The sequence below is a fragment of the Eupeodes corollae genome, chromosome 2 (genome assembly GCF_945859685.1).
Source record: "Eupeodes corollae chromosome 2, idEupCoro1.1, whole genome shotgun sequence".
Taxonomy (NCBI): domain Eukaryota; kingdom Metazoa; phylum Arthropoda; class Insecta; order Diptera; family Syrphidae; genus Eupeodes; species Eupeodes corollae.
In genome coordinates, this window is record NC_079148.1 from 71,563,945 (window position 1) to 71,852,302 (window position 288,358).

The 288,358-nt window shown below is 34.9% G+C and overlaps 6 protein-coding genes across 11 annotated transcripts; 2 read left to right on the plus strand and 4 right to left on the minus strand.

Moving 5' to 3' along the window:
• Positions 1-378: 378 nt before the first annotated feature.
• Positions 379-32,270, minus strand: LOC129945028 (protein tweety). The gene is made up of 8 exons (XM_056054688.1): positions 31,856-32,270; positions 20,709-20,886; positions 9,411-9,718; positions 8,579-9,339; positions 8,356-8,528; positions 8,282-8,293; positions 7,546-8,221; positions 379-2,365 (listed from the first exon to the last, which is right to left on the minus strand). The coding sequence occupies exons 1-8, from the start codon at positions 31,991-31,993 to the stop codon at positions 1,984-1,986; spliced, it is 2,628 nt and encodes an 875-aa protein (XP_055910663.1). The 5' UTR covers positions 31,994-32,270; the 3' UTR covers positions 379-1,983.
• Positions 32,271-43,118: 10,848 nt separating this feature from the next.
• LOC129944319 (transmembrane protein 94) lies at positions 43,119-74,601 on the plus strand. 2 transcript variants are annotated; one of them, XM_056053668.1, is made up of 9 exons: positions 43,119-43,887; positions 59,132-59,765; positions 59,830-60,526; positions 60,598-60,757; positions 71,469-71,565; positions 71,635-73,533; positions 73,715-73,838; positions 73,897-74,146; positions 74,217-74,601. In XM_056053668.1, the coding sequence occupies exons 1-9, from the start codon at positions 43,682-43,684 to the stop codon at positions 74,287-74,289; spliced, it is 4,140 nt and encodes a 1,379-aa protein (XP_055909643.1). In that variant the 5' UTR covers positions 43,119-43,681; the 3' UTR covers positions 74,290-74,601. The 2 variants fall into 2 exon arrangements, with proteins under 2 accessions (XP_055909643.1, XP_055909644.1); XM_056053669.1 differs by having other exon boundaries at positions 60,598-60,715.
• Positions 74,602-79,759: 5,158 nt separating this feature from the next.
• On the minus strand, positions 79,760-188,232 carry LOC129948440 (AMP deaminase 2). 5 transcript variants are annotated; one of them, XM_056059443.1, is made up of 13 exons: positions 187,622-188,232; positions 132,213-132,372; positions 95,212-95,510; positions 94,804-94,887; positions 88,248-88,363; positions 88,079-88,173; positions 87,886-88,011; positions 81,586-81,916; positions 81,364-81,527; positions 81,004-81,294; positions 80,643-80,937; positions 80,473-80,583; positions 79,760-80,404 (listed from the first exon to the last, which is right to left on the minus strand). In XM_056059443.1, the coding sequence occupies exons 1-13, from the start codon at positions 187,725-187,727 to the stop codon at positions 80,234-80,236; spliced, it is 2,349 nt and encodes a 782-aa protein (XP_055915418.1). In that variant the 5' UTR covers positions 187,728-188,232; the 3' UTR covers positions 79,760-80,233. The 5 variants fall into 5 exon arrangements, with proteins under 5 accessions (XP_055915418.1, XP_055915417.1, XP_055915419.1 ...); XM_056059442.1 differs by lacking the exon at positions 187,622-188,232 and adding an exon at positions 153,153-153,534; XM_056059444.1 differs by lacking the exon at positions 187,622-188,232 and adding an exon at positions 153,153-153,530 and having other exon boundaries at positions 94,849-94,887.
• A 17,709-nt stretch (positions 188,233-205,941) lies between these two features.
• On the minus strand, positions 205,942-209,692 carry LOC129946723 (transmembrane channel-like protein 5). The gene is made up of 9 exons (XM_056057005.1): positions 209,178-209,692; positions 208,909-209,123; positions 208,430-208,841; positions 208,222-208,370; positions 207,682-207,976; positions 207,512-207,618; positions 207,325-207,445; positions 207,142-207,251; positions 205,942-207,063 (listed from the first exon to the last, which is right to left on the minus strand). The coding sequence occupies exons 1-9, from the start codon at positions 209,382-209,384 to the stop codon at positions 206,325-206,327; spliced, it is 2,355 nt and encodes a 784-aa protein (XP_055912980.1). The 5' UTR covers positions 209,385-209,692; the 3' UTR covers positions 205,942-206,324.
• Positions 209,693-236,775: 27,083 nt separating this feature from the next.
• On the plus strand, positions 236,776-249,092 carry LOC129948128 (NPC intracellular cholesterol transporter 1 homolog 1b). Its single transcript, XM_056058983.1, has 11 exons — positions 236,776-236,900; positions 236,969-237,181; positions 237,654-238,597; positions 238,658-238,956; positions 239,016-239,698; positions 239,762-240,008; positions 240,073-240,208; positions 240,275-240,438; positions 247,880-247,989; positions 248,048-248,202; positions 248,280-249,092. The coding sequence occupies exons 1-11, from the start codon at positions 236,894-236,896 to the stop codon at positions 249,009-249,011; spliced, it is 3,690 nt and encodes a 1,229-aa protein (XP_055914958.1). The 5' UTR covers positions 236,776-236,893; the 3' UTR covers positions 249,012-249,092.
• Positions 249,093-272,841: 23,749 nt separating this feature from the next.
• LOC129947063 (uncharacterized) lies at positions 272,842-273,761 on the minus strand. The gene is made up of 2 exons (XM_056057498.1): positions 273,475-273,761; positions 272,842-273,304 (listed from the first exon to the last, which is right to left on the minus strand). The coding sequence occupies exons 1-2, from the start codon at positions 273,632-273,634 to the stop codon at positions 272,991-272,993; spliced, it is 474 nt and encodes a 157-aa protein (XP_055913473.1). The 5' UTR covers positions 273,635-273,761; the 3' UTR covers positions 272,842-272,990.
• Positions 273,762-288,358: the final 14,597 nt, after the last annotated feature.

Below are 288,358 nucleotides of genomic sequence, written 5' to 3' on the forward strand. Positions count from 1 at the left end.
AAATATAGGCATTATAAATTATACCCAGATCAGAAGGGTTAAAAACTTCTTGCATCTTCGGAGAAAACCTAAACACTTAACAGCATTTTTGGCTTTGTCGAATATGTGATCACAAGTGGTTTGTGCTTCACATACCTAGAATTTAAAGCTGTCAGTCTTCTCGATGCAAGTATCACCCTTTTATATAGGCATTGGGGCATGGTTACGCCTTTGCGACAGTAGACATCTTTGCGTTTTCGAGTTTTCGGTTTCTGATTACCCATTTGACAATGCTGCTGTTGGTAGTCCACATCAGAAGAACAAGGATGCGAATTTGAATAATTGATACTTTCATAGTTTTGAAAAATACGTTTACGACTTAATCTATTTGCTCAAGTTTTAAAAATAACCGTTTTTAACCTTATTTTTATGTTGAAATTGTTTAGACAAATTGTTGAAAACTGTTTTAGCATAAATGGTTTAGTGTTTTTTCGATTTTTTGAATATTATATGATGTAATATAAATATTTCAACTTAATGTTGATGTTTTTCGAATGTCTCAAAAAACCTGACTGATATATTATTTTTGAAGTCGGATTTGAATTAAACCATCCAAAACTTATTCCAAAAATTTTATTGGCAGTGAGAAAACCTTGTCGACCAGTGTTTTTAGCGATGTCGTAGTATACACTAAAACCCCTTCGGAAAGGAAAAATAACGTCCGGAGAGTAAGATAGATTCACCAGATCTATTTTAATCCTGATAAGCATTCACACATGAGGGGCTATCGACGCTTTGCAGAAAGAGTCAAAAAGCCTTTATTGTCAAACGTAACCATCATTGCGTTGCTGTGTCTCATCAAGCGTTTTTGAAAATAAATGTGAAAACGGAGGGTTTGGTCTTAAAAAATACCCTTTTCAATGGAGATACATGGATGGATTCTTCTACACACAAAATTGCCTCAGGGACAATATCGTTGATCTAAGAGAAGCTTAAGATAGGCTATCGAGAAGTCGATATTCTAACTCTCAACACTGATTTTTGTGGTCGGAATTGGAGAGCAAGTCTAAAAGACATCTCACAGGAATTTTCAAATTCTTAAGATAGTGTTACCGGAAAAAGTGTCAAACATATCAGTTGAAACAGTGAGTCCTACTATAGGTCGATTACTACACCGTTTAACAGCTTGCATTAAAGCCAACCATTTGGCCAATTAAATGAAATAACAATGAATACAAAATACTGTAAGTGCTTGTGTTATGGTGTTTATAATTTAAGCAGAACTTACAAATATCACGACTAGGTATACCTCACCATGTCATCCAGGTGTAGTTGAAATTAAATTTAAGATAATTTTAGCCTACAAAGAACTCCTTGACTTTTATTGTTACATCCACTAAAGTTATAGATCGAAGACCCTAATCACATCTTACCTAAAATAATATACATTTATAATAATTTTTCAAAATAAATTAGCAAACATTTTCATGCCATTTTCATGAAATTTAACATAAAAAGCTAGCTCTCATCTATACAAGTTTTTAATCTATTTATCCCACCCCCCTTTCAAAAACACACACGAGTAATGTGTTTTCTTTTGATTCTTATTTTTGTATTCCAATATCTTACTCATCGATTAAATCACAATTTTCATATAATAATTAAAGAATCCATTAAATTGCAAATTAGTTTTAATTTTTTTAATAATTATTTGATCAGCCTGTAGCGTAATTTGCAATTTTCATAGAAACAAAAATTATCCTTCATCCTTTATTTTTCATTTTTCATCATCAAAAAATTAAGCCCTTTTTGTGTTTTCCAAAGCAGCAATTTAGGATAAACGCGGGCGTGTTTTAAAATCTATGCACTCAATATTTGTTTGTTTTGTTTTTTGAAATCTTACCAGCAGTAAAATATTATTATGTATGGTTTTTGTGTGTTTACATATTTATATAATAATATTTTCGATCGGGTCTTATTTTAAGCTTAAAATTTATTTAATTTTTAAAGTTCAGTCACAGCATAATTTGATTCATCATTTAACGCTGGTGGCGGTGGTGGTGGCAAATCTTGGTCATCTCCGTTCGATAAATTATTATTGGCACTCATTAGAGGAGTACCGACTTTGGGGGGAGAAGAACCCATACTGACCGCTGATGGAGGAGGAGGTGATTTTGTTTGAGTATTTGTTGCACCAGGTGGAGTTGGTGTCACTGTCGTTGACGGTGGTGATGGATTTGATGTCGTTGTCATCGCCTGTCCATTCATATGATTATTGCCTCCATTTTGAGATTGTGATGATGGTGTGAGTGAAGGATTTTCAATTCTAGGCGGTGATATCACCTTCATATGAGGCGGCAGTTTCATCGGTGGCCGTTGGAGGGTTCTAAAAATGTAAATTAAATTTATAACATTCAAACCAAAAGTATTAGGGAAAATTGGAGAATCTTAAATTACATAGAAGCATTAAGTTCAATTTAAGGGTATTGACATATTTTTGAAAATTTCGAAAACAAATATCAGATTAAAAATTATATTTTTATAAACTTAATAATTACATATTGATACAAATATAAATATAGATATGAATATAAAATATAAATATAAATATGAAAATAAATATAAATATAAATCTGAATATAAATATAAATACTTCATATATTTTTATTTTAAAAATTCTGTTTGAAAAGTTATTGAATTGAAGTTCCCTAGAATCTAAATTAAACGCAGTAAGAGAGATCGCTGTGTGTGTGTGTAAGTATGAGGTTGTACGTCCATACGTAAGTTCGTCAGAGATATCATTTATGTATATCTCAAGAACCATAACAGGTTTTAACTAATAAATTTTGTTTTAATAATAACAACATCAAAAATGCAAACATGATTTTCAAGAGAACTTAGTGGCTGTTTCCTTTCTTGTTAAAAAAGTTGTCAGTTGAATTATTCTTAAAAAAATCAAAATTGCCAACAATATTTTGCATATAATATTTTGATTTCAAAGTCTATTTTTGTTAAGGAGATTTTAAGTCGAAAACCAATTCTACTAATTTTAGATGCATTTCTAAAAAGTTTTTATATAAAAATCGATGCCACTTTTCCTTGTAATGTTAGCTTTACCGAATTGGCTAATTTTTGAAGTCCAGAGAAGGTTTGTACGTAGAGAAAATTAAAAAAAAAATCTTGAAAAGGTGTAAAATCAACATCTTTCTATTTCTATACTCCCATATACAAACAATTAGTACTATACTTAAAGAAATCCCGATTTGTTGATTACTTTGGAAATGTACAACGAAGCTGTAATAATAAATTGATATGATATGTGCCTAACGATTGTAAATAAAACATTAGCACAGTTGGGTATGACCGAACCAAATCGTGAGATACATGATTTTTTTGATTTTGAATTGCAAAGTGAGCAGGAAAAATCAATAGAAGCATTTAATCGAAAAAATGCATGATTTTCGCGGTAATCAACAGCTGTTTTGGTGGTGCTTTGATATTGCTGCCAGGGGACTTTCGTCAAACATTGTCTGTCATTCCTCGATCAACTCCTACTCATGAAATAAACGCCTGTTTGAAGTCATCAGTTCTTTGGAGTTATTTACGAAAACTGACAATGAACATTAATATGCGTATTCACCTACATAATGATGAAACTGCCCATGAGTTATCAAAACAATTGTTACAGAAATCATGATTGGTTGAGAGAACGTACCATGTTAGCGTCGAAAAACATTCATAACAATGCCATTGATTTTCAAATTAAAGCGGAACTTACAGGTGTAGTCACGACATATAAATCAATTGACAGTGTTATGAATCAAGATGAGGTAATGAATTATCCAATTGAATTTTTAAATTCATTGGAACCGGCTGGTGTACCACCGCATTGCTTGATCCTGAGAATTGGTTCTTTGATTATATCGGGTGATTTTTTTGAGGTTAGGATTTTCATGCATGGTGTCAAAGAGAAAGATGCTCAGTATGCTTTGACATTTCATCATGAATAGCCGAACGATCTGCCACAAAGTCGAATTTTCAGTGAATGGGCCCTAGAAGAGTTGGCAGAAAATCCGCTTTTTTATCGACAAATTTTGTTCAGCGATGAGGCTCATTTCTGGTTGAATGGCTACGTAAATAAGCAAAATTGCCGCATTTGGAGTGAAGAGCAACCAGAAGCCGTTCAAGAACTGCCCATGCATCCCGAAAAATGCACTGTTTGGTGTGGTTTGTACGCTGGTGGAATCATTGGACCGTATTTTTTCAAAGATGCTGTTGGACGCAACGTTACGGTGAATGGCGATCGCTATCGTTCAATGCTAACAAACTTTTTGTTGCCAAAAATGGAAGAACTGAACTTGGTTGATATGTGGTTTCAACAAGATGGCGCTACATGCCACACAGCTCGCGATTTTATGTCCATTTTGAGGTAAAACTTCGGAGAACAATTCATCTCAAGGAATGGACCGGTAAGTTGGCCACCAAGATCATGCGATTTGACGCCTTTAGACTATTTTTTGTGGGGCTACGTCAAATCTAAAGTCTACACAAATAAGCCAGCAACTATTCCAGCTTTGGAAGACAACATTTCCGAGGAAATTCGGGCTATTCCGGCCGAAATGCTCGAAAAAGTTACCCAAAATTGGACTTTCCGAATGGACCACCTTAGACGCAGCCGCGGTCAACATTTAAATGAAATTATCTTTAAAAAGTAAATGTCATGAACCAATCTAACGTTTCAAATAAAGAATCGATGAGATTTTGCAAATTTTATGTGTTATTTTTTTTTAAAAAAGTTCTCAAGCTCTTAAAAAATCACCGTTTATTATTGCGAAACATTAATACACCAAAACTGTGTAATGGCACCAGATTGGCAGTGAAAAAGCTATTGCCAAATTTGATTGAAGCTACAATCTTGGTTAATCACTGATAAATCAAAAGGAGAAGTGTGTTGGATACCGAGTAGCCCTATGATTCCAACTGGTATGCCATTTGAATTCTAAAGGTTACAACATCCATTGCGTTTATCATTTGCGATGTTCATAAATAACGCCCAAGGGCAAACACTTCACGTTTGTGGTGTCAATTTGGAGGAATCATGTTTTTCACATGGCCAACTTTATGTTACCTGTTCCAGAGTTGGTACACCCAACTGTTTATTTATTCATGCTCAAAATGGACAAACTAAAAATATTGTTTATCCAACTATTTTAGACTTACCCATATAGACCCACCAAAGTAAGAGTTTTTTTTTGTTTTTAATCAATAAAATATAAACAATATATCAATTGGGTAATTTGGATATAGCTAGCTATTTAAAATATTTGTTTGTTTGAATAAATGAACTTAATACTCATTTTTTTATTACTATGCCTATGCGTAGCAAAGCACGTAGCGAAAAAATCAATATCTTCTATGGTTCACTAGCTCTTGAGAACCAAACATCAATTTTTGCCAAATGTGCGTACTATTTTTTTGTAGATTTTATTTTTCTATGAAAAAACTTACTGTTGGATTTTTATAAAAAAAAAATACTGAATGACGAAAACAATATTTTCTGTAAGATAAAATTTATTTTAAGCAAATTGTTTACTAAGTTTTAGCTAGGCTTTTTTTTTGTAAAAAAAAAACTGTCAATTCGCTTTTTCTCAATGTTTACCAGATGTCCAAAACCTTGCTCTTTGCTGCTCAAAATTATTTAAAGATAAAATGATTTTTTGTTTATAAAATATTCGAGCTGACGTTAACGTTATTTGGATTAAAGTTAAAATAAAATTAAAATCTTCAAAAACTTAGTAAAAATTAGTGTTTGACTATCGATATCTTGTGAATTAAATTTAATTTTGTTGTTAACGTTTTTATATTAGAAAAATAACTTTAACAAAACTCAAAAAAACTACAAAAGCAACAAACAAATTATTTTCGAATCAAGCACTATAGTCAAATCGATAGACGGGTACGGATGTTAAGCTATCATTGAAAAATATAAGTGACTATACGCAAAAAGCTATTTCTAAGTTTTCGATTTCTTTTTGTGGACGTATCTTGTTTTTCAATTTGTATTTTACGATTTCATGCATAGAGACCTTAACACCTTTTGAAAGTCATAAATATGCACACTTGAATAACTTTAGGAATAAGTAAAATTTTGGTGCACATTTGCAACACAAATGGTTTTCAGATATTTGGAACATTTTTTCACTGACGGATTTAATAATCGGCTGTACTTAGTTAAATACCTAAACTACAACAACGCCTTCAGTAGGGCTGATTTTTGACTTATTGAATGGACTTTTATGAGGTAATTTGAAATGTTACCCTAAAGCTTTGCTTAAGATCGTAAATATATTAGATTAAGCTCAACACCCGAAGAGACCTATTTTCTATTTTGTCGCGCTTTGACAGCTGATAACTATATGTCATTAAGAGAGTAAGTGATAATGGGCAGGTTTGGATAGCGTAAGGGACTTCATACGCAGTCAACTGCATTCTGTAATAATACATTTTTACCAATGCAACTATATAGTCAAACAATTTAAACTCGGAACTTTATTTCACTAACCTTTACTTTCTACTTTTGATGGTGCAAAAACCACCAAAAATATTATTGTCTATAAAACACTCCTTAAGCAAGGTAAAAGCCATTTGGGACTTGTATTTTGTATTGTAAAGAAATATTACTTATTCCTTTTAAAGTTTGACAACGAACCCTTTTATACTAAGCATTAAATGGAAGTAATAAAGTTCAGCTTTTAATTGAACAAAAAACATGGTCAGCTGTCATTTTGACATAAGTGTCATTGAACTTGACTTGATAGCTTCATATGTATATTTTCCTTGATAAACTTTCCAGCCAACTTTTCAATAGAGTAGCATTAATTGAAGGACATTTTTTGGTAGTAAGTTTCTTATGTCTTCTGAAAATGCCCAATTCGCCGCGTCGCGGTCGGCCGTAGTCCGTAGCCGTAAGGTGCCGCTTTCGTATCTATGTATCACGATAACAGTACTATAGATTTTTTATCATTTCATTTTTGTTTATTTTATTTCAAAATCTGTTTGTAGCATCAGTGTATTCTTTTCTGTTCTTGAATTTATAAATAAAAATAATAAATTAAATTAAAAAAGTGTACCTAAACTTAGGTCAACTTTCGTCTCCTTGCCCGAAGTTTGAAGCTACATTACGTTTTGCAAATGGTAGGACACATAATACCGTAAAACCGGTTATAAGGCTTTTAAAAGCTCGACGTATCTAACGTTTCGGTGTACACTGGTGTTAGTGCACGAAGTTTACCACAAAGTTGGACTGTGAAAATCAAGAAAGTTCGTTTGATGTGATGTGTTCCAACTTGTAACCCTTTTTTTATTTGTAGTAAATCATCTTAAGTCGTTTGTCTGTCGTTTTTATTATGAACTTGGCTTTCAAGAGAATTTTTATGAGATTAATTTAGACATTAGAAGTGATTTTAAATTAAGCGTAACACTTATTAATATTTAAAAACAAATAATTATAAAATTACTAAAAAGACGTCAATATGAATTGGAAAGTAAAACACAGAAACAACTTACTTTGAATAGTTATTGCTTGGTTCTTCTCGTTTAGGCGATTCTCCAGCATCCTTTGGAATCTCTGGCAGCGGGCAATTCAAAATAGATGGCTTATACTTAGGATCGAATTTGCCACCCTGTCGCAGAGTCGAACACTTATAGATTTGTTTGTCCCGTTCGTACATAGCACTGTCTATGCTATTCGAACTTGGAACTTCTATAGTTTCTTTCGGTGGGGACTTTGTTGTTAGTTGATTAGACATTGGTCCTGGATGCTGTTGCATGTGTGGCGGCAGTGGTTGATGTGACTGCTGATGCTGTGGATGTTGGCCGTACAATGAATGGGGGCCGTTGCTGCCTTGGGAACTTTGTCTTCGCATTGTCGCCGAATTGGAAACGTAAATAGGTGCTGCACCACTTGTTGACTGATAGATCGAATGTGGATTACCACTGGTGACTGGCATTGGGCCTAGTTGTGCTGGAATTTGCTGGTAGATTTGATTTTGTTGCTGTTGAAGTTGTTGAGCGCTAGCTGGAACATATGGATACTGCTGCTGGTGCTGGTGCTGATGATGATAATGAGCATGCGCTGCCGCTGCTGCTGCTGCTGCGGCATGGGAATGCGGATGAGGATGATGACAGTAGATGGGTTGCTGCGATGGTTGACGGTTGTTCATGTCGCTACAGGCTGACGATTTTCAGTAAAAATCATTTGCTTCCAAAGTTTTGCATTGTTTGCTTAATGTTGCATATTTACCGTTATTTGGGCCTGAGTTTAAAAATTTAGTTAGTAAAGTCGTTCCGATATAAAAGTTTAAAGTGTTAACTTACCAGTTAGATGTGTGGGGCTATGATTGTGCGATGGCAACCTTCCCAAAGTATGGGTGCCCATAGCCCTCATGTTCTGCTGCATGTGCGCGTGCCCCATCATGTCATGCTGCTGTTGCCTCTTTGATGGATGCTGCAAGGTGTGTGATCCACTGATCGCCGGTGGGCTGAAGTGTCTGAAACAAACAAAATAAACGCATGCAATGGAGGGTACGTCATTGCTTACCCATTTGGATTCCGAGGCAGGGTCCGAGCATTCATCATCTGTTGATGGTTTTGTGGTGCTGGATGAGAGATGTATGATGGTTCATCTACTTGGGCGTAGTCGTTGCGTTTTCTAATATAAATCCATGTATGTGAGTCCACCCAAACCATGATGGTGAGTAAAATTGCCGCAATGAAGCTAGCAATCAACATCAGAACCAATCCGAGCAAACCACCTTCACAGAGACCTCTGGCGGCAGTTAAGAAGTTATGATGAACCACCTTACAATCGACCAATGCTGTCAGCTGGGTTAGAAGGCGCTCACTACTATTGAGATCCGCATTGACCGCACCTAGCTTAGGTTGCAAGCCAGACGATTTAAAGAGAACCAAGGATATCTTCATAACGGTAGCCATAGCACTGCGAGCGTTATTAAGGGAGTTCTGAGACTCTCTCAACCGCTGGGTAAATGGATTGGTGTGGCCTGGTTCACATTGGGTGTAATGCAGGAGCACATTTGTTGGCAGATCCCTCGGTGCAGTCAAAACTAGAAAATCTGCTGGATTAATGCAGAGGTCTCCAACAGCCACTGATGACGACAAATAAAGCCCGGACATCAACCATGATCCGGTTACTGCCAGGAGGCCACAAACGCTGAAAAGTATAAGTGCGCAGCGTGAATGACGTGCAACGCCAACTAAAAGAACTGCACACAATACTAAAAGCAACGCCAGAGTTGCCACTGTGCCTGGCCATCGAATCAATTCCCACTGGTCACCACGCTATAAATATGAAACAACAGAACGGCAAAATATTAATGATGGGATTACCTGTGTAAGTTGAATGTACTTACTGAAAGATAATGTGTCATTGAAATTCCCATTAATGGTCGACGAATGTCACCGGCTGCATTTGTCGCCAAAGTAACATTACCCTGCACTATATTAAGCGAAACAAATAGAATCGACAGCGCTGTTTGATTATTTACTGGCTGATCAAAGATGTCAGCTAATTCAACTAATTGTGGTCGGATACGATTTTTCAATGTGTTCTCAAGGATGTGAGTTTGATTTCGAATCGTAGTGACCAAATTGTCAACTTTACGTCCAGCAGTCAGCACTTCCAACAGTCCATTGTGGAGATCGTCATTACCATAAAGACCTGTAAAATAATGTAAATAATTAAAGCATAAAATACCAAATTGGTCATCAAAAGTTTTAAGTAAATGTATAGTTTTCATTTTCATAATGTATGTCCCAGCAAAATGAGGTGCAAAGATATTTTTTGTTTCATAAACAGTCAACAAATTCTTTACCTTCTAAATTGAATACGCTGTTCAAAGAAACCGAATTCAACTGCCTTTTTGACAGATTCATATCAATGAATTGTTATTCCAGATTTACACTATTCTGTCAATTGTATACTGTATGTACGTGACAATGGGTAGGTTAAGACTACCCAAAGGGTTTAAAGGTAAGAAAGGTTTAGGAATTTGATTAGCAGCTATAATCATTTTGTCTTTAAATTGAACAACAAGATTTAAGTTACATATGTGTTATAGCAGATCCTATAGATATTTGAAGTAAGTCAATCATTCTATGTTTACCTTTACATATTAAAACATTACACCACCAACATTGGTGGAGAGGGAAAAATCGAGGGACTTAAAATGCAACCCTGTGAAACTCTCTTTTTAGATTTAAATTGATTTGACAATCTCATAATATAATAAAATACTAATTAAGCAGTAATCAACTAAAATTGTACAATTTTAAGTTAGTCAACTTTGGCTAAGCAGTTGTCAATTAAAAAGCAACCCTGAGTAGAAATGAATTTAAGACTGCCAAAAGGATCACTTTTTGTATCCCATTTAGAATATATAAAACCGAAAACCAATTCAGTCAAAAAGTTCACACTTGACTTTTTGCTTTTGTATATACAAATTCTCCTTTGAATATGAACTGTTCAAAATTTAAAAATTAAGAATTTCCGTAAAACCCTATTCGACCAATTATAAAAATGTCTTCAATAGTTTGGTTCAACAAAAAGTTTAAGATTATAGCCTTTGAAGTAATGTTTAGGTGTAAACTTTTTACCTTCCTCAACAAAAGTTTCAAGTAATATAAATACATGTATCATATTTTGACACTAATTTAAAAAAAAATAGCATTAATAATTTACTCTTTGATCCTGCTATATTATAGCAAAACATGTTTAAGTTCAAAAATTAAATAAAACTAGGAACATTTCAGTATTTTATCATGAGAGATATCTAGTAGATGTTAGATCCGAACTATACTATTTGTTTGTATGCTACTTCTAGAGCAGGCATGTCAAAATTGCGGCCCACATCGTATATTTTGAGGCCAAAGCTTAATATAGGAACAACTTTCATTTTCAATAACAGCTTAACTAAAGCTTTTTATGAAAGTGAAGCGGTGATGTATCCCAATTATGTTTTGTCGGAGTTGATAGCCAAACACTCGAAACCTTTTACAGAAGGTGATTTCACCGAGATGTGTTTGATTAAAGCTGCAGAAATTGCTTATCCTGAAAGTGTGAATGCTTTTCAAAGGTATGTCTTTCTTTCAAAATACAATTGCGGTAAGAGTTACCGATTTGGCTGGCAATACAAGTGATCAGATCAAAGCAAAGTCAAGGAGATTTGAAGATTATTCCATTGCCTGTGACGAAAATACGGACATTAGGAGCATTGCTCAGTTGGCTGTGTTTTTTCGTGTTTCTAACACGAATTTTAATATTTTTAAGGAATTATTAGAACTAGGTGTAGTACCCGTGGCATGATGATTAGTGCGAAGGACTGTCATGCCAGAGGTCTTGGGTTCGATCCCTGCCTGTGCCATCTAAAGTCTTTTCACGGGTACTGCCTCTTGCGAGGAATTGACAAATCCTTTAAGAGTAAATCTTGTCATGAAAAAGTGCTTTCTCAAATTAGCCGTTCGGATTCGGCATATAAACTGTAGGTCCCCTCCATTCCTGACAACAGTACTCGCACACAGGAATGGTTGAGAGTTGTTAGTCACTAGGCCCTAGTTATCAAACGGACTGGTGCGCCGACCAATTTAATTCTAATTTAATATCTTCAGTATAATCGCTGCAAATAAACGGTAAAGTGAGTTCCTAAAGTGGATAGGGATTTGACTTTCATTTGAAACATAATTTTCGAGTTTTTCATTTGTACATTTGATACCACTTTGAGGTTCGATTGATGTGTTCGTATAGAAGTTTCCAACAGATAAAAATAGTATGACGTCATTTTAAACTCAAGATTAGCTCTTGTATTTGGACAGAATTTCTTTTCAATTTATTAACTTATTTATTTATTTATTTTGACATTTCTCGGAGTTTCAAGGTCCTAGAGTCAAAATAAAAGATGTCTGTGCGTGCGTGCTGTGTACGTATGTCCGTACGTCAGTTCGGCGTACGTTCGCGACGTTTTTGTTTGTTGTCCATAGCTTAAGAACCAGAAGAGATATCAACTTCAAATAAATTTTGTTATACAGATAATAGTACAGAAAGATGTAGAAAGGGCTCTCAAGAAAATTGCGTATGTGTTTTTTTTTCACCATCGCAGTTTGAAAAAAAAGGTGAACATTTTAGCTAACCCTAAAAATCTTACGCACCAATAAGGCTATAATCTGTCCGATAAAAATTGGCAGTACAGGCCTTATGGGAGAGCTTTTTAAAAATCAGTGGCGCGCTATTTTCTACACCATACCCAATTGAAGGAAACTCCTTTAAAAAGTTTAATAAAACACCCATGAATTTTCGATGGCATCCAACGTAGATCCCACAACGACCTACCTGGCACACACTTGAGCATGGCATGCACTGATCGTTCTCTGCTGCTTTTCAATCCTCATTAAATCACACACATTCAGAGTTGCCTTTTTCAATTTCTTAACTCACTTCGTATTTTTTTCTTACTTTTTCAATGGGATTCTGTTGAGGAGCTTTTGCTTTGAGAGCTTTTTTAAAAGTTCTTAACGATGAGTGTTATCGTGTTGTGTTTTGACTTTTGCATTTCTTTTAAAGTTCTGGAAATCAGTTAAAATGCAGTTATAAAAATCATAGCCATTTTATTTGAGGAAGTATAGATGCTGTGGAAAGCCTCATCATAAATTTAGATGAAGAGAGCAGCAGCAGTAACTACTCTTCGGATTAAAATGTATATATGTATGTATATGTAAATATTATGAAACATGAATTGTTATTTATTTTTGTTATGCTTGTTTATTTTATTTTTTTGTTATCTTAATATTTATGAATACATTTTTTTTGTTTGTTTTTTATCAAAAAGGGATTAGTCCTACTGGGGATACCCTTCAAAAACGCGCCATTTATCTTACCTCTTGGTGGTGTGGAAAAAGATAATTTTTATTTCATTTTCATATATAATTATGAACAAAATGAAATTTCAATGTAAAAAAGAAGAATGGTAACCCTGCAGTTATTTTTTTTAGCTTTTTCAAATTCAAAATGCGCATTACGGCAACCCTGTAAGAGATTTTTTGAGAAAGGTACTTATGCGTAGGAAAAGAGTGCGAACGAGATGCAGATATCCCTATCTTCCCTGTACTGCCAATTTTTATCGGACAGACTATAGAGACATTGTAATGTATTACCAAACAAGTATATTTTTGGAAAAAAATCCAATCAACGTTTTTTTTTATTCAAATCAAAAAACCTAAAAAAAACACTTGTCAGCTCGAACATTTTACGAATAAATGATTTTATATCTAAAACAATTTTGTGCAACGAAAAATAACATTTTTAACATCTGGTACAATTTGAAGAAAAATCGAGTTGACAGGTTTTTTTTTATGAAAAATAAAAACCTAAAAACCATAACTAAAAGTTGGTAAACATTGAATTAAGATTAAAATATCTTTTCTAAAATTTGAGATTATGGGTTCAAACTTATTTTATCTTGTGAGAAATATTGCTTTCAATATTCAGTAAAATTTTGAGAAAAATCGAATTGAAAGCTAAAAAGTGATTTTTGACTCAAATATCTTTCCAAAAATTTGAGATATTGGCTTCAACAAAATTTTATTTCATAAGAAATATTGTTTTTAACATTCGGTAAAATTTTGAGAAAAATAGAATAGACTAAACTGAACTAAACTTAACCAAATAAAAGTTGGTACAATCTACAAAAACTAGTACGCAAATTTGGTAAGAAACTGATGTTCGGTTCTCGATATCTCAAAACCATTCATTCATCTTATTTGTGTTTGTTTTTATAAGAAACAAAAACTTTTGCGAAATACTACTAAAATTGGTAAAAATTGGTTAGCAACTAAAAATCTCGTTAACAAAAATAGATTTTAAAACAAAACTATTTCATCAAATGCAAAATATTGTTGGTTGGTTTAATTTAACTGATAACTCTTTTAACAAAACACGAAAACCTACGATAATTTTAAGCAAGACAAATCGACAGACGGGATGGGAAGTTATCAGTGTGGGTTGCATCCCAGCTTTTCTTTTGATAATTATTTTTAAATTATTTTCTTAACATCTTAAGAGAGTATATGGGACCATGCCCACCAATATTTGGAAAAAAGGTAAAAAGTATTTTCAAACATTTTTGTGTGTATTCACTTGAAGCGGAGATCGATCTGTCCAAAACCTTACCCATACTTAGTATGTACTATTGAATTTTCAAAGTTGATATTTTATACTTCTAGTAGGTAGTAATCAAGAATTAGTGCTTGGTTTTAGTTTTTGAGAATTTAAAAGAATTGACAAAGGTCAATGTGGTTTCGAATCTGGGTCGACTTATATGTAATCGTGTCAGTTGTGCCTTTATTTTTTATAAATTACTTCATTTCTAATCCTTTTACGTTCCAACCATAAATAAGTTAATCTTTCTCGTTATACTCATACAACTAGCTATTTTTAATGAGACCTCATTTTAGTCATTTCAAAATAATTCACAAGCTGACCTAAAATTAGAAATGGATATTAATCATAATACAGGAAATAAAACAATCACTCGTAGGCTTTAAAAAATATCGTTATTGCCTTGCCTTAACGAACTTCTAATTTATTTATATGTTTATCTCATATTAATACCACACTGACACTCCATACTTTATTAACGCGTCACACTAAAGCTTACTATAAACTATTTTCGTAACAAAATATTTCCTGTCTATTTTATTTTTAGCATATTTCACTCGCTTATCTCTCCTTAAAATAGAATGAAACACTCCTTTGTCTAAGTCTACCCTCTTAAGCCGATTAAGGAGTTTCGTTTTTGTGTCCTATTTGTTTTTAATGAATTTAATAAAAGCTTATAAGTCACACTCTGATTGTTTCTAATGGTTTCGAACTCAATAGAAAAAAAGCCGTGAAAAACAATAAGATCTATAAAAGTTCGTTTGACCCAATTAAATTAGCATACTGGGTAATAAATCGCCACCGCTTCAGTCCGAATACAACTCTCGCTATAAACTTATTTATCATTCAAATTTACCGGAAAAAAATTGACAAATTGTAGGTAGGTAGTATACATATCTATGTATGTGTGTTTATATAAAATCAAAGTTTCTAATCACATTAAAGACAAATGACATAACCGCTCCTCCGTTATGCTTTTGCTTTGCCTGCTATCTTCGTATGGCTATAAATTACTCCACACAAATATTCGTATTATCCTAATATCGACCATAGACTTTTGTCCTCATTTCAGGACATAACCCATTTTCCATCCACATTGTCGAATGAAATGCGCGTATATGCTTGTATGGTATATGTATATGTTGCATAGCCAACGCCATAGCATATACGGGTTTGGGCGTATCCTGTTTCTCATGTGTTCAGTTCCAGCTTCGGCGATACCTTCCTTCCTTTGTTGGACTGTAAAAGGAGAGTTTTTTATTTTTCTTTTTTTTTCTTTTTTAACTGCTTTTTGGCAATGTTCCTAATTTTTAGCATAAAATTGGGTTCGATTGAATATGAAAACACACGCAATCTAAATAAAGGATAAGGATATACAAAATATTTTGTGTCATTGGGTTGAACTACTACTATACCGACAGCACCACTCCCACTGGACACTAAAGAGAATTTCCATTGAGTCATGAACAAATCTCTGGATATTCACCTGTGGTGTGGGTTGAAGCAAATGTAGAATGAGTCATACTAACCTGGAACATTTTTCATTTTTCATCTGACAAAGGTTCAAAGTTTTACAAGTAATGTACTACATATGTGTATGTTCTTAGAGGAAGGTGCTTAAAAAGTTAATAGTGGAAGTATTTTACGTAAAAACATCAACGAACCAATAAAAGGTTAAATAAAACATGTTATCTTTTTATGGTGTTAGGAAGAAAAGATATTTAAGCTTCCAAAACTGCTCTTGTCCCTTTAAAAAAAATGGAGGTAAAATACTGGCCTCAGAAAGGGTTTTTCAATTGGCGCGGGTAGATTTTGGTACACCCATTTTGTTTTGGTGACATCTGTCAAATCCGTTGCTTATGCTAAATCATCATGATAAAGCATTGTTATCAAAATGAGTGTTCGTTAACGCAAACATTGCGAACATTGCACCCATTTGCGGTAGACGTGGTGGCCCTTCATAGTGGACTCTTTAAATTTTAGTGGTCAAATTTGAGACGACCGGATCAGTACACAATCAGACAACACCCGTATGTACGTGCAAGGAACGCAAGATCAACCAAGAACATCGCTGCGGTCCGTGGAAGTGTACAGCAGAACCCGAGGCAGTCTATTCCTCGCTGTGCACTAGAACTCGGACTTTCGCAGACTTCAACTTGGCGAATATTGCGTAGGAATGAAGTTCACTTTTATTTAAAATAAGGCTTTAAAAGCAACTTTAAAATCGAGAAGACAAAATGAAAGAAACAGTACTGAAATGCTATATAAGAGAAAAACATTTATGAAAATACGAAGTTCTCAAACAAGATCAAAAAGATCGATTTGATTGTCCAATGGAAAATTATAATTATAACTACTTTATGAACATATCCATCGAGGTACAATTCAGTTATCAATCAAACCAGCATCTAAGAATACAAGTAACGAAATTGATTTTGAGACTCGAATAAACGTCAAATAATCATCCGCAGTAGGATTCTGCGTACCTTTATTAGGCCTTGATTCCTCCGGCCGATATTGTATTTATAATGCATTTAAAATCGTACGATATATAACTATGTTCCTCAATTTAATTAAATTTAATAAAATTCTATTTATTTTAATCGAACAAAAATTGGGGTGATACCTTAATTTTTTTTATAAAGTATTTTATATATGTGAATTAATGGAAAAGCCTAAAAACATTTTACAAACAGCTTGGGTGAAACGCGTAAGGACAATTAACTAAATTTCTTTTTCAAGTTAACTAAATTTCTTTTATCCAAAACTGTTTTAAGTGTTATGAATGTATTCGGGCATTATAATGAATATTAAATTAACTAAATTAATGTGGTTATATGTTTTAGTTTACCCAAGGTTTCGATTTTAACTTAAAAGGATTTTCATGAAGCCATCACAAGTCAATATGGAAAAAGACAGAATTGATTAGTCCTTATTTAGATAACCCAGGCTGTTCTTTCGTTGGTGTGCTCGTTTGTACAGTTATGGCCAAAATAAAAGGAACTAAACCTCATTTATGTCCTTAGCATATCTGTAAGACAACATATGTATATAAATATTAACCATTTAATTAGATTGTTTAATCTTTTTGGTCAAGATTGTTGAGTTCGTTTTGTATAGGCTTGATAAAAATGAAAATATAAATTAATTACAAATTTTGTAAGGAACTTTTAAACGAACTTAAGAGATGTAAACTGAGTTTAAATTTTGTAAGTAAATACAATTCCTACCTTGATATTTTTTTAGTAAATACTTTTGTCTGTGTTGAAAAGCAACTTATTCTCATACGTGAGTCTAATTTCAAAGCAATCGGTCAGAAAAACGTTACAAGGAGCGAAGACTAACTGGAAGTAACAATTGCAAAATACTTTGCTGTTTAAAAAATATAACTTTGAGTGTTTGAGCGAGTATTTTATCGGTAAGAAATTTAATTTAAAAATGATTGCAACAATTATTTATCAATACTGACTATTGAAAAACATTTAAAAGGTACTCAAACCGAAAAAAGCGAAGGATCAACTTCCCCTGAAGAAAAGATGCGAATATTTTTGATATGTTTGCGATCCGGGATTTCAAGTTGACGTTGGCCAAGACACAGCATTTCATCAGAGTACTGTATGTAGCAAAACTCAGTCCAAAAATCTTCCCACTGGATAAAGTTTCCTTAGAATTAAGATGAACTTTAGCAGCTACACATGATTGGCTTTTGAAATACAGTTTTATATCAAGCCTTGCACCCATTTAAAGGGTGATTTTTTGAGGTTAGGATTTTCATGCATTAGTATTTGACAGATCACGCGGGATTTCAGACATGGTGTCAAAGAGAAAGATGCTCAGTAAGCTTTGATCATTTTATCATGAATAGACTTACCAACGAGCAACGCTTGCAAATCATTGAATTTTATTACCAAAATCAGTGTTCGGTTCGAAATGTGTTTCGCGCTTTACGTCCGATTTATGGTCTACATAATCGACCAAGTGAGCAAACAATTAATGCGATTGTGAACAAGTTTCGCACTCAGTTTACTTTATTGGACATTAAACCAACCACACGAATGCGTACAGTGCGTACAGAAGAGAATATTGCGTCTGTTTCTGAGAGTGTTGCTGAAGACCGTGAAATATCGATTCGTCGCCGTTCGCAGCAATTGGGTTTGTGTTATTCGACCACATGGAAGATTTTACGCAAAGATCTTGGTGTAAAACCGTATAAAATACAGCTCGTGCAAGAACTGAAGCCGAACGATCTGCCACAACGTCGAATTTTCAGTGAATGGGCCCTAGAAAAGTTGGCAGAAAATCCGCTTTTTTATCGACAAATTTTGTTCAGCGATGAGGCTCATTTCTGGTTGAATGGCTACGTAAATAAGCAAAATTGCCGCATTTGGAGTGAAGAGCAACCAGAAGCCGTTCAAGAACTGCCCATGCATCCCGAAAAATGCACTGTTTGGTGTGGTTTGTACGCTGGTGGAATCATTGGACCGTATTTTTTCAAAGATGCTGCGGTGAATGGCGATCGCTATCGTTCAATGCTAACAAACTTTTTGTTGCCAAAAATGGAAGAACTGAACTTGGTTGACATGTGGTTTCAACAAGATGGCGCTACATGCCACACAGCTCGCGATTCTATGGCCATTTTGAGGGAAAACTTCGGAGAACAATTCATCTCAAGGAATGGACCGGTAAGTTGGCCACCAAGATCATGCGATTTGACGCCTTTTTTGTGGGGCTACGTCAAGTCTAAAGTCTACACAAATAAGCCAGCAACTATTTCAGCTTTGGAAGACAGCATTTCCGAAGAAATTCGGGCTATTCCGGCCGAAATGCTCGAAAAAGTTACCCAAAATTGGACTTTCCGAATGGACCACCTAAGACGCAGCCGCGGTCAACATTTAAATGAAATTATCTTCAAAAAGTAAATGTCATGGACCAATCTAACGTTTCAAATAAAGAATCGATGAGATTTTGCAAATTTTATGCGTTTTTTTTTTTTCAAAGTTTTCAAGCTCTTAAAAAATCACCGTTTAGAAATAAAAAAACCCGCTACATTAAAGCTACCTATAATGGTAGGGAGTGTGTTACAAGTGTTGTTTGTGAATGGCCCAGTTTAGTCCATGATTCAATGATTTGGAAAAAACAGTTTTTTGAATCAAGTGAGAAATTCAACTGATACCATTTTACTTGCAGACAAGGGATACGGGATTCCCCAGTGGGAATCTATTCAAGAACCCGACTAGAAACAACGAAAAATCACACAACAGATTGCATACAAAAGAAAAGGATATTATAGAGCGTTGTTTTGGTCAACTGAAAAACAATTCCCGATCCTTCAAAACTGTGAACGTGTTGAATTGCAGAATGCAAGTGAACACATTTTTAGAGTGTATATTGGCGAATTTTTGATATGTCTCCAAAAAAGCAATCGATTTGTTTTAGTAGATCTTCCCAATAGAAACCCGTGCTGCTTCACACGAATATGTTCTTTGTTAATAAAAAAAAATAAAAGAAATAAAATGGATCCAGGAGATATGCTAGATTTTATTTTAGTTATACTACGTATAGTTATATAGTATATCTGATTGAAAAAGATTTACCAGATGGAATGGCGGCCGGTTTGATTAATAAAAAAGGCATAATTGGCAACATAAACAGATTTAAACAAAAATTGAACACCTTTTGAACATTGTTAATCGATGTTTGGCCATTGCAATTCATATTTTCTTTAAGAGAGAGAAATCATTTGTACACTGTTTAAAAAGGCCAAAAAGCCTTTGAATCACATTTTGGAACACGCGGGATTGCATGTTCAGAACGTATCGTTAGTGCAAATATTTTTATAGGAAATCATCAAAACTGACATAAAAGCTGTCTACCTATTCTTAATTTTTGTAAAGCTTTATTTTTCATATTTTTTAAATCAAGTTAACGTTTATTAGACCTTTTTTTCATTTAAGTTCTCATAAAAATCTTTTACTGATTAATTATATTTTCAATATATTTGCTTACCAACTAACTAACTGTAATACACTTTTTTCATAACCTATTTTATTATTGTATGATTTATTTAAATAAAAAACACTGTAAAACTGAAGAGCAATAAATGTTAATATTATTTTGGCCATAGCTGTATTTAGTCTAAAACTGTTTGATGTACTTTAATTCATATATCACAAAAATCAATTTGTTGTTTCCTGAAATTTAATGAATTTTTAGAAAGGTTATACAACTTTTAAAACAGATTAACATATATATAGGTACATATTATGTATGTTTAATACAGATACCAATTAACTTTCAGCTTAATGAATTTATCATATAAGTTTCGAACCATATATGTAGACTTAATCCTTATACCACTGTTTCAAGAAAAAAACATGATTGAGTATATTTTCGTCGTCATAACGCAGGGCATTAGATAATCCATTTATGTTAATATCGTAAATAATATAGCATATGATAAAAATCTACGCTCTGCTAAAAGTCCAATATTCTTTTAACTTACCTAATCCAATAGCTGCACAACACATCACCGTCACAATTGAAAGTGCTACTTTTAAGCTTGTTATCGAATGCGCCGGTCTTGGTTTTCTATCACAACATCTTGTCATCAAATATAAAAGTAGTCCCAATAGTGATATAATTAAAAGCGCAGCCGGTGCAGATCCCAAAATTCCCAGACTCTATGAAACGAGAAAAAATGGAATATATAACAATTAAGCAAAATGAACCACAATTAAAAAAAAAAAACTTTTCTTGGTTTAGAAAATATTCAATTTTGTAGTAAATTAAATTATTCTTGTCTATACTTAATGTATTTCTGGTACGATTTACTAATTTTTTTGCTGTTTTGGAGAAGTAACAAAAGTATGAACATGTGTAATATTTGCTGGGTATAAAATTATTATTCTATAAAACATAAGATATTAATATCTTCCTAATATTTTGTTTTAATTTTTAATTCTAGCTTTTTTAAACATTTGAAAAAGAAGAGGAATGTTTTTCTTAAAAGATTTAAGAACAAAAATACAGATAAGGGGTTGTCATAATGTTTAAAATGAGATATTGGTTCAAATTCCAGCCGAGAGGCACCAATATGGTCTGAAAATTCACTTTCGAGGCGACAACCATCTCTTGACAAGCGAATTTTCATAACCCCACGAAATCTTGGAGACCACGTCAGAGGTCACCAAAAGTTTCCCTTAATAAATTAATTGTATTGTCACATCAAGTGACAGCTGTCAAAAATTCCGAAAAAGTATTGCCAGACTGAAAACCATACTTTAAAGAAAATACCCGTTATCTTAAAATTAAGTGAACCAGATGGCTCTCAAGAGTTCCTTAAAATAAAGTAGGCAACAGCAATATATTTAGAATTTCCCATAGAAAGTTATTGTAGTTGGTCAAGGTGCCTAGAATCTAAATACAATTTTTTTAGAGAGATGCCTATGTGTGCTTTTTACTTCGTCCATATCTCAAGCACCAGGAGATATATCAACTTCAAATAAATTTTGTTATACAGATCATGATGCAGAAAGATGGAGAAAGGACTCTCAAAAAAAAGAGTGGGTTGCTTAAAAAAAAGAAAATTCTGGGTAACCTCAAATATTTCACGACGCTATCACGCTATCGACTTGAATTAAATTTTGTATTATACTCCTATATTGTGACGTGATATAAGATATAATAAGAAATGGTTTTGAAATTAAGTGTTATGAAAACGAAGAAAGATATTTAATGTTCTTACTTCACCCAAAATATTATTATTATTTATGTTTTGTTAAGGTTGTAGAAAAATTGAGACAGGCAGGGTTGGAAAGTTATCAGTGTGGTTGGCATCCCATTCTCTATTTCAATTGTATTCTACGAACTTTTGTTAAAATCGATGCAGTAGTTTACTATAACCTGCTTAATTAACTTTTTACGATGTGGAATGTTCGAACAACTTCTTAATGTATCTTTTTTAAGATTTTAAAACACCAAAACCAACGCCAGTTGTTTATGTATCATTCAATGATGGACCATTCAGAGGGAAATCAATAAATAAAAATACATATGGATTTGTCCCTTAGAAATATCATCACAAAGATACATAAGCTTTGAAATACCTACAGTCCTAGCATTTATAAGTGCTCCTTAAGAGAGGCTTGATAGTTCGAAAGCTGTGACGACAGTCATTTTGTAAAGATTTGATGAATGCTGTATAACTTGACAATAATAAAATTAAGTTCACCGTGTATTTTTGTTGCAATGATAGGGAAAGATAGAGTGTAGCATTCGCGTAGTACGGCTAAAAATGAATCTCTGCACTTCGGCTTAAAATAACGGTAAAAAAGGGTGAGGCAAGAAACCTTGCGTCGATGTTCGAGTGATGTAAACGAGTTGATGATGCTAATGTCACCAATCATTTAAAAGCTCTTCTTTGAATACTGTCCGAGAGGCTTAAATAAGTTACTGGAGCACCAACCCAGAGATGAGAGTTATATTCAAGTTTCGAACGTATATAGATCGTATGGTAGATAGAAGCCAGATCAGACGTAGAGAAATCTTTTGCATCTTCTAAAAAAACCTAGACATATTGCGGAATTTTTGGCGACATCGCATATGTGATCGCTCCACTAAAGGTAGTTGGTGATGCACATTTGGGGGATGTCGAGGTTTTCCATTTCGTTGATGCAAGTGCCACTCATAGATAGTGGCAAAGAGGGTTTATCTTGCTTTAACGATACAAGACAGCATTGGGTTTTCGAAACATTAAATTCCACACTGTTGTTTATTTCCCATTGTACAATGCTGTGTAGGTCAGAATTTAATTAGCTAATCATATTTTTCTGTTGCAGTTCCACAGAAGAGGAGGGTTGGAGTCTGGAAACGAATATGAAAAGCTATAAGAGTGCTATCCTCAGTAAAATGTATTTGACTAGAAGTAGCAGACAGGAGATCATTTATAAAAATGGGGAAAAGGGTTTACCTGTTTTAATCTTGCGAGATAAAAGAGGTAAGAAAATAATATTGGTGTGGAATGAAAAAAAAAGTGTTTATAATATCGCATCGATTGTTATAATGGACTGTCACTGTCAATGTATGCTAAAAATAGTGGTCTTGATTCAAAGCTCAACCAAAATATCATGTTATTAGACATAATGGAACTGATGAGCACAAGTTTCAGTAAGGATGAGTATGCAACTTATACGTATTTTTGTTATTTAACTATTTTGCTTATTTTAAGTACTTATTCAAATCTTAATGTTTCTTTAATATTTTTATTAGACCGAGAACTGTCTTACTTTGGGCGTGAATGGGAACCAGTTGATATAAAAGTCGTAGGCAGTCTTAGTAAAGTATAACAGAAACGTTCGTCGGCCGTCTGAGAAAAAGTGCACCAAAAATATACCTTTTTCAAAAATTGAAATAAGAGAAGACTCGCTGATCTCAAATATGTTTTCGACAGACGTCTAGGTGGCCGTATTCGCCTGCAGAGGTCGACGAAAACGAAAACGTGATTTTTTGGAATTTTTAGACTTTTGGGGAACCACTTTAAATTGGTTTCATCACTATGTTTTCGACTCACTGATTGCTATTCTACGTGGCTGCATTTTCCCGGCAGACGCAACCGGAGGTGCGTTTATTTTGGCGTCTTTGGGCTTTTAGTAAATCACTTGAGATTGGTCGCATTCAAAAGACCTGGACTCCTTCCTAAGTTCAAACATTTACATTGTACATGACAGACTTGTATGTGACCGTATTCTTCAGACACTGGCCATCAATAAAATATATTGCAATCGAAAGCTCTTCGATACCAGAGTATACTAACAAAAAATAACTTTCCAACCCATTGAACAGGCGGGGAATTTTAAATTTAATTTAAGGAAACCACTTCTGTTATCTGTGAACAGAAAGATATTAACCCCAATAAAGCACCACAAGTTGAAGTGATGCCAAACTATTGACTACCCGTGGTATTTGTGTTTTTTTTTCAAATAGTTTTTGATTACAACCTATTGTAAATTCCAACAAATACAAATTTAACTAACAGACCTTTAACCAATCCAAACCATAGAATATCGCTATAAAAGTGGTTAACGCTTTATAGTAATTTATCAATTGTAGTTTTAAAGTAAAACCTTTAAATTATTGGAAGTTTAATAGGGTCTAACTCCTAAATATGATATTGTAACTGACAGACTTTTAAATTCAACAAACTACTCACTATCAACATTTCAGTCCTGAATGTTAATTGCTAGTTTGTATGTTATCAATTAATATTTGTCAATACAAAGAATTTGGCTACCGATAATAACATTCCAAATTTCAGGCTTCAAAGTTTAGCCAAAAAAAATGTCACGGAAATATCATGTTTGAAAATAAATTACTTATGTATAAAAAAAAAAAAAAACAATATTGAATAATCATTTAAAAATTAAATCAATGAAATCGGAGTGTTTTGGTTACCTTTTCTATTTAATTAATTTATTGTTTACTTATATCAATTGGTTTTACTTACAACAACGACAGACCACAATAAACAATCCAAAATCTTAATTTTGCAACCATAAAATAATTAACCATATATTATGTTGAAAAAACCTTTCTGTCCATGGTACTCTCAGTGTTTTGACGTTTAATTTTCGATCTACTTTTCAACAGGGCTGGATCCAGACATTTTATCAAGGGGGATGGGGGTTTACACACTTAACATAAAGACGAGTTTTTGGACACCGCTTTAATGTTCTGTAAATATTCTGTTACGAAGGTTGACAAAACAAAAAATTAATAATGTCTATCTCAACCTTATATTTACATATTTCAATTGCTAAATTGACAATTTTACTTATTAGATTCTTTTAGAACACTGTTGTCCAGAAAGATTCCAAGATCGAATAGAAAAATGCATTACTTAAGGGCTCACATACAATAGTTTAGTGGGGGTTTGGGTGCATTACATGCAGAAATTTAAGAAATTGTGTTGAATCCTAGATTTTTTCTATAAATTTGAAGAACGGTATACAAATATAGTTGCAAAAAGACAAAAGACAAGAAAATGAGAAAGCTTGCTGGAAAAATTTGATCTTTTTATAGGAATATAAAACTGGGTTTAACATGAAAATGAAGAATCTATTATTGCTAACTTTTTTCAGTTTGCTTACTAGTAGATTGGAGTTGATGCTAGAAGACAGATTCCAAAAAGATACTGGGGTGGAATCGTCTAAGGCGATAATAATTGACTATCATATTTTTGATAGTCAAATTGACTATCATTTCCATTCCGTATGTGTAAGATGATTCAACTCAATTCAATTCGATTGAACAGTTTCAGATTCAAGTTTTCAAAATTCATTGTAGCCATGGTGAAATTTAAAATTGATTATTATAAAATATCTAAATAAAAGTATCGAATTGGCTGTGTTTGAATAACATTCTTACTTTTCATGTGGTTTTTCGAATGTTGTATGCTTTTTCGGTCACAGGGATGTGTTTTTGCAACTAAAAAAGGTAACTGAAAAAATGTTCCATTCGGTTTTTGCAAACGTCTGGTAGCTCTATTCAGAAACGACATATTTGTAGCTGTTAAGGTATCAATTTAACTATCAGCTTACATAGACCAAATTCGATTATTTTTATTGTCATTTAATATTTCATTTATAGCAAATATGTTGATCAAAAAATAAGTCAGTAAAATTTAAAAACTGGAGAGAGAGAAAAATTTTTGTTTCTGAAATTTAAAGAAAGAGGGCTACATAATTAATCTAAAAATTTTATGGTCAAGATTGTTTTATTTGAAGGAAAATGCTCTCATCATTATGACAGAGTCAGTTGACCCCCGAAAACAGAATATAATCCACGTTTCACTGCAAGACCCTTTAAAAATTGAGGTTCCTGTACATTACTTTTGTTTTTTTTTTATCCCAATATAACGAATTTAAAGTATTATGGACTAGAATCTATATGTGAAAACTGATAATCTTTCAAAAAATTATGTTACCGTTTTCTGAAGATAAAATTCTGCAGAAATAGGTTTTTGAGCAAGACAAGACATCAACCACAAGCAAGGTTTATATGCAGTGGTTCTAGGTAGAAGCTGCAATGCATCCAACATTGATAACTTCCGACCCGTGTCCATCTGTTGGTTTTTATTTCAAAATGTTAACAAATAATTAATAACAATGTTTTGTGTAAATCAGAAACCATTTCATAGCAGTTTTTTTTGTATTTTTTTGTTGTGTATGTTTTCGAATTTCTCCAAAAAATATACTTAAAGTTAGCAACATTATTTTTCACATATACTTTCAATATCTGTTTTTGTTTTCGATATTTTAAGTCAAAAATCTATTTTTACAAATTTCGATTGCATTTTTTTAATGTTTTTATTTCTTTTATACAAAAGTACTGATTGGATTTCTCTAAAACCATTATCTTACGCCAGAATCAAAATTTAGCACAGAATGAAATCAATTTTAATTCAATATGCACATGGTATTAAGATTCGAATGTTAACTTTTACGAAATTTTATGTAGTAATTACTTGAGATATTAATTTCGTGAAAAAAATCCACAATATTTTTAGTAAGATGAATTAAGTTTAAAGCCAATCAATCAATTTTTACCAACTTTTATGTTTATGTTTTTGTAAAAAATGTTGGTACGATTTTGCTCCCAATTTTACCAGATGTGAAAAACGTAAGCAGGCATTATTTGTTCATTAGATATTCTGTGCCAACCAAAATATTCGCCAAAATTGCTGTCGTAAAAAAATCATCGATGCTATTATTTGTAAAACAAAATTAATTTATTGTTGATATCTTCAACGGTTCTTAAGATATGGATAGAAAAAAAAATCTATCCGGATCGTACGGATCCACTTATAATAATTAATAGCTACGAGTACATTAACTTTCTATGGGAAGTTAAAAAGAGGCTGGAATATGTATCACACCGAGAAATTCCCATCCTAGATGTCCTTTAAAATAATGAACTTCCCATAAGAAGTTATTGTAATGGGTCCGATTTGTCAAATTGAAAATTATTTTTTTTTTACACTTCAGAATTTCAGAAAGTAGTTAGCTTATAGCAAGCTTCAAACCACGATCAGAGGCTCATCATAAGTGCATGTGTTAGTTGTTAGTAAGATAATAATACAATTAAAGCTCAAAACACGCACAAAATACAAAACATAATTAACATTTAACATGAATTAATACAGAGCAACAAAAGATAAAATAAAGACGTTTACGATAGTGGAGCAGTGGTTCTAAACAATGATTTTAATCCCACCTTATTTAAATTTAGATCTATCGATGACAGTTTAAATTAAATAAAATGCTCATTCGACTTAAAGCTTCATTTTTCCCATAGTTAGTTCTATGGAAGTCAATATGTATAAAATCAAATGTGCGCAGGTGATGAGTTCCGCCCCGGTAATTCAAATGTACACAAGAAAGCAAATAAGGTGCATCAATTTCACCATTAATGAGTTGATGAAAAAATACTAAGTCATTATTAACAGGCCTTTGATGGAGAGATTGCATTTGAAGAAGAAGAACACGATGTTCATAGGGAGGCAGATCATAAGGATCTTCCCAAGGAAGAACCTTTAGGGCAAAGCGAATGAAATTATGTTGAATTGATTCAATACGTTTTCTACGAATTTCCTAATAGGAAGTCCGTACCTGCGAAGCATATTAAAGATGAGGACGAACATAGCAATTATACAAAGAAAGGGTAACATAGGGATCATTGAACTCCTTTACCCAGCGTTTTATAAAACCAAGCATAGAACTTGCCTTATTAACAATACAATTAATGTGATGTGTAAACTCAAAGTTGGAAGAGAAATTTACACCTAAATCTTTAAATGTGGAGACACGACAGAGTTTTTGCTGTGATATACAGTAGTCAAATACGTTACTGATTAGTTTTTTAGTGAAAGTTATAGTCTGGCATTTTAAAGGGTTGAGGGCAATGCTATTTTTCCCACACCAAAATGTGAAACTATAAATGTCGGCTTGTAAAAGAATACGATCATGGTTTGACTTTATTATTTTGAAAATCTTCATATCGTCAGCAAAAATAAGAAGTTCACTTGAGCGTAGACATGACGATACATCGTTAATAGACAGGATGAACAAAAACGGGCCAAGATGGCTTCCCTGGGGAACACCAGATTGAGCAACAAAAGGTTCAGAATGACAATTTCTAAATTTTATCTCGTAGGATCTGTTTTCAAGGTATGACTTAATCCAAGCTAAGAAAAATGGTGGAAAACCAAGAGCCTTAAGTTTAAATAAAATAATTCCGTGGCTTAGTTGGTCAAAAGCTTTAGAAAAGTCAGTGTATACACAGTCAACTTCATAACCTTGTTCTAAAGCGTTTGAACATATGTTTGAGAATGTGAGGATATTAGTAACGATTGATCTTTTTTTCACAAAACCATGTTGCTGTTCGCAAATAATATTTTTACTAAAATATGATACGCTTTCACAAACAACTTGTTCAAATACTTTAGGAATGCAAGAAAGCTTTGCAATGGGCCTGTAGTTGCTTATATCCGACTTGTTACCTTTATTGAAAATTGGTGTTAGAAATGACTTCTTCCATATACTGGGAAATTTGCTGTTTTTTAGAGAAATTTTGATTAAGAACGTAAGGGGTTCAACTAAAGCAAAACTACACTTTTTTAGTACTATCGGGGGAATACCATTAGAACCGGCTGATCAGTCATCATTCAACGCAGATAAAAGATCAAGGACCGTACTCTGTAGCACAGGTATGTGACTACAGCTAGTTTGCGAAAAAGTGTGAAGATTATGAAAATATACTTCATCAACTTCTTGAGGGCTATTAACAAATGACTCACGGAAATTCGTTGCGAAAGCGTTACAGAAATTAAAAGTTTTATCTAACGAAAGGTTCTTGTAAGTGAAGTTAACTGGAAAGCCATTTGATTTTTTCTTTGAGCTTACAAAATTCCAACATTTTTTAGGATTCTCTTTCAAAGAGGTGCCCATATCAGTAACATAACAAGCATATAAAAAATTAGAAAGAGATTTAAATTGGTTAAAGAGTTCAACATAAAAAGAGAAGTTGACTGGAGACAGAGTTTTGAGATACGTTTTCCATGCCTTATTTCTTTTGTTACGCAGTAGTTTGTATTTCTTGATTTCTTTATCGGGACATTTTTTTCAAAACAATAATTAAGGATCCTATAAAAAGTTGAAACTGCTTCGTCAAGGTTAGAAAATGCTAGTGTATCAGCAATTCCAGAAATGGTTAAATCTTCAGACAACTGCTGGAAATTGGCTCTTCTGAAATCAAAATTATATAAGCAATCAAAAGAATTACTGTGATTAGTAAGGCCAAAAAAAATTTCCAAAGGGGGGTGATATTTGTCAATATTAGTAATTCCTGATCTAGATTCTAGAACAAGAGTACTAATAGCGTCAGGAGAAAAGACTAAATCGAGAATTCGATTTTTTGAGTTTTTTAACACAGCTTGTTTGCTGTAAGTCAGTAAGAAGGACTTTATCAAGAAGAGATAGTTCCATTTGTGAAGAAGAAGGAGAGGCTTCAAGGTAGGATTCGTCTTCGCATAGAATCCATTCAATGTGAGGTAAATTAAAATCACCTAAAAGTAAGATATTGGTGTCAGAGCTGGACAAATTTATAAGATAGTCTAATGCCAAGGAGAGATCGTTATAAACAGACTCCAAACTTTTTGGAGGAATATAAACGTTTAAAATGAAAAAAGTCTTAGTCTGTACCATTATCTTTATACATACCAGTTCAATTGATAATACAAATGGAAAAGATACAAAAGAAGAGAAATATGTATTTCTTACCGCTATGAGGGGATATTACTACCCTTATTATGCAGATGCACAGTGTGAGCACTAGGAAGAGGAGAGAGGGTTTAAAAGGATATGTCGGTGCACATTGGTTTTGAATTCCTAAATATTTCAATGACTAGGAAAGACAGAGTGTGCTAGGTATTCCACATTCACGTAGTACGGCTAAAGAACGAATCTCCGTATTTGACAGTACGACCGAATTTGGGCTCAAGGGTATACTGATGAGTATTCCTGGAAGCGCTAGTATTACGGTTGAACTGTTTAAGGGGAGGAATGCAACTGGCTACTTCACTAGAGCATAAGCCGTTAAAATAACGTTAAAAAAGGGTCAGACAAGAGACCTTACGTCGATGTTCAAGCGAAGTAAATGAACTTATGATGTTATTATCATCTATCAATTTAAATGCTCTACGTTCAATACTATCCAAGAGGCTTAAGCAAGTTGCAGGAGCACCAGCCCAGAGATGGGAGTTATACTCAAGCTGTGGACGTATGTAAGTCTTGTAGATAACAGCCAGATCAGAAGGGGTAAAATATTTCTTTCATCGCCTAAGGAAACCCAAACACAAGGGATGGTTGGTGACACACATACCGAGAATATCTAGGTCTTCAGTCTTATTGATGCAAGTGCCATCCATGGATAATGGCAAAGGGGTATATCTCGCTTTAACGATACAAGACAGCATTGGGTTTTCAAAGCATTAAATTTAACGCGGTTTTTTAATCCCCATTGAGCAATGCCGAAGAAGAGGGATGAATCTCAATTTCCAGATTTTTTCTTAACATTTCTTCTTGAAAATTGTCCATTGTATGAGTTTTAGTTAGTTTTTTGTTTTTCACAAAACTTTCTTCTATTTGTGTGTTTTTTTATTATTATTCTGACAAATCTTTTTTCAGTTGTACCAATTTTTAAATACAAAAATCTAGCTACTGCCTACGCATTTTCTTGGGAATTCTTTACTAGGTATACTATTTAAAAAATGCCAAAAAAAACACGAGTACTCACAAAAACTTGCAATGGGAAGTTTAAAAAGTCTTGAACACTTTCCTACAACTGGTATAAAATAATTATTGTATCAATTTAAAAAGAAGGCAAAACGAGTCGCGTAAAAAGTTTCTTAATTGTCAAGTTTGACGTTTCTGATGACAGATCCACAAACGGTTTCTGCCTTTCAGAATCATGATTGTCATTTGTTCCTCAATGAACTTAGTATATAGCCCAGAACGCTTCTAGATTGCCAAATAAAACAATACCTAACTTTTCACATTTAACAAAGGATAGGATGTTTTCTATAAAACTGTCAACATCGTTTTAAGGATAATGACTTGTAAGCAACTTTACTTTATGTATGTATTTGTATGAATTATGTTGTAGTACATTTTGTTATTATAACAAAATACTCAAATATCATGTTAAAAATAATCGCTTAGTTGTAGTTGTTTTATGGATTTTTGAGACTTGAGAAAACTCTAAGCCTCAAGTATTTTTTGCAAGTCTCTATCCCATTAAGTATAGGAATCTAGGTATACTTCCTTTTTTCTAGTGAAACATAAAAAAGAGAAGAAAAAAAGTGACAACACTGTTCCCAATACAGCAAAGTGGGTTTGATTTTGATACGGGGGTGAAGTGAGAATGAGAAACTAAAAAAAAACTTTTAAACAAAAACAAGGTGATAAATTAATGACAATTGACATGGTGACGAAAACGAGAACGAGAACGAGAGATGACGATGAATTATATCAGGTGCAAAAGAATCTATCTCTAACAACACTTTTAAAACTATGATGATACTCTGTGGGGGCTCACCTCTAAATAAATCTCATCATTTGGCCTAAAGGTGCTGTTGATTTTGTGAAACGTGATGTTATAGTGCGGCAAGGCATGCAAAAGCTTCGCAATCACAGGCACTTTATATTGATCCGTATATTCGTGATAGTCCCCCATTTTTGTCTTTTTTGTTTGTTTTTATTTAGGTTTTTGTTTTAGTGTTTTATTTATTTTTTTTTTCTTATTTTGCTTCTTTCGTCCTGTACTACCTTCAACTTCCACTTGCATCAGCCGCTTGTACTGCAAGGACTATGTGTGTCAAGTGTTATCCTTGAGGTAACTTTGCCTAGACTTACAATCCACATTCGTGTCCTTAATTATTCATATTTCTTCTAGCGAAATGTTGAATTGTATGCCTTCTTGTTTTTTTTTGTTGTTTTAATTTTGTTTTCTTCAAAGGTTTTGTCAACAGGACAATACACAAACAAACTCACATCGATTAAACAAAACGGGAAAGAATGAAAAAAACACACATAATTTTTTGTATTTTCAAAAAGGGCCGCGCAGAATGTAGCTTCTCTTGTCCTGATGAAGACTTTACTGCCGGTCGGTGGTGGTGGTGGTGGTTTTATTACGGACGAGGACGAGTACGAGGAGTGGTATTGCATTTATCCCTGTTCATATGTGTGTATCTTGTAGGCAAATTGCATTTAGCCAAGAATGTGTATATTCTTTCTTAGTGGCGAGCACTGTATATGTAAGGTAACTAGGAGGGGGAGACCGAACGAGACGAACGAAAACAAGGAGGAGATGATGATGATTATTGTTGTTATTATTCTACTATATCCTGGCCACCATATTAGGTAGTAGGTTGGTAGGTAGGTATATCGTGTATGAGATGGCTTGAAGCCTCAATTATTTGTTCTCGTTTCTGGAGTGTGTGTAGATTCCTTAATTTCCATCTTCATTACGATGATATCCTGGTGCAACGTTCACCATCATGAAACACACAAAAAAAACACACACCTCTTGATAAAAACCGACAATGTTTTAACAAAAGCACTCGAAAGCACCGACTTCCTTCTTAACAAAAAGGATTTTTTTATCTTTGGTCCTGCATGGAATTTTTCACTTCAAGGATAATTTAGGCAAATTGTATGTTCCATAGATATCCTTGAAACATTTTTTAATTGTAATTACTTTTCATTCGCGTCCTTCTTATAAAGCTAAGCAGTTTAATAGATCCTGGGAACTGATTCAGTGTCCTTATGGCTATAGTCGCTGATATAGGTGGATGGATAGAAATACTCTTCTTATTTTTGATAAGAGGTCCTTTTTGTAAGATTTTAATTAAATAATAGATATTTTTCCGTCTACACTCCCACCACCATTTGGAATGTATTGGTGGGTGGGTGGTTAGTTGGTTCGTTGGAGATGGGTATGCGGTGAGTAGCACAAGGATGCTTTGCTAAATCTCAGCTCCTCTCGAGATAGTGCAGCAACCTCCCATCCCTTACACACAAACACTTGCAGACATATTTTATTGATTGAAGTTTTAAGTTTTTTTTTGTTTTTTTTTTTTTTAATTTATATTCCTGCCGTGCGTCCCGGCGGTGATGGTGGTCCTAAGGACTCTATTGCAATACACTCATACACTCGCATCAAGGATAAAAACGAGGATGATGAGAGAATAGTGTATAGTGTAGAAGAAAACAGGGAGAACACAAACAAAAAAAAACTAAGTGAACCTTTCGAGAATGAGAACTCGAGAAATGAGAACTAGCAGAACAGCAGCACTAATGCAGGATGGGGAGGCGCAAAACTGTGACACAACACCACCACCCCATTTTATTTTTATTCTATTTCTTTTTCTTTTTGTTGCTTTTTGAATTTCTATCCTAAAGAAAGGACTCGGCGAACATTTTTTTTATTTGTCGTTTTTCTTTTTTTTTTCTTTTTATTATTTTTTCGCTCGTTTATTTCTTGTACTTTGTCCCCTTCCTCGCGTTTATACCACCAGCATCGTCGTCGTCGTATCCACTAATATTATTCTCATCTTTAAAACCAACGGCATAGTTGCATTTCTTTTTTTATTATCAACAACGGCACAGAAAAAGGAAACACTTTTCACGCATACACTAGGAGATCCTTGATTGTGGGCGGATGGGCTGGGATTTAATGGAAAAAGGAGCAAATTTTCACACAATTCGGTTTTTGTTTGAAAGAAAAGATAAAAACACTGAAAATCGAACTTTATCTTATATTAATTGTGTGACTGTGATCCTTTGGATAACATTTAATTAATTTAAGGATAATACACTAGCAATGCAAATAGAACAGAGATTTTCTTCACAGGGATACTTCTTTTTGTATATCGCGAATTTAAATTCTTATTCAATTTATTTTACATGTCTTATCAATTCTAGAACTTAAATTGTTTATTAGTATTCCCGAAAGGATATAAGGATCCTGGTTTTTACTTAAAATATTGCTAAATAAAATCCCTTCCGACAAACGAACCGTCCGTCCGCTGAACTGTGCAATTTGCGAAGACGATTGGAAAAATTATTTTTTCCTAGAACCCGGTCACACCCTCTAGTTTTTTTTTTTAACCGACACAATGTATCTTCTCTGTGCTCTCTTTGGTCCTTAGTATCCTTTCAATTGATTGCTCCGATGTTCTCATATTTTTTGATGGGAGACACCGACAGGCGCTGTTCCTGTTCGGCGTTAGAAAATGAGTCTGCTCATTTTTCTAATGCATTTTTCTAGTCAAATCCGCTCTCCTCTCCCATTGTTGTTGTTGACTTTTGCAAGGATAATGATTTCTCTCTTTTTCTCTCTCTCTCTCTTGAATGTTTGAGTTGATAGTAAAATTTACTCGCTTGCGCTCTGGGTTTATTTTCTATTTTTCTTCCTGTTGTAAATTGTTGTCCTGGTGATAATTTAAACATTTTATTTGTTGTTGTTTTTATTTTGTGATCCACCCACCCACTAACACCCTAAACCGGGAAATGTTTTTACACGTTACACCCGCAATGGAAAAGTTAGTTTTGTTGGTATTTGGGGATGAAGAATGCTTGTTGGTATATGCGGTTTATTTATGTGTTGTAATTTTTTTTTTTTGTGAGTGAGTGGGTGCAGGAAAATGGACAGTATGGTGCGATGTGTGGGACATCCGGAAAATGGATGTTAATGCAAAAATACTGGATGAACCTTATTCATTTTTGCGATGTTTTAAAATTTGTTTAGTTTTCTAAATGGTAGATAGGTATTTTATGTTTTGAAATTTAGGAAATAAGCCACAGTTGGAGGTTGGTGTTTGAAAAGCTTATTGCTGTTTTGTGTATTTAAATTTATGTAGCTTAACCTCAATCAAATGGGGACGTCATAAATGTTGTAAAGGTCAAATTGTAGTCTTTCAATACTCGTTACTATTTAATTCAAATGCTAGCGAAACCAAGACGTAATGTTTAAATAGGACTCCATTTCCATTAATTGCTTGTTGTTTTCATTCGCTCTGACTGATATTTTTAAAATTAAAACGTGAATTGGTTTAAAATGTTGGTTAAATTTTGACACTAGCGTGGTGAATAAAATGATTTAAATTTTTAAAATGTACTAGCAGTTTAATTTGTACGTTTCTCAAGATGGAGAGAAAATTATAGTTGACACTTTTATAAAACTTATGCAAGGTTGAATAGTCCCATAATAAGCTAAACGGGTTTTGAAGTTGAATAGAGCATACATAAGGAAATTATTGTTACTATCATTTTGTTTTATCATTTTGATTTCACTCCATTTTTGAAATTAAAAAGAAAAAAAGAGGCTGGGATGCGACCCACACTGATAACTTCCCATCCCGTCTGTCGATATGTCTTGCTTAAAAGTTTGTCTATATGTACTAGTATCAATTTTACCAAATTTGCGTACTATTTTTTATAGATTTTATTTTTTATGAAAAACGGACTCTTGGATTTTTAGGATTTTTATATAAAAATCACTGAATATCGAAAACAATATTTTCTGTAAAATAAAATAAGTTTGAAGCCAATATTTTTAATTTTTGAAAAGCTATTTGAGTCGAAAGTAAATTTTTACCAAGTTTTAGTATTGTTTTTGTAGAGTTTTATTTTTTTTGTAAAAAAAACCGTCAATTCGATTTTCTTCAAAACTCTACCGAATGTTGAAAACAATATTTTCTATAAGATAAAATTAGTTTGAAGCCAATATTTTATAGTTTTGAAAAGATATTTGAGTCGAAAATCAATTTTTACCAACTTTTGTTAAATTTTTTTTTAGGTATTTAATTTTTTGTACAAAAACTATCAATTCGATTTTTTAAAAAATTTTACTAAATGTTAACAACAATATTTTTTGAAAGATAAAAGTAGTTAAAAGCCAATATCTACAATTTTTGAACAGATATTTGAGTCGAAAATCAATTTTTACGAACTTTTATACATTTTTTTTTAAGGTTTTTATTTTTTGTAAAAAAACTGTCAATTCGATTTTTCTCAACATCTTTCAGAATGCTTAAAACAATATTTCTTATAAGATAAAATAAGTTTGAAGTCTAACTTTCAAGTTTTTGAAAAGATATTTGAATCCATATTCAATTTTTACCAACTTTTGTTAATTTTTGTTCGGTTTTTAATTTTTTATAAATAAACTGTCAATTCGATTTTGTTCAAAATTTTACTGAATGTTGACAACAATATTTTTTGAAAGATAAAAGCAAATTAAAGCCAATATCTCAAAGTTTTGAAAAGATATTTGAGTCGAAAATCAATTTTTACCAACTTTTATTAATTTTTTTTTTAGGTTTTTATTTTTTGTAAAAAAAACTGTCAATTCGATTTTCTTCAAAATTTTACTGAATGCTGAAAACATAATTTCTTTTAAGATAAAATAAGTTTGAAGCCTAAATTTTAAGTTTTTGAAAAGATATTTGAATCGATATTTAATTTTTACGAACTTTGAGTAATGTTTTTTTTAGATTTTTATTTTTTATCAGATTTCAAAAACATTATTCTCCGTTGCTCAAAATTGTTTTGGAGATGAAATCATATGTTAGTCGTTAAATTTAGGAGGTGACAATTTTTTTTTCAGTTTCTTTGATTTAGAAAAAAAACCGTTAGATAGATTTTTTTCAAAAAATATATTTCTTTGAGATCACGTTACAGTTTATTATATAAAATTAAATTCAAGTCTCTAGTGTTTTTGGTTCGTAAGATATTTAGGGTTAACCAAAATTTTCACCTTTTTTTAAACTGCTATGGTAAAAAAACCACCCACGCAATTTTCTTGAGAGCCCTTTCTGCATCTTTCTGCCTTATTATCTGTATAACAAAATTTATTTGAAGTCGATATCTCTTCTGGTTCTTGAGCTATGGACGACGAAAAAAACGTCGCGAACGTACGGACGTACGGACGTACAGACGGACGTACGAACGTACGTACACACGCACGCACAGACATCTTTCTAAAAATCTTTTATTTCGACTCTAGGGACCTTGAAACGTCGAGAAATGTCAAAATTTTCAATTTGACAAATCGGACCCATTACAATAACTTCCTATGGGAAGTTAACAATAATGCATTTCCAGTTTAGCTCGTTTATTAACGATTTTAATAATTTGAATCGCGTTTTACCAACTCCGAGAAGGTTGAAAGTTTATGATAAAAGGTTTAACCCAATGAATCTAAGAAACGAGGAATATAAAAAAACATAGATTTTCGAAAGAGAAAATTGAAACTATCCGTTCGTACCTCAGCAGTGAAAATAGAGGAGGTCATACATCTCCATGGCTGCAATAAGATATTGGGGACGCAACGAGGTAAGTTTGTACTAAATGTTGACACTAATTTGAAAGGTGTTCCTTTTATGATTTGTTTATAGATTCAAGATTTAGCTAACCTACGCTTCTCCAAATTTGTAAACGAGTGGCAAGAGCATTAGCTACCAAAAGACCTTTGTTCATTAAAAAACTTCTTTCTTCTTTTTCGGACCAACTAAGAACTATGAACAAGTTCTCTCAAATACGGGCGTTTCCAAAGGTGGTTAGGCCATCGACTGTACCCATATAAGTAAGTGACCCATCAGGGCAGTAAAAAGGAAAAGGATACTACTCGCTGAATACCCAAGCAGTATGCGACGCATCCCTAAAAATTAATGACATTGTTTGCTGATGGAGAGGCAGCACTCATAACTCACGAATTTTTAGGGAAAGCAGAATTAAACAAAGATTTGATGATGGGGAGTTCAATGGTCGTCTGCTAGGGGACGATATCCTCTTTACCACCGTTTTGAATCCTCGAACTGATGTTGAAATAAGATACAATATATCTCATATCAATACTCGTAACGCGGTGGAAAGATGCTTTGGCGTTTGGAAGCAAAGATTCCGCATTTTGTTATCAGCTATGAGGTGCTACTTGACAACAAAGTCAATGACCTTACCTCATCTATGAACAGATCGCTAGAAATTGCTTGTCCACTTATACACATAAGAGGAAAGAGGAAACCACAATGGTGGGCCTCAGAGCTTGACTTGCTCAGGAAGGAATGCAGGAAACTTTACAACCGGGCCAAAGCTGCAAGACTACCCTCTCATTGGGACTCCTACAAAGAATCTACAAGAAGGCACTAAGGAAATCCAAGCGATCTTCTTGGCATCCTTCTGTGGCACGATAGAAGAAACTTCTGAAGCCTCTAAGTAACGGAAAATTCTTCCAACTAGTCCAGCTATACCAAGCTGCTTGAAAAATGCAGACGGCTCCTGGACAAATTCAAGTAATGAATCGCTGAACTTACTATTGGACACTCACTTTCCTGGTAGTTCTCTTACCGAAACTTGCAACAGTTTTATACGTTCAAGTTCAAATACAACATATCCACAAGGTCTGATCACAAGAGATAACCTACAATGGGCTCTCAACAGCTTCAAATCATTTAAATCTGCAGGACCAGATGGAATAATACCAACCGAATTACAAAAGACTTTTGATATAATTGCACCAATCCTTGAGTCAATTTTTACCAGTTGTCTTTATCTGGTCCATGTTCCCTCGGCATGGAGAGAAGTTGAAGTTGTTTTTATACCTAAAGCAGGTAAATGCTCCCAAGTCAATCCTAAAGATCTACGAGCTATAAGTCTATCATCATTCCTTCTTAAGACCCTGGAAAGACTTCTGTTTTCGTCTCAACATGCCTACTGTAAGGGTAAATCGGTGGAAACAGTGTTACACACTTTAGTACGCACCATCGAATATTCCCTCCATCATAAGGAGTTCACTATGGTTGCTTTCCTTGACATCGAAGGTCCATTTAACAACGTGGACACATCTGCAATCACATCTGCACTGACATCTCTAAATGTAGAGAGTTCGCTTCGGGAGTTAATTCATTTAATGCTTACTAGCAGAATAATTCACTCAAAACTGGGCAACTCTTCTAGTAGACGATTCGTTAGTAGAGGGACACCACAAGGAGGTGTTCTATCCCCTCTCCTCTGGAACCTAGTGGTGAATGAAATCCTAACTAGTCTGGATGCGGAGGGTTTCAGAGTGATAGCCCATGCGGACGACGACGTTACTATAGCAGTTTCAGGAAAGCATCTTAATATCCTAAAAGAATTCTTACAAAATGCCTTGGACAGACTAATACTTTGTGTTGATCGGTGTGGACTGGGTGTAAACCCACACAAAACCGATCTGGTTTTATTTTCGAGGAGATACAAAATTCCATTTGTCAACCCTCCCTATATTAAAGGAATCCAATTAAAATTCTCAGACGAGGCTAAATACCTAGGTCTTGTCTTAGATAAAAAACTAAATTGAAAACGCAACGTACAGAACTAACAACAACATTGGCCACTCCGTAATTCTAAGGTATTTAGCATCAATTCCAAAGCACCCAGACTACACTATCCTCCAACTGCAATTCGACAGAAACTTCCAGATTGCTATACCTCCCACATCTTTTTGGGAGAATAGGACATTCCTGGAGGATGAGTCAATCCATTTTTACACAGATGGGTGACATTCCAGGTAACTGTAAGGCAGATGAACTCGCCAGGAACGGTGCAGTACAGCCCATCCTACCTCGTTTGGCAAATACTGGCAGACCAATCACTACTTGTAAACTGCTGCTAATGCAAGAAGCTGTGAGAAGGGCAGGCACCAGGTTGAACAACATCACAACGTGTCAAGTCACAGAAAACCTCTGGCCATCACTGGATTTAAAACGTTCAAGATGCTTGCTCTCTCTAAGCAGATCGCATATAAGCTCGATAATAGGTGTCATAACCGGACACTGTCTAATAGGAAAGCACGCCACGAGACTAGGCGTATTCTCAAAAGACTTTTGCAGAAGCTGTATGGACGAGTAAGAGGAAGAAACAGTTCTTTATCTTCTCTGCACATGCCCTTCTCTGGCTCGAAAACGCAATAATTACCTAGGAGAATTCTTCTTTAACGATCTAAATCATATCGGTATAATCAGCCTCTCACGTTTCGTAAGGGACTCAAGCTGGTTCCATTGAGCTTAGGAGGAAGCCTCAAGATTCATGTGGTATCACAATGGGCCATTAAACTGGCCTAAGTGTGTCCGTTTCCATCTTGGACAGCCACTATAACCTAATCTAACCTATGAGGTGTTCCTTAAAAATTCCAAAACAACTATTTATTATAGCCTTAGCAGTTCTTCATAACTTGGAAATTGATTTCCAGGATGTTGTTCCACCCACAACACAAATTTTTATATTTTATTTGTTATGACAAACTACATACATATAATTAAAATTTATAGCACATTTTTTTATAAAAAAGGATTTTTCGCAACGTTAAATAGAGCCTACATAAATCCTTACCTTATGCACTGTATAACTATTCATCTGTTTAGTGAATTCAATTGAATAAGACTGTTTGTAATTTAAACATTTTTTTATTTTGAATAATTTAAAATTACAAGTTTAGCCATTAATTAGAAAATTAATATTAAAAGTAAAACCAACTCTGTAATTAAGCACCTCACACAAAATTGGACACTTAATATTTAATACTTATAGTTCCGTGTACTTTCGAATAAACGGCTTCCTCAAGGCTTCAAGGTATTGAAGAAACAAGTTTTTGGCATCCTTCAAGACTTATTTTCTACTATTTTTCTTAAAGGCTCGTCTTGTTAGCCAGTTAAAGCTTGTCTTGAAACAAATCCAGCCGTAACCATATGGTTTAATTTGAAAATTTCTGTCATTGGACACAAATTTCTTGATTGCAATAAATCAATTGAGGTTAGAGTTGATCTTTGAAAGTACAACTGACTAGTGGGCAATGGGAATACAGATTTTGTTTCGAAATGTGATTACAACAGTCAGTTGTTAAAAATAATGTATTTTTTTAGTGGAGAAATTTTACAAAAGATCAACTTCATTTCATCAAACATTACAAATTTAACTCTCTTATTCGCTTTTAAATCTCGAAACAAAAGTTTTCAATGATAGAACCCATGATAGCTATAAATGAGCCCTAAAGGTAATCAATGTTTCTAAAGTTATTTTGAGCAACTCAACGTTCCAGTTTATCCCATGTTTGTAAGCTCTATTACATTTACATAGGTCAAGATTCTAACAAATTCAAGAAATCTACTTTCTAAAGTAAATTTGCTTTGGATGCTCTAGAATTGAGAGTTAAACATGAATTCAAGAACATAAATGCCCCAAAAGCAGCTAAAGTGACAGTTTCGTAATTTTCCGAAATAAGTTTCTATTTTTAGAATTGGCAACAAGAACAGAATATATTTATTATTTTTGTAAAAGTGCTACGTTTCAACTAAGACACATTTCTTTAAAAAAAAAACAGTAGTTATACAATGTAAAATTCTAAGTTTCATGGATAAATGTGAAGACGGACAGAACAAATTAGTTCCGACATCGAATATACAAACAAACAGAACAAATAGTTCCTGCAGAGAAAGAAGGTGGCGTTGCAGCTGGCATGGCGGGAATTTCAAATCAATTTTCATTTGAAGAAGAAAAAGAAGACGCAAGGGAACACTTGGTTCCACTTAAAAGTAAATTGAATTTAATGTATTTCTTCGTTTTAAAAACAAAACACATTTAACCTATTAATAAATAACCAATCCCGAACTGTTTTGTTTTTCATTAAAACTATTTTACTCATTGGGAAAATTCCGTCGTATAGTTCACGACACCAAGTATTATCTTATTTTTGTAAACCAAAAAAAGCTCTTGTTTATTATTTAACAAAAACAATTGAATAAAATACTGTTGTTAAAAGTTTGTAGTACCCGCGGGTACTGCCTCTTGCGAGGAATTGACAAATCCTTCAAGAGTAATTCTTGTCATCAAAAAGTGCTTTCTCAAACTAGCCGTTCGGATTCGGCCTAAAATTGTAGGTCCCTTCCATTCCTGACAACAGTACTCGCACACAGGAATGGTTGAGAGTTGTAAGCCACTAGGCCCTGGTTCACAACGGACTGTTGCGCCACCCCATTTGATTTGATTTGTTAAAAGTTTGTTGTAAGCTTGTGCATAAGGTCGGGTAACTTTGCACACTCCCTGCTCAGAACACGATCAAAACTTCAGGAAATCAAATTAAACTACATGCTATTTTTACGTTGTCAAACTGCTTTACAGAACATAAAAGAACATTTTTAATTGGTGCCCAAAATCTCTCACCACCACAGCCTCGATAAATTCGCTTTTAAAATTATATGCGTTTTATTTCTTCTTGAAAACCACAAGATACCAACCGTTATATAAAAATGCTCGGAATAATGTCCAAGTAATTTTTAAGAATTAGGATTAGAACATAATAGCAACAGTCAATAATGGCCGCTTTCTCATTCTCATTTGGCTGTGCTTTATCTTTAATCAGTATCCACCTAAACGAATGAATGTGGATATCCTATTTATCTCCTAACTTGTCACATTTTTGCGATGAGGTCTGTATTAGTTCGGAAAAGTGGTAAATACTGATAACCAATCCCAAACCGAAAAGTGAGGTTGCGGCCTTAGTCTCCAGGAACATCTCTAACGGCAATATTTTAAATAAAATAAAATTCACCTCAATCTACTTTCAAATAGTCAAGACAAAAACCTCCTGGTCCAAAATATTGTGAACTAAAATGATATTCACAATCATCCCTACATCCAACGCCATATAGCGATCTCTTTTTATCACACTATTGTTTCCAACATTCCACTTCATACCGCTCTCTTCGCACCTTGTTTTGATTTTCCAGAATCTGTCAAATATCTGACATTTGCCCGTTCGCTATTTCATTCGCTGCTTGCTGCAGAAAATCCGACAAGTTTCACACCACAAGTCAAGTGTATTTTTTCGCTCCCAAAAATAAGGATTTTCTCATCAATTATTATTCATTACAAATAGAAAACTAAAATCATATTTATTTTGATTCGAAAGTGCCGAGAATGTTAAGTGAATTATGAAGCGAAAGTAAACCCCCAAAAACCTCGCGCAATAATTCGCGAAACACTCCGAAAAAATAAAAAAAGCAATATTTCCAAGTAGTGCCATCAATAGATCTACAACATACCTATCTACCTAAAATAAGTTTTAAGTTATGTATTAAGTGAAGAATAACCCACCGCAGCAGCAGCAGCAGAAGCACAGGAAGGAGCACATCACATAATATAATTAGATCGAGTGTTTGTTTCTATTAAAAAAAAAAATTGATCCATTGCATTGTGAGAACAAACACTTAGTTTAAGTGCATTTTCCATTTCAATTAATTGAAATAAAATATAATAAAACGGAACACAATCCAAATCTAGACTAAATAAACATAAAGGTTTCCGCTTCAATGAGCATCACATTACAATGGTCGTATCGTCCGAAACAAAGACCAGAAGCACCCCCACCAACCTCACCAACACCGCCACTAAGACCACTACGATTCCTATCCCAGCCAACAAATCCACAAACAATCCCCATTATGGATTCTCGACCAAGGCAGCGCTGGCCCGACTTCACGATGAAATCTTGCAAGTTGTCCTTTGCTATGAATCCAAGTACAATCAGGAGAGGTAAAAATAAACTTAATTCATATTCTTGTGTACCTACTAATTGCCAGACAAATAAACAATGCCAATTCTATAGAATCGGTCGTGTCAGGGTCATTTTTATCATAACAAATAATTTGTGGATAAAGATATATCTACACATATGTATGTATGAGTATGTATACTTATCTAGAAGATAAAAGATAGGCATGTAGTGTTGTTGTTGCTGTTGTGATATAAGGAGTAAAATAAAGGCCGGCAGCGGCAAACGGCAACGCAAATGCCTGACGCACCGAGACAAGAATATTTTTATTAAAAACTTTTTTTTTGTTTTGTTCTCATGGCCGCATCTGACTGTTGTAAGACCTTGGGCGCTGTATAAACTATTAACCTGAAACATTTCACTTGCACAACGTATTCTATTCATATTTTTGGTCGTTTACTGAAGGTAGTATAGGTAGGTAGAAATGGCGATCTCAAGGCAGCCTAGCCTGAGATCCAATTAGCGCTGTAGTTCGCCGTTTTGATACCAAAAACTCGTTTGACCTGTGATAGAAAGGGAAAGATTTATAGGGAAGCTTCATAGCAATTATGTTAGAGCCATTTTGTCGCATTGAGAAAAAAGATTAGGTCTCTAATCTTTGTCTCAGATAGGTCATCAAGTTCTTGAAAGAATGCTTTTCCAAAGTATTTCATTTTAGTGTTTGCCAAAGCAGGACATTTGCAGAGGAAATGGATTATAGTTTCACTTTCTCTTTGGTCACTACAGCTACGGCAAAAGGTGTTGTAGGAGATACCCAACTTCTCCGCATGAACTCCTATAGGCCAATGTCCGGTACAAACCACAAAAATCCTGGCTATATCTTGCCTTGGCCTGCATAGAAGATCGTTTGTAGGGGTTTTGTTATAGGTGGGCCATATCTTCCTAGATATAATGCAGTTGGGTAAATTGCTCCACCTTCGGTTTGATTCAGATAGAAAAGATTTTACCCTTCATAGCACCAAGAGGAATGTTAACCATTTCCGCAAGTGAGCTATGAAGGGCCGATCCTTGCCTGGCTAGCTCGTTCATTTCCCACGATACCACTATAGCCCGGAACCCAGATCAGGGTGACACCGAGGGTAATAGCTCATCGCGACATTGGTTGTGTCGAAACCTATCGACTATATGTCATCCTCCCAATTTTCTCTGGATGGGAAAATAACCTTAAAACCCTTACTAAGGCTCAAAGTAGGAGTACAGTAGTCAGTGTCTACCGAGATAATATCTGAGGGAATCAATTTCGTTGTGTTGCTGTCACCATAAGGTGACAACCCGCTGTTTGATTCCTTCAGCCTAATAGCGCTGCAGGAAACTATATAATAAAGGTCGATTTGTAGAAGATCCAAAATAACTTTTAAGGCGTCCGTTGGGCAAGTACGCACGGCCCCTGTGGTGCCCACGCAAGCTGTTCTCTGAACCTTCTTTAGCTTATCAATATTATAGGCTTTGCTAAGAGCAGGCCACCACACAATCGAACCATATGTTAAGATTGGACGTACTACGGTTGTGTACGTCCATAAAATCATCTTCGACTGAAGTCCCCACTTTTTGCCGAAAGTTTTGCTGCAGGCGTAGAAGGCAAGACAGGCCTTCTTAACCCGTACTTCAATATTAAGTTTCCAGTTTAGTTTAAGGTCGATTATAACTCCCAAATATTTTGCACTGGAAGACAATGATAGGATTTGACCGTTGAGTCGAGGTAGCGTGAAGGGCGGTACTTTAGTTTGGTGGTAAAGAGCAACAGTTCAGTTTTACTTTGGTTATCCTAGTCCACAACTCGTGGCCAGGCTTAAGATAAGATAAGCATGCTGAGAGCTTCCGAGAGGTCGTCCAACTAGGATTTCTCTAATATGGTAATCAAGAATGCGCTCCAAGGTTTTAAGCGTAAAAGATGTTAAGCTTAATGGTCTGAAAACCTTCGCGGATTCGCAACCCGGAAAGTGCGTATTCATCAGTAGCTCAAGAGATTCGGCTGGAGAGGCTGTACAGGTTCCATCAGGCTTTTTTGGAAATGAAGGATTACAATGTTCCTTCGATAAAACTTTGCTGAGCCTTGCGGAGTCCTTAATGTGTTCGATTGATTGACAGTATTCTTTCCAGCCTTGTCTTTTGGCTGATGACAGGGCTTGCTTGTAACTTTAAAGAGAGTCTTTATACGGTTGGTAAAACTTATGTTTGTGTCAGATATTGAAAATTGTTCTCGTCATTTTCCTTAGACTGGACAGTTCTTCATTCCACCAAGAAGAAAGGGTTTTTCCGCTATACTTAACTGGGCAAGAGACTCTAAAAGCTTTACTTATAGTTTCATAGGTTTCCACCTTTGATTCAAGGTCTCCTATCGATTCAGTGAGATTCGGTGAGTTGCTTAGTTTGGAATTTGCAATTTGACTGAATTTCGTCCAGTCAGTTCTTTTGGGATTTCTGTAAGGCGGAGGGTTTTTCGACTCGAAATTAATTTGGCTTTATGCTCATGAGCGGCAACCAAATGAGCTTCAAGCCATCCCAGTCTTTGCTAACCTTAGCAATGCTTTCACTAAGGAAATCCCTAGAAAACCTGTCCACACACTTAATTACCCTATATCCTCTGAGCATCTCGCCAGAGTCAAAACTAGGGTAGGGGCCCTCACTGTTTGATATAGTGTATGAAAACACCATCTCAGAGAGCTTGCCCTCGATGGAGTTCCACACATTCAGCAGACCTTTGCTGTTTCTGGAGAGCTCATCCACAACTGCGTGGAAATCATCCCTGACAACCTCACTAAGAGTTCGCAGTTGCGCTGCTCCAGAAGATGGTGCTTTCACTGGCTTTGTCGTCAAGCTTGCTCTTTTTCTGAAACGTGCAGAATTCTACCTGAGATCTGTTTCGCTTAACGGCCTTTTCTCGGCTGGCCAGAAGGTTGTTGTATTCATCAACAACCTTCTGGTACTTTATTTTATTTTGGGCGTCTCTCTCATGAATCACTCTGGTCTCTTCATTTTTGGCAATCTTGGCAAGAATGTGAGATGGTTCTGATGGTTTTTTGGTTCCTCGAGTTGCAGTGCTACTCGAGTGTTTCGTTTTTATATACGGTTAAGGAACTATAGCGCTATTCATAGCACTGCCTACACTTCCTGTGGTTTTGGGTTACTCACAAGTACTGGAACTACCAGCGCTAAATGAGCTCCCCTTCAAAGTCTCCTGGCTGGAGGCCAAGAGTTCATCCTCCAAGTCTGTGGATGGTTCTACCTTTGTCATGTCTGGATCGTCCATTTTATAAAAGTTTTTGAATGTTGGTCCCACGAGTAGGTCGGAAAAAAGAGGTCAGCCCCGGCAGAGCCGATATACTGGGCTAAGGCAGAAGATAAGATGGACCCTGCCAAGGCATCCGAAAGAGCTCGTTAGCGACTGGTTTGCCCCCAGTCTTTCATTCTTCGGCACGGATTATATATGACGCTTACACCACCACTGAAATTAGGGACCCCGTATCTATGGTCAAATTGCATTGCTAATGCTTGCTACTATTAAAGAGTAGAAAACTTCAGCAATTCAACCGAACCTTAGCTGATCTCCATCTTGACAACGTGCAAGACAACTGTGGTGATCATTACCGCCTGGAACCCACTGGGAGGGTTTGAGACGAGGATTTTTGCCAGGCCTAAAGATAGTATAAATACATAGGTTCTTCTTATACAAATTTGAACTTCATGCAAAATAAAATCATGCACAGCTGTAAGTTTTAAAAGATTGGACCGAAGTCAGACTTGCTGTGATCTTGTTGATAACGAGAAAATTCTGTGAATTTATTTAGCTGAAATTGAATTGTTACAAATAGTGAACTATATATATGCTAACACCCCTTCATAATAAACACTTCTTAAGTAAAGTCTTCATCGTTCTCAGTTAGACCAGCCAGGAGTCTGAATTTTGATTGTTTAATATTCTGTTATGATTTCTTAAGAATGTCTGCAACCATTTCTTCAGTTGGACAGTAAATGAATTTAACTTCTTTAGATTCTTTAACGTCCCGAAGAAAATAGTACTTCACATCTACATGTTTTGTTCGAGGATTTATCTTCTCTGAATCCAGAAGTTTTGAACAACTTTGATTGTCTTCGAGTATTGTAACATCTTCTAAATCAACTTGTAGGTCTTGAAATAATGATCTCAGCCAAATAAGTTCTTGAGTTGCTTGTGCTAAAGCGACAAGCTCTGCTTCAGTTGATGAAAGCGCAATCAATCCTTGGTTTTTACTTGCATAACTAGTTGTAGCTTCTCCAAATTTAAATAAATATCCACTTGTGGATTTTCGTCCTTTAACGTCTGAAGCCCAAGCTGCATCGGCATATCCAACAAGCTTTGAATTTTTGTTGCATCCAACACAAAGCTGTAGCTGTTGAGTTCCTTTCAAGTACCTTAAAATGCGTTTAATTTGTGTTTGAGATTATGGTTTAGCATAGAGTGATATACACTCTGTATATTGATTCTTCTACTTCTAGAAATCAGTTGATAAAGTGAAGACTACCAATTTAAGCAATCATTCTATGGGATTTCCATATTGGCTGCTTCCGCCAGCTCCATCCACTTCAGCTTGACCTGCTATGTATAACATGCAGTGTTGCTTTTTGTTGAAGAAGATTATCCGAAATTTGAAAAACATTAAATATTTAGTCTACTTGCAATTTACTACCATACTGTTGTTTTTTTGTTATTAGAAACCCCTTACTTGTTGTATTCATTAACAACTTCGATTATTTCGTTGTTTTATATGTCCAACATTCTCGTCTATTCAGTCTTCAACCTCCCTCACGAAAAACCATTAATTGTGACTTTTGTAGATTGATAACTAGTTTCCATAATAAGCAATATGCATTTAGTTTGTTTATCATAAGTTTCAGAGATTCCGGTGAATGTGAATACAAAACTATGTAATCCGTGAAAAAAAGAGCATTTATGAGAGTTCCAGCATATTCCACTCCTTATGGCAAACAATCGGTGATACCATCAATTGAAGGTGTAAATTTGCTTGGGCTTAACATACAACCCTGCATTACCCCTTTTGTTCGTGTAAAAAAAACATTCCGAAAGGTTTTCTCCATCCCATAAAAAATAGTCTGTTGAGAACTAAAGCCTAGTGATTTAAAACTCTCAACTATTCCTGTGTGCGAGTACTTTTGTCAGGGATGGAGGGCACGTTCAGTTTTGACTCGAATCTGAACGGCTAATTTGAGAAAGCACTTTTTCAGACAAGAATTACTTTTAGAGCATTTGTCATTTCCTCGGTAGAGCCAGTGCCCGTGAAAAAAAAGCTTTGGATGGCATATGCAGGGATTGGACCCAATACCCTTCGCATCCCACACAGACGTAGAGTTCTCAGATACAGGTTCTGCAAAATCCGTCCATACTTAAAGGCATCCCCGCTCCATATAACTTGTACATCAATGGGCAGATTCGGACAACACAAATTAAATCATTTGCAAACAGTCAAATGTAATCAAGCATTCATACATATAGAGCTTATATTAGAAACATTGAGGACCTAAAAGGGTCAATTAGAGCTGTCATTGGTTTTCATCATTAACCGTGTTTTTTTGGAAAATCTATCAATAGTATAGTAGGATTTTACACGAATAACACAAACAATATCCGTAGTATGAATACTAATACAAAAATTAAAGTAGAATCTTGGTATGGATGGATTTTTGACATTTATACGAGTCTCGAATGAATCTTATCTGATTAAGTTCTCAAATGTTGGTATGATTGATATTGCATTTGTATCTCGATGGCTGTGTTCGTTGAGTAGTTGTTTATTTAGAATCATGTGTTTTCAATGGGGAACAAAAATCAATCTGTTAATGTTGATATTATTTAGTTTTGTTAATGAAAACTGGATTTATTTTACAAGAGAAAACAATAGAAAAGATAATTAAGTTTTGCTTCATTTCCAGCAAAGGTTTATCTCCGAACCCCGACCGGAATCGAGTCGAATAAAGCTCATTTCAACTTGATTCAGCTGAATAAAGAATTGAGGTGAGCTTTAAGCTCGCTTCAACACCACATGTTAATGTAGTAGTCTACAAACAAACCCCCTTGTTGAAGTATTTATATTATGTCAAATTGTTTGGTTAAAACTTTGAAATCGACCAATTATTAAGTTAAATCTCAATGGAATATAAAATAGCAAAGCTTACTTATCATATGCTTTATCTTTCAGCGCCGCAATCTTAAGTGGAATTTGGAATCTTTTTCACTGACAGATTCAATGGTCATTAAGAAGGAATCTACTATCTATCTTCTGTTGAGTCTTTGAGACTAGTATGCTCTTCAAAAACCTTCCTAGGTTGAACTCATTCCCGCTGGCACTGGACCCGATCAATTCACACAAAAACTGCTGTTGTTAAATGAACTTTGTTTTATAGAATCTCAATTTTCAGACGTTTTCTTACCATTTCTTCTTGAAAATTGTACATTTTATTTGTTTTAGTTAGGTCTTCTTTTAGTTGTACCAATTTTTAAATACAAAAATCTGGCTACTGCCGATGGGTTTTCTTGGGAATTTTCTACTTTACTATTTACAACTAAAAAAAAAACACTCTCTCAATTCACGACGAAAAATGGTATACCCAACCAATTGACACACACACAGACATCTTTCTATAAATCTTTGATTGCGATTCAGTGGATCGTCAAACGTGGATAATTCGACACATCGGGTCGAAAACAATAACTTCCTATAAGAAGTTAATGTTAAGACATTTCATTAGTTATCCCTTTCTAGGAATTACTATTTGTTTACAATATCTACGTGCCGATGCATTAAAAGTTTAAATAATTTATGTGGGTATGCATAAATAGAAAATATCTAATTAACATCTGAAATTCTATATACCACATGTATATGTATTTCAATTTCCAAACTATTAGATAGTAAATATGTATATACATATATGATACTCTCTGGCTCTTAATATACATTAAAATTTTCAAAATAGATTTTCGAGATTTCGAGATATTCGAGCTTGAAATTGGAGTAGTAAAATTCCAAAAAAAAAACGGTGATTTTTGTCATATAAGCTTAAAACTTTTAGCTAAAAGACTACATTAAAACGATTTTGGTACGAAATGAAAGACCACAAGAATATCTTTTAGATAGTATCATCATATGATTATAAAATATAATTGGCTCAGTTATTGTGTACCCGCTTGACTTTTGTTGGTACCAATTTTAAGCTTAATTTATAAAAATGCTAAATTGTGCTATGGTTATGTTAGGTTAGGTTATAGTGGCTGTCCAAGATGAAAACGGACACACTTAGGCCAGTTTAATGGCCCATTGTGATACCACATGAATCTTGAGGCGTCCTCCTAAGCTCAATGGAACCAGCTTGAGTCCCTTACAAAACGTGAGAGGCTGATTATACTGATATGACTTCGATCGTTTAGATCGTTAAAGAAGAATTCTCCTAGGTAATTCTTGCGTTTTCGAGCTAGAGCAGGGCATGTGCAGAGAAGATTAAGAACCGTTTCTTCCTCTTTCTCGTCCATACAGCTTCTGCAAAAGTCATTTGAGAATACGCCTAGTCTCGTGGCGTGCTTTCCTATTAGACAGTGTCCGGTTATGACACCTATTATCGAGCTTATATGCGATCTGCTTAGAGAGAACAAGCATCTTGAACGTTTTAAATCTAGTGATGGCCAGAGGTTTTTTTTGACTTGACACATTGTGATGTTGTTCAACCTGGTGCCTGCCCTTCTCACAGCTTCTTGCATTAGCAGCAGTTTACAAGTAGTGATTGGTCTGCCAGTATTTGCCAAACAAGGTATGATGGGCTACCGTTCCTGGGGAGTTCATCTGCCATACAGTTACCTGGAATGTCTCTATGGCCCGGCACCCAGCAAAGGTAAATATTAAACTGTTGCGCCATTTCCATTAGAGACGATCGACAGTTATGGACTGTTATAGAGTTTGTAGAGACAGAGTCCAGAGATTTGATAGCGGCCTGGCTGTCGGAGAAAATACGGATATCAGATGTTGATATCACGTTTTCTTTGAGCCAAGACAAGACTTCCTTAATCGCCAAAAGTTCCGCCTGGAACACGCTACAATGATTGGGAAGGCGGAATGAGAGACTTAATTTCAGTCGTTCAGAGTACACACCACCACCAACCCCTTCTTTGGTTTTTGAGCCATATGTGTAAAAATGGATTGACTCATCCTCCAAGAATGTCCTATCCTCCCAAAGAGATCTGGTAGGTATAGAAATCTAGAAATTCCTATCGAATTGTAGTTGAGGGATGGTGTAGTCTGTGTGCTTTGGAATTGATTCTAAGTACCTTAGAATTACGGAGTGGCCAATGTTGTTGTTAGTCCACTGCGACGAAGCATTGAGGCGAATAGCAGAGCTTGCAGCTATTTGTTTGCTAAATATGTCAAGAGGTGTAAGGTAGAGCAAGGTGTCCAGTGCCGCAGACGGGGTCGTGCGAAACGATCCGCTTATACATAGGCAGGCTGAACGTTGGACTTTATTTAACTTATCGCTGTTTATACCTTTCTCTAAAGCAGTCCATCATACTGCCACACCGTACGTTAAAATCGGTCTGATTACCGATGTGTATAGCCAATGCGTGATTCTGGGTTGCAAACCCCATTTATTACCAATAGCTTTTTTGCAAAAAAAAAGCTACAGTAGCTTTTTTGACTCTTTCCTGTACGTTGCGTTTCCAATTTAGTTTTTTGTCTAAGACACGACCCAGGTATTTAGCCTCGTCTGAGAATTTTAATTGGATTCCTTTAATGTAAGTAGGGTTGACTAATGGAATTTTGTATCTCCTGGAAAATAAGACCAGATCGGTTTTGTGTGGGTTAACTCCCAGTCCACACCGATCAGCCCAAAGTATTAGTCTGTTGAAGGCGTTTTATAAGAGTTCTTTTAGGATATTAAGATGCTTTCCTGAAACTGCTATAACAACGTCGTCCGCATAGGCTATCACTCTGAAACCCTCCGCATCCAGACTAATTAGGATTTCATTCACCACTAGGTTCCGGAGGAGAGGGGATAAAACACCACCTTGCGGTGTCCCTCTACTAACGAATCGTCTGCTAGAAGAGTTGCCCAGTTTTGAGTTAATTATTCTGCTAGTAAGCATTAAATGAATTAACTCCCGAAGCGAACTCTCTACATTTAGAGATGTTAGTGCAGATGTGATTGCAGATGTGTCCACGTTGTTAAAGCACCTTCGATGTCAAGGAAAGCAACCATAGCGAACTCTTTATGATGGAGTAAATATTCGATGGTGCGTAGTAAAGTGTGTAACGCTGTTTCCACCTTTACAGTAGGCATGTTGAGACGAAGACAGAAGTCTTGTATCGATACATGCCCTTAAATGGATATATACCAATCTTTCCAAGGTCTAAAGAAGGAATGATGATAGACTTATAGCTCGTAGATCTTTAGGATTGACTTGGGAGCATTTACCTGCTTTAGGTATAAAAACAACTTCAACTTCTCTCCATGCCGAGGGAACATGGACCAGGTAAAGACAACTGGTAAAAATTGACTCAAGGATTGGTGCAATTATATCAAAAGTCTTTTGTAATTCGGCTGGTATTATTCCATCTGGTCCTGCAGCTTTAAATGGTTTGAAGCTGTTGAGAGCCCATTGTAGGCCTTGGGGATATGTTGTATTTGAACTAGAACGTGTATAACTGTTTCAAGTTTCGGTAAGAGAACTACCAGGAAAGTGAGTGTCCAATAGTAAGTTCAGCGATTCATTACTTGAATTTGTCCAGGAGCCGTCTGCATTTTTCAAGCAGCTTGGCATAGCTGGACTAGTTGAAAGAATTTTCCGTAACCTAGAGGCTTCAGAATTTTCTTCTATCGTGCCACAGAAGGATCGCCAAGAAGATCGCTTGGATTTCCTTAGTGCCTTCTTGTAGATTCTAAGGGATTCTTTGTAGGAGTCCCAGTGAGAGGCTAGTCTTGTGGCTTTAGCCCGGTTGAAAAAGTTTCCTGCATTCTTTCCTGAGCGATTCAAGCTATGAGACACACTTAAATATGTTCGGTAGGAAAAAAAGTGATGCTAACGATTGATATGGGCGTACAATTTGATCTCCTAGTACATGAAAATCTTGTACATTATTGCTTTAAAGCTACTTCATAATTAGTCTACGTTGAAAATAATTTGATTAATCTTTTTATGTTTCAAGCAAACATCGAACACGCCTATAATAATATCACAATTGAAAAATAGCTAACGCCGACCCTGTTTATTTGTGTATGCGGTGGGATTATTTTTGGAAGAAGCGAGCGTTTGCCGCTTCCTCTGCTCTTGTTGTGTCCCAGAGCTATTGCTTTGCCAAATTCAATTGTCAGACGAAAAATAAATTAAGCCGCGAGACACAAAAATAAAACTGGAGCATGTGAATGTGATGATTTTTGAATGAAGCCAGTTTAGACAGATTATTTATTGAATTTATTATAACTCAAAAACGAACACACAAATAAAAGAACAGAAACAAAATCCCTGACATTGAACTGATACTTAAAAAAAAAAAAACATCTTATTCGATGGACATTATTCTTCAAATTATTATCAAGAAACTAATTATTTTCTTTAGTAAAGTTAATTACTCAAAATAGAATTATTTATTTATATAGTTCCTAACATCTGTACAAATAGCAGAATTAGAATTAGACTAAGTATAGGTACTGATAGTTGTTTAATTATTTTTGTTCCAAATTTTTGAGTGTCATGTGGATTTTAAATAAGAAAAACACACACCTCACCAAATTCTGGGAGAAAATATTTAAAATTTAAATAATGAAGAAAATTGTGTGATAGTTTTTCTAATATGACATGAACTTAAAATAGAAAACTACCTGTTTGCATAAGTTGTTTGTTGTTGCAGTTTTTTATTTGCACCTGCTGTTGTTCAATATTATGTGAAGGTGAGGGTGAGGATGGATAAGGATTCTTAAGAGATATGTATGTTGATAGCTGGGTAATATATTAATTTATAGTACAATTAGTTTAATTAAAATAGGGTTTGGTTCAAAGGTGGTCTCCATATTAATTTTGTTGACAGTCAAGAGAACTGAAATAACCTTGTTTTCTTTTCCAATAAAATTAATTCTGTAATAAAAGTAAGTTAGGTACATAATAAACAATATATACTTGTGTTTAACAGTGTGCTACCAAAACAATTTATTTTATTAGATAATAATGCCATGGGAAATAAACTTCTCAGATACTGTTCAGAGCAGCATAGCGATCCTAAGTTTACTGCGTTGAAGCGTTGATGTATTATCCAGAAGGTAGGTACATTAGTAGAAAATCTGCAGAATCTAAAACGACACCAAACTAAGCACCAAAACCAACCCGGAACTGGACCTTTAAAATGGGTGTATCCCCGATTTCTCCATTAATGTATTTAAAAAAAACTTAATGTACATAAATGTCCCAGAATTTAAACCTCTTGCCACCTTCCTTAGTGCTCCTTCAACCTCTCATAGTACTTCCGGCACATCTAAAGAAACAATAAGAGTATCTTTTAAACTCACTCAAATCCCATCACCACCGTCGTCACTTTCTCGCTCTCCCCTATAATTCCCAATTTCGACCTAAGAACCAGAGCTTCATATCTTAAACCCCAATCTTCAGGAGGAATATCTCCCATTCGCACAGTCCTTTCAAATTAACAAAATTTAAACAACCCTTTTGATCTTCACCATCACGGACATCCACTTTAACCTAACCTAACATAACCTTTTGATCCTCTTTTACCACCAGTAGTCAAACTCAAAGCAGATTCTACTGAACGTCGTTATGCTCTCTCTAGACTTAAAGGCAAGAAGATTCATGAGAATGTTCGTATTTTCCTAGCATTTCTGCATGACAAGTCAGATTCTGTTTCCTACGAAGGGAAAACAAGAACAAGCGGTATAATTACAGTCCAAGCGAATATCTCATTTGTAACGCAACCGAAATGATCAGAACTGTTTTTTTAGATCCTAATCAAAACTCCTATCAAGTCAACAACTCCCTCTTATTATCTAGTTCAAAATGTAAGAGGTCTCCGGTCTAAAACCAACTCAAGTTTTAGTTTGGGGATGCATTCTTGAAGGTAGTACCCGAGCTCCGCAGGTTACTTACTTTGCTTCAGAACTCGAGATTCTTTTTAGGGAACTGAAACTGAGCTTGGAAGAAAACTTTTTCATCATGGCCGGTGATTTGAACGCAAAACATGAAGATTAGGGAAATTAACATAATAATCCATGAGGTAACCATCTTTTTAATTTGATGAACTTTCAGAGCGTTGAATATGGCGTCGACCTGCTGCCTACTGAAAAGCCATCGTATCCGAGAAGCAGCTCCTTTTTGGATCTTTTGCTGTACGACACCAGACTGACAGTTACAGACAAAGTGGGTAATCACCCTTGAACTGCTTACAGACAGTCGAGTACGACAGTGATCACTGCGGACTGGCTGCTATAATACAGATTCCGAACGAACGCGTGGAGTTGGAGGAATACGTTGCAACGCACTCTTACAATTACAGTAAGATGCGTTGGCCTCGTTTCACCAACGCTCTAGCGAGAGAGCTTTGTTCGAATGACAAAGCCCCACCAAACAACAGAAACCTGACAAATACAGAAATTGACCAACATTTACAACTGTGGACGAAACAATAAAACGAACGATGGAACGGAAAATTCCAAAGTACAAACTTTGGACCAAACGGGACCAAATGGACGCTTACAGAAACGCGACAATTGACGCACTGCGAAGGCACAAGAGTGGCACACATGACTTGAATGTTAGGACACTAAAGTCGCCATAAAAAAATGTCAATCTGTTGATTAAGAAGAACTACAGGTTATCAATTAACAATTACTGGGGCCGCAAGATCCGGTCAGTTAATTCGAGTGACCGTAGTATGTTCCCTAAAATCAACAAGATATTCAGAAAAAAGAACGGTCTGTGTCTGAAACTCCAAAGAACTGAAGAGAACAAGGACGTACTCAGGATAGAGCAAACAGATCCAAAAGAATCCATCTTTGACGATGACTTTTATATACGAGTACATAATTGAAGATCCGAAGGAAAAAGTGGAGGCGGTGGGTGAATGTTAGCATTCGCCCAACCACGACCTGGAAAACAGAGCCCTACTTAATAACTTTTACCTTCGAAATGATATGAAACATTGGCGATCTGAGAACCGCGGTTCATGCGGTTCGATGACGATTCCTTGGCAAGTGCCATAATCGCAGAGCAAACGGGAGCAAGTCCCTTGTTAGTGACGAAGGTTGAACTCATCTTCAATTCAATAAAAAATAAAAAGTCAGCAGGTGTCGATGGTATATCCAACGTTGTACTAAGACATTTACGGATGGAGGCGATTGACATTTACACCACACTCTTCAATAATGCACTTAATAAAGCATATTATCCATTGGAAAAGCGCTGTGGTTCATCCTCTCCCGAAAAAGGGAAAGGACAACTCCAACCCGTCAAATCTTCGGTCGATAAGTCTTCTTCCGAGTATCAGCAAAGTTTTCGATAAGATCATCAATAGGGCTCTGACTAAGTGGGCTGCGGACAACATAATTCCAGATAAACAGTTCGGGTTCAAGGCAGGTTCATGCTGCGTCTAAACTCGTTTCTGATATCCAAGGGAATAAATCAAAACAACAATGCACAGGTGCTGTTCTGGTTGATTTGGGAAAGTCCTTTGACACCGTATGGTTTGAGGGTATTTACCTAAAACTGAGCAGGCTTGACATAAGAAAGCCATTGTTGTATATACTTTATGATGTGCTTAACGGTAGAAAGTTTGTTGTCAAGAGTGGCAATGTAACTTCTTCAATGTTGTTCAATGTTGCCCCTTCATAGATGGAGAAGTTTCGAGTGTTCGAGCGGCAGTGTTTACGACGCTGTACCGGCTTATATCGAACAACGGAATCATCTTTCGTGCATTACTTTTGCAACAAGGTCCTATCAACAAGCTCGAATCAACAGAATTGACAATTTCGTGATAAAACTCGTTCGAGGTCACATTGCAGAGCTATGTCTTCAAACAACAATTTAATTTTTGGGCGTTCTTGAGCGGCTTCATTCCACCTGAGGCATTCCTCTTACAGGATAGATTGGCAGTTCCGTTAATCTACCACGTCAGACGCCGAACCGCGGATAGGCGACTCCTGTACAATCGGGACGTCATGGCACAAGGCGGAGGAGAGCTCCTTCGGTTCAGTAAGGCTGTGTCCGAACGGGACCGAAATGATAGGGTGAAGCAAGAGAACTTGTTTTGGTGGCTTCAATCGGCACATGATAGTGGCTAGTCGGGATTAGGTTTTAAGCCTTGGCCAGAGGTCTGGGGTTCGATCCCTGCCAATGTCATCTAAAGTTTTTTTCACGGGTACTGCCTCTTGCGAGAAATTGACAAATTCTCCAACGGCAATTCTTGTCATGAAAAGTGCTTTCTCAAATTGGCCGTTCGGATTCGACTTAAAACTCAAGGTCCCTTCCATCCCTGACAATAGTACTCGCATACAGGAATAGTTGAGAGTTTTAAGTCGCTAGAAGTCTCAACGGACTGTTGCGCTACGCAATTTATTTTGTATGCATCCTTGAACCATCGTGATGTTTTTGAGAGGCAAACAAGAGACGTCACATAGGTCGTCGCAAAAGTGCATTTTCAGAAATTTTGTTTTCCTCCCCATTCCTTTTTTCATACGAACGCAATCAGATAAGCCGATACCCAATGAGTTGTTACCTTTTAGGACTTATAGGGAAGCCTCCTTCGTTCCAGTAGATAATTTCTTCTTTTTTTTTGTCGTTGAACATTTTCCCAACAAGTTTTAAAGGGTAATTGTCGGACATATTTTCCAGTACTATGCATATGAATGAAAGCTGTGCCCCGGAGCCCAATAAAAGGTTTCCGTCTTCAAGTAGCTCAGTGAATGTTAGTCCTTAATTCGATAAGGAATTGACATGCGCGACGATAAATATCGACATATTTGCTCTTAATTTAGAAAAACCAATATGAATTTAAAAAAGCCTAAAATACTAATACAAATTTTGTTAAGAAAAAAAACAACAATTTTGTATTTTTAAGTCCAGTGCATTGTTAAAGAAACACCAGACCTTCCAAACAGAAGGTTTAATAGTTGATATAATATTTTATTGCAAAACATTTCGTTTTTGTCTTCCCTACTTCAACCAAATATACATTTTTTTTTCAGCTTATTTCGGAAAATCCGGTCGGCATTCGTTAAGCGCTACGACAGCCCTTTGGGATGGTTCGCCATAGTCACCTCAATTATCACAACCATCGGTCTATTTGTAGCTGAAGTCTATGTAGCTGGTATATTGCTAGCTCTTATTTTGACATTTGATCTCTTCCTTGTTGTGAGAGAAAATAACTTGCGACGAACTGAAATCTTTCGAAAAACAAGAAAAGTTCTCTACGAAATCAAATTGGCCGAAGAGGAACTGTGTGCCGAATGGGAACCAAAGAACTATCCACATGTCTGTTGTCCTATTTCGCCTTGTGTTTCTCTACAATGGACATATCGGGATGGTGTGATTGTCAATCTTCCATGGGCATTGCTGGTTAAAGGTGATCATATTGTATTACGGCCGGGGCACACAGCACCTGGACCATGTTGTGAGTTAGATGGTAAAAAAACATTTAAGACCAATGACGTCTATGGAGTAGCACAGTTTCAAGAGCCCCCTCTAAAGCCAGTAGCTAAAACACCTTTGCCCGATTTAATATGCTGCCTTGAGAACACTCCATTTTTGGACAATCTTAAAATCATTCTAGAAGAATCATTGAAACGTCCACCAACTATTTACAATCAACAACGATATTTGGTAAGAAATTTATATGCACACGGATAACATGGATAAGTCAAAATCAAATTTATTTATCTTTCAGCTTGCCACCAAGTACATCCAACAATGGGGCTTTATACTCAGTGCTGCCGTCACATTCTTAGCAGGTATTCTGAGGTTTTACGATTTGGGATTAGGAGAGAACCCCAACCATAATTGGAAAAATTTCTTCGTTGAATCACCTGTAGCTGCACTCATACCGCTTCTTCCATTGTTCTTTCCCATAATGTGGATCGCAATGAATTTATGGGGTGTAGCGCGTTTACAAGCATTCCTTCGAACACCACAACTGCTTATAGCCAAAGACTCTGAAAAATCCTACGAAGGTGATCTCGACACACCCACATATGACTACGAAAATATATCCCTGCTGCGATCTAACGTCTTCCGTATTTGGTTGCAATTATGGAATGGAGAAAGTGAACTTCTACCCCGAAGTGCGAATGTTGTGCAAGTGCTCGGATCAATTACAGCTCTGTGCTGTGTCGACAAGAAGGGAATTCTATCGTGGCCAAATCCCACAGCCGAAAAAGTATTCTTCCTCCATGACACTGAAGATGATCCTACAGATGTTGAGCAGTCAAGTGTTGAATCAGATAGTATTCATAACAATCCCGAAAATAAAAACGGTGGAATTGTGGCAGAGGTGTTGGACCTAACACACGATCAACATTGCCCATTTCGATTAGAATTTGACGACCATGAATGGAAAGCACATATTAAATCATTAAAACCTTTAGGTGAACTATCAATTTTGTTAGGCTTTTCTTCTTACAATTTGTAAGGTATATTTTTGTTTTTTTCTATTTAGGCTTAGCAATTCTCTTAAATACATGCAGTCCACCAACACATGCACACTATGGACAGTTTTGTGGACATGTTACTGCCGTTGCTATGTTGGATAAAGATCTTGTCCCTGTCACAAATCGGTATGCGATCGTTGAGTCCAGTTTGAATTCCCTTTTGCATGGGTACGTAGTTTCATTTCCATTTGCTAATCATCCATTTAATTTTGTTTTATTATTAATTTAAAAAAAAACTTTTAGTTTTTATAATTGGACTTAATTCATATTTTTAATTATAAAATCAATATTATACCCTATCCAGGCATGTTCGAGGACCCTTAGGATTTTTGTTTTTATATTTATTTAAAATTTTTAAGGTAATGTAAAATTATTTCAAAAATAAATAAATGAAATAGTCGAGTTAAACCTAAAATATTGATTAATTAGATAAAGAAGAACAATTTTCCGAGCACTTTATTATCCTTCCGAAAGCTATTCCCAGTTTACAGAATAATTATTTCGATGTTTCAACTTTTGATCCAAAAGTTATTTATTATTTACTGAGCGTCTTTCCTTTTTTGAGACTTTTTTTTTAGTGTATTGTATTGTTTTTTACAGTGTATCTGTTCGAATGTTTTCATCCAAAATGACTTCAGATAAAAAAGTAATAACAAAGTGCAATTTAAGTAAGTTCATGGTTGATATATTTTATAGTTTTATAGTTGGTACAAATAATTTTTCTTGCAAAATGCAAATAAGAGCAAAATCTACCGCAATACTGGGTAAATTTCGTATTCGTACTTACTTATCGGGCTCACAATCCATGAAGGGTCTCTATTTGAGATACTGCAGTCTTCCATTGTGAACGATCCCTCGCCCTGGCATCCGCAGTCACTTGGTCCTTGTACCGTAGGTTCGGTCTTCCTTGTCGTCTTGAACCTGGGGGCTTGCTGAGAAGACTTTCTTGGCTGGAGCGTTGTCGTCCTTTCCCTCGATGTGGCAGAGCCAATGTAGTCGTCTTTTCTTGGCCTTCTGGACTACATTCACATCTTGGTACAGCTCATACAGTTCTCGGTTGTATCTTCTTCTCCATTCGCCACCGTCACATACGGGACCAAAAATCCGTCGAAGAATTCAATTCCCCTTTTTAACTTATCGTCCAGCACTCGGCGCCGTAGAGTAGGACTGGTAAAATCAAAGTTTTGTATAGCAGACACTTTGTCTTTCGAGTGAGGAGTTTTGAACCCAGTTGTTTGGCCAAATCGAAGCAGGGTAATTCTTCTTTGGATCTCCACTAAGGTGTCGTTCGTGGGATTGATGTTTGTTCTTAGGTAGGTGAACTCCTTAACTACCTCGAAATTGCTGCTACCAACAGTGACGTGAACAGATGTTGCTCTGTTTGTTGATAACATGTACTTTGTTTTGTCCTCATTTACATCAAGACCAACTAGTTTCGCCCTCTCTCTTGGATCGACCGATTATGTCTATGTCCAGTGCGCACGTTCAGGACGTTGGATGGGTGCCTTGCACCGATTAGCACATGGTCTATTTAGTTGGTGGTTCGACCATCCGGAGATCGCCAGGTTGCTGTGTAGATCTTCCGTCTTGGAAACCTAGTGCTACTTATCACCGTATTACGAGCTGCAGCAAATCGAATAGTCGGAAGCCGTTATCTGTTGTTTCTTCGTGGAGACTGAAGTCTCCGAATACGATTTTGACGTCGATTTTAGGTCGTAGAAATCCTCCTTGCTAGACTCCTCAGCATCATCGGTAGGGGCGTGTGCACATATTATACTGATGTTCCGTAATGTGGCTTTGATGCGGATCACAGCCAGCCGATCATTTATTGGTTTGAAATCCATGACTTTGGATCTAATCCCATTTCCCACGACGAATCCGCATCCAAATATATGCAATCTTTGATGACAGCTATAATAAATGTCGCAATTCTTTCTCTTCATTGTCCCTGATCCTGTCCATCATATTTCCTGGATAGCAGTAATATCTGCCTTATACTGCGAGAGGACAGATTCACGTTTCTGAGTTGCACCTGGAGTGTAACTCTCAATGCGTAGTCCGTTGTCGGTCCCGGTCTGATTACCATAAGAGGGGGTTCATTATCCGAGGCTGGTATCTCTATCATAACTTTCAAGTTTTTCACTGTGGAGGGGTTATTAGCCCCTCGCACTAACCTCCAAATTTGTTGGGCCGTTGATAAGGTGCTTTTTTCCCGATTTTGCACCCGCGCCTACAAGTTTCGCAAGTTATGTTGAAAGATATAACCAGTATCCGGTGGTTACCACGAGTAAAGTAAACGCTTGGTATGTAGGAAAAGTTGCATTATAAGCCCCCAGATCCTACAACACCCCACCACCAATTTTCGTATTCGTACCCTGTTTTAATCAGTTAAAAAGTTTGGCTTTAATATTTTGTGACATAACCTTTGGAAGCATTCTTTGGTGAATTCAAGCCGTATTCTTTGGCGAATTCAAGCCGTTTAAGTCTGTTGACATGACAAATAAATAGTTTTTTGCGGTATACTCTTTCGTTGAAACCATGTTAACGTATACAATTCCGCAACGTTTCAGTACAAAATTGTTTTCCAGGGGTTGGCTCAATTAAGTAAAGATGTAATCTGTTTATAAGATTTATCTTCTTGGTGGTATCTTACGATGAGTTCTCGAAGTTCTTTAGAGGTTTCACTTTACCAACTAAGAAAATTTGATAAAATATATCAACCATGAATACACACTTAACCTACATGTGACAATAATGTCCTACATCAAGCCATTAAGGATCTTAAGAACATTCAAAGTTTTAATAGAAGGGGTACGAATATGAAATTGATACACTGTAACTTTATTTTTGTATTTCCAAAATTATTATTGAAACACAAATGATTTCATTAGGAATTTAAAACTTACTAAAAAATCTAACACCAACGAAACTGAAAAAAATTATATTGAAGAACTTGTAATGGCTGAATCACAAACACGCTTCAGCTTTGGCTTCGTCTGCGTTACGGTGATCCTGCTTCGAGGTTGCTTTGAATGACATTTCTATTATTCCATCCCTCCAAGAGCAAATATTTTGTTTGTTGACATTTTTTACAGCTGTTGAGCTGTCAGACAAAGCAAATGTTCAGATAATTGAACTAGAGCTTCCGTTTGGAGTCACATTACGTTACATTACATTCTTTTCCTTACAATTGTCAAACGAAACGTGAGGTCCAAGCTCCATTGTGATAGCATGCATTGAATTCCTATGGCTGAACTCATAATGGCTGAAACACATACACGCTTCAGCTTCGGCTTCGTCTGCGTTACGTTAGGCCTGCTTTGAGGTTGCTTTGAATGACATTTCTATTATTTCATTCCTCCAAAGAGCAAATATTTTGTTTGTTGACATTTTTTTACAGCTAATGAGCTGTCAGACAAAGCAAATGTTCAAATAATTGAACTAGAGCTTCCGTTTGGAGTCACATTACGTTACATTACGTTCCTTTCCTTACCATTGTCAAACGAAACGTGAGGTCGAAGCTTCATTGTGATAGCATGCATTGAATTCCTATGGCTAAACTCGTAAACGTAAGGCGAAGCTGAAGCGTGTTTGTGATTCAGCCATTATGGCGGAATGAAGCCGATGCTGAAGCGTGTTTGTGATTATATAATTTATTTAGTACCAATTATAGGATTTTGGTACTCTAAATGTCTAAAAATTATAAAAGGAGTATATCTCCAAAAACACTATATAAAGATATAAATCCTCGGTAGACATCTTGGTTTGCCTACAAGCTAAACCGGAAATCAGCCTAATAAACTTTTTCATAGTGTGCGTGTAATTTCTCCTAAAATTTCCCCAAAAAACTCAGTATGCGTGAAAACACGTCAATTTTTCTCGTTGAATTCGTCCACATTAAAAATACAACAATGTAAACAAATGGGTTTTGGAGGGTGATACGTACGAAGGATTTATATCTTTACTAGAGTGTTTTTTTATATCTCTTTCAATATTAAGTGATATCTGAAGCGATTTTGAGAAATATTCAAGTAATTCTCCAATGAGCGCAACTAGGTTAGGTCAGGTTTAAGTTACTGTCCGTGATGTAATAGGATATACTTAGGCGAGATTAATGGCCCATTGTGATAGCACATGGATCTTAAAGCTTTTTTCTAAGCTCAATGAAACCAGTTTGAGTCCCTTACGAAATGCGAAAGGCTGATTATTTTAATATGATTGAAATCATTTAGATCATTATAGAAGAAGAGCTAGAGCAGGGCATGTACAGAGGAGGTGAAAAACTGTTTGCTAAGTGTAAAATTCGATTCGAACATGTTTGCCTCATATACATTTTTGAAGTGATCGGAACAACGGAATCGGCAGACAAAAATCTTCAGCAAGTTATTTTTATGTCACATCCAGAAGAAACCAACTTAAAATACCTTAAGACCAGTTTATAGATAAGCCTGGAACTAAATAAATTTAATTTGTTAGGAGCGAATTCACTGGGTTATATTGTATCTCAAAACAATTTCTCTACGTTATCTCTCAAAAATGTAATTTAATTTCTCCGATGTAAAGAAGAAAACAAATAAACGAGTTTACAACAACAAAGTAGGAAAAAATTCACCTAATGATCGTAGCAAATGTGAAACTAACTAACAGATCAAGATTCAGTGGCATATAAGCAATAAGATCGTGTAAAAATTTAGTTGATATTCGTCAAGCTCTAGTCCATAAAATTCAGACTAACGATTGTAGGACATGGAAAAATAATTTTTCATGAATATGAAAACATACATACGTCTTCCACTTAAAGGTAAAACTTTCACTAGATATGAAATAAAACAGTTCCAAAGCTTTCTCTTCATTTTTGATTCTTAAATAACATTAATATCTCTTCCTTCATTGCAAAATCAGTTTTCATTCATATGCCATTATATCAAAAGTTCAAATATTTATTGTGAGTACTTCATATCAGCTTATAAATAGTTTTTGACAAACAACAAATTTTGCACACATCACGTTGTTCTACACAAATTTACCCAATCCAGTTTTGTTCAAGTTAAATTTTTGTATTTTTGCATTTATGTAATTTATTAAAATTTTAATAAATTAATTTCAGTTTCAGGGATTTCAGGTTTGGTATCGAAAGTTCTTTATTTAGAAAACTTTTTACCCTGAGTTTCACAGTTTTTTTGCATTTGAAATCAAATAAAAAAAGAACTATTTTATAAGAACTTCAGAGCTTTGATCAAAAAATTAAATTAAATAAAGATATAAAACTTTAAAAAGCTAAAATACCTTTTCACATAATAATTAATATTTTTGTTCTTAAGACGAGTCTACCGAATAAAAACCAACAAGAAACGTATCGATTCACTTAGTTTGGTTTTGGAAATGGTTTCATAAATGACCTGAGGACACATTTGTAACAATTAGAAAAATTGGATCCATTTATAACTTTGAATAATTTCCAGAAGTCTTTTAATTTTTTTACCTAATTTAAAGATAAAGCTTGAAAAAAGCCATGTTCAATACAAGTTGCGAAGAGATTCTATTGGGGATGTCTGAACTCGGACTCCTGAAAAAATATTCCAGCTATACAACTGTTTGTAGAAGTAACTTTGAGGTAGTCAAGGAGTTCACCTACCTAGAAAAAATTAACAATAATAAGCCCGGCTCCGAAACAACTGACGACTTGGAGAAAAACTTAGGCAGGTCATGATAGGAGACCCGACTAGTCTTGTCTCGTTCTCGTCAAAATAAAAACATTTTTCGGTATCAGTCTCGGTCTCGGTCTCTTATAACTAAGTCTCAACTCGGTCTCCACTTGGAAGCATCAAAAGTAGTATCGTCTCATCTAGTCTCGTTTCCACGAGATTAGACTGAAATTAGTCTCATCTCGTTGACAGCATAATTATTTGTAAGGGCAGTTTGCATTAACGTACCATCTTCTTAGTTTATCGGTTTTACAGTTTCGTAGTGCTTTTAAAAGTGCGGATGATTTCTTCCGGGAATTCAAACATTCTTTATTAAACCACTGAATAGAAGGAGAATTTTACACAAAAGTCGATATTTCTGAGTTTTTGGTTACTTGTTCATGATGTTGGCCTTAATAAAATCGAAGTTTCCGAGCTTCAGCGAAGAACGCATTCTGTCTAAAAATTCAGAGGTTTTAAGCTTATTAGTATTTTTTACCTTAAAAAAAGATTTTTTTTTAATTTTTTTAATAACTTACAAATAAAGGCAAAAAAACAGTATACCTAAACCAAATACAATTAAATTGAATTGAAAAAAAAATAGAGACGGGGTTGGGCTCAAAATGAAGAAAATTCAGTTAGCTTTAAATCGTGAAGTATATTTATTTAGGTTAAAATCAGCAATACCTGAAAAAAAAACTAAAGTTAATTAACTAACGAGGCCGAAAACCTGGATTATTTATAAGACCAACACCTACAAAATAAAATGCACTACTGGGTCGTACGAACTTTTTAATGTATTCAAAAAGTCTGATTAAAAACATTTCCTGTATTTTAACACTTAAAAGTGTACGTGCAAAAACGTTTGATCTCAAAAATGTAAACGCCATTTAAATGTAAGTAATGCTTGTTTTTCATTCTGTGCTTTTGTATGTCAATTCATTTTTCTGAAAATGAATCCCTCCCGCTTAACAGAGGGGCTAAAGACCCCATCCCATACCACTTTTTTCTTCTTTTGAGCCAATTTTCCCAACACAGACTTATAGTATGCCTTATGGTAGTTGCCAATTTTTGTTGTTAGGTAGGTTGAAATGGCAGTCACAAGCAGCTTTTACAGCTCGACCTACATATATAAAGAAAAATATAAAAACATAATATTGTCGCATTTAGAAAACAAATCAGGTCTTTGATTTTCATCTCGGAAAGTTCATTAAGATCTTTAACGACTGCCCTTCCGAAGCTTAACATTCTAGAACCGGTCAGTGCAGAAAATTTACAGAGAAAGTGAATCACAATATCCCTTTCACGTTGGTCTCTGAAGCTCTGCAGGCAGTGAGTATTGAGAGGGATACCCAGCTTTGCTGCATGCTCTCCTATCGGCCAATGTCCGGTACATATTGCAGTTGCCATAGGTATATTATGAATGGGTCTGCATAAAAGTTCAATAGAAGGGTTTATGTTATAGGTATGTCAGATTTTCCTCAATTTGGTACAGTCCGTCAGAAAAATTGAGAACATTTGGCCCTTCATAGCTCCAAGAGGAATATTTACCCTTTTCCCGTAGGTGAGCTATGTAAGGCCGATCCTTTCCGGGCCGTTCTTTTCCATCAATACCACTTTTACCTGGAACCCAAGTATGTGTGACATGGAGGTTATTTTAGATTAACTTTTCAATTTTTTGTAAAATAAAAAAAACGTATTTAAGCTAATTTTTGAATAACTTTACCCTGAAACCGTTACGCCTACAGACACAACTTTAGAATCAAATTGTAATTTGTTTTCCTTAATATCGTAGATGATTGTATTCTTCTTCAGAGTAAAAAATTAATGGGCGCATTCACAAAGCTAGTTACTACGTAGTAAAAATTCAACTAACTTTGTGAATACAAAACTGCACTATGATGACAAATACAATTATATAAAATAAGAAACATTTGTGTTTTCAGAACTTTAAATAGTTTTTTTTATCGTTTTAAATTCAATAAAACCAAATAGAAGATAAAATATAATTAATTTATATTTGTATTTAAATACAGAAAGATTCATTTCATTTTGAATTCTTGTGTCCTAATCGAGCAGCTGATTGCGAAACGTCAAAACTAGTGTGCACGTATTTTGTAGCCGAAATTTTTACACTACGTCGGAGTTGAAATTTCAACTACTTTTGTAGTTAGATTTAGGCAATCAGAATCCCTTGACTACGTAGCCACTAGCTTTGTGAATCCGGCCAATAATGTGCTATTTTTATGATTTGACATCTTAAGTTCTTCGCTTGAGTCCATAAAAAAAAGTAGCTCATACGTTTTTTTTTTAAACTGTCTAGAGAAGATATACTTACAGGTTTAAAGTCTTTCGATATGGCCAAGCTTACGGCTTTCGGAACGACTTCATTGACTTCTCTTCCTTCAGCAAACAAGTTCTCTTTCTTCAGCAAACAGGTTGAGTTCCAAACTGCCATGAAAATATCAACTAAAACAATAGTGTCATTAAAGCTTTTTTCCATCAGACCCTAGAAACTTGTAGAAGATGTCAATCACCAGTTACACTTTCTGGTAATCTACTATATAATCAACTTTGGTCATTCTGGGCTCTTCAATCAGAGGTGTATTAGTAAAGCATCATAATATAGTGAAAATACGATTATAGATATTTCTTGAGTTTAAGAGCAGGGGTGGAATCGGCTAAGGTGATTTTTGATTGTCAGCTTTGTGATCATAAAAAGAGATCAAATTGCGTCTGTGTAAGCTGATCACCAAATTTTGTTTAGAATTTGGTATCACTTCAAAAGAAATTCACTGACGTTTGTTACAATTTCAGTGGTTGTATTCAAAAACCGATCTGAAGCTATCCGGACAAGTACGGTCACATACAGACAGGCCTATTATGTAATTATAAGTTTTGATGTACCAAGTAGCCACGATGATGTTCTGCCTGCACAATAGTCAGCATTTAACTTTTAATAAAGCTGTCGTGAGCACTCCCGCCATATTTTGCATTTGTTGCCAGAATTTTTCTTTTCTCGTTGGAGATCTAGATTGAAAATAAACATTCGATAAGGCAACACAAATTAGTGAATCAAAAAATTGACTTACTATCATAGCGTTTACACTATGTCTTCCTTTTCTATTGAACTACATATGCTCATTTTCCGAAGGGCGGAGAATCATAATATGACTGCCAACAATGCAGCTGATCACTAGGAAACAAATAATAAAATAAAAAACAAGTAATAAAATTAGTTTATTTTTACTAAGAAACAAAATCCTACCTCCAGGAATTTGATATTTTTCGTAGAAGGACATTTTTGTTTCTTCTGAATCCGATTGATTAAATTTGATTGTAAGTGGGTACAATTTCCTCTCCATTTGTTTTAAGGTCAAAGAAATAACCTCACAAACAGTACTTTTACCCATTGAAGCTGACCAGTCACCGCCAACTTGCCTTGGGTAGCCACCACCTCCAAGAAAATTTAAAGTCACGGCTAATCGAAGAATGGGGGAAATGTCTGTTGACCGCATTCCAGCTGACAAATCCAGAAGCGGTAGGATTTATGTAAAAATGTTTCCTTATTCAATCGAAAGTCTTTTAAGAATCTATTTAATTCAAAATATTAATTATAAATAAAAAAAACAAGTTATAATAAATAGGTTTTTATATGTGAACAAATATATAGCACATATGGGTCCTTACTTTGGACTTGACTTGGAAGATCAAGAATGTTTATTTCATTGCGGAGGTTAATCCTCTAGAGCCGGACATTTCTATTATAATTAATATTTTCTTTTTCAGAAGGTAAAATCAAAGGCACAAACACATTCATATTGTCTTGAAATTTCAGCAAATAAAAATAAAAATCAATTTCCAATCAAAGTGACAACTAAAGAGTTGTCACCAGAAAAAGTCACCAAATCGTGATTGTCACCGGTGACTATCATCTTACACAGACCGAATTTGTAGATTGTGACTGTCATCTATCACAAATCACCTTACCCGATTCCACCCCAGGAGTCGCTCCAGGTTCTATCCGGTCTTTTTAAGAAACCAGAACCAATCTGTCTTTTCTGATTCTATCAGCGTAATGAGTTGACTCAATACCACAAATTGCGCCAGACTGCTCATTTTGCATGAATACTTAGTTGTTTGTATTAATTTACTTACTTTGAATTATTCCCAATCAGCAAATTCATCTTGAGTCTTTCCTCGGGATACATTTGAGCACGCCATACGGAAATCAAAAGTTTTCACACTCAGTTTCCATGGCAGAGGTTAGTTTAGGAACTTAGAATTCAATTTGTGAGCATATCCGCGTAGGTTGTTGTGCACAGTCACCCAATGAATACATGTATTTTTTTGAGATCTTGAGAAATATTCAATTTTAAGTTTTAAGTTGAATTTTGTTAAATTCGTATAAAATCAAATTAAACATTAGCCCCTACAAGTTTATTTCAAATTAAAGCCTAGAATAACATAAATAATTGTCAATATCAATCAATAATCGAATGTTGCTGTACTTAGTCCGGAATCATAAGGAAACGAACTAAATATTTTGATCATAAGCTCTAAGTTAAAATATAACTTGATTTCAATCCTTTTCACTTGAAAAAATTCCTTTCCAACAGATATAATTATTAAATAAATACTTTTCGAAAACCCTAAAGTTTACAAAATCCTAACTATTTTAAAAATATTTGTTTTTTTTTTCAATTATTTATTACACTTTATGATTTATTGGTTAAGTATTGCGTTCAGATTTCGTATTTCGGACAAAAAAATTAAAATTAGTGTGCATGTAATTTTTATTTGTCAATGCTTTTGAAAATTAAACATTCAAAATCTACATAAAACCATATTTGTGTTAATCCATACTTTAAACAACATTTTCATACAACCATTTTTTGTATACGTTAATCCTTGTTAACACACCTTTATGCTTTGTGTTAAATTTCCACAAATTATTTAAGTTCTAATGTTTTGTTCTTTTTGTTGGACTGTGATCCTGTTCTCTCTGGATTTTCTCTTTGGTTTTATATCCTTAAAATAAGCATTCCAAAAAAAGCTTCCATACCACTATAGTTTTTGTTTTTGATTTCGAGTTCATAGTGATTGTTATTTGCTTTTCATATGTTTTCTCGTTTTATTGCAAAAATAAACTAAACAACTCACGATTTCTATTAATATTCTTATCCCTTGAACAGACGTTGCCTTTGTGAGTTGGCAAAACAAATCGGATTCACTGAACATGCCTGTGATCGTTTCTCTTTGGAAGGACAATTGGCAACCTATAGACATTTGGTAAGTAATGGATACAAAAGTCTCCTTATTTTGTTATTTTTTAAAAACATCAATTTTATTTCTATACAGCAACCAGATGTAGTGCGTCGTGATATACGCTTTGCTCGACAACTCCAACTTACTTCCAAAGTAAAGGTACCTTTTCCGCATTCATTATCGGTGGTAATGCGTGAAAATCCCGGAGGCTATTTATCGCTCTTCACACAAGGCACTGCCGATATAATTCTGGATTACTGTGATGATTTTTGGGATGGCAAGGACTTGCGAACACTTAGCCAACATGATCGGAAGCGAGCTCAGGACTTCTATCAGCGTAGTGCTCTGACAGCATACTGCACAGCGTTCGCCTATCGTCCCTTGCGTCATGGCATCATCGGAGCTCTGAGTGGTTCACAAAATGATAATATCGCTTACCTAGAACTGCCGCCAGAGTCGAAGTATCGGATGGCACATGTAGACAAGTCGCACTGTGATTTCGAAGGGCACACCAAATTAAGCCACTCGATCAGTACGGACTCGTTGCTATTCTCCGAAACTAAAGACGATCACGATATCAACGATGTGAACGGCTGTTTCGAGATGCAGTGCCATCAGGTTTTCATTGGTATGGTGACCATGCAGTATCAGGCGCAGACGGACATTGTGCAGTTGGTGGAGCAGCTGGAACGGGCGTGTATACGTTTTGTTCATTTTAGTAAAGAGAATGAGCTGCGATCGAGAGTGTTTTCCGAGAAGATGGGTCTAGAATCGGGTTGGAATTGTCACATATCATTATTAAGCGAAGATCCCAATCAATCGACTCCGCATTCACCCAAGAATTCTGGTAAATTTGAGTTCACCGTTAATTCAGTGAAAAAGAATACCGAGGAACGCCTATCTGGAGGTACCACCGAACTCAATCACCTTTTGCAGCCTTTGAATTTGGAATCTTCAAAAGCACTTAGTTCATCAGCACCCGGGGCTATTTCTAACCAGGACTATAATATGTTAAATTTGAATTCGGATCGTGGGTCCAATGAGTCGATTAACATGGATGTCTCTGGTGAAAATCAACGATCACAAGACTCTGCAATGGACGAACCTGGACGTTCGATGAGTATTTTGACTGATAGCACTGAACAGAGTGCTCCTATTCACTTTGACATGTCGAATCGAGCCAAACTGCCGCGAGGAATCGAAAATATTCGCCCCCATTTGGAACAAGTTGACAATGTTCCTCTACAAGTTTCTCTCTTTACTGATTGTTCGGCAGAGGCTACGCGTGAGATGCTAAGTATAATGCAGTCGTATGGAGAAATTGTCGTTTGTCTGGGTTCCAGTGCAAGCAATGCCAACGCCGAAATATTCCTCCAGGCCGATTGTAGTATTGCCGTGGAGCCTCTTTATCCACAAGTCTGTCAGTCAATAGACGCCTTCACTGAAACCAATATCCTAAATAACAAACTCAGACTGATGAAACTGAAGAACTTTTCAAGTAGCAACCTATCTAAGCAACAGCATTCTGCGTCCCTGGAGCTGTTAGAGGGCGCCGATGCACGTCCCATGCAGTCACAGGGACACACTGTGTCACCGATCTATATCAGTAGATTGCTCAACTCACTGCCATGTTCGATATCAGTGAGTCGAGACGATCCACTGTCGACGGTGGCTCTGATAGAATTGTCAAGAAGATTCTCATCTGGATTATGGAATTGTATACAATATTGGGCATGCTGTGCTGGAACCATATCAGTTATAAATATTCTAAGTGCCTGTCTATCGCTGCCAGCTATCCTGACACCGTTAACTGTTATTTATTTGATGTGTTTCCCAATACCGATGATATCAGTGTCGCTGGCGCACATAGATGCCGACTCGAAAACTATGAACCGCGCAACGGCCAAAAAACAAACAGAATACGATTCCAAGGTGTTTGGTTTTGTTCTCTGGTGCTATGGATGCAAGTTTATTACACCGGTTTTGATTATTGTAAGTACAGTGATGCAATAATTTTTATATTTTTCTCTTTAAATGTGTTTCGAGGCGAAGAAGCTTCAAAACCATTCGATTTTACTTAAAAATGTCTTCTAGTAAATATTTATTTTCTATCAAAAAGCTTTTGGTGATTTGAGGAGGGGATGATAATAGTTGTTAACAATAATATTTTTAGGTTCTCGGATTTTGTACATTTACTGCGCATCCTTACGAAATAGTGGACATTGACGAAGAGAAGAATCACATTCATTTAGAAATCGCTCGCATTTTCTCCCTTTTGGGAATAATTTTACACTTTGGTAAGTAAATCATCTAAATTCTTCGTTCTGCCTCATTGTACATCTTATGCGTCTTTAGTGATAATATCCGCCTCATTTGTACATCGTGATCACTCCATCTGGCGGAAGAACCCATTTAAAAATCGCATCTGGAGTCTTAGTATTTCATCAGTTATCATATTGCACGTACTGATTTGTGTCCTTCAATTGATTACAAGTGGTAATCTCATAGACGAGGTTTTAGCAGTATGGCCAGTTATTGTATTTACTTGTGGTGGTTGTTTACTTAGTTTTGCAGTGACAGAAATTTGCAAGTGGCAAGAAATTAAGTAAGTCTTTAAAAGTTTGATGATTTGTATAGAGTTTGTAACTATGTTTTTATTTTTCCTATTTTTATAGAGTCAACACGAGATATCAACGAAGAGCAAGATTAGATTTTGGAACAAAGCTTGGAATGAATTCACCTTTTTAGAATACAGAATAGAGCTTAACAAAAAAGACGTTACATTTTATGAATTCAATGTTTTTGTCTTAAACTATGACTACAAACTTTTCGTGCAAATTGTATTTAAAATGTCTACAAAAATACAAGAGACAAAGTGTTGTTTTGATTGTTTTTATTTATCTAACTCGATTGTATTAATTGTATTTCACTATTAAGCTATTTTTATATAATTTTGTAAAAAACCAACAAAAAAAGAAAACAGTTTAATTTATTTAAATCTTTATTTTTTTAGTAGTATTAAAGAAAGCCAAAAAAAGTAACAGTGAAATGCTAAACTAATATTTATATGTGTTTGTGTATTATTTGAATTGTCAATAAATATGTTGATGATTTTAATTTCGTAAGAATTTCAACAATTACGTTTATTGTTTTATGTTGCTGTTATTAAATTTCAAGACTTTTTGTTTCCATTATAAGGCAGTTTCCTTAAGGGAATAGTTTTTCGCAAATGGCTTTGAAATTTTGATACTTTAATTGCTTTACCAGGTTAGGTTAGCTTAAAATAGCTGCCTGCGATGGAGTAAGACACACTTAGTCCTATTTAATGGCCCATTGTGTATACCACGTGAATCTTGAGGTTTTCTTCTAAGCTCAATAATACCAGTTGGAGTTCCTTACGAACCGTGAGAGACTGGTTATGTTAATATGATTGAGATCGTTGTGGAATAATTCTCCTAGGTAAGTTGCTTTTTTGAGCTAGATCAGGATATGTACAGAGGAGGTGAAGATCTATAGGCCCATACAGCTCTGCTAAAGTCATTTGAGAATACGCTTAGCCTCGTGGAGTGCTTTCCTGTTAGGCTGTGCCTGGTTATGTCACCGATTATGGAGCTAATATGGAATATTTTTAGGGATAGCAAGCACCTTGAGTGCTTTCAGTCTAATGTAGGCCAGATGTTTTTTATGACCTTACACGTCGTCATGCTATTCAACCTGATGAATGTCTATGGTACGGCACCCAGCAAAGGTGAATATTGACCTGTTGTTCTATCTCCATTAGAGATAATCTACAGTTATGGATTGTTATAGAGTTTGTAGAGGCAGAGTTCTGAGGTCGTTTGGATAAGGCCTAGAAAGTATGAGTATGCTTTTCAAGTGAAAATATTAAATAATTAAATCAAAACACTAGTTTCTGACCACAGGAATAAAACTTGCAAAAATTTACTTCACTAAATTGATAAGCCAGATAAACCTTTCTGGAATATTTCCAAAATTATTAAGAAGACAAATTGTAACATGCCTTCTTTTAATATAGGAAATAGAATAATGGTAGCAAATTCTAAGAAGATCGACGCTTTAGCCAATGAATTTTGTACAAATCATCCTCAAGTGTGAAATAACTTCATACTTTTTCATTTATGAAATAAAACACAAAAATTATGATATTATTAATTTTATATTGACAAAAAACACAAACAAAAACTTAGTAATAAAAACTTAAATATTCATAAATAATTCAAAAACTAGCCTTAATATAGCTTCATTTTTACTGTTTAATGTTAAAATTTCTTTTTGTGTGGAAAAACGGCAAAATACCTCGCGATTATATTCTTGGTCTTATAAGACCGTCTCTTGCTTTTTCACCAGCTGCTGTACGCTTCGGTCACCATATTCACGCAGCGCTCAACTACTTGAGTGTGACAAGAATGTCTTCTAATTCCAGATCACTCATTTTCTCCAATAATAGGAGTGCTGTAACTTGTGATTCGGTCCAGATAATTAAGTCAATATAATCATTGGAATAGAAGTTTAATTTAGGTAGTTTAAAGACTCTAACTGAAGACCTATGTTTTCTTCTAGCTTGGATAATTCTTCTTAACCCCAGTTCTCTGATGTTTCTTTCATCACACAGCATTGACATTAATATGTTCTCCGGATGTGCAAAATAAGAATTGCGTTGAATAACTGTGTGAATTATTTCTCTTACACTTGAATTGAAACATCTTGAGAAATTTACTAATTCGAAAACGTGACTTGGACCATTTTGGAAAGAACTGTCTTTTTTCACACTGAACCAAACTGGGCCATATTTCTTTTCAATGTATTCTGCAAATATTTTTAAGTTTTCAATCGTATTAGATGTGGCAACATAAAGCCTTAGAATTCTATTGGCAGTTGTCAAAAACCTAGAGTAAGCTATTTTTCCTGGGTTTCTGTTGGAGAGATTTCTAGGACAGTATACTTTACTTATAGCGTCACACATTTGAAACGAATATTTTTGATACGTACTTAAAGTATCTTGGATTTTTTTTTGACAAGCAGGTAGGTTCCCTGGAATTGGTAAAAAATCAATAACAGGAAGGTCACAACAATTTTCCAGCGCATTCCCAATGTGGCCTAAATAGATTTGAGCTCCTAATGTAGCTCCATCCAATTTAATAAATAAATGACATATAAACCATTGCAGTGGTCTTCCCAGCTTCAACTCCATTAGCCGGATAACCTCGACCAGTATATGTAGCAGTACCATCGCAACCAACAACAGACAGTTTACTTAAATCCAGTTCTGTGTCCGCAAGAATGGAGTAAATAGAATCCGCAAAATTTTTCCTTTTCCAGAGAAAATGGTAAGATGTCCTAGGTAGTTTGAACTAGGATCCGTTGGCCTCGTTTTTCACAAGCCAATGTCCTGTCTTTTCTTCCATCGAAATAAATGCTTTCAATGTTCGAAAGACAGTCTTTAGTTTGGAGAATTTCTTTTTTGTCGTTTTCTGGCCGCACGAACTTTACTTCTATCTATGACGTTTTAGATATTTGCTGTGGTTACCAAGCCAACATACTGCTGTTGATCGATCCGAAATGCCGTATTCATCACAAACTCTTGCCAAATTTGGAATACATAACCGATTTCTTACACTTATTTCTTGGCATTTTGAAGAAGTACTTGGCTGTGGATCATCATCATAATCAGTAGATGGGCAAACTGAAGGCTTTGATTGAGATCTTGATCTAATTTTTAAGCAAATTGATGATGTCGTCAAAGTTTCTTGTGTTAGTACCTTCCCACTTGATTTTTTTTTTCTCAAACTTTTTACCTTTAGTTTTTTGTTTTCCAAAAGGCCCAACCCGCCTATAGCCATTTTTCTCTCATTTCGTTTATCTAAAAGAAAAGATCTTTCTAGTAGGGGAACTTTCTTATCTCTTGGACAAACACGATTATTTGAATTTACGCACTTGCACGAACAAATATCAAATAATGTAGCAAGAGATTTATTCTTCCAGTCTTGTAAGTTGCTTTTATAGTTTTCATTTTGTTTCGATTTTAGGTATCTTAAAAAATGCAAATATTTATCAAAGATACGTTTAATTTGTTGTTTTACGCGTTGTATTATCACTGAAGGCATAGATGCAGTCTTCCATACGTCAATAATGTCAAGTCCTAGGGTTTCAAATATTTGTGTGATAGATGGCTGCTTTCCATTATTTTTATTTTTTTCTAATTTCTCACAAAAATGATGTGTTTTATAACTTCAGCAATTGTCGGTATTTCGGTAACACTCTTTTATTTATAAGGCACGTTGCTCCAAAGATAGGACAGTCGGAATCTTGTCGAGTTACTCGCTTCAACATTTTGAATTGTAATCATTTGATAGAGAAACGAGATCGTGTTGCTTCTTACCAGTTCAATGAAAGACTGAGCTTAATTAATTATTGCACTCTTAAATAAAGACAGATGCAAACTATAGAGTGGCCCGCGAAATCCATTTTTCATCGACCACCAGCTGCAGTTGCGAACGATCAACCAAATCAGAACTACAGTAGAATATTGAGTAAAACCTAACGGTATCCTAGAGCGGTGCCAGAAAATTATTTCCAATCCGACCACCAGCTGCACTTGCAACCGATCAACCAAATCAGAACCGGACTACGAAATTCGGTACATTCGATTGGCGCGAGAATACATTTCTCATCCAATAAGTACCTACCCGCTGCATTAAAGACCGACACCAGGAAACAATCAATTGCAATTACAAAACCATGAGTGAACCCTTTCTCCCGGTCCAGTCGCTCAAAAAAGAAACGATTTCGTAATGCAGAAATATTCAAATTTTATTCTATGACTTGCTAGGTATTCAAAAAAAATGGCTTCAGGTACTATTCTTAGGATGCTTGTTAACAAATATCTTGAAAACGGCTTATCGCAATTTCAAGTTCTTATTGTTATTTCCATAGAAAATTAAATTGCCCTTCTTTTTTGTCAAGAATACTTTTTTGTATGACTTATACTTTTAGAGTTACAGAGCGACAAAAAAAAGTGACCATTTCGCCTATTTTTCAAAACTTTGAGCTGTGGTAGAGGGCTAAGAAAAGTGAAAAATATTTTGTTTGTCTTATTTTTACGTATAGTTAACGTAATTATGGAATCATTAAAAGCTATTCGAATTTGAAAATCGAAAAATAAATTTGACGCTCCACCTTAATGTAGATGTCTTTAAGAAATGCATATCTTAAAAACCTACCCTTATAAACATTTAAATTTAAAACTACCTTTTAAACATTTCATCAACGGCTGCTTAATTTAAGAAAAATTGAAAAATGCAAAAGTTATACCTGTCTTAAAATCAGGTAAGACTTCATCGACACCGTCCAGCTACAGGCCAAGCAGCTTGAGTAGCATATAAAGCAAATGTTTAGAAACAAATATTTAACATAATCTTGTGGAACATATATGTATTTATAAATTGAAACAATATATTACCGGTAGAAGAATTTAGATTTAGAAGCCATCACAGTACAGTTCATTAGAAAAATTGAATTGCTAGAGATATCAAAAATAATTTCGCAATAAAGAAGAGTACAGGTTTAATATTAAAAGCTGAAGACAATTCTTTTGATATAGTGTGGCACAAATGCCTGATCCAGAATTTTAAATTTTTAATTAATGTTGCGTGTTCAGGTCCAAGGGATATATCAGCTCGTGTTCCACAGGGCTCAGTTTTAGTTCCATTCCCATATAATGTACAGCCATGGATAGATAAATAGCAAATCTAACGGAAAAAGCATTGAAATAATAGTTTTCGTCATAATAAATGTTTTTTGAATATTTTTGTGTTGTGTTAAGTTGGCGGCAATTGAAATAACAATTGAACATTTTTTTTAGCAGGACATCACCTACGGGTTTTTGTCGTTCCCTTTTTATGTCATTTATAGCAAAAACTTATTCACTGTGATAGTATTACGAATATTACAAGGTTGATAAAAAAAAAGTTTAATCTTCGATATTAGTGAACAAGGTAAGGCTCAACTCAAATTTCGCAATAGATGAAATGTTCAAGGAAAATGGTGTGCATTGCAATTAACTTGGTTAAAGCTATCTCCGAAAAACTTTTACGCGTGTGGATAGGACCATCGTGAGAAAGAGTCAAATCAACCAAGAATTCAATTAGATTTCGCTAACCACCTAGGGAAAGATGTACACTTAAGAAAACAATACGTATTTCCTTTTAAATTAAAACATTTTTATTTAGTATGCATTAATAAATTCATTTTTTGTTTATAATAATTATATCTTTTCAAAAGTGGTTATACATAAAAATCGATTTGTTTTATTTTTTGCTTAGTATATAGTATATCATTATTTTTCTTCAATTTTAACAATTTTACATGTAAATATCTGCATGTAAAAGTTCAGCTAATTATTTCAATCTATTTATTGTTTTTTTCTTGTATAGTTTTGCTTTGATAAATATCCAAATTTAATACATTATTATTGTTGGAGAAGGAATATAAATAATTATTTGTAGTTTAAACGCGTTAGAACATAAAAAAAGTTTATTATATAACAAAATAAATCATAAAAACAATAAATTTTATAAAAGATTAACATCACGAGTGGACAATAATGGTCTCTCTTTTGGTCTATTTGGAACATTATATAATATTAGGTATGTATTGTTATTTTTAAATTTAATTAATTTATGGCTGCTAAAGGAGCTTCATGTACCTTGAAAATATTTGATAATTCATCTAGAAGGGTCTCAGAACGATAAGCCACACGGATATCTGGCACATTGGTACGAGTTATGTCATTGCCAGCAACGCCTTCACGAGTGTAATTTGGTCCAAGCCAATGTTGCTTAATCTAAAATTAAAGAAGAAGTTAAGAAGAATTTTCATTTATTTCTTTTATTAAACGAATTCAAAACTTACCCTGTGTGGAAATCCACTCATAAGAACACTGTTCCTAGCAAGTTCACACATATCACACGAGCTAAGTTTCCACACCTGAGCAGCAATGCTGTATTCTTCCATTAAGGGTTCCTATAATTTGTATCACAATTAATTTGAAAAAAAAAACTTCCAAAAAGTCAAAAACAAACCTTTGTAAAGTGGAACTGCAATGGATCATCTGTAGAAACCGATACGACTAGACCACGAGCTAAATACTCTGGCAGAGGATTTCTATGATAGTCCAAGAAAAGAGAATTATTTGACAGCGGAGACATGGCAATTCCGATCTGTGCCAAATAATAGAGATACTGAAGAACCGGAACCTTCCTAAGAAGCAAACCGTGAGAGATATTTTCAGCCATCAAGTAGCCACACACTAAATGCTGTACAGGTCCAGCTTCTCCACAATGTGGCCGAAGAACGAATGTGTTTAATCCACGTTCCCTGTCAATGAAAACGTCACAAAGATTAAATAACTCCATTGGCATTAACATGAATTTCGATATTTACTTTCTGAACTGATTTAGAACACTTATGTTGGCATACATGTAGTAGATGTAGTATGCATACGGTGGGTTGTCTACATCGGTCCAATTCGGTGGTGTTGCAATATCTCCGTCGAATAGTGGATTCTCTGGTTTAGATTCATCATCCACGGAATCGAATCCAATGACATATTGCAAGAAGCGATGTAGCTCTGGATGACTGCTGGGATCATTGGTGGCTTCGAATAGGGGTAAAAATATATTGTCTAGAATTTCCTGGAATGCATTTACCAACTTATTTGTCTTGAAGATATCGCTAAAGGAGAAATAAAGCCAAAATAATTAAAACATCACACATTTTAAATGGATTCAAAATTGCACTTACAACAAACGTGGCATTTGAATAAGCCAACGAATATTTGTTGAATAAACATTATTGTCGATTGCCCATTTGGCTAATTTAATCCACTCATCACGAGATTTACCATAGATTGAGAGACGCAGTTCAGCATTTTGATATTTTGATTCTTCTAAATCAAATGCCACTTCCTAAATAAAATATTTTTGTTTAAATTATTATTAAAATAAACGACATTATTATTTTTACCTTAATTATTTGTGCAAAATATTTTCCATTCAAATAATTGTCGGTCTTTAGAAAAACTTCACGTAAACGGGATTCACCAATGGGATTATATTTGGCATTGAATTTATCAAATCGATGAAAGGTATTACGATCGGCATGCACGTCCAGCATGTCTACGGTAAGATCGTATGTTGTTAGATTCATTGATTGAAATACTTGTGCCAGGGTCATTGGTTGGCCTTTGGTTATTGTAACGACTTCATTAGCACTCTTTTTGATGGCTCTCTTAATAAAACGTAAAAGGTGTTTTTGATTCATACACGATGCTGCGTGGATGTGAGTGTCAACTTTTCTGAAAAATTGATAAAATATAATTTAATACATCTTCATGAAGTACGCTTTTTTCAATGTGGAAAAGGTCATTTATAACTCTAGTTCATAAAAACTGTTCCAAAAACCAAATTATGAAATACCGAGGTTTTTCTAAGCTATCTGTGATATTTAGACTATTTTAGTAAATCGAATTTAATGATAAGATAGACAGATAGATGACTTTTATTTTTCATTATGATACAAACATTTTTTTATTTTTATACATAAATCATTAAAGCATAGCTTCTGCCGACTGCCTGATTGAAATTTCATAAAAAATAAAAAGAAATTTTTGTTTTAGTTACATCTTACATCATTTACAAAATAAATAGTAGCTTAATTGTTTTTCATTTATAAATAATATTGTTTCGGTAAGTTATTGCTTGTTTATAATAGTTTAGAAGTATCTTTACATCTGATTCACAATTTAAAAGTGCTCTTACTTCAGATTCAGATTTAATATCACTGCCTAGATACAATCTACGAGTTTCCTTGAGAACAGGACATCTACCAATCAAGTGTACTACATCTTCTCGCTCCGCGAGTTTGCAAAGGCTGCAATAGTTCGGTAAATCCGAACGATGTGGTATGTGGTTAAGTTTTATGAGTTCTCCTCTCATTTTTAAGATGGCAGATATTAGTTCTTGGCTATTGTGGTTGCTGAAATAATTTTGTTCACACAAATTGTGGTTCAGGGTGCTGGACAACGATCGGTGAAAGGAAGATGTAGCCATATTTATACAATCTACCCTATATTGTTCATCCATTTTGGTTGACTTCTGTTGGATATACTTAAATAATTGAAATCCATCCCACAGTAACTCGCAAGCTCCTCAAGTTTAATAGACCATAAATTTCTTCTTTGAATGGCTTTCGGTTTTGGGAAGTCTTTCAGTATGTAATGTATGTGGAGCTCCAAAGTTTTAACAAACAATGGTGAAAAGCCTGTTTCGATTATCAGCATATAATTGAGTGTTGTATTCGGTAGTCCGAAAATTCTTTTAATATAGTATCTTAGGAGTTTCTCTACGGTTTCATATTGACTGTGTCCCCAAGATTGTGCAGCATACAACATCACCGATTCCACTACTCCAACTTTGTATTTAACGGTATGGTCAACGAATTTATTTGAGAAACATATTTTATCATGCAGCACGTATTGCACTTTTTGCTTCTACAAGTTTATCCTTTAGATGTAACTCCATGTTGAGATTATTAGTAATCGTCATACCAAGGTATTTGTAGTTTTTTACAACTTCAATTGGTTCTCCATTGAAATGCCATTGCTCATTTCTACAAAATCTAACACCTCCTTTTTTGAAAATCATCACCTTTGACTTTCCAAGGTTAACCGTTAAATTCCAAGTTCGACAGTACATATAAAGAGCGGTTTATCATCAGCTGTAATGATTCGAAATACTCATTTCAGTATTGTAGAGCTTATAGAACAGAGCTCTTTGATCGATGTTATCAAAGGCTGCCTTGAAATCAATGAAGAAGGCGAATAATTTCTTTTTTTGTTCTAGGGATGTGCCAGCAATGTTCTGAAGCACAAAAATGTTGTCTACGGTTGAGTAACCATTACGGAAACTAGCTTGATTTTCATGAATACGTTTTTGACTCTCAATCCAATGTGCCATTCTATTATTCAAGTGTTTTGTAAATATCTTATAGGATGCATTAAAAAGGGATATTCCTCTATAATAAGCTGGCTCGGCTATATTTCCTTTTTTATGTATGGGGAATATTATTGCTTCTTATTGCTGTGGTGGTATCCCGTATTCAGTATATTATTAAAAGCAGTTGTCATTTGTTCCTTCAGTTCATTTGTAGCGTATTTAAAAAGTTCAATGGGAATCCCATTTGGACCTGGTGACTACTGCTCTTGAAGAGTTTTCAAAACTTTACTTCATCATAAGAAAAAGGTGAATCGAGTATTTCATTTGAATAAAAGGGTATAGCATAATGAATTGGTAATGTGATTGTTATTGGGTTTAACAAAGCTTGAAAGTAGTGCATTAATAGGCTCGCACTTATTTGAATACTTATTTTTGGTGCTTTACCATTAAATTTGTTTATTGCAAGCCAAAATTCTTTTGTATTTTTGCAGCATGTTAGCATAAGATCCTCTTTTTCAAGAAAGTCTTTGCATAGTCTTTTAAAGGCAATTTTGGTTTTAGTATAAAGATCCTTGAAGAGAATAGTTCCAAATTTACGAAAGGCTTTAAGCCAACCAAAAGATTTTCGCCTTGCTATTTCACACTTCTTATCAAACCATTTATCCTTATAAACAAATGTCTTTTAATGGATCTGTGTGCACGATGGATACGATATTTTAGCTAAATTATCAATCTCGCTTATATTGAGTTGTTCCTCTGTGTTTAAGTTGCGTTGGAGATTGTTCATATACTCATTTGCCTTTGCATGTTTCCATGTTGGTTATTTCTTCTCTTTCAATGGGGGCGGTCAAAAACTCTGCTATGATTGGTAGATGATCTGAGTACTGCTCAAACAAAACTTCAAAATCTGCAAATATGGAAATCCATTCGCCCCTTATTAAACAGTAGTCGATGACAGAGCAGCCTTGTTGACCTACAAATGTAAATTGTTCATGTGTATCCAAGCCATTTACACCCTTCATAATATGAAACCCAAATGAATCACACAAATCTAGCAGTTTGATTCCCCTCGAATTTGTTGTGGTATCTTTAGATTCTCTCACTTTCCCTGAATATCGATTATATCTTCCTTCCTCCTTTCCTCTACGGGCATTCAGATCTCCGATATTCATTACATTGTCGTAGCTGCTATGTTCAAGTATATCACATAATTTTCCAAAATCCTTTCCCAGTGATTGCAGTTAATGTAGGTTGGTATTATTATAAATTTGGTTGTATTCAGGACGATTTTCAAAATTCTAACTTCATCTTCAGTTTCAAACTCACATGAAATGTTTTTTAAGCTTTTTTATGTCCAAAAAAACAGCCACCACTTGCTCTGCTTCTGGTACTTTGTTTTACCGCGGGAATCCAAACAAATTTATAGTTCGTAAATCGGTTAAGATATAATTTATATTCTTCTTTTAATAAAAACTTTTCATACAGAAACATAATATCATATTTATTTATAAAATCATAAAAATCTAAGTAAATAGACTTATTACTAAGACCTGCTACATTATAATTTTTTTATTAATTTCTACAGATTTTATTTTACTATGGCAGACGGCAACACTACCCTATCTTAAATAATTCGAATTGGTTGTTGTCCCTGCGAATTTAACGTTCTTTCCTTTCATTGTTCAATTATTTCCGATAAAAAGCATGATTGTCAAAAAGCGTTCTACTGTTAGCAAAGCATTTGACAAGTTCTGATAAAACACTAAATTAATAATTGCAACAAATTTTTAAATTGGATTTCATCATATAATAATATAATAATAAACTATATGGTGTAATATTTTTTAATAAATGTTCGACTACATTTCTTATAAATTCTGACGTTCCCCTGGGCAACCATTTAGGTCCAATTTTATTTACCTAGTCGTGCCATGAATTCTGTTAATTCTATCTTAAGGATTTAAAAATTGTTGCTAGAAGTCTTTCAGGCACGCTCTCCAATTCGGACTACAAAAAATTCAAAAGGCACTTTTGTCTTGAATTTTTGTGTGTCACCAGGGTATTTGTTAAACCCTTTACTATATATCTATAGTACAACTTAACAACTTTTTTCAAATAAGTTTTTTGAGTGGGGTTGTTAACAATTGATCTGTAGATGTATGCATGCTGCCTGATCAGCAATCTTCTGGACATAATTTTTCTCTTCCGCTGGGGTTAAGTGTTATTCGTTCCCGTTATCTGCTTTTATACTTTAATGCGCGCAGACGTCTACTTATTGGGTTATCATCTATTCTTATAGACACAGCAAACTATTGCGGTTGCCAATGCTTTTTAAAACAAGACAATTTCTCTGGAACTTATCTACCTATGTGAAGGGAGGAACGCAACTGGACCAGAAAACTTGCGATGGTTCTCAAGAGATACAAAAGTTTCAGTTAGACAACGATCACGTATTATTTTTAAAGTGGGTTATTGAGGTACCTTCTTAAATATGGGCATTTTACTTGAGTTTTGGAAGAATATAGGTTTTATAAATTATAGCCACATAAGAAGGGGTTACAAATTTCTTGCATCGATAAAGAAAACCTAAATACTTAGCAGCATTTTTGGCGATTACAAATATGTGCAGACAAAAGATCAATTTTAAAAATAAGGAAGAGTGTCGGCGACAAAACGGAGCCCTGGGGCACACAAGAGGTTGTTTTTTAGATTTCAGATTTGAACACAGCAAATACTACTTGAACGGTCCGAAAGATAGTATCTTACCACCTAACAAAGAACAGATTCATCAATACCAAATGCAAATGCATCAATACCATTTTCATTAAGAGCTTAATGCCAAACTCCATCAAATAACTTTGAAATATCAATATTTTTACTTTCTCCATAACGATGTTCACATTTATTCCACTGTACGGTAAGACAAACCAGCTACGAAAGCCATACTGTTGGTCATTAAAAGCTTTCGTTTAACAAGATATTTCTTAATATAAAAATTGATCAGCGTTTACATGACCTTTTAAAGAAAGGGCATTAGTGCAATAGGACGATAGTAAGAAGGGGAGGAGGATTTGCCTCGAGGACAGCAGAAGCGGACAAATGCGTCTTTTCATTCACTCGGAAAGAGAGCTGCAGAGTAGGACAGAAGGAAAAGCTTACGCAGTGGCGATGAAGAACACCTCTTTAAAACAATGGTAGGGATATTATCCGGACCAGCGAATTTGTGAATATCAAGATCATAAAGTACTCTAGCAACTGTACGAGTGTGAAAGAAGAATCGTTTACGCTTTCAAGTACAGTAGCAGTGATATCACACATAAACAGCATCGAATTAACAGCAAACTGTGCTGCAAGCAAATTGGTCTTGTTAGTCAAGCTTACAAAAAAAGTGGCATTGGAAAAGAGCGACGATGCCGACAGTAATTTTTTCCGTCATTTTTTTGCATAAGTTTTCTTTTTCATGCAAAAATGTAATGCGTCGAAAATACACGTTACAGGTCTTTTTAGATTATTTGAAACTATTCCGGTTTTACTCTTTATTCCGAAACTAGATTTTTCATTCCACAGAGAATTAAGTTTGTTACCATATCTGAGCTGGAATACACCAGTGACCAGTTAAAGTTTCGGAAGAAGTCGTTGATACCATCTTAATTGGCTTTTTCATATTTTTCGGATGAGTAATTTGCAAATATGACACAATGGTCTGATGTGCTTAGAAGCGATATAACATTGTCGCATATTAATTAGGATCAGAAGTAAGAAACAAGTCCAGTTCGCGGACTGACCTGCAACGTCAGGAATCTAAGTTGGATCGTCAAGTAACTGAGTCAAGTGAAAAGTTTTGTACATTGAAATTGCCCGTAACAAATTCTTATGGTGCCCAAAATGGAATACAACTTTCTGGATAGAGTCGAAGAGCGCACCGAAATCGTTGGATTAGTTGACTTAAGAGTAGTTTTAAACTTAAAACTAACATTTACTGAGCACATAGTCTTCATTAACAGATTTCGGCGCGATTCCCGTTATCCTTACGTTTTTAAACAACCTTTTGTTTCGTTTGTGAGACTAATTCTTGCTTGGATTTAATTTAAATAAAGTGCTAAGTAGTTTTTAAGTATCGTCCACCTCAGCATTTAACGAATTGAAATAAATTACTAGTTTATCAAAAGTTACAGCGTTTTGCAGACTTTCGATCGCCTTATAAATTTGATTCAATAAAACAAATGGAAATACTAAATTAAATTTGTCAGTGGCAATGAAATGTTGCTTTATATCCTTTGGGACTTAATTTTGTTTACTTAAATATTAAAGTTAATGTTAAATTTTGTACCTTATATTGTAGAAATCTCTGTGAGCTGTTGTTTTTTGAGATGCCAGTTCACGCAATTCATTCAAAAGCACATGCAACTGAAACTTTGACGATAAATAACTTAAACGTCGGTAGCAAAAAGATTTTCTGAAAAAAATATAAATACAATTAATAATAAGTTTGTAGGTATATTTGAAAAACTAGTCAATCTTACAAAGGACCATCAGCGATCATGTTGCACATGACTTGCATGTCATTTACAAAATCCTTAAGTTTTGGGTACTCGTATTTAACAATAGAAGTACACTCCTGGAATAAAGGAAAGGAAATTGTTTTTAATTTAAACGTTAAATGATGCATTTTAAACTACAAATAATACATACTTCATCTTGGAAAAGATTAAAAACACCGTCAACTGCTTTAATGGTGTATCCTTTGTTAGCAGGAAACTCAATATCCCAAGGATTTGCGGTCTCTGTTGGTGGATGTATAGGATGATCTATTTATGGAAAAATTAATTGAAGGAATTAGTAATTGAAATGGTAGAATAAGATAAGAACAAATCAAAAAAACAGGATCAAAAAGAACAATTAAACAAAATGTCAATCAGCAAACAAAACGAAATGTTTCCAACTCATTGTCAATTTGGTCATAAATAAAAAAATTCTTTGGACAAATCTCATAGACAGTGTAGGTGATTGGGCGGCGGGTGGCTTCGTAATGTGTACATAGATACGAGTACGTGCTAGTTTCGTTTTCGAAACAAAATGCTTAGTTAGTTAATCAAAAGAACAAAAATTCAAAAAACATGTAGAGTATAATTGATTGGAACATTCGGGTCGTAAACCGGGTTTGTTGTGATAGGTTGTGCTTATAGGTTTTATATGAACTTGCAGTATTGGTTGGTAGGTTTGACTACAGTGTTGAGTGAGCATTGAGATTGTGCATATATTGGATGTTCTTATTTTTAAATGTTTAATATATTAAAAAATAAATGAGTTAAAATAGCAAATAAAAAAATAAAAACAAAATACAAACAAAATAATAAAAACAAATTTTGTATTATCTATTAAGTTTTGGGATACATTTGATTTAACAGCTATTAGCTAAACGAAACGGGCTTAATTTTGTTAGCTACTTTTAAAAAAGTCTGAGTAAGGTTTTAATACAATTATTTTACTCGGTACCTCTTTTTTCGAATGACTATTAAGAATAAAAAAACACAGAGATAAAATATTTAGTGAAGGTACAAATTTAAGCTTTTCAGCGTCAAGAGTGATTATTTAATTCAAAACATGTAACTTGTTTGAGCGAAATATGTTATCGCTGACTTATTGAATTATTGAAAGACTGAGATAACTCCCAGTAAAGACTTAAACAATTTCCATAAGAAAAAATCTTTGGTATTCGAATTCTAAAAAATCTTCTCCTTCTAATTTGAGATTAGAGTTACAATTTGATACAATTTGTTAAACCACTAGGATGAGGTCACACATTTTGGAAATGATTTTTGCTTTTTTTATACCTGATGGAAGGTTTCTACCACGGAACTTTTATTACCCGTGAATAGGTACGTATCCCTCCGTTATCAAAATTAAAGGACAAATTTAAAACTAGAGTTGGAATATCCATAGACCAAGGAATGAACTAAAAAAGTGCGTCACTAGATGAGGCCATTTCGAATATTTCATGTGCTGTCTTTTAAAAATGTTTGTATGAATTATATAAAAGAGGGTGTTGAAAACAACTGTTTTCATTCAATCCAAAACACAAATGGCTTCCGGAAAGATTAATAGCTACAAAAAGAGCAAAAACAGAAAAGTGGTTAATTGTACGGCTTTCATCAAATTTCACTCTACCAGCGACTACAATAAGGGACAAAAGTGGAGTATCAGCCAACAGCATAAAAACGGTTCGAAGGGTAATATTTAAAATTGATACTATCTAGAGAACAAAACTAAAGAAACCTGTAGGGGTTTTCCAGAAAGCTTTGGGTTTTTCCCAAAGGTGAACACGGAAGAAAACTATCCTTTCATTTTCATAAATTTAAATGTCCTTTATTAATATTATCAGATGTTTCCAAAAATAAGACAATTGTTTTTAGAAAAAAAAAGAATTTTCTCTGACCAAATAATATATATTAACAATTTTCTGGTACTGTTCTTATTAACAAAGGGTGTCCCAAAATGAACGCAAGACTTGAATTTGCCGCCATTTGTGCAGTGAAGTGTTGGTAACCCTGAAAAAAAAGTAATTTGACAGCTAACAGTATAGGGTTATTAAAAATGGAGCGTTACACGATAAAACAACGTGACTTCATTATTAAAGAATATTTCATAAATAGTGAAAGCTAGGCGGCTGCAGTTCGAAAATTTCATACAAAATATGGTCGTCAACTGTGAAGAGATTAATTGAAAAATTCATGGAAACTGGATCCGTTGGAGACGCCAAACACACTGGTCGTCCAAAAACAAGCCGTTCAAATGTGAATGTCGAAGCAGTGCGTGAGAGTGTTGCTGACAATCCAGGAACCTCAATTCGACGTCGTGGACAAGAATTGCAAATTTCAAGAACCTCTCTACAGCGTATACTCACCAAACATCTGTGTCTTCATGCCTAATGACCATGGACAGAGAAGAGAGTTCGTTGAATGGATTATTGAACATCAACAAATGGACCCTGATTTTTCGAGCAAAATCATTCTAAGCGATGAAGCACATTTTCATCTTGATGGCTTTGTCAATCGCCAAAATTGCCGCATTTGGGGTTCGGAGAACCCACATGTGACTGTCGAAAAACAAATAAAAAGCAACGCGTGACTGTATGGTGTGGATTTTGGGCTGGAGGCATATTTGGGCCATATTTTTTTAAAAATGATGCTGGTCAAGCAGTGACTGTTACTGGTGCTCGATATCGCGACATGATTACACAGTTCTTTCTGCCAAAATTGGATGATATTGGTGTGTCCAATATGTGGTTTCAACAAGACGGTGCCACATGCCATACAGCCCGTGAAACAATTCAATTACTGCATGAGACATTTCCAGGTCGTGTACTCTCTCGTTTCGGTGATCAAAATTGGCCTCCTAGATCGTGTGATTTAACACCATTAGACTTCCCTTTAATGGGGTTATTTGAAATCACAAGTCTATGTCAACAAGCCCACAACCACCCGTGCATTAAAGGAGGAGATTCAACGCTGCATCAACGAAATTCAGCCACATTTATGCAGAATGGTGATGGAAAATTTCAACAAAAGAGTGCGCATGTTCATGCAAAGCCGTGGAGGCCATTTGTCCGATGTGTTATTTCATACATAACCCTATCCTATGTACTTTACGAGTCAATAAAAATATAACTATCAAAAGACTAAAAAAGGCGTTTTCTATTTAATTCAAACCTTGCGTTAATTTTGGGACACCCTTTAGCTTGCGATGTATATTAAGGTGTTTTAATAAGAGCGGAAAGCGAATCGCTTTTTAGAATAGGAAAACACAAATCTGCCATTAAAATTGATCCGCCGGGTTTTCTGCAATAGCCCTACTGTTTTGAGGCATGTCCAAAAGAGCATCGGATGATTTTTGCAAGAGAGCATGTTGCTCGGAGTAGCTCTTTTCGAAGGAAAATCGTTCTTTTCAGACGAAAAAAAGTTATTTTTTTTATTTCCTTGATCTGAGGAAATATGAGTTAATTTTAAAAAAGCATCATAACTTTACACTAGGTGCAATGTTGTGGGGAACTATAACCTACTATGGCACAATCTACTTCGAGCTTTTTTCCGCAGTAATGAATGGGAACAACTACAAATGTTTGCTGGAACGATCATTTCCGAAAATGACAAACATTTTTGGACCTCTGCCTTGAATTTTTTAATAAGACAATGCTCCTGTCCGCACTTCCAGGAAGTTAGAAGTTGCATTCATTTAGAAGACGTGAAACAATTGCCGATCCAAATATATTCACTGGAATTAAACATAATTGAAAACGTTTGGTTATGATTATCTCTTAACGTTTATGAAGGTTGCAGAGAATTTGAAGACGGTACACCTTAAACTAAGCTATTCGCCATCCGGTGCCGTGAAATAAAGTGAAGTGAAATAAGGCCAAATTTCAAAAATTTTATTTGTAAAGCCAATTTTGGACCGTTGATCTTATTACATTTCAACAAAGTGAAATAAAGTCGAATTGTTTTTTTTTTTCTTTTTAGCGGTGTGGTTTGTCATTAATGCAAAGAAACTTTCCATACTCTCAACCTTGCACTTACCCCAAATCTTATAGTATGCTTAAGCAGGGGGTTGCACCATGCCCTCTTTATATACTTCACCGTAAAAATAAGTTCGTCTTATTTTTTAAAAAGGCCAAGTTTTCAAAGATAGCCTTATTTCACCAGCACCCCGTCATGGCTGGGCCGAAATTTCTTACGATTATTAAAAAATACATGATTCTACTCCAAACCAATAGAGGTTATACAATGCCAATCACTAGGATGAGGCCACATATTTTTCAACCGATTTTCGGTCCGATACCTGTTGGAATTTGTTTAACCCGGAAAATTTTACTACATGAGAGTAGATACATATTTTCTTAAAACAAAGTGATACAATTATAGGGTTAATTAGAAAAGACCGTTGGAATTTCCCTACATTAATGAATGAGCTACCTAAAAAGGATATAAAAAAGTGAGTCACTAGGATGAGGCCATTGCGAATATTTCGTTGTAGAAGTTCAGACCAGCAATTTTTTCAAAATTTGGGTAACAATATTTAAGAACGTTTAACAAATAACTATTTTTATTAAATTTCAACTACAAATGGGTTCCGGAAAGACGTTGACAGTAGCAGAAAGAGGACAAATCGATGCTTTCAAGGAAATGGGACTCTCAAGCCGAGAAATAGCAAGGAAGCTCAACAGAAGTAAGACAGTTGTAAACAACTATCTTGCTGATCCTCAAAACTATGGAAAAAACCAAAAAGGGCGCACAGCCCAAGCAACAACATCCCGAAAATTCTACTCAATCAGCTACTAAAACAAGGTCCAAAATCGGATTATCAGCCAGTATTTCGACAGTCCGAAGGATAATAAGAAAAGATGGTACTATCCAGAGAAGAAAACTCAAAAAGAAACCTGTTCTAAGCAAGTACACAAGGAGCTTCGAATGAACATGTCTCTTGGGCAAGTCAATGGAAACGCGTCATCTTTTCGGATGAAAAAAAGTTTAGCCTTGACGGCCCCGATGGTTACAACTTTTATTTCCATGATTTAAGAAAAGAAGAACTAATTTTGGGAAGAAATCACAGCCGTACATCAGGTGTTATGGTGTGGGGAGCTATCACCTACTATGGCAAAATCGAATTGGAGTTTCTTTCTCTAACAATGAACGGAAACAGCTACAAATACTTGTTGGAACGCTCATTTCCGAAGATGAAAAATATTTTTGGACCTCTGCCTTGGATTTTCCAACAAGACAATGCCCCCATCCACACTTCCAGGGTTGTCAAAAGCTGGATTTTATCAGAAAACGTAGAGCTTTTGCCATAGCCACCCTATTCACCGGACTTGAACATAATCGAAAACGTATGGGCATGGCTATCTCGAAAAGTTTTTGAAGGCGCTAGACAATTTGAAGACAAGGACTCCTTAATTGAAGCTATCCGTGATGCCTGGGACTAGATTTCACTTGACTATTTAAAAAAACTTTATGATTCCATTCCAAACCGTCTAATAGAGGTCATATCGAAAAATGGGGGGCATTCTCATTATTAATTGAGAAAAAATTAATAAATAAATGTTTGAAAACCAAAAACTGTAAACATTTCTTTCATTTTTTGATATTTTATAAGATTTTTCATGTGGCCTCATCCAAGTGACGCACTTTTTCATACTGTTTTTAAGTAGCTCTTTAATTAATGTAGGGAAATTCCAACTGTTTTTTCTATTTAACCCCTTAATTTTATTACTTTTTTTTAAAGAAAATATCTACCTACTCAAATGTAGTAAATTTTTATTGGTACGAAATTTCCAGCAGGTATAAAGAACGAAAATCGGTTGAAAAATATGTGGGCTCATCCTAGTGATTGGCAGTGTATAAAAAATGGAGGAAAATCTAATAATTATTAATGTAAACAAAGCATTAAACATAAATGTTGTAAGATCATAAAATGAAAACAAACTTTATTTTTTCTAAAATTTTGAATGTGGCCTCATCCTAGTGAAGCACTTTTGTTGGATTTTCAAAGCTCGTTACCAATTTACTTCTAATTTAATAAACTTGTAAAGGAGAAATATCTATTTCAAGGTAGAAAACGTTTCCGGGTATAGAACTTCTACCAAGTATAAATAGGCGAAATCGAGTGTGGCCTCACCATATGGGTTCGCAGTGTATCATTAGCTAAAGACTAAAACGTGAAAAGTTTGATATGTAACCATTTTTATCGGAAAAAAGAAAACCACTTGGGTTTTTGCTTATCAATCGGGGACTTTTGTCCATTTTTTAAATTGGAAATGTTTAGAAACAATGCCTGTTCCATTGTGCTAAAATTTGGTTTAGCTCAGAAAGTCGTGTCAACAATCAAACTAGTTTATTTTTAATTTGTACGGCTTTGTTTACAATTCAAGCTTAAAATTCTTAAGAAATTTTGTAAAGATAATAAAATTCAATTGGTTTATAAAAGCCCAATAGATCTTTTTAAAAATAAGAATTTAATGGAAATTCTGACCCCTAATTTCCAAAAAAAAAGAAATAACGCTGAACAAGATAAAAATTTAATTTATTTATTTTAAAGCAAATTCTTGGTCAAATTAATGACAGGAGTAATAAAGAGCAAACGAAAAATAATAAAATAAAAATTAAAAACAAAACGTAAAAAGCAAAATAAACAAAATTATAGACTTAAAAAAAGCAAACAAAAAATAAAATTAAATCAAAACAAAATGACATGCCTCTCGCTAAGAATTCGCTTGACATTTCTTCGATAAACGAATTACCTTTCAATAGGTTGGGCAGACTGATCTTTCGAATAAGTTCTATAAAAATATGTTTAAAGAAAATAAAATTGTCGTTTTTTTTTCTGTCACAAAACCAAAACAAAAATAAATAATAAAAACAAATAAAATGAGAAAAATAAAACAGATTTAAAAATAGAAGATAAACTTTAAAAATAGTGCCATTTGTAGCATACAAGTTTAATTATCATAAATATTAGAAATCGTGACTTCAGTGACGAAAAAATTAAATAAATTCTTTAAAACTTGAATAGGTCTTTCCTTTTTTTTCATATTTTTGGTGGTGGAGAAATTATATCGTAATGCATTTTAATATTTTTTTAATTTGTTAAATTAAAACATTACCTGCGATGGTTTTACGATCCTCGTATTCAATGTGGTTGAAACGATCGCGTTCGTGAACAGTTTTCAAGAAACGAGATGTTGTCGTCGGAAATGACTGCTCAGATTGTGACATATAGCGTGCTCGAAGTTCCAATGCTTGTATCAAAAGTGTTGATGCACGTTCCAAATCTTCCAAGGGCACACCACTGGTGTCTTCGCCAGAGATTGAAACTCGCTGAAAATTGGGCACAAAGTCATGTTCATCTATGGGCAAGCGATCGTCAACTGTGTCGGCTATAACAGACAATCCACTTTTTCCTCTGAAAAGAAAATTGCATTCAAATTAATATTTTTAATCAATTCTAAAAAAATAAAAGTCAGAAAACGACTAAAACAATTCAGTTGAATTAAAGGTTTATAAACTATGAAGTAGTTATTTTAACTTTTGGACAGTTTTGAGTGAAATATTCACTTTTTATAGTTTTTAACTTAAATAAAGTTATTTAAGTGACTGTTGATCTTAGATACTTTTAGGAGTTTTTATTAAAAAATTCAGTATTCAATTTGGAATTAAAATTATTATTTTTGTGTACAGAATTCTTATACTGTTTTTTGTGTATATCTGAAAGTACAAAACTTGTCAAACTCACAGCTGAATATTATTCTATATTTATCTTTGATGTTACTAATGAACAGGTTCAAAAAACATAAGAGCCTTCATTATAAGTCAACTGCATTCTTTGAAATTAAATTTTCACCAAGGCAAATAGTTAGTTTAAGTGTCATAAATTTCAAACTCCGAACTTTACTTCACTAACTTCTTTCTAATTTCTGTTAATCATGCACAAGCTTCTAAAAACAACAACACACAACACTCGTTGAGCAAGCCACAAGTCCATCGCTATTTAATTTTTATTTTGTAAGAAACTTATTAATTATTCCCTTTAAAATTTGGGAATTACAGCTTTCAATTAAATGAAAAAAAAACATGATGAACTGTCATTTTGACATAAGTAGATTTGACTCGACAGTTAGGTAGATTTTTCTTGACTTACTTTCCAGTCAACTTTCCAATAAAGTTGCCTTAATTGGAAGGGATATTTTTTGGCAGCTGACCAATAAGATACTAGAAACTTGCCTTACCTAACTTGTAACTTGTCTTCTGAACCTTTCATTTGAAAGTTCACTTAAAGTAAGGAATTAAATAAGTTTTTAAAGGGTAGAAAATAAGGTACAAAATGATTGTTTTTTTTTTCAACCTGGAAAATTTGTAAATAAATTGTGCTCATAACAATTAAATACATAGGAACAAAATATTTTGAAGCGTATAGGTAGGTAGCTAGAAATGGCGATCTCAAGGCAGCCTAGCCTGAAATCCAATTAGCGCTGTAGTGCGCCGTTTTGATACCAAAAACTCCTTTGACCTGTGATAGAAAGGGAAAGATTTATAGAGAAGCTTTATAGAGATTATGTTAGAGCCATTTTGTCACATGATTCCCTTATTGCCAGCAGTTCAGCCTGAAAAACGCTAGCAAAGTCAGGAAGCCTAAAGGATTTAGCTACATTTAGGGACTCAGAAAAGATCCCAGAACCAACTCCGCACTCCCTCTTTGAGCCGTCAGTAACCTATCGACACGATGTCATCCTCCCAATCTTCTCTGGATGGGAAAATAACTTTAAAACCCTTACTAAGGCTCAAAGTAGGAGTGCAATAGTCAGTGTCTACCGAGACAATATCTGAGGAAATAAATTTCGTTGTGTTGCTGGGACTATAAGGTTTTCACAACCAGCTGTTTAAATTCCTTCAGCCTGATAGCGCTGCAGGAAATTGTGCATTTAATAATAAGGTCGATTGGTAGAAGATCCAAAATAACGTTTAAGGCGTCCGTTGGGCAGGTACGCATGGCCCCTGTGGTGCCCACGCAAGCAGTTCTCTGAACCTTCTTTAGCTTATCAATATTATAGGCTTTGCTAAGAGCAGGCCACCACACAATCGAACCATATGTTAATATTGGACGTACTACGGCTGTGTATGTCCATAAAATCATCTTCGACTGAAGTCCCCACTTTTTGCCGAAAGTTTTGCTGCAGGCGTAGAAGGCAACACAGACCTTCGAGTATAACTCCCAAATATTTTGCACTGGAAGACAATGATAGGATTTGACCGTTAAGTCGAGGTAGCGTGAAGGGCGGTACTTTAGTTTTGGTGGTAAGGAGCAACAATTCAGTTTTACTTTGGTTAACTCCTAGTCCACAACTCGTGGCCCAGCTGCTAACTTTCTTCAAAGCTGACTCCGTGATTTCACTAATCACAGAGGTTTACTTTCCTGTCACTAATAGCACCAAATCATCCGCCTTCACTCCACATCTCTCTAATTTACCGAGAATTGTATCCATGACCAGAAGCCATAGAAGAGGCGAAAGGACACCACCCTGGGGTGTTCCCCTACTCACGTGATTTGTTGCGATTGTATTGCCTAGAGTGGCTCGAATCTATCCTACCACTGAGCATGGAATCGAATGAAGTCTTCTACACCGAACTTATCGAGCGATTCTTTTATGGATTCGGTAAGGCAGTGTTAAAAGCACCTACTATGTCTAAGAAGGTGACAAGAGTGAATTCTTTATAATGGATTGTTTGTTCTACAGTACGCACTACCTAATGGAGGGCAGTCTCCGTAGATTTGCGCTTAAGAAAAGCATGCTGAGAGCTTTCGAGAGGTCGTCCAACTAGGATTTTTCTAATATGGTAATCAAGAATGCGCTACAAGGTTTTAAGCATAAAAGATGTTAAGCTTATTGGTTTCAAATCCTTCGCGGATTCGTGACCTCGCCTACCCACTTTCGGCATAAAAACTACTTTGACCTGTCTCCACGACATGGGCACATGTTTGAGAAGGAGGCATCCTTTGAAAATTTGCATGCAACTTTTGAAGCATAACTGGCAGTATGCCATCCATGCCTGGGGATTTATATGGAGAAAAAGTATTGATGGCCCACAAAATATTTTCTCTGGTTATAACGGAATTGACTTGCTCCACATGAACTACGTTTAGCTCTGTGGTTTCAAGCGGTTCGAGGATATCACTCTCGCAACCCGGAAAGGGCGTCTTCATCAGTAGCTCAAGAGATTCGGCTGGAGAGGCTGTCCAGGTTCCATCAGGCTTTTTTAGAAATGAAGGATTACAATGTTCCTTCGATAAAACTTTGCTGAGCTTTGCGGAGTCCTTTATGTCTTCGATTGATTGACAGCGTATACTCTATACTCACGGTTGCCAGTTTGGTCGTTTACGACCAAATTTGGTCATAATTTTCTTACTTGGTCGCATGGTCATCTCTTATTTCATTTGGTCTTGTAAATTTTTTCAAGTGGCAACCGTGATCATAATACAGCTGTGGACAACTAATTAGAAACATTACTTGCTTCCCATTTCCACGTTCACTTTATCATGTGTGACTAGAATAGCGGTATCCAAAACGGTGTAATGCAAGCGTTATTAGATAATTGTTTGAAAAAGCATCATTTGTGCATAAGTCTTTGCAAAGTACACAATATAATCAAGGTAGAGTGTAGAAAGTGTTCGTTTCAACAGGTCAACTAATTAGAAACAGTTAAATTGCATTTGATTTGGGTGAAATAAAAATTATCTTTTTATTTTGCATTGGTAAGTAGAAAATTCTGAATTGTCTGCAAGAGTTTTTAAACAATAATTTTTAGATTTTGGAGGTAATTGCAATGGGAAAATTAAAGATCTATGATCCTCCTACAAGGATAGCGATTTTTGAGCTTTGGAAGCTTAAAATGTCTTATAGAGCAATTGCATCTCAAATGAACTGTTCTTTAAAGAAAGTTTTCAATGCAATTAAGCTTTTTCAAAACTTCGGGACTGATAAAAATGTACCTCGTAAAAAACGGGCCCGTAAGACAAGCTGCCAAATAGATCGAGCAATTAGTAGGCTGGTTAAAAATTACCCAAAAATAGGCTCCACAGAGATACAACGCCAACCCTCGGTTTCATTCGATGTCCCGATGGTCGTGTTTCTCGGAGGAAACCATTAGTAACCGCAAGGCAACGTAGTCATAGAATAGAGTTCGCAAGATCACACGACAACTGGAGAACAAACGAATGGAAGTACATAGTGTGGAGTGACGAAACTAAAATAAATAGGATCGGCCAAGATGGTGCACGTTATGTCCGAAGGCCTTAATACGTTTTGCCAATAATTAAGCATGGAGGCGGCTCGCTTAACATTTGGGGTTATTCCTAGTGGTGTGGAGTTGGCCCAATCCATCGAATCGATGGAACGCTGACAGCCTTTAAATACATTGACATTCTTAAGGAACGATTGGTAGATTGGGCCGATGAAAACATGCCAGTGATATGGAAGTTTCAGTAGGACAAGAGTTCTTTAGGGACCAATCGATAACAGTTCAGGAATGGGCATCATCAAGTGCAGACCGGATAGAGCATCTTGGGGAAGGCTGTACCCGAAGAGCAGTGCAGGGGGCTTATTTCATCAATGGAACGAAGATATCGGGAAGTTTTAAAGAAAAAAGGTTTCGCAACAAGGTATTTAACATAAATGTAAGGTAAATGATATTATAAAGTTATAAATTATATAATAAGATACGATTTTTCTCTTTGTTTTTAATTAGTTGTTAACCAATAAACGATGTGTTTTCGCAGAAACTGCCATATGAAATAAATGTTATGTTTGAGAAATAAAATCGGTATTTCTACCGTTACATAATGGATTAAAAAAATAACTATGGTTAATGGAAGACTATTTTGTTAACAACACAACATACATTTTGGGTAAAGAAGAGATTAAGTTAGTTGAACTTCTAAGACAAATTGTTAATTAAGTCAAGAATATGCGAAAATAAATCGGATCATTAGATTAGAAGCACATAGAATAAATGAAAATAAAATGCAGTTATTCATATTTTGTTTAAGTTTTTTGGGTTTTATAATGTGTGCTGCCACCAGCCTTTAAGATGACTTCAAAAATAAATTCTATCTTTTAGGGATTTATAAAGAGATTCCAAGTAGTCCAGTGAAAACTCACTCCAGGCCAATTTGATACCATGAATAAGCGCTTCCTTGTCATCGTATTGCTTCCCTTCCTCATACACCTTACGTGTAAGCCAGCCCCACACATTTTTCATTATGTTAAGGTCCGGGGAATATGGTGGCCAAGGCAGCAAGTAGATGTTTTGCTTTGCAATGAAGGATCTTAGCTCTCGGGCTGTGTGTATCGGAGCGTTGTCCTGCTGAAAAATCCATGAAATTGATCTAAAAAGCTCGGTAATTTTCGGGAATACTGATTCTAGCAAGGCTTTGTAGGTTTTTCCATTACTATCTAGGACTACCAAGTCTATAGTGCCATAAAACGAAATTGAGCCCCAGACCATAACGCCTCCTTCTCTGCTATGGTGACCGTTTAAAAACCGCTCCTCTTTCCTCATGTCATGGAAATAATAATTATAACCATCTGGTCCATCTAGGTTAAATTTTTGTTCGTCGGAAAAAGTAACCTTCCGCCAATCATTTGTAGTCATTGAATTCTGCACATCCCAGCTCATGTGATCTTTCGCAAAACACAGGCGTTGCTTCTTTCTTGCGTCATTAAGTGGTGTTTTGTTTTTAAGCTTCAGGCGCTTTATGTGTTTAGCATTGCGGATCGTGCGTTTGATAGTCGATAAGCTGGCCTTAACATTTGCTTTATCCCTAATTTTAGCTGCCGATAAAGATGAGTTTGACGCTATTCTAATTATATTTCGCGTTTCGCGAAGTGTTAAGGCAGAGGAAGTGTTTCCTTTATAATTTTTTAGATACGACGATGGATTTTTTAAATAGTTGCTGACGCAATGATCACTTCGATTTATTTTTCGGGCTATAGCACGGCATGAAAGACCTTCAGAGTAATAAACATCTATTCTTGCCATTTCTTACACTGTCAAACATTTGTTCTTGCCCATTTTTATTACAACTCAATAAACAACAATTAATTTATGAAATGCACCGTTTATACCGAAAATAAAATGAATTCACTTCACAAGACAACGTTTATATGTTCACTGCTTCCAATCTTATGACCCGATTTATTTTCGCATATTTTCGACTCAATTGACAATTTGTCATAAAAGATTCGTTAGCTAATTCTCTAATATTCCCAAATTTTACATTTTGTTGTTAACAAAGTAGTTTTCATTTGCTATAGTTGTTTTTTTTCTAATCCACCATGTAACGGGAGAAATATCGATTTTACTTCCCAAAAATGCCTGCTTCTAATCTTATGACCCGCAGTGTATTTAGAAAAAAAAATATTTTTGCAAGAAAAAAAAAAACACAGATACTGCTTTAAAAGTGAATTCAATTTGTGTTTCTAATTAGTTGTCCACATTAAATTAAAGAATTAAAATCCACAAAATTCAAATTTCCACATTTTTTTTTGTAATAAACACACACTCAAGGGGATATTACTACCCTTATTATGCAGAGGCACAGTGTGAGCACTAGGAAAAGGGAGAGGGTTTAAAAGGAGATGTCGGTGCACATTGGTTTTGAAATCCTAAATATTGCAATGACTAGGAAAGACAGAGTGTGGTAAGGTATTCCACATTCGCGTAGTACGGCATAAGAACGAATCTTTTGTATTTGACAGTACGGCTTTTAAAAATTCCAATCTTAACTTCCAGTTTTAAATAACTCTTTAATTTCATATTGTATAAGGAGAAAACAACAAAAAGTAAGTTAGTTCATTAGCAAAGGTTGAAAGCGTTGGCTACGTGGTAAAATTCCAATTTATAAACCTAGTAAATAAGTAGTATTATTAAGTGAAGCAAATAAAGTGAATTATAGTTACTATTATAAATACTACAATTTCTTCAAATTTTAAACAGAAGACTTCGAATAGTCAGATTCTATATCAAATTCTTACACATTATTCACACAGAAAAGGAATCTTTCTTCTGCCATAGGCCTTTTCTTGGTCTAAACTATAACACAAAAATTAAGTAGCAAAATTTTACAAATTCCCCGAATCAGAGAAAACCAAAATCCGATTAAAACATTCAATTCAAATATCAAACTCTTGTAAAACCCGAGTTTATTAGGATACTTAACACTCTAAAACCCAATAAAAACTGATGAACATTCTAAAAACCATCAAACAAAATAAGCTACAGTACTTTTGTCGATGTAGCTTCTCAACAAGGTGTTTCACATATCCGAACCATTTTCAATAAATTTTGATTGAATTTAATTTGATATTTTAAAGAGAAAGAAAAAAGGAATTACCTGCCATTATGAAAATTGTAAGAGTCATTGACAAACGACATTTTATTGCTTTGATACGTCACTCGACTTGGCTCAAAAAAAAAGAAAACTGCAACCGTTAATAAATTTTACAACAGCAGCGCAAAGGAGCACCTTTAACATAGGAACACAAATATGCTATAAGTCATCATAGAAGAAACAAAAACATAAATAAAACCAAAATTATAATTTTTTATTTTAGCCTTAAGTCAGAAGGCCACTAAAATACTGTTCTATAGGCACATTATGTACATAAGCACAGGTATCTAAGGCAAATTTCTAATAGATGGCATAATAAATAATGATTAATTTACTCATGTATTTACTTTTATATTCATAGATAAAAATGGATGTCAATAAATAAATTCTAGCACTAAAAGTGTTTTAATTGAAAAATTCAAAAAACTAAATTCGCATGAAAGACTCTTTTGTCCTTATTCCAAAGTTCAGGGCCGGATTTATTTAGGGTAAAGTTCATATTTTTGGTTTTATTAATCCCCTCTACATAGATGGTTTGTGTGCATTGTGCAAAGAGATACTTAATTTAAAGGGGTGTAGAGCGAAAACGGCTAAGCTAAACGAATGAAAACAAATTTGATAAACAAAATTAGAAAAAAAATAAATAGTTAAATACTTTTTAATATTTACAAAAAACAACCCTAAATATGTTGATATAAAATATTCATTTACTGCGTTTTTCTGCAAATGGCTACATTTGGGCACCGAAATGTCATTTTGACAATTCCAAATTCTCAGAAGGAAAAATGGAGAGAGAGCATGATAAGCGTGCGGTCTAAGATGTTGAGAGTATTAGGAGCAGAAATGAAGTTCGAAAGTTTTATGAGTAGGTGAAACGAAATTTACAAGTTCATAAACCTCGAAACGAAGGCTGCAAAGACGAAAGTGGAAACATCATATGGAAGGACTTCTTCTGCAGACTGTATAACGACGACAACGACAAACCAAATTAAGCTGTCAGGCAGAATGATCCATTCAATATTGACGACGAAAGCCAAAAATCCTGTCTTCCCGACTTAGACGAACTAGAGATTGCCATATCTAAACTAAAGTGCCAACAAAGCCGCTGGAGCAGACGGGCTTAAATACCGAGCTTTTTAAAGTAGTTGGAGATAATGTGGTTAGGAGCATGCTAAAGCTTATCTGTAAAATATGTTCCACGGAAAGCATGCCCGATAAATTTAACTGCAGTATTGTTTGCCCGATACTGAAAAAAGGAGACCATCTAAGCTGCAGCTGCACCAACTTAAGAGGGATCAGTCTCCTTAACTTCGCGTTCAAAATCTGTTGTAATATGAGAGCGTCTGAAACCCACCATCAAAAACCTTCATCAGTGTGGAGTTAGACCAGAAAAGTCGAAACTTGATCAGATATTCACATTACGGCAGATCCTGGAAAAATTCAAGAACATAAAATCGACACAAACCATCTTTGCATCGATTTCAAGGCTGCATATGACATACATACACGATTTACAGAGACATACTGTATAAAGCCATGTCTAGTCAAGGCATTCGTAGGTTTGTACAGAATGACCTGTAGAATTCGCTCTGCTCCCTAAAGTTTGGAAACAATGTAAGCGAACCCTTTGATGTCAAAAAAAGCTTTAGACAAGGTGATACGATGTGATGATTTCTTCAACATCGTCCTTGGAAGAATAGTGCAGAGCTCTCACGTGTTGACATTAGAGCCACTAGGTTAGGTTAGGTTGGGTTATAGTGGCTGTCCAAGATGGAAATGGACACACTTGGGCCAGTTTAATGGCCCATTTTGATACCACATGAATCTTGAGGCTTCCTCCTAAGCTCAATGGAACCAGCTTGAGTCCCTTACGAAACGTGAGAGGCTGATTATACCGATATGATTTAGATCGTTTAGATCGTTAAAGAAGAATTCTCCTAGGTAATTCTTGCGTTTTCGAGCTAGAGCAGGGCATGTGCAGAGAAGATGAAGAACCGTTTCTTCCTCTTCTTCGTCCATATAACTTCTGCAAAAGTCATTTGAGAATACGCCTAGTCTCGTGGCGTGCTTTCCTATTAGACAGTGTTCGGTTATGAAACCTATTATCGAGCTTATATGCGATCTACTTAGAGAGAGCAAGCACCTTGAACGTTTTGAATCCAGTGTTGGCCATATGCCATATATGATGTTGTTCCACCTGGTGCCTGCCCTCCTCACAGCGTCTTGCATTAGCAGCAGTTTACAAGTAGCGATTTGTATGCCAGTACTTGCCATACGTGGTAGGATGGGCTGTACTGTACCGTTCCTGACGAGTTCATCTGCCTTACAGTTACCTGGATTGTCTCTATGGCCCAGCACAAAGCAAAGGTGAATATTAAACTGTGCGCCATCTCCATTAGAGATGATCGACAGTTATGGACTGTTATAGAGTTTGTAGAGACATAGTCAAGAGATTTGATAGCGGCCTGGCTATCAGAGAAAATACGGATATCAGATGTTGATATCACGTTTTCTTTGAACCAAGACAAGACTTCTTCTATCGCCAAAAGTTCCGCCTGGAACACGCTACAATGATAGGGAAGGCGGAATGAGAGACTTAATTTCCGTCGTTCAGAGTACACACCTCCACCAACCCCTTCTTTTGTTTTTGACCCATCTGTGTAAAAATGGATTGACTCATCCTCCAAGAATGTTCTATCTTCCCAAAAAGATCTGCGAGGTGTAGAAATCTGGAAATTTCTGTCGAATTGCAGTTGGGGGATGATGTAGTCTGTGTACTTTTGAATTGATTCTAAAAACCTAAGAATTACGGAGTGGCCAATGTTGTTATTAGTCCACTGCTACGAAGCTTTGAGGCGAATAGCGGAGCTTGCAGCTATTTGTTTGCTAAATATGTCAAGAGGTGTAAGGTAGAGCAAGGTGTCCAGTGCCGCATACGGTGTCGTGCGAAGCGATCCGCTTATACATAGGCAGGCTGAACGTTGGACTTTATTTAACTTATCCCTGTTTATACCTTTCTCTAAAGCAGTCCACCATACTGCTACACCGTGATTCTGGGTTGTAAACCCCATTTATTACCAATGGCTTTTTTGCAAGAAAAGAGAGCTACAGGAGCGTTTTTGACTCTTTCCTATGTAGTTTTTTGTCTAAGACACGACCCAGGTATTTAGCCTCGTCTGAGAATTTTAATTGGATTCCTTTAATATAGGGTTGACAAATGGAATTTTGTATCTCCTCGAAAATAAGACCAGATCAGTTTTGTGTGGGTTAACACCCAGTCCACACCTATCAGCCCAAACTATTAGTCTGTCCAAGGTATTTTGTAAGAGTTCTTTTAGGATTTTAAGATGCTTTCCTGAAACTGCTATAGCAACGTCATCCGCATAGGCTATCACTCTGAAGCCCTCCGCATCCAGACTAGTTAAGATTTCATTCACCACTAGGTTCCAGAGGAGAGGGGATAGAACACCACCTTGCGGCGTCCCTCTACTAACGAATCGTCTACCAGAAGAGTTGCCCAGTTTTGAGTTAATTATTCTGCTAGTAAGCATTAAATGAATTAACTCCCGAAGCGAACTCTCTACATTTAGAGATGTCAGTGCAGAAGTGATTGCAGATGTGTCCACGTTGTTAAGGGCACCTTCGATGTCAAGGAAAGCAACCATAGTGAACTCTTTATAATGGAGGGAATATTCGATGGTGCGTACTAAAGTGTGTAACGCTGTTTCCACCGATTTACCTTTACAGAAGGCATGTTGAGACGAAGACAGAAGTCTTGTATCGATACGTTCCCTTAAATGGATATCAATCAATCTTTCCAAGGTCTTAAGAAGTATTGATGATAGACTTATAGGTCGTAGATCTTTAGGATTGACTTGGGAGCATTTACCTGCTTTAGGTATAAAAACCACTTTAACTTCTCTCCATGCCGAGGGAACATGGACCAGGTAAAGACAGCTGGTAAAAATTGCCTCAAGAATTGAGCCACTATCTTTTAAAAGTCTGTTCAATTATTGGCGTATGCTGATGACATTTTGAGTTTTTCTTTTTTAGTTTAGGGCAGAGCTCAAACTGTCAAAAAAATAATTCCGTTTTTTTTAGGTGTGATCGTTCAGAGCTTCAAATTCGTGTTTCTTTTTTAGTTCTGAACATATTAAGAGCGCGCTCTTGGAGCTCAGAATAAAATAACAGAGTAAACGGAGTAAAATGCTGAACACAAGCAATTTGATATTTGAAGGCCGGAAAATTAAAAAAATCATCGTCAAAACAATAAAAATGGCGGAAGATGGTAGTCGGTCTAGTGCAGAAGGTAAGATTATTTAGAAAAAAACTAATTGCATATAGAATTTTTTTCGAATCGTAACAGTTTAGTGCTTTAGTTGTTTCATAATTAAATCGGAGAGCTCTGGACAAACTCTGCTCAGAACTCTACTCTACACTACTCTGTTCGCTCAGACTCTGCTCAGTGCTCAGCTCTGAACTAAAAAAGAAAAACGCCAATTGGCCTTATCGGAAGAGCTCTGCTTCATGTCAATGGAGCTTTTGTGTGTATTGAAACAAGGCGTACAAAATTATTTTTGCGGTTAATGAGGGCAAAACACAGTACTCGCTGTAATTAAGAAAGGATCTAAAACACCGACGTCAAAACATCATCGACAGACGTAACTTTGTGGTAGTTAAGGACTTTATCTACCTAGGTTTCGCTATGAATGCAGAAAACAACATCAGCGCTCATATCAAACTAAGAATTACTCTTGCTATTTCTTTGGGTTAAGAATGCTATTAAGAAGTGCAGGAGAAGACGGAACGACGAGCTGTACGGGTTATACTGCAACGTAGACTTAGCCAGAAGGGTAAAAGTCCAACGACTGAGATAGCTGTGTCACGTAAAACGCATGTAAACCAATGCACCGGCCAGGAAAGTCTTCGAATCCACGCCCACCGGACAGCGAAGTAGGAGAAGGCCGATGATTAAGTGGCACGCACAAGTCAAAAATGACCTCACCCAATTTGCAGTGCGCAACTGGAGACATCTAGCTAGGGACTGAGCTAAATGGAAAAGATTGTTAGGTGAGGCTCTTGTTCACACAGGAATGTCGCACAATTTTAAGAAAGTCCTGTTTTTTATTTATTTGTTTTAGTTTCCTTTACCCCTTACAAATTTCAATAAGAAATCCGGCCATGTAAGGACTCAGGTAGAGTCATTACACCCAATTGCTCTTAATAATTGACAAGAAAATGATATTTTTAATTTCTGATTAATTCTTCTTACTGTTATTATGTACAATGTTTATACTTGTAAACCCTTTTGCTTAAAGAGAAATTTTGACTTATGATCAAGGCGCGTGCAAAATTTACAACACTATTGCGTTTCAAATCGTTTTAATGACACAATTACTATTTTATATACTTTGGTGCACATCCTTACCCTACAAAATGTTGTTCTTTTATTTTTTCGTTTTTGTTCTATTTTGTCTGTTTTTCATTTTTGTGTTTGGTAAATGACAAAATATCGTGCAACACGAAGTAAGGGCACACAGACACTTGGATTAGAATAAGTTGTCACAAAGTTTGAATGTGCCTCTTTATGACTTATGCCCTCTTGTTTATCCCAATTGAACAATATACGAAAGAAAACTTGATGATGGCGTGTTGGTTTTCCCAACTTTTCGTGAATCTTTTGTCACTTAAAGTGGCATGAAAATTCCATTTGGCACAACAATATGTACGGGTTTGGTATGCAGGTATTTCTGGTGGTAAATTTGACGTAACAATAGGAATTGGTTAAGTGAAAAGATAAATTATTTCGAAAAAAGGATAAGGAAGTTTTTGGTGTGTCATTTAAATCAGCCACAGTCATTTTTTTCGAGAATAAAATACGTAAACAAAACTTATCAAACAAAAGTTTTTAATTTTCTCAATTGAACAATTACGAACTTTTAAAGTGCCATTAAGAAGAGAAACTATGTGGTATTTGTGAAGAAAATTACTTAAACACAAATTAAGTATGAATAAAACTTTAGTTAGATTACACAGACTTGCTTCTGAAAAAACATAGATATAAATTTAAAAAATGTACACTACACTTTAATTGTTTTTGACTGTGCCCACTTTACTCTTGTAATTGGAAAGAACGAAAACAAGCAACTTTTACTCAGATGGACCAAAAATAAAAGAAGGGGTTGATGGAGGTGATCTGAAGAACTGAATCATTGTAGCGTGTTCCAGGCCGAACTTTTGGCGACTAAAGAAGTCTTGTCCTGGCGTGATATCAACATCTGATATCTGAATGTTCTTAGTATCTACAAACTCTAGAACAGTCTTTAACTGTCGATATCCCCAATGGAGATGGCACAACAGTTTAACATTCACTATTGATTGGAGACATTAAAGGAAATTATTTTTTGTAGTACCCGGGCATGATGGTCAGTACGTTGGACTGCCATGCCAGAGGTCTTGGGTTCGATCCCTGCCTATACCATCTTAAGTCTTTTCACGGGTAATGCCTCTTGCGAGGAATTGACAAATTCTCCATGAACTCTTGTCATGAATAAGTGCTTTCTCAAATTAGCCGTTCGGATTCGGCATATAAACTGTAGGTCCCTTCCATTCCTGATAACCTTACTCGCAAACAGGAATAGGTGAGAGTTGTAAGTCACTAGGGCCTAGGGCATACACAAAAATACTGCAATCGCGAGTTCGCTTGTGTTAAATGCGAAGGCAGACATGCTACTAAAAATTGTCCCATGGGCAGAGAACAGAAAGCGAAATGTGTTAATTGTCAAGGCAATCATCCTGCAAGTTACAGAGGATGTCCAGTAGCAAAAAAGTTCCAAGACACAAAAAGAAAAAAACAAAACTGGGAACAAGTTTAGAAACTCAACCAACACAAAACCAGTAGTTGAAAGCAAAAAAGTAACGGTCGATAACATTACTAAAAATCAACCGGGAAAAGCAATTGCACTAAGCAAAAGTCATGAAAATAAATCCTATTCCCAGATTGTAAAAAATGTGCGGAAGAATGAGGAAACTTCTATAAAAGAAATGCTGGAACTCATCCTGAAAAGGATTGAGGATTATGGAATTTTTTTCTGCTTTTGAAATAAATAAAATTATACAGTCGCTAAAAAATTCGAATTCTAAGTCGTGCGATAATATTTCTAGTAATATTCTGAAAAGAATATCTTTTCTAGTTGCAGATGTTTTAACTCACATTTTCAATTTAAGTATACAAAAAGGTATCTTTCCTGATTTTTTGAAAACTGCAGTCGTTATCCCTTTACATAAAAAAGGCGATGCTACGAATTTAAATAATTATAGACCTATATCTCTTTTATCAGTTTTTTCTAAAGTTTTCGAAAAAGGGATCAAATCTAGGATGCTGTCTTTTCTAGACAAAACGATTTTTTTCAGTGACTCACAGTTTGGCTTTAGAAGTGGTAGATCTACTGAAGAGGCTTTGTTAAAGTTATGCAGTGAAATTTATAGAAGTTTTAATGAATCTGTTATTATATCAGCTACACTATTTATAGACATTACCAAAGCTTTTGACATGGTTGACCATGATATTTTGCTTATGAAATTATATAATGCTGGATTTAGAGGTTATATACATGAATGGTTTGTATCGTATCTGCATAATCGTAGTCAAAGAGTTAAAATTAAAAATATCTTAAGTGCTAAAAACTTCATTAACGTTGGTGTACCACAAGGCTCTATATTAGGTCCAGTTTTGTTTTTGATTTTTGTTAATTCACTTTTCCTGCAACCTTTGAAGTTCAGTAAATGTTACTTCAACCTTTATTCGGACGTTAACCACGATTTAGAACTGTTGCGTAATTGGTTTAATCTTCATAAACTGGTCATTAGTGAAAAAACGAAGTTTATGATCTATAATATTATGGGTAAAATCTGTAGTGATATGCCTTTAAAATATCATTCTCCTAATTGCGAAAGATTCCGTTTGATGCATTCCTGTTTTTTTGATCATAATTTTATAACTTTTAATTCTAATCTGTGTTGCGCCACGGATTGTTTTTCAATTGAGCGAGTCGACAGTTTTAAGTATTTGGGTGTAACTTTAGACTATAGGTTAAGTTGGAAAGACCATACACAATCTGTTAAGAATTTTTTAACTAATGTTATTAGACAGATTTTTCTACTCAGCCAATACTGTGGTTTGTTAGTTTTAAAATTAGTTTACAACGGTCTTTTTAAATCTAAGTTGCAGTACGGGATAACTTGTTGGGGTGGAACACATTCTAATAAATTAGAACCTTTACTTATAAAACAAATTCGTATTTTGTGTAAGGTTAATCGTCTAACTCCTAGCTTTGGGTTTTTTAAAAATCTGGGACTGCTACCATTAAGGCATTTGTATTTCTACAAGGTTTTAAGAGTTTTTTTTTTTGAAAATTCAGGTTACAATGCTTCCAGGATCTACGAAAACTGTAATTTACGTGTGAACTCCTGTTATCTTGTCAAATTACCCACAATCAAGAAAGCACATTTTTCAATCTTTTACAATGTTACTGCGCCTCTTTTAATAAATTACCTACTTGTCTTAGAAGTGAGCGAGTTATATCAGTATATCTGAAAAATATTAAAGATTGGCTTTTTTTATCTAATTTTGATGTTGTTGAAAACTTGATAATTCCCTTAGTTTAAATTTTTGAAATTATTGCTCTTATTTTTTTAAAATAATTTTTTTCTAAATAATTTTTTGTTCCTTCATAATAAATTCATTTATTTAAGATTTGTTTTTCCAACTTTTAATTTAATTAAATTCTTATATCTTTATCGCATCCCCATCGATAACTTAATTGTAATTATCTTTTATATAGTATAGTACTTTCGCTTCTTGTCTTCAGCCAACAGATTGTACTTAACTATTTCATTCTTGAAAATAATCTTAACATTAATGGACTTTTATATAACTATGGATTGAAGTTTATATAGTTTTAAGTATTTTTCAAATGAAATAAAGAAATAAATAAAAAATTTATCACTGAGCGAAACAGAAATAATAGAAAAAAGTAATCCCAAGCTCGTGAATAACAGAACAAACTGGAACGAATTCAGAGACAAACTTGAAAATTTTATAAACCTAAGATCCCCTATGCAAACAATTGAACAAATTGATCATGAAGTAGAACAATTTATTGCTGATGTGCAGCAGGCTGCAGAAGAAAGTACTCCCACTATTTCAAATGCGAGAGAAAAAGAAATAAAATATCCTATCGAAATAAAGGAGTTGATATTGGAAAAAAGAAGAACTAGAACAAAATGGCAATCCACGAGATTCCCAGATGATAAGGTAGTTTTTAACCGTCTTAACAACGAATTAAAAAAAAGAATCTGTGAGTTTAAAAATGATTCACTAAGTAGATTCCTGAAAAGTCTGACGACGGATGCTTCTAAAGAATACTCCTTATGGAAAGCAGCTAAGCGCCTAAAAAGACCTCAGACACAAAACCCGCCGATAAAATCTCAAGATGGTAAATGGATCGGAAACCCGAAACAAAAGGCTGATCTCTTCGCTGAACATCTCGCGAATGTTTTCAAGCCATTCGCAGCAAGCACAGCTACAGATCCCTTACAGTTTGTTGACAGAAACGACGATTGTAAAATACCTTTTGTCACGCTCAAAGAAGTGAGAAGCATGTGTCAACATAAGTTGTCAAACAAAAAATCACCAGGGTACGATCTTATAACTGCTCAGGTTCTGAAAGAAATATCTCTTATAGCCTTCAAGAAACTCCAATTTATATATTTATATAAACAAGGTAAGCCACCAACAGAAGTTACATCTTACAGACCAATATCGCTTATACCAATCATGGCAAAAGTTTTTGAAAAACTGCTACTGAAAAGGCTTAGCAAAATAATTGAAGAAAGAAGACTAATTCCGAGCCATCAGTTTGGATTTAGAAATAAACATTCCACGATAGACCAAGTGCATCGAATTACGGATGTTGTGGAAAAGGCACTTGAAGAAAAACAAGTATGCTCGTCTGTATTCTTAGATGTTGCTCAAGCTTTTGGCAAGGTTTGGCACTTGGGACTTGAGTACAAACTGCATAGGGACTTCCCCAGGCAGTACTACGAAATACTGAAATCCTACGTTACGAACCGACTCTTTAGAGTACGCTACGACCAAAATTACTCGGAACTTAAGAAGAAGGCCGGTGTACCACAAGGAAGTGTCCTAGGACCAACCCTGTATCTGTTATATACAAGGGATATTCCAGTGGACATCAACGCTATCATGGCCACCTTTGCTGATGATACTGCAATATTGGTGCCAAATAAATCCGTTACGAAGGCTACACAAAAATTGCAAAATGCAGTCGATAAAGTTGGTGATTGGACGCACAAATGGCGTATCAAATTAAACGAAACAAAATCGACGCATATAAACTTTACAAACAAAAACATAAACAATGTTCCAATTTTTATAAACAGTACAGAAGTACCTTACTCCAATACCGCCAAATACCTTGGAATGAATTTGGATGCAAAGCTTAAATGGAAAGAACACATCAAAAAGAAAAGAGGAGAACTAAACTTGAAGTACAGAAAAATGTACTGGTTAATAGGAAAGAACTCTGACCTATCTATCCAGAACAAACTAATGTTATATAAGCAAGTATTGAAACCCCCATGGCATCCAACTATGGGGCTGTACAAAGAAAACAAATGCTGAACCCATCCAAAAATTCCAAAGCAAGGTCCTTCGAGGAATAATAAATGCCCCTTGGTATATAAGAAATAGCGATCTACATCGTGACCTTCAAATTGAAATGGTTACAGAAGTGGTTAAGAAACATGCTGTATCACACAATCAGCGACTGCAAAGTCATACTAACTCTGAAATGGAGACCGTATTAAATGTACGAGACAATGTTCGGAGATTAAGTAGAACCAAGCCTCATGAGCTGATGGGCTAAAAGCTACGGTAAAGTGTTATAGCCTTAAACTTCCCCCAATGCGATTTAAAAATTAAGAAATAAAAATCATTTGTCGATCTTTCATAGATTGGTCCTGATTCACCGGTGGTTTTAGTGCGGTAAGAGTCCCACACTACTCGGTACCGATTCTTACCGAGTGTCTTTTGAAGATTTCCATCAGATAAAAAAAAAAAATATGTAAAATACTAACAAATAGACATCTTGGTATTATATCCTTCCTGATATTGAACGAAGCTACTGTTAAAGTGTCAAATAGTTACGATCCACATCCAGAACTGAGATCGGGAGCTGGGTTGATCGTCATCTTTATCGATTTTAAAGCTGCGTATGACAGCATCTATAGGGAAGAGCTCTACAGAGCAATGTCTAGTTTTGGCATCCCTGTCAAACTTATCTGTTTGTGCAGAATGAAAGATCTCACCGATGCATTTGATGTCAAAAAGGTTTTAGACAAGGTGATGCACTGTCATGCGACTTCTTCAACATCGTTCTGGAAAGAATTGTGCAAAACTCAACTGTCAACACTAGAGGCACAATCTTCCAAAGGTCCATCCAACTACTCGGATACGCAGATGATATTGACATAGTTGGAAGATCAAAGCGTGATGTCAGTGGAGCGTTTTTGAGCATTGCGACGGAAGCGAAGAAGATGGGTTCAGTGATCAATGAGGGCAAGACTAATATATGCTGTCATCAAAAAAGGATATTGAACAACGACGTGTTGGACAAAACTTTACCATGGGCAGCTATAACTTCGAGGTAGTTAAGGACTTTGTCTACCTAGGCACCGCTATAAACACAGAAAACGACAACAGCGCTGAAATTAAACGAAGAGAAATTAAACGAAGAATAACTCTTGCAAATCGCTGCTTCTTTTGACTTAGAAGGCAATTGAGAAGTAAAGTCCTCTTTCGAGCATCTAAAATCACCATCTATAAGACACTCATCATCCCGGTTCTCGTTTATGGCGCTGAGGCCTGGACCCTGTCAAAGAAAGATGAGAGCGTCTTAGGATGCTTCGAGAGAAAAATTCTTCGGGTGATTTTTGGTCCTGTACGCATAGATGGAGAATGGAAGAGAAGATATAACGACGAACTGTACGGGCTGTACAGCAACACTGACCTAGTTAGCAGAATTAAAGTCCAACGGCTTAGATGGCTGGGTCATGTAGAGCGGATGGACATCAACGTTCCAGCCCGGAAGGTCTTCGAATCCAATCCCGAGGGACGGCGCAGTAGAGGAAGACCGCGACTCAGGTGGCGCACCCAGGTGGGAGAGGACCTCAATTAGCTTGGCGTGCGAAACTGGAGAAAGCCAGCTAGGGACCGATATAAAAGCTTTTGTTAAATTTAGAATGATTACTTACAATAAATGAATAGTTGAATTTGAATTAGTATGAAACCGCCAGCACAGTCATCGGATATGAAATGTCATCCAAAACAAAAAATCGATGAACCGTTTAAGTTATATGAAATGCTCATTCGACTTAAAGCTTCATTCTTGCCATAGTTAATTCTATGGAAGTCAATATGTATAAAATCAAATGTGTGCAGGTGATGAGTTCCGCCCCGGTAATTCAAATGTACACAAGATAGCAAATAAGGTGCATCAATTTCACCATTAATGAGTTGATGAAAAAATACTAAGTCATTATTAACACACCTTTGATGAAGAGATTGCATTTGAAGAAGTAGAATACGATGTTCATAGGGAGGCAGATCATAGGGATCTTCCCAAGGAAGACCCTTTAGGCTTAGGGCAAAGCGAATGAAATTATGTTGAATTGATTCAATATGTTTTCTACAAATTTCGTAATAAGGAGTTCATACTTGCGATGCATATTCAAGATGAGGACGAACATGGCAATTGTACAAAGAAAGAGTAACATAGGGATCATTGAACTCCTTTGCCCAGCGTTTTATAAAACCATACATAGAACTTGCTTTATTAACAATAAAATTAATGTGATGTGGAAATTCTAAGTTGCAACAGAAATAAATCTTTAAATGTGGAGACACGACAGATTTTTTGCTGTGATATATAATATTCAAATACACAATATACTATTTGTTTTTTAGGAAAAGTTATAGTCTGGCATTTTAAAGGGTTGAGCGAAAGCCTATTTTTCCCACACCAATGTCGGCTATCAATGTCGGCTTGTAAAGGAATACGATCATGGGTGGATTTTATTATTTTGAAAATCTTCATATCGTCAGCCAAAATGAGAAGTTCACTTGATCGTAGACATGACGATACATCGTTAATAAACAGGATGAACAGAAAAGGGCCAAGATGGCTTCCCTGGGGAACACCAGATTGAGCAACAAAAGGTTCAGAATGACAATTTCTAAATTTAACCTTGTAGGATCTGTTTTCAAGGTGGTGGAAAATCAAGAGCCTAAAGTTTAAATAAAATAATTCCGTGGCTAAGTTGGTTAAAAGCTTTAGAAAAGTCATTGTATACACAGTCAACATCATAACCTTGTTCTAAAGCGATTGAACATATGTTTGAGAATGTGAGGTTGATCTTTTTTTCACAAAACCATGTTGCTGTTCGCAAATGATATTTTTACTAAAAAATGCTATACTTTCACAAACAACTTGTTTAAACACTTTAGGAATGCAAGAAAGCTGTAGTTGCTTATATCCGACTTGTTACCTTTCTTGAAAATTGGTGTTCGAAATAACTTCTTCCATATACTGGGAAATTTGCCTGTTTTTAGAGAAAGTTTGAATTAAACCGTAAGGGGTTCAACTAAAGCATTACTACACTTTTTTAGTACTATCGGGGGATTACCATTAGGACCGGCTGAGCAGTCATCATTCAACGCAGATAAAAGATCAAGGACCGTACTCTGTAGCACAGGTATGTGACTACAGCTAGTTTGCGAAAAAGTGTGAAGATTATGAAAATATACTTCATCAACTTCGTCAGGGCTATTAACAAATGACTCACGGAAATTCGTTGCGAAAGCGTTACAGATATCAAAAGTTGTATCTAACGAAAGGTTCTTGTAAGTGAAGTTAGCTGGAAAGCCATCTGATTTTTTCTTTGAGTTTACAAAATTCCAAAATTTTTTAGGATTCTCTTTCAAAGAGGTTCCCATATCAGTAACCTAACAAGCATATAAAAAATTAGAAAAAGATTTAAATTGGTTAAAGAGTTCAACATAAAAAGAGAAGTTGACTGGAGACAGAGTTTTGAGATAAGTTTTCCATGCCTTATTTCTTTTGTTACGCAATAAACGCAATTCTTTCGTGTACCAAGGATGGCTAAAAAGTTTGTATTTCTTGATTTCTTTATAGGTACATTTTTTTCAAAACAATAATTAAGGATCCTATAAAAAGTTGAAACTGCTTCGTCAATGTTAGAAAATGCTAGTGTATCAGCAATTCCAGAAATGGTTAAATCTTCTGAAATCAAAATTATATAAGCAATCAAAAGAATTACTGTGATTAGTAAGGTGATTACTTAAGTCAACAAAAAAATGTCCAAAGGGGGGTGATTTTTGTCAATATTAGTAATTCCTGATTTAGATTCTAGAACAAGAGTACTAAAAGCGTCAGAAGAAAAGACTAAATCGAGAATTCGATTTTTTAAGTTTTTAACACAGCTTGTTTGCTGCAAGTCAGTAAGAAGGACTTTATCGAGAAGAGATAGTTCCATTTGTGAAGAAGAAGGAGAGGCTTCAAGGCAGAATTCGTCTTCGGATGGAATCCAGTCAATGTGTGGTAAATTAAAATCACCTACAAGTTTTGTCATTATTATTGGTGTCAGAGCTGGACAAATTTATAAGATAGTCTAATGCGAAGGAGAGATCGTTATAAACAAACTCCAAACTTTTTGGAGGAATGAAAATAGTCTTAGTCTGTGTCATTATCTTTACACATACCAGCTCAATTGATAATTCAAATGGAAAAGATACAGAAGAAGAGAAATATGTATTTTTTACCGCTATGAGAACACCTCCACCTAAATCCTTTGCATTACCAACATGACGATCTTTTCTGTAAACTTCGAACTCTTGACTAAAAAGTTCTGTGTCGGAAAAGCTTGAATTAAGGCACGTTTCTGTCAAAACGAATACGTCGTGTGGAAATGATTGGGAGTTAAGAAAAATGTTAGTAGTCTTGCTAAGACTTCTGTCTTCGTCTCAACATGCCTACTGTAAGGGTAAATCGGTGGAAACAGCGTTACACACTTTAGTACGCACCATCGAATATTCCCTCCATTATAAAGAGTTCACTATGGTTGCTTTCCTTGACATCGAAGGTGCCTTTAACAACGTGGACACATCTGCAATCACTTCTGCACTGACATCTCTAAATGTAGAGAGTTCGCTTCGGGAGTTAATTCATTTAATGCTTACTAGCAGAATAATTAACTCAAAACCGGGCAACTCTTCTGGTAAACGATTCGTTAGTAGAGGGACACCGCAAGGTGGTGTTCTATCACCTCTCCTCTGGAACATAGTGGTGAATGAAATCCTAACTAGTCTGGATGCGGAGGGTTTCAGAGTGATAGCCTATGCGGACGACGTTGCTATAGCAGTTTCAGGAAAGCATCTTAATATCCTAAAAGAACTCTTACAAAATGCCTTGGACAGACTAATACTTTGGGCTGATCGGTGTGGACTGGGAGTTAACCCACACAAAACCGATCTGGTCTTATTTTCGAGGAGATACAAAATTCCATTTGTCAACCCTCCTTACATTAAAGAAATCCAATTAAAATTCTCAGACGAGGCTAAATACCTAGGTCTTGTCTTAGACAAAAAACTAAATTGGAAACGCAACGTACAGGAAAGAGTCAAAAAAGCTACTGTAGCTCTCTTTTCTAGCAAAAAAGCTATTGGTAATAAATGGGGTTTACAACTCCGAATCATGCATTGGCTATACACATCGGTAATCAGACCGATTTTTACGTACTGTGTGGCAGTGTGGTGAACTGCTTTAGATAAAAAGGTATTAACAGGGATAAGTTAAATAAAGTCCAACGTTCAGCCTGCCTATGTATAAGCGGATCACTTTGCACGACCCCGTCTGCGGCACTGGACACCTTGCTCTACCTTTCACCTCTTGACATATTTAGTAAACAAAGAGCTGCAAGCTCTGCTATTCGCCTCAATGCTTCGTCGCAGTGGACTAACAACAACATTGGCCACTCCGTAATTCTAAGGTACTTAGAATCAATTCCAAAGCACACAGACTACACCATCCCCCAACTACAATTCGACAGGAATTTCTAGATTTCTATACCTCCCAGATCTTTTTGGGAGGATAGGACATTCTTGGAGGATGAGTCAATCCACTTTTACACAGATGGCTCAAAAACCAAAGAAGGGGTTGGTGCTGGTGTGTACTCTGAACGACTGAAATTAAGTCTCTCATTCCGCCTTCCCAATCATTGTAGCGTGTTCCAGGCGGAACTTTTGGCGATTTAGGAAGTCTTGTCTTGGCTCAAAGAAAACGTGATATCAACATCTGATATCCGTATTTTCTCCGACAGCCAGGCCGCTATCAAATCTCTGGACTCTGTCTCTACAAAGTCTATAACAGTCCATAAATGTCGATCATCTCTAATGGAGATGGCACAACAGTTTAATATTCACCTTTGCTGGGTGCCGGGCTATAGAGACATTCCAGTTAACTGTAAGGCAGATGAACTCGCCAGGAACGGTACAGTACAGCCCATCCTACCACGTTTGGCAAGTACTGGCATACCAATCGCTACTTGTAAACTGCTGCTAATGCAAGACGCTGTGAACAGGGCAGGCACCAGGTGGAACAACATCACCACGTGTCAAGCCACAAAAAACATATGGCCAAAACTGGATTTAAAACGTTCAAGGTGCTTGCTCTCTCTAAGCAGATCGCATATAAGCTTGATAATAGGTGTCATAACCGGACACTGTCTAATAGGAAAGCACGCCACGAGACTAGGCGTATTCTCAAATGACTTTTGCAGAAGAAGGAAGAGGAAGAAACGGTTCTTTATCTTCTCTGCACATGCCCTGCTCTAGCTCGAAAACGCAAGAATTACCTAGGAGAATTCTTCTTTAACGATCTAAACGATCTAAATCATATCGGTATAATCAGCCTCTCACGTTTCGGAAGGGACTCTAACTGGTTCCATTGAGCTTAGGAGGAAGCCTCAAGATTCATGTGGGTATCACAATGGGCCATTAAACTGGTCTAACTGTGTCCGTTTCCATCTTGAACAGCCACTATAACTTAACCTAACCTAACCTTGCTAAGAAATCCCCTTACGTTTTGGTAGAAGAGCGCAAGCCTGTTAAGTTTTTTGATTTGTTTTTCAAAGAAACACCCTGTTTTTGACTTAGTTTAATTCTTTGACTAAAGTCTCTGCGGGCCATATATTTGGGTTGCAAATAGAATCAAAGTAAGTGGGATTCGTTATTAATTTAAAAGAGGAAACAAAGCTTTTTGGTTTACTGATCTTAGTACACCTGAAAGATGAGCTGGAAGGTATGCTCTTGGTAGATACTAAGTGGGAAGTTATATCTTTTGGCGTAGTAACTGGGTCCAGACGAGATATAAAAATAAAATAAAACACATGTTAATATGTAATTTTAGTGTCGAGGATATATTTTTTGAATTTGGCTTAATAGGGGTATAAATGTTTCTGGATTCGCTGGATGAATTATGCTGTAACCCACTGTACGTATTAATTTTGTTTTCAAATATCTCACTTAACCTATCAAAATTTTATTTTTCTACAAAAAAAAAGCTGTAATAGGTTTTCCGAATTTTCAAGCATTCTTTTTCAAAAACCTGATGTGGTTAAAGGTTAAGTATGTTAGTTCTACAAACAAAAATAAATAAATACGAGCAACACAAAATCTTAAGCTTATCAAGCGTCACAAAACAAAAACATACTTATCCATTCTAATTTTACACGGAAATCTTAAAATAATTATAAAGTTGCACGTGCGTCTCTTTTGTGTATGTAAAGGTAACTACGCGATGAAAGAACGTCACAAAATACTAATTAGGTTACAATAGGATGGAATTCAATGGCATTTTCTACAATAAGCACTATAAGGTAAGGTATACGAAGTCCATAATATATTTGCGTATTATTAACACATTATGGACGAGCTTTATAATGTAATACACCAATTACTATAATATTTCAAATGGACGTATGTACGTCGTCGGTCGGTCGTGTTCGTCGTATACAATCACTGATTCGATTACTAATCACTTATAATGATTCACTTATTATTTTGTATCCGATTTCAAACAAAAAGATAATGTATTTAATATAAACAAATAATAAACATTAATCAAAGGTAACCATCATGTTAACAATAATAATTTATTTAAAATTGCACAAAGTAGAGCAATGCTATACATAGCTTTGAACAGTTAAGTGGAAGCATTTAGAGCTCGAATAGACCGTTCGTCCGAAATGCAACGACCATACTACCGCGTTTTGTCAATAATGAACTTGAAAGCCACACCACACAAATACCGGCCACACAAATAATCCATAGAAATGGTACCTCCGGAATTATGTCATTAGAACAGTGCCGCAGCCGGCCTACCGTCATACATGAGTCCTCCCATCAAGTCCAACATAAACCCCAGAAAAAGCACGCAATGAGACAACTCGTATATACCCCCCCTTCGAACAAAAGAAAAACACTAAACCATCTTCCTATATTTTTCGTGCTTTGACAAATAGAAAGACCACGATAAAATAAAAAAAAAATGTCGATCAAATTCTGTCATAAGGGTAATTATAACACGACATTTTAGAGGTTATGGCCGTAGGCCTAAAGGTGTATTGTTTTAAATGACGTTAGTTCAAGTGTGCAATCTTTCAACTGTCGAATTTTTTAAAATTGTTTAATAGGTAGGTAGGTAGTTAATCAACAACCGATGATGTTCATTACTACTCAAGACTATCTAAGTGACGCCTTCAGACCAATTGTGGGAGTTCAGTGTATTAAAAAAAGAATCTTTATTGCGACATCAGCTTAAAACTTTAAGGAAGCTTATAAATAGTCAAGTATAAAAAGACGTACTTCTGTTTTTGGAAAATCAGATGTAGAGTGGGGGGAACCATTAGGTTTCAAGTTCCAAAGTCGAAACTATTTCTTTCTTTTTTCTGTTTGTATGTCAAAATTAAGTTAAACTTGTGCGGGGGTGGCTTCTAATTTGTTTTGTTTTTATAGTTCTTCTATTTATTCTGGTATGGATTCAATTTCAATATAGGTAAAGGTACAAATAACAAGAAATGTAATTTTGTTTATATCTTACACTAGTTTTGCATATCTAATTAATAAAATAGGAATAATAAAAATAATGTTTTCGTATGGTGCGGACGTGATAGCAGCACGTATGCATTGATGAGACGTGCTTTTTGAAGTGTGCATTCAATAAGCACGTCCAACCACAGGATGGAAAGTTCTTAGATAATTTTGGTTTGTAGCTATTTTTACTTTTCAATAAATTAATTCCTGGTTACTAAGAAGTATTAATAGTCAAAAATTACTAATTGTTGATACGTGTACATCTAAATGAGGCATGTCAAACTTGCAGCACGCGGGCCGCATATGGCTGATATCGTATATTTTGCGGACTAAGCTTAATTAAGGCACAACTTGCATTTTTAAATTTTTAAGGGGGTCATTCCATGTGATGAGTTCAAAAAATTGATTTCTTTTTTCATAAATTACTACTTTAATATGTCTAGAAGGGATTTTTCAAAATTTGAAGTCGTTTTAAAGGTACAGCAGGTCCATGGGAAAATATGGGGTAAAGTATCTTACATTCATCCGCGATGGAAAATAAAACTTACAGAGGGATCCTATAGTTATCATCTTTAATGAAGGTTTTGAAGGTAATTTTAAAGTGTTATGAATTTTTTTGTTCTAGATGTAAGCTACCCCTATTATAATTTGTTGTTCTAAATGTAAGCTACTCCTCAATTTTCGAAACGTCAAACATCATCGATTCATGTTCGAATTCGAATAGTAAAACGGAATCGACGATTGTTTGACGTTTGGGACAGACACATTATTATTCTTCTTTGATTAAAACGAGGCTAGACACGCGAATAGATTATTTTTAAAAGAGATAAAAATTAAATAAACCTAAAGAAAAAGAAATAATATCGTTTTAATAAAAGTAATGTCGGTTATGGGATGCCCTGTAGGCCGCGGTGCTCCTACTTACGAGTATGTTGAGAAACGTGATGAAAATCGAATCTCACGTTCTGAGCGGCGCGTAAGTGATGCCGTTAAACAAACCAGAATTGATTCAAAAGCTGAACAATCTGCTTTGAAAGAGTTTAAAGAAGAAGAGGAAGGAATATTCTATCAACCAGGCATTGCCGATTGAAAGGTAAGTTTATATGTTCATAGTTAAGAGGACTTGAAACTTTAAACGAGTTTTTAAAACTTTCCTTCATCGTATCTCAAAACGGATTGACCGAATGACTTGAAATTTGATGGGTTGGATTCAGCACATGTAAACGCATGGAATGAATTATCGACAAGCAAACATTCCAAAAATGTCGATTTTTTATAGCAAAAAATAAAATAAAACGCAAAATTCGCGTTTTTTTTTTCAAATGTCTCCCCAAAGTCCAATTTTTCATTCCATACATTTGGGCTCACAGATTAAAACACCGTTTAATTTGTTTGTTTTAGATAAGCCAATCAGCCGGAACCGTGGAGGAAGTGCGAGCCCATTTTTTAGAGGTGGAGTTTGTTAACGGCGGTGTTCTTTACAATATTTTCAATTTAAAATTATATTTATACTGTCTTTACAATATTTTCAATTTAAAATTATATTTATACTGTCGAACTATTTTAATAAATGACAATAAAGTTGTATCTATTTACTAGTCGTAAAAAAATTCATAAAAATTCTTTAAAATACAGGCCGTCACATTTGATGACTCCCTTAAAGCTTTTCATGGAAGTGAAGAAGTTATGTTTTGTCGGAGTTGCTAGTGAGACCTTTTACAGAAGGCGATTTCACCAAGAAATGTTTGATCAAAGCCAAAAATACTCCATTACCAAGATCGGAATCTGAGACTGACATTTCAGTTTGCCTACAAGCTAAGTACACACTAAATGTGAGAAAGTGTGCGTGAAATGATGCAAAAACCAAACACATTCTCACATTTAGTGTTCAGCCCATCAAAATGCTTCATCATAGTCTGCACTGCAGGCACATCTAAATGCTTTATTTTGAATGTTTTATGGCCTCGTTCAAAAACTAAACAATCCAAACCAACAGAATCTGAAGTACTGACATGGTCTTAAATTTGAAGATTTGTATAGCTTTTTAATTTCAATCAAAATAAATGTTGTAAATGCAAATACATATTTAATGATTTATTAGTGCTATTTTTTATTTACTTAAATTATTTGCGAACGCAATATGAGCTGCAACTGGTTAAGTATAATTGAAAATGGACAAAAGTGTAACACAATACTTTGTTAAACGACAAAACAGACAATTTTTCGGATATAGATGACTTAGAGCATTTTTTGGCGACGTTAGAAGTTCAGGTGGAAACAATAGACGGATGCCTCCGTATTTCTTTGTACAGACAATGCTACGAGAATCATACTTGTGAAGTTCCATTGCCAACTTTAGCTAGTTTAGATTCCTCAATTAAATTAGTATTTTCATCATTTAAGCAGTTCTATAATTGCAAGACCAAATTTTAGTTTTGTTTGTTGTAGGAATATTGATGAAAATTTCTTTTTGAGTTAGAATTTTGTTTGTAGTTAGATTTTGAAATACAAATTTGAGGTAACCATCTTTTAAAAATAAGTTGCTTTGTGTAAAGCATTTTTAATATATAGCAGCACTTTTATTGAACATTCCCTTTAAACAATAATAAGTTAACTTGAACTTTGGTAACTAAATATTTTTACGGAATGAATGAAAATTATATTTTGAGTTAAACTGTGGGAATTCACTAAAAAAATCTTCTTTACGTCAACAATAAACATTAATTTCGATTATTTGATCTATTTAATGAGTTGTACATGAATTTAAAACGATTTTTTCACGTTTTTATTTTCTGATATATTTCAAAGTTTTCATTTTATTTGTTCTGCATTTAACAGGTTCGCTATAATCGTTCTGATTAGTTTTTTAAAACATTGGTGTTCCTTTGATGCAATTTTTTTTATAGCAAACACATGTATCCATCCATCAATCAAGAATGTTATGGATATGGATAAGGTATTTTTCGATTATAACTCTTTTTGTAAACTTAATATTTATTAATCCAAATGGAATTGAGAAATAGTTAGAAGCTTAAATCAGTTAAAACAAACTATAAATATACATGGATTAGTTAAATTAATACAGATTTTGCTTACTTGCAAAAAAAATATTTGGGGCGTTCATTAACGAAAGTTTATTATAATTCAATACAAAAAAATGCGCTCGAACCCTTAATTTGATGGTTCTTCGAACGCTTCTTTCATAAAAAAATTCCAGGTTCATTATGAAATTTAAAGAATTTCGTAGTGATCACTCTAAATTAGTGCATTAATTACAATAAAATGATGTTGAACATGCTTTTTTCAGGACAAAATTGTACATTGGTTCGCTATCAACAAAATGACTGCAAAATTAAAGCTTAAAACTGACTTTTTCATCGAAAAAAGTAAAAAGAAAAACCTGAATAAAACATATTAACCTGCCCATTTTGTTTTTGCTTTGGAAAGTGCGGCTAGCCCACGGCACGGCATCGTTTTTTTTGTTTGTTTTCACATCTATTCATGGACTAATTGTCAAAATTACAAATACAACAATGTAAACAAACGGGTTTGGGAGAGTGAAACGTACGAAAGATTCCGATCTTGGTAAATGGAGTATTTTTGATCAAAGCTACAAAATTGTGTGAAGGTTTTCAAGTTTTCTGTTTGTCTTGAAATACAGTTGCTGAAGGAGTTAGAAATTTGGCTGGCAATAAACAAAAGTGATCGGTCAAAGCAAAGTCAACAATTTTTGAAGTTGATTCCATTGTCTGTGACAAAAGTACGGACATTATGCGCATAGTTCAATTAGCTGTTTGTACGTACGTGTGACAAGAATTTCAATGTTTTTGAGAAATTATTGGAACTAATGCCGGTGCGTAAAACTTCAACAGGGAAGGGCATATTTAATTATCCTACAAACCTACAATCTTCCTCTCTTCAAATTGATTTCTGTTGCAATAGATGGTACTCCATTAGCGTTACCATTTTACTTCAAATGAAGTAGATCTACTTCTTTTTTTTTTCAAATAAATTAAAAATCTACTTCATACTTCGCACCGTCATCAAAATATTGAAATCTTCTTCATTTTTAAGATCTGTGTTTCTACCTACTTTATTTTAGTAAAAATAGACTGAATATACTTCTTTTTTCTCGTTACCACTCTTGTGTGTAGTTTTAAAACTTTCTAGAGAGTACAAAATCGCTTGGGTATTAGCATTTGCAGTGAGGTCCAGTTTTGTCTACTGTATTCTGGTTTAGCCCTTTTGTCATTTTTATTTTCGACATATTTTACCTGTATGCAAGTTTTGTATTCGTAAACAAATTTCAATTCGGAATTTTAATAAAACATGACATTACGATGGTAGATAAGTCGAAAAAAGTGGGGCCCCAAATTTTGTGGGTTTGTCTGTATGTCTTTCATGTTTTTTTCAAACTAAAAATTAAAGTAGTACCAATACAAATTTTTACGCTAAATAATCGATGATTCGATTTTTTTTTCAAAAACAAAACAATAGATTTTTTTTAATGTGTGTTCTTAGTTTGGCTTCTTTCAATATAAAAAAATATTTTTGTTTTGCGCCAGAAAGGTACGTCAGATAGAATCGTCATTTTAGAACTAAACTATTTTTTTCCGACAAATTTGTAATTGTTTTTATTTTCAATTTAAAAACAAGTATTATTTTTTCGAAATTTGATATCTTGAAAATGCGTCATCATTTTTTACAAAATTGAAATGCAAGACGTCTGATAATAAGTTCAAAACTATATACCAAAAAGAGGCTGGGATGCGACCCACACTGATAACTTCCCATCCCGTCTGTCGATTTGTCTTGCTTAAAAGTTTGTCTATATGTACTAGTACCAATTTTACCAAATTTGCGTACTATTTTTTGTAGATTTTATTTTTTATGAAAAAACGGACTGTTGGATTTTTATATAAAACTCACTGAATATCGAAAACAATATTTTCTGTAAAATAAAATAAGTTTGAAGCCAATATTTTTAATTTTTGAAAAGCTATTTGAGTCGAAAGTAAATTTTTACCAAGTTTTAGTATTGTTTTTTTTTAGTTTTATTTTTTGAAAAAAAAAACTGTCAATTCGATTTTCTTCAAAATTCTATCGAATGTTGAAAACAATATTTTCTATAAGATAAAAATAGTTTGAAGCCAATATTTTATAGTTTTGAAAAGATATTTGAGTCGAAAATCAATTTTTACCAACTTTTATTAATTTTTTTTAGGTTTTTATTTTTTGTAAAAAAAACTGTCAATTCGATTTTTCTCAAAATTTGCTCAAAATTGTTTTGGAGATTAAATCATATGTAAGTCGTTAAATCTAGGAGGTGACAAATTTTTTTTTTTCAATTTTTTTGATTTAGAAAAAAAAACCGTTCGATAGTTTTTTTTTTCAAAAAATATACTTTTTTGAGATCACGCTACAGTTTATTATATTAAATTTAATTCAAGTCTCTAGCGTTTTTGGTTCGTAAGATATTTAGGGTTAACCAAAATTTTCACCTTTTTTTTAAATTGCTATGGTAAAAAAACCACCCACGCAATTTTCTTGAGAGCCCTTTCTGCATCTTTCTGCCTTATTATCTGTATAACAAAATTTATTTGAAGTCGATATCTCTTCTGGTTCTTGAGCTATGGACGACGAAAAAAACGTCGCGAACGTACGGACGTACAGACGTACGAACACGTACACACGCACGCACAGACATCTTTCTAAAAATCTTTTATTTCGACTCTAGGGACCTTGAAACGTCGAGAAATGTCAAAATTTTCAATTTGACAAATCGGACCCATTACAATAACTTTCTATGGAAAGTTAAAAATATTTTTAAACTAAAATTCAAAAACCATTTTAGAATACAAATTTACAAAAAAAATTAAAGTTTTCTTGAGAAATCAAATGGCATTCACATTTTTAAAAACAAACTTTTTTGCCGGTATATTTTAATTCTTAAAATACAGGAAATAGTTTTTAACATACTTTCTTTGGATACATGAGCGAGTTCATGCGAACCAGTCGTGAATTTTATTTCTTTTCTGTTTATTATTGATATTTGTGTTAAGTTCTGATCTAGTGTTATTTTGAATTTGATTTTTTGTTTTCCATATAAAAAGATATTTTCAAGTTGTCCAAAAACAAAGAAAAAAGGTTTGTTGATGTACTGAATTGTAATAGAAGTTCAATAACTATTTCTTGTAGAACTCGTCCTTTGCAATCAATACATCCTAAACTCATTTCATTTGACCATTCGATGCCAACAACCAAGAATTAATTTAATAAATGTAACATTATATGATGAATCAATAATTCTAGTTTTTTTTTTATTTTTTTCATTGAAATAATGTTATTTAAAAATATGTAGAACAATATGAAAAAGTTCATTTTTGAAATCTACTTCCATTTCTTAAAATCTACTTCTCTTTTTATCTAAAATCTGCTTCCACTCTTTTTTGAGAAGTGGTAACGCTTCTCCAACCCCTTCAATGACAGGAAAAATTTTAGATTTTTTAGCAGTAATACAATCTCGTGGATTAAATCAGCCTCAGTTTTCGGATTTCTTACGTTGGCTATCTTACTCTAAATTGAAAGAAGAATTTGTCAATTTTCGATAACTACAAATTAAGACAGCAGCATATTTCATGCTGCGGTATTGTGGCAGAATTTTTATGATAGATTTAACAAAACATCTACCCGACTTAAACCTAAACTACAGGGAAAAGATCAGGGTAGTCATTCCGTAATTTTCAAAACGATAATCGTCAAAACAATTATCATTAACGATATCGTCAATAATTTGCTTCACGTAACTTTATCACTATCGTCTCGTTAAATCGTTTTCAGTATAAGTTCGTTGAGTATATTCAAAATGTCAAAATGAACTCAACGAAAGAAAACCTTGTTTAATAACTTGAAAATGTTATTAAACTTGGTTTTTCTCTATGGGAAATTTTGAAAATTTGCAAAATATGTATTGTTAATAAACATGCCAACTATTTTGTGATGTTTATTGTTATTGTCAGTTTTTGTTTTTAATTTTTTGCCGCCGAAGAATAAACTATAATATCAAAAATTTTGTTCAATGTCTGATATTTTTGTAAATCAGCTCATTTTCTCCAAGGGAAGGAAGTGAAGACTCCATTTTATCCACAGAGAACATAACTTGGCTTGAAAAATATTTGTGGGTTCTAAAACTTCTTTGGACTAGTGCTTTGTGCAAGAGCGATACTAAAATCGTTGCCTGTCGAATATACCAATGTTCCTCCGCCCCAAAGTTTAAATATATTAAAAAATGTTAGAATAGAAAGAAGGTCCCATTCATCTATTAATTTTCTTAGTTACCGAATTTATTGTATTATTTGAAACTTACCGAAACTTTTGTACTTTAATTTTCTTAGTTATCAATGGAAATTAATAGCAGACGATACCTTCTTAGCTATCGTGCAAATGCTATCGTTTTGACGATTATCGTCTTACATGAAGTGAGACTATCGTCTAAACGATATCGTCTAACGATTATCGTTTTACGGAATGACCCCCTAGCTTATTACGAATTTGTGTGACTAAGTTAAAGCATTAAACTGCAAACTAGTTCTCTAGAAAATTCACTTAAGAAAGAAAAATTTGACGCACTTTCCTATGTATGGAAAAACTAAGTTTAAGTAAAAATCTGTCCTATCAAAAATATGCAGACAACGTTTTAAGTCTTAGAGCTGAATTTCAAAAATGCTTCGCAGATTTTGAGTTTTTGAAATCAATCCTAATCAAAACCTAATCATATGCAAATGAAGATTATCGAAATCCAGTGTGACTACGTTGTTAGGATCTAAATCCGATGAAGTTGCGATGCCGGAATTGTACAAGTATTCGTACATATCTATGGAGTAGATTTCAAAACACTCTGAAATTGGCATATGAAATCATTTGTATGTTTGGAAGCTTTTATCGATGGAAGGAGCTGTTTACACTCATGAGTGGGAATGAGTCACCTGTTAGATCCAGCATAGTTTGAGTTTGACTTCTTTGATTCAAATTGTTGCTTCTATGTTGTACATGCCATGCTTTGAAAAAAGTTATAGTTTGTAGGGTTTTAACCTTATAGCTTTATTCAATTCTATTCAGTTAAAGTATTAGGGTTTTCCAATTAAAAGTATCATTTTAAATTAATAACAATATTTTGTGTGAGAAAAAAAAATTGACGCCGAAAAATGGGTCAAAAATTATTTCTTTCTGTAGGTTTTTCGTGTTTTGTAAAAAAAAGTGTTGTCAATTGAATTATTCTAAAAAATTAAGTGAAAGTTAGCTACAAGTTTTAAATTTTAAAACTTAAAACTTTGGATCAAAAACATCCACTTTTTGTAACACAAGAACCTTCATGTCTTTTTTTAACCTTAGTTTAAAGAGGTAAACTACACTGCCAAGCACTAGGATGAGGCCACATATTTTTCAACCGATTTTCGGTCCGATACCTGTTGGAATTTGTTTAACCCGGAAAATTTTACTACATGAGAGTAGGTACATATTTTTTTAAAACAAAGGGATACAATTATAGGGTTAATTAGAAAAGACCGTTGGAATTTCCCTACATTAATGAATGAGCTACCTAAAAAGGATATAAAAAAGTGAGTCACTAGGATGAGGCCATTGCCAATATTTCGTTGTAGAAGTTCAGATGAGCAATTTTTTTCAAAATTTGGGTTACAATATTTAAGAACGTTTTACAAATAACTATTTTTATTAAATTTCAACTACAAATGGGTTCCGGAAAGACGTTGTCAGTAGCAGAAAGAGGACAAATCGATGCTTTCAAGGAAATGGGACTCTCAAGCCGAGAAATAGCAAGGAAGCTGAACAGAAGTAAGACAGTTGTAAACAACTGTCTTGCTGATCCTCAAAACTATGGAAAAAACCAAAAAAGACGCACAGCCCAAGCAACAACATCCCGAGAAAAGCGGTTAATTTTACGTATTGCTTCAAATTCTACTCAATCAGCTACTAAAATAAGGTCCAAAAGCGGAGTATCAGCCAGTATTTCCACAGTCCGAAGGATAATAAGAAAAGATGGTACTATCCAGAGAAGAAAACTCAAAAAGAAACCTGTTCTAAAGCAAGTACACAAGGAGCTGCGAATGAACTTTGGAGCAGTCAATGGAATCGCGTCGTCTTTTCGGATGAAAAAAAGTTTAGCCTTGACGGCCCCGATGTTTACAACTTTTATTTCCATGATTTAAGAAAAGAGGAACTAATTTTGGGAAGACATCAAAGCCGTACATCAGGTGTTATGGTGTGGGGAGCTATCACCTACTATGGCAAAATCGAATTGGAGTTTCTTTCTCTAACAATGAACGGAAACAGCTACAAATATGAAGGCGGTAGACAATTTGAAGACAAGGACTCCTTAATTGAAGCTATCCGTGATGCCTGGGACGAGATTTCACTTGACTATTTAAAAAAACTTTATGATTCCATTCCAAACCGTCTAATAGAGGTCATATCGAAAATTAATCATATCATTATTAATTGAGAAAAACTTAATAAATAAATGTTTGAAAACCAAAAACTGTAAACATTTCTTTCATTTTTTTGATATTTTATAAGATTTTTCATGTGGCCTCATCCAAGTGACGCACTTTTTCATACTGTTTTTAAGTACTCTTTAATTAATATAGGGAAATTCCAACTGTTTTTTCTATTTAACCCCTTAATTTTATTACTTTTTTTAAAGAAAATATCTACCTACTCAAATGTAGTAAATTTTTATTGGTACGAAATTTCCAGCAGGTATAAAGAACGAAAATCGGTTGAAAAATATGTGGCCTCATCCTAGTGATTGGCAGTGTATAAAAGTGCTTGGCAGTGCTTAACAAAGTTATTCGACGGTATTATCTTACAAACCTGAGATTGATATATCAATAATGATTAAGTTATGCAACTTAATATAATCTGATGTTAGTTTCCTAGTCATAACATCCATATTTGAGCAATTTGAAGGTTTATTTAGTTGAACCAGTTGCAAACACACAAAAACACATTACATTTTTTCTGTAATTAAGGTATGTATCAGTAGGTAAGGAGACTTAATAGAATAAATTATAAAATTTTCGATTACGTTCCGTACATTAATTTAAACAAAACTTATTGCAGTTACGTAGTTCAAACATGGGCGTCTAAAAAGAGGGTTTACTTCCTCTTCCTGATCTAGAATATATTTTTTGTAGACTTTTTAAAAAATCATACTTTTTCTCATCTTTTAAATTCCATTGCTTCCTTTAGTTTTTTTAATTTAGTGTACTTCCACTTTTTTGCTTCAAAAACTAAAATTGGTTTATTTTGTGTTTGACCTCTTAAACCCTCCCCCATTAAAAAAAATATTGAAACCGCTCATGACAGAAGATATAAAATCAGCCTTGCTGCACAAACTTAAATACGTAGGTACATATGTAAATAAGTACATATACATATTATATACTTACTTGACATTGAGAAGCCGTTGAATTTGTAATTTCTTTTCAATTTGCTCGATGGGGAATTGTGGCACCTCATAGGGGGCGGAAATTTCATTTGGCAAAGCATCATCGGATACTTCTTCGGGGCGTGAAACTAGAACCACATTTGATACATCATTTTCACTGCCTGGAAAAATTTATAGAAAAAAAGAAAAAGAACATTTTAATTATTTATCAAAAAAATGAAATATTTGAAAGCATTTTGTTGCATGTACATTTCAAAATGTTGTATATGAATAAATGTTTACATAAAGTTATTAAATATGCAACGTGTGTGAAGTCATCAGAGAAGATTGAAATTAAAAAAAAAAAAAAAAAACGAAATAAAAATCTTTTCAAAATTAAAATGTCAACATTTATTGTTGAATTTCATTCTGTTATCCATGAAAATTATTACTAAATTTTCAAAGATTTCCAATTAACATAAACATTTAAATGAATTCTTACATGCTACATAAGATGCATGTTATAGCTGTCAGTAAAATCCATCATTAAAAATTGAAAAATGGAATCTGAAACATTTGACCGGTGAGCATTTTCTCACCTTTATTATTATAATTTCATCATTAACATTGTTACTGATGTCATTAGAGCCCTACTTTATTACTTTTACCTTCGAAATGATATCACACAATGACGATCTGAGAACCGCATCAGTTTCATGCGGTTCAATGACGATTCCTTGGCAAATGCCATAATCGCCGAGCAAACGGGACCAAGTCCCTTGTTAGTGACAAAGGTAGAACTTCAGCTCATCTTCAACTCAATAAAAAAAAAGAGGCTGGGATGCGACCCACACTGATAACTTCCCATCCCGTCTGTCGATTTGTCTTGCTTAAAAGTTTGTCTTTATGTACTTGTATCAAATTTTACCAAATATGCGTACTCTTTTTGAATATTTTATTTTTTATATGAAAAAACGGACTGTTGGATTTTTATATAAAAATTACTGAATATCGAAAACAATATTTTCTGTGAAATAAAATAAGTTTCAAGCCAATATTTTTAAGTTTTGAAAAGCTATTTGAGTCGAAAGTAAATTTTTACGAAGTTTTAGTATTGTTTTTATTTTAGAGTCTTTGTAAAAAAAACTGTCACTTCGATTATTTAAAAATTTTACCAACAGTATTTCTTATGAGATAAAATTACTTTAAAGCCAATACTTAAAATTTTTAAAGAGATATTTGAGTCGAAAATCAATTTTTACCAACTTTTATACATTTTTTTTAGGTTTTTATTTTTTGTAAAAAAAAACTGTCAATTCGATTTTTTTCAAACTTTAACTGAAAGTTGACAACAAGATTTTTTGAAAGATAAAAATAAATAAAATCCAATATCCGAAAGTTTTGAAAAGATATTTGAGTCGAAAATCAATTTTTACCAACTTTTATAAATTTTTTTTTTAGGTTTTTATTTTATGTAAAAAAACTGTAAATTCGATTTTTTTCAAACTTTAACTAAAAGTTGACAACAAGATTTTTTGAAAGATAAAAGTAAATAAAAGCCAATATCTTAAAGTTTTGAAAAGATATTTGAGTCGAAAATCAATTTTTACCAACTTTTATAAATTATTTTTTTAGGTTTTTTTTTTTAAAAAAAAACTGTCAATTCGATTTTTCTCAAAATTTTTCAGAATGTTGAAAACAATATTTCTTATAAGATAAAATAAGTTTGAAGTCTTAATTTCAAGTTTTTGAAAAGATATTTGAATCGATATTCAATTTTTACGAACTTTTTTTTTAGATTTTTATTTTTTATAAAAAAACTGTCAATTAGATTTTTCTCAAAATTTTATCAGATGTCAAAAACATTATTCTTCGTTGCACAAAATTGTTTTAAAGATAAAATCATATTTCAGTCGTAAAATTTTTCAGGTGACAAATTTTTTTTTTCAGTTTTATTGATTTAAAAAAAAAACCGTTATATTGATTTTTTTCAAAAAATATACCTGTTTGGTATCACGTTACAATCTATTATATAAAATTTAATTCAAGTCTCTAGCGTTTTTGGTTCGTAAGATATTTAGGGTTAACCAAAATTTTCACCTTTTTTTCAAACTGCTATGGCAAAAAAACCACCCACGCAATTTTCTTGGGAGCCCTTTCTGCATCTTTCTGCCTTATTATCTGTATAACAAAATTTATTTGAAGTCGATATCTCTTCTGGTTCTTGAGCTATGGACAACGAAAAAAACGTCGCGAACGTACGGACGTACGGACGTACAAACGTACGTACACACGCACGCACAGACATCTTTCTAAAAATCTTTTATTTCGACTCTAGGGACCTTGAAACGTCGAGAAATGTCAAAATTTTCAATTTGACAAATCGGACCCATTACAATAACTTCCTATGGGAAGTTAACAAAAAGTCAGCAGGTGTCGATGGTACATCCAACGTTGTACTAAGACATTTACCGATGGAGGCGATTGACATTTGCACCACACTCTTCAATAATGCACTCAATAAAACATATTATCCAGTGCATTGGAAGAGCGCTGTGGTTCATCCTCCTCGAAAAAGAGAAAGGACAACTCCAACCCGTCAAATCTTCGGTCGATAAGTCTTCTTCTGAGTATAAGCAAAGTTTTCGAAAAGATCATCAATAGCGCTCTGACTGGCTGCGGACAGCAAAATAATTCCGGATAAACAGTTCGGGTTCAAGGCGGGTCATGACACAATTCATGCTGCGTCTAAACTCGTTTCTGATATCCAATGGAATAAATCAAAACAACAACGCACAGGTGCTGTTCTTGTTTGATTTGGAAAAGGCCTTTGACACCGTATGGTTAGAGGGTCTTTACCTAAAACTGAGCAGGGTTGGCATAAGGAAGCCATTGTTGTATATAGTTTATGATATGCTTAACGGTAGGAAGTTTGTTGTCAAAAGTGGCAATGTAACTTCTACCACAACATTCTCAATTAATAATGGTCTTCAACAAGGAGCGGTGAATTTGCCGATTCTCTTCAGCATTTACACCAGCGATCTGATATGTAGTCTAACAAAGGCAATTGCCTACGCCGACGATCTAAATGCGTACAGAACAGCCCGAAAGGTTGAGGTTATTAGAATTCTCTTGCAGCGTGATTTCGACAAGATTCAGCGATATTGCGACGACTGGAAACTGAAAATAAATGTCCAGAAGTCGGAGACAATTCTGTTCCGGACTCCGTTGGCTAGGGCCACGAGGGATACGTGCAAGAATTGGCGCAAGATAGTCATTGTTGATCTTCACGGGCAGCCAAAGTTTAGTGAAGTACCTCGGTATCTGGTTAGATCAGTAATTATATTTCGACAGACATATAAATGCTTCTCTGACCAGGGCCAGAGGAGCCTTCGCTCTGTCGAAACGGCAGTCGGTTTGACCCCAGAGTGAAGGTATTTTGCTACATGGCCCTCATACGGCCGATGATCGTTTATGGTTGTCCTGTGTGGTTCAACGTTGCCAGGTGGAGAAGTTTCGGGTGTTTGAGCGGCAGTGTTTACGACAGTGTACCGGCTTATATCGAACAGCCGCATCGTCTTATGTGCATTACTATTCCAACAAGGTCGTATACAAGGGGGCTCGAATCAAAAGACATGACAATTTCGTGATAAAACTCGTTCGAGGTCACATTTCAAGAGCTATGTCTTCGACCAACAATTTAACTTTCGGGCGTTCTATCCGAACGACGAGTATTTTGAAAGTGCACTCTTGAGCGGGTTCATTCCACCAGAGGCATTCCTCTTTTTAGAAAGATACGTTCTGATACAGGATAGATTGGCAGTTCCGCTAATCTACCATGTCAGACGACGAACCGTGGATAGGCGACTCCTGTACAATCGGTCCATCATGGCACAAGGCGGCGCAGAGCTCCTTCGGTTCAGTAGGGCTGTGTCCGAACGGGACCGAAATGATAGGATGAAGCAGAAGAACCAGTTTTGGTGGCTTCAATCGGCACTTGATAGTGGGTAAGTCGGGATGGGGTTTTAAGCCTTGGCCGGCTTACATAATTGTTTTATAGTTTTAGGGTTTAGTTGTAGAATAGGCATGGTGGCAAAAAAAATACAAAAATAAAACAAAACATGGAAATTAAAAAAAGACAACAAAATATGAAAAACAAAAAACGTTAGATAGATAGATTTGCTGCTGTGGTTGTTCTAGTTTTAAGTAGTTTATAGGCAGAATAGGCAGTTTAAGTTAGCTTTAAGTTTTATGTTAAGGAACTTATTTTAAGTAGTTTTAAGTAAAAATAAAAAAGGATCTTGATATTATTTTTTTTTTAAATTTTCTAATACAAAAATAAATAAAATTTAAATTGAATTAAAATAGATCTTAGGGCCGAAAGGCATTAGTATTAAGTGTTATAGTTTAACTTAGAGTGTCCGTATAGGACCAGTAAGTTAGTTGCCAGTCATTGTTAATTTGGCTATTTTTATGAATTTTTGTCTAGCTTTAAGATAGGTTTAAGATTGAATTAATAAATTTTTTTTTTCTCAAAATAAAGCTCTAACATGTTTATAAATGATGGTTTTTACTGATAGCTATAAACGGCCCGTAATAACTAGGAGCCTCGCACCTCTTTTTGATGTTGATTTTAATAGTATTTTTTGTACATCGGAACACTATAAAATTGGAACGTCATCAGTAAAACAAAATGGAATTTTATTCGTATTCTTTAGTAAATTTTTTTAAATTTATTTATCAAATAAAATTATTTTTAAATACATTGTTTTCTTTTCAAAAAAATACTCGAGATTAGATTTCATCTTTTTGCATCCATTTTTGCTAAAAATAAAATAAATAAAATAAAGCTCCTTAACGTGTCCAAAAATAATAAAAAATAACTATAACCAGCTCCTCAGTTTTTTAAACATCCGAAAATCTCCAATGGAATATATATTATACGAAATAATATTTATTTAAAGGACTGCGATGGCCAGTTCCAATATCGCCTAAAAACATCAGGTTTTTAAAATATGTCTCTTTAAAAATGTTTAAAACAACCAAAATCTTTGATTTTAAGGCTAAGTCAAAACTCCAAATATCTCTTTCTAATAAATTTTATGATGATTCTACAAAGTACAAATCTTTGTCTCCTAATACAATTTTAATCATTTCAGTATCTTACATAGTTTCTGGAAGTTCTAAGTAGAAATGAGTCTTTATTCCACTCTATATATAATTTTGAGCAAACCTTGACTTTAAAAACATTGGTGTTAATATTAAGTGCTTATTTTGATTTTGAACTTTGATTTTAATGATATGGGGCCTGATTATGAGGTTCGCAGCGGATCGTTTCAAATTCGACTCGGGTCGTATTTTCTTAGTAACGAATTCGCTGCGAACCGAAAATAGTTTCTCCTATAGTGGCGAGCATAAGTCATAGTACTCAAAGTGCTCTCATTAAAAGCTTTGAAAGAAAAGAAAACTTAAGGACTTAATTTTCATGCATGAAGTTATTTATTATGATAAAACCTTATTCTTTGTTTTACCAATAGAAAAAAATCAAAAACAAATTCCATTTTCTAGCAAAAAAAAAATAAAACCTTGAAATCTATGAAAAAAGTAGTACAAAAGTCTAGGTACTTTACACTTTACTAGTTTTAACTGTTTAAATTTGTAACGGTCCTGTTGCCTTTGTTTTTTTTTTTGCATGACGGTTGTAATATGACATGTGTGTGTCAATCAGTAGAAAGCGATCGGTCGTGCAGGTTAAGGTTAAAAAAATGTTGTTGTTTAAAACGGTAAATGAGCATCAAATTATTATTAATTGCCATGAGCAAGGTAAAAGTTATGCGGAAATTAATAAAATAGTTGGGCGGCCCAAATCTACCATACAAAACGTGATTAATTGTTACAATAAAGAAAACCGAATCGAAAATAAAGTCAGGTCTGGTCGTCCACGCAAGCTTACAGAAAGAGATGAACGAAAAATCGCGAGTATAATAATACCGATATACAGATTAGTTTAAATAAAACAGTTTCTCCGTGGACAGTTGCAAGATCGCTCCAAAAATCTGCGTTTAAGTCGTGCACACCTCGTAAAAAGCCGTTCGTAAGTGATAATAAAAAAAAAGACTGGACTTTGCAAAGGATTATAAAAATAAATCAAATGAATTTTGGGACCACGTAATATTTTCAGATGAGTCGAAATTCAACATTTTTGGCTCAGATGGGCGGATTAGAGTGTGGAGGAAAAAAGGCGAAGCTTTGAATCCTAAAAACACAATTAAAACTGTGAAACACGGTGGCGGTGGTGTAATGATATGGGGGTGTATGTCATCCAGTGGTGTCGGGAATTTGACAATAATTGATGGAATTATGAATAAGGAGGTTTATTTGAACATCTTAAAACAAAACTTACGACAAAGTGCAGAGAAACTTGGGATCGTAGACACATATCACTTCCAAAAGGATAACGATCCCAAGGATACGGCTACAAATGTAAAGTTGTAGATCGCCTACAACACGCCCCACATGCTAGTTACACCTACATCGCCCCCCCTACCAAAGTCCAGATCTTAACCCAATAGAACAATTATGGGATGTCTTAGAGAAACGACTTCGAAAACACAATATAACGAGCAAAACCCACCTTAAAGAGCTCCTGGGATCAGAATGGGAATTAATAGGGTCACGCGAAAACTTGTGAACTCTATGCCAAATCAATCGCTTAAAAGAGTTTATTAGGCTCAAAGGTTTTCCCACAAAATATAAGGTAATTACATTCTTAACAAAAAAGATTCGAAACCGAATTAAATTATCTTGTCCTTCCAGGGTACCGAGACTTTTGCACTATTGTTGTTAGGGACTTATACATTTATTTTAACTTTTTTAAGTTTCTTGAAGGATATTTTTCTGTTTTTCTTGTGTTAATTTGTTAAATAAACTTAAACTTTAATAAATCAAAACATAAATTGAAAATTGTGTCTTAATATAATTTATACAACTCATTTATCAAGAATATCACCACGGGTACCATGACTTTTGCTCTTTTTGACAGCTTTCCAAACATAATTTGTTTTGTTTTGATTGAATTTGTGAAATTTGCGGTGGTTTATGCCAAATGTTATATTTTATTTTGTATAGTGAATAAATTATAAGAAAATTAAAATAAAACTAACTCACATTTTATATAATTGTAATCAAGAAAGAATCCACGAAATCGAACACCGAACAATAATGAACACTCTTTCGCCTGTGAATCCGACAAAAACAAAGCAATCGGATTTCAACTCGCCAACAAACATTATTACATTTCAATTCAGCCTTCGAGTTCGTTAATTGGTCGAATTCAAAACGAAGAAGGCGAAAGCGAAAGCAATAATTGAAAAATGGCAAACTCGTTAGCTGAGTGGCTGAGAACGCCAATGAACTATTCTTTATCCGTTTTAGACACCTACCTAACTAAACAACCAATAGGCGATCGCTTTACAATTTAAACATACATGTTCTGCCTCTTTCTTATCTTCAGATAATTTATTTTCCATCCTGGTTCTTCTTATATGAAATTAAAATAAATCTTACCAAAGGAACAAGCTTTGAACAAAATAGTTGAATACACAAACACTTGTTTTCGTTAAGTACGCTTACAAGTATATTTTACGAGTACTTCCGGGATGAAATGTCGTAGGATGAGTTGTGTCTTGGGATGAATCGCGCGAATCGAAGACAGGTATATTTTAAAATCGTACGAGTATATAGGTAGTTTTTTAAACAGACTTTTTGCATACAGGACCCAGCCGTGCATTTTATTTAATTATGAGATTAATTTGAGACACGTAAAATATTTTATGAAATACTTTAAATTTTTGAACTGAATATCGAAGAAATAGATTTAGATTTGGAAAACCATTACGAATTTAAGTGAAAAAAGCTACTTCGTGAATTTAAAAAGCCTGAAAAACCCTTGAATGTGTTTTTTTATTTTAAAAAGTAGTATCTCAAAAACTTGATGGAGCAATTTTGAAGTGGGATTTAAGTTAAGGCCGATTAAGACCGATTGAAAAAGTGCAATTTGATTCCCATGAAAAGAAACCTTGTCGATCAGTGTTATTACTCTTGGTGGGACCATTCCTCGCAGAATGATAAGATCTTCACCATTTATAATTGCATACACATAAATAAATGTATATAAGAAAAAATATACTTTGTAGCAAAAAGTAACCCAATTAAGATTTTTGCTTGTCTTGAATGGCAATAAATCTTGTAAATTAATTAATTCGATTCGGTCTATAAAATACAGTAGTATTTCAATTATTTGTAATGAAAAAGTTTATAGTTTAGTTTCTTAAAATTCAACAAAGTGATAAACGTAATTATGTTCTTCAAAAGGAATTTGACAAAACAACAAGAGTAAAGGACACAGATCGCCGTGAAGGCGATTAATGACTAAAATATTTAATTGGTTAAATGCCAAAAGCGATTTGTCTATGTACAATGTACAGTACATCCATCGTCAACAAGAGAGCTTTTGTGGGTCTTGATTGGCGCTAGAAACTATAAATATTTTGAAAAATTAAATGGTATGTGTCACAGTTGTAATTGCTGAAAGAAACGTGAAAGTTTGTTTTTATTTGTTTCAATCTAAATTTCTGTTTTCTAAAAAAATCAATTTCGTGGTGGGTTATGGTGTAGTTCGCCTAATTAGCCTCTGAAAGACGCCTAATATCATTGCTTTACCTCATCAAATATCAATTTCACTGATTGAACACAATATCGAATAATTGAGTTCTAGCTTGCAAAACAATTTAAAGTTTTAATTTACGACAGTATCTAACTGATAAACTGAGAGCCATAGACGAGGGATTTCGGAAACTCAAGCACATCCAACTAATAATTAAGAAAGTATCGGGCAATTAATTTAAAGATCTGAATTTTTAGACGACCTTCCATCTTTTAACTAACATTCAGAATAAACTATTAATTTACATTTCTAACAAAAATTTCATTAAGATTATGATCAAGAATAAATTGGTTTATTCTATCAATAAAAAATCTCACAAATTTAACAATTAAAAATTATTGATTAATACTTAACTAATAGAACAAATTGTGAAAATATAATCAAGGATATAAAATACCAACTTATGTCTCCAAGATTTCTGAGAATTTTTCCCAGACTTATTCACAGCGCAGACTTAAATAATTAACTTTTAATATTCACTTAGCAATCAAGCAATCAAATTAGCTTTCTTTTTATGTTCACCTTTTTAAATGTGAGATAGAGAGTTCTTGAGAAAGTGAATCATTAAAAATTCTGTTCTTAGATTTCTAACCGAAAAAGTGAGAAATTTGTATTAGAAATGTTGTTGATAGTTCTGTGATTTTTTTTTTTATTTTTTTTTTATTTATTTCTTTATTTCATTTGAAAAATACTTAAAACTATATAATCTTCAATCCATAATTATATAAAAGTACATTAATTTTAAGATTATTTACAAGAATGAAATAGTTAAGTACAATCTGTTGGCCGAAGACAAGAAGCGAAAGTATTATGCTATATAAAAGATAATTACAATTAAGTTATCGATGGGGATGCGATAAAGATATAAGAATTTAATTAAATTAAATTAAATTAAATTAAAAGTTGGAAAAACAAATCCAAGATATTAGATACGCTCTGCAATTTTGAGCACGAAGAAAACCATAAGATTTAAAATATTTATGTAGTTTCAGAGAACCAAATTTAAGCTTATGCTAGGCAATTATTGAGATTCTCAGTTGTAGGACTTGATGCAATATTATTCCCATTTATTTATTATTTATTTATATTTATTTAACCGCCTAATCATCAAATCATAAGATCAGTCAAGAATTCTTTTCTATTGAAAATATGGCCTATGCCAAAGCCAATTCTTCATAATTCATTTAAGGCCTTACAGACCAAGCGTTAAATCCGTTAGTTCTAATTTTTCGGTAACTCATTTATGATGATGGCCACAATTTTAAGGCAAATTAATTAACTTTTTCATATTATTCCACATATTTTTAAATTACATTATTTCAATAAATACAAATTTAAAAAAACTAGAATTATTTAAGCCTTCATATTATATAATTCAATATGTTAATGTTACATTTCTTAAATTAATTCTTGGTTGTTCGGTTCGTAGTACCCGTGGCATGGTTAGTGCGTTGGACTGGCACAGGTGCTGTTCTGGTTGATTTGGAAAAGGCCTTTGACACCGTATGGTTAGAGGGTCTTTACCTAAAACTGAGCAGGCTTGGCATAAGCAAGCCATTGTTGTATATATAGAAAGCTTGTTGTCAAAAATGACAATGTAACTTCTACCACAACATTCACAATTAAAAATGGTCTTCAACAGGGAGCGGTGAATTCGCCGATTCTCTTCAGCATTTACACCAGCGATCTGATAGGTAGTCTTACAAAGGCAATTGCGTACGCCGACGATCTAATTGCGTACGGAACGGCCCGAAAGGTTGAGGTTATTAGAATTCTCTTGCAGCGTGATTTCGACAAGATTCAGCGATATTGCGACGACTGGAAACTGAAAATAAATGTCCAGAAGTCAGAGACAATTCTGTTCCGGACTCCGTTGGATAGGGCCACGAGGGATACATGTAAGAATTGGCGCAAGATGGTCATCGTTGATCTTCACGGGCAGCCATTAGCGAGCAAAAGTGTAGTGAAGTACCTCGGTATCTGGTTAGATCAGTATTTATATTTCGACAGACATATAAATGCTGCTCTGACCAGGGCCAGAGGAGCTTTTGCTCTGAAGAAACGGCTGTTTTTTAGCAGTCGGCTTGACCCCAGAGTGAAGGTAATTTGCTACATGGCCCTTATATGGCCAATGATCGTTTATGGTTGACCTGTGTGGTTCAACGTTGCCCCTTCCCAGATGGAGAAGTTTCGGGTGTTCGAGCGGCAGTGTTTACGATGGTGTACCGGCTTATATCGAACAGCCGCATCGTCTTATGTGCATTACTATTCCAACAAGGTCGTATACAAGGGGGCTCGAATCAAAAGACATGACAATTTCGTGATAAAACTCGTTCGAGGTCACATTTCAAGAGTTATGTCTTCGACCAACAATTTAATTTTCGGGCGTTCTATCCGAACGACGAGAGTGCACGCTTGAGCGGCTTCATTCCACTAGAGGTAGACAAATGCGGTCTGATACAGGATAGATTGACAGTTCCGTTAATCTACCACGTCAGACGAAGAACCGTGGATAGGCGACTCCTGTACAATCGGGACAAGGCGGAGCAGAGCTCTTTCGGTTCAGTAGGGCTGTGTCCGAACGGGACCGAACTGATAGGGTGAAGCAGGAGAACCAGTTTTGGTGGCTTCAATCGGCACTTGATAGTGGGTAGTCGGGATGGGGTTTTAAGCCTTGGCCGGCTTACATACTTGTTTTATAGTTATAGGGTTTAGTTTTAAGTAGAATAAGCATGGTGGCACACAAAAAAAAAATACAAAAAAAAATTAAAATTAAAAAAACAAAAAAAAACATGGAATATAAAAAAAATATAAAAAAAAATTTAAAAAAAAACATAAAAAAGACAATAAAATATAAAAAACAAAAAACGTTAGATTGCTGCTGTGGTTGTTCTAGTTTTAAGTAGTTTATAGGTAGAATAAGTAGTTTAAGTTAGCTTTAAGTTTTATATTAAGGACCTTATTTTAAGTAAAAATAAAAAAGGACCTTGATATTAGTTTTTTTTTTCATAATTTTCTAATAAATACAAAATAAATAAAATTTAAATTGAAGTTAAATAGATTTAAGGGCCGAAAGGCATTAGTTTTAAGTGTTATAGTTTTACTTAGAGTGTCCGTATGGGACAATTAAGTTAGTAGTAAGTTATTGATAATTAGGCTAGTTTTATGAATTTTTGTCAAGCTTTAAGAATGGTTTAAGAATGAATTAATAAAAATGAATAATAAAAAAAAAAAGTGCGTTGGACTGCCATGCAAGGGGTCTTGGGTTCAATCCCTGCCTGTGCCACCTTAATTTAAAAAAAAATAATTTTCGCGGGTACTGCCTCTTGCGAGGAATTGACAATTCCTTCAAGAGTAATTCTTGTCATGAAAAAGTGCTTTCTCAAATTAGCCGTTCGGATTCTGCCTAAAATTGTAGGTCCCTTCCATTCCTGAAAACATTACTCGCACACAGGAATGTTTGCGAGTTGTAAGTCACTAGGCTCTGGTTCACAACGGACCCTTGCGCCACCCAATTTATTTATTTGTTGGCATCGAATGGTCAAATGAAATGACTTTAGGATGTTTTGATTGCAAAGGGCGAGTTCTACAAGAAATAGTTATTGTAATCGTAATACGATTTCAGTACATCAACAAACCTTTATCTTTGTTTTTGGACAACTTGAAAATATCTTTTCATATTGAAGACAAAAAATCAAATCCAAAATAACACTAGAGCAAAAGTTAACAAAAAAAACGTTAACAGAAAAGAAATAAAATGAACGAGTTCATGCGAACCAGGCTCATGTATCCAAAAAAGTCTGTTTGAAAATATTACCTGTATTTTAAGAACTAAAATGTACCTGCAAAAAAGTTAGTTTTCAAAAATGTAAATGCCATTTGATTTTTCAAGAAAACCTAAATTTGTATTTGAGAACCGTTTTTGAATTTTTGTTTAAAAATATTTTTGGTATATGGTTTTGAACTTAATATTAGACGTCTTGCATTTTAATTTTGTAAAAAATGATGACCCATTTTCAAGATAACAAATTTCGAAAAAAAATTAAAAATAAAAACAATGACATTTTTGACAGAAAACAAAATAGTTTAGTTCTTGAAAGAACTAAAACACAAAATAATGGTTTTCTTTGAGGTACCCTTTTGGGGCAATACAAAAATATTTTTTTATATAGAAAGAAACCAAACTAAGAACACAAATCTTAGCAAAACTTAAAAATAAATTATAGGTTTCTTTTTGAAAAAATTCGAATCATCGATTTTTGACCGTACAAATTTGTATTGGGACTACTGGTATTTTTAGTTTGAAAAAACAGGAAAGACATACAGACAAACCGACAAAATCGGGGGACCCACTTTGCTCGTCTTATCTACCATCGTAATGTCATGTTTGATTAAAATCCCGAATTCGAATTTGAAAAACCTGAATACAGGTTATATACATATGTATGTCGAAAGTAAAAATGACAAAAGGGTTAAACTAGAAAAAGTAAGTAAAACGGAACCTCACTTTTTATTCTCTACAAAGTTTTAAAACTACATACAAGAGTGATAAGGAGAAAAAAGAAGTAGATTCCGTTTATGTTTACTAAAATTGAAGTAGGTAGAAAGACAGATCTTAAAAATGAAGTAGATTTCAATATTTTGATGATTGTGGGAAGTAAGAAGTAGATTTTTAGTTTATTTGAAAAAAAAAGAAGTAGATCTAGTTCATTTGAAGTAAAGTCTTCTTAGAGTACTTTTTTCCAAATTAAGCGTTCGGAGTTGGTGTAAAATATTACTCGCTCACAGGAATGGTTGAAAATTGTAACTCACTACACCATACTTCTCAACGGTCTGTTGCACCACCCAATTTATTAATTTAACTACAATTTGAGCCTATAAGTGTGCCTGAAGATTTTCAAAATACTGATGTTTAAAAACGCTTAAATAAGTTGTTTTTTTTTTTACAAAAAAACGAGGAATTCTTATTGGAATAACAAAAAAGACAATTTGCAAAGTGTGATAAAATTGGACCAAAAGATGAAAAAAGTAGTATGGCATGGGGTGGAAAGTCTATCAGCTTTATATTCATAACTTCTTAATGATTTCATAGTCCAGGCAAATTAGGAAAAATTCCCACCTAGCTGAATTTTGGTACACATCTTTTTTATATTGTCGTTAACAATGTGTAAAAAGTCGACCTCGATATCATGTACGCGTCAAAGGTTATTCGAGGTCAAAGGTCACGGAATTGGCCTTTTTTTAATATCTCGTTTTTTATTGGTCGTACAAAAAAAGTTCTATACACAAATTGTAGAGAAGGTAATTATCTAAAAAAAATGGTCTTCTAACATTTTCACGTCAAGTTGATAGTTTTTCCGTTATAAGGCCAACAAAGTGTACTCTTTTAATGAAATATGATTTTTTCGCTAAAAACAAGCAGCCTTTGCGTTAATATCGACCTTTTAGTAACAATAGACGCAGCTGTCTTCGACAATCATATGCTGGACCGGCCCATTGCAGTAGATGAGTATTTAGTTGTGTTCGGTCCGTCTTTACGAAATGGATTTTTCAACTGCTACCTATATCATCGACGGTGGATTTTTTTTTGCATCGTGTTATATCAAGATGATACTTTTCAATGCATATTTAATAAATATATTGCATATTTAAAAAAAAAAACATTTTGGGTCCAATGTAATTGTTGTATTCGATGGATATAACGATAATAGTAAAAAATATAAAGGCGATGGAACAGTTTCGACCGCGACGCGACGGTCTGAAACAATGAAAGTGCCTATAAGTCGAGAAAAGTTTCTTTCAAATCGATCGAATAAAAACAGATTTATTTCTACATTGATGCAAAAATTAGAAAATGTTAGTGTAGTTTCAAAACAAGCTCAAGACGATGCTGACGTACTTATTATAGAAACCGAAACTGAAGAAGCATACACTCGGAAAACTATTATTGTTGGAGAGGACGTAGATATCTTAGTTATACTAATAGCACGCACTCCGTCGCAAAAACAAATTTTTCTTTTAAAGGAAAAGTTGACACAGAAATATACTCATCTACTAATGGCATGGATCACTACAATTTTGGTAGAGAACATATTTTATTTTTGCACGCTTTTACAGGATGTGATACGACATCTACATTTTTTAATAAAGGAAAGGTAAAACTTTTAAAACTATAAGGAAATCGTCCAGACCTTCAAAGTGCAGCAGCAGTGTTAAAAAAACAAAATTGCTCCGTTCAAGACATTTTCAAACATGGAATTAAATTTATTTTAGCTATGCATGGTGCCGAAAAACTGCTTGTTTTTAGCGAAAAAATCATATTTCATTAAAAGTGTTCACTTTGTTGGTCTTATAACGGAAAAACTATCAACTTGATGTGAAAATGTTAGAAGACCATTTTTGTAGATAATTACCTTCTCTACAATTTGTTTATAGAACATGATATCGAGGTCGACTTTTTACACATTGTAAACCACAATATAAAAAAGATGTGTAACAACTTCAGCCAGCTGGGAATTTTTCCGAGATGAACCCCTTGTTTCGTCTAATTTGACTCGACTATCATAACTTCGAATACTTTTCGAAATAACTTAAAGTGAAGTTCAGTCGATTGTCGTAATTTATTCTTTGCGATAAGAAGTTAACGATAATATATAGTTTCGGATAAAATGTGGTGTTGAAGCTTATTTGTTTAATGTTTCAGTTTTTAAAAGATCATTGTCTTACTCGAAGTGTTATAAAGAAGACATTTGCTTACTGAAAAATCATTTGAAATGTTTTGTTTGTATACTTAACTATACAAAGTAAAAGCTATAACTTCTTACGATCCAAGTGCACTACGTAAAGAAGTTAAGATTTATTTCCCTTAAGTGAAAGTACTGCTGTTTCAAACAATTTTCTCTAATTCAAATCAAGTTCAATTCGGTTGAGTTCCACAAAAATATGGATGAAAGTGAACTTCAGAACTCCAATTAATATTTTGATCCGGTTTAAATGTTATTCGAGTGAAAGAGAAACGTAGAACCTAGCTGAATTTCCCTCCTGCTAAGCGCAAGCGTTAATTTTTCGGAAAAGTGATTTGACATGTAAAATCACAAAGATTGGAAAACAACGAAAACACCTACATTATTGCGGTATAACTTTTTTTCAAAGCCAGAGATCCATTCTTGTAGTAACTTTTTAAAATACATTATGTATGTTGCTTTTAGAAAAACAAAATAATTTTAAATCTCAAACTTAAAAACGTCCGAAAAATTATTATTTACACAAAACAAATTTTTGGTCTGTTATTAAGTGCTATTTTCTCAGTAATCAATATCCTTGTGAATTATTGATTAAAAACCAAAAAGCCGAGTCTAAAAATATATTTTAGTTCTTGACGAAATTGGAAACAATTATGTACATATTCTACACTTTTTTTTAGTCAAGTAGTCTTTTTGACAGAAAGATTCGTTGTACTAAATGCGGTAGATCCTATTTGTTTTGTAGGTATTCATGACGTTTCGGTCTTATAAATACATCCAGGTTTTTGACCTCTAGGTGGCAACATTACAGCAAATTTACAAGACCGGGAAAAACCTTAGTTTTTTTTTCAGTTATTGCCTATTTTAATCCACATGGGCTAGTTTGTTTCCAAATAATACACTCTATGACACCTGACAACATTTTCTTCATTTTGATTCTATTTTCCTCTATGCTTGATACTTTCCAAATAGGACAATTAACCAAAAAACCAAAAATACCGGATTTAACGCAATGTCTCCTTCTTTTCAAATGACAAAGTTGCTATACTAAGCATACGAGGTGTGTTCAAAATGTACCTGGAATTTTTAAATTTCGTGGGTCTGGAGAGTCCGAATGTCAAAATTTGTTTTGTATTGTGTTGGTTTATATTTTCCTAAAGTATGATGCAATTTTCAGCTATATTCACTGTTTACTTTGTCTGTGGTAGTTGCTACAGTTTGACGTGTTTGACAATGTTTGACAATAAAATCAATCGCTCAGAAGCTGTAAAATGAAGTCAACGACGATCCAAGTCTGCTTGAAAAGGTCATAACTGGTGATGAAACATGGGTGTACGGTTATGATATCAAACCAATCACCAAGGAAGCATCCAACGTCACCAACGAACAAAGCACATCAAGTTCTATCAAATGTGAAGGTTTTGCTTACTGTTTTCTTCGATTATAATGGCATAGTACATCAAAAGTTCTTACCACAAGGTCGTACGGTTAATAAGGAGTATTACCTTGAAGTTATGCCACGTTTGCGTGAAGCCATTCGAAAAAAACGCTCAGATTTATGCAAAAACAATTCATGGCTTTTGCACCACTATAACGCACCTGCTCACTCGTCGTTGCTTGTTCGTAATTTTTTGGCCAAAAACAATACCGTAGTCATGCCCCAACCTCCAAATTCACTAGATATGACTCCGTGAGACTTTTTCGTGTTTCCAAAGTTGAAGAGACCCATGCAAGGACGGCGTGTTTACTCGATTGAAGAAATAAAGGCCGAATCGCTGAGAATGCTCAAGGACATATCAAAAAGTGAATAACATGAGTGCTTCGAAGATTGGAAAAAACACTGGCATAAGTGTATTATGTATGGGAGGGGGGAGGCTACTTTTAAATTGTAAATTACTTTAAAATTGTAAACGAATTAATAAATATTTTGTTGAAAAAAAAACGAACATTCCGGGTACTTTTTGAACACACCTCGTACAATGGTTCCCACAACTATTCGGACAAAGAATTTAAGTTTTCGCAATGCCATTTCTCCTTTAAAATGAATAGAAGTAGTTGAACTTAATCATCATTTTTATCTTATTAAAGTTCAAATTAAGTTTAAAAAGAACTGAATTTCAAGTTACATATTATCAAATAAATAAAAACAACAAACAAAACTCCTTAATTTAAGCTCTCACACATATTCGGACACTAACTCCTTTTGTACTATAGTAACTCTGTAAAGGTACTTTTCCTGACAAATGCTAATAAAATTATCAATCCTGTATTACGGAAGACTTTTACTTACAGCTGTGTTCAAAATAATAGGAGTGCTTTTAGAAAATTTGCTCAAGTGTTTTTTTTTACCATGTGTATACTGGTAAGCAGCCCATTTCTCTACCGATAAGTATAACTGGACATTAAAGATGATAAAACAATGAACTGGTTTGGAATTCATAACCGTTTACATTTGTAACCAGAGATCAAATGATCTTTACTCTCAATCAGGCTATTCAAAATAACAGTAAGTAACTAAATTCAAATAGGAACATTAAATAGTTGGAATATCGAATACATAAACAAGTTTGGTTATTTAGTGGGCCGAGGAAAGCACTGCACCGACGAAAAACGGGAAATCATAAAAAAGTTGCGAAATGAAGGAAAAACTTATAAGGATATAAAGTTAATGTTGGGGTGCTCTGACCAAATGATCCCCAATGCTGTAAAATATGAAAAAAAAAGTCGAAACCCGGGAACGGAAACGAGAAACGAGTGAAAATGACGGTCGACGTATTGTTCGCTACAGCCGAAAGGATCCTTTTGCGTCCTCTAAGATGATCCAGGAAAATCTAGAACTGGAAGTAAGTAGCGTAACAATAAGAAGGCGATTGTTGGAACACAATCTTTCCGCTCGCAGTCCACGAAAAGTGCCGATGCTTACAAAAAAACATGTAGCCGCTCGTTTGAAATTTGCAAGAAGCCATGCTAATTGGCCTGCAGAGAAGTGGCGAAACATTTTGTGGACTGACGAGACCAAAATTGATTTATTCGGTGGAACTGGCTCTAAGCAATACGTCCGACGTCCAGAAAATTCCGAGTTTAAGCCTCAGTACACCATTGAAACGGTAAAGCATGTAGGTGCTAAAGTGATGGCATGGGGCAGTTTCTCATATGCTGGTGTCGGCCCCATACATCAAATCATTGGCACGATGGACCAGCGCGTTTATGTGGATATAATGTCCAGTAAGATGCTGCCTTATGGGAGTTGGAATATGCCGTTTCCTCCTAAGCTTAATGGAACCAGCTTGAGTCCCTTACGAAACATGAGAGGTTGATTATACCGATATGATTAAGATCGTTTAAGAAGAATTCTCCAAGGTAATTCTTGAGTTTCGAGCCAGAGCAGGGCATGTGCAGAGGAGATGAAGAACTGTTTCTTCCTCTTTCTCGTCCATACAGCTTCTGCAAAAGTCATTTGAAAATACGCCTAGTCTCGTGCCGTGCTTTCCTATTAGACAGTGTTCGGTTATGACACCTTTCATCGAGCTCATATGCGATCTGCTTAGAGAGAGCAAGCACTTGAACGTTTTAAATCCAGTGTTGGCCAGATGTTTTTTGTAACTTGACGCTTGGTGATGTTGTTCCACCTGGTGCCTGCCCTCCTCACAGCGTCTTACATTAGCACCAGTTAACAAGTAGCGATTGGTATGCCAGTACGTGCCAAAAGTGGTAGGATGGACTGTACTGTACCTTTCCTGGCGAGTTCATCTGACTTACAGTTCCCTGGAATGTCTCCATGGCCCGGCACCGGGCAAAGGTGAATATTTAACTGTTGTGCCATCTCCATTAGAGATGATCGACAGTTATGGACTGTTATAGAGTTTGTAGAGACAGAGACCAGAGATTTGATAGCGGCCTGGCTGTCGGAGAAAATACGGATATCAGATGTCGATATCACGTTTTCTTTAAGTCAGGACAAGACTTCCTTTATCGCCAAAAGTTCTGCCTGGAACACCCCACAATGATTGGGAAGGCGGAATAAGAGACTTAATTTCAGTCGTTCAGACTACACACCTCCACCAACCTCCTCTTTCGTTTTTGACCCATCTGTGTAAAAATGGATTGACTCATCCTCCAAGAATGTCCTATTCTCCCAAAAAGATCTTGTAGGTATAGCAATCTGGTAGTTTCTGTCGAATTGCAGTTGGGAGATAGTGTAGTCTGCGTGCTTTGGAATTGATTCTAAGTACCTTAGAATTACGGAGTGGCCAAAGTTGTTATTAGTCCACTGCTACGAAGCTTTGAGGCGAATAGCAGAGCTTGCAGCTAATTGTTTGCTAAATATGTCAAGAGGTGTAAGGTAGAGCAAGGTGTCCAGTGCCGCAGACGGGGTCGTGCGAAGCTATCCGCTTATACATAGGCAGGCTGAACGTTGGACTTTATTTAACTTATCCCTGTTTATACCTTTCTCTAAAGCAGTCCACCATACTGCCACTCCGTACGTTAAAATCGGTCTGATTACCGATGTGTATAGCCAAGCTTGATTCTGGGTTGTAAACCTCATTTATTTCTAATAGCTTTTTTGCAAGAAAAGAGAGCTACAGTAGCTTTTTTGACTCTTTCCTGTACGTTGCCTTTCCAATTTAGTTATTTGTCTAAGACAAGACCCAGGTATTTATCCTCGTCTGAAAAATTTTAATTGGATTCCTTTAATATAGGGATGGTTGACAAATGGAATTTTGTATCTCCTCGAAAATAAGACAAGATCGGTTTTGTGTGTGTTAACATCCAGTCCACACCGATCAGCCCAAAGTATTAGTCTGTTCAAGGCATTTTGTATGAGTTCTTTTAGGATGTTAAGATGCTTTCCTGAAACTGCTATAGCAACGTCATCCGCATAGGCTATCACTCTGAAACCCTCCGCATCCAGACTAGTTAGGATTTCATTCACACTAGGTTCCACTGGAGAGGGGGTAAAACACCACCTTGCGGTGTCCCTCTACTAACGAATGGTCTGCTAGAAAAGTTGCCCAGTTTTGAGTTAATTATTCTGCTAGTAAGCATTAAATGGATTAACTCCCGAAGCGAACTCTATACATTTAGAGATGTTAGTGCAGATGTGATTGCAGATGTGTCCACGTTGTTAAAGGCACCTTCGATGTTGGCTTATTTAAAATAAAAACAAAACAAGTTTAAATTGTTATAAGTCTATACGTTCTCCATACGTCTTCTTGAAGAAAATGCATTGCGAACATTTGTTTTTTTTGCGTCCAATTTGTCGTGGGAGCCACTGTAGTTGACTGTACAAATTTTTAATTAAGATTATTAACTTAGCATTTTTCAACCTTTAAATGCATTTTTCGCAGACGAAAATATCCGGTGCATATTTCAAAACAATGTTAAATTTTTGGTAAATAAAGCTTCTTATAAAAATAATAATTATTTTAAACAACTTTTACCCATTTTACAAATTTTTTCGTACAATAATGTTCAAAAGAACTACAAAACTTACTCAAATTTTGTTCAAAGACTGGCGAGGATTTTATCGATTGAGAACTACCCGTATGTGAATTAACAGGTGTATATTGGTCTGCATCTAAAGTTGATGCTCTCCTGACATCAAGCGTAATTCGGACACCACGAGAACTCATATTCACTAATTAACAAAATTATTCACTTAAATGAATCACTCCTTTTGATTAGTTTTATATTCAGTTCAGTTCGAACAAATGCACAATTACGTAATGTATAAATTTATTCACAAATAAATATTTTTAAAAGTCAATTTTTATGAAGTTTCAATTTGCTTATTATTTATTTTATTATTCTGAAAATATCACTTTAAATAATTTCGAAGTTTCTGAAATAGATTAAATTTTTTTTATCTTAAAAACGAAGAATATTTAGAAAACAAATACTACAGTGTATTTTTGTCGATCCGAAACTGAATAAAGCTCGGTAGATACTTTCCCCAATAAGCTATTATCACGATACGAACTTTATTAAAAACAACAAAAACAACAACTGTCAGTATGACAATACATATTGTTAATGAACCTATACATTAATGCCATTTTTACAATTGTGTTTCTCACAAGAGTCGAATTATATCAACCGTTTCAATTTGCAAACCGCTAATTAAAAGATAATGAAAAAGCTACAAAGTCTTGCCTATAAACGTATATATTTAGATATTTTTATATATAAAACATTCAGCGGTGATAAAGATAAAAAGAATATACTTTAAATTCTCAGAAAAGTTGTTTTATTTGTTGAGTATAGATGAAAATGTACTCGCACAGAATATACGCTATGCAGTAATAGAGTAACGAGCCCCTTAAAATGTTTACAAATTCGAATATCAATGGTTTTTTGGATGTATTTTTTTAATTCATTGTTCAATTGTTGTTTGTCTTGGCAGTAAATGTAAACAAAAAGCTAATTTTTAAGTTTCTTTAAATAGAATGAGTAGAAAAGTAAACAAATAACTTATTGAACTACCAGAGTTTCTTTTTTCACTAACCCAGAACCTACGCTGCTAAAACAAAACGAACAGTTATATGCTAAAATGACAAGACGAAATCGTAAACGAAAATGTTTGCCTATTTTTAGTTTTATTGCTGTTTTTATTTTACAATAATGAATTAGTATTTATCTACATTGAATGCTCGTGAAATTTTTACAATTCTATTGCTTTTGTGGAACAATATTTATTTATATACAGGGTGGCGCACGAATTGTGCTACAAAACTAAAACATAAAAAGAGGCTGGGATGCGACCTACACTGATAACTTCCCATCCCGTCTGTCGATTTGTCTTGCTTAAAAGTTTGTCCATATGTACTCGTATCAATTTTTACTAAATTTGCGTACTATTTTTAGTATATTTTATTTTTTTATGAAAAAACGGACTGTTAGATTTTTATATACAAATTACCTAATATTGAAAACAATATTTTCTGTGAAATAAAATAAGTTTGAAGCCAATATTTTTAATTTTTGAAAAGCTATTTGAGCCGAAAGTAAATTTTTACCAAGTTTTAGTATTGTTTTTTTTTCAGAGTTTTATTTTTTGCAAACAAAACTTTCTATTTGAATTTTTTAAAAATTTTACCAAATGTTGAAACAATATTTCTTATAAGATAAAATTAGTTTGAAGCTATTATTTCAAAGTTTTTAAAAGATATTTCAGCCTAAAATCATTTTTTACCAACTTTTGTTAATTTTTTGTTCGGTTTTTAATTTTTTGTAAAAAAACTGTCAAGTCGATTTTTTCAAACTTTAACTGAATGTTGACAACAAGATTTTTTAAATGATAAAAGTAAATCAAAGCCAATATCTCAAAGTTTTGAAAAGATATTTGAGTCGAAAATCAATTTTTACCAACTTTTATAAATTTTTTTTAGGTTTTTATTTTTTGTAAAAAAACTGTCAATTCGATTTTTCTCAACATTTTTAAAAATGTTGAAAACATTATTTCTTATAAGATAAAATAAGCTTGAAGCCAAAATTTCAATTTTTTGAAAAGATATTTGAATCGATATTCAATTTTTACGAACTTTGATTAATGTTTTTTTTAGAGTTTTATTTTTTATAAAAAAAACTGTCAATTAGATTTTTCTCAAAATTTTATCATATGTCAAATACATTATTCTTCGTAGCAAAAAATTGTTTTAGAGATGAAATCATATTTCAGTCGTTAAATATTGGAGGTGACAAATTTTTTTTTTCAGTTTTATTGATTTATAAAAAAAACCGTTATATTGATTTTTTCAAAAAATATACCTGTTTGGTATCACGTTACAATATATTATATAAAATTTAATTCAAGTCTCTAGCGTTTTTGGTTCGTAAGATATTTAGGGTAAACCAAAATTTTCACCTTTTTTTCAAACTGCTATGGTAAAAAAACCACCAACGCAATTTTCTTGAGAGCCCTTTCTGCATCTTTCTGCTTTATTATCTATATAACAAAATTTATTTGAAGTCGATATCTCTTCTGGTTCTTGAGCTATGGACGACGAAAAAAACGTCGCGAACGTACAGAAGTACGGACGTAAAAACGTACGTACACACGCACGCACAGAAATCTGTCTAAAAATCTTTTATTTCGACTCTAGGGACCTTGAAACGTCGAGAAATGTCAAAATTTTCAATTTGACAAATCGGACCCATTGCAATAACTTCCTATGAGAAGTTAATAACTCTGTTTTGTGTGAGTAATCGGCTTTTTTTTTCATTTATCAAAGTTGATTCTTGGGATACTGATAAAAGGATTTGAATAGTGCAACGGTACCATGCTTTGCAGTCTGTCATTTCCTTCCAAAGGAAATATATGCGGGAATTTGGCGGTACTCCACCGAGAAGATGGACAATTATGGGGTTGTTGAACATGGTTGCCGAATGTGAAAGCTTCGCACGAAGACTGTACCATTCCCAATATTCATGTTCAGGATACAATCGGCGCTACAGCATCGGCAATACAAGCAATTCCATGCGTTTCGACTATAGAAACTTTTCGGGGCAAATTGGTGTTGGCAGACGGTCATTTCAGCAGATACTTCAAGATGACTTAAATGTTGAACCCTCGGAATTTTCCTGTTCGCCCGGAATATTGACGAAAATTGATTGCAATGGCCGAAGAAGACAATACTTTGATTTATTGTTTGTTTATTTCTGATGAGGGTTATTTTGACCTAAACGGCAATGTAAACAAGCAAAATTGTCGTATTTGGAGTGAATCTAATCCAGAAATGATCCATGATGTGTATTGTGAAGCCATATTACTTTGAAGAAAACGGTGTAACAGTAACTCTGAATGAGAACCGTTATTTAAAAATGTTGAATGAGTTTTTTAACCTAGAACTGCGCCGAAGACGTATCCCATCGTATTGCATTTCCTTCCAGAAAGATAAATCTCCAGTAACTCCACTTTTCGCTGGTCCCCAGGAAACCCAGGAATTTGGCATAATTGAAGCAGTCTATCATGACAATAATTGAGGCGATCCCAACGTTAACCCTTCAGGCCGCAATGAAAAATTTTTGATCAAGTGCCGCATAAGTGTGGAAGAGCGTGGAGGTCATTTGTGGTCTTTCATTTTTAAAAACAATTAACTATTTAAAATAAAATTGAATTTGCTATCCAATAAAAAAAACAATGAAATACAATGATTAAAAAAAAAGTTATTTCAATTTATTATTGTAGCACAATTGGTGCGCCACCCTGTATGACATGATACGAGACAGCTTAATTCATTGAACGCAGCTTCAGAGCAAGGCAGATAGTTAGTTTTTTAAATGTCTTAATTTCAAGCATAGAAATTTAGAAATCCAAGTCATAACATTGGTCGACAGTATTACATTAAGTGAAAAAACAAAACAATACTTTTTTAAAGGATTAAGAATTCAAATGCTACCTTTAAATTTGTCTACCATATCAAATTTTTAAAATATTATGGTTGAAGACAACCAAAAACGTATTTTTAAGCCTAAGTTAAAACGCAACATATCATTTAACAATACATTGTGTATGATAATTTTCCAATTTTTGTGCTGTGCTTGATACACTTTAAAAGCAAAAAATAAGTGCAATGGCCGATTTATTTATTTAAAACTGATTACTTATTCAAATTTTACAGATTGGGTTTAGCGAGTTCATCCTAAAAAAGAATAAAAGAAAATCTTTTATGTCTGAATCACAAACACGCTTCAGCTTCGGCTTCGTCTGCATTACGGTAGGCCTGCTTCGAGGTTGCATTGAATGACATTTCTGTTATTAGCAAATATTTTGTTTTTGACATTTGTTTACAGCTGTTGAGCTGTCAGACGAAGAAAATGTTCAGAAAATTGAACTAGATTTAACGTTTGGAGTCACATTACGTAACATTACGTTACGATTGTCAAACGAAACGTGAGGTTGAAGCTCCATTGTGAATTGTGCATTGAATTCCTATGGATGAACTCGTTTGTGATTCAGCTATTAAGATTCCATGGTAAATCAACGCAATATAGCTTTTAAAAAATTCAAGGAAACAAATTCTGATACTGATACATTTTTTTATCAAATTCATAATGATTATGATTTTTTGAATAAATATCTACACATCTCAATCTCTCCATTCAGCCCCAAAGCTTTTTGGAATTCTTTAAACTGTAAAGAAATAACCGTTTGAACTTATAGTAAGAGGTCATTTGTATATTAATATTAAAGAATGAATTTGTGATGAAAAACAGAGATTTACTTCTGGAAGGTCAACTGGAAGAAATTCAGTCAAATTGCTGATTCCAAACTAAGCAACTTACCAAATCTCACAAAATCGATAGGAGACCTTGAATCAAAGGTGAAAACCTTTGAAACTTCTATAAGTAAAGCTTTTAGAGTCTCTTGCCCTGTTAAATATAGCCGTAAAACCCTTCCTTTTTGGTGGAATTAAGAACTGTCCAGTCTTAGGAAAATGACTTGGACAATTTTCAATATCTGCTACAAAAATAAGTTTTAACAACAGTATAAAGACTCTCTTAAAATTTACAAGCAAGCCTGTCATCAGCCAAAAGACAAGGCTGGAGAGAATACTGTCAATCAATCGAAGACATAAAGGACTCCGCAAGGCTCAACAAAGTTTTATCGAAGGAACATTGTAATCCTTCATTTCTAAAAAAGCCTGATGGAACCTGGATAGCCTCTCCAGCCGAATCTCTTGAGCTACTGATAAAGACGCGAGAGTGATAACCCCGAACCGCTTGAAACCACAGAGCTAAACGTAGCTCATGTGGAGCAAGTCAATTCCGTATAACCAGAGAAAATATTTTGTGGGCCATCAATACTTTTCCTCCATATAAATCCCCAGGCATGGTTATCTTCAAAAGTTGCATGATGTGAAAGCTCCATGGCTGGAACAAATTTTCAAAGGATGCCTCCTTTTCAAACATGTGCCCATGTCGTGGAGACAAGTCAAAGTAGTTTTTATCCTGAAAGTGGGTAGGCGAGGTCACGAATCCGCGAAAGATTTCAGACCAATAAGCTTAACATCTTTTGTGCTTAAAACCTTGGAGTGCATTCTTGACTACCATATTAGAGAAATCCTAGTTGGACGACTTTTCGAAAGCTCTCAGCATGCTTATCTTAAGGGCAAATCTACGCAGACTGCCCTCCATTAGGTAGTGCGTACTGTAGAACAAACAATCCATTATAAAGAATTTACTCTTTCCACGTTCCTAGACATAGAAGTTGCTTTTAACAAAGTCCTTACCGAATCGATAGAAAAATCGCTCGTTAAGTTCGGTGTTGAAGACTTCATTCGAGAATGGATTATTTCCATGCTCAGTGGTAGGAAGATTCGAGCCACTCTAGGCAATAAAATCGCAACAAAACACGTGAGTAGGAGAACACCCTAGGGTGGTGTCCTTTCGCCTCTTCTATTGCTTTTGGTCATGGATACAATTCTCGTTAAATTAGAGAGATGTGGAGTGAAGGCGGTAGCCTACGCGGATGATTTGGTGCTATTGGTGTCAGGAATGTACACCTTTGTGATTAGTGAAATCACGGAGTCAGCTTTGAAGAAAGTTACCAGCTGGGCCACGAGTTGTGGACTAGGAGTTAACCAAAGTAAAACTGAACTGTTGCTCTTTACCACCAAAACTAAAGTACCGTCGAAGTACCGACTCAACGGTCAAATCCTATCACTAATCGACCCTAAACTAAACTGAAAACTAAATATTGAAGTACGGGTTAAGAAGGCCTGTGTTGCCTTCTACGCCTGCAGCAAAACTTTTGGCAAAAAGTGGGGACTTCAGTTGAAGATGATTTTATGGACGTACACAGCCGTAGTACGGCCAATCTTAACATATGGGTCGATTGTGTGGTGGCCTGCTCTTAGCAAAGCCTATAATATTGATAAGCTAAAGAAGGTTCAGAGAACAGCTTGCGTGGGCATCACAGGGGCCATGCGTACTTACCCAACGGACACCTTAAACGTTATTTTGGATCTTCTACCAATCGACCTTTTTATTAAATACATAGTTTCCTGCAGCCCTATTAGGCTGAAGGAGTCAAACAGCTGGTTGTCAAAACCTTATGGTCACAGCAACACAACGAAATTGATTCCCACAGGTATTATCTCGGTAGACACTGACTTCTGCGTTATTTTCCCATCCAGAGAAGATTGGGAGGATGACATCGTGTCGATAGGTTTCGACACAACCATCTTTACTGACGGCTCAAAGATGGAGTGTAGAGTTGGTTCTGGGATCTTTTCTGAGTCCCTAAATGTAGCCAAATCCTTTAGGCTTCCTGACTTTGCTAGCGTTTTTCAGGCTGAACTGCTGGCAATAAGGGAGGCATGTAAGATACTTTAACAATACCCAAACCAAAACCGAAATGTGGCTATCTTTACAGACAGTCAGGTAGCTGTCAAAGCCATTAACTCGGCCATATCCTCATCTAAATTGGTCCAGCAATGTCGCGATGAGCTTGCGAACGTGAATATTAACCTCGGTGTCAGCCTGATCTCAGTTCCGGGCCATCGTGGAAATGAACGGGCTGACGAGCTAGCCAGGCAAGGATCGGCTCTTCATAGCTAACTTACGGAAATGGTTAACATTCCTATTGGTGCTATGAAGGGTAAAATCTTTTCTATCTACCAAACTGAATCAAACCGAAGGTGAAGCAATTTACCCAACTGCATTATATCTAGGAAGATATGGCCCACCTATAACAAAACCCGTACAAACGATCTTCTATGCAGGCCAAGGCAAGACATAGCCAGGATTGTTGCGCTTTGTACCGGACATTGGCCTATAGGAATTCATGCGGAGAAGTTAGGTATCTCCTACAACACCTTTTGCCGTAGCTGTAGTGACCAAAGAGAAAGTGAAACGATAATCAATTTCCTCTGCAAATGTCCTGCTTTGGCAAACAATAGAATGAAATACTTTGGAAAAGCATTCTTTCACGAACTTGATGAGCTATCTGAGACAAAGATTAGAGACCTAATCTTTTTTCTCAATGCGACAAAATGGCTTTAACATAATCGCTATGAAGCTTCTCTATAAATCTTTCCCTTTTTATCACTGGTCAAACGAGTTTTTGGTATCAAAACGGAACTACAGCGCTAATTGGATCTCAGGCTAGGTTGCCTTGAGATCGCCATTTCTACCTACCTACCTTGAATATATTTGAAATATAAGTTCCAAAAAAGAAGAATAGGCAAGCAAGATTTTTAAGACTGTCCAAGACGTAGGACTAATTATGATTCCAATGAAGCTTTCACTAGGTTTGTATATTTTTTTAATCTTTATTCAAATGAAATTGATTTATCAGTTACCGAATGGATTATCAATCAATAATCCTTTTTTGTTAAGTGTTAAGTCCTAATAAATTAATTTAAAAAAAAAAAACGCAATAGTCTGTAGACGAATAAATAAATAAAAAAATAAATTAACACAATCAATGAAATCATAACAATCGAATGTCAAAAAAGGTTACAAATAGAATTAGATCAAAATTAAATTGATTCATATTTACAAAATAAAACCTCAACATTTCAAGGCTTACACTCATGTTTGTGTCAAAAAACCATTGAAATTAAATACATTTCATATATTTATTTATTTACGTATTTTGTTTTTAAAATGTTGATTTTGAAAATTTTTCAGAAAAAAAAACATAAATACATTCCCACACTTTGGACTTTATTTGTAGACTTGTATGTTTTCAGGGTATACTGGGCATTCGACTTCAATAAAAATAAATAAGTTCATCGTAAACAAATAAATTCAAAATTTTAAAGCAATAAGTACAGAAGTCATGATCCGTTGTCATGATCTTTTAAAAAGATTTCAATTTTCATTTTTGTTTTTTAATTAAAAATAAATCTAATATATTTACATACATATAAACACATTCATGTGTATGTATTGTGCATATATTAATTTATACAAAAATATATTAACATACATATAATGACAACGAAGCTCAAAACCGCTATTATAGACATCAAAGAAATCAAATCAATATTTTTATATGAGCTTATTCGCACAGCACTCTGCGAAGGCCAAATCTTAACCAAATGTTTACATAGTGGAATTGTTTAATCTTTTGAAATATCTTCATATGTAAATATAGTGAATAAAACTTTGACGTCCTTCTTGAAACTGTCAATATTTTTAATTGTATTTTTAATAATTTCTCAAATAAACAACCAAAACCATCGAAATCAATTTGGCAATTATTCAAAATCTATTTGCAGAACTTTATCGTTTCAATATTATTCACACTACACTATTTTTATATGTGAAATAAAATATAAATGCATTTATGTAGTATAGCTTCTTTTTTTATGCAAATTGCAACTGCGGCAATTAATTTTATAAATGACAACAATAATAATAATTGTCGCTTAAGTTTTTTTATTATTTGCAATTTACTAAATTAACGCGTTTATTGCTGCGAAACTGAGACAAAAATTGCATAATTCACATTGGACTTCAAAAAATGGCATTAAGGGCGCATTAATTATTGTGTTGTCTTGACATCTCCCGACGCGATGTGACGTAGGTATACATCTCAAATAATTCACAGAATTAAAAAAAAAAACTAAAGTGCACTAATGTTGTTTGTTGTTCTTATATTTTTTGAATTGTTTGCATATTAAAATAAATTCACTTAATTAATTATTAAATTTCTCTAAATAAACAAATATAATTCGTCAGCCGGACCTTACCGATCGTATATTTCGATAAAAACTGACAAAGAACAAACTTTCGGCAAGAGAACAATCGATTGAGAGAACACAATGTTTGGAGTGCATTGGCGTGTTGTTAGGGAATATTTTGAACGTATGTCGCCATGAACGAGACAGCTGCAGTGTGGGAATAGAAGTCTAAATAAATATTCTAAGGCTGCCATTAGACTTGCATTGCACTGTTTATTTTAACCAGTTTCTATACAAACTAACATTTGAAATTCAATTTGAAAAAAATACAACCTTGTAATACATTAACTCGAATTGAGTTAACATTTCAAAACTTTAAATGATATTTGGTAGCTTGTAATGAAAGCCATGAGTAACTTTTAGAAATAATTATTTAGGCCTGTAGAACGTTGAAATGTTTGTTGTTGTTGTTGTTCAGTGTTAATTTTTCTAACTTATTTATGAATGATTTTATCAGATTTAAGTCAAAAGTTTGACATATAATTATTTACTTACAGTTGTGTTCATAAAAATAGCAGTGCTGGTCTCATTTTATTAGATTGTCAATTATTTAAAGAACGAAAATTATTACAGACAAAATTAAAGTGCTACCTGCATCTAACGGTCTTTCATTTTCATATTAGAGACTTTTAGCTTGAAGTTATACTCTACTTTTTCCGATGAACACCCGTTATTTCAAACTCTCTGGATATAGAATGTTCATAAAAATAGCAGGGGCCCTACTATGTAACTCGATTCTACAATGAAATTGTTCGAATTCGAAAAATTGGTACGATGTATATATTTGACTTCTTTCGAACAAAAGAGAATCGAATAGTTCTAGTTGTACCAACTATAGTCTTATGAACTTTCGAATAAGCGAGGAACTACGTAACTTGAAAATAGAATTCAAAACATGGCAAAATTGAAAATAATCACTCTACATCAAATGTGTTTTCGAACAAAGATTTTTGTCAAAGTGTAAGTAAAATGTTATAAATTATTAATATTCAATTTTAATTTGAAAGTTTTTCATTCAACTTTTTGTGTTTTATTATTTTACTATACCAATTACACTGGGAATTCGTGATTTTTGCCAAATATGGCGTTTAGATTTTCGTTTTTCTTTCTCATTCATTTCAAAATTCATCATCAGCGGTCACATGACTCTTTCGATTGAAGTCAAAACTTCGGCAAGTATTTTTGCCATGGTTTGCTGTGCACGTCCAGCGTTCTTGTAATCACCGATTTGGTTCTGGTAAGCTCTTCTTGCCAAAAACTTCAATGCTGCTGATAACTTAATGATAATCGGAATAGAATTTTGTCTTCTCCGAGAAGTCAGGTCGGATGAAATGGCGTTAAGGAAGAACATAAATCCGTTTTTAGAAAGACGATAGTAAAACAAAAGTATGTATATATTTTTCATTAAGAAATCGTTCAAATATTCTACCGTATACATAAATAAAGGGTCCTTTTTTTCTTTTCTATCTTCGGCTGTGTGGCACGTAGCGCCGCCGTCCTGTTGAAACCAAATTTTGCCAATATCCTCCACCTCCTTTTTTGAACAAAAATTCGTTCAACATGGCCCGATAACGATCGCCATTGCATTTATTTTGGAATTATCTCTTATTCTTCTGCGTTCAGTTTGCTCGTACCGTTCTTCATTTCCTTGCAAATTAAACCAAATTCCAACGGTATCCAGTTTTGTTATAATTATTCTTGTCCAAAAATTTGATGTTTTTTTTTTTTTAACTGTCAAACGACTTAATACTCGTTCGAAAGCAGAAATGTGTTTGAAAACAAGTCGGTATAACCGGCATTCGATTCTACTTTCATACGTAGTACGATTTGAAAGTAGAATTGGAAATGAGTTTCGAATAGAATCAAAAGTAGAATCGAGTTACATAGTAGGGCCCCAGTGCTTTTGATTTTATAATTAAAAAGTGTTAAAAATTAATTTTTTTTTATTTTTCGATAAGTAAATATTTTACTGTCTAAAGTTTTAAGTAAACTAGCATATAAACAATTAATAAATATTAGTTCAAAAATAAACAATGGCACGGTCAAGACACTGCACCGAAGAAATTCGAAAACTTATTCGAAATCTACGTTTGGAGGGAAAAACCTACCAAAATATTCAAGACATCCTAGGCTCGTCAGCAAAAATGATCAGTAACGCTTTAAAATGACAAAATAAATTGAAAATGTGAGGCCCAAAAAGAATGACTACTGAAAGAACTGATAGAAAAATTATTCAGTTAGCAAAACAGAACCTTTTTCATAGGCTATAGGAAAATAAGAAATGGACTTCAACTCTCTGTTATCACAATACAAAGACGTCTTTTAAAAGCGAAATTACTAGCTCGAAGTCCACCCAAGGTACCATTCATGACGAATAGGCATGTGGCAAAGAGAATGGAGTTTGTTAAAGCGCATAGAGATTGGGCAAAAGAGAAATGGAGGAATGTTCTATGGAGTAATAAAAGCAAAGTCATCCTTTTTGGGTCCAAGGGTCGTCAAGAACATGTGAGGAAACCCTAAAATGTAACATAAGATCCACGGTACACCATAAAAACAGTAAAGCATGGTGGAGGAAAAATTATGATATGGGCTTGCTTTTCATATTACGGGTCAGGCCTATTTATCCCATGGGTGGTATAAGGGATGCAACAGAGTATGTGACCCAAAGCTGAAGAGGAATAGCCGTTGGTTTGGGTATACCAACAAGACTATGACCCAAAGCATATGTCAAAAAAGGCAAAACCATGGTTTGTGCAGAAGAAGTTATCCGTTATGGAGTGAACCGCTCAATTCCCCGACCTTAACCCCATCGCAAATTTGTGGGGCGATGTTAAGAACGCAGTTCATAAAGCACAACCCAAAAATTCGAAAGAATTGTGGGAAGCAGTGCGTGATTCGTGGAATTCAATACCAGTCGAGAGGTGTCAGGTTTTAGTGGACTCGAGGACACGTAGATGCGAAGCATCATAAAAACAATGGTTATGTAACAAAGTACTAATTGTAGGCTAACATTATTTGTATACTTTCATATATGTAACTTATTACAGTTTTTCTTACTTCTTTAGTAATAGATCTAGTACTTTGTCATGCACTGCTATTTTTATGAACAGCTACTTATTTAAAAAACTGTTTTTACTGTGACAAAGCTAACGGTAAAAAATCGTTAATACATATTTTCTGTTATTATGAATAAAATATTTTAGTTTGCTATTAGAACTTTAATGCAATATATTATAACGTTCACATTGAAGGTTCTTTTGTTTTATTTGGAGAGCACTATTCATATAAACTAAAGAAAAGAACAAAATGTTGATAAAATTTACAATACAAATTTTTAATAGTTGGTTGAGAGCCCTCATTGCTTACAATGGCCTCATATCGTTGCTTCTTAGAATCCACTTAAGCCTGACATCTCAGCAATGGAATATCTTCCCATGCAGTCTAAATTGTAATTCAAAGCTGATTATTGTTGGTGTGTTTTGTAACTGCAACCATCTTTTTAACATCTTCCCTAAGGCCTATTTCACAAGAGATAGTTTCGTCCGTACGGTTAAAATACGAACGGTTTTTATCCGTGAGCCATTAATAGTAAACTAATAAAATTAACTAAAGCTTTCACACTGGACGGAGACGGGTCCGTACGGACGATTTAAAACAGCCATCTCAACGACTAAAGTATACGACGGCCGTCGTCGTCGCCGTCTTATCAATGGCCATACGTGACTACGCGAACGCATTCACAAAAGACGATTTTTATTCGTCCGTCGTCCGTTTTTGTGGTACTAAAGAAAAATATCTAAAATATAACCAAACGTAGAGGATTTACGAGGAAAATACGTAATGTGTGAAAACGAAGTCTGTACGGAAAAAATCGTGCGGATTTTAACCGGAGACGAAACCGTCTCGTGTGAAAGAGGACTAAGGCTTGGTTCATACTACACGGTTTTGAAAGTACATCAAAAAACCGGACAGCTTTCGCTTTTATATTATACGGTCACGGCAAAATGCCGGCGCCGCGCCGTGTAGCAACCGTCTTTTGCCACTACTTAGTGGCGTACGTGAAGAAATGCATGTTTTCACATCATACGATTTTATTCGTGCGGCAGAGTTCGATAAGCCACTTGAAGACACAATGAAAAAGCACAGGAAGATATATGACTATACCGTACATTTAAAACCGTATAATGTGTAATTAGCCATTGATCCGGTTTATGCCGTGCGGATTTTTGCTGTACGTTCAAAACCGTGTAGTATGAAACGAGTCTAAGGTTCTCTATTGGGTTGAGGGCAGGTGATTAGGGACGCCAGTACAGAACAGAAATATTATTGGCCTTAAACCAGTCCTTAGCCTTTTGCTGATGTGTTTTGGGTCATTGTCTTGTTATAAAAACTCATCTGATTGGCATTTCCTCCTCCTTATAGGAGGCAGGGTGGCAGCATGGTCCCTAGAGAATCTCATCGTAAATGTTCTGATCCATCACACCATTTATTCGGTATATGGGACCTAAACCTTACGATGTAAGAATTACCCTCATACCATAATGCCTAGAATAGTACGATTCATATAATTTAATGTTCAAGGATTATTTAATGCAAATGTTGACCTTGACTGCGCCTCAAATGGTCCATCCGCTTAGTCCATTTTTAGCATGAGCTCACACAAATTAGTCTAAAGGCGTTAAATCGCACAATCTAGGCGGCCAATTTACCGGGCCCGAACGTGAGTACTGAACGCGGAAATGAGTTTCGAATAGAATCAAAAGTAGAATCGAGTTATATAGTAGGGTTTGAAATAAGTTTTTAATTTCTAGCATAGATTCCTTCGATACCGATTTGCCTCAATTAGTAACATGCAAACAAAGTTCAAGCCTTTCTACTTCTTCCCCTGGTTTTCCAAGATCTCATATTATATTAGACGCAATAAAAGTGCATTATTTTTAATTTGTTACTCAATTACAATTGACAATTTCGGCTTTAAATGTTTTAAAAACGTGTTTTGACCGTATTTAACAACAAATTTATGAGAAATACTTAATTAAGAAAAAGTTCGAAAAGTGAGTTATAACTTGAGTTCTTGATTTGTACACCTTTTTTATACATGGTTATAGTAGTGGTTAGTTACAGTAAAGCAATGATTACTTTTTGGATAGACTACCACAAACCTTTAACAAAGGTAATGAAACAAAAAGGAACTAGCTTGGAAGCCGTGCTAGACATGGATTTTAAAGAAAAGATCCAATTGATTAAAACTCACTAACTGAAGATTTTGTCCATGCTTCAAGTGAACGAAAGTCGGTAAAAGGCCAAACGAAGTGGTTTTATCACGCATCCAGATATGTTTTTAATTCTTGAGATAAAAAAAATGGTCCGGCACCCTAATAAGAGTTGTACGAGTTACCCAATCGTTGTATTTAACAACTTACTAGACGTAGCAGCACAAGTAACTGTCATATGTTTACCAATCTACCAAGGAAAAAATAATATATTCAAAAACGATATGCTTATCGAGCTTGCGGTGGAGCTGATGGAGTCGGATATGAATGACCGTTCAAATCATGCAACGCAAAACAGTTCGCTTAGTAAGAACAGTTGAACCAGTCAAAAAGGGATAGATGTCACCTTTTTTCAAGAACAAAAGACACAAAACCCAAGACCCCTTGCGACTGTTGCAAAATATATTGTTGCCATCGTAACACAAATAACGTCATATGTTTCAAATGTCACGTGGAACTACCTACACAGGGTTTCAACCTAATGCCACGTTTCTGAATTATTTCCAGGAAACAATAGCAAAAAATTATGTAAAATGTCAGCTATTAAATTTCGTTCACTGAAATGTAACAATTCCACAGAAATAAAATTAAACACAAAAAATGTATTAGTTTTCAACTATTTTCTAGACCGTAAAGAAGGATTACACAAATAAAAATCACGTATACGCCTAGGGGTACCATAAATTTCTCATCATTTTAGCAACATCTATCATTATAAAAAACAACAATTTCAAAACGAACATAAGTAATATTTTTAAAAAACCCTCTTTCCTGTATTTTTTTCAAAATACCGTCTACACTAGCCCTTAAACAAAACAGCTTCTCTAAAGGAAAACAACAACAAAACAAAGAGCGTTAATTTTGTCTATAAGAAAATAAAAATTTGGCAAGGAATATTGCTTGGAAACGCAAGTTCTTGACAACAAAACAAAAAGAAAACAAAAGAATTATTGTTGTCTTGCCAAACAATTTTAGAACAAGTTCGGTGTACTTTTTGTGCAAGATGATAAAATATAATATCTACGTAAATAGTGACGTTGAAGTTGGACAAAGTTTATTATGTGGGAAGAGACGCGTTTGTAAAATAGTTGTACCCTGTTTTTGCTTTTTTTTGTGTGAAATTTTAAATGGTCATTTGGGTTTTATTAGAAAATATTCTAAAAATATTTTATGAGATAAATGACGATTTTAGTTCTATTTATATTGTTACCGGTTCTTAGTTGAATTTATTTATAAGTTAACAAATAAATAAGACTACGTATTTAACTAATTTTGTAAACAAAAACAAAAACGGTCTAAGACATTGAGACTTTATGAAAAACAATAACCATATTTATGGTTTTATTTTTATTTTTTGTTACTTCGTTTGTTTAATTTATTGCATTAAATCATGTTTTTAATTTATACATTGACACTTTTGAAGTGCCATCACCAAAAAGACGAATTTCATTTCGCCATCGAAAGCATGGTGTTGCATATCTGTAAATCTGTAGGTGGATTAAGTGTTTCTTGAAGATATGAGGCTTTGAAAGGATATTTGCGAAACCTTTAGCCTAAAAAAAAGTTTTATTCAATTTTCGTTTCCAAAAAAAAATAAAAACTACATTGGACCCTAATCCAGTTGAAAAATTAAACTTGTTGGTAATGAATAACTTTAATTAAATTAGAGACATTTTAGAATTCTATACCAGTTTTTCAAATAATAACATTTAAAAATGCAGAAAGGACTCTCGTAAATATTGAGTAATTTCTTTTATTATAGCAATTTAAAAGTGAAAATTCTGGTTGACCCCAAATATTTTAGGAACCAATAATGCTAAATTGATATCAAAACAGTGTTAAATAAATACATAAATTAGGTTGCCCAACAGTAAGTAGAGAACCAGGGCCTACTGGCTCACAACCATTCATGTGTCATTTCAGGGATGGAGGAGACCTACAATTTTTGTACCGAATCATCCGATCTGAAGATAAGCTCTTCTCATGACAAGAATTACTCTTGGAGGCAGTACTAGTGAAAAAACTTTTAAATGGCACATTCAGAAATTTAAGCCAAGACCTCTGATATGACAACCCTGCGCACAACCATCACGAAACGTGTATCACTTCTAATAATCACCGAATAAGTATAATTATGGAAAAAAATCAATAAGTTGTTTTTTTTTCAAAAATGAAAAAAAAAAAATGTTATCAACTCAAATATTTTACAAACATAGAATGATATTACATACAAAATAATTTTATGCAACATAGAATAACTTCTCGACATTTCTCGAGAATAAATGAAATGATTTGATGGACAAATCTTGTTTTTAACGTAAGGTAACGATCCGTGCAAAGGTCAATCGGTACTTCTTTTTATAAGAAATACAAAACTACAAAAAATTCAGCTAAAATTGTTAAAATTGGACTTTCGACTAAAAACTTCAGGAACTGAAACAGATAATAAAGTTGAACTCATTAAAATATTGCTGCTTAGGTAAGATTTGGTTAAGTCTGTGATGGAGTAGAACAAACTTAGGCCAGTTTACTTCTTATTTGAACGTCAAACTTGTCGAGTTGTAGAAGTTGAGTAGGGTCAATATGTCTAGAGAATTTTTTCCAGATGGGTCCTGAAACTAAAGGACGTTCTTATTCCTCTATCGTTCCTAAATCATCACCCCCTCCCTTAAAAACAAGGCATATACAAGCCAACACTTAAGTCACTATCTCCCATCCCTTCTTCTTCTCTCTCCGGTGCTCCTTCCCACCCTAGGTAACCTAGCTCAATTGCTGTTACCGATCCTAATCATTTCCTAACATATCAGCATGTTGTTCTTGACATCTACTGACTCCTTACCCTATCTCTTGGTCCCAATCACCTCTTATCTTTATTGGGCTGGATCTAAGGTGTTACAACCGTGCCGATGATCAGCTTGGCTGGGAGCCCAATTCAAAAAATAGTTCAGTCTCTAACGAACATCTCTTTCTTCGCAACTTGTGGGACAAAAAAATGAACAAAAACAAAAAAGAAAACAATTGTATCTCTTCAATACCGGGCGGTAGTTTGACGCCAAAGCCTGTTGCCGTATCTCCTGCGGCCAACACAGAGAAGGGAGTAATGGCAATCCATAGACCCTCCTCTCCTGTTGGCAGCAATGAGATTAGGAAGGTAGCAATATTCAATTCCAGTAGTGGCAGGGTTGTGAATAATGGCCCTACCACTACTACTGAGAGTACTTCCAAAAATGGAAAGGGGAAACTCTCGAAAAGTCTATACAAACAAAGGCGGCAAGCTGCGAGAATTCTATAGGCCTCTGGTGCATCATTGGAGGCTGAAAGGACACCGCAGTAAACCTTTCACGTTGAATGGGCAAACAGTGTTTTTGCTGCAACAAGGACCAGTAAAGACTTTACGTCTAAACGCGAAAAGTCACTTGAGGGGGCCATACCGACACCAAAACGGCCTCGTGTGCACAACACCAGCACTCCCCTCAATCCCATCAGGAAACAAACCTGTTTCAGTGACGTCACGAACGGCAAATTCGTGGTTGCGGTCATTGACAGGAGCGATGATGATGGCACAATATCGGCTGATCGTTGACAGCTGGTCAAGCTTAAGCTCTCGGGTGGCTTTTTAAGCATTTCGAGAGAGCTTCCAGGACCACTTCCTTCCATAATCGATGGGGGTTGGCATCAGGGTCATGTCAAACTCATGGTTTGTGGCGATCAGAGGTCATGTGACTTGTACAAACTTGCTTTCAGCCAGTTAGGTGAACTTTGTCGCTAAGGAAGACATTCCTAGCAGACCTAGAGCCCGCATTTGGATTCCAATCGAAGCTCTTGGTATCGAGGACATTCTCGAGATCATCAAGGTTTGTAATCCATCCCTTCCGACGCATAACTGGAAAATCGCCAAGCTAGAGGAAGTGAAGGGTCTTTATAGGAGTGCCATTATGGTACTCAATAAAGAAGCCTTGGCCAATAGCTCTATAAATTATGGTTTCAAAATTCGAATATACAAAAAAGATGAAGTTATCGCGGATAGCGGGCCTCCTACAACAACCGAAGATGAACTCGCGGTTGGTGGGCCTGGGACGTGCGTCGTCTTCTCTCCCAAAAGAGGGTGACGATGCACCCATGCCCTCTCCAATCACTACTCCACCCTCTTAAAAAGGAGAGTTTAATAGTCAATTGTGATAACGCATGAATCTTGAGGCTTTCTTTTAAGCTCAATAAAACAATTTTGAATTCCTTACACAACTTGAGAGAATGATTATGTTAATATGATTGAGATCGTCTAGATAGTTAAGAAGAACTCTCCTCGGTAATTTTTGCGTTTTTAAGCTAGAGTTGGTGATGAAATGTTTGCTCCTCTTCTTTTTCCAACAGCTTCTGCTAAAGTCATTTGAGAATACGCCTAAAATACAGACCCACTCCTTCATTTATCCATCTGTATAAAAGTGGACTGACTTGTCTTCCACGAATTCTGTCGAATTGTAGTTAAGGAATGGTATGCAGTCTCTGTACTTTGGAATCGATTCTAAGTACTTAAGAAGTACGGAGTTGGATTTGATTTTGTTTGTGGAGGTTTATAGCTTCTTCCAAAGCAATCCCCAACTTAGCAATCCAACAATTAATTGAACTTGCCCTTGAATAGAAATCAAGTAATCTTTCTAAGGTCTTAAGAAGGATTGAAATTAGACTTATAGGTCGCAGATCTTTAGGGTTGACTTGCGAGCATTTACCTGCTTTAGGTATAAAAACTACTCTCACCTCTCTAGATGCCGAAAGGACCAGATATAGACAGCTGTAAATTGCCTCAAGGATTGGAGCATTTATGCCAGAGGCTTTTTTAAGTTATACTACTACTACTACTGATTTAAATGGTTCGAAGCTGATGAGAGATCATTGCAGCTTGTAAATATGTTATATTGTTGCTAACTTAAAGTTTGTTGTTTAGAAGAATTCAATTGACAATACATTTTTTTACAAAACACGAAAAAAGTAACAAAATAATAAGAAAATATAAGATCTCAAATTGATAGTATAGTTTAGAACCATGAATTTACCAATCTAATAATAATAATTATTTTAACAAATAAAATATTGGAAAGTGACAGGTTATAGTTATGGGGCTATCATTAAACGCTAATCTGATTAATTCTTAGATCACTATATTTCTTTTTAAAAATGTTTGTTACATCTCTGCTGGGGTTCCCTCGCGCCTCAGAAATAGTAACATCTAGAAAATAGATATGCTTTAAGAGATTATAAATGAGACGACATATTTTAATTGCCATTTTACGAGGTCTGTTTCAACTGATCAATTTGCTATATCTGCATCAATATTTGATAACTTCCTCTACTGAAGCATAAAACATAGTTTTTTGAGATAACTTTCTTTTTCCTGGAATTCACCGAACCAACCGAACCAAACAACATACAATTCAAATTTGTTTACTCTAATGTGTTCAATCTTTTACTTCACCTAGCCTACCAAGTTCTCATCTAGTGAACCTAGATCTTGCATACTAGTGAAACGTAGCATTTATGTATTTTTACTCCATCGTTTCAGTGACAGAGATACCACCGTAGCTAGGCTGGAAACAACCAAAGGAAGTTTCTGGCTGGTATCGGCGTATCTTGGGCATGACCACCTTGGCCCTCTCCCTGGAAAAACCCTGACAAAAGTCGTCGCTGAAGCGGAAAGGCAAAGGATCCGCCTAATTATTGGGAGCGATGCTAAGTCTTATCATACTATATGGGGCAGTACGAATATCAACGACAGAGGTGAGTCTCTTTTTGATTATATTCTTGGTACTAACCTCTTAGTAAGTAATGTTGGTAATGAACCAACCTTCATAACTAAAACTCGACAAGAAGTCTTAGACATAACTCTTGTCTCAGATAGTATACACCATATGATCTTGGACTGGAAAGTATCCAAAGAACACTCGTTCTCTGATCATAGATATATCCACTTCAATATAAATGTGGATGATAACCCGAGTCCATTGACTTTTCGAAACTGACTGGGCTTCATACAGGAACTCATTACAGAGTTTACTAGAACCTGGACTATCTAGTCCTTCCTCTAACGCTAACAAACTTGACAACAAAGTCAATGACTTACCTCAGCTATGAACAGATCGCTAGAAATTGCTTGTCCACTTATACACATAAGAGGAAAGAGGAAAAAACAATGATGGGCCTCAGAGCTTGGCTCGCTCAGGAAGGAATGCAGGAAACTTTTCAACCGAGCCAAAGCTGCAAGACTAGCCTCTCACTGGGACTCCTAAAAAAGAATCCCTAAGAATCTACAAGAAGGCACTAAGGAAATCCAAGCGATCTTCTTGGCGATCCTCCTGTGGCACGATAGAAGAAACTTCTGAAGCCTCTAGGTTACGGAAAATTCTTTCAACTAGTCCAGCTATGCCAAGCTGCTTGAAAAATGCAGACGGCTCCTGGACTAATTCAAGTAATGAATCGCTGAACCTACTATTGGACACTCACTTTCCTGGTAGTTCTTTTACCGAAACTTGCAACAGCTTTACACGTTCAAGTTCAAATACAACATATCCACAAGGTCTCATCACAAAGGATAAGCTACAATGGGCTATCAACAGCTTCAAACTATTTAAATCTGCAGGACCAGATGGAATAATACCAGCCGAATTACAAAAGGCTTTTGATATAATTGCAATAATCCTTGAGTCAATTTTTACCAGTTGTCTTTACCTGGTCCATGTTCCCTCGGCATGGAGAGAAGTTAAAGTTGTCTTTATACCTAAAGCAGGTAAATGCTCCCAAGTTAATCCTAAAGATTTACGACCTAAAAGTCTATCATCATTCCTTCTTAAGACCTTGGAAAGATTGATTGATATCCATTTAAGGGCACGTATCGATACAAGACTTCTGTCTTCGTCTCAACATGCCTACTGTAAAGGTAAATCGGTGGAAACAGAATTACACACTTTAGTACGCACCATCGAATATTCCCTCCATCATAAAGAGTTCACTATGGTTGCTTTCCTTGACATCGAAGGTGCCTTTAACAACGTGGACACATCTGCAATCACATCTGCACTGACATCTCTAAATGTAGAGAGTTCGCTTCGGGAGTTAATTTATTTAATGCTTACTAGCAGAATAATTAACACAAAACTGGGCAACTCTTCTTGCAGACGATTCGTTAGTAGAGGGACACCGCAAGGTGATGTTCTATCCCCTCTCCCCTGGAACCTAGTGGTGAATGAAATCCTAACTAGTCTGGATGCGGAGGGTTTCAGAGTGATAGCCTATGCAGACGACGTTGCTATAGCAGTTTCAGGAAAGCATCTTAATATCCTAAAAGAACTCTTACAAAATGCCTTGGACAGACTAATACTTTGGGCTGATCGGTGTGGACTGGGTGTTAACCCACACAAAACCGATCTGGTCTTATTTTCGATTAGATGCAAAATTCACCTTTGCTGGGTGCCGGGCCATAGAGACATTCCAGGTAACTGTAAGGCAGATAAACTCGCCAGGAACGGTACAGTACAGCCCATCCTACCACGTTTGGCAAGTACTGGCATACCAATCGCTACTTGTAAACTGTTGCTAAGACGCTGCGAGGAGGGCAGGCACCAGGTGGAACAACATCACCACAAAAACATCTGGCCAACACTGGATTTAAAACGTTCAAGGTGCTTGCTCTCTCTAAGCAGATCGCATATAAGCTCGATAATAGGTGTCATAACCGGACACTGTCTAATAGGAAAGCACACCACGAGACTAGGCGTATTCTCAAATGACTTTTGCAGAAGCTGTATGGACGAGGAAGAGGAAGAAACGGTTCTTCATCTTCTCTGCATATGCCCTGTTCTAGCTCGAAAACGCAAGAATTACCTAGGAGAATTCTTCTTTAACGATCTAAATCATATCTGTATAATCAGCCTCTCACGTTTCGTAAGGGACTCTAATTGGTTCCATTGAGCTTAGGAGGAAGCCTCAAGATTCATGTGGTATCACAATGGGCCATTAAACTGGCCTAAGTGTGTCCGTTTCCATCTTGGACAGCCACTATAACCTAACCTAACCTAATGTGTTCAATCTTTTACTTCACCTAGCCTACGAAGTTCTCATCTTTAAATTTCGAAAAATTGTGAAATATTTTATTCCATAATAAAGTTGAAGTTAACATAGACATCAACATGCAACGGTGGAATTTTTCATTTAAATAAATAATTCTGTTGAATACCCGTAGGTTTTTTTTCTAAGAAAAGGTCTTGATCCCATATCCCACTCAGTTTTAATTGAACGTCTTTTGTATATATGTGTAAAATAAACAAATAATAAATTTATTAACAAAAAAGTAGTTAAATAAAATTCGAGAAGTTATTTGCAGTAGCCACTAATTTGGCTACTTTTTGTTTACTTTGCGCTTTTTTATGAGAAAAAAACAACGCCTTACAAAAACACAGATACAAAAATAAAGAAAGGCAGAAAATTGTTCCCAAACAAATTGAAACCATGGAAAATTTACTTCCAATCCAATTGTGTTTTTATTTTTCATTTTTATGTCAATATTAAACATTATTTTGTGTATTTGGCAAAGAACCTCACCACAAAGTGCATTGGCACTTTGAAAGTTCTAATATAATATAAATTATAAATTAATGACCTGTATATGCGTTGTGTTTTGTGATGTGTCGAAAAACTCATAGGATAATAGGAAAGAGGCTTTTCAGACAGAATTATTGTGTTCGGGGTACGTATTTTTTTTTTGTATCTTGGAGCAATGCCAGAAATTGCAAAGTTATTGCCTGCAATATGCATGGGGAATGGAATTGGACAAACAAGAATCCTTGAATTATGACTCATTGAAAAATGTTCCTTTGTTTGCAATTGAATGGTTGGAAACAAGAAATTCATATTGACTATAGGAATTTTTTGTTAATTTCGGGACTCGAATGAGATTTTAATCGATTAGATACTTTTGTTGTATGTTTTTTTTGTGTTTGTTAAGTAGAATGTTTTTCTTATCTATACTGATTAACGTGTCAGTCAAGTAAATAAGCTGATTTGATTTAATGACCCCAAACATAAAAACCAGCGATAACACCAACACAACGAGACACTATAGGCTCAGCTCAGCTCAGCTCAGGGTATCTCTAAAAATAGAAAGTTAATGTTATATTGTTTCTGATAATAATAATTTAAGCTGACTAAAATATTTTTGTTTCATGAATATAAACAAACTTATCTCGCGATAAGGCGATGTGATGTCAAGCTTTTTAATAACATCATTTTAATATCAACATGGTTTTAGATGATTTGAAACTATACTTTTTAACAACATAAGTCATAAATGCTACATTAGAAAGTATATTCTTTTGATTTAAGATAATTTGTGATGGAATTTAATTTATATTTAGTTTTTTTTTTTTGTAAAATACAGAATCATGAAAATGGATTTCGAATATTTAAAATTATATCATGTCATGTTTAAAGCTATGAGATAAAAACCTCCAGTATCTGATATTTTCAGTTTTATCGGTGAATATTTTGTGTGAAATTAAAAATTTTAAGTCAATATCTTTCACTGCTGTCCTAATACTTGAGTTCCATATTCCATACAAAAAATACTGATTACATTTTGCTAAGAACATTATTCTACGTTAACAACAAAAATTTGCTTCGAATGGAATAATTTTGAAGTCAATACCATTACATTCTATTCCCTTACTTACTTACTTAAGGTGGCGCTACAGTCCGGGGCGGACCTGGGCCTCAACCAACAAGCGTCTCCAGCCAGCTCGGTCCCTAGCTAGCTGTCTCCAGTTTCGCACGCCAAGTTGGTTGAGGTCCTCTCCCACCTGGGTGTGCCACCTGAGTCGCGGTCTTCCTCTACTGCGCCGTCCCTCGGGATTGGATTCGAAGACCTTCCGGGCTGGAACGTTGATGTCCATCCGCTCTACATGACCTAGCCATCTAAGCCGTTGGACTTTAATTCTGTTAACTAGGTCAGTGTCGCTGTACAGCCCGTACAGTTCGTCGTTCTATCTTCTCCTCCAATCTCCATCTATGCGTACGGGACCAAAAATCGCCCGAAGAATTTTTCTCTCGAAGCATCGTAAGACGCTCTCATCTTTCTTTGACAGGGTCCAGGCCTCAGCGCCATAAATGAGAACCGGGATGATGAGTGTCTTATAGATGGTGATTTTACATGCTCGAGAGAGGACTTTACTTCTTAATTGCCTTCTAAGTCCAAAGAAGCAGCGATTTGCAAGAGTTATTTTTCGTTTGATTTCAGAGCTGGTGTCGTTTTCTGTGTTAATAGCGGTGCCTAGGTAGACAAAGTCCTTAACTACCTCAAAGTTATAGCTGTCCATGGTGACGTTTTGTCCAATACGTCGTCGTTCAGTGTCCTTTTTTGATGACAGCATATACTTGGTCTTGCACTCATTGACCACTAAACCCATCTTCTTCGCTTCCGTCGCAATGCTCAAAAACGCTCCACTGACATCACGCTTTGATCTTCCAATTATGTCAATATCATCTGCGTATCCGAGTAATTGGATGGATCTTTGGAAGATTGTGCCTCTAGTGTTGACGGTTGAGTTTTGCACAATTCTTTCCAGAACGCTGTTGAAGAAGTCGCATGGCAGTGCATCGCCTTGTCTAAAACCTTTTTTGACATCAAATGCATCGGTAAGATCTTTTCCGACCTTGATAGAGCAGCGTGCATTCTCCATCGTCATTCTGCACAAACGGATAAGTTTGACAGGGATGCCAAAACTAGACATTGCTCGGTAGAGCTCTTCCCTATAGATGCTGTCATACGCGACTTTGAAATCGATAAAGAGATGGTGGGTATCGATTTGAAGCTCCTGGGTTTTTTCCAAGATCTGCCGTAGTGTGAATATTTGGTCGATAGTGGACTTTCCTGGTCTGAAGCCACACTGATAAGGACCAATCAGGTTGTTGACGAATGGCTTCAGACGTTCACATAATACGGCAGAGAGGATCTTATACGCAATGTTAAGGAGACTGATGCCTCTGTAGTTGGCGCAGTTTAGAGGGTCTCCTTTCTTATGTATCGGGCACACTATGCTGAGATTCCACTCATCGGGCATGCTTTCTTCCGACCAAATTTTGCAGATGAGTTGGTGCATGCTTCCTACCAAGTCATCGCCTGCTGCTTTGAATAGTTCGTCGGTGATGCCGTCAGCTCCAGCAGCTTTGTTTGACTTAAGTTTAGATATAGCTATCTTCACTTCGTCAAGGTCGGGTGGGCGGAATTGTTGATCTGCGTCGCCGAGGTTGAGTGGTTCTATCTCCCTTACAGCGGAATTCGGTTCGTCATCGCCGTTTTATAATTTGGAGAAGTGATCTTTTCATATTCTCAGCATCGCCTGTGGTTCTACTACGATGTTCCCTTGATCGTCTTTACAGGCTTCGGTTCGTGGCTGGTACCCTTGGGAGGTTTTTTTTACCTTTTGGTAAAATTTACGAACCTCATTCCTGTTGTGACATCCCTCTATCTCCTCGATCGCGCGCTTCTCATGCTCTCTTTTTTTCCGTCTAAGAAGCCGGTGTTCCTCTCTCCTCTTCTGCTCGTAGAGCTCGCGAGCAGCTCTCGTCCTTTTGTGCAGCGCCGTTTTGTATGCCTCTTGTTTCGCTGCGTGAGCTTGCCGGCATTCGTCGTCAAACCAGGGGTTTCGCTGTGGTGGCCGTGTGATTTCCATGTCCCCTTGTGGAAATTAAGGTGCGTGAACTGCGTACTAGCTACCAGAACGTCTTGCCCTGCAGCGAAATCGACCAGCCTGAATCCGTTGTCGGAGGTAGTGTCGTGCAGGCTGTATCTCCCGATTATGCCACCAAAGATGTCTTCTCTTCCTAGCTTGGCATTAAAATCTCCTAAGACAATTTTAATGTCATAGCCAGGGCACTGTTCATATGTCTTGTCCAAGAGCTCGAAGAACATATCTTTGGTGTCTTCATCTTTCTCCTCTGTTGGGGCATGTGCACATATTAGGCTTATGTTGGCGAATTTAGCCTTGATGCGGATTGTCGTGATGCGCTCGCTCACACTGTTGAAACTCAAGACTTTTTGCCTGAGCTTAGTTCCAACAACAAATCCACACCCAAATAGACGCTGTCTTTGTTCTCGGTAGCAGTCGCCGTAGTAGATATCGCAGTCTTTTAGTTTGCGTTTACCCGGTCCATCCCATCGCACTTCTTGGATGGCTGTAATATCTGCCTTGCAGCAGTTTAGGGCTTCCGCTAATTGTTCGGCTGCACGTGGTCTGTTAAGGGACCTAACATTCCACGTACATATCCGAAGTTCGTTGTCCTTATTTCGTTTGCGTGGGTTGTCAACAGTGAATCCGTCCGTATCCGAGGCTTGTTGTTGCTTCGAAACTATGATGTTTTTACGTGGCCAGGAAGTCACCCCGACGGCACAACCCCCAACCTGGAGGGCCAGATCCTTAGTATAACTCCAAGGAAGGGGAGCCGGATGAACCGCTCCTTATAGGCCTGGGCTCCGAATATGTCGAAGAAGCCCTATAAGGTGTTCACTAAGTAGTTCGACCTTACTGGAACTGTAGACGCCACCGTTGATTCTATCTCGAGAATTCGTCCGCTGCCGCCTGGATAAGGAGAGGTGCCTTAGTGGAAACACCTCTCCCCCCCTCTCTCGTTTGCTGCCCCGAACAACTTTCCACTGGGGTTGAAACCCAATCTCCAGTTGAGGTACTAGGCACCCGATGTTCACCGCGGGGAGGTGAGAGTAGGAGTTGATAGACAGAGGTTCTATTCCCAGAGATATAAAATTCGAACATCTGTTTTTTAGCAATGTTACTTGGAATTTGTCTGTAAATTCTTATTGTTTATAACAAAACTGACTGTTGGATTTTTGGGGGGTCATATGAGCCATAAAGCTTGTGCAGTTAAGTTGTGAAAGTAAACATTTGTTAGTTATTTAACGTCATTCACCAAAAAACGGTTTGTTGCCAAACAAATTTTTTACAAACGAACCAATAGATTTTTAGAACTTTCTCTAATGTTTTCTTAATTCGGTGTTGCTTCAAAAGGGTACCCCTCATAAAGAATATAAATGTCCCAAAAACAGCAAAAGTGACACTTTTGTTTAACTAATGGCTAATTGAAAAACACAATGCACATTTCATATCTATTAATATAAAAGCTTTGAATCTCTTGAGAACTGAAGTGAAAAGCTATTCTGAAACGTGTAATTTGAGACTGCCACACAAAAGTTTCTTCCCAGCTTATTTGTTTACCTTAGTTTGTTTTTATTTTATATTCATAGAAGTTATGTACTTAAATGCACTTATTTCTTTAAATGCAAGAAACATTTTTCTCTCTACAATTGTAAAGCTTTGTTGACTCCTTTAAGATCAAAATATTTTTTAGCATCAAAATTGAGTCCGAAAAACTACGACAACAAAAAAAACAGAAAATTCTTGATATCAGATTCTTTCTCATTTCCTGGGTTTTTGAATTTTTGTAGCGTTTTTAGCATTAATATAAATGACAACAAAAAAGAAATATATACTGTTAGGAAGAAAGCAAAGTTTCAAAACAATTAAATAATTTCTCCATGAAAGCCATAACAACCCTCTAAACTATTGTGTTTTGCTTTTATATATGGCATATTTAGAAAACTGTTAGAATCTTGGAATGCTTTCATATGAAGAAAGTCTACTAAATTAAATAGTTAGACCATACCTTGCTGGACAATAGCGTTCTAAAATAATTTAATAACTAAAGTTGTCACTTTAGCCTTTGAAATGTGTACATTTAAGGTTAATATGCACATTATGTTATTTAAATTTTGTTAGTGGTAAGTAAAAACTCGTCTATATGCTGAATGCGTGACCACCACCTGATTAAAAATCTGAATCCGCCCTTGTTAGATGGTCTACTGGTTCTTGAGATATCGACAATGGAAAATGATATCTCGGACGTACAAACGTATGTACATTGGGCGCATTCACAAAGCTAGTTGAATTTTGACTACGTAGTCACAAAATTGCACCCCAAAGCTAGTCAATCAGGAACTGTCATATTAATGACAAATACAAATAAGAAACATTCGTGTTTTTAAATTCAATATAACCAAATAGAAGACATAATAATATGATTGATTCATATTTGTATTTAAGTACCGAAAGATTCAATTCATTTTGAATTCTTGTGTCCTTATCGAGCAGCTGATTGTGAAACGTCAAAACTAGTGTGCACTAACTTTAAAGCCGAAAATTTTACACTACGTCGCGTCGGAGAGGAAATTTCAACTACTTTTACATTTAGCCAATCAGAATCTCTTGACTACGTAACCACTAACTTAGTGAATGCGACCATTCACGTGTACACGCATCTTTCTGAAAATCTTTGATTTACATTCTAGGGACCTTGAAGCGTCGAGAAATACTTGAATTTTCAATTCAAAAAATCAGACAAAAACTTATTATCTACGGAACAGAAGAAAACCGGTATTTTGAAAGATGCAAATAAAACACATTATGGATTTATCCTAAATGAAAAATAAACCTTATAAAAGGTGTCTTTATCCTTTAAACGAAAGTGTAGGATTTTACTGAGTTTTTTGAAAATAAACCCATCAATAGATTTTATATTTATTACTGATCAACAATTGTATTTCTTTTATTTTCTTTATGAGTATCGAAAAACATTTGGCGCTCAAGGTGCTTCCTATATCTTAGCAGATCGAATAAAAGCTCGATAATCGGCGTCATAACCGGGCACTGTCTAATAGGAAAGCAATAGACGTATTCTCAAATGACTTTTGCCGAAGCTGTATGTATAAGGAGGAGAAGGAAACAGTTCTTCACCTTATCTGTACATATCCTGTTTTAGCTCAAAAACGCAAGACTTACCTGGGAGAATTATTCTACAACAATCTCAATCACATTAACATATTTAGTCTTTTACGTTTCGTAAGGGATTCAGACTGGTTTCATTGAGATTAGAAGAAAGCCTCAAGATTCATCTGGCATTGAAATGGGCCATTACACTGGCCTTAGTGTGTCCTATTCTATCACGGACAGCTACTTTAACCTATCCTAACGTACCATAAAGATTGTACCTATTTTTGGAGTTACTTTGCTCCATGCCAAAAGAATACAATACATTTTAGGTAGAATTCTGCTTATGTGAAAAACTTACTTCTTATCATCCCAATACATCTCGAGTCTCGACCCATGATTTTTGATGATGACTCTTGCGACGATATATGTAAATTAAGACGATATTGTGAAATGTTTGTTAGGCGATAGTAATGAAGTAGTTTTTGAAAAAAAATTGTCTGAGGTGTAATCAACTATTTTACTCCGGTGAAATGTTTTCATTCGATGAAAAAATTTTACAATTAACTCGATTAAGAAATCTCTAAAACTATGGAAATGGCCACCTCAGAGGGATAAGTTAAGTTGTCTTTGGAGCTTTGGTTTAGGCACCATTCAACTATCAAAACCAGCATCTAAACAAGCAACCTTCTTCTTAATTGGAAATTTTACTTTTTGGTTCCTTACCTAATAATATTTTTTTGAATACCAATTTTCTATTAATTTTAAATTCTTTCTTTTTTTGTTCCTTTATTTCATAATAAATAATATATAAACAAAAACTGTTCGTTAGTTTTTCGATTTTTCATAGATATGATTCTTGGATAAATGTTAATCAAATACAGTATTATCTTTGCTCCAGCTATTCAAATATAACAATATGTATAAGCAAAAGTTTCAAATGGAGCAAAGTAATCCCGTCCTTTGGAAAACTTTGCCCCACTTTTTCACAAAAAAAAAAGAAATGTTTTAGCTGCTATTTATGTACATACCATATACAACTGTGAAATTTTAATAATAATAATTTAAAATGTTACGGTTTTTAATTTTTGAAAAATATAAATGGCACGTATTCATAAAGAATTACTAAAGTCGTGATTTCTTGATCTATAGTTTAAGGCTTGTTGATTTAATAAACACAGCTCTTATTCATAGTGGGCCTTACAAATAATCAAAATTAAAGCTCGCTTAAATATTTAACTGGGTTTTAAATATTTGCCATACCAATAAACTTTCTAATAGTTAGGTTAAGGGCTAAGGCCCAAATACTTTTCAGGTCACAAGAGTTGAGCTTTTTTGTGATTGTAATCTGCTGATTGTTCGTGGCATTATTTTATAGAAAAGTTAGTCGAATAATACTTGTTTTAATATATAATTGTGATTATGTTCTAATAAATATCCATCATTTAAGAAAGTGCTAAAAAACAAAATTTAAAAACGGAGCAGATCGTCAAATGATCAAAGATCGACGATGGCAATGAAGGAGCTACAAGTCGAAGCAGCTAGACCACTTGCGCATGTTATGGATTATAAGCTAAATAGTGGCAAATCATCATCAGACAAGTGGCTTTGAATTAACGCCGAAATAAGTAAGGGACCGATGGAGCAACTACAATTTAAGTCAATTTAATCGATCTCAGAGGGAAACCGGTGGTGGAAAACCTGTTAAGGAACCTTCTGAGTTCGGTTAAGATACCGCAGGATTTGATTGCTATGCCTTTTTTAAAAAGTCATCAATAAATAATTGTTACTCAAACATTTGTTTTGTTTTTATTTTGTCTCCCTAACATTTTCGAACCATTTATTATTTCGAACTCTCAATAATTTTAATTTAAATATTGTATAATCTAATTTTAATCAAATATTTTTGTTTTTATGTTTGCAAATTTTACTAATGTCAATTCAATGCTGTCTTTTTGACCGAGAATGTAGTAGATTTTGTAATAGAAGGCTAATAGTAAAAGAAGTATACACGCAAATTAACTCGCTGTTAAAATTTAACTCAACGATACCTAAACGTGTGTTTAGTAATTTATAATTGGTAAGGCCCAATGAATTTTCCTGATGTGTTTAGTAAAACCCCAGTTTAAGGTTGTATTCTACTACAATTATACTTCAAATGACAGTTCAAAGCAAACAAATACTGTTATATTTTCTAACTCGTTATTTTGTAAAACAAAACTATTTAATAGAAAATAAAAAAAAAAAACAACTAACAACGTTAAATAATATTTTTGATGAACAACAAGGAAAATATAAAACGCGAACGGTGGGAAAACTTATCGCAGTCAGACAAAGAACTTTGTAGCGAAAATTTCCAAAAAGAAGACCTACACCATCAAGTTTACGTACAATTTATTTGATATGATTTACTTTTTCAGCTTTCAATTCACAAACAAAAATCAAATATGACATTTGGCTGTGATAATAACTACTTAAACACAGCATTTCCTATATTTATAGTTAAACCACAGGTTTAGCTCAACACATTTTATTCCATTATTAATTGACTCGATTATTAAAGATTTAAAAAAACTAATTCAGAATTTAATTATTGCATATTTTTGTTGTTAAAATTTAAATAAATTTGTAGTGTTTCTAATAAAAAATAAAATTGTTTTTGTAATAGTTCATTATACCTATATTTAGTAGAATTAGTTCAATATTAGGCTGGTCAAAACAAATGCACCTTTTAAAAAATACATACATATATTTTTGTAGTCTTACTAAAATGAAGCTATGATTATATGTAGTAAACCACTTGTTTTTGATTACTTGTGCATATCTTTGAGGCATGGAGTTAATTAAATTGCTTATTATGCTGTTTGGGATACTTTCCCAAGCCAATTTAATTAGTCCTTACAATTTGTCGATCTACTATTCCCCAATAGATTTTCTAAGGGGTTGAGATCTACGGACTGTGCTGGTCATTGTAACACGTCAATACGATATTTCCTAAAACCACTTTTTAAGCGTATTGGACGTGTGCTTTGGGTCGTTGTCCTGTTGAAATATCCATTTCAGAGGCAACTTATTCTCATTGTTTGGCAGCATTATATTTTGCAAAATGTCATGGTATCTATTTGGTGAATCGGTCCCAGTTCATACCCTGAAAAACATCCCCACACAATTACGTTACATTCTCTGTGTTTCACAGTAGCTTTGGTGTAGCGTGGATTTAGTGCCTCTATGGCTGGTCTTCCAACACAACAAAAACCATTAGAACCCTTCAAATTGAATTTCGACTTGTCCGACAGCTCGTCTCCGAATTGTTCTCGGGCTACGTTCAAGTCGAATATTTCTCTCGATGATATAAAATTGACCTGTTATTATAGAATCCTCTCGTTTTGTTGTTTTTCTTGGTCTGCCACCTCTATGAACCGTTTGAAATGACTTTTAGGATTTGTAAAATTTTATTAATCGGCAAATCATTAATTTTGGAATCGAATATTTTTCCGATATTTTAATTTGACTCATTTCACTTTTACATTATTAGAAAATTTGTTCCTTTATATCGTTAGAGAATTTGTTTCCAACCAGTTTACAAAAGTTAGCTAAGAACACTGATTAACTTGCCCGTCGACTGCACTCGTTTGCCAACACCTTTAATATAAACAATGGATTTTGTAGTTAACGGACAAACTTTCTTCTATTAGTAAGATAAAGAGAGATAGCAATCAAAAGTTGCTTTTGTTTTGACTAACAAAATATTGGGTTGACTGTCCTGCTTATGTCATATTTAATGAACCGTTATAAAAACTATTTTCTCCTGTGTTATATTCAGAAGTACATAAATACATATGTATATACATAATGTATTAAATATTATTAAGAAAATTAAAAGATGGAAAAGTTTTAGTTGATGATGTTTTGGCCAACACTGTATATGTATTATTTGATATCATGTTCTAAATGGGGATTGCAAAATATATACACATAAATAATATTTTTATAATTATGAAGACATTTTCTGCAAAAGGTCCGATAGAATGGAGCAGAATTATCTCGGATTACGGTACATTGTTTGTTTGAATGTTCCGACTCCGATTTAGTGTGGTACTTTTGCAACGCGAATATAACCATCCTTTTTTAAATAAATCCTTCAAAGCAACTTTCTGACTTTAAAAAAACACGTTGTATTATGTTCTGTAAAATATAAAAATGATTATAATCATTTCGAGCACAGACAGAGTAGTAATAGCATTAATTCAGATGCCATTAAATTCAAACACTGGAACCGGCATTAACAAACATATATACTGATACCAATATAAAACACTGGTAGGTAATAAAATTAAATCGTCTAATGCACTCAAATGGCAAATGTGATACCCTACGTTACTGATATAGTAGGTATCTACTATTCTACGTAGGTAGAATCGTATGTTTCCAATCTTTCTTGGTTTTTATTTTAGAAAACAACAAAACAAAACTATAAAATTCCAATGGTGTTTGTCACAAAAAAGATACAAGTAGGTAGTGATGTAGGAACGATTGCAGAAATGTAGGTAGGTACTTTGCAACTACAGACAACTAAACTATCTGTAGCAGCTGTTTTTCTTTAAGTATTATTTTAATTGCTAAACTTAATCAAAAGCTCTAAAATAGGACACAATTGATCTGATATTTAGTTTTAAACTTTAATATGTAAATGGAGCTTTTTAGATGACCTCGACCTAACCGCCCATGACCACTGATTTGTGGGATTACCTACTTTGATACCCCATTTCGCCTTTACATATGTATATAATTTCTTTTTTTCCATCCCCTATACACTCGTCGTTGTTTCAAAGTGTACTCAAACCTTTAATGGGAAAGATTTTCTGATGGAATCTAGATCTTTTTATCACGAGAGGCATGTGAATGTCCTATTAATCAATAAATTTAAGAAAATTGCCTCGTTCGTCGTAACGTAATGGAGCTCTTTTATTATAAAGAACACCAACACACTAGCCCACTCCAATTAGATTTCCTGTCCTCTGTCGGGAAGAACTTAGAAATAGAAATGCGTCATTTCTTAGCGAGATATAGGTGACTGTATACATATGTAGATACCTTCGAAATGGATGGAAGGAAGTAACTACTCAACCTACATACCTATAGATATATAGAATGATATGAAAGGTTAACTACTCTTACCTGACTTGGACTTGGTTTCACTGTGCTCCATATCCATTTCCATGTCGACGTCGAATGCAAAACTTCTGGAACCCTTAACGTTTAGAGCATCGGTATAACTTTGCATCCTTGGAACCGAGAACTCGTGGAATTACCCTTAAGATGTACCTTCTTTGTTCTGTGATAATGGATTTCTTCTACCTTTCCACTTGACCAACAATTTTTTCCTTCTTTTTTTTATCTATTTGTCCAACAATTTTCTACTACTTTTCTTTTGTTTTGACCTAAATTCCACAAACAACTTCGCGAAACCGACCGAGAGGAGAGTCGAGAGTGAAACAGTAGAATTCTTTTTATTGAATTATTTCAACTTTTATTTTGTAAGTTAAATAAATTGCCAAACAAAGGAACTTATATCAATAAAGTAAAACAAAACATAAAAATAAAAGCGATATTTTGTGTTTCCTTATTAAATGCGTTTTTATTGTGCGCAGTTCCAAACTAAAGTTATTGTTAAAAATCTATTAATTTTTTGTTGTTTCTTGATTCTCAACGATGAATATGAAAAATTGTAGATAGAAGAGTTTCTGGCCTTTTGTATATTTTCACTATTTGACAGACGAAAAAAGACTGCGCCGTTCGTCCGCTACTGGATTCGGATGAAGCTGAAGCAGAGGAAAAATTGGAATTGCCAAAATGCCAACAAAAAAAATGTGTTTTCCAATTCTCTTTTGATGCGGTTTTTCTTGTGATGTGTTGTTTTTGTTTTCATGTTTTTGTTGTGTTTTATCTTTATCAGTTTCTTTGTGTTTTGGTATTTTTTGACATTTGAATATTTAAGAGAGTTTAAGAAAAGTACAGAGTTCTCACTTGTAGAGGGCTGCTACTTTTTAGTATCAACGATACTTTGTACTTTTTAGTAGAAATTAATATTTGGACAAGCTTTTTGGTAAATGAAGTGTCAAATCTTGAATAGGATATAATAAACGAAAGTTGTATGAAACTATCCAAGGATTTTGATGGGGAAAATATCAATTTTATTTCTAAAAAATTATCAAAAAAAAAGACTTTTAAAACTAGGCGTGTTCGAATGATATTTATGTGATTCTCAAAGAACTAAAAATAAACTTTGAAATTGTTTTGTGTCTTATATTGATTTTCGAGTAGCCTAAAGTAGAAATCATAAGCTTATGGCAGGTTCAGACAACATAAGGGACTTCATTTCCAGCCAACTTCATTCTTTGAACGTATGTACATATTGACCAAAGCAGCTGGTTAGTTTTTCAAGAGTCATCATTTAATGCAATCGCTCGGTTTGTTTTTAACCTACGTAGGTACGGTCATATTCATATTCATATTCATATTCATATTCATATTCATATTCATATTCATATTCATATTCATATTCATATTCATATTCATATTCATATTCATATTCATATTCATATTCATATTCATATTCATATTCATATTCATATTCATATTCATATTCATATTCATATTCATATTCATATTCATATTCATATTCATATTCATATTCATATTCATATTCATATTCATATTCATATTCATATTCATATTCATATTCATATTCATATTCATATTCATATTCATATTCATATTCATATTCATATTCATATTCATATTCATATTCATATTCATATTCATATTCATATTCATATTCATATTCATATTCATATTCATATTCATATTCATATTCATATTCATATTCATATTCATATTCATATTCATAATCATATTCATATTCATATTTATTAATTCATAATTCACATTAAGATTACAACCTTATTATTTGTGAAAGCTTTATAAAATATGTTAGAGCGTTCGAGAATTTTAAATTTAGTAGATACTAAAAATAGTTATAATAATCCTAAGCATCATTGGTCAGATGCGTTAAAAGACGATTTTTGAATGCGTTTGTGTTAATTATTCGTCTAATTGTAATAGGTAGTGAGTTCCATAATTGAGTGGCATGGACAAAAAATGTACGTTCAGATTGCAGGCAAGCAAATCTTGGCAGGATCAGTACGACAGTTCTTAACGAATTTGAAAAAGTTAATCGGTTGTGCAAATAATCAGGTTGACGAGACTGTAAAATACTGTGCAGCTGAATGAGAGTTCTAAATTGTATAAGGTTATCAAAAGTCAGACCCATTATTTGTTTAGAATAACTTGAAATATGGTCGTAATATCTTATATTGAAGATGTATCTGGCAAAGTTGTTGTAAATAACATTAAGTTTTCGCCTTGTATTTGAGACAACGCTACACCACACTTCACATCCATACAGCAGAATAGGTAATAGAAGAGATCTTACAAGCAACATCTTACTACTGACAGGAACAATCCTTTGGGATGTCCACAGTAGACGCAGAGCACTATATAACTTGCCAATTGTAGTAGCTGCATGGTGATTTCATGTTAAAGTCTCGTTAAAAATAATACCTAGATTCCTAGGAGACGTTACAAATTCAATAACTGAGCCACCCAGCAGAACCGGTGGAAAGCTTGTATATACACAAAGTTTTAGATTTTCTTGGATTAAGGGTGAGGTTATGCTTGAGAGCTCACAGTTGTATAACTACTAGATCCTCATTAACATAGTTAATATCATTTCTTATGCTATCTACAGGCGAGTGCCCAAGTATAATTGGACGTCATCAGCAAAACATATGAACTTTACAAGATTTAACCAGTCGAGGAAGCTCATTAACGTAAAGTGAAAATAATAGAGGTCCAAGAATAGAACCCTGAGGGACCCCTGCTGGGACTGTCAGAAATGAAGATGTTTGATTTCCTACAGCAACGCATTGTTCTCGATTAGATAAGTATGAGTGCAGAAATTTCACCGCAAACGAGAGAATTTGAAATCATACTTAAGTTTTTGGCACAGCACAAAGTGATCGACTGTGTAAAACGCTTTTGAAAAGTCTAGCATTGTTAAGAATGTAGCACGATTCATGTCCATCGCTCTGCGTACATCATCAACAACAAGTAAAAGCGCCGTTTTCATTTTGCCCGAAACCCGGATTGGTTTGTATCTAGCAGGCTATTGTATGTTAGGTGTCCTTGCATCTGTTTTAAAAGTAGTTTTTTAAAGACTTTGGATAGGAATGGCAGGATAGCAATAGGCCTATATTCTGGGTTAGCACAGTTTAAAGTCTTAGGGTTAGGAAGTATCTTAGTATATTTCCATATTCTCGGATACTCAGAATTAGTTAATATATAATTAAATAAATGAGTTATGTATTTAAGAATATGAGGAAGTACAATTTTCAAGAACTTCGGATTTATCCCATCTATGTCTGCCGCGCCTGATTTAATGAACAGCATTGCTTCGACGATATCTTCTTCTGTGAAACGAGTAAAGTTAAAACTTTGTTCAGGATCGTCAATTTCATTACTCGAAACATCATATGCAGAGCCATGAAAGTCAATTGAACTACGTGTTTTGGGAACAGATAAAGACACAAACTGGGCATTGAGTTGGTTGCAGTCTATGTTAGAACTAGGTTCAGAAATTCGTTTACCATTGCCCAATTTACTGAAGTTTTTCCAAAGGTTATTTCCAGATTGGTCATCTGGGTTCAATAAATTTTCATAGTAGCGTCTCTTAGCCGTTTTAATGCGAGAAACTACTAAATTTCGGAAGTAACGAAAGATATCATGAAAAATTGCTAGTTTATAACGCTTCCAACGAATAAACGCATTGTTTTGTTTTTTAATCTAATCTTTTATAGAAGCATTTAACCATGGCAAAGAATAACTTCTAATTATATTATATTTCATGGGTACGTGACAATCATAAAGGTTGTTTAGATTTTCTTGCAAAAACTCTGCCTGTTGGTACACAGATTGCATTTGATAGATATTTTCCCATTGTGTACTTTGTACATCTTAACTTAAACTATGGTTATCTATGGTCTGAAAGTCTCTATAACTTATGACTGCATCTGTCACGTCCAATTGAATATCATAGGTTAAGAATATCATAACATGACATGAGAAACCCGGGGCAGTTAGTTGGTTATAGAAAAGAGTTTTCTTGATATCACCAACAAAGAATACGCCGAGGAGAGTAGGGGTATGATTTTTAGCGAAGTGAGTTGCCGACGTAACATTAACAGGTAGAAGATTTAAACTTTTAAGATAATCAGTCATAGTAGCTGGCGAACGAATATCTAACAAATTGCAATTTAAATCTCCGCACAAAACTATGTTAGGAGCATAGAAAGAAAATCTTTGTAATGTATTGATTACTGTATCGCATTCAGTGTTTTTGTTAGGTCTATAAATCACCCCTAGCATAACACTCTCTACTCCACAATTAACTTTAAGAAGCAAATAATCATTAGCAGTGTTTTCACCTGATCGGCAAATTTCTTGATATCCTATTCCATTACGCAAGTAAACAGCAACACCCCCACCTACTCGACCGATTCTGCCACTTCGGAAGAGTTTGTAGCCCTCAATATCATACACCGAATTAGGAAACTTACAGTTGAACCAAGTTTCTGAGATATATATCACATCAACCTGTGAGTCATGTCTTTTTTTAAGCACGTCAGCTTTTAAATTGCGATTTGGTTGCTTTCTTCAAACATCGTTGTTGTATTTTACTCTTCAAATTGATTGTTAAAAAGACTCCAAGCTATCTATGTGACAGACTCAATTTTTGTATTTTAAGCAGTTCCATTTTATTGCGCTCGTCCACCTTTACGTGTTTGACATCGTGCAGGTAATTTTTCGTTTATGCTGTTAGACTGTAACCTTCCCAGTCACATGAGGTCTAAGATCGAAAACAGAAAGTTTCAAGCAATTTGTTTTGAATATTTCTCAAACTTGAACTGAACATACTTTTAAATTAATCATTTTCAGGAGGTTTTTGTATGAAAATTTATACTCGCAGTTTAAGGCAGCTGCTTGCCGAATTTACAATTGAAAATTTAGAATGAAACAACAACAACTTGTGTGTGCTACCACCAAGTTCATAGGCTGGTTCCAAGTTCATACTGAACCGATTAGCATTTTTCTAAGCACACACAAGTAATTGTTGTTGTTTTATTCAGGTTCCTTCTATTATCTCCTCTCTTTTTCATAAGCCAACGATTTCGATTGGATTCGTAGGAGGGAGATGAGGCGAAAGAGTTGACACGGGTCAAGATTTTTTTTAAATTTTTACAATTCTAAGGAGGTTTTTGTATAAAATTTTATACAAAGAAAGATAGATTTTCAATCAGTCAAATTCAAAATTTGATATTTACATAAATCATGAAATCGATAATTTTTCGTTTGTTTCTGCTAACTTTCTATTGTAAATAATACTGAAAACTTACATCTTCTATAATTCTACTTCCAAGCCAGTTGACTCAGAGACATTTGGAACCGGTCCAAATATGCCCAACAGTCACGACCGAGTCATAGAAATTTTGACAGGTTGATCATTTGTATGTTTTTCATTTCTAGCACTAGCAAATTCATGTAAATATTTCTGAATGATATACAAATAAAATTAAAAAATAAGGTGGCGCAACAATCCCTTTAGACATATAACCTAGTTACTTACAACTCTCAACCATTCATGTGTGCGAGTACTTTTGTCAGAAATGGGAGGGGACCTATAGTTTTAAGCCGAATCCGAAAGGCTAACTTGAAAAGCACTTTTTAGGACAAGAATTACACTTGGAGAATTTGTCAATTCCTTGCAAGAGGGATTCTAAATAATTATCAACGTAAAGAAGAGTTGAAAATTTCAATTAATGTATTTAGAAAAATATAAATTACTAAACTTGTAAGCAGAAATATGTATATGGCCCATAATGGTAAATGTTGGTCACTGAACCAGGAAAAATAAAAAAGGGAAAGAGACATTAAGCATTTGTTTCCTTAAATTATTATATGAGATTGATTGAGGTAGTTTTTAGACAGCTAAATAAGATTGTGTAAGACAGAACTACTTGGCTCGTTGATTCCCCACACTATGCAGAGTCAAACCTTTGTCTCGTTGGGTCTGTATCTTTATATTTAGACTTATGAAAAACCAATTGGATCTATAAGGCCAAGTCGAGCCACCTCAGTTTAAATACACAAGTTTGATTTTAGTTTGGATCGGATCGGGTCTATTTGTCTCTGTCATATATGGCTAGCTTAAAACATGACTCTCAAAACAATAATATTGTCTTGTATCTAATACTTTTACGATTTTTTTTAGAGATTCCGAAGGGTGTTATCAAAAACAATGGTTACAAAAATTATATAAGAAGATTTTGATAAATTTGAACTTGAAGTTAGGAGGTTTAAAGGGAAATGTTTGGCATTTCAAAACTTTTGATGTTACCTAGTTTTTATACTATGATTTCAAAACATATTCAAATTTTGAATGGATTTAGGTTCGTGATGTTTTGACTACCAGCCAATGCAACAAACTTCCAAATTTCAGTGCACTCTCACAGCTAACCATGAAACGTCAAAAGTGTCTTTAAGTCCATCTCCATTAAATTTCAATTAAGCCTTATTTCACAAGTCTATGTTTATGAACAAAAAAGATTTCTACTTCTCGATTGGCACATGGTAAGTTGCTTCCAACACCACCTGGAAATCAGTGCGTGTACTGACAATGTTTTTCCCATAAGAAAGAAGAAAAAAGCGGTGCCAAATACATTCCGATATCAACGAAAATAAATAAATAAATAAAAATAATATTATACAAATATTTACTTATAAGAAACAAACAACTAAAAGTACACCTCACCCATACTAAAGTAGTATTCACGTGAGCGCGACCAACGAACGACGAATGAATTACAAAATGTGAATTTTTATACGTTTGAAGATTTTATTTCCACACAAATTTCTAACAAAACGAAAGCAATATAGTTCCTATTTGATTTATGAAACATACTTTTACTTTTCAATGTCATATATTAATAAATTTAAGAAAACAAATTTATTCGTCGCGAACAAAATTTAAGTTTATACGAACTTCCAAACTATATTCGCGTTCCACATTATCCACACTCGAAACGAATAAATAATCGCGCGTACTTAACCTAAAATAATCATTCTTGTTCATTCATTCGCGACGAAATAAATACTCTCATGTGAAAGAAATGTCAAAATCGACGAATATTCGTTCATTCGTTTGTCGTGCTCATGTGAATAATGCTTTACTCTTTCAAATGGTACCTAAAACGTTTACATTGTATTTTTAGAGTGGCATCACTAATGCTAAGTAAAGAGTGTTTGTTATTCTTTTTGCTACTATTCGTTTTTACTCTTTTTTTGTCAACATTTTGAATTACGTTACATTACATTATCTTACAACTAAGTTGTAATTGCATTAAGTTACGTTAAAAAACCGTTTAAATTTAAACTTTCACATCTTTTTCATAAAATACTCGAGCGACTGCGTTCTTTGAACGTACATTTTTACCAAGGCAACTAGTTAGTTTTTTGAGCACCACAAAATTCAAACTCGAAACTTTACTTCACTAACCTCTACCTTCAGTTGATCGTGCAAAAACTACCAAAAACAACATTGTCTACAAAACGCTCCTGAGGCAAGCTACAGTTTCATCTCGACCTGTATTTTTTATTTACAAAAAAAAAATATTACTTATTTCTTTTCCAATTTAACAAGGAACTCCTAAACACAAAATATTAAAAAGAATTTTGTAGAAAATAAATAAAGCACAGATTAATAAAGTTCAGCTTTGAGTTGAATGAAAAAACTTGATGGATTGTCATTGTGACATAAATACTTGACTTGACAGTTAGGGACATTTTTCTTGACTTACTTTCCAATAAAGTTGCCGATCCTTAAACTATTACAAACCTCTTTGCCTCATACTTCAGCCAAACTTACCGTAATCATCTTGAAGAACCTTGTTCATTACTTTTAAAAGGTACCTCATATACTACCATTACCCAAATGAAAATAACTGATGATACAAAAATTAGTTCTACTTAAAAAAGATGATTTCTCCCCTGGTCCGGATGGTTTGCCTGGAGCAACCAATGGTGTCCTGAACTACAGGCACATAGCCTACTTTTTGTTTTTCAAAAACATTTTTTATCATCTATTTTCATTGCAGACCTATTTTTTTCCCAACCAAATCATTTATTTCAATTGCAGATCCACTACAACCAATCCTACCGAATTTGTGTCCAAAACTCTAAACGAATTACGAGAAAGGGAATGAAGTGAATATATTTATCTTAAACATAAACCGATTGATTTCTCAACCTTTTTGTATTTCATGGCTCAGATCGTACCTTAAAAACCAGGCATATAGAGTTGTTTTTAGGTTCTTAATTTATAAATAAATAAATTGGGTGGCACAACAGTCCGTTTGAGTACTAGGGCCTAGTGACTGACAACTCTCAACCATTCCTGTGTGCGAGTACTGTTGTCAAGGATGGAAGATACCTACAGTTTTAAGCCGAATCCGAACGGCAAATTTGAGAAAGCACTTTTCATGACAAGAATTACTCTTGGAGAATTTTTCAATTCCTCGCAAGAGGCAGTACCCGTGAAAATAACTTTAGGTGGCATAGGCAGGGATCGAACCCAAAATTTATCGCATGACAGTCTATTGCACTAACCATCATGCCACGGGAGTCCCTCAAGGAAGCCACGTTGGTCCTTTGTTATTACTTCTGATTCTGTCTTACTCTAAAATGATCTTGACTCATTTTATACTTGGTGCAAAATAAATTTCTTAGAATTCAAAATAGCTAAATGCCAATTCATAACATTCACCCATAAGCGATCACATCTTCCCTACCGAACTTATAGCCTTCATGATGCTACCATTTATTATGTCTGTTCCATTCGTGACATTGGAATTATTTGCGACACTCAGTTAAATTTAGAGTCCATTTTTAATATTATACAAAACAAGGCTAAATTATCAATTAGCTTCATCAAACGTTGGTCTAAGGAATTCTCGAGCCCCTATGTCACTTAATCCCTATATACCACCTTTTTTTAGACCTCTAGTTGAATAGACTAGTAAAGTTTGGTCTCCCATCAGAACTCACACTCTTAAAGAATTGAATCTGTACAACTAAGATTTCTTCGATTTGCACTCCGTGGTTCACCTTGAGACCACTTCTCCAAATTATATAACGGCGATGACGAACCGAATTCCGCTGTAAGGGAGATAGACCCACTCATTCTAGGCTACGCAGATCAACAATTCCGGCTACCCGACCTCGACGAAGTGAAGATAGCTCGGTAGGACTTGGTAGGGAGCATGCACCAGCTCGTCTAAAGAAAGCATGCCCGATGAGTGGAATCTCAGCATAATTTGCCCGATACTTAGAAGGCAATTGAATAGTAAAGTTCTTTCTCGAGCATCTGAATTCACCATCTGTAAGACACTCATCATCCCGGTTCTCATTTATGGCGCTGAGGCCTGAACCCTGTCAAAGAAAGATGAGAGCGTCTTATCATGCTTCTTAGGCTGACGAACTGTACAGTTACACTGACCTAGTTAACAGAACTAAAGTCCAACGGCTTAGATGGCTAGGTCATGTAGAGGGAATGGACATCAACACTCCAGCCAGGAAGGTCTTCGAATCCAACCCCGAGGGAAGTGGCAGTAGAGGAAGATCGCAACTCAGGTGGCGCACGCTAGGTGGGTGAAGACCTCAACCAATTGGCTGGCTGGAAACGCATGTTGTTTGAGGCCCAGGTCCACCCCAGACTGTAGCGCCACCTTAAGTAAGTAAGTTCACCTTATGAAGATCGTTTAAAATGTATTAATCAAAGCATCCGAAAATGCCGCGAAGTCGCTGATATTCTCTTTCTACACCAGCTTTAAATAGGTACCATAAACTCACCATTTCGTTTAGATTCCTATCGATACTAATAAAAAGAACATTAAACAAGCACATCTGTTTCGCCTTCCTAATCACCATACAAATGATGGCCTTTTTGAACTTGTTACAAGGTTGCTACGCTTAGCTAACGACCTGCATACCACTTTTGGCTTCTATATCAGTCCTCCCCCCACCCCCCTTAGAAACAAACTCTACAACTCGCAACCTTAATATAAAAAAAAATACATTTAAGTCTAGCTTTAAGTCCTTTTTTGCATTAGGGGTAAGTAAATAAATAAACGAAGAATAAATTAAGAAAACAGAGTCAGATATGCCAAAGTCCCGACTGAAAAGTAAACAAATATTTCAACATGGCCTAATAATATGCTTTTTCTAGTCTGAGATGTTTTGAAAAGTCGAGGCAGATCTTGTTTTTTTTTTTTTGAGAAATCTTAACTTAAGTATCGCAAATTTTGAAAAGTGAAATTTGTAGATATTTTAATATCTTGTATTTTGAATGATTGGCTTTCAATTCAATTTACAAAAAAAACTGGTTTATTTATAATCTATTAAATCTCTGAGATTGTCCTCTTTCAGGTTTACAGAGCAGAAGAATTAAATGTACAGTGAACCAATTGTTAAAATGCAATTATCTATGGAGCTGATTGCAATAAAAAACCAAAATACTTACATATCACTGCCAATCACTAGGATGAGGCCACATATTTTTCAACCGATTTTCGTTCTTTATACCTGCTGGAAATTTCGTACCAATAAAAATGTACTACATTTGAGTAGGTAGATTTTTTTTTATTTTATTTTATTTTATTTAAAAAAAGTAATAAAATTCAGGGGTTAAATAGAAAAAACAGTTGGAATTTCCCTACAACAGTATGAAAAAGTGCGTCACTTGGATGAGGCCACATGAAAAATCTTATAAAATATCAAAAAAATGAAAGAAATGTTTACAGTTTTTGGTTTTCAAACATTTATTTATTAAGTTTTTCTCAATTAATAATGATATGATTAATTTTCGATATGACCTCTATTAGACGGTTTGGAATGGAATCATAAAGTTTTTTTAAATAGTCAAGTGAAATCTCGTGCCAGGCATCACGGATAGCTTCAATTAAGGAGTCCTTGTCTTCAAATTGTCTACCGCCTTCATAAACTTTTCGAGATAGCCATGCCCATACGTTTTCGATTATGTTCAAGTCCGGTGAATAGGGTGGCCATGGCAAAAGCTCTACGTTTTCTGATAAAATCCAGCTTTTGACAACCCTGGAAGTGTGGATGGGGGCATTGTCTTGTTGGAAAATCCAAGGCAGAGGTCCAAAAATATTTTTCATCTTCGGAAATGAGCGTTCCAACAAGTATTTGTAGCTGTTTCCGTTCATTGTTAGAGAAAGAAACTCCAATTCGATTTTGCCATAGTAGGTGATAGCTCCCCACACCATAACACCTAATGTACGGCTGTGATGTCTTCCCAAAATTAGTTCCTCTTTTCTTAAATCATGGAAATAAAAGTTGTAACCATCGGGGCCGTCAAGGCTAAACTTTTTTACATCCGAAAAGACGACGCGTTTCCATTGACTGCTCCAAGAGACATGTTCTGTTGCAAAGTTCATTCGCAGCTCCTTGTGTACTTGCTTTAGAACAGGTTTCTTTTTGAGTTTTCTTCTCTGGATAGTACCATCTTTTCTTATTATCCTTCGGACTGTCGAAATACTGGCTGATACTCCGCTTTTGGACCTTATTTTAGTAGCTGATTGAGTAGAATTTGAAGCAATACGTAAAATTAACCGCTTTTCTCGGGATGTTGTTGCTTGGGCTGTGCGTCCTTTTTTGTTTTTTCCATAGTTTTGAGGATCAGCAAGATAGTTGTTTACAACTGTCTTACTTCTGTTCAGCTTCCTTGCTATTTCTCGGCTTGAGAGTCCCCTTTCCTTGAAAGCATCGATTTGTCCTCTTTCTGCTACTGACAACGTCTTTCCGGAACCCATTTGTAGTTGAAATTTAATAAAAATAGTTATTTGTAAAACGTTCTTAAATATTGTAACCCAAATTTAAAAAAAAATTGCTGATCTGAACTTCTACAACGAAATATTCGCAATGGCCTCATCCTCACTTTTTTATATCCTTTTTAGGTAGCTCATTCATTAATGTAGGGAAATTCCAACGGTCTTTTCTAATTAAACCTATAACTGTATCACTTTGTTTTAAGAAAATATGTACCTACTCTCATGTAGTAAAATTTTCCGGGTTAAACAAATTCCAACAGGTATCGGACCGAAAATCGGTTGAAAAATATTTGGCCTCATCCTAGTGATTGGCAGTGTATATATATATACTTTTTTTAAATAAATTATTTTATTAAGAAAAAAACAAATTCAATGCATAAAGTCCTTTTTATGAAACAAAAAAAAAAACTTGTACACTTTGTAGTTACAATACAGAACCGTTATCCAATAGGCTCTATCAGATCATCTCTTTTTTGAAAGGTTTACTTTTTTCATGTTGCCAGAGTAATAATTTGTTAAAAATTTGTAAGAGAAATTAAAAAAAAATGCAAAAAACAAACTTCACTTGATATGAAAAAACTTTTTGTTAAGTTGTGGGACGAAAAGAAAAGTCTAAGACAAATCGCTGATATTGTGAACAAGCCAAATTGCACAGTTCAGTACGTTATTAATTCTTACAAAAAAAAATAGGAATTTTTAACAAGACCAAGTGGAAGTGGGAGACCGAGAAAAATTGATTCTAAACAAACCAAGAGGCGTATAGTATGGATGTTACAAAGAAACATCAAAATTTCGGCAGTGGAAATAGCGGAAGACCTCAATAGAAACAAAATTATCCAAGTTCATCCACAGACGGTAAGCCATTTTTTACTTTCGGAAGAGTTTAGAGGTTTAAACTCTTTCGAAACAAACCACTTTTATCCACCATAAATGTAAAGAAGCGCCTAAAATATGCCAAAGAGTACATGAAAAAGCCGATAGAGTTTTGGAATTCCGTTATTTATACCGACGAATCCAAATTCAACATTTTAAGATCCGAAGGCCGACGTTTTGTTTGAAGAAAAAAAGGTACAGCCTTAGATCCGATGAATGTAAATTGCACAGTCGGTGGCAACGTTATAGTGTGGGGAGCGATGGGAGTAAACGGTGTTGGAAATTTTCAATTTGTGGAAGGGACAATGAATAAGTTTGACTACCTGAACATCTTGAAAAATAATAATCGATGCAAATGGACCATTTGGGTTTTCGAAATGTTGCTGTTTTTTAATTGAATTTGTAAAATGTACAAGTTTTTTTTTTAAAGATGCGTCGAAGACTTTTTTTGCAGTCTCATATGGGATTCCAACTTTAAAATGTATTGTATTTCGATGCGGAAGAGTGCGGTTTTCAAGCCTATGATAAAATATTGCAGTTGGGTGAATGCACCAATTGGTAGAAATAAAACCAATTATTTCATCAGTTGTTGTAGATGAATGAAAACTCCCTAAATGGTACCACTTAATGTTTCTAGCAATTTTAAAGTTATGCCTCCAATTTGCTTAGGCCTTGTTTGTAATTGGCCATCATTAGCAACAACAACACCTTCACTTCCACTCTCCGTATGAACAGCATCAATAAAAGCACCCTTTTCCGAAACAGAAACATCATCAATGACACCCGCAGCAGCAACAACGTCATGAGCAACAACAACACCTTCACTTCCACTGTCAGCAACACCAGCAAAAACATCCCTTTCAGCACCAGAATCAGCATCAACGACACCCGCAGGAGCAACAACAAGTTCACCATCATCAGAAGAAGATTTATCATTCGCAGTCGATTTATCGTCATCCACTGAGCCTATCATAGCTACAGTATTGTAAACATCATCTGGCACAGAAAATTCGTAGATCCCAAATTTTCCTACGCCCAAATGGTGTCAGGGAATGGGAACACGAGACAGGCTCCACCAACGGTTGCCCCAAAGGCCCCTGTGCCTAAGGCACCAGAGGTGCAGCCTGACATTGTAGCCTTGTTGTTGAGTATTCAAGGTCAACTAACAGGACTGCAAAGTCAGATAAAGGAGCAAGGCAAAAGGGTAGATCATCTCTACTCTTTGTTGCCTGGCCTGGCGCAATTTAGATCATAATGGGCGCGCTGCCGGAGACGCGCCTTAAAGTCCTAGCTGTGAATGTAAATTCACTGATTAGGATTGAACGAAGAGCCAATATGTTCCAATTATTGACAGACTACAGTCCCGATGTGTTTATGGCTAGCGAAACTAAGCTAAACCACAAACACAAATTGACTCATAAAAATTACAATATCGTAAGAAGAGACCGGCCCGACTCCACTCAAGGGGGTGGTGTCGCTCTCTTTATACGAAAAGGCATTAATTATAAAGTCATATACAACAATGAATTGCGAAAGCTCAAGACACTAGAAGTTTGCGTTGTATGCATCTCTCTCACTCAAGGGAAGCGGATGTATATGATTGCTGCTTATGCGGCTGGAGCTCCGCAGGTTACTTACTTTGTTTCAGAACTCGAGATTCTTTTTAGGGAACTGAAACTGAGCTTGGAAGAAAACTATTTCATCATGGCCGGTGATTTGAACGCAAAACATGAAGATTGGGGAAATCAACATAGTAATCCCAGAGGTAATCATCTTTTTAATTTGATGAATCTTTACAGCGTTGAATATGGCATCGACCTGTTGGCTACCGAAAAGCCATCGTATCCAAGAAGTGGCTCCTTTCTGGATCTTTTGCTGTACGATACTAGACTGACAGTAACAGACAAAGTAGGTAATCACCCTCGAAACTGCTTACAGACAGTCGAGTACGACAGTGATCACTGCGGACTGGCTGCTGTAATGCAGATTCCGAACGAACGCGTAGAGTTGGAGGAATACGTTGCAACGCACTCTTACAATTACAGTAAGATGCGTTGGCCTCGTTTCACCAACGCCTTAGCGAGAGAACTTCGTTCGAGTGACATAGCCCCACCAAACAACAGAAACCTGACAAATACAGAAATTGACCAACATTTACAACAGATGGACGAAACAATAAAACGAACGATGGAACGGACAATCCCAAAGTACAGAGAACGGGACCAAATGGACGCTTACAGAAACGCGACAATTGACGCACTGCGAAAGCACAAGAGTGGCTTACTGACAAGACTCAAAAACTTGTACAGACGACTTACAGACCCACACGACTTGGAGGTTAGGACACTGAAGTCATCAATAAAAAATGTCAATCTGTTGATTAAGGAGAACTACAGGCTATCAATTAACAAGTACTGGGACCGCAAGATCCGGTCAGTTAATTCGAGTGACCCTAGTATGTTCCCCAAAATCAACAAGATATTCAGGAAGAAAAACGATAATGACCTTCCGTGTCTTAAACTCCAAAGAACTGAAGAGAACAGAGACGTACTCATGATTGCGCAAATAGATCCAGAGGAAGCCATCTTTGACGATGACTTTTACATAATTGAAGATCCGAAGGAAAAAGTGGAGGCGGTGGGAGCTGCTTTCCAACAAGTGTACAAGGTGAATGTTAGCATTCGCCCCAACCACGACCTGGAAAACAGAGCCCTACTTAATCACTTTTACCTCCGTAATGATATCACACATTGGCGATCTGAGAACCGCGGTTTCATGTGGTTCAATGACGATTCCTTGGCAAATGCCATAATCGCCGAGCAAACGGGACCAAGTCCCTTGTTAGTGACGAAGGTTGAGCTTCAACTCATCTTCAATTCAATAAAAAATAAAAAGTCAGCAGGTGTCGATGGCATATCCAACGTTGTACTAAGACATTTACCGACGGAAGCAATTGACATTTACACCACACTCTTCAACAATGCACTGAATAATGCATATTATCCAGTGCATTGGAAGACCGCTGTGGTTCATCCTCTCCCGAAAAAGGGAAAGGACAACTCCAACCCGTCAAATCTTCGGTCGATAAGTCTTCTTCCGAGCATCAGCAAAGTTTTCGAAAAGATTATTAATAGGGCTCTGACTAAGTGGGCTGCGGACAACAAAATAATTCCGGATAAACAGTTCGGGTTCAAGGCGGGTCATGACACAATTCATGCTGCGTCTAAACTCGTTTCTGATATCCAATGGAATAAATCAAAACAACAATGCACAGGTGCTGTCCTGGTTGATTTGGAAAAGGCCTTTGACACCGTATGGTTAGAGGGTCTTTACCTAAAACTGAGCAGGCTTGGCATAAGCAAGCCATTGTTGTATATAATTTATGATATGCTTAACGGTAGAAAGTTTGTTGTCAAAAGTGGCAATGTAACTTCTACCACAACATTCTCAATTAAAAATGGTCTTCAACAGGGAGCGGTGAATTCGCCGATTCTCTTCAGCATTTACACCAGCGATCTGATAGGTAGTCTTACAAAGGCAATTGCGTACGCCGACGATCTAATTGCGTACAGAACGGCCCGAAAGGTTGAGGTCATTAGAATTCTCTTGCAGCGTGATTTCGACAAGATTCAGCGATATTGCGACGACTGGAAACTGAAAATAAATGTCCAGAAGTCAGAGACAATTCTGTTCCGGACTCCGTTGGCTAGGGCCACGAGGGATACGTGTAAGAACTGGCGCAAGATGGTCATCGTTGATCTTCACGGGCAGCCATTAGCGAGCAAAAGTGTAGTGAAGTACCTCGGTATCTGGTTAGATCAGTATTTATATTTCGACAGACATATAAATGCTGCTCTGACCAGGGCCAGAGGAGCCTTCGCTCTGACGAAACGGCTGTTTTTTAGCAGTCGGCTTGAACCCAGAGTGAAGGTAATTTGCTACATGGCCCTCATACGGCCAATGATCGTGTATGGTTGTCCTGTGTGGTTCAACGTTGCCCCTTCCCAGATGGAGAAGTTTCGGGTGTTCGAGCGGCAGTGTTTACGACGCTGTACCGGCTTATATCGAACAGCCGAATCTTCTTATGTGCATTATTATTCCAACGAGGTCCTGTACAACGGGGCTCGAATCAACAGAATTGACAATTTCGTGATAAAACTCGTTCGAGGTCACATTGCAAGAGCTATGTCTTCGACCAACAATTTAATTTTCGGGGCGTTCTATCCGAACGACGAGTATTTAGAGAGTGCACGCTTGAGCGGCTTCATTCCACCAGAGGCATTCCTCTTTTTAGACAAATGCGGTCTGATACAGGATAGATTGGCAGTCCCGTTAATCTACCACGTCAGACGAAGAACCGTGGATAGGCGACTCCTGTACAATCGGAACGTCATGGCACAAGGCGGAGCAGAGCTCCTTCGGTTCAGTAGGGCTGTGTCCGAACGGGACCGAACTGATAGGGTGAAGCAGGAGAACCAGTTTTGGTGGCTTCAATCGGCACTTGATAATGGGTAGTCGGGATGGGGTTTAAGCCTTGGCCGGCTTACATACTTGTTTTATAGTTTAGGGTTTAGTTTTAAGTAGAATAGGCATGGTGGCACAAAAAAAAAAAAAAAATACAAAAAAAATTAAAAAATAAAAAGAAAAAAAAAAAACAAAAGAAAATTAAAAACAAAAAAAATCAAAGAAAAAAAAAAAAAAACATGGAATAAAAAAAAAAAAAAAAAAACATACAAAAAAGACAGTAAAATATAAAATCAAAAAACGTTAGATTTGCTGCTGTGGTTGTTCTAGTTTTAAGTAGTTTATAGGTAGAATAGGTAGTTTAAGTTAGTTTTAAGTTTTATTTAAGGACCTAACTTTAAGTAGTTTGTAAGTAAAAATAAATAAAAAAAGGATATTGATATTAGTTTTTTGTTCAAATTTTCTAATAAATACAAAAAAAATGAAATAAAATTTAAATGAAGTAAAATAGATCTTAGGGCCGAAAGGCATTAGTTTTAAGTGTTATAGTTTAACTTAGAGTGTCCGTATGGGACCATTAAGTTAGTTGTAAGTTATGGATAATTAGGCTAGTTTTATGAATTTTTGTCTAGCTTTAAGATAGGTTTAAGATTGAATAAATAAAAATGAATTAGAAAAAAAAAAAAAAAAAAATCATCTGGCACAGTTACCTCTACATGTAAACTAGATTGATCCTTGTCAATCTTATTTAAACATAATTTTAACTTTGGATTTTTTTAATGCACCGACAGCGCTTAAGCCAGAGCAACCAGCAAGAGAACGATCGTTACGGTTCGTAGAAAGACGATTCATAGGCGAAGATTCGCGAACAGAAAATTCACTAACCTTTGTAACTCTTTGCACACGAGTTGTATCACGAATGTTTCTACTTTTATTCAATGCACTTGACCTTATTTGAATTATATATGTGATAGAGAATGGATTCTATTCTCATAGAAAATTCTACTCTATTTCCCAAAAATTCTAATATTTCTCAGATTTTAAGAAATTATTTTAGTCAAATATGAATTTCTGAGCAAATCTTTCGATTACGAACTCGTTTCTTCATCATCAAAATAAAATAAAAAACTTATTAAATAAATAATAATGAAATGTAACTATAATTTTCATAACATAATTTAGCACATTTGTTTTTCCTTTTGCTATTAAGTAATTTAAATAACGTACAGGTAAAGTATCATAAACAAGCCATTTCAAAAACTATCTGCAAAAAATTCACTAACCATCAGCATATTAACAAAATCAAGTTTCACAAGTTAAAGATCTCATTTATAAGTTTCATTTACCTGCACTTAAATTAAAAATAAAATAATAATAATAAATAATTAAATACTCTCGAGATACTGTTTCGATTATACTCTCTAAAGAATAATATTGGAAGACTCGATCCATTAAGTATTTGTGCTGTGCAAACGATTCGTCTTAAGGCACTCGAACATCAATCGTTGGATTAACATATTTCACAAACTACTAACACTACTACGACTACTTGTACTTCGATTCCTTGGCTTGTGTCGCTCATATTTCCAAGTCGAACATGATTCAGCAAACTCATCTGATGGATCGTCTTCTAATTTACTATTACGATCATCTTCTTCAAACATCCAATGTCGATTTTTAGTTATCCGTGTGATATGCATAACAAGAAATTCCTTATCTTTGGCTTCTATATAAAGCATATCCTTAAGTAGCTTCACCATTTTTCCACGAGCTTTGGATTTCGATCGCAGATAGTAAACCATAACCATCATAGCCAAAAGAATCCCACCAACCACAGCTGGACGAATGAGAGTCATTAATGCTCCCCATACCCAGTCGTTTTGTTGCAACTTAAGCACTCCATTGATAAATATTTGAAACATAAATACATAGTCCCGAAATGGACCACATTTTCGACTCACAGGTACCTGAGTCATGATATAACCCAGAGTCAGGATGACACCCAAAAGGGAAAGAAATGTAAAGACTAGATAGAGTGTTTGAGTTTGTGCTGAGCGCCACATGTGTTTGGGTGATTTACAAAGATAGATTAAGGTGGTTTTCTTAACGTAGAATGTGAGGGCCATTTTCACGACCAACACTAAGGCAAGAAGTGGTGAAAATAATAGACCCACCCACAAAAGGGTTTGGTTAAATACTAAGCCAAGGCTATTTTGTGATATGTCAAAATTGGGTTTCTCAATTTTTGGCCAGCGTCGTCTAAAAAAAAAAAACGAAATGAAAAATAATTTATAAGAAAAAACCGTTTTGAAAGGTCTCAATAAAAAAAAAACTTACGCCAAGACATTTGCTCGAAATACATCGAGCAAAGGAACGATGAAAATATTTATCAAAAAATCTGATACGACCAATCGATAAATTTCTTGTCCTACAGCAGTTTCCCAGCACTACAGAATGAAACACATAAAAACGTCTTTAAATAATGTTTTCACAATATAGAAACAGTTATTATGTTATTACCCCCTGATACTCCTTGGTCAGCCAGAAAAAGACCAAAACTCCAATAATTACTGCTTCCAGAAGAAACGTCCGAATCAAGGTAACATGCAATGTTCGTCTAGGAGTTCTGTAGTCTTCCATTCTTAAACAAAAATTAAAAAATTCGAGTACGATGCTTAAAATTCAATAAATTCTTTATCACGCTTACTTTCCTATCCAGGAGAAAAATGCTTGCAACACCAACATCGAAACATTAACGGCAGTAGCAACATATAGTGATTTCCAAGGAGACTTAGTTTTAGCCTCTCCGTAAAACTAAAGGACAAACAAAAAACCCACTCGATGTACATTTTGTGGAGGATTATTGCTAGAGCTTACCTTCAAGAGAATCCATATAGCTATCCCAAGGCCGGCTATTAGTGCAACAACTAAAAGATGCGCAGCAATTCGTGCGCAAAATATCCATAGCTTCCACAGCCTTGGAATGTTCTTTTTTACTCTGCCTATATCGCTGACTACGGATTTTAGCTCATTGTAAATGGACTCATGCTTAATGCTTGCAGCTTTGCTATTCGAGATTCCAAAGTCCCACGAACAAAAAATCTTATGTGCATACATGCTGGGAATACCGCCTGAAGATTCAATAAAGCTTTTTCGATATGAGCGTGCCATACTGTAGAGTATAAACAAATAATTTGTAATAAATATGATTTAAAATATAACCAGCAAAAGTGTTCATATATGCGTTTTGCCCCGATGTAATGGTTGGGCTCATCAGAAGATGACGATTACACCTTGTCTTGACGCATATTTTCCCAAATAAATCGAGATTCCATATAATTCGAGCTACATAGAGCAACTGCGACTGTTTACAGTCAATTAAAATGATGCAATGATTCATTTAATTAAAAAACTCACCTCGAGGAAATCAAAACAAATGTCACCAAATAGATAAGCAACATTGTGACATAGTACGCATGTGGAAGACTGTAACTGCTAGATGTGTTGAGTGTAATTGTCATATTGGTATAAGCACCATAAAAGAGAATCGAATTTTTTAGGAAACCCTTCAAAGAAAAAACAAGTCTCATTAGGATAAATATGATATTTGAAAAACAAAATCTACTTCTCCATTTAAAAGATCCACAAATTTCCGCTCTACAATTTTGTCTGCAAAATGTCGACTTCTCTCATCGAATATGTTAAACAGAATCTGCGGCAATGTGATGAATGAAAAGGTCAATGCCAGCACGACCACATTCATTATAAACAACCAGCGCAGGAACTTAAAATATGTTCCTACACTGCATCCAAAGTGACCTTCAATCGTTTTCATTGCATCATACCAGATTTCTATTCCACTGAAAAGATTCCCCAGAATGGCCCACAGCTTCAAGCAACAATGAGCGAGTATGTCACTGAGACGCCTCATGATATGAGCTTTCTCACTGCCTAAATGCTTTGTAACCGAGAGGGATATTTTGCTCTTAAGTTGTCTTTTTGTAGACAGTGGATGTGGCAGAGCCCGAATAGTTTCTCTAAACAAAGATAAATATTTACTTAGAATTGCAAAGACAAACTTCATTATGTTATTGTTTTGTTTACATTCTTATTTGCTTCCCAACTGCAGAGTTTTGCATAAGGTAGTCATGCTGTTCAATTTCTTCCACAAGTTGTTCTATCTCTGCGTTGCAATCCAATGGAAGAAGTTTGCCGTCAACAGCAAAAACTTTACGCGATGGAAGTTTGTAGATGGTTTTGTCGCGAACTGTGCTCTTGCTTTTGCCAATCTTTGAGATATTCTGCGACCATCGACGAACCTGCAAGAGACACAAATTAGTCCCAATCCCAACTCCTGAACTACCTAAACTCACTCTATTTGCTGGCGATTGTATTCGTACAGCCTCATCCTCATTGTCCGGATTTGTGAATTGATAGTTAGTCTTTGATCCGGTCAAGAAATGATGGCTCCCCGTTGAATTGAGGTCACTGTGGGAGGAAGCCTCCGTAACAACATCAATTCGATCTGTGTCGTCGTTGTTAATGGCGAATAAGGAATTATCGACTCCTTGGCGGCGCATTTTCACTCACAGAGCTCACAAATGAATCAAATTAAGTTATTGGTATTTTACGGAAGTTTACTCCTGACATCGCAAAAGACAAATGACAATAAGGTTCTAATAATAAGGTACGAGGAGTTTCAAGAACACCCCAATTGGTCCACAAAATAAGTTAAAACAAATTCCACAAAATGTTCAGGGGAAAGGTTAGAAGGTGGATATAAAATTAAAATAATAAACTAAAAGAAAAATAATTGGTTAAACGCAAGGCACACGTAACTTTCTCGGCTACCTGCCGGAATTTTGGATCTTTAAGTTTTATTTTTCTTTTTCCATAAATGACAAATCGATCAGCTGTTGTGTGGCATTTGTAGGGTTTTATAGAAGTGACACTAGGGGCTGTGTTCAAAGATTAAAAGAAAAGAAAATAATAGCTTTGTTCGATTGCTCATGAGAGCGAATAAACGAACAAACGTGATTTTACACATTTCAATTTCAAACAAAAAACACGTTTAAATTATTAAAAAACCAATTGACACTAATTTTAGGATAATAAAATTTGCATTTTTTTCTCTAAAACAAGAAAAATTTGTAAAAATAATTTGGTAGTAACGAATTGCAGTGTAGTTGCTATGAACTGTCAAACCATCCACACTGCAACGAGAGCGCAACTTGACAATTCATCGCTGTCTGCGAATAGAAATAAACTTACTTACTTACTTACTTAAGGTGGTGCTACAGTCCGGGGCGGACCTGGGCCTCAACCAACATGCGTCTCCAGCCAGCTCGGTTCCTAGCTAGCTGTCTCCAGTTTCGCACGCCAAGTTGATTGAGGTCCTCTCCCACCTGGGTGCGCCACCTGAGTCGCGGTCTTCTTCTACTTCGCCGTCCCTCGGGATTGGATTCGAAGACCTTCCGGACTGAGGCGTTGATGTCCATCCGCTCTACATGACCTAGCCATCTAAGCCGTTGGACTTTAATTCTGCTAACTAGGTCAGTGTCACTGTACAGACCGTACAATTCGTCGTTATATCTTCCCCTCCATTCTCCATCTATGCGTACGGGACCAAAAATCACCCGAAGAATTTTTCTCTCGAAGCATCCTAAGACGCTCTCATCTTTCTTTGACAGGGTCCAGGCCTCAGTGCCACAAATGAGAACCGGGATGATGAGTGTCTTATAGATGGTGATTTTACATGCTCGAGAGAGGACTTTACTTCTCAATTGCCTTCTGAGTCCAAAGAAGCAGCGATTTGCAAGAGTTATTCTTCGTTTGATTTCAGCACTGGTGTCGTTGTCTGTGTTAATAGCGGAGCCTAGGTAGACGAAGTCCTTGACTACCTCAAAGTTATAGCTGTCCATGGAGACGGTTTGTCCAAGACGTTGTCGTTCAGTGTCCTTTTTTGATGACAGCATACACTTGGTTTTGCCTTAATTGACCACTAAACCCACCTTCTTCGCTTTCCTCGAAATGCTCAAAAACGCTCTACTGACATCACGCTTTGATCTTCCAATTATGTCAATATCATCTGCGTATCCGAGTAATTGGATGGATCTTTGGAAGATTGTGCCTCTAGTGTTGACGGTTGAGTTTTGCACAATTCTTTCCAGAACGATGTTGAAGAAATCGCATGACAGTGCATCGCCTTGTCTAAAACCTTTTTTGACATCAAATGCATAGGTAAGATCTTTTCCGACCTTGATAGAGCAGCGTGCATTCTCCATCGTCATTCTGCACAAACGGATAAGTTTGACAGGGATGCCCAAAATAGACATTGCTCGGTAGAGCTCTTCCCTATAGATGCTGTCATACGCAGCTTTAAAATCGATAAAGAGATGGTGGGTATCGATTTGAAGCCCCTGGGTTTTTTTTCCAAGATCTGCCGTAGTGTGAATATTTGGTCGATAGTGGACTTTCCTGGTCTGAAGCCACACTGATAAGGACCAATCAGGTTGTTGACGAATGGCTTCAGACGTTCACATAATACGGCAGAGAGGATCTTATACGCAATGTTAAGGAGACTGGTGCCTCTGTAGTTGGCCCAGTTTAGAGGGTCTCCTTTCTTATGTATCGGGCACACTATGCTGAGATTCCACTCATCGGGCATGCTTTCGTCCGACCATATTTTGCACATTAGTTGGTGCATGCTCCGTACCAAGTCATTGCCTGCTGCTTTGAATTGTTTGGCAGCGATGCCGTCAGCTCCAGCAGCTTTGTTTGACTTAAGTTTAGATATAGCTATCTTCACTTCCACAAGGTCGGGTTCGTTACGGTTCGTCATCGCCGTTATATAATTTGGAGAAGTGATCTTTTCATATTCTCAGCATCGTCTGCGGTTCTGCTATCGTCTTCCTGAATCGTCTTTACAGGCCTCGGTTCGTGGTTGGTACCCTTGGGAGGTTTTTTTTTACCTTTTGGTAAAATTTACGAACCTCATTCCTGTTGTGACATCCCTCTATCTCCTCGATCGCGCACTTCTAACGCTCTCTTTTTTTCCATCTAAGAAACCGGTGTTCCTCTCTCCTTCTCTGCTCGTAGAGCTCGCGAGCAGCTCTAGTCCTTTTGTGCAGCGCCGTTTTGTATTCCTCTTGTTACGCTGCGTGCGCTTGCCAGCATTTGTCGTCAAACGAGGGGTTTCGCTGTGGTGGCCGTGTGAAACCTAGCACTTCAGAGGCGGCATCTCTGATGGCTGCAAGGCAATGTTGCCACTGGTTTTCAATGCTTAATGCAGGCAGTATAGGACTCCTTAAGAGGTTATTAAAGACTCGATCGGAAAAGGACATGGCAGTCGGATCGGGATATTCGTAGCCGTACCTTGGCTTCAAACGATGTAGTGGTCCGAGTCAATGTTGGCCTTTTGGAATGCTCGGATATCCTGGATACTGGAGAAGTGTCGTGCGTCGATCGCAATGTGGTCAATCTGGTTGACGGTTGATTGATCAGGAGATTTCCATGTCCCCTTGTGGATATTAAGATGCGTGAACTGCGTACTAGCTACCAGAACGTGTTGCCCCGCAGCGAAATCGACCAGCCTGAATCCCTTGTCGGGGGTGGTGTCATGCAGGCTGTATCTCCCGATTATGCCACCAAAGATGTCCTCTCTTCCTAGCTTGGCATAAAATCTCCTAAGACAATTTTAATGTCATAGCTAGGGCACTGCTCATATGTCGTGTCCAAGAGTTTGAAGAATATGTCTTTGGTGTCTTCATCTTTCTCCTCTGTTGGGGCATGCGCGCATATTAGGCTTATGTTGTCGAATTTAGCCTTGATGCGGATTGTGGTGATGCGCTCGCTCACACTGTTGAAACTCAAGATTTTTTGTCTGAGTCTAGTTCCAACAACAAATCCACACCTAAATAGACGCTGTCTTCATTCTCGGTAGCAGTCGCCGTAGTAGATATCGCAGTCTTTTAGTTTGCGTTTGCCCGGTACATCCCATCTCAGAAATAAAGCTCATATGAAAAAAATGTCAAAATATGCGAACATCCACAGTTCGCAGTTTGTAGTTCGTAGCTCATGTGCAAGATGCTTTAGTTTCGAGTTAGGAATTTTTCGATATCAATAAAAAATGGATCTTTTTTTACATTTTGAAGACTTAACTAAATTAAAAAAAAAAACAAAAAGTGAAAAATACACATATAGCGAGATATATCGCTGAAAAGCGCACTAAGATGGTGTTCACTCTATTTCAGTTCAGAAAAAACAACAGCTAAATGTACGGACGAAGAGGACGCCAAATAATAAAATCACACTCTTGTGGTGGAAAAAAGATCAACAATGCAGACGTTTGCAAAATTACAGATTATTGGTTGATTTACATGTCGCAACAATCTGATGAATAGATCAAGAAAGTTCCAAGTAGACCTCGCAAAATCAAGACCTTAAAAAGAGTATAAAAGAGTAGAAGTCGGAAATATAACTTTGGAGTACGGGCTGCTGTCAGATATAGACCTTGATGTAGCTGTTTCCGGTACTGACGCCAGAGAATAGTACGAGGCTATTGCAACTGAATTAAAATGCATCATAGAAAGTGACACATGGGAAATTGTTGACCGATCTTCGGCTGACAAAGTCAATGGTAGCAGGATGGTGCTTAGGAACAACTAGTCACCAGATGGAACTCTAAAACGAAAAAAACTAGAATCGTTGCAAGGGGGTTCTCTCAACGACCTGGCGTAGACTTCGAGGAAATATTCGCTCCAGTGACCCGATTGAGTTCCATACGTTTAGCTTCGGCGATTGCATCGCAATATGGGATGGATATCTACCAGCTTGATATCACGGCTGCCTACTTGAATGGACGATTTTCAGAGAAGATATTGATGGAAATTCCTGACATGACGCTGCAATCACTTCAATTTATCCTAAGCAACGAAAACGATGGTTCGATTAAAAGCAAAGCAAAAAGAATTTTTTCTGAAATTCGACAAGGCAACAAAGTGTGTTTACTTAAGAAGGAGCTTTACGCTCTGATTCAGGCGGGACGATGCTGGTACGAGAGACTTAACAAAGGAAAATTAGGAGGACCGTTGCACTCTCTTCCACCGAAGCAGAATACATAAGTCTCACAGAGTCTGTTAAAGAAGGTATTTATCTGCAGAGATTTATTAGAGAACTTGGACTTGAGTCGCTTGTAAAGGATTTGTCGATCCTTTGTGATAACATGGAAGATCAGAAACTCACTTTGAATCTAATGTTTCATTCCCGTAACAAACATATTGATGGTCGGCATCACTTTTTGCGGGAAACATTACCTAACAACAACATTCATCTTCATTACTTGAGGACTGAGGACATGGGAGCTGACGTTTTAACTAAGTGCTTAGCTGGACCTAAGCACTGGAAGTGCCTTGAGATCCTTGGTCTGAGTCTACAGTCACGTAAAGAGTGGGAGTATTAGAGTTCTACTTTATCGTTCCGTGTCACTCTGGTAAAATTGATTTTGGACTCTAATATCTTGGAAATTTTATCTTATAAAAAATATTGTTAGAAAAATCCTATTGACAGTTGTTTTTATATAAAATAAGAATACACAAAAATACTACGGAAAATTGTTTAAAACTGATAACCAGGGGATCTTATGCAAGTATTGACTTCAAAATTATTTCAGCCTATGCAAAATTTTGTTTTTAACGGAAGATAATGTCCGTAAAAAACTTTCAAAAAATGCTGCTAAAATTGATTAAAATTGTTATTCGACTAAAAATGTCGGGAAAACAACACGAATTGAAATTAAATTTGATGCAAAATATTGTTTCAGTTAATTTTCAAATTTCATGACAACTTTTTTTTACAAAACACGAAAACCTACAAAAACAATAAAAACTAATAAGAAATGATTTCCGAGTCAAGTATTTGAGAACTTAGAATAAGATTTTGAACTGACTGACCGGCAGTGATGGGAAGTTACTGCAACATCTTTTTAAACTATTAATATATGTTTTTTAATTATATAGGGTCCAATACTATTTTTTTAGACGTTTATATTTAAAGCTATTTATAGATAAAATGGTATTCCGGGAATAGATAGATAGAGGTCTACGTGCCGTTTTTAGTAATCATAATGGCGTGGAATTTGGTGTATTAGGTCCGTTTTTTTCGAAGAAAATGCGCAAAAAGTTACAGTTAATGCGGGTCAGTACTGTCACATAATTGATACCTTCCTCCAACCAAACTTAAATTAGTTTACAAGGAACCACAAAGAAGTCTGGTTCCAATTTAAAAAATTCAATACAATTTTTCTGTTAAATTGTTTATTTATTTTTCATTGGCTTTTAAAATATGGGAAATCTTTTAGCCGGAGTCCGGACCATGTATTAAGAACCATAAACATGAAAAATTACGAACAAACCTACAATCCGTAACTAAGACTATGGATTTTATGCAAAAATACCACTGTAAAAGAATAGCCCACGAAAGTATCGTTACGGAATAGATGACATAGGCGTGAAGTTGGCTACTAGCAATCCATATTTTATCTAATAGCTCAATGGGTGGTATGCGAAATGCTTTGTCTCAGTCTCATGAGATTGAGCTCTGAGAATGAGCTCGAGATTTTGAGATAAATCATTTGCAATGAGACAAAGCTCAATTCGGTAATTCGGTATGCAAGAGCTTTGTCTTATCTCACTATCTCAGTCTCAAAATATCTTCTTCAAGTGAAAGTAGTGTTTGTGATAACTCTTCAAAAAAACGATGATACAAATATTTGTTTGTGTATTTTATTAAAAGAAATACAGTTCTTTTGACAAAAAGTCAAACTCCTGACCTAAAAAAGAGAAAAAAATGCTTTAATAGCATTCAAATCGGAGTTTGAAAAAAAAACCTAACACAAAATGTTTTAAATGCGCACGTAAGTGCAATCAATTGCTCCAATGCAGGATGGGAATTGATACTTATTTAGCCAAATTATTTTTTCGGCATCTGTCTGCTCCAACGTATTCGGAAATTTAATCCAGTCCTCTTTTTTGCTTACAATTTTTTCACCAACTTCGATGATGATCCTAGATAAAGAACTTTGGTCGATTCCGAAATCTTCGGCAATTCCGCTTTGGAAACCAGGATCAGCAACGAATCGTAGAAAAACCATCATTCTGGTTTTATTAGATAAACGACCACCCCGAAAAGTATCACTACTATGAAAAAAATGATCTTTTAAGGCCTCAATTTGAGTTTGGGTAAACCTGCAAAGAATTTTATAATTTCCTGTTGACTCAACAGGAGCAAAAATATTCATGTACTCAGCCATTGTTATTCCTGAGACAAATAATTTCCAGTCTCAACATTTTACGAGCTTTGGCTCATTTGAATGAGACAAACCTTTTTTTCTGCATCCGAAAACATCTTAAATGAGATAGATCTATAAAATGAGATCGATCTCATTTTTGTGAGATTTGTCTCAAAACAATTTTGCATACGAAAGCTAGCAAAAGCTCAAAATAATGAGATTTGAGACTGAGACAATGCATTTCGCATACCACCCGTGTAAAAAAATAAAAATTTGCTGGCGGTAAATATCTAGTATGTCAATGGGCTTGACCGTGCGCTTGAAATTCTTAAAATTATGGCAATTTCACAAAGGACGTTTTTACTTTTTTGTATCCGACGATACGAAATGGTGCGGAAAAGCCGTACAGGCGAGGGCACGGTTGCCGTACTTTTCAGCAGTTGTAAACAAAATTAACAGAAACTTTCACACTGAACGTAGTTGGATTTTTCGCTTACTGTCGATTTTAAACAGTCGTCTCAACGTGTGGAATGTACAGCGACCGTGCCTTCTTACCAGGATGCTCTAAGTTATTTAGTCGTACGGATACAAAAAAATCGTATCTGAAAGAGGCGTAATGGCCAAATGAAAAATTCAGCGTTCGGTCGGTCCGAGGGTTGCGGCGCTGCTACAGGAGTATACCAAAATAGTCAATGTATAGTTCTTGAGAATAGTCAATATTTAGTATATTTTCAATGCCAAGGAAGAAATGATGATGATAATCTCTTAAAAATTAATTCTCAATTGGTCATCACAAACTAGAATAACATTTAAGCTGTATGTAAATTCCTTTTCTGTTATAAAATAAAAATATTTGTTTATAGAACGGGTAATGATCTGAACGTGCCTTATCAACGCATCCTACAATGCGAGCGCAGCTTATCTTTTTACTGCGGCAGTTTTACATACTTTTATGGATTCTGGATTACTACTCCAAAATATCAAAGACTCCGGCCTTTCTAAAGCTAGGTTAAGTGAGTCAAACACTCAATTTTATTATTGGTGGAATTAACCTGGATCACATGAGCTACTGAGAATATCCAGCAATTTTTTGAAGACGGCTTTGTTAACTCTATAATATTTTTCAAACCTAAATCAAGATGTTTTATGATACTAGAAAAACAAATTAAGAATATACCTTTGTGAATTTAAGATTTTTTATACAAATTGATTTAACTCTATCGGATCGGGATATTCGTAGCCGTACCTTGGCTTCAAACGATGTAGTGGTCCGAGTCAATGTTGGCCTTTTGGAATGCTCGGATATCCTGGATACTGGAGAAGTGTCGTGCGTCGATCGCAATGTGGTCAATCTGGTTGACGGTTGATTGATCAGGAGATTTCCATGTCCCCTTGTGGATATTAAGATGCGTGAACTGCGTACTAGCTACCAGAACGTGTTGCCCCGCAGCGAAATCGACCAGCCTGAATCCCTTGTCGGGGGTGGTGTCATGCAGGCTGTATCTCCCGATTATGCCACCAAAGATGTCCTCTCTTCCTAGCTTGGCATAAAATCTCCTAAGACAATTTTAATGTCATAGCTAGGGCACTGCTCATATGTCGTGTCCAAGAGTTTGAAGAATATGTCTTTGGTGTCTTCATCTTTCTCCTCTGTTGGGGCATGCGCGCATATTAGGCTTATGTTGTCGAATTTAGCCTTGATGCGGATTGTGGTGATGCGCTCGCTCACACTGTTGAAACTCAAGATTTTTTGTCTGAGTCTAGTTCCAACAACAAATCCACACCTAAATAGACGCTGTCTTCATTCTCGGTAGCAGTCGCCGTAGTAGATATCGCAGTCTTTTAGTTTGCGTTTGCCCGGTACATCCCATCTCAGAAATAAAGCTCATATGAAAAAAATGTCAAAATATGCGAACATCCACAGTTCGCAGTTTGTAGTTCGTAGCTCATGTGCAAGATGCTTTAGTTTCGAGTTAGGAATTTTTCGATATCAATAAAAAATGGATCTTTTTTTACATTTTGAAGACTTAACTAAATTAAAAAAAAAAACAAAAAGTGAAAAATACACATATAGCGAGATATATCGCTGAAAAGCGCACTAAGATGGTGTTCACTCTATTTCAGTTCAGAAAAAACAACAGCTAAATGTACGGACGAAGAGGACGCCAAATAATAAAATCACACTCTTGTGGTGGAAAAAAGATCAACAATGCAGACGTTTGCAAAATTACAGATTATTGGTTGATTTACATGTCGCAACAATCTGATGAATAGATCAAGAAAGTTCCAAGTAGACCTCGCAAAATCAAGACCTTAAAAAGAGTATAAAAGAGTAGAAGTCGGAAATATAACTTTGGAGTACGGGCTGCTGTCAGATATAGACCTTGATGTAGCTGTTTCCGGTACTGACGCCAGAGAATAGTACGAGGCTATTGCAACTGAATTAAAATGCATCATAGAAAGTGACACATGGGAAATTGTTGACCGATCTTCGGCTGACAAAGTCAATGGTAGCAGGATGGTGCTTAGGAACAACTAGTCACCAGATGGAACTCTAAAACGAAAAAAACTAGAATCGTTGCAAGGGGGTTCTCTCAACGACCTGGCGTAGACTTCGAGGAAATATTCGCTCCAGTGACCCGATTGAGTTCCATACGTTTAGCTTCGGCGATTGCATCGCAATATGGGATGGATATCTACCAGCTTGATATCACGGCTGCCTACTTGAATGGACGATTTTCAGAGAAGATATTGATGGAAATTCCTGACATGACGCTGCAATCACTTCAATTTATCCTAAGCAACGAAAACGATGGTTCGATTAAAAGCAAAGCAAAAAGAATTTTTTCTGAAATTCGACAAGGCAACAAAGTGTGTTTACTTAAGAAGGAGCTTTACGCTCTGATTCAGGCGGGACGATGCTGGTACGAGAGACTTAACAAAGGAAAATTAGGAGGACCGTTGCACTCTCTTCCACCGAAGCAGAATACATAAGTCTCACAGAGTCTGTTAAAGAAGGTATTTATCTGCAGAGATTTATTAGAGAACTTGGACTTGAGTCGCTTGTAAAGGATTTGTCGATCCTTTGTGATAACATGGAAGATCAGAAACTCACTTTGAATCTAATGTTTCATTCCCGTAACAAACATATTGATGGTCGGCATCACTTTTTGCGGGAAACATTACCTAACAACAACATTCATCTTCATTACTTGAGGACTGAGGACATGGGAGCTGACGTTTTAACTAAGTGCTTAGCTGGACCTAAGCACTGGAAGTGCCTTGAGATCCTTGGTCTGAGTCTACAGTCACGTAAAGAGTGGGAGTATTAGAGTTCTACTTTATCGTTCCGTGTCACTCTGGTAAAATTGATTTTGGACTCTAATATCTTGGAAATTTTATCTTATAAAAAATATTGTTAGAAAAATCCTATTGACAGTTGTTTTTATATAAAATAAGAATACACAAAAATACTACGGAAAATTGTTTAAAACTGATAACCAGGGGATCTTATGCAAGTATTGACTTCAAAATTATTTCAGCCTATGCAAAATTTTGTTTTTAACGGAAGATAATGTCCGTAAAAAACTTTCAAAAAATGCTGCTAAAATTGATTAAAATTGTTATTCGACTAAAAATGTCGGGAAAACAACACGAATTGAAATTAAATTTGATGCAAAATATTGTTTCAGTTAATTTTCAAATTTCATGACAACTTTTTTTTACAAAACACGAAAACCTACAAAAACAATAAAAACTAATAAGAAATGATTTCCGAGTCAAGTATTTGAGAACTTAGAATAAGATTTTGAACTGACTGACCGGCAGTGATGGGAAGTTACTGCAACATCTTTTTAAACTATTAATATATGTTTTTTAATTATATAGGGTCCAATACTATTTTTTTAGACGTTTATATTTAAAGCTATTTATAGATAAAATGGTATTCCGGGAATAGATAGATAGAGGTCTACGTGCCGTTTTTAGTAATCATAATGGCGTGGAATTTGGTGTATTAGGTCCGTTTTTTTCGAAGAAAATGCGCAAAAAGTTACAGTTAATGCGGGTCAGTACTGTCACATAATTGATACCTTCCTCCAACCAAACTTAAATTAGTTTACAAGGAACCACAAAGAAGTCTGGTTCCAATTTAAAAAATTCAATACAATTTTTCTGTTAAATTGTTTATTTATTTTTCATTGGCTTTTAAAATATGGGAAATCTTTTAGCCGGAGTCCGGACCATGTATTAAGAACCATAAACATGAAAAATTACGAACAAACCTACAATCCGTAACTAAGACTATGGATTTTATGCAAAAATACCACTGTAAAAGAATAGCCCACGAAAGTATCGTTACGGAATAGATGACATAGGCGTGAAGTTGGCTACTAGCAATCCATATTTTATCTAATAGCTCAATGGGTGGTATGCGAAATGCTTTGTCTCAGTCTCATGAGATTGAGCTCTGAGAATGAGCTCGAGATTTTGAGATAAATCATTTGCAATGAGACAAAGCTCAATTCGGTAATTCGGTATGCAAGAGCTTTGTCTTATCTCACTATCTCAGTCTCAAAATATCTTCTTCAAGTGAAAGTAGTGTTTGTGATAACTCTTCAAAAAAACGATGATACAAATATTTGTTTGTGTATTTTATTAAAAGAAATACAGTTCTTTTGACAAAAAGTCAAACTCCTGACCTAAAAAAGAGAAAAAAATGCTTTAATAGCATTCAAATCGGAGTTTGAAAAAAAAACCTAACACAAAATGTTTTAAATGCGCACGTAAGTGCAATCAATTGCTCCAATGCAGGATGGGAATTGATACTTATTTAGCCAAATTATTTTTTCGGCATCTGTCTGCTCCAACGTATTCGGAAATTTAATCCAGTCCTCTTTTTTGCTTACAATTTTTTCACCAACTTCGATGATGATCCTAGATAAAGAACTTTGGTCGATTCCGAAATCTTCGGCAATTCCGCTTTGGAAACCAGGATCAGCAACGAATCGTAGAAAAACCATCATTCTGGTTTTATTAGATAAACGACCACCCCGAAAAGTATCACTACTATGAAAAAAATGATCTTTTAAGGCCTCAATTTGAGTTTGGGTAAACCTGCAAAGAATTTTATAATTTCCTGTTGACTCAACAGGAGCAAAAATATTCATGTACTCAGCCATTGTTATTCCTGAGACAAATAATTTCCAGTCTCAACATTTTACGAGCTTTGGCTCATTTGAATGAGACAAACCTTTTTTTCTGCATCCGAAAACATCTTAAATGAGATAGATCTATAAAATGAGATCGATCTCATTTTTGTGAGATTTGTCTCAAAACAATTTTGCATACGAAAGCTAGCAAAAGCTCAAAATAATGAGATTTGAGACTGAGACAATGCATTTCGCATACCACCCGTGTAAAAAAATAAAAATTTGCTGGCGGTAAATATCTAGTATGTCAATGGGCTTGACCGTGCGCTTGAAATTCTTAAAATTATGGCAATTTCACAAAGGACGTTTTTACTTTTTTGTATCCGACGATACGAAATGGTGCGGAAAAGCCGTACAGGCGAGGGCACGGTTGCCGTACTTTTCAGCAGTTGTAAACAAAATTAACAGAAACTTTCACACTGAACGTAGTTGGATTTTTCGCTTACTGTCGATTTTAAACAGTCGTCTCAACGTGTGGAATGTACAGCGACCGTGCCTTCTTACCAGGATGCTCTAAGTTATTTAGTCGTACGGATACAAAAAAATCGTATCTGAAAGAGGCGTAATGGCCAAATGAAAAATTCAGCGTTCGGTCGGTCCGAGGGTTGCGGCGCTGCTACAGGAGTATACCAAAATAGTCAATGTATAGTTCTTGAGAATAGTCAATATTTAGTATATTTTCAATGCCAAGGAAGAAATGATGATGATAATCTCTTAAAAATTAATTCTCAATTGGTCATCACAAACTAGAATAACATTTAAGCTGTATGTAAATTCCTTTTCTGTTATAAAATAAAAATATTTGTTTATAGAACGGGTAATGATCTGAACGTGCCTTATCAACGCATCCTACAATGCGAGCGCAGCTTATCTTTTTACTGCGGCAGTTTTACATACTTTTATGGATTCTGGATTACTACTCCAAAATATCAAAGACTCCGGCCTTTCTAAAGCTAGGTTAAGTGAGTCAAACACTCAATTTTATTATTGGTGGAATTAACCTGGATCACATGAGCTACTGAGAATATCCAGCAATTTTTTGAAGACGGCTTTGTTAACTCTATAATATTTTTCAAACCTAAATCAAGATGTTTTATGATACTAGAAAAACAAATTAAGAATATACCTTTGTGAATTTAAGATTTTTTATACAAATTGATTTAACTCTAGAGGGTTTGAACTTTAAAAATTCTTGCTGCGATACTGAACATATTTAACCTACATATTTACATATGTATGCATTTATTTATGCATAAGTGTCAATTTCAAAACTTCTGCTTTCCTTTTCTGAAACGCTTGCATACATAAGTAGTGTGGGACTTTTAACCACTAAAACAACCTATTCATCAGGACCAATCTTGAAGGATCGACTTCCGATTTTTCTTTCTTAATTTTGTACAATCACTTTGGGGGAAGTTTAAACTTTTAATACTTTCCCATGTTTTCTTAGACCATAAGTAGCCATTATGGTGTGATTACCAACTGGAATATCCCTTGTGTATAGCAAATACAGGGTAGGACCTAGGACACTTCCTTGTGGTACACCGGCTTCTATTTTCTTCAATTCCGAGTATTCTTGATCGTACCCTACTCTAAACAATCCGTCTAAAATTTTGTTTTGCAGTTTGTACTCAAGTTCCTCATGCCAAACCTTGTCAAAAGCTTGAGCAACATCTAAGAAAATAGCTGAACATACTTGTTTTTCTTCTAATGCTTTTTTCTATTACATCCGATATTCTATCAACTTGGTCTATCAGGAAGCAGTTTTTCAAAAGCTTTTGCCATAATTGGTATAAGCGATATTGGTCTGTAAGCCGTCACTTCTTTAGGTGGTTTACCTTGCTTTGGTATGACAATTACTTCAGCAATTTTCCAATGGTGTGGGACATACCGGTGCTTAAGGCATGCATTTATTTTATATTGGAGTTTTATGAAGGCTTTCAATGGCATTTCTTTCATAAGCTGAGCAGTAATTAGATCGTAACCTGGTGATTTTTTATTTTGTAGTTGATGTAAACACATACTTTTTATTTCTTTAAGTCTTACAATTGGTATTTCACTTTCATCTATCTTATCAACAAACTGTAAGTTATTTTCAGCCGCGTTTGATGAGTATGGCTTAAAAACATTCGCAAGATGTTCAGCGAAAAGGGTTAGCTTTTTCTTTCGGGTTACCGATCCATTTCCCATCTTGGGATTTCAAGGGCGAGTTTCGTAACTGCGGTCTTTTCAGGCTCTTGGCTGCTTTCCATAGCGAAAAATCGGTTGAATCATCAGTCGTTAAATTCCTTAGGAATGTACTAAGTGCATCATTTTTGAATTTGTAAATTTGTTTTTTAAGATTGTTGCTTATACGGTTAAACGTTGTTTTATTATCTGGAAATCTACTATTTTGCCATTTTCTTCGAGCTCTTCTTTTCTCTATTATCAACTCTCTTATCTCTAAAGGATATTTTATTTCATTTTGTCTTCTATTAGAAAATGTTGGAGTACTTTCTTCAGCGGCCTGTTGCACATCAGCAATAAATTGTTCCACTTCATGGTCAATTTGCTCGATTGTATCCATGGGAGATCTTAAATTTATAAAACTTAAAAGCCTTTCTCTAAAATCATTCCAGTTTGTTTTCTTATTTACAGCTTTGGATTACTTTTTTCTAGTACTTCCGATTCACTTAGTGAGAGAATCACTGGACTATGATCTGATGACAGGTCATAATTACCTTCGACACTAATGTGATTTCGTTTGATTCCTTTAGCTATGAAAAAGTCAATAAGGTCTGGTATTTTGTTAGTATCGGAAGGCCAGTAAGTTGGCGACCTGGAGGAATAGAATTCGCAATTGTATTTACGGCCTGCTTGAAAAAGTCTTTTGCCTTTTGTTGATATAAGCCTTGAACCCCAATGGGTGTGTTTCGCATTGAAGTCTCCGCCAACAAGAAAGTTATGCCCAAGAAGACTAAATAGAACTGTATAGTCATCTTCTGTCGGAGAGCGCCTTCGTGGGCAGTATATAGCTGCTATCTTAAACTCTTTCTTTTTCATACCAATACTAGTAGTTGTTACTTGCATATTTTCACTAGTAAACTTAGTTACTTCATAATGTTTTAAGCTTTCTTTTATAAGAATCGCCGATCCACCTCTTGCCTTGTCTGCTGGATGTGGAGCATGGTAACATGAATAGTTTTCTATTACATTATCTATTACTTCGCCCATTCTATTACTTTGCCCATTGGAGAAATGAGTTTCGGACACCAGGCAAATATCGATATGTTCTAGATCTTAAAAGATTTTTAATTCGGATGAATGTTGTATAAGACCGTTTGCATTCCATGTAGCGATTTTAAGTGTTCTGTCCTTAGCAGTTTGATATTCAAATCCTGTTTATCAATTCTTTTAAGAATAAGTTGTAGCATTTTTTTTATGGAAGTCTTTTCATTCTTCCACACATTTTTAAGAATCTGAGAATAGGCTTTCTTGTCATCGCTTTTACTTTGAACAGCCTTTTAGTTAATCAGCAGTTAAATCGTTATTTACTGTGTTTGTCTCTAGCAGATGTATTTTTGCTTTTGAACCCTTGGAATTTTTTGGCAACTGGGCAGCCTCTATAGCTTGCCGGGTGATTACCCTTGCAGTTCACATATTTTGCTTTCTGATCTTTGCTCATAGGATAATTTTTAGTTGCATGATTTCCTTCGCACTTTACACAAGCAAACTCTCGGTTGCAGTATTTTTGGGTATGACCAAAAGCTTGGCAACGTTTGCATTGCGGAATAACTTTAGATTTTCGGAGTGGTTCAATTTTAACAGCTATGCCCAAGATTGATCTTATTTTATAAATCTCCTCGAGACTTTGTTTGCAGTCAAAAGTAAGCATGAATAAAGGCAGCAACCTCTTACTTGTCATTGGTTCTCCAGAGGAGTTTTTAATAGTCTCATTCTTAAATAGATTGACTGCATAAAGGGCTTGGAAGCCTTTTTGTACAAGATCTTCTACTACTTCCTCGGGAGAACACGAGGAATGAAGACCTCTGGCTACTACTTTTATTGACCTTGTAGCTTTGTCCTCATATGAGTGCCATTGTATTTGGTGTTTGTTTAGTTCTTCAGTGACAGATCTATACTCGCCAGCTTCTTCGACTGTGACTTTTCAGTTGTCTTTGTTGTACGATGTGTATTTGCAAGCTTTTTTAGTACATTTTTCTATTATTTTCTTAAGATCTCCAAAAATTGCAAATCCTGAGATCATAATTGGTGGTGGTGTAATTTTTTTGCTGCCTTTAGCGCGAGATATTGATTTAGCAACAGCTACCACTTTAGTTCCTGTAAGCACGCCTGAGATAACATTGCAGATTGCTACATAAGAATCCATTGTTTTTATTCGAAATGCCCGACCATATGCAAATATAAGACCAATATTATTTCTAGAATTATAAAATTAAGTTAAATATGTGCAATTTTTAACAGATATTTCTATTCGAAAAAAAAAATGTACATAAATATTTGGTAAAATATCTTACGATAACATTTAAGTTTATTATTACAATTCTTATAAAACCTATACTCAAAACTATACTACTAGATAATAATCATAATCACTAAAGGTATTATAAACAATTATTATACTGTTTCAATTAACTGAAATTATTTCTATCAGGTGCTTGACTCATTTAATATGAAAGAAAATATCCGTTTCTCGTACAATCGTTATCAATTAAGTAATTGTTATTTAAGCTAAAGGAAAGAAGTAATTTTACTAACACCTGGTTAAAAGTCATCAAGTTCTTACAATTGAAGCACTAATATAAAATTAATAAGAATGAACAGCGTTATTAAGTGGAGCTGTACTTGACTTATGTAGATTGACTTCAAATCGTGTTCGATTTTATAGATTGAAATAATTTTAATTTAATTTATTTTAATGTTTTAGAAAGTCTTTAAAAGATATTTCATTAATCTAATGATTTTACCACGACTTAAGTAAGTATACAACCGTGTAAGCCCACCTGTTATGGCGTTAAGCTTCTTAATCGCCTTTTTAGGTCATACATTTTGTATAATTACGATTTACCTTTTATTGTTCCGACGCATTTCTTTTTCTTCTTCGAGAACACATTTAATACCTTCACCCAAACCTTTTTGTGTCAAGAAATTCTACTTCATATTATAGACTGTAATACTATATCTTTCACAGCTCGTATACTTCACTCTGTATTTGAAGTTCCTGATCAAAAGTTTCTGAGGCAGTTCTTTTCCTTTAAATTTTGCTCGCTTGCGTACTTCTCCTTGCACTCGGTGATACCAGTATTAGTTCCTTGATTAAATACTCGATTTCTAGTTCTTCGTTCTAGAAAGATTTACATCCTGCGTTGGCGATTGCGAACTATGGCCTTGTAACTTACAACTCCCATCCATGTCAGGGATGGAGGGGACCTTACATTCTAAAGCCAAATCCGAACGGCTAATCTATGAAAGCACTTTTCTACTACTACTCTTTAATGATTTGTCAATTCCTCGCATAAGGATACAAAACTTTAGGTGGCACAAGCATGGATTGAACCCAAGATCTCTGGCATGACTCCCCTACTCCTAACCATCACGCCATGGGTACCGATAGTCACACTTTCTATCTACTCTTTTATTAATCAAATCCATAAACTGCAAGTTCATTTTTGATTATTTTCTGGCTTTGAAGTTATTAGCAGCCTTATAGCTCTAAAATGTTTTTTTTTTTGTACCGTTCCACACCTTAAAGAAGTTACACCTTCAGCCCAATTCTTAATAAGCCCGGGGAAAACAAACATTTTGAAATTGATATTTATGCATAAATAAATGCATATATAAGTAAATTAAATTAAAAAATGTTCAGTACTGCAGCAAGAATCTTGTTTGAAGAGGATTTAGAAGAACATCAAAGCCCAAGGGTTGTTAGAAGATCCTTGAGGGACAGTTCGAACCCTCTGGAGTTGCCTCAATGGTTTTAAGTACTTGTAAATTCACAATGATTTGTTCTAAATTTGTTTTTCTAGTTTCATTAAACAACTTGATTCTTAGGTTTCAAAAGTATTATAGAGTTAACAAAGTTGTCTTCGTGTATTTGCTGGATATTCTCTATAGGTCCTGTGATCCAGCTAAAAAAAGTTTTGCGATTGCACCAATAATAAAATTGAGTGCTTGTTTGCGTTTTTTCGCTGAAGGAGGATACCAAACGAGGGTGGGAAAAGACTAAAATGTTGGACTGGCCCAACCTAGTTTTAGCAAAGTGCTTGCCGAAGTCTTAAACGTTTTGGAGGAGCAACTATGTCCAGAATGGATAAAAGTATGCCAAACGGCCGCACAAAAAAGAAGAGTTGCGCTGGCCTTCTACTCAAAACATAACTTTCCTGGTATTATAGGGTGCGTTGATGGAACGCACGTTCCATTGCCTCATCTGTAAACAAACATTTATATTATAACAGAAAGGGAACATACAGCCTAAATGTTATGCTAGTTTGTGATGATCAACTAAGAATTCAATACGTTGATGCCTCCCATCCATTCACGTGTCATGATACTTTCATTGGGCGTTGCTTCTACCTGGACAGGTTCGATTTCCAAAGATAGGAGGAGCAAGCATGGGATGGAGAGGAAATGGTCACTTTTTTGCTGGCTCTAAATTTTCTTTATTGGATTTCCTTTTCCTTGCATCCAGCCCAAACGTTGTTGCAGGAACACCTTCTACGGACTCTTTCATTCCAACCAAAACATAGATGGCCTGTTCGTAGTCCGAAAAAGGTTGCTCCTTATTTGGACCACCCACCAGTCCCATATATATATATTTTGTCTGATCGCTCCAAACCTATGATTATATATGTATGTACATGTAAATATATGTTAATAAAAATAAATCTACTGCATTTTTGTTGAAATGTTTACTTTTTTCCATTCTGTTTGTGTTTTGCTTGGTGGTCCACACGAATTCAGCTTATTTTCCACCATTTGCCAAAACAATGCCACTTCCTAGTTTGTTTTCTTGGGGAAGCCACACGCAATATCGCGTTGAGCCTCCATCAAATTTAAAAGCATTTCAAGTTGACCCTTGTTTGTTGTTTTTCACCTTAACATATTTGAAATGTTATCAATTATTATTGCAAAAAAAAAGAAAAACTGAAATTTTATTTTGTAACTCTCCAGCTCAATTGTAGGGAACAAACTTGCGCCAAATGAATTCGTATTTTCCCTTTTTTCGACATTTAGAATAGCTATTTTTTTTCCCGGAGTATTTTTTCCGTTTTTCGAACTTGTTTAGAATAAGTGCAATTGAAAAGGGGACAAAATCCCCGGGAATTTTTTATTTAGAATGAGAGAGTAGGGAAAAGGGAAACATTTCCCCGGAAATTGCCATTTAGAATTGGGCTGCTTATTAATGTTCGTTTTTTTTTTAAACTCTTGTTTCCATTTCACATGAGCGCGACAAACGAACGACGAATGAATTACAAAACGTGAGTTTATATACGTTTGAAAACATATCTCCACACAAATTCTTAACAAAACGATAGCAATATAGTTTCTATTTGATTTATGATGCATACTTTTACTTTTCAATATCATAATAACAATAGATTTAATAAAACTAATTTATTCGTCGCGAAAAAAATGGTATTTGATACGAAGTGTCAAACTTTATTCGCGTTCCACATTATCCACACTCAAATCAAATCAAATGGGGTGGCGCAACAGTCCGTTGTGAACCAAGGCCTAGTGACTTACAACTCTCAACCATTCCTGTGTGAGAGTACTGTTGTCAGGAATGCAAGGGACCTACAATTTTAGGCCGAATCCGAACGGCTAGTTTGCGAAAGCACTTTTTCATGACAAGAATTACTCTTGAAGGAATTGTCAATTCCTCGCAAGAGGCAGTACCCTCGAAAATTATTTTTTTTTTTTAAATTAAGGTGGCACAGGTAGGGATTGAACCCAAGACCCCTTGCATGACAGTCGAACGCACTTTTTTTTTTTTTTTTTTTCTTTCAAATTCATTTTTATTTATTCAACCTTAAACCTATCTTAACGCTAGACAAAAATTCATAAAAATAGCCTAACTATACATAACTTACAACTAACTTAATGGTCCCATACGGACACTCTAAGTTAAGCTATAACACTTAAAACTAATGCCTTTCGGCCCTAAGATCTATTTTACTTCATTTAAATTTCATTTCATTGTATTTATTAGAAAATTTGTACAAAAAACTAATATCAATATCCTTTTTTTATTTATTTTTACTTACAAACTACTTAAAGTTAGGTCCTTAAATAAAACTTAAAGCTAACTTAAACTACCTATTCTATCTACAAACTACTTAAAACTAGAACAACCACAGCAGCAAATCTAACGTTTTTTGTTTTTATATATTATTGTCTTTTTTGTATCTTTTTTTTTTTTTTTATATTCCATGTTTTTTTTTTGTTTTTATTTTTTTAATTTCTTTAGTTTTTTATTATTTTTTTTGTGCCACCATGCCTATTCTACTTAAAACTAAACCCTAAAACTATAAACAAGTATGTAAGCCGGCCAAGGCTTAAAACCCTCATCCCGCCTACCCACTATCAAGTGCCTATTGAAGCCACCAAAACTGGTTCTCCTGCTTCACCCTATCAGTTCGGTCAGTCCAACGCACTAACTATCATGCCACGGGTATCCACAATCGCAACGAACAAAATTATCGCGCGTACTTAACCTAAAAAATCATTCTTGTTTTGGTTTCGGTGGTGAATGGTGTTTGCCTGTGGCTTCTTGTCAAATTTCATTCGCGACGAATTAAAAACTCACATGTGAAAGAAATGTCAAAATCGACGAATATTCGTTTATTTATTGGTCGTTGGTCGTGCTTATGTGAATAATGCTTTAGACAAACTAAGATTCCTTTATGTTTGTTGCCAAAATAAAATCAGTTCTTCCTTGGCTCCTTTGTGGAATCTACAAGCGATGTCACGATGAGAATCCAGCAACTTTAAAAGAATTTAGAGTTGATCTTTATTTGTTGCTTCACAGCTATACAAAGTTTTTATATTTCATATTTATTATAACCAAATTACTCGGCCAAACCATCTTATGATATTTGTTGTCAGGTAGATACAATTATACAAGTAAAGCTACTAATTGGTTCTTTATAACCACTTAAAGTTCAAAAAAGAAAATTTAAATTGAGAAGTACAAAAGTAACAAAAAATTGTTATGTATTGTGCAACTTTAGTACAAAATGATTCCAAGTTTTTTATCATTTGATTATAAAAGCTCGATAACTGAACTAGGTTTTTGAATTTTTAAGATTATAACATCTTGAGCCCAGAAAACGATAAAGATCTTAATTTTTAATTTAAAAGTAATTGGTTAATTAAATTTGATGAAAAGTTAGATAAAGTATTATGTTATCATATTATTTAGATAGGTACCTAGTTTTTGTAAATGGAGGGATTTATTTATTTCCCATGTAAACAAAATTTATTATTATTGTTATAAGCATTTTTGCAACTTGATCTTATTTACACGGCAGGGCTAGTGGTTGAATTTTATGTGGGATAAAAAACTTTAGGTTTTGTTCATAACACTGGCAGCCCTTCTTAATTTCACAGTCAGTGAATTAGATAGTCCAATATCTTGGAGGGATTTGGAAACAAGTTTGAGTATGTCGAAGAATAACAAAGCTCCAGGCATAGACGGGATTCCTGTCGAGTTCTACAAAAATAGCACTGATCAATTTAAAAACTATCTTGTGGAGTACTTTTACAGGTTATACATATAATAATGCTTATGTGCCAAAACACTTCAATAAAGCAGTTACTTTTGCCATTTTCAAGAAAGTAGATTCAAATCTTGCGGAAAACTACAGAAGAATTTCTTTTCTTAACTCTATGGGTAAGATTCTGACTTCAATTCTGTACGAAAGGCTCACTAAGTGGATCGAGAACACTAATCGTCTAAGCAAGTTTAGAGCTGGTTTTCGGTCGGGCTTTTCAACGATTGATCACATTTTTGCACTTATCAGTATTGCCAGGAAGACTATTGTAAAGAAAAAGAAATTTAATGCTTGTTTTGTAGATTGAAAAGCAGCATTTGATAAGGTCAACAGACAGGCTTTAATGTATAAGCTCTCATTACTAGGGACCTCCCGAAAATTCCTGATGATTTTAAATTTTTGGAGTCTTCATGCGCCTCTGTATGGGATGGATCAGAGTTTTCGGATTGGTTTTCAACAAAAGCGGGTGTTCTAAAAGGCTGCATTTTGAGCCCAATAATGTTTGCTTTGTTTATCGACGATATCTGTGATGAACTTCCAGGAGGAATAATCTTTACCTATATCCAAGTGAAAGTTTTGCTATACGCGGACGATTTAGTTGTACTAGCTAAAAATCCTTTTACTCTGCAGCTACAAATAAACAGATTGAACTCCTTCTGCGAGAGATGGGGCTTGCATGTTAATACAAACAAAACGAAAATAATGATTTTTGAAGCGCGTCAAAAAAGAAGGCTGCCGGAAGAGAATTGGTCACTTTATAATGAACGTATTGAAGTAGTACAAGCGTTTAAATATCTTGGAGTTTTGCTTTCGTATTATTTAAATTTGTCTAAGCATGTTAAATAAAAAAGCAAAGAGGCTATAATTGCGTTGAGTTTACTATGGCCAAAGTTGTTTGCAAATCCAAAAATCGATCTTGTATCAAAATATCGAGTTTTTCAAACAACTGTCAATACTTGTATGTGCTACGGTGCTCAAATTTTTGGATACTTGGCTCACGACGAGTTTGAAGCAATTTAAAGACATTTTTTTCAAACGCTTGTTTAGGTTACCCAATTCAACACTAATATATACTCAAAGCCTCAAAATGAACTCCGATTATTTAATAGATGTTGAAGAGGGATGAAAGAAGTCTTCATAAAGCTTCATGAAGCTAACTATTTCAATAATGAAATATCGACCGAAGCTATAAGTTATATCTTTATACCACGAATTGAAATTTTAAATCTTAACTATGTGCCTCGCCGTGCTGATCTTCCACAAATTTGTAATTTATGTAACAGAAGATAAATAGAAGATATTGTTACATTATACAAGAAATTCGTCGATTAGAATTAAATGAAAGCCATCTCCATGAAATATTAAATGGTTCGCCAGGATGGTCCACCCTATATAATTTCGGTAAGCATGCCCTACATTTCCGAAATAGTTTCCCAACGTAAAGTCTAATCATTCGGCCAGCTACAATTATTTAAAACTTTTTAATTTTATGTTTTTTTATATAATAAACACACACTCAAGGGGATATTACTACCCTTATTATGCAGAGGCACAGTGTGAAGGGGAGATAGGGTTTAAAAGGAGATGTCGGTGCACATTGGTTTTGAATTCCTGAATATTGCAATGACTAGGAAAGACAGAGTGTGGTAAGGCATTCCACATTCGCGTAGTACGGCTAAAGAACGAATCTCTGTATTTGACAGTACGACCGAAGTTGGGCTCGAGGGTATACTGATGAGCATTCCTAGAAGCGCGAGTATTACGGTTGAACTGTTTAAGGGGAGGAATGCAACTGGCTATTTCTCTAGAGCATAAGCTGTTAAAATAACGGTAAAAAAGGTTGAGGCAAGAGACCTTACGACGATGTTTAAGCGAAGTAAATGAACTTATGATGATATTATCATCTATCAATGTAAATGCTCTACGTTCAATACTATCCAAGAGGCTTAAGTAAGTTGCAGGAGCACCAGCCCAGAGATGGGAGTTATACTCAAGCTTTGGAGGTATGTAAGTCTTGTAGATAACAGCCAGATCAGAAGGGGTAAAAAATTTCTTGCATCGCCTAAGGAAACCCAAACACCTTGCGGCATTTTTGGCTACATCGCGTATGTGATCATTCCACAAGAGGTGTTTGGTGACACAAATCCCGAGAATATTGAGGTGTTCAGTCTTATTGATGCAAGTGCCATCCATGGATAATAGCAAAGGGGGTATATCTCGCTTTAACGATACAAGACAGCATTGGGTTTTCGAAGCATTAAATTCCACGCGGTTTTTTAATCCCCATTGAACAATGCTGTTTAGGTCGGAATTTAATGAACTTATCATATTTTGTCGTTGCAGTTCCACATCCGAAGAAGAGGGATGTGAGCAAAAATACTCCATTTACCAAGATCGGAATCTTTCGTACGTTTCACTCTCCCAAACCCGTTTGTTTACATTGTTGTATTTGTAATTTTGACAATTAGTCCATGAATAGATGTGAAACCAAACAAAAAAAAACGATGCCGTGGGCTAGCGGCACTTTGCAAAGCAAAAACAAAATGGGGTGGTTAAAAAGTTTGTTTTCAGATTTTTCTTTTTACTTTTTTCGATGAAAAACTCAGTTTTAAGCTTTAGTTTTGCAGTCATTTTGTTGATAGCGAACCAATGTACATTTTTGTCTTGAAAAAAACATGTTCAACATCATTTATTTTGCAATAAATTCACTAATTTAGAATAATCACAACGAAATTCTTTAAATTTCATAATTAACCTCGAATTATTGTATTAAAGATGCGTTCGAAGAACCATCAAATTAAGGGTGCGAACGCAATTTATTGAATTCTACTAAATTTTCGTTAATGAACGGCCCGAATATTTATTTTGCAATTAAAATCTGTATTAAATTAATTAATCGAAGTATGTAAATAGTTTTCTCCATAATTTAAGTTTGGGACTATTTTTCAATTTCATTTTGATTTATAAATATTAAATTAAAAAAAAAGTTTTATAAGCGAAAAATACCTTAGCTATGCATAACATTCTTGATTGATGGAAGCATACGTGTATTTGCTATCAAACAAAACTATGTAACACATCAAAGGAACATCAATTTAAAAAAAAAATAATCAGAACGGCTATAGCGAACCCATTTAATAAACGCAGAGCGAATAAAATGCAAATTTTGACATTTATCACAAAATTAAAATGTCAAAAACCCTTCTGAATTCATGCACAACTCATTCAAAAGATCATGTATTCGACTTGAATGTTTATTCTTGACGTACAGAAGTTTTTTTTAGTAAATTCCCACAGTTTAACGCATAATATAATTTACATTCGTTCCTTAAAAATGTTTAATTACCAAAGTTTTTGATGAAATAGGTCCTATATAGAAATTTTTAGAAAAAAACAATTTAAATTGAAAGTGGTTGTGAGAAACACTTAGAGGAGGATAATTATGACTTAGAACCGTTGGAATTATGTGAAAGGATCAAATAGTTTCGGAACGGCAGGACTTTGCAAGTGGGATTTCATGCATTTCATACGAATTTTTGATGAAATAGGTCGTATATACACACTTGTTTAAACTGGTTTATACAAAATAAAACTAGCATTGTTAATATTATTGCATTTTAATAATTTCATTCCATTTGAGTGCTATGCACAGACAAAAACATCTTGTTTACTTCTTTAAGCGATAAAATGATTGGTACTCAAGATATTTTAATAAACTTTTTTAAAAAAATGAATTAGTGGCAGTAAAATGTTTGAGGAAAACAAACGAATGTTCTATTAAAATGGTGATACAGTTAAGTTATTAAATATGTAAGGTGTAATCATCCCACAACCGAGATGAAAGCCCACAGCTAAAATAAGAATAATAGAGAAAGAAGAATAGGAAAATACCATGATGACAGATCGTCATGTGGTTATGATGAATTATTAATAATAAGGTTATCTATAATAAAAAGAAGAAAGAAGTACTTATTCATATTTGTAAAATAAGGAGAAAAGGTATATTTTGAATAATAGACATTTAATGTCGTTTCTCTTTATTACAGGTAAATAAAATAAGTGTTATAGTACTTGTAAGATCAATAAAATTTAAAAAAAACTCTTTATTACAGGAGAAACTCAATATTGTCTTTATTTTGGTGCCACCTAAACAAATTTATTGAATATAATCTTATAAATATTATAAAAAATCAAAGATATATTAAAGCGTACCTAATGTTTGACAATATGAAAAAAAAAAAAAATATTTCATATCTTTATTTTATAAAATATAAAAATATAAAATAACATTGCAGTATAGAAATAGAGTTCCAAAAATTAAAGAAAATTCATAAAATACACAAAAATTGCAATGATTTTTCTTTAGCATTTTTGGTTATTATGCAGAATTATTCAACAGACTTACTTATGTCTGTTTTGTTGTTCTACAAAGTATTGAGTTACACTTTTGTCCATTTCTAATTATACTTAACGAGTTGCAGCTCATATGGCGTTCGCAAATAATTTAAGTAAACAAAATACAGCACTAATAAATCATTAAATATGTATTTGGTCAGTTTTATTTTAAATAATATACATTTACAACATTTATTTGGATTGAAATTAAAAAGCTATACAAATCTTCCAATTTAAGACCATGTCAGCACTTCAGATTCTGTTGGTTAGGATTGTTTAGTTTTTGAACGAGGCCACAAAACATTCTAAATAAAGCATTTAGATGTGCCTGCAGACTATAATGAAGCATTTTGATGAGCCGGAACACTAAATGTGAGAATGTGTTTGGTTTTTGCATCATTTCACGCACACTTTCTCACATTTAATGTGTCCTTAGCTTGTAGGCAAACCGAAATGTCAGTCTGAGATTCCGATCTTGGTAATGGAGTATTTTTGGATGTGAGTCTCAAAACGAATATGAAAAGCTGAGAGTACTATCGTCAGCGAAACAATGTATTGGATTAGATGTTGCAGACAGGAGATCATTAATAAAAATGAGAAAGAGTGTTGGAGATAAAACAGAACCCTAGGGCACACCAGCATTTATTTTATGGTTTTCAGACTTGTTTGTTTTAAATCACTTTAAAATTGTAAACTTTTTATGTTTCAAATCATTGATTCACCGTGCTGGTCTCTTGTTCTATGGTCTCCATTTCTACGTCATTTTTGGCCATGGTCTTATGCTGAGAATTTTTCTTTCCGTTTTGGTCTGACATCTCTTTACCAGGTCAAGTGTTTTTGCATTCAAGCTCATTGTTTGTAGGCTCCAGAATTGTTGTTTACAGCTATTTATGATGCGTTTTGATTTCTATCTAATGTTCTTCAAATTGGTTTGTTTGAACTATTTCGTTCAAAATGTTTTTTAAAATGTTGATAAGTCATTTTTTTCATTGCTATTAAATTATTAAGCTCAATTATTCATTAATCAAAATTGACCGATAAGGTGTTACAATGTAAAACTTGTTTTATTATACTATAAAAAATTAGTTTTTATGGCTAACAACAATACCAAACAATCCAAATAAACATACAAAAGATGCAAGTTTGCTTGCTTATCCTCCTTATCAATCGAACTCCCAATCCACACAGGTGTTTAAGAAATCTTATCGAAACTTTTAAGTATACCATAATCATAAATTCCCAGGTGATAAGCCTTTTTTGTTAAGAAATGTTAGGGCGTATCAATCTGAAGGCCACATTATTGTTTTAGTCTTGAAAGTATTTGCTGCTGAAACACGCAACTATGTTCGTCTTGTCGTGAATGAAAGTTTATCGAAAGTTTTATCATATTTAGTCTTCGATCAACAGAGTGCATTGACAAAATGAAAGGTTTGACAAAATTTTGTAACCTAGTTCATTCAATTGAGGTTTAATTAAGACGTTTTTATTTGAATTAGTTCTTTTGGAGTTAGTTTTGTTTATTGGTCTCGCTTGCCAATGCATTCAAGCCAAATGCATATGGTATGGCCAACATCACATGGAGGGTTCATATTGGTTGAATACTTACTATACTGGTGAAGCTAAAGCCTTGGAGAATACAAGAGCTTTGGAACTCTTTAAGAAAAGGTGTCCAGTGCTATATCAGGAATATCAAAACTCGGAGGATAATCGTAAGTATTTATTTTGTTAAATGTTAGGTCTCAGAGATGTATGTCTGTAATAAAGTACCAGATGAACTTTTCCCACGGGAAGGTGCTCACATATCTCGATCACACTAATTTTTTAAAAAACCAAAACATTTTTGGGTTATTTTCCTTTACTATTTAAATATCAAGTTTAAAAAGATATAAAAATGTGAGACGAAAATGAGTCCATTCTAAAGCGTCCAAAGTGAAAGACGTTTAGTATTTCTCAGAAACTTTTTGAATTTTTTTTTCCTAAAAATCTTGCTCGTAAAAACGATATTTTGTTTTCCTGAAAATCTTGGGTTTAAAACGGATAACCATTTTCATTTGCATTGGAATCCTATTCAAAGTAGTGATCGCGACGCGATTTAAGGGGTTGTTCACATTTGAACTCATTTTTGACAATTCGTAATTCCCATTATTAAATTACCTTATTTTCCTTTTTCTAATTTTTCAGAACCGTTAAAACTTTGCTGCGATGACGAACAGATCTTCACAATGGATAACGGTATGTCACAAGCTGATGGCATATTTGGTCGCTGTCCAACTTGTGCTATTAATATGGGACTGTCAATTTGTGCCATGACATGTGCCCAAAACCAAAGTGAATTTCTCGATCCAGATGTCGTTAATAACGAGTACGTTAAGGCTGTAGACTACCATATTGATGACGGGTTTACTGAAAAAGTTTACGATAGCTGCAAAAATGTTATTCACACTGCAACAGGACGCCCAGCTATGGATCTTGCTTGTGGTGCATATGACGCTTTAACGTGCAATCATCAACGTTGGTTCAACTTTATGGGTGACAAGACGACCAATGAATATGTGCCGTTTCCCATAAATTACAAATTTGAAGATGAAAGTGAAGAGCGTCGTTACTTAGGGCCTGCTCTAAGCTGTGGCAGCTCGTTTGAAAATTCACATAAATGTTCGTGTGTGGACTGTGAAGAATCGTGTCCTGTTGGAGAGATTCCCAAAGGTGAAAAAGATGGTTTCAAGATCTGGGGTTTAAATGGTGTCACTTTTATTGTGGCTGTGGTAGTTGGTGTTGCCATAATTTTTCTGGTATTTGTCGGAGCTTCAGGTTTTTGTCGATTACAATTTAAACTCCCAGGGATATGTGGAGGCTTCGGGTTTATGAATCACCTGCTATACAGGCTCTTCAGAGCGTGGGGAACATTTTGTGCTCGAAATCCCGTTCTAGTGTTGGCCATTTGTTCTTGGGCTATAGGAATTCTAGCTTATGGTGTACGCTATATGAAAGTTACAACGGATCCAATAGAACTTTGGTCGGGTGAAGATAGCACATCCCGGCAAAACAAGAATTATTTCGATACTCATTTTGGACCTTTCTACCGGACCAATCAGCTCTTCATTAAACCAACTAACACGGAATACGTGAGCGCAAGGGCCCTTCGATTTTAATGCTCAAAATTTATTTAAAATTTCATTTTTTAGATAACTCACACGACAACAGCTGGAGAAATGCGTTTTGGTCCGGCTTTTGAGAAGAATTTCTTGCGTGAAGTTTTCCAGCTGCAGTTGCAAATTCAAGATATTGGTGCTAAAGATGGCTTGGGATTGGAAAAAATCTGCTCAGCCCCTAATATGTATCCAGGAGAAAAACCGAAGATTGAGAAATGTTTAGTGCAATCAATTTTTGGATACTATAAAAACAATATGGAGGAATTCGAAAAGGAATACGAACAGGAAGGATTAACGGTGAACTATTTGAATCATTTGGAAGAGTGTTTAAGGTGAGTTTGGAGAAAAATGACACAGGTATTTCGGTTTTCAACAAAAAATACATTTCTAGAGTACCTATGTTGGAGAAGTGTTTAGGACCCTACGGTGGCCCAATCGAACCAAATGTCGGTGTTGGTGGAGTTCCCAAACCAGCTCCCGGTGAAAGTGAAGACTATCGCCTTGGAACAGGAATTGTTATAACTTTCTTAGTCAAGAATTTTGTCAACAAAGAAGAAACAAAACCAGCCATGGAATGGGAGAAAAAATTCATTGACTTTATGAAAAACTATACTAATGATAAAATGGATATTGCCTTCAGCGCGGAACGTTCAATCCAAGACGCAATCGTTGAACTTTCCGAGGGTGAAGTTATGACAGTCGTAATCAGTTATTTAGTGATGTTCGTCTATGTTGCCATAGCCTTGGGTAAAATTCGAAGTTGCACTAAGTTCTTTAGAGAATCAAAAATCATGTTGGCGGTTGGAGGAATATTCATTGTTATGGTTTCGGTTGTGTGCAGTTTGGGTTTTTGGGGCTATTTCGATGTGACCACCACTATGTTGGCCATTGAAGTTATTCCATTTTTGGTCTTGGCTGTGGGAGTAGATAATATTTTTATTATGGTTCACACGTATCATCGACTTGATAGGTCTCAATATTTGACAGTTGCTGAAGCTGTGGGAGAAGCTGTAGGTCAAATTGGACCTTCAATTTTACAAACAGCAGTTTCGGAATTTGCTTGTTTTGCTATCGGTAAGATTATAGTACTGGTGTTTTTCAAAAAATGCATGTATTTAAATGTATCATCCTCCTTAGGTACTCTTGCTGACATGCCAGCTGTCAAGACATTTGCCATGTACGCTGCTGTTGCAATTGTCTTAGATTTCCTATTTCAAATTACGGCATTTGTTGCCCTGATGAGCTTAGACGAAAGACGTTTTGAATCGGGAAGATTTGATTTGTTCTGTTGTATAAAATCAAGTAAGAAGCCACACCACGAAGAAGATGTAAGTCTTCTTGAAAAATTCTTCACTAATATCTATGCTCCATTTTTGATGACCAAGTAAGTTCATAATTTTCTTTTGGTTCGTTGAAAGAATTCTTATTTTATTATTATTTTTTTCAAGGATTGTCAAAGTTATGGTATTGGTTATTTTCACCGTTGTGACAGCTCTGTCTTTGATGATTATACCATCTATTGAACTTGGTCTGGATCAGGAATTGTCAATGCCAAAAGAATCACATGTCGTGAAGTATTTCCAGGTAACTTTTATCTTGAAAACAAAAATTGTACAAGTATTATTTTGAAATCGTCTTTCTTTTGTATAGTTTATGGCTGAATTGTTATTAACTGGACCACCAGTTTACTGGGTCCTTGGTCCAGGAATGAACTACTCGGAAAGAGCTCATCAGAATTTAATATGCGGTGGTGTAGAATGTAACAATAACTCTCTTTCGACGCAGCTTTATATTCAATCAAGATATCCTGAGATGTAAGTTAAATTTTGTGCAAAATGATCTTGAATTTTCAGAACAATCAAAATTTAGGAAGCATTTTAGCTTAAAGCCAGCTACTTCATTGGCTCTGACTTTAAAATCGAACTCTTTGCCTACAGTTTATTCTAAGTCAAGACTCGAATAACAAACAAAATTAAGAAGTTCTCCGATATTCCTTAAACTTAGCAGTTTTGTAACACTTGGTCATTGATAAGGTTTCTTAGGGAATGAATTCAATAAATTCAAAACACGTCATGGCACAATAAATTATATCGTGTTCTTGTTTGTCATTCCTTATATTTGCTCATTGGTTTTATCAATCTTTATTGATGTTCTCATAAAAAAATTAATCTCTGAACGATAAAATGCTGAGTGTCTCGCACATGAACGAAATATTGGCAAATGTGAATTTGGTTTCAAATTTTTTGATGCCAACCCAAATTTACAAATTAATCACAGAAAATATAGAAATGAAAGTTAAGTTTAATCTATGTTTTCCAGAACTCTGCATTATAGTAAAAATTTGTTGTAGTTGAAGTAAGTTATGCACTTCAGACTTTGATCTGATAAAACTTACCAATTAGTTGCCATAATGAGTTGTGGTGTTAGGAAACATGCATCTATTGCAAACAACGGGTATTGTAGTAGTTGAAACTTATACAATTTTAGAAATCAGTTGCAATTAAACCTGTTAAAAGTTGATAAATAAGGACAAAAGCATTATCATCCCTCCTTTGCAATTGAGGTTGCATTTGAAAAAGCTTTTTTTGTTGTTCATAAGGAGAAAGGTTTTAAGGATCAAACCATGGTGTTCCATCACATCCTCTTAAGGCGAAGTTACGTAGATCTGGGAAAAAGAAGTCCATACTTGGGATGCGTACTCCATATGTGTGATTCTTTAAATAATTTGTGATTCTTGTTGTTGTGATTCCTTACTAATTATATTTTATTTTTGACATAGACAAAAATTCTAAAAAAAATGTAATCAATTTTTAACAATATTTATTTTGATCGAGTTCAAGGGCTCACAAGGGCGGATCAGAATGTTCTGGTTTAATCCGATTTTTCAGAGTCACCCTATATTCTGGCCAATCTGTTTTTCTATAATTCCGGAATTGGATCGGTTTTGGGGTCTCCTCAATAAGTGTGAATTGGATCAATGTGATTGAAGAACGAGCTTCTTCGATACTCTCCAATTCAATATTTTATTTGAGAGATTTAACGAGACAAGAGTCAAATCTAAAACTTCTTGTCGATTTTTAGTGACGAGGGTTGGTCCACTACCTACATTACTTACTACCAGATTAGTTGTTAGAATATAATCAAAAAGAGACTCACCTCTGTTATTTGTGTCGGTACTACCCCATGTAGTATAGGTAGTATGAGTAGTACCAATAGTTAGGTTTGTTTTCTGTCTTGTTGATTCAGCGACCGTCTTCTTCAGAATGGTACCAGGCAGTGGGCCCTGGTGGTCGTGGCCCAAATACGCTGATACCAGCCAGTAGGTTTGGTTGTCCATTACCATACTGGCTGTGGTGGCGTCTTTATCACTGAAATTAGGGAGTAAAAATACATTTAGATTACGTTTTACTAGTATGCAGGACCTTGGGTTATCTTTTCCTGTTACATATAGCACGTAGTAGCCAGGAGTTCTCAATCCTCGAACCAGGGATTTCACAATCCAGGGCTCTTGGATGAGAACGATATCATCTTCAGTTTTTGTCAAGTGGAGAAGAAGGGAGGCCAAAGCCGTTTTAGAGTGTTGGAGATTAATCTGTAGTATTTGCAACATTTTGGCAACAAATAGGCAGATCAACCTCAACCACTGTTAAATCCAGTTCATCCAGATCAGGCGAATAGGAACCTAATCGTTCATCTTCTTCCTCACTGGGAAGAGCTTTGTCGTTTGAGTCATCGGTCTCCATTAGGGATAAACTTTTGTCGTTTTCAGAAGAAGACTGTGCTGTGACAGAAGAGGGCCCTGCTACATTCTCATCCAAATCTAAGGATAGGAAAGTGATGATAGCACTGGGGCCCCCAACGTCCTGCGCCACAGCTTCTGAAGAGGGTTCGGAAGAAGACTGTGTTGTGGCAGAAGAGGGCCCAGGTACATCAACATCCACATCCAAGAAAGGGAAGGAGATTGCACTGAGACCCACTACGTCTTGCGACACAGCTTTCAAAAAGGGTTGTGGAGGTTCCCATGAAGCGTCTGCCTCATCTTTTTTATAGATACGTAGCGTAACTGTCTCGAAACCGTATCTTGTCACTCCCTTAACTCGCGCCAGAGAAGCCACAGAGTCTTTATTGATTGACCCTTTGGGTCCTCCAGTTTCGCGATCTTCCAGTCGTGACAAGGAAGGTCCGGGTGGCTGATCTTAACCATATCATGTATGTCATCAGGACATGAGGGTTCCTTAGGGATCCAAGCGCGAGCTTTCGCCCTGCATGGAATATCTTCCTTTGCAACGACCTCGAGTTTTGCGCCTGGCAAAACTTCACCCAGCATGCCGACAGCAAGCGTATAGAGATCGCGCGACCTCAGATCGTTACAAGCGATTAGTTTGACATGATCTTGATGCCAACCCTCATCGCTTGTTACAGGCGGTGGACCCGGATGATCTCGCATAACTTCGAGGAAACGATCCGAGAGCCCCAGTTTTACCATCTGCCAACGGTCAGAAGTAATCGTGCCATCAATATTGCTTCTATCAATAACCGCAACTATGATTTTGTTGGATTCCTTAAGTACATCACTAAAAGGTTTATTGAGAGTTACTCTAGCTATGTTCGGAGTGGTGTTCTGCACTTTGGGCTTTTTAGGGACGGGAGTGGTCTCCTCCAAAGACCTTTGTCGCTTTGACGTGGAATCGTAGCGACTAATTTTGTCTAGAATCGATTTAGCCCACTCCTGCCTCTTGCTAAGAATGGAATTTCTTCCATTCCCTAATGTTGAACCATGGGATTTTGGAATCCTCATCCATAGCGCCGTTTTTTATAAGAGCTCCTAGGAGCATTCTGAAGAGGTTTACTCTCTTTAGTAGTGGAAAGATCATTATTCACGAACTTTCTCTATCGACCTGAGAAATCGTTTTCGTCAATAATACATCCTGTACCGCACAAGAAGATGGGCAGTGACTTGGCACAAACCGTTCTCCGGTGTTTGGCACAGGAGTAACGACAGCCGAAGGTGCCACCGAACTGCCGCCCGGTGTAGATACAACCTGTACCGCACTCGAAGATAGGCAGTGACTTGGCTCAATCCCTTCTCCGATGTTTGGCACAGGTGCAACGACAGCCGACGTTGCCGCCAAACTGCCGCCCGGTGAAGCTTGAGGACCGGTTTGACGTTTTTGCTTTCGTTTATGTTTTTGTCTTTGTGTAAGGGGAGGTCCATCTGTGCAGAGATTCGCTTACAAAGGTAAGGCTTGCTAATCCGGAGAGCGCCTGGTGTCCGGATACTCTGTTAATGACTGAGCTATTTTAAGAAATTGGGCCCAAAACCTGGCCGATTATCGGCACGGGTCGTATAACACCTTAGATGCAGCCCAATTGAGAAGTTAAAGGGATATATATTTTGGAAAAAGGAGAGACGAACAGCAATTAAGACATAAGTGTCCCAGGAAGGAAACAAGGTATTGATACACTATACAGTTGGGGAACAAGGAGCCATCAGCCAGTATAATAGCACAAAGCCGATGTAGGAGGGGGTAAGGATTGGGAAGGGGTGGAGCGAGCGACCTTTGGTTTCAGGACTCTTCTGGAGAAATAATCCCCGAGAATCATTGGCCTTACTCAGCTTCTCGACAAGTTATGCTCAGGTTGAGGTCATTAACAGGACTGGAACATCAACCTTCAATCTCAACTTATGAGAAAGCATCCCTGATAATTCTAAAGAATTAAGAAACTCTATGGGGTAACATCATATACTTGCTCTGTGTCCAAAACATTGTCTACTGAGAGATACTTAACGATATCTCCCTAGCCCTCTCACACAACCACTCCCGATTGCCCATATTTATATGGAAGTTTGGGTAGGCATTACTTTTAAGTTCATCTGTGCTACAGACAATTTGATAGAATTCATGCCTCAACGTTATCGAGCCGTTACAGTCCGTTGGCATACAATCATCTCCGATTTTTAGAAGAGCAGTGGCATATTGTCCTGCTTAAGAATCATTGTGTAGCTGTATTCGTAGTCAGACAAAACTTTTTACATGTACCCATAACACAGATGCTTTCAAACATGCGTTTATATCATCCGTGCCGGTGTACCTTTAGTAATTACCGGCAGGGTCTGTTTAAAGTCGCCAGCTAAGAGAACCACAATCCTTCCCCTGATAGCCCGGTTGTTCTTGATGTCTTTCAGAGTACAATCTAGTGCTTCAACTGCTTTTTTGTGAGACATTGCACAATCATCCCAAACCAACAATAAGCCCGCGTTAATAAGTGTATGATAAGTTAACATGTTCGACAACTTATTTCATTAGGGTTTGGAATGCGTTGTTTTCCCGTAATACCAAATTTATCCAAATATTATTCAAATTTTTGGTAATTTAGGATGAAAGCGATGAAATTCCCCGGAAAGTAATTTTTCCCATGGGAATGCGTAATTTTCCCGGGGTAAAAAGTAGCCTATGTCCTTTCTCGGTTATCAAAATATCTCCATATCAAATTTCATGCAAATTGTTGCCTTTACATTATAGATTGATTAAAATCTCATAAAGGAAACTCAAGCTTTCAATTTTCCACAGATATCGGGTTTCAATAAGGGCGCAACAAAAGTTTTTTTTTTTAAATGAAACAAAAACGGTTTTGGATATTATTAAAGTTATTTATTCCTGTGAAAAAAAAACGTTCAATGTCATTATGTATGGAACTCTATTTCTTTTGCATGGCCATCACGGGCACGCTTGCGGAAGTCTAGAAGCTGAACTAAATTTTCGACTGTTTTCAAGCATAAAATGGCCAATACTGCTGCAATTTCACGCTCGACACTCGTACGAAGTTCATCAATCGTCACTGGGTTGTTGGCATATACCATGAACTTGACGTAGCCTAAAAGGAAATATCCTAACGGTGTCAAATCGCACGACCGAGGCGGCCAAGGCACTGGACCATTTCGTGAGATAACACGTTCTCAAACTTGGTCTTACATAAATTAATTGTGACATTCACTGTGTGGCTTGTGGTCCCGTTCTGTTGGCACCACATGTCCTTCAAGTCCAAGTCATCTAATTGGGGCCAAAAATATTCGTTTATCATTGAACGGCAGCGATCCCCATTCACATTAACGTGCCGGTCTTGATCATCACAGAAGAAATACGGCCCAATGACGCCGCCGGCCAAAAATCGCACCAAACTGATATTTTTTTGGGATGCAATGATGACTCATGGAGTACGTCTGGATTGCTTCCAGACCAATACCGCTAATTTTATTTATTGACGAAGCCATTAAACCAGAAATAAGCCTCATCGCTGGAGATGATTTTTCGATGAAAATCTGAATCATTTTCAAGTTGTTGCTAAGCTCAATTCACGAACATTCAACGCTTCTGGTGGTCAAGCGGCTTCAGTTCTTGCGTCAATTTAATCTTGTAAGGATGTAGGCCAAGATATTTTCACTTCACAGATATGCCCAAAGCTTGCCTCAGCGACAGCAATATTCTCGACACTACGGGCACTTCTTTGTCTCACTGGCACGGAAACATTTTGTTCTGTGCCGGCGGATTAAAATGTTTCCAACTCAACGCTCAATTGTTGATCTGCTAGGACGATTATGACGATCATAAATTGGACGCAGCGCTCTGATCGTTGAGGCCGCTGACTCCGAATTTCAGTAGTACATTTTAATAATTTCGTCTCGTTGTTAGCCCGCATGTCTTTTCATCATCACATCATCAAATGTCAAACCTTACTGAAAAGACATGTCAAAAGAGCGGCAAGAAATATGGCATCGTTTGCTTTCCCTGTCGCTCTACTTTTGTAGCGTCCCTGTTGAAAACCCCATTCCTTTTTCTTGTTTGTTTTTCCCTGAAAAAAGATATTAACACAAAAAAAAATTTAAGAAATTCAAGCTGTATAATGTCCTACTTGAAGCTTTTCAAGGGAAAAATATAATACAAATGAGTATTTATTTGCAAGCAAAATACTTACTCCCAATGGATTACTCTTAGCTCTAAAATAAAATGTTTTTGAAATGCCTAAACAATAAGGAATATAACTTCAAACCGTGCCCTCTGTTAATTGATAGTTAAACTTTTTGATTAGGTATAAAGGCCTTTTTTTATTTTCTTTGGTTTAATAAAAGGTGATTTTTTAAGAGCTTGAAAACTTTTTTTTTTAAAAAAAAACGCATAAAATTTGCAAAATCTCATCGATTCTTTATTTGAAACGTTATATTGGTTCATGACATTTACTTTTTGAAGATAATTTCATTTAAATGTTGACCGCGGCTGCGTCTTAGGTGGTCCATTCGGAAAGTCCAATTTTGGGTAACTTTTTCGAGCATTTCGGCCGGAATAGCCCGAATTTCTTCGGAAATGTTGTCTTCCAAAGCTGGAATAGTTGCTGGCTTATTTGTGTAGACTTTAGACTTGACGTAGCCCCACAAAAAATAGTCTAAAGGCGTCAAATCGCATGATCTTGGTGGCCAACTTACCGGTCCATTCCTTGAGATGAATTGTTCTCCGAAGTTTTTCCTCAAAATGGCCATAGAATCGCGAGCTGTGTGGCATGTAGCGCCATCTTGTTGAAACCACATGTCAACCAAGTTCAGTTCTTCCATTTTTGGCAACAAAAAGTTTGTTAGCATTGAACGATAGCGATCGCCATTCACCGTAACGTTGCGTCCAACAGCATCTTTGAAAAAATACGGTCCAATGATTCCACCAGCGTACAAACCACACCAAACAGTGCATTTTTCGGGATGCATGGGCAGTTCTTGAACAGCTTCTGGTTGCTCTTCACTCCAAATGCGGCAATTTTGCTTATTTACGTAGCCATTCAACCAGAAATGAGCCTCATCGCTGAACAAAATTTGTCGATAAAAAATCGGATTTTCTGCCAACTTTTCTAGGGCCCATTCACTGAAAATTCGACGTTGTGGCAGATCGTTCGATCGTTCATGATGAAATGTCAAAGCATACTGAGCATCTTTCTCTTTGACACCATGTCTGAAATCAAGCGTGATCTGTCAAATACTAATGCATGAAAATCCTAACCTCAAAAAAATCACCCTTTATTAACAACTTGAATCCTTAGAAAACTGCTTACTATCGTATTAATTTAGTCTTTAGACAACAACACAGGAAAATTCACATTTTCTTTGATGATGAATGTCTTCAGATCATTGAGTCCTGACTTAAGTCCTTTTTGCCTTACGTCAAAGAATTGTTATCACTCCTTAGCTAATTCTATAAATTATCATAATTGCAGCACCAAGCTGGCTCGTCCCGCAGCATCATGGATCGATGATTATATTGACTGGCTAAGCATTGACACCTGTTGTAAGCTAAACCAAACCGATGGAACATTTTGTGCTAGCAGTAAGTTAAGGCCAACAATTTCTCAAACTCCTCGGCTAATAAAGCTTGTTTCCAATAGATTCATACGCTGAAGAGTGTATATCTTGCCCGCGATCATTTTCCGAAGACGGCCTACGACCAACAGCAGAAACATTCGACAAATACATTCCATTCTTCCTCTCAGATCTTCCCGATTCCGACTGTGCTAAAGCTGGAAGACCATCCTACTACACTGTGAGTACGATAATAATATCTTAACGCTTTTGCGATGGATTTATTCTATTTTAAAGGTTAATTTTTCTTTTATATAGTCTGTAATCTACACCCTTGACGCAAATGGTAAAAGCCAAATTGGTGACACGAATTTCATGCAATTTTCAACGACTGCCGTAACTTCGAAACAATTCTACACAGCTTTGAGGGAAGCCAATCGAGTAGCTCAAGAAGTTCAAGACATGTTCAAAGCAAACGAAATTGACGTCGTATTCTTTCCGTATTGTGTGTTCTATGTGTTCTACGAGCAATATCTAACAATTTGGGATGACACAATTTACTCCTTGGGACTGTCGCTCGTTGCTGTATTCCTGGTAACGTTCATCATAACGGGATTTGATATCATATCGTCTTTGATGGTTCTTTTAATGGTACTTTTGATTCTTATCAATATGGGCGGAATGATGTGGGCGTGGAGTATAACATTGAATGCAGTGTCATTGGTCAACTTGGTTGTGTGTGTTGGTATTGGGGTTGAATTTGTAGCCCACATACTGAGATCGTACAAGAATTATGCAGGTTCGACAAATGAAAGGGCAAGTAAGGCTCTCTCAGTGACTGGAAGTAGTGTGTTGTCTGGAATAACACTTACTAAGTTTGCTGGTATTATTGTGTTGGCATTTTCCAAGTCGCAGATATTCCAGGTGTACTACTTTAGAATGTATTTGGGGATAGTATTGATTGGGGCAGCACATGGTTTAATTCTTCTACCAGTGGTGCTGAGCTTATTTGGACCTCTTTCAAAAGCCAAGAAACAAACATTGTTATAAGTTTTTATTTAAGCTTATTTTAGTGCTAGTTTTAAAATTGTTTTTTAAGTATAATAAAAAGAATAAAAAGAAAAAAATTAACTGAGAGTGTGACGTGCAATTTTCAGTATAGCAGAGTGTCACGATCTTGGGTGGACTTTATTATCTTAAAAATTCGAATGTTATCAGCTAAAATAAGAACTTCACTTGAGCGTACGTAGTATATAGACAGATTGAATAGAAAAGGGCCAAGATGGCTTCCCTGGGGAACACCAGATTGAGCAACAAAAGGTTCAGAATGCCAATTTCTAAATTTTACCTCATACGATTTGTTTTCAAGGTATGAATTGATTCAAGCTAAGAAAAATGGTGAAAACCAAGAGCCTTAAATTTAAATAAAATTATTCCATTGCAAAGTTGGTCAAAAGCCTTAGAAAAGTTAGCGTATATACAGTCAACTTGTAGTGAAATTTTCAACCAACCGACCGACCCGACTGATTGAATATATATAAATATATAATCTTAACACTATTGGATTTTCGAATCCAATATTAATTACAACCGTACTCGATTTTAAATCCCTTTTTTTAACTATTTTAATTTAAACAAAATCGAAATTGCACACCGCCGATGTGCCGCGAGAATTAATTTGACAATTTATTAGAAATGTCAGTCGATATGTCAAAATGATATCGATGTATGACGAGGTGAATTTCTCCAAGTCGTATTGTTTAATGTGGGCGCCAGGAAACTTTTTACTGGAAGTTTACCAAAACCAGAAGCTGAAAAATTAGTCTTCAAACAAAGAATGAAATAAAAGAAAGGTTTTTTTTCCGGATGGGAAATTTAAGTTATGTTTATTTGCCTGGAAAACCTTGGCCGAAGCCGGGATTAAAAACCAGGATCTTTTATAACAAAAAAGGAAAAGATACAAATTGAATTATGGAGATTGACAGAAGGTCAATTCTTGATAAATGTATTGCAAACAAAAAGAAAGATTATTAATCGATAACCAAAATTGGAAAACAAAAAAAGACAAACCAAGAAAAATCACTTCAAGAAAATTTTCGAATGAGAACCAAACGGTTAAACACTTCCCATAGTACCGGGGACTTATGACGCGAAGGTCAAAAGGACGAAAAACAATATCCTTCGAAAAACAAAGAAAACACTATACTTAACTTTTCCACTTCTACAACAGCTATCGTAGTCCTTCCTCAAAGAAAAATTTTCTCCACAGTCGAACAAAATGTAGGTCTTTTAAAACAAAATCCTTCACACAGTTTTTCCTTCGTCTAATAACTTTGGGCGCAATCCAAAAAAAAGTGGCCATCATCATGGCGAGCTTGACCCTTCCGGCTACCTGCCCTTAGGCAATCCTCTCGGATCTTTCGCGTGGTGATCGATCTGTCTCGGTCCCGCAACTTCCTCCATCCATTAGATTGGGGTGTGCGACCGAGAAGCCAGATATCTTTCATCGCACGCGATCTCTTTAAAAGGTGATGCGATCACCCAGTAGCTCAATGAGTGAGTTCAGCTCTTCACTTTCCAACCCATTCCAGCAAAGACTTTCTGGAAAAATCATGTGGAGTTCCTCGCATTACCGAGTATTTACACGCGCTAGTTTTTAGTTGAGGAAAGACTACTTATGTGGTGTTGAAGGAAGTCGGTAGCCAAGCCTATAATTAAAATAAAAGTTATTAAGATATTCTTGGAGTGATTTTTCTATCGTTAATAACTATGTACTTTATGGTGGGCCCTCAGCCATACTACGTTAAAGTTGGTGTGACTTTTCTACACACATTGTTGGGCATGGGTATCGTCTTCATGCCTTGACGATATTGTTTATCCAATATGTGGGCCAACCGTCGCACAGTTCGTCGGTGTGGAATCCTTTCGCACACTTTGGTAGGACCTGTTTAATTTGCTTTCCCAAAATGCTAGAAGAGAAGGTCACTGGCTGATGGTCCAGGTTTCTACTAAACTCTTCCAGAATTTTGCGGCCGCAGTAAGAACTCGTTAAGGGTAGTTAGCAACAAGGGAGATGAAACTTGTTGTGGTAAAATTTACCGCAACAAACTTCACAACCTTGTTCTAAAGCGTTTGAACATATGTTTGAGAATGTGAGGAGATTTGAAACGGTTGATCTTTTTTTTTCACAGAACCATGTTGCTGTTTGCAAATGATATTTTTACTAAAAAAATCTCACAAACAACTTGTTAAAACACTTTAGGAATGCAAGAAAGCTTTGCAATGGGCCTGTAGTTATATAGGTTATATCCGCCTTGTTCCCTTTCTTGAAAATTGGTGCTAGAAATGACTTTTTCCATATACTGGGAAATTTGCCTGTTTTTAGAGAAAGTTTGAATAAGAACGTAAGAAGGAGTTCAACTAAAGCATTACTACACTTTTTTAATAGTATCGGGGGAATACCACCGGGACCGGCTGAGCCGTCATCATTCAACACAGATAAAAGATCAAGGACCGTACTCTGTAGCACAGGGATGTGACTACAGCTAGTTTACGAAAAGGAGTGAACTTTATAAAAATATACTTCATCAACTTCTTCAAAGCAATTAACAAACGACTCACGGAAAGTTGGAAGTGTTACAGATATCAACAGTTTTATCTAACGAAAGGTTCTTTCGTAATGGATAATAGATTTTGATGATTTTGATTCAGAAGAAGAAATATCAATACCAAGTTAGTTGTAAGTCATTAATTTTAAGTGAACCTTCGAATAACGATAGTTGAGGTACTCCTGGAAATGTAGATAACGTTCCATCTGGATATTCCATGTAACTGTAAGGCAGATGAACTCGCCAGAAACGGTAGAGTACAGCCCATTCTACCACGTTTGGCAAGTACTGGCATACCAATCGCTACATGTAAATTGTTGCTAATGCAAGACGCTGTGAGCAGGGCAGGCCAACACTGGATTTAAAACGTTCAAGGTGCTTGCTCTCTATAAGCAGATCGCATATAAGCTCGATAATAGGTGTCATAACCGGACATTGTTGAATAGGAAAGCACGCCACGAGACTAGCCGTATTCTCAAATGACTTTTACAGAAGCTGTATGGAAGAGGAAGAAACGGTTCTTATCTTCTCTGCACATGCCCTGCTCTGGCTCTAAAACGCAACAATTACCTAGGAGAATTCTTTTTTAACGATCTAAATCATATCAGTATAATCAGCCTCTCACGTTTCGTAAGGGACTCAAACTGGTTCCATTGAGCTTAGGAGGAAACCTCAAGATTTATGTTGTTTCACAATGGGCCATTAAACAGGCCTAAGTGTGTCCGTTTCCATCTTGGACAGCCACTATAACCTAACCTAACCTCCATCTGGATCGGACAGTATGATAAACAATGGAAAATCGGGAACTGAAATGAATGAAATAAATGAAGCTGATGAAAATACAAATCCTGACCCTGCGCTATGGAGTAAGTTTTCCGCTGGTCATGTTCATATTTTAAACATGTACTTAAAAGGGTGGTTGCTGTTATTTGCACATTTTCTGAACGTGGTCTAGCATAGCAAAGTTTGATCCTTTCTTGTCCAAAAAATTAGCGAGAAAATTATTAAAAAAATAAATTTGTCTGGATATTTAAGCTTGTCTGTAGATTCTACGCCAGGTTTGTCTCATGTCGATCAATTGAGTATTGTTATGCAGTATTTTAAAGATGGCCATTTAACGCTTTTTAACGTTTTTGGAGATGTATTCTCATACTGGGTCGGACTGTCGCAAAACAACTTTGTTAGTGGAATTTCAGCACCAATCATAAATACAACTCGCAGATCTAAAGATGAGGTATGTGATGGGAAGGGGGCTAAGATACTTGAAATTACTGATAGTTTGGATGCAAAGTTGGTAAACGGTAGTTGTAATGGGGACCCGAATGGCGAGTTCACGTTTATTCGTATAGCGTCATGCTCTGTCATAGACTACTGCTTTGTGTCTGGAAAGTGGAATGCAATTCTGAGAGATTTCAGGATATCAGCGCAGATTTTCTCAGACCATATGCCCCTGGAAATGTCTTGTATAGTTTCAGGATGTGAAGAAATGCCGAACACAAAACAATTGGGCCTACTACCTAAGTTGAAATGGAGTGATAGAAACCAAACTATTTACCAAAATATTTATTTATTTATTTATTTATTTAGCTTAATACAAGCTATCATAACTTAACTTAACTTAAAACTAGCTTAACATTTTTTTTTTTTTTTATTTTTTTTTTTTTGCAGTTCTTGTTATCAGTTTTCAACATTAATTCATGTGGGCCCTAAGGCCCACATCAAAGCTCTTTAATGTACAAGAACTTACAATTTTGATTTTACTTAACTTAAAATTACAGGGGACAGGGGATTCGGACTCAAAAAGGGAAAAAGTAAAGGGTATCTTTCAGATGGGATTTGGAAATGTTGAAATCGAAAACTACCATAGCAGCGTTGCAGTGACGAAGAATTCTGGACATTGGTTCAAAGTGCCCGTAATTAGTGCGGTGATGAGGGATATAGAAAAGGGTAACAGATCGCAGATTTCGAGGGTTAGTGTTAAGATGAATATCACTCAGGAGTGCCGGGGAATCTATATTGCCCATTAACAATTGGTGAGCAAACAATATATCAGCGTTTTTGCGTCTAATATATAAGGGCTGCAAGCCTATCAGTTTTAGTCGATCAGCATAAGGAGGCAAGTTGGATGTATCATCCCAGGGGAGGCCACGTAAGGCAAATCGAACGAAACGTCTTTGAACATTTTCAATTCTGAGTGAATGGTTTTCATAAAAGGGAGACCATACTTGGCATGCATATTCAAGATGAGGACGGACTAGGGAAATGTAAAGCGCTTTAGTAACATAGGGGTTGGAAAATTCTTTTGACCATCTCTTAATAAAACCGAGAGATCTATTAGCTTTATTAATAATTTGGTCAAAATGGGAATGGAAATTCAGGTGTTTGTCACACATAATACCAAGATCTCTAATAGAATCGACTACGTTGACGGCGTCATTAAGGAAGTAGTATACTCTATGAGATGGAATTTGTTTGCGCGAAAAGGTCATTTGATTACATTTACCTACATTTAACTCTAGGAAATTATGCATGCACCAAACAAAAAAGATATTAAGATCATTTTGTAAAAGTAAGGAATCAGATGGAGTAGAGATGATCTTAAAAATGTTCTTATCATCCGCAAACATTAGGATATCTGAGTTTTTTAATTTAAGACAGACATCGTTAACAGATAAGACGAAGAGAAGGGGGCCAAGGTGACTACCTTGTGGGACTCCAGAAGTTGCATGTATAGGACTGGAGACGGAGTTACGGAAAAGGACTCTATAAGTTCTATTCGCAAGATAGGAGCTTATCCAGTTTATAAATATAGATGGAAAGCCTAGAGCTCTTAGTTTGAGATAAATTATGTTATGGGATATTTTATCAAAGGCTTTGCTGTAATCAGTGTATACTACATCAACTTCTTTGCCATTCTCAAGGGCTGACAAAACTTTGGATATAAATTCAATTAAGTTAGTCGTAGTGGATCTACCTTTAAGAAAACCATGTTGAGCGGGGGAGAATAAAGGCTTGCAATGGAAATAAACGGAATCATAAACTAAGCTTTCAAAAAGTTTTGGAATGCATGAAAGTTTAGCAATAGGTCTATAATTGTTAATTTCAGTTTTATTGCCTTGTTTATGAATGGAAAATATAAATGAATCTTTCCATATATGAGGAAACACACCTTGGGAAAGAGAGAGTTCAAAGAGTGCAGTTAGAGGCTTTGACAGAGAATGCATACATTTTTTTAGAACAACTGATGGGACGCCATCCATCAGGACCAGGGCTAAAGTTTTCTTTGAGGCTCACGATTTTGGCAAGTACCATTTCTTCAGTTATTGTAAACGATGAAAGGGAGGTTTGAGTGCAACCATCTAAATAACTAAAGTAGTGCGGATCAGGATCATGCAGATGTTCAGTATACGATTTGCTAAAGTAATTAGCAAATAGATTTGATATGGTTGTTGGATCAGAGGAGATTATGTTGGAGAAACTCATTGAAGGTGGAAACCCATCAGATTTTCGTTTGACATTTATAAACTTGAAAAATTTCCTTGCATCAGAAAGAAGGTTATTTTCCATTTGGTTAAGGTATTGGTTATAAAGGGATTCCCTTAATTCAGAGAAAGAATTATAGGCGAGAAGATAGTTGTTGTGATCAGTATCAGATTTGGACTGTAAAAAGATCTTCCAAAGCTTGTTACGGGTATTTCTTAGGCTACGGAGCTCTCTGTTGTACCAAGGGGGAGCAGAGGTGAAATCTTTTCTACGAGAGAACGGTACTGATTCTTCAATACAGTACGAAAGAATCAAATAAAACCAATTTGTAAGGGACTCAACTGTTAATTGGAGGGACCTTAATTCAAAATCGGCTGAGCTAAGAAGATTGTTAAGTTTGGAGAAATCAGCCCTACGAAAATCATAACAGTAATTTTCCATTTCAAAAAAGTTGTCTTCAAATTCAATGGGGAAGGAGAGATTAAGGGGTGGATGATAGCGATCCAAGGTTGAGAGAAGATGAGGGCTCGGGGAGACAACACAGTTATCGCAATCAGATGAGAATATGAGATCGAGGTGTCTCCCCACCATTCCATTTAGTTGAAAAAGACCACAATCAGACAGACGATCAATGAACAGCGATTCAGATTCAGAAGAGATGTTAGTTGGAAAGAAGGATGTCTGATCGTCTGAGGTGGACCAATTGAGATGGGGAAGATTAAAGTCACCTAGAACGATGATTAAATCATTAGGTTGCACTAGTTCAAGCAGATAATCAATGGCATTTAACAGCGGCTTGGTATGCTTTAATTTGTTGGGCTGGCCGAATGTAACAACAAAGGACAAAAAGACAAAACTTAGGGAGTGTAACCTTAGCTGATACACCTTCAAATTCGATTGAAGTGGGAATACAGAGTAATGAACTTTCAAAATTATTAGCGATAGCTAAAAGCACACCACGACCGTGTGTATTACTCGCACATTCCACGACATCCATTCGATAGATGGAATAGTCGTTAGTGAAGAGTTCAGTACTAAGGATATCAGGTGTGAGGTTGGTTTCGGTAAGGGCAAAGATGTCATAAGGAAGGTTTTGGGAGTTATTAAAGACGGCAGAAGTTTTAGACCTTAACCCTCTTACATTTTGATAGTAAAGGCTAAGACATTTAGGTTTAGTGGTCTTTAGGTTAGGAGCGATAGTATTTTTTCATATCTGCACGGGATTTTTGGATATGAGATAGTCGTTTTGAAGAGATAAAAGACGCAAAAGAGGTAAGGTCTTCTCTCACTTTTTGAGGAGAAATTTCAAGGCCATCATGAAATTTCAAGAAAATTTCCATAAGTGCATCACGTTTGGTAGGGAGGCCTTCTTGGGAGATTAAAACCTTAATGTTTGTATTTGTTTTACCTTCAAAGCAAACAGAATCTGGTTTGTCGTGCAGGAAAGCTAGGTAAAGACGAACATTATTGTAGATTTTGTGGTCTCTAAGACGGGACATAACATACCGATCATTAATATTGGCCTCAGATAAATGTTTAGTTAATTTAACATTTGGAGGGATCATTGGGTTAAGGAATCCTTGAGGTTCTTGGGAAACTGATGAAGAAGAAGTAGGGTTAATGGTGTGAGAATGAATGAAATTTGTATAAGCGGGTATTTTAGCAGGAGCATCAACCATGGGAGAGCAAAAACCAAGACCCGGATGAGAGGTTTTAAAAGAAACTCGTTTGGGTGGAGGCTTTACAGATGTGGGAGAAGTTTTTCGTTTAAGGGACGAAAGTTGGTTGGAGAGAGAAAAGTTTGGAAAGATTTGTGTTTTAAGGGTCCAGTTAGTTTCAATATTTTTTTTGGGATAAGGTTTGATATTAGGTTGGTGATTAGGTTGGGGATTAGGTTTAGGACTAGGTTTAAGATTAGGTTTGGGATTAGGTTTGGGATTAGGTTTGGGATTAGGTTTGGGAATAGGTTTAGAATTAGGTTTGGATTTGTTAGACTTAATTAGATTATTATTGCTACTCATACTGGAAAGCCGCATTTGCCCAATTTGTAAGTATCCTTTTTGGTGATGAAACATCCAGTTATATTTGGAGGGAATCAGGAACTTAAATCTTCTTCCAGACAATTGAAGACATTCGCAGATATTGACACAGTATTCTCTTTTGAAATAGGAGCGAACCCATGTAGCATCAGCATATCCGGGACAATTATTAAGCACGAACCATGTATTATTAGCAGATTCAAGCCTGCTTAGTCTCAAATTCCAGTCCGATAACTTGCCGCAAGAATTTCATCACGAATGGATACGTTCGCGATATCACATGACGGTATGCCGGGTTGTTTAATGATGTCGTAGAGAAGCGATTCAATTTTTTGAGATTTAACATTAAGGCTTTCAAGCTCGCGGTACACACTCGTATATTTCTGTTCTTGATTGCTTATATCATAAGCAATAGATATGAGTGCCGTTGAAACCCGAGTAAGCATACAATTAATGTTTTCGAATTCGTTAACGAGTCTGAGGTTTGTAACTTCACTCATTTTATTGGAGGAGGGGGAGAGCCGTGATGACGAACTTTGCAAACAGCAATCAATATCAGATTTTAGTAGGTTTAACTGGTCAGACAAGTTTTTTTTCAGATCGTTTGCCGACCAAGTTAGCACCTTTAACTTATCGTCAATGTCTACACGAAGAGAATTCAACCCACCTATGACGTCACAATATTGTTTTTCCAAAGAACGTATCGTGGAAAGGCACTGCGTAGACGATTGTTGACATTGGATGTTTGAGTCCTCAACACTGTTACAAACATGATCAAATTTCTTGGAGAGATTAGAAATTTGATCTTGGCAGACCGAATGTTCATTAGATAGGGATTCTTTTAAACATTGAATTGCAATCATAATATCCGACACAGATATTTTATTGCATTCATCGCAATAAAACGCAAAATTGCGTAGATAGTCTTTTAGGTAAACACTCGCCTTTCTGGCCAAGCCAGCACAAGAGGGGTGTAAGTATTTCCCACAAAGGCCACTGCACTTTAATAGTTCCGCGTTTAAGTCAACGATGACACACATTTTATTGGCGCACGACATAATTAATCATAAAAGAAATAATATGGTTTTTTTTGTTAAAGTTATTGTTTAGTTGCTTTTAATTTTTTCTATGCTTGTTAGTACACAAGAAGAAAAAAATGCTGGTGTAATGGGAAACGGCGATGGGCAGTAAAGTAGGTCGGGTAAGAATTATCACACGCGCTGCGAGTATATTGATATATTTTTTTTTTTTTTTTGATTTGTAATTGATTAATTGGGGTCGGTAAAAAGGTGGCAAAGGGCAACTGAGGAGCGAAAAGAAAATGCGACTGCACTTGACGAAGGTTAGCTAAAACGGCCGATAATAAATTAAATATAGAACTTGCTAAACGAAGGTTAGACAACAACCTGCTGTATATGAATGATCTCACCGAAATAATAGTTGAGGCTGCGCCAGCAAGTGCGAAGGGGAGACCTAAAGATGCTTCTAAGCAAGCCTGGTTTGATAAAGAATGTCAAAAAGCTAGACAAAAATCGTTTTCATTCCTAAGACTGCTAAGGAAATTCAATACGTCTTTTTTCAAAAACATGTATGCAGCGGCAAATAAGGATTTTAAGAAACTCTGTCTTGAGAAAAGAAAGTGCCTGGAGCAACAAACCATATGCATTCTTAATTCTTCAAAATCTTCAGCAGAATTTTGGAAAGCGGCCAAATCTATTAACGGGAGAAACAATTTAATTGCAACATCTCTGCGAGCGTTTAAACTTCGTGACTACTTTAAGACTCTGCTTAATGCACCTCAATCTTCCCCGCTTCCACAATGCGCAGCTCCGTTTTTCGTCGATGATTTTTTAGATGCTCCATTTGCAATTTATGAAGTAAAAAAGGTTATTGAAAAATCTAAAGCGGGAAAAGTCGGGAGACGACCGAGTCCCAGTAGAGTTTTATAAAAACTGTACAACCGAATTCCTGTCCGCATTGACGGAGAAATATAATAGAATATTTGAGAGTGCACATGTTCCGTATAACTTAAAAAAAAGCAATTATATACCCTTTGCACAAAAAAGGACCATATGATATACCAGAAAATTATAGAGGCATTTCCTTTTTGAATGCTTCTGTAAAGATCTTTAGTACTCTGATTTTCAATAGTCTAAGACAGTGGATCGAGGATAACAAAATACTCAACGAAAATCAAGCTGGATTCAGGAGAAACTATTCGACTTTGGACCAAATATTCAGCCTGTTTAATATTGCGGAGAGCTTCAAAAAAAGAAAACAAAACCTTTATGCCTTTTTTGTCGATTTCCGTGACGCTTTCGATTCAATTGCTCGGGAAGCACTTTTTTATAAGCTCTATAAATTGGGGATATCAGGTAAAATTGTTACCTTACTGAAAGCGAGGTATGAAAAGAATGTAGCCTACGTGTGGGATGGGGAATCAGTTTCTGAAGAGTTTAAAGCTGAAATGGGAGTAAAGCAAGGATGTATCCTGAGTACGTTACTGTTTAATCTTTTCATAAACGATATCGTGGAAGAAGTTGGCGGAGGCATCCAGTTTTCAAATACACAGATACCAGGGCTCATTTTTGCGGATGATATTGTATTTTTATCTGAAAATGTTGAAGGAATGCAGCGAACGATGAATCATCTGGAGAGGTACTGCAAAACTTGGAATTTAACCGTTAATTTAGAGAAGTCCAAAATGATAATATTCAGGGATGGTGGTGGTAAATATGCGAGTAATGAAAAGTGGACTTATATGGGAGACAGTGTTGTAATCGTTCGAGAATATAAATTCTTAGGAGTATGAATCACGGCAAATCTAAACATGAAAAAACATTTCCAGTTGAAACTAGCGGAAGCAAAGAGAGCTGTATTTTCAGTGTGGGCCCGTTGTATTGAAAATAAATTCATCGAACACAGGGCAAAGATTAAAATTTTTCATGCCACCGCAGCTTCTATAATGCTCTACGGTGCTCAGGTTTGGGGGTACAACCAATTCGAAGAGGTGGAAAGATTCCTCAGGTATTTCTTAAAACGCATTTTTCGGTTACCTAACTGCACACCTAATTATATGTTGCATTTGGAAACTACTGAACCGCCAATGTTTTTAAGCACACTAAAGCTGCATTTTGAATATATTTTGAAGGTGATGGAGATGGATGATACTAGATTGCCAAAAAAAGAAAAAGTCAGCAACACCACATATGCAAAATATCTACAAGAAGCACAAACCTCACAATATAGAATGATCTACAGTCAACTTTGCCACCATTGAATCATATAATAAATTATTAGATACCTTAAACGATATTACTGAAGATAATACATTAAAAGGATATGCTAGGAGGGAAGCTTGTGATCTACTTAACAAAATGAATAAACTAGAATTTGCCTTAATGCTTGTGATTTGGAATGATATTTTACAAAGTTTTCAAAAAGTCAGTAAGGTTTTGCAAAGCTAAGACATAACACTATAGACATGAGCGAATTTGTATAGATCATTGTCCGATCAACTGGAGTATGCGTGATAATATCGATACTATCGAAATGCGCTCTAAGGATCTTCTACCTGATGGCAGCTACAAGATTACACGAAAACGATGTAGATTTAAGCCGGAAGGATATGTTTCGAATAAAAGATTTTTGTATTATTATCCATAAGTTAAGAATACAAATGCATTCAGGGGTCAAATATATAAAGACTTTTCTGAACGATTTGATTTTCTTTGCTCAGCAATGAAAAAGTCAACAATTTAGCCTGTGCTGTGCACAGCGTTTGGTGTCAAATCATCAAATTATTATTATGGAAGATTTAAATTCAGAACTTGCTGACAAGTTAATACAATTCCATTTTTATGTGATGCATAAAAATGGAAATAATTTAAAATTTTTCAATTAAGCTAATTTATATAAGATTATGTGGGAAGATAAAATTACATCAGTGTTTCCGAACGTAGACACGGCATTACGTTTATTTCTAAGTCTGATTAAGTAAAAATCTGTAATAAAAAGTCGTACCCATATGTACAATTTCTTGTAACTAAAATCATAAAAAAATTAATTTTAGTTTTATGGAATTCGTTGTAATTTGTTTTCTTAAGTAGGTATTTAATTTTGTATGAAGTAAACCATTCAATATAAGAGAATAAATATAAACAAAGGGGGACCATTTACTCTTCAGGCCTAGGGCCCAAAAAAAACTAAATCCGGCGCTGCGCGATATGAGAACACCTCCACCTAAATCCTTTGCATTACCAACATGACGATCATTTCTGTAAACTTCGAACTCTTGACTGAAAAGTTGTGTGTCGAAAAAGCTATGTTTATATAGAAGACATACAAAACTTTCAAGAAATGCTAATAAAATTGGTTTTCTACTAAAAGTCTCGTTAACAAAATTACGTTTTGAAATAGTTTCATCTGATGCAAAATATTGTTGATAATGTTAAGTTAGGTTAGGTTATAGTGGCTGTCCAAGATGGAAACGGACACACTTAGGGTAGTTTAATGGCCCATTGTGATACCACATGAATCTTGAGGCTTCCTCCTAAGCTGAATGGAACCAGCTTGAGTCTCTTACGAAACGTGAGAGGCTGATTATACAGATATGATTTAGATCGTTTAGATCGTTAAAGAAGAATTCTCCTAGGTAATTCTTGCGTTTTCGAGCTAGAGCAGGGCATGTGCAGAGAAGATGAAGAACCGTTTCTTCCTCTTCCTCGTTCATACAGCTTCTGCAAAAGTCATTTGAGAATACGCCTAGTTATCGAGCTTATATGCGATCTGCTTAGAGAGAGCAAGCACCTTGAACGTTTTAAATCCAGTGTTGACCTGCCCTCCTCACAGCGTCTTGCATTAGCAACAGTTTACAAGTACCGATTGGTATGCCAGTACTTGCCAAACGTGGTAGGAAGGGCTGTACCGTATTGTTCCTGGCGAGTTCATCTGCCTTACAGTTACCTGGAATGTCTCTATGGCCCGGCACCCAGCAAAGGTGAATATTAAACTTTTGCGCCATCTCCATTAGAGATGATCGACAGTTATGGACTGTTATAGAGTTTGTAGAGACAGAGTCCAGAGATTTGATAGCGGCCTGGCTGTCAGAGAAAATACGAATATCAGATCTTGATACCACGTTTTCTTTGAGCCAAGACAATACTTCCTTAATCGCCAAAAGTTCCGCCGGGAACACGATACAATGATTGGGAAGGCGGAATGAGAGACTTTTCAGTCGTTCAGAGTACACACCTCCACCAACCCCTTCTTTGGTTTTTGAGCCATCTGTGTAAAAATGGATGGACTCATCTCCAAGAATGTCTTATCCTCCCAAAAAAAGCATGTCATAACAATGCTTCGTTGCGACGTGAAAAGCGGACAAACAAACAAACAAGCTAACAAACTGACTTTCTCATTTATTATAACAGTATAGGATTGGAGTATATCATCTTTAAAAGCAACAAGACATTTAAATAATATGTTATTCAAAAAGAACTGCTTGAATTTTTAAATGCAGCAGTTATTTTGGTATAGGTAACAGGTATAAAACTTTAGCTGTGATTTTCAAAAAAGAACATTAAATCAAAAAGTTCCCATAAAGGGAAAGTTGAAAGGTTGGAAGGAAAAGTTGTGTCTAGCTTTGTCTTTATAGGTAAGTATAAAAAACAAGTCCTAGAAATGTCCTATAACTTATAAATATTGGTATAAATTTATCCAGAAAGACAAACAGAAAAAGCTTCATAAAATTTACCACATTCACTTTATTCCAAGACAAACGGAAGTGGAATATTCACTCGTGGACAAACAACAACTCCAGTTGGATAGATGGATTCCACACAACATGCCACTCCGAATATATTAAACTTGTGTATAAGAGAACTAAGAGAATATAGCGAAGACAGAATAGAAATGCTGCCATCGTGGATTATCCTTGAACTATTTTAAAATCAGGCTTGTTCCTTGGTGAATATGTTTTTTGATAAGGTTTGGTTATTTTCAATGTTAAATTGTTTACATTTTCGTGCAGTTGGATTAAGTATTTAATAAAATAAACTGCATTACCGAGTTTCTTAATTTTTTTTCGTAAGAAATAAAAATGAAAGTTTTTATAGTATCGTACTATAATAGTAGATATATTGTGGTGAAATCGTTATAATAGATTTATAGCAAAAAATATAATTTATTTGATATATATTAGTAGATCACAATAACCTTTTGGAGAATTTTCAAACAAAAAGTTTAATGACTCGTTTAGTTATAACTATAAGAATAATTATTTGTTCTACATAGGCATTACGTAGTAAAAATAGTATTTTAAACAAAAATTTGATTTGATTATTTTCAAAAGAAAATATATCTCCATCTTTTTTGTCATATGATTAGTAACCTTAAAATTTGAAATCCTATTCTCAAAATTACTTCACGCTTCAAAATTGTAGCCATTAAAGATCGTATTTGCAAAAGATTCTAGTATTCCTCTAAGAGCCTGTATGTAAGCATTTTAAGTTAAAGTTTTTCTTTACTAATATATTTTGTCGACTTTATTAGTTACTGAACTGTTACAGTTATTATCAACTTAAACATGCGTATAAAATAAAAGTAACCTTAAATTAATTTTATTGTTCGTCTTTAAGTTATTCGATTGAAAACACAGTTTCGAACAGTGTTTAGAGTTACGCATTTGTTGTCTTAACTTGTTCTAAAGAGATTTCTAGTTGTGATCAAGATTTCAATAAAGTTAAATTTCATTGAAGTACATTACTTTCAAAAAGTCGACCTTTGAAAATTAAATTTCTGTTCTTTCACTTGAATATCTCAGTTAGATACCAATTTGTATCAAGTTCAAGTTTCTTAAATTTTTAGAACTTTGCACCCTAATAGGAAGTTATTGTAATCGGTTCGTTTTGTTGAATTGGAAACTTCGCTAGGATGTAAATAAAAAAAACGCTTCTAAAAGATTGATATATTTTCGACACGAATATCTTGGCAAAAATTAAAGATATTGCATTAAAAAGGGGTTTATCTTATAGAAAATATTATTTTTAAATTTTATTAAAATATACATACAAAATAAAAATAAAAAAATACTACGCAAAATTATTTAAAATCTGATGTAAGATTCGAATATTTCGAGAATAGTATTGACTTCAAAACTCTAATTTTGTATTTTTTGAATAAGATATAAAGTATTTCAGAAATGCTGCTAAAATTGATATAAATTGATTTTCAACTAAAAAAGTTGGGAAAAAAGCAGATTTCAAAATATACTTTTTTATCATGCAAAATATTGTTTGCTAACTTTAAGTTATAATTTTTAAGAAAAATTCAATCGACAACTTTTTTTTACAAATCACGAAAACATACAAATACAATACAAAAGTGATAAGAAAGATTTTTCCATTCAACTATTTTAAAAACGGAGAAAGACTTAAAAATTGTCATACAAAAAATATTGTTGTAGATATTTGGATAAAGTTGTAGAAAATCTACGGACGAACACTACTCTTTTTAACAATATTTTCTTGCAATGCTTGGGACCTTCTAAAATGTTCCCTTTTTATTGATTGGATGTTATTGTTATCTGACCAATCTGTGAAATTTTAAATTTTGACTTACATAAATGTATGTACATATATATATCGGCGTATCAAGGTCCTAGGCCTGGTATACCGTTTTTGTCGGTCATATCTCAAGAACTATTAGTAAAGATATCGACTCCTAAATAATTGATTTTACAAATAATAATATAAAAATTTGATAGTTTTTTAGTACAATGATTTTAAAAAAGGAAACATTTTTTTTCGCCTTAAATATCTCATACAGAATTGGTAGGAAAAAAAAACAACTAAAAATTTTTTAATAAATAAAAAAAAACTGAAAATTAAATTTTCATCAGTTCGAACATTTGACGAACAATAAAATAATATTACATTCAGAATAATTGGGTATGTAGAGATGATGTTCTTGAAATTTGGTAAATTTCTAATACAAATGAAATACAAACAAAAATTAGCACTTAAACAATTGATTTCTTACTTGAATATTTTGAGTAAAATAAAGAAGAATACTTATAAAAACATTTTGGTGTTAACATTTCGTCAAGTTTTTTAAAATGAATTGAGAGTTTTCTTACCAAAAATAAACTACTACTACTATCTATAGAAACGTTTAACATAAACGAGTTGCATTGATAAAAAAACATAATTTTTAAGGGCATCAGCATTCCCTTTTTTAATTGCAACTAATTCATTTAGAATTCAACATTCATTTTTAAGGAAGTTATTGTATTCGGTCCGATTTTTCACATTTTGACATTTGTCGAAGTTTGAAGGTCCCTAGAATCTAAATAAAAGATTTTTGTAAAAAAGGAATAGTTTATTTCAAAAAAAAATTGTTATGTATAGTATAGTTTTGGAAAAAAATAAATTAACGGTTTTTATAAATACAAACAAACTGAAACAAAATAATTTCGATTCGAATATCTTACGAACAACAACAACAGCAATTTTTACAGAAGAATACCATTTTTGACGTCTGGTAAAATTTCGAGAAAAATCGAATTAAATTTTTACAAAAAATAATAACATAAAAAAATAATCACTAAAAATTAATATGATTTTAGAATCAAATATCTTTTCAAAACTTTAAAAAAATATTGGCTTCAAACTCATTTCATCTTATAAAAATATTGTTTTCGACATTCAGTCCAATTCTTATAAAAATCAGTCAATTGTTCATAACAATTTAAATTTACAAATAGGAGCACTCAAAATTGGTAAACATTGATATTCGATTCACGATATTTCGTGAATAAATGAAGGTATTGACTTAAAAATGATTTCATTCTGTGCTAATTTTTTTTGTTAATGTAAGATATTGTTCTTGTAAATTCTGAATTGAAAAACATCGGGCCAAAACTAGATTTAAAGCGTTCAAGGTGCTTGCTATCCCTAAGCAGATCGCATATAAGCTCGATAATAGGTGTCATAACCTGACACTGTCTAATAGGAAAGCACGCCACAAGATAGGCGTATTCTCAAATGATTTTTGCAGAAGCTGTATGGACGAGGAAGAGGAGGAAACAGTTCTTTACATTGTCGGTACATGGCCTGTTCTAGCTCAAAAACACAAGATTTACTTGGTAGGATTCTTCTTTAAAGATCTAAACGATCTAAATCATGCATAATAATCCTCTCAAACTGGTTCCATTGAGCTTAGGAGGAAGCCTCAAGATTCATGTGGTATCACAATGGGCCATTAAACTGCCCTAAGTGTGTCCGTTTCCATCATGGACAGCCACTTCGACTTAAAATCTCCTAAAGAAAAACAGATTTCAAATAAAAAGAAAGCTAGGAAGCGACCTATACTGATACCATCCCGTCTGTCTTTTTGTCTTGCTTAAGGGGGTATTCTGGTCTAGAGACATGAATTTTAGGTAATTTTCGAAGTGCTGTAGATTCATTATTTATTCACATTAGAAGCAGACATATTCGCAATGTCTGGAACTACGGAAAAGTTCTAAACATTTTTTTTTACAAAATGGAGACGGCCTAAAGAAAAAAAAAATTACCACTTTTTTGAACATTCTTTGATTTGTTAAAAATAGTAAAAATGAAAATTTGGGGATGGCCGTAGTTCCGGACGTAGACAAGTCCCTACAGAAGACTCTCTTAAAATTTCAAGTAAATCGGTTTAGCAGAACCTGAGATATCGTGGGTATCAGATTCAAAAACACAGTTCTGAGAAAAACGCGTTTAAAGTACCCCATTATGTCTTTTGTTCCATTAGTTGCAGCCAACCCATTTGGATGGCTGCTCAGCAAAATGCTTATTTCTTCGAAAATAATTTGAATTTGGGAAAATCCTCTCGTAGACATATTCTTAAATAGTTAAACTATGAAAATATGAAAAAAAATCGATTTTTTTTATTTCCAGACCAGAATACCCCCTCAAGACTGTGAGAAAAATAAAAAAGTGAAGAACTTGTCCCCCTAATACCTGAGTCGAAAACCATTTTATTTTTTTTTTGTTTTTATAGCTTTTCGTGCTATGTTAAAAAAGTTGTAAGTTAAATATTTCCAAAAGATTCCCTAAAAATAGATGAAAAATTTAAGGTTATTTTGTAAGCAACCTCCTCAAAATTCTTAAGTAATTTTAAAGAAACAAGCTTTTCGTTATTTCAAAAATATTTTAAAGTTTTTTCCAGGTTTCCAACACAGAAATGACATTTGAACAACCAGCATGTATTGTTTTGTATTTAATGTAAACAAGGGCGGATCCGGACTTTTAATCATGGGGGGTCAGACACATAAAGACGAGTTTCTGATTTTTGTTGCTGTCATTTTTATAAATGCTAAGAACGCTACACAAACTTGGATTCAAAAAGCCAGAAAATGAGAAGCTATAAAACAGAATCTAATATGAATTTTTCAATTTATTAAGATTTTAAAAAAGTTTTTGTTTTTTGTAAGTTAATTCAATTTTGAAAGAAAAAAAAAACACTTTAAGAAAACTTCACATTCTTTATGTGCGTAAAAAAAGGTGCATATGGAACTAAAGACTAGTTTTAAACTAGTTTCAAAATTGTGAATGTTTTCTTATTTTAGGATTGAAAAATTCACCTGTAAAAAAAGTTTATTTTCAAAAATTTGACTGACATTTGATTTCTCAAAAAATCCTAATATTTCAAATTTTTTATTTGAAAATCGTTAGAATGTTTATTTTTTTAATTCATTTTTTGTATATGCGATTTTTACTTTCAATTTCGTAAGGATGATGATCTATTTTCGAGATATTGAATTTCGAAACAAAAATTTTGAATGGTTTTTTACAAATCTAAAATAAAAACAATGACATTTTTAATCATCAAATATTGTTCAGACAATATAAGAGCTCGTGCAAAAGAAAATTATTAAAATCGGTTTATTAGTTGTTGAGAAAAATTAAAAACAAAATAACGTATTCTACAAGTTTGAACTTAATTGTCCCAATGGTTTGGGATGTAAGGGAAAGGACAGATTTTGACTTCTATACCACCGTAATGTCATGTTTGATTAAAATCTCGAGTTAAAATTTGTTTACGAATGCAAAACTTACCATATATGTACATATTTCCCAAATGTCGCAAATAAAAAGTATTATTAAAATAATTCAAAGTATTACTTATGTTTTATTCAAATTTTAAGTTTTGAGATTTTAGTTGTTTTTTACAGATAAACAGCTTTTTAAATGTATGTATATTATCGTTAAATTACTAAAAAATCTGTAAATGAAATCATTGCTTATACAACAAAGCTGTATGAGTTTTATGGCTCCCCTAGATCCTCCATTGATTAAAAGTTTATGAACTTTTGCGGTGCAATTGCTATGGGCTTAAATTTTGGATTAATAATGTGTTCTTGGTTTAGTTGTTAGTTAAAAAAAGTTTTTTGCAACAAAGTGGAAAATATAAAAAAAGAAAAGAAATAATAAATTGATTTGTAATGCGGTTACACCCTTTAACGCAATACCCGTGTTTTTTTTTGGAAAATCTATCTATAGGATAGTAGGATTTTACACGAATAACAAAAAAATATCCATAGTATGAATAACACCGATAAAAGTTAAAGTAGAATCTTACTATGGATGTGTTTTTGACATTTATACGAGTACTCGAATGGATCTTATGTCCTTTTATTCTGAAATGTTGGTACGATTGAATTGCATTTGTATCTCGATGGCTGAGTTCATTGAGTAGTTGTGCATTTGGAATTATGTAAGTGTTTTCCATTGGGGAAAAAATCAATCTTGATATTATCTAGTTTTGTTAATGAAAATGGACTAACGGGGCTTATTTTGCAAGAGAAAACAAAAGAAAAGATAATTAATGTTTTGTTGTTTGCACCGCACAAGAAGATTTCAAAATTATTAAGTATGACAGCGCTTTCTAAAATGAAAATGGTGTTTCAATGTTTTCGATGTGTGAAGTGCAAGTGAGATAGTTTGATTCGTGTTATACAATGAAGAACTGATTAGTTCAGCACCTTTTTTGTAATTTGTGTTACCCAAAACTATAAATCTTTTGTACACAAACATGCAAATAAATAGACCATAATGCATTATCTGTTTTTTTTTCTCTCAAATTTTGACTCGTTTCCGATCTCCGACGGGAATCGAGTCAAATCAAGTTCATTTCATTTCAACTCAGGTACATAAAGAATTGAGGCGATCTTCAAGCTCACTTCAACACCACATGTTAATGTAGTAGCCTACGAACAAACCCCCTCCTTGAAGGTATTCTTAAATGAAATGTTTGTATAAAATCTCAATTTCCAGATGTTTTATCACTATTTTCTTCTTAAAAATTATCCATTTTATTAGTTTAAGTTAGTTTTTTTCGCTCAGTTAATTTTAACATTTGATTTTCATAAAACTTTCTTCTATTTGTGTGTTTCTTAACTTCCCATAGAAAGTTATTGTAATGGGTCCGATTTGTTAAATTGAAAATTTTGACATTTCTCGATGTGTCAAGGTCCCTTGAGTCAAAATAAAAGAATTTTAGAAAGATGTCTGTGCGTGCGTGTGTACGTACGTTCGTACGTCCGTACGTTCGCGACGTTTTTTTCATCCTCCATAGCTCAAGAACTAGAAGAGATATCAATTTCAAATAAATTTTTGTATACAGATAATAAGGCAGAAAGACGCAGAAAGGGCTCTCAAGAAAATTGCGTGGGTGGTTTTATTACCATAGCAGTTTGAAAAAAAGGTGAATATTTTGGTTAACCCTAAATATCTTACGAACCAAAAACGCTAGAGGCTTGAATTAAATTTTTTATAACATATTGTAACGTGATAACAAACAGGTATATTTTTTGAAAAAAAGACTCCAAATAACGGTTTTTTATAAATCAAAAAAAAAACAGAAAAAAAAAATTGTCACCTCCAAAATTTTACGACTAAAATATAATTTCATCTCCAAAACAATTTTGTGCAACAAAGAATAATGTTTTTGATATCTGATAACATTTTAAGAAAAATCGAATTGACAGTTTTTTTTTTAATAGAAATCTAAAAAAAACATTACTCAAAGTTGGTAAACATTGAATATCGATTCAAATATCTTTTCAAAAACTTGAAATTTAGGCTTCAAACTTATTTTATCTTATAAGAAATATTGTTTTCAACATTCTGAAAAATGTTGACAAAAATCGAATTGACAGTTTTTTTTACAAAAAATAAAAACCTAAAAAAAAAATGTATAAAAGTTGGTAAAATATGATTTTCAACTCAAATATCTTTTCAAAATTTTGAGATATTGGCTTTCATTTACTTTTATCTATCAAAAAATATTGTTGTCAACATTCAGTAAAATTTTGAAAAAAATCGAATTGACAGTGTTTTTACAAAAAATTAAAACCGAACAAAAATTAACAAAAGTTGGTGAACATTGATTTTCGACTCAAATATCTATTTAAAAATTGTAGATATTGGCCTTAAACTACTTTTATCTTTTAAAAAAATATTGTTGTTAACATTCAGTAAAATTTTGAAAAAATCGAATTTACAGTTTTTGTACAAAAAATTAAAAACCTAAACAAAATTTAACAAAAGTTGGTAAAAATTGATTTTCGACTCAAATATCTTTTCAAAAATTTGAAATATTGGCTTTAAACTAATTTTATCTTATAAGAAAAAAATTTGAAATATTGGCTTTTTGATGGAATGTCCTTAAAAATATTGCTCTACGCTGATGACATTGTAGTTCTCTCTGAATCTCCCAACATGCTCCAGATCATGATAAATAAACTTTATTGTTACTGCAAACTGTGGAACCTAAAAATAAATACAGCTAAATCAAAAGTAATGGTGTTTCGAAACGGGGCGGGTCGTCTTGCAAGGAATGAAAGTTGGACTTCTGGAAATGAAAATCTGGAAACTGTTAAGGAATATAAATACCTCGGTGTTTGGATTACTCAAACGCTATCATTCAAAAAGCATTTACACAAAAAACTTAAAGAATCCAAACTGTAATTGGAAAACAGTATTCTGCAATCGAAATATAGCTTCAAGTGCAAAATACAGAATTTTTGAGGCAGTAGTCAGATCAATGAAGTGTTATGCGGCACAAGTTTGGGGTATTTTTGAGTTTGAAGAAGTAGAAAAACTCTTACGTTTTTTCTCAAAAAGAATAATCAGACTTCCAGAAAATTCACCAACGTACATGTTGTTCACCTTGAAAAAAGGAGAACCTCTAAACTGCACCAACTATAGAGGAATAAGTCTACTTAACATCGCCTATAAAATCTTCTCTGCCATAATATGTGAACGTCTAAAGCCCATCGTCAACAACCTAATAGGTCCTTATCAGTGTGGTTTTAGACCAGGAAAGTCCACAGTTGATCAAATATTCACATTACGGCAGATCCTGGAAAAAACTCAAGAGCACCAAATCGACACCCACCATCTTTTCATCGATTTCAAGGCCGCATATGACAGCATCTACAGGGACGAGCTGTATAGAGCCATGTCTAGTTTTGGCATCCCTGTCAAACTCGTCCGTTTGTGCAGGATGACCATGGAAACAACTTAACAGAACCTTTTGATGTCAAAAAAGGTTTTAGACAAGGTGATCCGCTGTCATGTGATTTTTTTAACATCGTGCTTGAAAGAATAGTGCAGAACTCACACGTCAACACTAGAGGCACTATCTTTCAAAAGTCTATCCAATTACTGGCATACGCTGATGACATTGACATAATCGGAAGAACTCAGCGTGATGTCAATGGGGCTTTTGTGAGTATTGAGGCAGAGGCGGCAAAAATGGGTTTAACGGTTAATGAGGGCAAAACAAAGCACATGCTGTCGTCTAGAAAGGACATACAACACCGACGTTTTGGTCAAAACGTCACAATCGACAGACGTACCTTTGAGGTAGTCAAGGACTTCGTCTACCTAGGCTCCGCTGTAAGCGCAGAAGACAACAACAGCGCTGAGATCAAACGCAGAATAACTCTTGCTAACCGCTGTTTCCTTGGACTAAGAAAGCAATTGAGTGATAAAGTCCTCTCTCTCACTGTACTTTATATGAAATACCAAACAAAACTCACTTAATACCATATATTTTTAATTCCAAGGAATTCCTACGAAAATTAAAAATAAAATACTCTTCCAGGGCTAGGATAACCCCTACAACCCCCTCCCCTGGACCCTCTATTGAATGTACTTAACCTAAAGACTATGAACACATCAAACTCCATTAGAAAAGAACTACAATATTTACCTACCAACATTGGGTTTTAAAACAAATAATTCTGTCATTGTCAGTCAAAATACCACTTTCCAACATCAACTTGAAAGTTCTACTCGCTCAACCACTTTCATTGCAAAAACGGTTTTTAGGTCACAATATCAAATGAACAATCGATGTTAAATAAATAATACAAATAGAAATCAAGTATAACCAATGAAGAATTGGATTCAATCAATTATCCGATGGCATGTAACACGAAATAATCTAATCAAATTCTGTATCCTGGTATAGCTGGTGGTTAAAGGACACTCCTGAAAAAACAAAAACTTTTTGTGGCATTTGTCTATGTACACATTGTACAGTTGAATTTATGATAAAATTTAAGTTATTCCAGACGTATAAACCATGGCCTTGCTGTTGTTTGAGACAAATCAAGGATAAGGTGAAAGAAAGTGAACTTAAACATTCGGTTTTGTCATAGATTTCTAAGTTTTCTTATGCGCTACTCTAATAAAATCAGTCTTCAAGGCTCGAAGTTAATATAATATAGAGATCTTTATTATTCGCACAAATATGTTGCACAGCCAAATTTATTTTATTTTCTTACTTTTCCATAACACTTTATTAAAATTTAATTACACCGATTTCAAGTTTTAACTTTTTTTTTAAATTCACATCAAATTAAATCGTTCGCCTGCAAATTTCGTTCTTTCGGTCACTCGCTCAGAGCTTATCTTCTCTCCGTAGACAGTCATTGGACAACGAAGTTTTGGTGCCTGCACATAGTTGATCCTTTTTAATGCCACCTTGCTGACGTTCTTCGGCAGCCATCCGTACATTTGACTTTCTAAAACAGGAAACTCGAGCTGCATCTTTGATCCATGACGCCGTTCCTCAGCCAATTTCCAGAAACACTGCCTTGCTGTAATGTCCTTGCTGTGTGCATCATTGAATTTCGAATAAAACTTTCCCTCGATGGGTGCCACTGCAAGCGCAGAAAGATTGAGGGTTATTTTGCATAGAGATGAGATTTTTGCCTTTTATCTTCGACCGTTATAGGTATGGTATCATAGCTATAAGGTACCTAACCTACTTCGTTTAGTTAAGGTCCCCCATCTATGTATACGAGTACCTAACGTCTGACAGCTAACCTACCTCGTTCGGTGGCAATGAATTCATCGACAATGTAAATCCTTTTATTCTGGTTTTGTGTGAGTTCCTTTTCGAAGAGATAAGGAAGTTCGGCTTTGACCTTTGGCATTTGGTGTTCATTGTCGTCGTCGTCATCATCGTCCTTTTGGATAAGGTTAGACATAGCTGTCAATCAGAGAGTGACTTTATATTTAAACCAGCTGAGGTTTATAACGGTAAAACACTGACAGAACACCACAACCGAACCGAATGAATGGCTTCAAAAGTGGATTGTATCGTGTTCGTGTGGTAGAGCCCAACGCAAGACTGACATTTGGAGGACAGTTTTCCATTTTGCATAGCTTTATTGTCTTTAGCCCTATGGCAATATATACCGAGGTAAAATTGGGGGTACGGTGTGCGATTTCCATTGTTCCAAAAGCTCATAAAGGAAAAACTTGGTTATTTGCGTGCCATCGTATACAGAATAGTTCCCATAAATATACTTACCTAACCTAACATACCTTACCTACAACGACGAATGGTTGCAGCGGCAATGGGGGGCAAAAATATATTTCATTCATAGGCTCCATAATATTTCAAGCCAAAGTTATGCTTTCCATGCAATGATGATACCGAACCGATGTACACTTTTAGTTTACTAAGATTATGTGTGAGGCAGGTTATGTCAGCAGAAATGGGAAAGTTGTAGTATAGTTATCCTGGGAACACGCAACAAGGATGGCGTGTTAATAATGCTGTCAATAGTTGATTTATGAGTCTTGTTTTTTTTGAGTTGAGCTAAGTTTAGTTTGGTTGATTGTTTTATGTTTACTTTTGTATATAAATTGTAAACATTGCACAATTTTGAAGTAAGTATGTGCACCAATTTCCATGATCTCAAAAAAAAAAGTTATGGTCTGAACATTTGACAGGACGTGCCTTAAAGAAACGTTTATAAAATTCTTTAGATTGTAGATGTAGATTCCCACCTGGCTGATATGGATGACTCGGAAGATGTAAAGAACAATATTCAGCTAAGGAAGAATCTGCTGAACCTGTATACCCGAAGTCAAACAGACTTGAACTTGTGTAAGAACTGAAAACAGTGCTCCAGATTTTTCACTGAGATCTACACCTTTTACTGATCCGCTAAATTTAAGAAAAGTTGTGTTCATATTAAAACTATGCATTAGAGTCTTCGTAAAAAACCAATGTTAATGAAATTTTTAACAGATACGTTTAAAACTAAACAAGGTTGCTTATAGTCTAACATATTTAGACGTTCATTACGCGATCTTGAAAATCTGAACAAACTGTTGAAAAAAAAGAGGCTGGAACGCGACCCACACTGATAACTTCCCATCCCGTCTGTCGATTTGTCTTGCTTAAAAGTTTGTCTATATGTATTTTTACCAAATTTGCGCACTATTTTTTGTAGATTTTATTTTTTATGAAAAAAACAGACTGTTGGATTTTTATATAAAAATTACTGAATATTAAAAACAATATTTTCTCTGAAATAAAATAAGTTTGAAGCCAATATTTTTAATTTTTGAAAAGCTATTTGCGCCGAAAGTAAATTTTTACCAAGTTTTAGTAGGTATTGTTATTTTTAGACTTTTATTTTTTGTAAAAAAACTGTCTATTCGAATTTTTTAAAAATTTTACCAAATGTTGAAAACAATATTTCTTATAAAATAAAATTAGTTTGAAGCCAATATTTAAAATTTTTGAAGAGATATTTGAGTCGAAAATCAATTTTTACGAACTTTTTTTAATTTTTTTTTCGGTTTTTAATTTTTTGTACAAAAACTGTCGAATCGATTTTTTTCAAACTTTAACTGAATGTTGACAACAAGATGTTTTGAAAGATAAAAGTAAATTAAAGCCAATATCTCAAAGTTTTGAAAAGATATTTGAGTTGAAAATCAATTTTTACCAACTTTTATAAATTTTTTTCTAGGTTTTTATTTTTTGTAAAAAAACTGTCAATTAGATTTTTCTCAAAATGTATCCTTATGTTGAAAACAATATTTCTTATAAGAAAAAATTAGTTAAAACCTATTATCTCAAAGCTTTTAAAAGATATTTGAGTCGAAAATCATTTTTTACGAACTTTTGTTAATTTTTTTTTCGGTTTTTAATTTTTTGTACAAAAACTGTCAAATCGATTTTTTCAAACTTTAACTGAATGTTGACAACAAGATGTTTCGAAAGATAAAAGTAAATTAAAGCCAACATCTCAAAGTTTTGAAAAGATATTTGAGTCGAAAATCAATTTTTACCAACTTTTATACATTTTTTTTTCGGTTTATATTTTTTGTAAAAAAAACTGTCAATTAGATTTTTCTCAAAATTTTATCAGATGTCAAAAACATTATTCGTCGTTGCACAAAACTGTTTCAGAGATGAAATCATATTTCAGTCGTAAAATTTTGCAGGTTACAGATTTTTTTTTTAGTTTTTTTGATTTATAAAAAAAACCGTTATATTGATTTTTTTCAAAAAATATACCTGTTTTGTATCACGTTTTAATATATTATATAAAATTTAATTCAAGTCTCTAGCGTTTTTGGTTCGTAAGATATTTAGGGTTAACCAAAATTTTCACCTTTTTTTCAAACTGCTATGGTAAAAAAACCACCCACGCAATTTTCTTGAGAGTCCTTTCTGCGTCTTTCTGCCTTATTATCTGTATAATAAAATTTATTTGAAGTCGATATCTCTTCTGGTTCTTGAGCTATGGACGACGAAAAAAACGTCGCGAACGTACGGACGTACAAACGTACGTACACACGCACGCACAGACATCTTTCTAAAAATCTTTTATTTCGACTCTAGGGACCTTGAAACGTCGAGAAATGTCAAAATTTTCAATTTGACAAATCGGACCCATTACAATAACTTCCTATGGGAAGTTAATAAGGATTCAAACCAAGCTTTGAGTAATACAAAAATAGATAATAATTAAAATAACTAAAATAAATACATCAATAAATATATAAATAAATAAATAAATACATAAATAAATAAATACATTAATACAAAAAATAACTAAGTAAATAAATGAATAATAACAATAACAATAGAACAGAAAAGAATAGACAAAATAAAATAATGTTAATTAAATATATCAATAAATAAATAAATAATTAAATAAATAAATAAATAAATACACAAACAAATAAATATATATTTAAATAAAGAAATAGGTAAATAATTAAACAAATAGACAGGTAAAGCTAGGTTTGAAATCAAGGTATTAACAGACATAGTAAATGATGCAAGATATCGCTCATTAAGTTTGGCAATTCTTCCTGATACCATATCCATAGCTAAAATAGTATGAAGTTCATTAGTTGAAAATGACCTTGGAAGCTTCAGAATCATTTTCAGAATCTTATTTTGAGCTATCTGCAGCCGTCGTATATTAGAGACTGCACAATTACCCCATACTGGTGAACCGTAGTACAAGAAACAACTTTGTATATTATAAGCTTATTATCGGTGCTAAGCATTGATTTGCGATTAATGAAAGCTTAAAGGATTTTAACTGCATGATTTATTTTCTGAGTCGTTTTTTGTATATGTAAGCCAAATGTTAATGTTTTATCTAAATGCACTCCGAGATATTTAGCGTCAGATTTCCATTCTATACTTTTGCCGTCTACAAGAAGATTATTGCTTGGTAAAAAGCAGGCTTTTCTTTTTCGAGTAAAAAAGATTGCTGCGTTTTTGAAGCATTGATTTTTATCAATGCAGATTGCAGATTAGTTTCGATTATGAAACCCACTGAATCTGAAGAGAAAATGCAAGTAGATTTTATTTTTTATGAAAAAACGGACTGTTGGATTCTTATATAAAAATTACTGAATATCGAAAACAATATTTTCTGTAAAATAAAATAAGTTTGAAGCCAATATTTTTAATTTTTGAAAAGCTATTTGAGTCGAAAGTAAATTTTTACCAAGTTTTAGTATTGTTTTTTTTTTAGAGTTTTATTTTTTGTAGAAAACAGTCAATTCCGTTTTTTTTAACATTTTTCAGAATGTTGAAAACAATATTTCTTATAAGATAAAATAAGTTTGAAAATTAAATTTCTAGTTCTTGAAAAAATATTTGAATCGATATTCAATTTTTACCAACTTTGAGTAATGTTTTTTTTTAAATTTTTATTTTTTATAAAAAAAATTGTCAATTCGATTTTTCTCAAAATTTTATCAGATGTCAAAAACATTATTCTTCGTTGCACAAAATTCTTTTGGAGATAATATAATTTGTATTTGTAAAATTTTCGAGGTGACAATTTTTTTTTGTTTCATTAAAATTGCATTTTTCTCAAAAAATATACTGGTTTGGTATCACAATAAAATAAATAATATAAAATTAAATTCAAGTCTCAAGCGTTTTTGGTTCGTAAGATATTTAGGGTTAACCAAAATGTTCACAATTTTCTTGAGAGCCCTTTCTACTATTTCTACTATTCTATTTCTACTTTATTATCTCTATAACAAAATTTATTTGAAGTCGATATTTCTTCTGGTTCTTGAGCTATGGACGACGAAAAAACGTCGCGAACGTACGGACGTACGAAGGTACATACACACGCACGCGCAGACATCTTTTCAAAAATCTTTTATTATAACTCTAGCGATCTTGAAACGTCGAGAAATTTTAACAAATTCAATTCGAAAAATCGGACTTGTTACATAAATTCCTATGAGAAGTTAATTTATAAATTAGCTCTAAGAAATCGCATCGAAATAAGCAAAGAAAAAAGAGCATCTATCGCAGAAGTCTATCATTTATAACATCTGAAAAAAATATTTGAAAAGGTTTATTTAAATGTGTCGAGTGTCAAGAGCTTTCAAAAATAATGCAATATTTTTGGAATGATTTTATTTATTATTACAAAGCCAACGTTAAGGGCTCTTGAAACGTTGATCAACATACGATTGACTCTCTTTGGTCGAAATTGTCCCAAAGTGTATTGAAATTTGTAAGTCAATGTGACATTTAGTTATGGTTGTCAATGCGTTGCCTCTAAAAACTTTTAAATCATACGATTTTATAAAACGTGAATCAACTATTATCTTCTCATAGTAAGTTATTGTAATCGGTCGGATTTGTCGAAATGAAAGTTTTGACATTTCTCGGCGTTTCAAGGCCTATTGAAACTAAATTAATAACTTTTAGAGCGATGTCTGTGTGCATAAGTCTGTAAGTCCAAACGTTCAGGATACCATTTGTCGTCGTCAATATCTCAAGAACTAGTAGAGATATCGACTTCAAATAAATTTGTTTATACTTTATATTATTGTTAATAACAATAAAGCAGAAAGGTGCCGAAAGGTCTTTCAAAAAAATTTAGTGGGTGATTTTTTACATTAGCAATTTTATAAAAAAGTAAGAACTTTAGTTGACCCAAAACAAATCTCACCAACCAATAGAGCTAGCGACTTCAATTCCTATTTTCATAAGCTACCTCAACTTTTCTATGGGACACTTTCGATTATTACTAAATATCCCAGATCAATCATTAACATCAAGTCTTTAAACTAATTTTGAATATCTACCTCACTATAAATAATGATATTTATAGTCGTGTATCGTTCGAGTAAATATTGCATTTTATCCTTTTTCTCTGTCCATTTCATTGCTAAGTTAATCCTTGACCATACAAACTTTAATCTGCTTGTTGCACGTAAGGTCTTTAAAATTTATGATTTGTTACTTGAGCTCCTTTAACACTCTTGGGTATAATAAATTCCTACACAGTTGTGTTCATGCAAACGACAAGTAGTAGGTAAGGTTAGTGTTGTGAACTTTTGGCATGTCTTCTACATCCATATCTACATATTTACACACTTTATGTATAGTCAATTCATCAGGAAGGATGTGTTTGGAATTAGTTTCTAAATTTATTTTACAAATCCCCAAGCTAAGATGTTCCCAAAAGACATTGTACTAGAGATGTTTTGTTCGTGAAGGCTTTTGTATTCCAATTCGCCATGGTAAATGTGATATTCAAGTCGATTATTCAAAGAAGTTTAATCTTAACAAATGTTGTGAAGTAATATAAAGAAGGTAGGATGTGAAGGAAACTGTTACAATTGAAAACTTAAATCTAGTTTTGAAATCACTAATCGTTTGACATCAAAAGTATTGCAATTATAATTTTTTACCAATCATTTGCTTGCATCAATCAATTAATTGTAATCACACCAAAAGTTTGAATGTTTGTTAATTTTATAAATTTAACAAAAAAAAAACTGTTAAATACAAATATTTGTTATTTATGTATCAAAACCCACCTCTGTCTATCAACTCCTACTTTCACCTCCCCGCGGTGAATATCGGGTCCCTAGTATCTCAACTGGAGATTGGGTTCCAACCTCAGTGGAAAGTTGTTGGGGGCAGCGGACGAATTCTCGAGATGGAATCAACGTCGGCGTCTACAGTTCCAGTAAGGTTGAACTACTTAGTGAACACCTTATATAGCTTCTTCGACATATTCAGAGCCCAAGCCTGTGAGGAGTGGCTCCGCTTCCTTGAAGTTATACTAAGGATTTGGTCCTCCAGGTTGGGGGTTGTGCCGTCGGGGTGACATTCTGGCCACGTAAAAAATACCTTTAGTTGCGAGGCACCAACAAGCCTCGGATACGGACGGATTCACTGTTGACAACCCACGCAAATGAAATAAGTACAACGAACTTCGGATGTGTACGTGGAATGTTAGGTCCCTTAACAGACCACGTGCAGCCGAACAATTAGCGGAAGCCCTAAACTGCTGCAAAGCAGATATTACCGCCATCCAAGAAGTGCGATGGGATTGACCGAGCAAACGCAAACTAAAAGACTGCGACATATACTACGGCGACTGCTACCGAGAACAAAGAAACATATGCGCACATGCCCCAACAGAGGAGAAAGATGAAGACACCAAAGACATATTCTTCAAACTCATGGACACGACATATGAGCCGTGCCCTGGCTATGACATTAAAATTGTCTTAGGAGATTTGAATGCCAAGCTAGGAAGAAAAGACATATTTGGTGGCATAACCGGGAGATACAGCCTGCACGACACTACCTCCGACAACGGATTCAGGCTGGTCGATTTCGCTGCTGGGCAACACGTTCTGGTAGCTAGTACGCAGATAACGCATCTTAATATCCACAAGGGGACATGGAAATCTCCTGATCAATCAACCTTCAACCAGATTGACCACTTTGCAATCGACGCACGACACTTCTCCAGTATACAGGTTATCCGAACATTCCGAGAGGCCAACATTGACTCGGACCACTACCTCGTTGTAGCCAAGGTACGGCTAGGGATATCCCGATCCAAGCCAAAACAATTAAGTACTGTGAGAAAATTCGACAATAGACGGCTACAATCGCAAGAGATTGTCATGTCCTTTTCCGATCGAGTCTCTAATAACCTCTTAAAGAGTCCTATGCTTCCTGCATTAAGCATTGAAAACCAGTGGCAACATTGCCTTGCAGCCATTAGAGACTCCGCCTCTGAAGTGCTAGGTTTCACACGGCCACCACAGCAAAACCACTGGTTTGACAACGAATGCCTGCAAGCGCACGCGAGCTCTACGAGCAGAAAAGGAAAGAGGAACACCGGCTTCTTAGATGCAAAAAAAGAGTATGAGAAGCGCGCGATCGCGGAGATAGAGGGATGTCACAACAGGAATGAGGTTCGTAATTTTAGCAAAACGTAAAAAAACATATCAAGGGTACCAGCCACGAACCGAAACCTGTAAAGACGACTGACAATATGGAAAGATCACTTCTCCCAATTATTTAATGGCGATGACGAACCGAATTCCGTTGTAAGGGAGATAGAACCACTCAACCTCGGCGACGCAGATCAACAATTCCGCCTACCCGATCTTGACGATGTGAAGATAGCTATATCAAAACTTAATTCAAGCAAAGCTGCTGGAGCTGACGGCATCGCTGCCGAACTATTCAAAGCAACAGGCGATGACTTGGTAGGGAGCATGGACCAACTCATCTCTAAAATATAGCCGGAAGAAAACATGCCCGATGAGTGGAATCTCAGCATAGTGTGCCCGATACATAAGAAAGGAGACCCTCTAAACTGCGCCAACTACAGAGGCATCAGTCTCCTTAACATTGCGTATAAGATCCTCTCTGCCGTATTATGTGAACGTCTGAAGCCATTCGTCAACAACCTGATTCGTCCTTATCAGTGTGGCTTCAGACCAGGAAAGTCCACTATCGACCAAATATTCACACTACGGCAGATCTTGGAAAAAACACAGAAGCTCCAAATCGATGCTCACCATCTCTTTATCAATTTTAAAGCGCGTATGACAGCATCTATAGGGAAGAGCTCTACAGAGCGATGTATAGTTTTGGCAGAATGACGTTTGTGCAGAATGACGATGGAGAATGCACGCTGCTCTATCAAGGTCGGAAAAGATCTTACCAATGCATTTGATGTCAAAAAAGGTTTTAGACAAGGCGATGCACTGTCATGCGACTTCTTCAACATCGTTCTGGAAAGAATTGTGCAAAACTCAACCGTCAACACTAGAGGCACAATCTTCCAAAGGTCCATCCGACTCGGGTACGCAGATGATATTGACATAATTGGAAGATCAAAGCGTGATGTCAGTGGAGCGTTTTTGAGCATTGCGACGGAAGCGAAGAAGATGGGTTTAGTGGTCAATGAGGGCAAGACCAAGTTTATGCTGTCATCAAAAAAGGACACTGAACGACGACGTCTTGGACAAAACGTCACCATGGACAGCTTTAACTTTGAGGTAGTTAAGGACTTTGTCTACCTAGGCACCGCTATTAATGCAGACAACGACACCAGCGCTGAAATCAAACGAAGAATAACTCTTGCAAATCGCTGCTTCTTTGGACTTAGAAGGCAATTGAGAAGTAAAGTCCTCTCTCGAGCATGTAAAATCACCATCTATAAGACACTCATCATCCCGGTTCTCATTTATGTCGCTGAGGCCTGGACCCTGTCAAAGAAAGATGAGAGCGTCTTAGGATGCTTTGAGAGAAAAATTCTTCGGGTGATTTTTGGTCCCGTACGCATAGATGGAGAATGGAGGAGAAGATATAACGACGAACTGTACGGGGTGTACAGCGACACTGACCTAGTTGGCAGAATTAAAGTCCAACGGCTTAGATGACTAGGTCATGTTGAACGAATGGACATCAACTCTCCAGCCTGGAAGGTCTTTGAATCCAATCTCGAGGGACGGCGGCGCAGTAGAGGAAGACCGTGACCCAGGTGTAAGAGGACCTCAACCAACTTGGCGTGCGAAACTGGAGACAGCTAGCTAGGGACCGAGCTAGCTCGAGAGACATGTTGGTTGAGGCACAGGTCCGCCCCGGACTGTAGCGCGGCCTTAAGTAAGTAAGTACTATTGCAGGGAAGTCGAAAAAAGTGGGTCCTTCGATTTCGTCGGTCTGTCTGTCGATTGAGTTCAAACTTGGAAGTTAAGCAGATTCGCGTTATGCGTTTTCATGAGAAGTTATTATAGTCGGTCTGATTTGTCGAATTGAAAAAAAAAATTTGACATTTCTCGACGTTGCAAAAATAACGACTAGAATTACGCTCAGGACTTGAATCAAGTTGTAAATTATAAAATATGACGTAATATTAAACTAATATAAACTTGGACAAAATTCAACTAACGTTTTTTTATTAATCAGAAAACTGAAACAAATTATTGCCACCTCGAATATTTTTACCGAACAAAAAATGATTCAGATCCAACATAATTTGATACAACGAAGAATAACGTTTTTGAAATCATGTACAATTTTGAGAAAATTCGAATTGACAGTTTTTTTTTACAAAAAATAAAGTCCCAAAAACCAACATTACTTAAACTTGTTAACTTCCATAGGAAGTTATTGTAATGGGTTCGATTTGTCAAATTGAAAATTTTGACATTTCTCGACGTTTCAAGGTCCCTAGAGTCGAAATAAAAGATTTTTAGAAAGATGTCTGTGCGTGCGTGTGTACGTACGTTCGCGACGTTTTTTTCGTCCTCCATAGCTCAAGAACTAGAAGAGATATCGATTTCAAATAAATTTTGTTACAGAGATAATAAGGCAGAAAGATGCAGAAAGGGCTCTCAAGAAAATTGCGTGGGTGGTTTTTTCACCATAACATAGCAGTTTGAAAAAAAGGTGAAAATTTTGGTTAACCCTAAATATCTTACGAACCAAAAACGCTAGAGACTTGAATTAAATTTTATATAATATATTGTAACGTGATACCAAACAGGTATATTTTTTTATAAATCAATAAAACTGAAAAAAAATTTGTCACCTCCAAAATTTTACGACTGAAACATGATTTCATCTCTAAAACAATTTTTTGCAACGAAGAATAATGTTTTTTACATCTGAGAAAATTTTGAGAAAAATCTAATTGACAGTTTTTTTTATAAAAAAAAATCTAAAAAAAACATTACTCAAAGTTGGTAAACATTGAATATCGATTCAAATATCTTTTCAAAAACTTGAAATTTGGGCTTCAATCTTATTTTATCTTATAAGAAATATTGTTTTTAACATTCAGTAAGATTTTGAAAAAAATCGAATTGAAAGTTTTTTTTACAAAAAAATAAAACTCTAAAAAAAACAGAACTTAAACTTGGTAAAAATTTACTTTCGACTCAAATAGCTTTTCAAAAATTAAAAATATTGGCTTCAAACTTATTTTATTTCGCAGTTCGTTTTTTCATAAAAAATAAAATCTACAAAAAATAGTACGCAAATTTGGTAAAAAATGATACGAGTACATATAGACAAACTTTCAAGCAAGACGATTCGACAGACGGGATGGGAAGTTATCAGTGTGGGTCGCATCCCAGCCTCTTTTTTTAAATTAATTTTCAATTCAAATATATTCTTAAAACTTTAAGATATTGGCTTCAAAATAAAGGTTTTGACTAAAAATCGCTTTAAAATCGATTTTGAAATCAAACTATTTCATCGTATGCAAAATTTTGTTTTTGGTTTAAAGTTAGTTTTAAAAAAAAATCATTTGACAACATTTTTACAAAACACGAAAACCTACAAATACAACAAAAAAGGAATGGTTTTCGGCTCAAGTAAAGATGTTGACTTCAAATTATTTATTTATTTTAAGCAAGACAAATTGATAGATGGGATGAAAAGTTATCAGTGTGGGTCGCATAATAGCCTCTTTTTTCATGTTTTGTTGACCAAAAATAATAAATTTCGTAGTCAAATATAATAAATGCCAGTATAATAAATGTTCTTCTTTCAACAAGAAAAATATATTTTTCCAAGAACTCATGAACCGACTTCAATAACTAAGCTATAATACTATCTTGTCAAAAATATCAATTTCTTTTGATTTTTTAAAAAAAACATTACATTTTTTTTTCAAAATTCGATATCTCGAAAACAGGTTAATAATTTCTTACAAAAATCAAACAGAAAATTTAAACTAATTTCTTCTAAATAACTGCATACTAAAAATATTTTTAAAGAAAACATTTATTCTTAAGATTTTCAAAAAAAATTTCGTAATCAAGTTTTTTTTTAGAAATAAAATGAAATATAAATTTTTGAAGACAAACTTATATTTTGCAGGTACATATATTTTCAAATCATAAATTTTGAGTACTAGTTTTAAACGATTCTTTAAATATATGAGCAATTTTTCGATCCAAGTATTATAAGAAAGACATTAACTTAAACGTTTTGTTTGTTATTATTATTTTGTTTACCTTTTAGAAAAATCGACAGATTAATAAAAAAACTTTGAAGCCAAAAAATAATTGTTTGCTGTATTTATGAATCAAGCTATCACATTTTAACAAACAAAATATTAAGTTTAACAACAAAAATCTTTTAATATTTTAGTCTATTATACATATATTTGAGACCTTGTAGTTGAACTTTGAAAGGTACCTATACCTTGTCCTGACAACATGTAAGTATACAGCCTACTCGAAAACTATTTTGTTATAAATTAGCTGAACAAAACTTTTCATGGATGGAGGATAAGTCAATTCCTCGCAAGAAGCAATACCCGTGAACACTTTTTTTTAAATTAAGGTGGCAAAGGCAGGGATTGAACCCAAGACCTCTTGCGTAACAGCCCTACACACTTTTTGTTGTAAATTCATTTTTACTACTTTATTCTTAAAACTATCTTAAAGCTAGACATCATAAAACTATCCTAATTAACCATAACCTACAACTTACTTACTGGTCCCATACGGACACTCTTAGTTAATAATAAACCGAAACTTCTCCATCTGGGAAGGGGCAACGTTGAACCACACAGGACAACCATAAACGATCATCGGCCGTATGAGGGCCATGTAGCAAATTGTTTCTTGGCAATATCTTTTTATTTTAAAGAATTTTGGAAAATATTTTCACTAACAAGTTACAAGCATTACAGGTTTAAATATTTAATGTGATATGTGTACTGTGGCGTATGAGTAATATTTAATACATTTTAAATCAACGCTTTTTTATTTTTTTATATTTTATATTTAACAACCACCAATAATTTATTCTTTATGAACAGAGATCATCGTAAAAATTCAAATGACATTCATCACAAAAAATATGAATATAATCCTCACAGATCCTTTGTTTCAACTTTTTTATAGATCTATCGTAAAAATCTCTAATGAATCAATAATCTTAAACCAATCCTTGAAGCTTGAAATGAGTTTTTTATTTTTTCAATTTTCTTGAACAATATAAAAATGTATATTTCCATATTATAAATAAATACATACTTAGGTATAAAATACCTAGTTGTATCGTTTTTAGCAAGGAGTTTAATTAAGAGCAACGAAAAATATTGAAACACTTTTTAAGAATTTTCCTTTTACCAAGATTTTAGTGTATACATTTGTATAAACTGAAGTAAACCTAGGGGAAAATTTGATTGGAAATATGTAGGTGATTGAACCGGAGGGTTTCGCAATAAAAAAAAAAAAAATGAACCTACATTAGCTTCTTTTCTTCGTTACCAACAAGTGTTAATGACTATTATAGCTTCACATTTTTGTTGTTCACTTTATTAAATCCCTATCACTTATCTATGTTCAAATTAGTGGAAAAAAGCTTTGAGAAGGGGGGAGGAGAATTTTTCCACACGAATCCGCATTTACAAGAATAAAGATTTATAACATTTGTCACAATGTTGGCATGCATTTGAGACATTTCCTTTACTGAATACTTAATGTAATTTATTCCAAGGGCAAGTTCTTCCAGAAGACGATTTTTTTTCCTAAGCATCAGTTTTAAAAGTGTAATTGTGTTTTTATGTTATTAATTTTCTTTTGACATGAAAATGAAGAAAAAGAACAAGCAGGAAAAAAATGTCAAGATGAGAGGAAACATTTTTGTGACATGTGAAAAATTTTGTTTGGCTGGAAAATTATTGAGATATATTTCTATTTTCGTGTTGTCTTTTTTAAGCCCAACCTTTCAAAATAAATTGTAAGAAGTGACGTAGTTAATGATTTAATTCACGTAACACGTCTCAATGACCTTAATTGCCTTTCAAAAAAAAAACGAATTATGGGTCCAGAAGACCATAACTATCGGTACGGGCGTTTCACTTCCCTACAGTATCTTCCTGGTTCAGACTCTGACATTGAATGTGATGAACCAAATATTCCACCCATAAAAATTCCGGCCATTTGCGTTGTACAACAAACTTCAACAAGTGTTCATGCCTTACTAAATGAAATTAAAATAGTTAAATATTACATAAAGAAAATTTCAATTGGCATTAAAATAAAATGTGAACGAACGGCTTATTTGTGAAGCACTTAAAATTAAAAATTGGTAATTTTTTACACATGACCTTCCAACAGAGCGGTCGTTTAAAGTCATTGTTTTTGGTCTCGATGAAATGCCAATCGACACTTTAAAGTCTGAACTTATTAATCTTGGATTAAAATGTGTTAATGTTAAACTAATAAAAAAACACCATGAACAGTTCATTGACATCATGTATATACTGTTCCTTGAATGTGCTTCCATTCGACTCAATGATCTTAAAAACAATTTTAAATCGGTTTTTAGAACCCAAGTAAAATGGGATTTTGCTCGCCGCCAAAAGACAAAATGTACACAGTGCGTCAACTGTCAAATGTTCGGGCATGGAGAAAATAAGACCCACTGCGCAATCTGTTCTGACAACCATGAGAAGAGTAAGTGTAATTCAAAACATCAAATGCGCTAATTACAATGGAACCCACAAATCCACTGATCTTTCTTGTATGAGTAGAGAGAGCTTTTCCGAAATGAGAGCTTTCTTTGAAAAACAAACGTCATGCAAAAGGCTTACGAACCTAATGTGTCGGATTTCCCTCCTCTTTCAATCAATGGAAGAGGGTAACCTTTTGTAAAACCGGTTTCTGTAGCAGCAGCTAATCCTAACGAGTGTGGAACATGGGCCAACAACAACATTGTCATCAATAATTCTGAAAATCTCTTTTCCATTGAAGAAATAAATAAGCTTACTGCGGAGATGATAACTTTGCTGAGTAATTGAAGATCGAGAACAGATCAGTTTAACACAATTGCACAATTAGCTGTTAAGTATTTGTATAGTAAGAAATGAATAGAACATCCATGAAAATTATATGTTGGAATGCTAAAAGCATTCGATGCAAACAATTAGAATTGTTTGCTTTTCTTAATAAGCATGATGTGGATGTAGGTTTATTATCTGAAACTTCGCTATCCTTTAATGATAATGTTATCGTCTCGATAGAGATGAAAGAAAGGGGGCGGTGTTGCCATGGTAGTTAAAAAAACTATCCGACATGAATTAATTCCTATTGTAAATACAAAATTAATTGAAACATAGGAAATAAAATAC

Bases quoted from the DNA above. Each gene is read 5' to 3' on its own strand.
- LOC129948440 (XM_056059442.1), bottom strand. From the start codon at position 153,291: ATGAGTTCTCGTGGTGTCCGAATTACGCTTGATGTCAGGAGAGCATCA. The intron at 88,364-94,803 runs GCATGTCATTTT...TTCCATAAATAG, and splicing joins AAGCGAATTCTTAGCGAGAG to ATCATCCTATACATCCACCA. The intron at 81,528-81,585 runs GTAAAAATAATA...TATTTTATTTAG, and splicing joins ATTTTGCACAAATAATTAAG to GAAGTGGCATTTGATTTAGA.
- LOC129944319 (XM_056053668.1), top strand. From the start codon at position 43,682: ATGGTCGTATCGTCCGAAACAAAGACCAGAAGCACCCCCACCAACCTC. The intron at 60,758-71,468 runs GTACGTAGTTTC...TCCCTTGAACAG, and splicing joins TTGAATTCCCTTTTGCATGG to ACGTTGCCTTTGTGAGTTGG. The intron at 74,147-74,216 runs GTAAGTCTTTAA...CTATTTTTATAG, and splicing joins TGCAAGTGGCAAGAAATTAA to AGTCAACACGAGATATCAAC.
- LOC129948128 (XM_056058983.1), top strand. The intron at 247,990-248,047 runs GTAAGTTAAGGC...TGTTTCCAATAG, and splicing joins TGGAACATTTTGTGCTAGCA to ATTCATACGCTGAAGAGTGT. The intron at 248,203-248,279 runs GTGAGTACGATA...TCTTTTATATAG, and splicing joins GAAGACCATCCTACTACACT to TCTGTAATCTACACCCTTGA.
- LOC129945028 (XM_056054688.1), bottom strand. From the start codon at position 31,993: ATGGGGGACTATCACGAATATACGGATCAATATAAAGTGCCTGTGATT. The intron at 9,340-9,410 runs GTAAGTACATTC...TCATATTTATAG, and splicing joins CAATGACACATTATCTTTCA to CGTGGTGACCAGTGGGAATT. The intron at 8,529-8,578 runs GTAAGCAATGAC...TGTTTGTTTCAG, and splicing joins CTGCCTCGGAATCCAAATGG to ACACTTCAGCCCACCGGCGA.
- LOC129946723 (XM_056057005.1), bottom strand. From the start codon at position 209,384: ATGCGCCGCCAAGGAGTCGATAATTCCTTATTCGCCATTAACAACGAC. The intron at 208,842-208,908 runs GTAAACAAAACA...ATCTTTGTTTAG, and splicing joins GTTGGGAAGCAAATAAGAAT to AGAAACTATTCGGGCTCTGC. The intron at 207,977-208,221 runs GTGAGTTTTTTA...TATACTCTACAG, and splicing joins TTTGTTTTGATTTCCTCGAG to TATGGCACGCTCATATCGAA.
- LOC129947063 (XM_056057498.1), bottom strand. From the start codon at position 273,634: ATGTCTAACCTTATCCAAAAGGACGATGATGACGACGACGACAATGAA. The intron at 273,305-273,474 runs GTAGGTTAGCTG...CTGCGCTTGCAG, and splicing joins ATTCATTGCCACCGAACGAG to TGGCACCCATCGAGGGAAAG.